Source organism: Centropristis striata, chromosome 15 (genome assembly GCF_030273125.1).
Source record: "Centropristis striata isolate RG_2023a ecotype Rhode Island chromosome 15, C.striata_1.0, whole genome shotgun sequence".
NCBI lineage: Eukaryota > Metazoa > Chordata > Actinopteri > Perciformes > Serranidae > Centropristis > Centropristis striata.
This window is the reverse complement of record NC_081531.1, coordinates 24,773,370-25,004,807: the sequence shown is the minus strand read 5'-3', so window position 1 is coordinate 25,004,807 and position 231,438 is coordinate 24,773,370. Positions and strand designations below refer to the sequence as shown.

The 231,438-nt window shown below is 39.1% G+C and overlaps 3 protein-coding genes across 3 annotated transcripts; 1 reads left to right on the top strand and 2 right to left on the bottom strand.

Moving 5' to 3' along the window:
- Positions 1-23,979: 23,979 nt before the first annotated feature.
- On the top strand, positions 23,980-57,812 carry LOC131986162 (myotonin-protein kinase). Its single transcript, XM_059350986.1, has 16 exons — positions 23,980-24,279; positions 37,107-37,198; positions 38,171-38,254; positions 39,294-39,389; positions 42,455-42,603; positions 43,444-43,537; positions 43,647-43,844; positions 44,486-44,734; positions 45,922-46,001; positions 46,108-46,204; positions 48,912-49,075; positions 50,764-50,861; positions 54,364-54,425; positions 54,535-54,552; positions 54,690-54,764; positions 55,442-57,812. The coding sequence occupies exons 1-16, from the start codon at positions 24,114-24,116 to the stop codon at positions 55,565-55,567; spliced, it is 1,848 nt and encodes a 615-aa protein (XP_059206969.1). The 5' UTR covers positions 23,980-24,113; the 3' UTR covers positions 55,568-57,812.
- A 14,028-nt stretch (positions 57,813-71,840) lies between these two features.
- On the bottom strand, positions 71,841-103,296 carry LOC131986152 (dapper 1-like). Its single transcript, XM_059350971.1, has 3 exons — positions 102,963-103,296; positions 76,005-76,134; positions 71,841-75,266 (listed from the first exon to the last, which is right to left on the bottom strand). Exons 1-3 carry the CDS (start codon positions 103,251-103,253, stop codon positions 73,717-73,719), a joined length of 1,971 nt encoding a protein of 656 aa, XP_059206954.1. The 5' UTR covers positions 103,254-103,296; the 3' UTR covers positions 71,841-73,716.
- Positions 103,297-117,888: 14,592 nt separating this feature from the next.
- LOC131986775 (CXADR-like membrane protein) lies at positions 117,889-195,034 on the bottom strand. Its single transcript, XM_059351881.1, has 7 exons — positions 194,792-195,034; positions 130,552-130,709; positions 126,070-126,268; positions 124,392-124,559; positions 123,988-124,110; positions 123,244-123,385; positions 117,889-121,033 (listed from the first exon to the last, which is right to left on the bottom strand). Exons 1-7 carry the CDS (start codon positions 194,823-194,825, stop codon positions 120,658-120,660), a joined length of 1,200 nt encoding a protein of 399 aa, XP_059207864.1. The 5' UTR covers positions 194,826-195,034; the 3' UTR covers positions 117,889-120,657.
- Between the last annotated feature and the right edge of the window lie 36,404 nt (positions 195,035-231,438).

The following is a 231,438-nucleotide window of genomic DNA, read 5'->3' as shown; positions in this document are numbered from 1 at the left end:
GAGAATAGAGCTAGTATCTTGATGATAATCTTTTTGATGTAATTTACCCTCCTGTATCAAGTGACACAGGTAATATCACTTACAGGGTTAGAGGAGTAGAGTGGTATTGTCACCCTTTTGACTTGTTTGGCCTTGCTAATCTCAACAGGCCTTAGGCTTCGTTTACATGATGACGGTCTGAACAGAAGACGCAAAAGTGGCATGGCGTCTTCACTTTTTATTCCGCGTTTAGACATGCGTTTTCAGGAGGAAATCTGCGTGCATACGGTGACGCAAAAGTGTGTTTTATTGGATTGTATGCATGCCAGGCGGCATCACTTAAAGCGAAAAGAGCATCTTTGGGCATGTGGAAGTTTTCACGCCACGCATTTTCATCAGCTACTCCTTCCACAAAGTTCTCCACCATCCACTAGATCTCCCAGGTCTCGTCCAAAGCCGTCTGGCTCGCCTCCCACCAATTGGTGCATCCTAAATGTGATAGAGGTAATTCCAGATCATTCTCTGTTCACTAATACTATCTGTACATATCCTGTACATTTGGTGGAAAGACTCCTGTAAGTTTATTAGAGCTGCCAGAGCAGCTTGAAGGTCCGACGCATGGAAATAATCCCACATGTTTGTTTATTTCCCTGTACTGGAGCATGTATGTGACGTAAACACGTACGTGACGTGAGCAGATCTGAGCAGAGTTTTGCGTCTTGGCACGGACACGCTACGGTGGAGCGTATTTAACTTTTCCACTTTGGAGGGTGGTTTCAGATTTTTGCGTTTTTAAGCCCCAAAAACGAAAGGCACTTCCGATAAAATATTTTGTTGTTTTTACCCGCAATCGTCCTCGTTTAAACGGGGTCTTAGATCATAAATCCTTCCGCGGAGTTAAAAGAAGTCTGTCCTTGGAACAGATTTATTCCTCTGACTCTGTTTAATGCCAGAGATATAGTTTTATCAGGTTAAGAGATCCTGGGTCCAGTGGAATGCCATTATGCTGTCTGCTACCCAATGTTTAGGACAAAGACAGCAGGCGGAAGACTGGCAGGGAAGGAGCCACCTGACTGAGATATGAACCGATATATGGTGATTCTGGGCTAAAATCAGACATGTTCTACACTCTTCAGTGTAGAATCATTGATATAATAAACTGCTGCATGAGAACCATGTGGAAATATATGCAACTTTATTGTTATACAATAGGCCTGGCAGGATACATAAAGGAGAGGAGCACATCAGCCTTGAGCTATGGATATAGAATTATACAGAAACATAACACACAGGTTCTACATTACTCTGGATTTCTTCCATCTGCAGCAATGACTTCTGGATTCTATTCTCACTGAGCTCCTACAGTAGCAGATTTCACTTTTTAATAATCTTTTATCATATTCAGGAATTCACCAAAGTCAGTCAACAAAGCAGGCATGACAAAGACATGATTACAAAAAAATAAAATAGAATTTTTAATAGTAAATAAATATGTGCTAACCTCTGGACTTGAAGCATGTTTTGAAGGAAAAGAAGGAGCAAAAACCAAACAACATTAGTCTTAAAAAGAAAGAGGAGTGCTGTTAAATTCTTTACACTTTTTGGGATATAAATGGACCTTTACATAAAATATTAGATATGTACAGCAGCACATCAGTGAAAAACTGATACTAATCACTGTAGCTGTTTATGGACAGTGTCCAGTACAGGTGATCGGGCTTAGATATTTATTTTTATATTTTGAAGGGATCGAACAAATGTATCCAAGAATAAGGTCATTATGACGTTTATAGAAAATGAATTCAATTAATGAATTTCAGTTTAGAGTTGTGGTGCCCCAACCAGTGTTGGGAAACATTTCTTGTAAAAGTTACATTACTCCGGCCGGGTCGCGGGGGCAGCAGGTTAAGCAGGGCATTACTCATTACAACAAAAAAAGTAATCTGAATGCATTCCTCCCAACATGGTTTAAATAAAAAAAAAAAATCTATTCTTTGGCCATTTCATTTTACAAGCGTCAATGCTGGCACAAAATCTGGTCTACCAAAACTTCATAAACCAAACTGGTCAGACCTCAAACATGGACAATTATTCTGCTACTTTTTAAATGTATATTTTAAAATCTCACGTACCCCCTGGAGTGCCTTCACGTACCCCCAGGGGTGCAAGTACCCCCATTTGAGAACCACTGCTTTAAAGAAACACTAGTAATAGGATACTTTGGCTGCTGGGCCTTGGCTACAACTGTTGGGATAAGCCTGCCATCGGCCGCCTGTTTCAGAAAACTCTCCAGTGATTCTGCAGTGCTGTGGAGGCTAGTATTTCGTAAACTGGCCCAGATGATGTCATTGATGACATGCCTATATATGCACTAGGGCTGGGCGATGTATCGATATATATTTTTAAATGTGATATGGAATTAGACCATTTCGCATATATCGACATAGCTCAATTTTTATCCTTTCTTTATATATAAATGCTGCCCTTACTAGGGTTTGTCATATTTAGTTCTTTTGCAATGTTCGTTATTCTTTTCTCATATAAATATATTTATTTCAGAAAAGATTGGCCTATTTTATAGGCTTTTTTTAATTTAAAATATTTTTTTATTTAAATGTGCACTTTATGGAGCTTTAATTAAAAAAAAAAAGGAGGTACTCATGTTGTTATACAATATTTATGTTCACTTAAACGCTTTCAATAAAACTACTTGTGTCATTTCATATTTGGCTTTGACTGAACATTTGCTCTCATTTTGCGATAAAAATATCAGGATATATATCATGTATTGATATTCAGCCTAAATATATGCGGATATGACTTTTGGTCCATATCGCCCAGCCCTAATATGCACTGGGATTAGATTTGCGTGACAAAAGAAAAAGCCTGGAGGTTGTTGCTACAGTCTGTGGCTAGCTCCAGTCCACAGTGTCACATTCTGACTGTTTTAAACTAAAGGTATCAGTCTGAAAACAGCAGTACTGGAATCAGCTTTGTATTAGGTATTTGACATGGACTTTACTAGTCCACATATTTTACATGTGTAGTCATCTCAACCTTTCCAAAGGGATTCTCATTTATTGGGAAATTGCGACATGCAGTGCTTACGCTTCATAAAAGTACACACAGTTACATGTGAACTGAAGTGCTATTAGTCCATGATGGTTGTACAGGTTCAGCTCCTCAGGCAGGGTGGGGCAGCCTCAGGAGGGGTGGGGGAGGCAGGTGGGGTCAGCCGGGTGAGTGGCAGTTGACTCTGGACTGGTCCAATAGAGGACTTTCTCACAACCAAGCTGCAAGAGTGGAAATGGAAAGAAACAGTCAGGAAGTACATTGAATACAGACGCTGTGAAAAATCTGGATCTGTAAAATGGAAAGGTCCAGTTTGTATAGCAGTGGTGCCTTTAATTCCACTGATAGCGGAACGACAGTCGGAGGAAGTGATCGTTGGTCAAAATGTCTCTGAAGGACAGGAGGACATTTTTTATAACTTTCGCTCACTGAAACCAGGCGGCAACCTCCATGTCTGAGCATGGTGGCAAACCAGGAAGTGCCTTAAGCTGCATTCTACCAAAAATTCCAGCAGGGGGTGCTAAGTTTGGCTGCAAAACATTCTGTCCATTCATTTCAATGCAAAATGAAAACTTCTCACTTGATTTTTTACCTCAGAACATTTTTTAGGACAACACTATGGTCTCAATCACTAGTAAAAAATGTTTTTCAAGACAATTTGATGTTAATAGTTCTAATAATGGCCCCATTTAGAAGAAAATAGAAGACAAAGAATCGTATGATTTGGGGCATGGCTACCTTTGATTGACAGGTCATTAACAAGGCGAGACGTCATCAGGAGAGAAGCAGAACAATACGTATCCACGGCAACGTGTCAATAAAGTTATATATAATGTTATATAGATATAAAAAAGGACGTTTAGCGATTTGATCTCATAACTTTGACCCTTTCACTGTATTTTCACTTAATGACAGTTTATTTGAACGTTTTGTTCAATAAAAATATCTTGTTCAGCGTTTGGTTGGACTAACAGACACTCCAAGGAGTCGCTGGTCAGCTCTCTGAGGTAAGTAACAAACATTTTGTTTTTGTTTTTTGCTAGCCAAAACTAACATCCCAGTTAATGCTCCAGTTAATGCTAACATGAATTAGCAGCAGCTTCTCTCAGTCAGGTTGAGGTGTAGAGAGGCTGTAGTCAGTGATCAGATCCCTCTCCTCCTCCACAGTCCAGATATGGTCTGCTCCCCGTATCGGAAACAAGATGGCGACACAAGATGGCGACGAGTGTAACGCTGAACTCGATGCGTCCAACGGGCCACAAACCAATGGGTGTCGTCACGGTGACTACGTCCATTATTTATATACAAGCTATGACTGAAACACTACATTTTGTCAGCTCTAACCAAGAATACTCAAAAAGTCATCATTTCAACCTGACTGTCTGAAGCGTGGGACACTCTGGTCTTTACCTTTCTTCCGTCCCTGTGTCCTCTTGTTGCTCTCCATCAGCAGAGCTGTCTGTGTGATCAGCAGAGCTGTCCTCCTCCTCTACATTGTTGCACAGTAGAGATCGAGGAGGCCATGGCAGCTCCCTGCCCTCTTGCTCACTGTGTTCTGTCGGCTCCACGACTATAGAGGGAAGACGCTCCCTCCTGTAGAGGAAGTCTTCAGGGTAAGAACTGGAGTCTGATTCTTCATTCATGTCGGCTTCAGGGAAGATCTGGGCCAGGGCAGAGGTTTAGAATCATACACAAACTCGATATTTATATTGTTATGGGATAAAAAAATAGTGAGTTTTTATTTCTATTTTTGTATAGACTGCTGTTTAAATCACACACACATCCCGCTTTTTACGGTAAAAAAACGGCAGCTGTGGTTGCCAGAACTTTTTGTAATATTACTGTAAAATTATATTAGCACTGTTGATTTTCAGTTTAAGATACATTTAAGATTGCTATTTCATTCCATATTTTACCGTAAAAAAGAAGAAGTGTTTCAAAAGAAACACTGTTCTGCCGTAATTGACAAGAAAATACTTTATAAATGCTACATGAATTAAAGATTTTACCATTAAATATTACAGTATATTTCTGTTAGAGATATGGTGTTTAGTACATTTAACAGTGAGAAAATGTATTTTTTTACAAAAAAATAAATGCAAAAATGATGTCTTGTATATATATTACAGTATATTTTTTGTTACAAACACAGTGCGAGTGTATTTTACAGTGGAGTAATGTATTTTTTTTAAATGTTAAAATTACTGTTTTGGCTGATATATACAGTGTTTCATTGTTACTGAAACTGAATTAACCCATTTATGATTTTACAGCCTTTTGCTGTCATGGTTTACCAGTTTTTCACAGTGCATCTAAAACGTAAATATGAATCATATTTTGCTGCCCAATGTATGTTGTTTTTGAGAGGGGAGACCAGTCTCATGTGGAGATAAAATCAATCAATCAATATACATATCATCCCATGAAGCCCAGTTGAAAACTCTGCTCCCAGCTGCTGCTGACAGACAGCTTTGATTAATTAACATGTGTTTAATATGTTCAGAACACATATACAGTGGGCTATTTATGTGATCTAAGAAGCTGTTTATGCAGATTACGCTTCACTTAATGCGACGGAATTAGTGTGGATTACACAATAGAACATATAAGCGCCCCTCACGTTCTCTGATGACTTGTTTGAAAACAGGTGCGTGCTACGTAGAAGTAGTCAACTCATTCACTCACACACACACTTAGTCAATCACATACACACGTAGGCCCAAAAAGTATATAGCTTAACATTTGGGACAGTGCTACACTGTAAAAAATGTCTATTTTACGGGTAAAAAACTGCTAAAACATGACAGTAAAAGATCGTAAAATGATAAATGGGTTAATTCAGTTTCAGTAACAATGAAACACTGTAAATGTATATATCAGCCAAAACTGTAATTTTAACACTAAAAAAAACCCAAAAAACATTACTCCACTGTAAAATACACTGTCACCGTGTTCGTAGCAAAAATATACTGTAATATATCTACACTGTAAAAATGTTTGTAGAAATAACAGTAAAACACTGTCAAATGACATCAGAAATAGGGCGTAAAATTAAAAATTGAATATCACCGTAGTAGACACTTTAATTACCGTAAATCAAAGAAAAACACAAAACTTTATCTTTAACTGTCATAAACTGGAAGAAACGCATAGTTTTGCTGTAAAAATATAACATTTTCATGCAAAATTTATGGAGAAATACCATGATGTGTGAAGGAATGACACAATTACCCTAAAAATAACGGGAATATTCAGTCTAAATTACAGTTTTTGCTGATATTTACATTTAAATTTAGAATAGAAAACCCACTTGCTGTATTTTTACACAACCACAGCTGCCGGTATTTTACCGTAAATTAAGAAGATTATTTTTTACAGTGTGTAATCCAAAATGGATAAAGGCTATGCTATGCTATGCTACGTAATGCCATTGTACTGATATATTATCATTTAAACAAACAAATGGTCTAGATGTGAAGACAAGGCAAAATAAGGGTTACTATTTGTAAGTAAGAGTGAAATAAAGGGACAGAAGTTGTACCTGGTAGGCTTTGCTCCCCCTCCTCTGGGCTGGATTATCCTCCATCTGAGATTCCACTGGACTGAGAATGGGATTAATACTGCAAACACACAACACGATCTGTGACATTTATTGTCAGTACTCTGAATTCTGCATTACTGAAATGCAATCAGTCAAAGTTGCTTTGTTAATCCAAGTCTACACTGATCTAATTTGAAAGTTTCAGAATTCACAACTACGAAAAAATGGAATTTTTCCCAAAAATGTGTTGTCAGAACATAGTGAAATCTACTATCCAGAATATGTGTAAGGTTTTGAGCTGGCCACAGCTTTGTGACAATGATTACATTTAGATGTAATTATATAGTTTGGCGATCTGTTCACAGCAAGGTTATAATAGTTCTGGATTTTCATTAGTTTTAGTTTTAATTTCGTTGTGATTTTTTTTTTTCAAATTCAGTTCGTTTTAATTAGTTTTTAGAGTGAGTTTGCTAGTTTTAATTAGTTGAAATTTTTTTGAAAAATGCTTAGTTTTAGTGTTAGTTTTTTAGTAATGGGGTATTTTGTTGGGTGCCAGAATCAATAAGTCACAATAAATGTTTCCTTTATCTCCTTTGTCTGATCCATCTCAGCCCCAATAAGGTTATTAAGTCATAAAACCAGATAGATGAAATAGATTTCACATCAATCAAAAAGGTTTAGGTATGAAAAAAGTTGACAAAGACGAAAACTAAGGACATTTTCACTATAATTTTAGTTAATTTGTTAGTTCAATACAGTTTCAGTTAGTTATTGTTTTTTAAAAAACTCTCGTTTTTATTTTTATTTTAGTTAGAAAACAACAATGAAAAACATTTTGTCCAAACATTTAACCTCACAATATTTACAGCTGCAGTGACAAAGGTGTCGTCAGTAAACCCTGGGTTTGATACAGCTGCTTTCCCTGCACACTGAAGCAACAGCATTTTCTATTGAGATCACTGGGCAGAACGTTCGTTCGTTTTCGTCTTTGTCAACTTTTTTCATACGTAATCCTTTTTTGGTTGATATGAAATCTATTTCATCTATCTGGTTTTATGACTTAATAAACTTATTGGGGCTGAGATGGATCAGACAAAGGAAATAAAGGAAACATTTATTGTGACCTTATTGAATCTGGCACCCAACAAATAACCCATTACAAAAATAAATAAAACTAACACTAAAACTAATAAAAACTAAACTAAAACTAAGCATTTTCCAAGAAATAAAAAGGAATTAAAACTAGCAAACTCACTCTAAAAACGAATTAAAACTAACTGAATTTGAAAACAAAATAGAACAACGAAATTAGAACTAAAACTAAGGAAAAATCCAAAACTATTATAACCTTGCTGCAAGCTTGTGATATCGAAAGTTTATCTGCTATTTGAACTGGATTGAACATTCCACACAAAGGAACATATATGTTATATGTATCATAAATAATTCTGCATCACATGCAGAAAGTATTTATAGTCCCAACAAGGTGAAGAGCTTCCACCTGACTGTTAAAAAAAAAATTTATTTACGGATTTCTAATTCATTTCGACTCCACAGGTAGGCTACTATTGAATGGAGGACTGTTTGCATTTATTTCTGTGGTAACAGTGGGTCTTTTGACCACACGTTTAGGGATGAGGAGAGAGGGGGCAGGGATAATCTGCAGCTAAGCACTTTATGTCATTACAGGTTTAAACAACAAGTGACTCCTCAACTCCTAGGATTGGGGAGAACCCGGATTAGGATAATTATAACGAAGGAAAAAATAAAAGAACATTTGGTTTTAACAGTTTGTATGAAAATGTTATTGTCTATTTGATGACTTATCTGTGTTACAATCAGTGAAAGACCTGAGCTTGCATTTACACTTTTCATGACTGACAGGTAGAAATAACTACATATGAAAGATGAAAGTGTGTGTCATACTGTGTGCGTTGGTGTTGATGATGTTACCATATAAATAACACTAATTTATTTTTTATGTAGGCCAGTCTCCAATCACCAATACTTTGATACTTGGACTTGAAAAGAGTCATCGAAACACCATTACAGTAGTAACTTGTACTGTTGAAATGACTGATTTCAACTTCTTGTTTTCATTATTTTTATTTCAGGTATCAGAAACTTGAATCAGTTATGCTGTTAAGTCTATAGTGTGGTCTCATTTCACCATTGAGAATATGACACTTTAAGTCTGTAATTTAAGTCTGATCACCTAAAATTACATTGTACAATGTCTCTTTCAGGAGTATTTGTAGTATTTTAGTCATGTGGCTTACCTGTGTGAGGCAGGAATACAGCTCATCTTTATTGGGACTGAAAGGACTTGAAGACATAGAGGATCAAAACAAAAAGGTATTCCGAATGTCTGTCTTTAAAAAAAAAATGGCAAAAAAGTCAGCTGCACTGTGATGTCAATTACTTTCCTTTCTTTGTCCTGGTCAGGCACAGGTTCAGCTTCCTGTCTTCGACCCCCCTAACCCTCTCTCTAATTTTACCCTCCCCTCTCTTCCTCTCACAGTGTCCCATGCAGTGACGCACTCAGCACTGTACATTCAGACTGACGTGCAAACCTGCTGTTTAAGCTGACAGGCTTAGTGTCACTATCACTTACAAACAAAGCCTTGATGGAACATGTGAGTGTGCAGCATCACAGGGCCTGTACATGCAGATTAGCAGGTGAGCTGTTTTTGCTGCACACATTCATGATTTAATTGACATCATGATTAATATAATTGGTTTTACCTAAAAGTATTTATCATTCATAAGTCTTACTGATGCCGTTGTAGATTGTGCAACCTGGTCTCACAGGAATCTGTGAAATAGCCACGGATTCGCTTAACTCAAAATCCGTGGAATAGCCACGGAATCACTCAAATTTCTGTGAAACTGACACGGATTTCGCTACAATGCAAGTTAATGACAGTCATATCCCGTGGCTATTCCAACATACAAAGTGATTATGTACATTCACTGAGTGAATATTTAGAAAATAAAACATATATTTCTAGCTAGAAATGTGATCAAAATCCATTTTTATGCAGAGACTAAGTCAAAATATAGATTTTTTCACAAAAAATGAGAGAACTGTCCACCATGTTTTTTGTTCTGACCGCCAGGACCTTGAAAGTCACGTGACTCGGAACAAGAATACCCAAGGGATATGACTGTCATTAACTTGCATTGTAGCGAAATCCGTGTCAGTTTCACAGACATTTTAGTTATTCCGTGGCTTATCCACGGATTTTGAGTTAGGCGAATCCGTGGCTATTTCACGGATTCCTTTGAGACCAGGTTCTACTGTGAAACATCCACATGGTGACAAATTACTAGGGTTGTCACGATACTAAAATTTTCAACTCGATTCCGGAAAATATTCGATACTCGATACCATTTTTGATACCACCAGGATAAAAACAAAGACCCCATAATTGAACAGAAATTATTATTATATTTTATTTTATTATTAACAAGAAAAATGCAACATGTAAAAATGAACAGAGCCACAGGTTAAATATTTATAATAAAAAACAGTTGTGCAAAAAGAAACTGCAACTATGATAACAAGCTTCAGGTCTGAGGTAGTGCAATAAATAAATAAAAAATACAATAAACAATAGCATTTAGAACACTATTTTGAGGTTGTCTGCTGTGCACAATATTAGGCAAGCTTGATAAAAAAAAAAAGTGTTAAGTGTTCCTTCCTTTGCTATGCTTTACACACATAACAATAAACTATCGATACTTTTGAAAATGAGTATCGTATCCGGATACAACGTCTTAGTATCGATACTTTTTTGAGTATCGATACTTTTGACAACCCTACCAAATACCCAGTACAATTATCAAATAAAGACTTTTTGTTTTAGTCTTTGTGATATTTTCAGATCAGGCCTCAGTTAGTGTGTGTGGTACATTAAAGCAGATCTTTGTACTCTAACTAGGAAGTCAGTCAAGATAAAAGTTGTTTTTATTAAACAGGAGTCATTTTTAGTCTAACCAGCAGGAGGTGCTAGAATACACTGCTGCATGGAATACATGATCAGGCAGTAACAGCAGTGTATTCTATTCTCCATGTTTGCTTTGATCTGGAAGTGGAATTACAGCTGAATTATTACTGAATGTTCCCTGCATGTCGTTCACTTTAAACACCATGTTCAAACTGTTCATAGTTGAAGCAACCACAAAGTCAGCATTTTTTCTCCTTAGTGTGTGTGTGTGTGTGTGTGTGTATGTACGGAGATGGCTAGCAGTGAGGTGTGGTCAGTAGAGGCAGAGCCTCACCTGGCATCATGAAGTGAATCAAATATATAATTAACTAAATGGTTATATTGATCACATTTCACGATCAAATACGGGGAAGAGACACACAGTGCAGCAGCAGCAAGCTGAGCCTCATGTAACCAGCCATTCCTGTCCCTTTAAGACCGTGGCTTCGTGGGTGAGTGACGTGCAGGAAGGTAAACAGAGTGGAGAGGTAGACATATACAGAAAAGCTAGCAGTGTCTAGAGTGAATAATGATAATAATGCATTTTATTTATAGGCGCCTTTCAGGACTCTCAAGGTCGCCTTACAATAAACAATTACAAATAAAACAATAATAATAAAAACAACAATGGCAGTAATAATAAACAACTATAAAATTTCCTCTGGGGAAATTCTGAAAGGGCCACGGGGGCTACTGCCGGTGTGTGTACACTATGATGAGATTCTTCAGAGATTTCAAACAATTAGTACTCGTAATGTTATGATACTATATAATATACAAGGAGCACACCTACAACAAGCATTCCTTTTCAAGTATTTATGTATACAGCAACCTATGGCCTTTAACCTCAAAATGTGTGTGTGTGTGTGTGTGTGAAGCATGTGTATCTGGAGGAGTGTGTGTGTAACGAAAATCGCTTAAAGTTATTTGTGTGTGTGTGTGTGTGTGTATCTGTAATCACATCAAAGGATCAAAGGCAATCAGAGCAGAGATCAAAGGCAATCAGAGCAGAACTAACAGAATTAACTGCCACCAACTGCCAATGTCTCGTAACAGAGGTGGACAGACTAGAATTTCTGGCCTCGAACAGAAAGCATTTTTGGCAAAAACATAATACCTATCATTGATCCGACTTCACTTTGAGCGTCCTGAGTTTTTCCCTAACGTCTACATATGTTGGGTTTTTTTTTTAAGAAAAATGAAAAAATCGCTTTGTTAGAGATTTGTTAGAGATCTAAAAAAAATATTTCATCTACCTTTTTCAGAAATCTTCCTGCATTTTTAATATGGGAGCCAATGAGGCTGTTGGTGCGTGTTGGTGGCGCATCCTACAGCTGCTGTATGCGACCAGTGCTCGGTGCAATTGCCCCGTGGCCCTAATAAAACAATTACAAATAAGAACAATAATAAAAACAACAATGACCGTAATAATAAACAACACTAACACAGTACAGACAAAAATTGGCAACATTAATAAAATGACGAATATATTAGGGGTAGGCCAGTGTAAACAGGTGAGTTTTGAGATGTGACTTGAAGGTTGACAGTGTTGTTAGAGAGCAGATGGACTGAGGGAGTTTGTTCCAGAGATCTGTTGATCTGACCATCTATCCTTATAAAAACAATGTGTTATGTCATAAATGATTGTATGATGTTCCACTTCAACAATGAGTCTCTTGTCGTCCATTTCTCAGAGTCTGAGACCCTTTGATTGATTGATTGCTGATCTGGTGCTGCCGGCCATAACGTAATGTTGATGTTAAGTAGTTTCAGGCTGCATGAAGTACGTACTGTGTTTTATTTTGAAAGGGGGCGGAAGTGTATTACGTTGATTCTGAGTTGGACTGCCTGTCTGGTGCAATCTGCTCTGTTGAGATTTACGAGGTTTAGCAGCGGCTCACGGAGAAAATAGAAATGCTACAGAATACTCGCGCTGCAGAGCGGAGGCTGGGACGTTGCTGAGACGTTCAGCAGCGCGCCTGGTGGAAATGCTCTCATTGATTAGAGTGGCAGCGATCAGCAACCTCAACCGTGGCGCAGCCATTCTGTGGCCGTAATGCGATCGGTGGAAATCAGGCTAAAGTATGCAGACCGGGTGATCTTATTGCTATGGGCAGTGAAGGAGAGGGTGCTGTCCAGGATGACGCCCAGACTTTTGACCTGAGGGGAAGGATGGACAGGGGTGTTATTATCAATGTGCAGTGAGAAACTGTTGGATTTGGATAATATAACCAGGTCCGGAATATTGTATTCTGCTTTTGCCAAGGCAAGATAATTAAATGTGCGACTGTGCACAAAAGTGTAGTTGTCCTTCCTCCCCACACTTTGGCCCGGATTCTGAGAAGCAAGTTACCGGTAAGTAACCGGTACAACAAGCTATAGACGTGAAACCACTTACCAACTATGGTTCGGAAAGAGAGAAGGTTTAAACAGGTAACACTGGGGGCTCATCCAGGATACAAAGTTTGCCCAATAAGGAGGAGAAAGGCTGTAAGAAGAAAAAAGAAAAAGAAATGATAGCCACAAACGCGGGATAGAATGGCGGCGCATGCTAATGTTTCTATTGAGAGACACAGGAAGCTAATTAGCCCAAATGTTAGCAACAATCAGTTTTTAACGGACATAAGAAAGAGTGTGCAAGCATATATGGACTTGGTTGATTCAATGCCAGGCAGATGTGTCGGCGGTGGAGAGAGTCGCAACCCATTTCTGGTTAGCATGGAGCTAACCACCGGAGCAACAGAGCTAGCCGCAGGTGGAGCGGCGGCCTGCCCAAGGATATTGCTGCACAGCAGGGCATGGCCACCGACTTCACCACCTTCAGTACTGACTAATCCCTTCCGGAAGCCTGCAAAGCAAGACAATGCGGTGGGCGGTGAGTCTATGTTTCCCCTTCAATATTACTATGATGGCCCCAGAAATATGGTTTCTACCCCAGCTGTAGCCTTACACTGTAAAAAAACAAACAAAAAACTGTTGTTCTGGCAACCACAGCAGCTGTGGTTGCCAGAACTTCACCACAATAAATACAGTGCAACCTTTTTGTAATAGATAGATAGATATACTTTATTTTTCCCAAGCTGGGAAATTACAGTGTAGCAGCAGCATTACACACAGAGACAATAACAACACAATTAAATAAAAAGAACAACCTAGGCATACTTCAAGCAATAAAATATAAAATATAAAAAATACAATAAAATGTAATGTAAAAATAAAAATAAAGTGTCTAAAGGAGGAGTATGTATTAAGGAGTAGAATTCCAGTGCAGAATAAATATGAATATGCAGTATAAAAATGTTGGTGCTATGAAACAAATAAGGTGCAATGAACAGTGTGCATAAAAAAGTGCATAACGACGGTATGTAATGAACCAGGCTATTTGTTATTGTACAGTGTGATGGCATGTGGCAGGAAAGATTTTTTATATCTGTCCCTTTGACAGCGGAGCTGGAGCAGCCTGTGAGAGAAGGTGCTCCGCTGTCTTTCTACTGTGTGATGGAGAGGGTGCTGATCATTGTCCATGATGGCCAGCAGTTTGTTCAGCAGTCATGCCGGTAACGCGTTAATTAGTAACGCGTTACTCTAATATGACCACTTTTTTCAGTAACGAGTAATCTAACGCGTTACTATTTCCAAACCAGTAATCAGATTAAAGTTACTTATCCAAGTCACTGTGTGCGTTACTATTTTTTGTCATTTTCCTTAGTAAAACGATATATTTGCTTTCTTCTTGCGACTCGGGGAGCGACGTCGATCGGCGGTTTTGCAATCTATTTTGCGGGTAAAAATGGGTTTGGGTGGGTGGATAAAATTGGGCTGTTTTCGGATCAGTTCTGCGGGTTTTTGAAGCCGAAACACGGGCACTTCAGATCCTTTTTCTGCGACCCTCTGTTCAGCACGCAGCAGTCTCACTCACTCATTCACTCACACACACACTACAGCTCTGGCTGACGTGCCCCCTAAACTCACAACAGACACTCCCACTACCTTCAGGCTACGTTAAGTCAATCAGTAAGGATGACTATATGGCGCTTTATATCCAACACAATCATGATCTAGTCTGTCCTTAGCCTACAAAATAAAGTTTGAGAAATGTCTGCATGGAGCACAGCTGCTTACAGGTGTGCAGCTGACAGGTGTGCAGCTTACAGTGACAGTTTCCTCATCGCTACCTGAGCCACCATCCAATCCTCCTCCTTCAGTTTTTGCCCGTACACCCCCGGTATCTCATCTCTTTCTCTCTTGCGATTCACACAGCACAGCTGGACAAAGTGGTCTATAACTGCTGTTTATATGCAGCAGTCAATATGATCGCTATTGGCAGACCGGGGTATAAATGCTCAGAGTTTGTTTCATTTTAATATATTATTATATATAAGTTGTAAGCTTCAGAAACCATCAAACACATATATTTAGGAAAAGTCGCCGACTGAGAGACATGTAGTTTTAATGTAAACGAAGTTATTTATAAAAGAAAAACCCAAACGGTCTGTGAGACTGTCTTGGCCGTTCTAGTTCACTGTGTACATGAGAAACAAGGCAAAACTATTTTGGGCGGTTTTTTGTGCATTCTCGCGGTTTTTGATGAGGTTTTGGCTGGAAAATCTCGCTGTCACCAGGCAACACTGCGACACGAACGTTAACAACCATGGAGGGGAGAGAGAGATGCGCATTTACTTGGTGGAAGTACAGTCACTATTTTGACTTTGTGTCAGTTAAAGATGAGAATATTAAGGTTCGGTGTACGCTCTGTGCTGGCAAATAAGTCTTATCCTGCTTCAAAAACACTACTTCAAATTTGAAAAAGCATTTGGAGTCGCAGCACGGCACAGTGAAACTTATAGAAAAAGTCCCGCCAGGTGGTCCGAGAGCTACGACTAATTCAGGAGGCCCCCCACCACCGAAACAACAAAAGCTGGACTTCGGCGCAAAACCAGTAAGTGGGGGAGAGCTGAAGAAGTTGGTTGGGCGGTTTGTTGTTGAAGAAATGCTGCCGTTAATGATGATGCCATCACACACCATCAATATAATTTCCACAAGTGATGTGGAGAAATATTTAACTAGTACCAATGCAGAGAGCAAGGCTGTGTATAGGAGCAGCATAGCGAAATGCACAGCTCTTTGGACCAAATCAAGTAGGTCTACCCTTGCATCAGAAATAGTGGAGGAAGTCAGCAAAAGAAAGCTCCTGGTACCAACATCCACAAGGTGGAATTCCTTTTTTGATGCTGTAAAGAGAATTGCAGAAATCCCCATGAGTGAGCTGACTACTCTGTGCACCAAGCTGGGAGTTAAGTGCTTCAAAGACAAAGAGTACCAGTTCCTGCATGAGTATTGCACCGTAATGAAGCCTCTGACTGCAGCACTGGACATTTTACAAGGTGACTGTCCTTATGGGACTTTACTACCCACACTTGAAGTTCTGATGCAGAAGACCCTGGCTGTGAAAGATGCCCTCTCCAGGATGACTGCAGGCCTTCCAGATGCCATAGTGAAGGTATGTTCCATCTTTAAGCTAGTTAAAATTTCTTGCATCACACTATTCATGAACATGGGACAGAATATTCATTATCATTGCAAAAGAAGATTAAAACAAATACAAATGTCAGTAAGTAACCTTAAAAAAAAATCCATAATATTGATCCCACATTAGGCATGGTTTGCAAGTAATTCAATGACATAATAAATAGTAGGTCTTGTAGGCATAAACATATCAATTATATTTTTCAGGCTATCCAGACTCGTTTTGCCGGTGTGCTGGACGACAAAGATGCCCTTCTCGCAGCTGTCAGTTGTCCAAAATTCAAACTCCGATGGCTGAGAGATGCAGGTAGGAGGGAGCAAGTAAAAGAGCTTCTGACAGCAGAGTGCCGCAGAACTGCTCCTGCAGCACAGAGCCCTGCCAGTGTGCCCACCACCACATCTGCCAGCCAAGGTGAGATGGACTTTTTCACTTTTGAGGCAGAGCCAGAGGAGGAGACCTACTCTGCAGCAAAGGAAGTCATGGACTACCTGAGGTCAGCCTATGACCTTGAGATTCTGCATCAGTTTCCAAACATAAAGAGCATTTTCTTAAAGTATAACACTCCAACCCCATCAAGTGCTCCTGTGGAGCGGCTTTTCAGTCTGGGAGGTTTGGTGCTCACACCTAGAAGAAATAGACTTTGTGACAAGAGGTTTGAGAAGCTTCTGTTAATGAGGTACAACCACTGGTTTACTCGCCCCACTCCACTGTTTCACTCATAACATGCAAATCCAACATAAGATTAGGCCAATGTAACAAAGGTAGACATTAGAGCCTACATGTGGTGTTATGTTTTGTTTTGTAAAACAACTCCTTGCTTCTATAATGATGTACAGGTTCAGTGTTCATAAAACATGTTAAAAAGATTTTGATTGTTACATTTATAAACAATGTAGATCATAAAACAGTAGGTTTTGTCATTACAGTATTAGTTAAATATGTCAGGTCAGAAAAGACTGTCTTTATGTTATATACAGTCTTATACAAAAAGAGTATTTTTAAGTGAAGTCAAGAAAGACTGTCTTTATTTTATGTTTTATTTAAAAAAAGAGTATTTATTTTTAAGTGAAGTCAAGAAAGACTGTCTTTATTTTATTTTTTATTTAAAAAAGAGTATTTATTTTTAAGTGAAGTCAAGAAAGACTGTCTTTATTTTATTTTAAAAAAAAGAGTATTTATTTTTAAGTAAAGTCAAGAAAGACTGTCTTTATTTTATTTTTTATTTAAAAAAAAAAGAGAGTATTTATTTTTAAGTAAAGTCAAGAAAGACTGTCTTTATTTTATTTTTTATTTAAAAAAGAGTATTTGTTTTTAAGTGAAGTCAAGAAAGACTGTCTTTATTTTATTTTTTATAAAAACATGTATTTTTTTCAGGAAATTGTTTTTAAGTTTGTACGTTACTGTTAAAAATACACTTCCAATAAAATGAGTATTGGCAATTTAAAACTGGTTGTCATTTTTATGTTGAGGCGGCGAGGGGTTGTTGTCGGCAGCTGCTGAATGTAACTAATAAAGTAACTTGTAATCTAACTTAGTTACTTTTAAAATCAAGTAATCAGTAAAGTAACTAAGTTACTTTTAAAGGAGTAATCAGTAATCGGATTACTTTTTCAAGGTAACTGTGGCAACACTGTTGTTCAGTGTTCTCCTCTCCACCACAGTCTCAAAAGTCTCCAGCCTGAGACCAAGTACAGAGCCAGCCTTCTTAATAATTTTTATCAAGTCTGTTGGTGTCGCTGGCTCTGATGCTGCTGCCCCAACACACAGCAGCAAAGAAAATGGCGCTGGCAACAACAGACTGGTAAAAGATCTCCAACATCTTGCTGCACACATTGAAGGATCTCAGCTTTCTCAGGAAATAGAGTCTGCTCAGCCCCTTCTTGTACACAGCCTCTGTGTTGGATTTCCAGTCCAGTCTGTTGCCGATCACCACTCCGAGGTATTTGTAGTCCTCCACCTCCTCCACCACCTCCCCCTGATCAGAAGTGGCTGTGGAAGCATCTTCTTCCTCCTGAAGTCGATCACCATCTCTCTGGTCTTGTTGACGTTCAGCTTCAGGTGATTCTGTTCGGACCACTCTACAAATCTGTCTACCAGTGTCCTGTACCCACCCAATATTAAGGTAAAATTATTTTAGCACTGTTGATTTCACATTTAAGATTGCCATTTTAGTCCATATTTTACCATAGGGAATAAAAAGTTTTTCCATTTAGAGCATTTTTGCTTCATTTACTTTATTTCATTTGTTTTTTTGGTTTGTACATATTGACACTATTTACCACCTGGTGAGGAGGAGAATAAAAACTCAGAACATATTTTTTCGACTAAGCCTGGATTTTTGAATAAGTGATGAGGTTAGAAGAAGGACCCTGCGACAGAAACAAAAAATCGAGGGGGAGGAAAGCAACATAATTTTGGTTTGGAATATAGACAAACAAATACTTTTAATAAATGAAACAATAAAAAGATCAAATGAAAGTTTAAAAGATGTACCCATATATTCCCCTGGCAGACTGGAAGTACCCAGTTTTCAATATCACACAACCTCTCTGCATGTCCATCAATATGCATATTCTGAATAATGGAGCGTCAGTCTGACAGAAAGTCCTTCCAACTGCAATAAGACTTTACAACTCATCTACCCCTGTCAAAGCCACTACTACTGAACTGCACTAAATCTACTGTCACTTTTTGCACTGTGCACATGAACACTCCAAATACTGGAACCTAAACTTCACACCATATGTGAGATGTGTATTAATCGTATTGAGATTATATATCATATTTATACAATATTCTTGTCCTTTTGACATTCTACTTATTTAGGGCCATGGGGCAATCGCACCGAGCACTGGTCCCTACAGTAATAGCCCCGAGCACTATTGTTATACTGTGGGTTTTTTTTCTTCCTTTTCTTCTAAGAAATTTTGTCTCCTCACTCACAATCCTCTGGTAAAGCTCTAAGAGTTATAGTTTGGGCATAGGACGCACAGATGCGCCACCAACAGCCCCATTGACTCCCATATTAAAAACGCAGGAAGATTTCTGTAGAAAAGCATATCTAACAGTTTTTCAGATCGCTCTTACACAGCTACTTCTTCATTTTTCTTCACAAAAAACATATGTTGCTGTTCAGGAAGAACTCAGGACGCTCAAAGTGAAGTTGGAACAATGATAGGTATTATGGTTTTGCCAAAAATGCTTTCTGTTCAAGGCCAGAAATTCCAGTCAGTCCACCTCTGGCTGCCCTCACTGAGCCAGAAGATTCCACAGCTGTTAATTTTCGTTGATTGCTCTGCTCTTATTGGTCGACCCCAAAGCCTTTCATCCTTCTCTCACAGAAAGAGAGAACCAGACAGACAGACAGACACACAGGTAACTATGTGATTACAGTTACAGATACACACACACACACACACACACACACACACACACACGTAACTTTATGTGATTACAGTTACAGATACACACACACACTCCTCCAGATACACATGCTTCACTCACTCACACACACTCACACACACATACATACATAACTTTATGTGATTTTAGTTACTGTTTAGCTGCCCATCGTTTTCGATGATAACACTTGCTCCAGGTGTGGGGGGGTTCAGCGACATTGCTGCTGGTGCCATTTCTCATGGGCGTAGAGTCCGATCCGAAGGGAAACCAGATGCCAGGGAGGTACCAGCCGCCCACTGGTGTCTCTGGGTGTGCCTCTCGGATCGTCAGTCTTGGTTGTTTTGGTGTATTTGAGAAACTGCGGTGGCACAACTGACCTACCAGGCTGATCTGTCTAGTGCCAGAGTTTCAAGCTGCGTGAAGGGGATGTTCACTCGCTTTAGGACCTTGGTGTAGTCCTTAAAGCGCCGCTTTTGCCCTCCAGCGGAGCGCTTTGCGCCCATTAGTTGGCTGTAGAGGACTTGGCGGTGCAGGCGGTGTTCAGGCATGCGTATGGTGTGTCCTATCCAGCGCAGATGTTTTTTGGCCACAGCTGCTTCCATGCAGATTGAGCCATTGTTGTGCAAAGAGTTATTGAAGAACTAATTTTGCTCTATTTTTGTTTTGTTTGGTATTTGTATATATATATATATATATAGCATTTTTTGCTTCATTTACTTTGTTTTATTTGTTTATTATTTTTTCTGGGTTGTACATATTGGCACTGTTTGCACCTGGAGAGGAGGAGAATAAAAATTGAGAACATTCATTTTCCGTCTAAGCCTGGATTTTTGTATTTTGATGAGGTTGCTAGTAGAACCCCGCCACACTGAGGATGTCTGTATGGGGGATACGGTCTTCCTAGGACAGACTGAGGATCTTCTGTTGGCAGCAGATATGGAAGGCTTCTATGTTGGTGATGTGCTGGCGGTATAGGGTCCATGACTCTGCCCCATAAAGCAGAGTGGAGAGACACACCGCATTGTAAACAGCGACCTTGGTGCTGACCTTCAGGTTACGGTTTTCAAAAACCCTGCTGTGCATCAAAAGATGATGAGGCTTTATTGATCCGGGTGTGTATTTCTGTGTCAAGGACGCAGCATGAGGACAAAGTGGAGCCAAGGTAGGTGAAGTGATCCACTGTTTTAAGTGGAATACTGTTTATGTGAAAACTGGGGGGTGTGGGGGCGGGGGTGGTGAGATGGGACATGACCTCGTTTTTTTAATGTTAACCTAGGCCAAAGGATTGACACAGGCTGGATATTGTGTTGAGGGCGTGCTGCATAGAATCTGGGCTGTGAGCTAAGACGGTAAAGTCATCAGCACACTGAAGCTCAGAGATTTGGCAGGTCTTTGTCCTTGTGTGGGCCTAGAGCCGACGGATGTTGAAGAGGCTTCTGTCAAGGCGGTATTCCACATGGATACCATCTTCATGTCCCATGACACGGTGGAAGAGGCAGGTGATGGCAGAGAGGAGGATGTGAAAGAGCACCCGAGCCAAGACACAGCCTTGCTTCACCCCAACTTTTACCTCAAAGAACTCTGACTGGAGTTCTCCTGTAAGCACTCTAGCTTGCATCCCGTCATGCAGCTGCTGTAGGATGCTGAGAAACTTGGGTGGTACCCCAAGTTTGGAGAGGTGTTTCCAGAGCAACTCAAGGTTGATGGTGTCAAAGGCTTTGCTGAGGTTGATGAAGGCTATGTAAAGGTCTTTGTGATGTTCTCGGCTCTTTTCCAGCAGCTGCCTCAAGACAAAAACCATGTCTGTCGTGGATCTGGTCTTCCGGAAGCCACACTGTGTTTCTGGAAGCACAGTTTCTGAGATGTGCGCAACCAATCTGCTGAGCATGATTTTGGCCAGGGCTTTCCCCTTCAATGAGATATTCCGCGGTTGCCGCAGACTGCTCTGTCTCCTTTCTGTTTGTAAATGACCACGATGTTAGCATCCTTCCAGTCCTGTGGGAGGGTCCCATGTTCCCAGATGTTTTGGATCAGGAGGTGCAAGCGATGCGTGAGGATGTATCCCTCGCGTTTGAAAACCTCTGCAGGGATTCCATCGGGTCCAGCGCTTTTATTGTTCTTCAGCACTACAATGGCTTGCCGGATTTCTGAGTAAAGTGGTGGGGTGTCCAGGTGAGTGGTTGGTGGCAGGTCTGGGAGTTTATCCAGAATATGTGGGTCGGAAGGATTAGTGTGGTTAAGGAGACCCTCAAAATGATTTGCCCAACGAGCAAGAATCTTGTGGCGATCCTTGAAGAGCGTGGACCCGTCAGCTGATCGGACAAGGGCAAACGACCGCTTCCTCGGGCCGCATAATGCTTTTATGGCATCGTAAAAGCCTTGAGTGTTATTGCAGTCTGCCAAGTTCTGGATCTCTTGCGCCTTTTGCACCCACAAGGTGTCCTCCATAGTCCGGAGGGCTCGCTGGGTTGCAGTTCTTGCAGCAATGAAGGTGGTTTTAAGGGTGGGAGGTCCAGGGCAGTACACGAGAGCCTTGTGGGCCTCATGCTTGGTTTTAAGGAGTGACAGTATCTCAGCTGAGTTACAGTCAAACCAGTCCTGGTGACGTTTTCTTGTCAGACCAAGCGCCTATGAGGCTGCGCTATGAATAGCAAGAAGCTTGCGCATAGGTGAGGATTAAAGTGAGGGTGTGGTTGCGCAGACCTCACTCCCACCATCTTCACTCCTACCAGATGGACCTCCAGTGGCATGAGGGCACCCATGATGACCTTCGTCTGGCAGGAGTTGCACACACACATGTGCGCACACCCCTTCAGATACACGTTTCACACACACACACACACACACACACACACACACACACACACACACACACACACAAACACACACATTTTGAGGTTAAAGGGCATAGGTTGCTGTATAAATAAATACTTGAAAAGGAATGCTTGTTGTAGGTGTGCTCCTTGTATATAATATAGTATCATAACATTACTAGTATTAATTGTTTGAAATCTCTGAAGAATCTCATCATAGTGTACACACACCGGCAGTAGCCCCCGTGGCCCTTTCAGATTTTCCCCAGAGGAAATTTTCTAGTTATCATTATTATTACGAGTATTATTATATAGTATATACTGTACTATTATTATATACTGTCTAGTCACAATTACATCTTATCACCAGTATAATTACCATCATCTTGCCACTGTACCTTACCTACCAACTTATCTATCTATTTATCATACACGGGTGGGAAAATACAAAATCTAATAATGTCGTAAATGTGTTGTCATTCATGTTGAGGGATAAAAGATGTACATGATGCAGTCACATATGAAAATCTTTTTGCTCACTGTATGGAGAACAGTATAAGAATCTACTAAGTTAAGTTGATGTTCACTGATAAAGTATTGTGTCCATAAATTGTATTTGTTTTCTTTTTTTGAACAGAAGATTTTCTCACTCTCCTGATCTTTTTCACACAATATCATTCACAAATACACAGAACACACACTCATTCTTCAGATCAATGCTCTGCTGATTTGTTTAATAACAGCATGGAAGCCTGGAGCATTAGTGTGATGCACAAAAAGCAGCCATGAAATGCAGATTAAACGTTTGGTTATTAAGCGTGGCAGCTGTGGTGTATTTATAAAGTGAGAAGAGGAAGGACACAGTTCACTGGAAAAGTCATACCAGAAAAGTTGGGGAGGAGAAAGAGAAGAGAGAGAAAGAGTACAGGCAGAGAGAGAGAGCTACAAGAGTAGACAAGGGAAGAGCGAGAGAAAACACATAGACAGAGAGCTAAAAAAGACAGTGAGTGAGGTAGACATGACTTGACGAGGACAGAGGGGAGAAAAGATCCCTGGATGGTTGACAAAATAAGAGATATGTGCTCTTTAAAACAGCAACAGCTGACAGTGATTCAGGTCAGTAGTTCCTGTTTCTGTCACAGGGGGAAGAAACGCAAACACAGACAGGTAATGAAAACAAATGAACAGAAGGACAGGGACAGAAGGGAAACTATCACGTACATGCTCCTCTATTAGGTCTCACTGTTGTAGCAGAACAGTTGGACAGAGGGAGTGGGGACGGAGGGAGAGTCGAACACCAAAAAAGGTCTGAAGTTAGAGCTGGAGACTGATGCTGCACAGCCATGTGGAGAGAAGAATAAGGAGAGAGACAGACAGACAGAGAGAGGAGGGGACGGACTGACACATAAAGACAACAGGATCGAGACAAAGTAAACTAGATACTAGAGGGTGGGGGGGAGGGGGGGCTACAGTCCAGGCTTTACTGTAAATGTGACTCTGTGATTTTCAAGAGACAAAGCAGAGCAACTGTAGACCAGCGTTTACAGAGGGTCCAGCGTGTCTCACTGTAAACCACAGAGGAAGAAGAGGGTCCAGTGTGTCTCACTGTAAACCCAGAGGAAGAAGAGGGTCTCACTGTAAACCCAGAGGAAGAAGAGGGTCCATTGTGTCTCACTGTAAACCAGAGGAAGAAGAGGGTCCAGTGTGTCTCACTGTAAACCCCATACACCATGGACACAAGGGCTTCAGTACTATTCTAGACCAAACAAACCCCTCACCCAGCAGGCACCATGTCAATGGGCCCTGGCCTTGGTCCACCTGACCTGGCCGACGGCCCACAGACTACTGGACCTGTTGGACTCCAGACCCTGTTGGACCTACTGGTGGGGGTCTACCAGGAGTTCTGCTCCTCCCCCTTTGCAATGGAGAAGTATGTCTCTGGTTTCCTGCAATGGGGTGAGTGTTTCTTCCTGTTTCTAGGTTTGCGCGCGTGTGTGTGTGTGTGTGTCTAATGAATCAGCTGTCACTGATGAACACAGAGGTCCACTATGTTTAGACTGCAAAAAACATGAAGCTTACTAAGTATTTTCGTCTTATATCTATCAATAGTATCTTACTTAACTTTACCTGCTGACCATAGATTCATGTGCTTATTTTAAGAACACGTGTCTTTTTGTAACTAGAATGAGTGAATAACCTCTTCACAGGGATTTCAGTCTTGTTTAAAGATTTCTCTTTAGGATTGACATTGTGAGCTTTTTCATGCTTTTCAAGCTATTCAACTGTTTAATATGGTGAGTTGTTCCCCCATTGGTTCCAGTTGAGAGTTTTAGTGGCATGTAGCTTGAATGCTATTTCAAAAGCATTTTCTACCACCGATATCTACCCACAGATACTGAAATGAGAAAAAAAATGTGCTAGTTTCAAGTATTGCTGGCTTATTTTATGTTACTACAGTTGGGCTATTCAAGTCACAATTGCTCAAAATAAGTATTTTTGGATTTATTTTAAGACATCATTGTTTTTTCCAGTGCCGAGATATTGTGATTTACTTAAAGAATTCTTTTTACTGCACTGGCAGATATTTTTTACTTGTTTTAAGCATGTATTTGCTTAATTCTAGTTATTTATTTCTCATTTTTTCAGTTGGTTTTTGCAGTGCAGGAAGTCCACTATGTTTAGCTATTCAAGAACTGAATTCAAAGCTGAATTTGAAAAACAGAAGTCATTGTAGCTCCTGTAGGCTGTGAATTTTGAATGCCCTGCTATTCAACCAATCATGTTCATAGCTTCTTTGCATTTGATGACATCCATCAGTGTTGGAGGCCATTCTGAGACAACTACCACCACTGCCAAATGCCTGTGTTTTTAAGGACACAAAAAAACAAAACAAGCTATAGTCCTGTTTAAAACCTGATTCCGAAAAAGTTGGGACACTGTGGAAAACTTGATGATTTCAAATCCTTCTACATGATGAAGGATTGATCTACATTCAATAGGCAAATCAATCAATCAGACTTTATTTGTATATCACTTGCAACACAGAGATGCAACACAGAGTGCTTTAGATAAAAAAGGAGAAAGTCACGATAACAATAATAATTATAATGAAAGAATAATCATTTGAAATACAATAGGGAACCTTGCAGGTCGTTCCTGCTAGGGCCCTGATAATAACAAAACATAGAAACAAGCAAACACCCTCCGCCCATACCCATCCCTCCACCCCTGACCCTCCATCCACCATTAAAAACAAAGCACAAAGCTCCATCTCAACATGGAGCAGTGGGGAAACACTGGAGGCAGGTTAGAAATTAATAAAATAAAATAAAGAAAAAATAAAGTAAGGTAAGAAAAAAAGTAAATACTAATAACAATAAAAAGTTTTTAAAAAGGATAAAAGCAATACATACATAATTAAGAAGTAGAGCATGTATATATATAGATTAGGGCTGGGACTCAATTAAAAAAAAATCTAATTAGAGGCTTTGTAATTAATTAATCGAAATGAATCGCATTTTAATCGCATATAAATATTTGACCTGAGAACAATGAGAAGTAATTTTTTTTACATGGATTTTTAGTATACCATTGAATAATGACTGAATACATAAGCTTAAGCAACAAAAATATTGTTTATTTTTGTTCAAGTCCAACAGACCAGTGCAATTTTTGCCATCAAGTGCAGCAATAGAATATTTAGACGCTAGCTGCTATATGTTTTGCATTGAGGTGATACTTGAGGCTGGATGTGCTGCGGTGATATGTGAATTCCTTGTTGCATAGCAACACAACCATGCTATTATCGACGCTTCCATCCATTGTTTTTTTGTAACTAAATGTCCCATCATCCACGGGGCCAACCAAAGCGTCTCATCAGCTTCTTCCTTCATGTTCACTGTGGTTTGTTGTTGTCTGAACTCATCAACGCTAGTTGGTGCTCCAGTATAATCAGTCCGCCTGAAACTCATCCAGTGAGAAACGTTCCCCGGTGCAAAAATAAGTGTGATTAAAATGCGTCAATTTTTTGACGAGTTAATTTTTGTGTAATTAATTAATCTTAATTAATTGGGGTTAAAGTACCGGCCCTAATATGTATATAGAAGATGTTAGAACAGGGGTGGTCAACCTGTGGCTCCAGAGCCTCATGTGGCTCTTTAGGCCGCCTGCAGGGGCTCCCCGTCGCTGAGTCAAAAAAAGTATATATATATTTTTACATTAAAATTTTCATTTGTCAATGGTGTATACCAAAAACTATTTGTTTTCTTCAATTGTAAAATTGTATAGCCTTTTTACAGCATATTAAAAAAAAAATTGACATTTAAGTCAACTAAAATATGCTTCATAGCTCTCCAGCCCGACGCCTTAACCTTTAAGTTTTGCCAACTTTGAGTTTAGTTTTGAGTTCCCCTAGATAGACTGGTTTTCAAAATCATATTAATAAATGCTCAATATGACTATTAATAATGTTGGTAGGCTAATTTAGACTTATAAGGCTGTTTAATTTTCATTTTAGGCTCAATATAAGGTTTGCGGCTCCATTCCGCGATTTTCACGTTTTTTTGGCCAACAGCGGCTCTTTAGTTAGTAAAGGTTGCCCACCCCTGTGTTAGAAGAAGATGTTAGAAGAAATGAATGAATTGAATGAATGAGGATAAAAGTAAATCAGATTAATAGGCTGGACTAAGACCATTAAGACATTTTATGTTCAAACGAGGAAACATTTTTGTGTGTGTGTTAATAGATACAATCATTGTGATGCCTTCATTTATTTTTTACACAGTCTCAACTTTTTGGGAATCAGGGTTTTACATAAAGAACATGAAAACACTGCATTAAACACATCATCATGCCACGTGATTACAATGTGATGTGACAACTTCTATGTTTATTTATCAGTGTTTCGACAGACCTTTGTTTTTTCGACAGGAAATAATGGCTAACGTTAGATACTGTATTTAGAAGCATGATGCCAGAGGTGCAACTATGTACATGTTTGAGTTAAAATAGCAAAATAAATTCTCAAGCACATTGATTCACCTGGCCAAATGTCAGACAGTAGTAAATGAAAACTACACAACAAATACATATATAAGGCCACAGACAATTGTGCTCTTTCATCTGCCTCGCTGTGTAATGTTAGTAACGTTACCAGGTCTATGATCATTACAAGTCCAGGCAAAGTTGTGGAAAAACTCACTTTTCTTAATTGTGTATGCTGCCCTACAAAGTTTAACTGCAGTAACTAGGCAAAAGGTAAAACTGAGAAAAACTGCTTTAAAGTTTTTTAACTGGCCAGCCAAATGGGTCAAAAATCACGATGATTTACCCTTATAACAAAATCAAGTTAAAAATGTTTATTCACTGAAAACTAAATATAAATGCTGAAAGAAGACAACAACATTGTAGTTACTGCACTCTGTTAGAACCTTTTACAGCAAAACCAGAGTGCAGTAACTTTTTGGGGTCAAAGGTCAAATAAATCATTTTGATTTTTTTTAGCGTAAAAATTACGCTAATCGATACATGTAGAAATAAGTGACATATCACTTACTTACCTATAACCCATTTAGCTGGCCAGTTAAAAAACGTCGTCAGCAACGTTACCTACTCCTCCTGATGTTGACAGACAATGCTCAGCTTTTGTTTCGGCCGCCATTACAAACATTTTTTTCGAGCTGAGCAGCTCTGCCTGGCTCCACCTCTTCCGCTACGTAGACAAGATGGCGGCTGTTGAGTGCGTATAGTGTACATCGTTGCACACTCAGCGTTTTGACCGTTATGAGGGCAACATCCGGGTCCTTTAGGTACACTTCTTTTCGCCGCGATCGGAATCGGAACACCCTGCGTACTCAAACTAAGTACAGTAAGTACGGGAAGTATGGGTATTGGAACACAGCACATATTTGGACTGTGGAGGAGCGAGAGGGATCTGACGACACTGACTACAGCCTCTCTACACCGGCAACCCGACTGAGAGAAGCTGCTGCTAATTCATGTTAGCATTAATTGGAGCATTAACTTGGATGTTAGTTTTGGCTAGCAAAAAAACAAAAACAAACTGTATCTTTCTTACCTCAGAAAACTGAGCAGCGACTCCTTGGAGTGTCTGTTAGTCCAACCAAACGCTGAACAAGACATTTGTACTGAACAAAACGTTCAAATAAACTGTCTATTTGAATATTCGAAAATCGATGCCCTCCCTAGTTGTCTGTATGTTGTACAGAACAAAAACCACGTTTTGGTTGCATTTCTTTTGTTAGTTTGTCCTGTAAATTGTTGCTATTTATTTTAAGTTTAATATTTTATTAACTACCTCAGACATTGTGATTTCCTTTATTTGTTAAAGAAAAATACTGCTGTGTTATTGTTTTTCAATATAATAAGATTCAAACATTGAAAGTGTATGCTGTGAATTATAAAAAAATCAGTATCGGCCAAAATCGGAATCGGCAGGTCAGGCTTTTTAAATATCGGTGATCGGCCAGAAAATTGCAATCGGTGCACCCCTAGTTTTATATATATATATATATATATATATGTGTGTGTGTGTGTGTGTGTGTGTGAGCCATGTTATATATATATTTATATATATGTTATATCATCTGCCTCTCATTCACATACATGCATACACACACACACGCACATACACCTGTGATGCCTCTGTGCACATCTTCTGTTTTTCTTTGTTGTTGTTTGCACTGTATGTCTGCTGTCTTTACTTGTGGTCCACATGGTGTAGTGAATTTGTCCCTCATGTCACCTTGTTAGTTGTCATTTCACCAATAAATTATAATCTAAACGTACATGCTGCAAACCGGAGGACCCAGAGAGAACCCATGTTGACCCGCAGAGAACATGCAAAGTCCACATGGAAGAGCCACAAGAACAAAATTCGAAATAGCAACCCTCTTAATGAGAGTGTGAATGTTTGTCTGTCTCTATGTGTTTGCCCTGCATTAGTCAGGAAACCTGTCCAGGGTGTACCCCAGATAGGATAACCAGATAAGCGGTTAAAGAGAATGGATCTAAGGCAGCTCCTCTGGTGGCAAAAGTTTAAAAGCCTTTATGTCTTGGCAAGTTGACTTTTTGAATATTAAAATAATTTGCGAGATACAACACAGGCCTTGATCACACAGAGAGCAAACGTTCAAACAAAATACATTTAAATATCCAAACTGCAAGGAAAAACAAAGATCGCCAAGTCTTTTGTTCTGCAAGTCTATCTAGCATTTTCTAGTTTGTTCCAGCCTATGTAAAAGACTTGACAGGCTGAGCACTGTACTTTCTAGACAACAGAGGTAGATTTACAATGAATGAAATGATGAATATGAAATGGTTTGTCTTTGGCTATAAAATATTTAGATTGTACAACATGACCACACACTGTAAAAATTGTCTGTAGATTTTACAGTGGAAAAACTGCTAAACCATGACAGTAAAAGACCTTAAAATGATAAATGGGTTAATTCAGTTTCAGTAACAATGAAACACAGTAAATGTATGAGCCAAAACACTATTTTTGTACATTTTTATTTTTAAAAAAATACATTGCTCCACTGTAAAATACCCTGGCACCATGTTTGTAGCAAAAATATCCTGTAATATACATACAATCCATCATTTTTGCATTTATTTTTTGTTAAAAATACTTTTTCTCACTGTTAAATGTACTAAACACCATATCTCTAACAGAAATATACTGTCATATTTAATGGTAAAATCTTTAATTCATGAAGCATTTATAAAGGTTTTTTTGTCAATTATATGGCAGAACAGCGTTTCTTTTGATGGAAAAGCTTTTTATTTTTTACGGTAAATTATGGACTAAAATGGCAATCTTAAACGTGAAATCAACTCATATCCTTTTACCGTAATATTACAAAACGTTGCACCGTTGCACGTTTACGGTAAAGTTCTTGCAACCACAGCTGACGTTTTTTTTTTACAGTGCAGTGAGGGCAGTGGCCACTTCAATTGCATCCCTTAAGTTTTGGTTTCAGCCTGGGTTGGTCTGCTGGTAAATGACTTTATAATATGGACATCAGAGCGTTTGGACACAGTGTGGCATATTTACTGAGCACAGTTTACACTGAGATATAAAAATCTCTACAAAAAAAGTAAAATCATGTTAAACTTGGTCGGGGTGATTTTAACCATTGCTGAAAAAGAGTTGACACACTAAATTGGATATGGAAACTTCTGGAAAAGCCCAAACTTTAGGGGCAAGCTGACAGCAGGGCTCCATGCTGCTTCGTTTTTATGTCATAAAGAAGTCGTGCTCCGGAGGTTTTGCGGACTTCTGAGGGTTAATTCACCCCCAAACTCTGCTCTGTAGGACAGTTGTCACTAATGGAATATGACAACAAAACAAATTAAATTTTCTTTTTTTCTCCATTTAAACAAAATCTGGTCATTTACATTCATCTGAATCCACACTGGATTCTATGTACTGAGGCAGGCTCATAAATGCTGGCCACTGGTATGGCAACCTGCCACTGTGCTGAGTGTTTTTCTGTTGACATGCCAACACAGCTCAACTCTCCCTTTCTATTGACAGAATCTGTCCATGTGTGCAGCTGTGACTGTGTGTGAACCTACTGTATAGTACAGTAGCTGTAGGGAAGGCAGCGATCATGTGTCCCCAGTAATGGAACAATCCAAATTTAACTACAGCATGTGTCCTGGAATGAGGATCGAGTGTCAGAGCTGGCAGAAGATCACTGCTGTGCGGCAAGCATTACAATAGAATACAGAACAATTTCTGCAAATGAGATCCTTGCTGGACTTTGACTACAGTTAATATATTAGGAACATGTGTTGATTGACATATACCAGACTGTGATCATCTAAAGTTTAGTCAGGACACTGTAGAAAGCATTTGAGATGGTCTGGCTGCAGGACCGGAAGGTGATTTGAAGCCTTTCAAAATAAAAGCAAGTCTACCGGAAGCACATATTTTTCGTTCCCCGTGTGGAGACCAAGTCAAGTGTCAATAATTTTTTGTCATACGAAGAAACAGAAACTGTTTTAATCACTAGAACGTTGAACCTGTAAAGTTATATAGTTTATAGTTCATTTGAAAGAATCAGGTTTTCGACTTTTTTTGAATTACACATAAACATATTCACACATAAAATGTATACATAAAATAAAGACCCAAGAAACAAACAAGGGGAATGAAAAATACGTGCTTCTGGTAGACTCGCTTTTATTTTGAAATGCTTCAAATTAACTTCCGGACCTCACAGTGCAGGTCTGCAATGAAGGGTCCTGACAGTGCAGGTCTGCAGCCAGACTGTCTTTTTTGTTTGGTTTTTATCTTGATATTTTCTTGCTGCAGCAGTCTCTCCCAGCTGCAGAGCCAGAGGGGATGTTAACCCCTTAGCGTCCAGTCTGCAAACTGCAGATTTACGTGCCAGCAGCACTGTTCCTATTGTTATTTAAAACTAGTGCAATAAAAATACAGATGTTTTCCCTGACATGATGAATAATCGTGATTAATAATCGTGATTACAATATTGATCAAAATAATCGTGATTATCATTTTGGCCATAATCGTGCAGCCCTACCCTGACATAGCACATACTGAAATAAGGAAGACCCTCTACAAAGAAGTATTCCCTATGAAAGAGATATAACAGGAGGCAAGTGAGAGAAAAACTGTCATAGAACTTCGGTGAACATGTGGAAAAAAAGTGAGTTGGAGAATAATGTTGGAAACTTTGTGCTGAGTCAGAGGAGCATTTCATAGCAGATTATGTTAAAAACTTCATTTTATCAATTTGAGGATTTCAAAGGCCTCTGGCAACATGTAGAAAAGTCTTAAACTATCCTCAGCAAATGATCAATTTCAAAGCTCTGTTCATATGTAGCTGTGTCTCCACCCTGCTCAGTGTCTGCTTTGCTTATTGTCTGCTCATTCCTTTCATTGTTTTCCTAATAGGAGAGGTCACTGATGGTTACTGAGCCAGATAATCTGCCTTACTTTACAGCATTCATCCTGGATATGAATTATGCAAATGAAAATACGACATATCACAAACAAATCCTGCAAATGGATGTTCCATCTTCTCAGGTGTTGATCGACACATTTTATTATAATTATTATTATTTTCTTTTTTGTATAACCCTGTTCTCCATCTCTTTGCTTGGTTGTTCTTCAGGGAGAGAAGTCATTTCCGTTCTTTATGACAAGAAACTGGCTGAGGGGTTGGCAAAACATTAACAGTGGTAGTCTTGAATAAACATAAGCAGGCACACAGACGCAGGATATATGCACATAAGGCATACACACACACACGCACACTAACACCTCCTGTTCCACAGACTTTGCTATTTGTGGTGGGTTAGAGCAGCAGAAAACATAGACAACAGGAGAGGCGCTGATGTCCATTTCCTGTACAGAAACTGACATTATTATTATTTTCTCACTGTGTTATGATTTTTAATAAAGAGCTGCAGCCCTGAATAATGATCCAATCCAATCCACTTTATTTGTATAGCACATTTAAACAACAAAAACGTCTCCAAAGTGCTGTACATAGAATCATAAAAACAATAAAACAAACATTTCCATATAACAATCAGCAACAAATAATCAAATAAGTGCATAAATATAAAATTATGCTATAAATAAAACTATAAAATAAAACAGATAAACATAGTCAAATAAATAAAAGACGTAATTAACCATAGTAAAATAAATAATGTGTTCCTGCTTTTTGGCCCATTACTGGGGATTTCCACCGGGCGCGGAACGGCTCCGCTGCAGTTTTGCTCCGTCTTCTGCCCAGCGTCAATTCACACGGGGCGCAGAACGGCCGCGTATTGAGCCAGCCGTATACACACGAGATAACGAGAACATGCGATAATCCTGAACGTACTGGAGACCGCTAGATCTCGTGATAAACTGTGTGTATAAAGTACACAACAAACAGCTTACTTTGCTTCTTCGACGTGGAAGATCTGTTGATCTGACCATCTATCCTTATAAAAAGTGTGTGTTATGTCATAAATTAATTTATGCTGTTCCACTTCAACAGTCAGTCTCTTGTCGTCCATGTCTCCGACCCTCTGATTGATTGATTGATTGATTGATTGATTGATTGCTGATCTGGTGCCTCGGTCATAACAAAACGTTGATGTGAAGTAGTTTTAGGCTGTTTGAACTGCATATTGTGTTTTATTTTGAAAGAGGGCAGAAGTGTATTACGTTGATTCTGAGTCGGATTTCCTGTCTGGTGCGATCTGCTTTGTTGAGATTTACGAGGTTTAGCAGCGACTCACGGAGAAAATAGAAATGGAACGGATTGATCACGCTGCAGAGCGGAGAGCCACGGCTGGAAAGCTGCTGAAACGTTCCACGGTGCGCCCGGTGGAAATGCTCTCATTGATTAGAGTGGCAGCGATCAGCAACGGCGACCTCGGCGCAGCCATTCCGCGCCCGGTGGAAATCAGGCTTTAGAAGTGGTGCCGCGGCATGGACTAACTGCAGGCGAGAGAGGGCTTCGTGTCTGAAACATCTGAGTAAAGTGCATTGCAGTAGTCCAGTCGACTTGAAATAAAAGTGTGCATGATCTCTTCAAAGAGGTTAAAAGATAAAAATGGTTTCACTTTTGATAAAAGATGAAGATGATAAAAACATAATTTTAAAATGCTGCTAATCTGTTTATCAAATTTAAAACCACTGTCTATGGTGATGCCAAGGCTGGGGACTTTAAGACGCTCATACTCTGTGAGGGGTCGTTGAGGCAGGAGCAATTTGAGAAACTATGCCATAAAGTCAAAGTTAAGGTGATCAGGTTGGTAAGTAAGTTATGGTCAAGGTGGTGGACACTTAACATAATGAAGTCAATCACCAGACACAAGAGCTAAGATAATATGAGTGACACAGCTACATGCATGAGTTTGGCTCTGAAATTAATTCAAATGTTCATGACCAAAACACAATATGGACGATTGCAAAAGCTTATTTGCTAGAAGGTGGAACAAGCCATGAATGGGCTGACAACAACCTATTGTACCTGCAAGAATGTGGAGTCTCTTGGAAATTCTTCTGGGAAGTTGTATAGAAAAGCACTACAGTTATGATTTTACCCTGTTGGCAAACAAAAGGCAATTAAACAGGCATCATATGAGACTGGGCCTTGAAGGGCCACTTCAAGTGAGGGTGCGGAGCCGTATGCAGCCCCCGGTCCTCCAGTTGCCCATCCCTGACTTACAGTTATGTAGTTTAATTGTATAAAGGTCAGTGAGCTGTATGACATCAAAATGAATGCTCTCCATTCATCACTCTATTTCCATGTGACCACAGTCAGTCTTATGTGTCTGTTTCTGTGATGCAATGCAGGTCACATGTCTGGCCCAGTCTACTGACCCAGGGCCACAGAATAGGTTGTAGTGGATCAAGGATTGTCCTGTTCCTCAAAGAGCCTTTGAGTCCCGGACAACAGCATGTGTGAGCCTGAAGTTGTTCTTTCCTGCATTCCTCCCAGTGTGTGAGGAGGTGAGCATTGAACATAAAAATAAAGGCATACTTGTCTTGATTCATAAAATACAGCAGCTTTTTGTCCACAGAGCCGCCAGTAGCTACTTACAGGATGCTGACTGGCTGAACTGCTGGTTATGCGACTGAAATGCATTACTGTAGCCTGACGAGATGGATTTGCAATCTTGTGATCGTGTGTATCTCACATGATCTTGTGATATTGAATCCAGCTACAAGAAAAGGTCAGAGGGCAACTGGGAGGCAGCGTGGCACCATTCTGATTATCTAGTAAGCTACCGGAAGTGACATAGTTACGTAAAAAAACAGCCTGATCTCACAAAATGATGTGAAATGAGCATGTTTATTTAAACGCCGATTTTACGTGCTGGTGCCACGTAATGTGTGGAAAATATGTGCTAGCAGACATAAACAATACCAGCGTAAATTCAAGAGGGCTGTTTCCACTACTGGGCAATACCCAGAATGAGGTGGGTCTCACTCGCTGAAACACCCCTAATTTGAATACAAGCAGTCCGGAGCCGGCTTTTGTCGGGACTTTTTTCGTCCCTGTTGAAGAGCAGGGTCTTTTTTCTCCCCTGAAAACAGCCTGGTTACTCATTGGATAGATGGCTAAGCGGGATGTGACGTAATACTCTAATTACTCTAATTTAGCGACTTTTCAGACCCCCTTAGCGACTATTTTCCAAGAAAGCGACTGGAGACAAATTCAGCAACTCCTTCTTACTCTTCTTAACGAGCCGTTAATGAGCTGGAGGCCGGCTTGTTAAGAAGAGCCGCCGTTAGCAGCAGTTAGCCACAGTTAGCTCTGTAGCAGTACAGTGTGTATGTGCTGCTGCTACAGGAGGTGTTCACTTAGCGATCTCTATTTGTTTACAACAAGCACCAGACACTCTGTGCAGTGATGCCTTTAATTCACAATCACTATGTTTATGATCAGCGGAGACTCTGTGCACAATTAGCCATGCTGCTTTCAGCTGCTGACGTTGTGCACAGTTAGCGGCGGTGAAAACCATACGTCACCTCCAGAGTCTCTAAATCTCTCTGGGGGCTAACTTTTAGTCGAAACACGCAGAGTGAACGGACTTTTGAGAGGGTGTGGCCTTAGACTTTCTCGGTGGCTACTTTCCCCCCCTAGTCAAAACACGGCTAAGGGGATCCGTTTTCGTTCCGGGCACACGTATTTTCCAGTTAAACAACGTCACTCGGTGACGTGATAGTAACGGTTGACGGTGAGGCAGACGTTCATGTCCTGTTTGAAAACAAAAGTAAACAACTTTTTACATGACTTACGTGGCTGACATTTTGTGAATGAGTTTTTTGTATGTAATTTCTGTTTTTTTACATAAATCAGTATAACACCTTCCCAAAAAGCTTTTGGCCCTAAATCCAGGTCTGTGGTTTTCTAGCATAAATTCATGGGAACAGCCTTTTTTACAACCATGAACCGCAACGTTTGAGCTATTTTTTAACGCACTGCTGATCCAGGGAATACGGGTGCCCAACACAAAAACAGATGCCATTGAGTTTACATTGGTATTGTTTATGTGCTGCTGGCACATATTTGTCTTTATTTGACAACATGTCCACCACTGTTAAAATAATAATTTTTGCAACTTCTAATAGTGTTACCTTTTAATAAAAGCTTTGTCGCATACTCTCTTATGTTCTGTGCTTATAAAACACTATGCAAAACTGGATCAGGACTAAAGGGGGAAAAAATAAGAAAGAACACAAAATCACTCCAAAAGGAGGAAAAAAACAAAATGGCTGAATCAAAAAAGCTATGAAACTAAGAACTAATAAACTAATAAATTACAAAGAAAAATCACTCTTGCAAGGAATCCAAAAAGGGTGAAAACAAGACAAGCTGTGGCAAGAAGGGGATAAGCGGCTGGTATGGTGACGCGGTCAAACACACTGGACCAAGACAAGGGGAAACAGAGACTATTGGAACACATGGAGGGAAGGGAGCACCAGGTGAACACAGACTATTGGAACACATGGAGGGAAGGGAGCACCAGGTGAACACAATCGGTAATTAGGGGAGACAATCAGACAGATGACACACGGGGAAGGACAAGTGACCTGAAACGAGAGGAGAGTTACTATTTGAAAATAAAACAGGAAATAACAAGACCAGAATACAAAATAAAACACCACCTCACCGCGGTGTGACATATAGAAAACCTGCATTCCCATGTCCTCTCTTACATTAAAGCATAAATCAAAATCACAGTTTTCACAATCTCTCTCTTTACTCTTCCAATGACAGCCGAGCCCCTGGTGAGGCAGGTGAGAAGGACACGGATCAAAAGAGAGGACTTTGACATCCTAAAGGTGATTGGCCGAGGAACATTCAGTGAGGTGAGAAGGAATTATATATACTTTTTAAGTTTCTTAATTTTACATCATCTGATGAAGACTTATGTTTATTTATTGATCTGCTTTTACACTTTGGTAAATGGTAAATGGTAAATAGACCTGCTCTTATATAGCACTTTTCTAGTCGCTTTGCGACCACTCAAAGCACTTTACACTACAGACTACGCCCATTCACCCATTCACACACACATTCATACTGGTGGCAGAGGCTACCCTAAACGGTGCCACCTGCCACCATTGGGAATTCATTCACACACCGATGAACGCAGCATCGGGAGCAATTTGGGGTTCAGTATCTTGCTCAAGTACCAACCCGCTCTACCAACTGAGCCACAGCCACCCGCACTTTAGAATGGGAAAACATATATACATACATATATTTACATCAATAACCTCAGATTTATTGCTTATTAGTAGTAAGTAAGGAAGTTGTTGTATATGAGTTATGATCTTAATATGCTTTACTTTGTATGGACTTTATAAGTCCCTACATATCGGTGAGGGAAACCATGGAAACGGCAAATAGCCACTTTCTCCAGACCTTTGACGTGACTGGTGGCTCCTTTTGGATGACTGGATGAGGATTGGTAGATTGTGATGTCAATCATTACTCTACAAAGTGGCTCACTGGTAAACTAAGATTGGCACAAAGTGACCCACTGACCCAGGGAAAACTCTTAGTTAATGTCTTACTGGTTGTATAATAAGGCCATATAAGGCCAACAAGGCAGAATAAAGCATTAATAACTACTTAATAATGACTAGTTAACAGCCAATATGTTACTTATTTGCATGCTAATAAGCAACTTACTAATGTTGAATATGTGTTCCCTAATATAAAGTGTTACCTACACTTTGAACTTATTTTTTCTCTTTTCATGAGCAGAAGTGTTTTTGTTTAAAATATATAACACTTATGCCATACCATTCTCACTGGACTTATCACCATTGCAGGTTGCTGTAGCAAGGATGCGAGGCACACAGCAAGTGTATGCTCTGAAGATTATGAATAAGTGGGACATGCTGAGGCGAGGAGAGGTAAACACACAGACCTGAGCTCACATTCACTGGGTTACAAACATGCAAATGCTGGGCTGGGATATAATGGAAGAAAGAAATTGAGGCACATGCTCTTTGATCTAATCTGCTGAGGCAAAATGTGGCCAGTGCAGGATGTGACACACAATGATATTAGGTCAACCACACACACACTTCTTTGTTATTGGTTGAAGCTGGAAAATTGCCTATCAAAGTTCTCCACAGTCGAACAGAAGCAAAAGGTTTATTCCCCTGTTCACCCACATAGAATGGAAGTGTATGTGTGACCGCCAAGGTTTTTATAGTTAATGAAAACTAATGAAATAATGAAAACTAGAATTGAAGAAACATTTTCATTAACTGAAATAAAAATAAAAATGAGAGTTTTTTTTAAAAACGATAACTAACTGAAACTGTATTGTGTGGTTACAAAACAAACTAAAATTATAGTGGAAATGTCCTTCGTTTTCACCTTTTTCAACTTTTTTCAAACATCATCCAGTGTTTCTATTTCTCCACCGCTGAGTGTGTGTATTCCTGCTTTGTGGGCTTCCAGAAGAAGTGCGAGTGAAATTACCGTAATGACACCATGTTGGCTATAAAGAGCAACTTCTCAGCTTTCAGAAAACATTTATTTATATAATTAATTTAAATTTCTCCGATAGCATAAACCATTTTTTCACTGTGTGCAAGTGAAAATCTTCAGTACGGCCATGATATTACAAATTAAATTGTTTTGGCGGCAGCACTGAAAATCCAGCAGCAAAGGAAATAAAGGCAAAATGTATTATGACCTCTTTGAATCTGGCACCCAACACATAGCCCATTACAAAAAACAAAAACTAATAAAAACTAAACTAAAACTTGCAAACTCAGTCCAAAAAAATTCACAACAAAATTAAAACTAAAGCTGATGAAAAATCCAAAACTATTATCACCTTGGTGACCGCAGCCTTTATCTGGATCCCCTTCAGTTTTTTGTGGCTAAATTTGACTTTATACTTCTATCCAGTTAACTTTGTGTTTGTGTTTTACACAGGCAGCGTGCTACCAGGAAGAAAGGGAGGTTTTACTAAGGGGTGACAGACGCTGGATCACAGAGTTGCACTATGCCTTTCAGGATGACAACTATCTGGTGCGTATGGGTAGGGCATGAAAAGGGATGATTCAACACATTGTTTTGCAGTATTTATTTGCTTCAGCAGAAGACAGGAGATAACCCATGGATCATAACAGGAATTTAAAAAAAACCAATGGCAGATATAAAATACAAGCATCAAGTTAAAGACATGAGAAGCACTAAAACAACTAATAAAAAGGGGAGCGTGTCTATGTTCCCCGGGTCCTATGTTCCCCTCTTTGTATGAGACTGGGAAACATAGGACCCTTTTTCCCCGCTTTTCCCAAAAAGGGTCCTATGTTCCCTGGTCTGTTTCTTTTTCCACCATTACTGCCAAATTCCATGGCGAATAGGCCTATGAAGGCCTACGGGCTGTTTGACGCACATTTGCAAATAGGCCTAGATGAGGAAAGATTAGGTCAGGGGTGGCAAACCTGAAAAAACTTAATCTGAATTGTAATTTGAAATTTAATTTATTAGTTTAGAACTAATCCATGTATCATTCGTTCTTTCCATCTGCGAAATGGAAAAACGGGCACCAGGACTGAATTTGATTTTAATATTTAATTGGTTGAGCTGACATGAAGGATAAACACTTTACTGTCATTCTTAATCACTTTTTTAACAGCAGAGAGGAGATGAATTATTAACTTTACATGAACACGCCATGTGAAATAATTAAATTGCGTCGCGCCAAAAATGTATTTGTTGTGTCGACGTGCAGTTTTCAGTTTTCAGAATAAAGTGTTACACAAGCAGGGCAAATACAAATATGGAAAGAAGCTTAATTATATGATATTCACCGAACTGTTCACTGTGGATTTTTTTTTAATAAAACGCCTTTGGATATAGACTGTACAGTAAAATATTACATTATATAAAAAAAATACAAAAATTAAAATGTCTGTTTACAGTCACTAATTCAACTTAAAGGAACACTCCACCGTTTTTTCATATTAAAACATGTTATTCGGTCAAGTAAGACGAGTTGATACAGACCTCTTGCGTCTCAATGCGTGCACTCAATCGCCCTGGTGCGCGGCGCCACTTGGCTAGCACTTAGCTTCTCCTGAAAAATCTTCTCCCCTCAGGAGTGATGATATTACTGCGCCGAGTCGAAGTGCTCCCAAGTGCTATTCCGCCATACATTATAGTTATCCTCTTTTTATCTGCTTAGAAAAGCGCCAAGTTTTATTTTGTTTCGCCATACTTGGTCGTTTAACTACTTGTGTAGCTGTATTTAAATAGGGAAAACGTGGAGGAGTTTGGTCGCTTCTAACTGTCCATCTGTTTGGATCCTAATGAATGAACTGGGCTAAGCTAAGTGCTAGCCAAGTGGCGCCGCGAGCCAGGGCGATTGAGTGCACGCATTGAGACGCAAGAGGTCTGTATCAACTCGTCTTACTTGACCGAATAACATGTTTTAATATGAAAAAATGGTGGAGTGTTCCTTTAAGATACATGAATTTTAATATAATTGTGTGATTAAAATTCAATTTTTAATGCAATTGTTCAAGCAATTCAAATTCAAATATAAATCATTCAAATTCAGTTTCTGGTGGCACATATTTCAGCCCATATGAATGCCCATCCAGCCATCTATTTTCATCCTCTTATCAGGGGCCGGGTCACGGAGGCCGCAGGCTAACCAAAGTATTCCAGACTTTCCTTTACCCAGCAACATCTTCCAGCTCCTCCTGGGGGATGAGGTGGTGTTCCCAGGCCAGATGAGATATAAAGTATCTCCAGCGTGCTCTGGGGTAACCCAGGAGGCATCCTTACCAGATTTCAGAACCACCTCAACGAGTTTCTTTCGGGAGCGTGTCTATGTTCCCCCGGTCCTATGTTCCCCTCTTTGTATAAGACTGGGGAACATAGGACCCTTTTTCCATCAAGTTCCCCGCTTCTCCCAAAAAGGGTCCTTTTTTCCCCGCTCTGTTACTTTTCCCACCATTACTGCCAAATTCCATGGCAAATAGGCCTATGTAGGCCTACGGGCTGTTTGACACGCATATGCAAATAGGCCTAGACGAGGAAAGATTAGGTCAGGGGTGGCAAACCTGCAGGTCTCGAGCTAACCCTAACCCTAACCCTAACCCTGCAACAGTGGGGATCATAGGACCCTTTTTCAGAAAAAGGGTCCTATGATCCCCGGTATGTACTGCAACAGGGAACATAGGACCCGGGAACATAGGGATGACCCCCTTCTTTCAATGTGAAGGAGAACCAGGCTCCACCCCTCTACACCCCTCTAGATGTCTGAGCTCCTCACCCCATCTCTACGACTGAGCCTGGACATGTTACACAGGAACGTCATTTCAGCCGCTTCTATTTGTGACCGCATCTTTGCCTTCAGACGCAGCTCCCTCTTCACCACGACAACCAAGGACAGCACCAGCATCTCTGCTGAGGGCACACCATACCACCTGTCCATCTCATGCTCAATTCTGCTCTCACTTGTCAACATTAACTCAACTTAAATATTTTTTTTAGGGCCAGGACTCGATTAAAAAAATGAATTAGAGGCTTTGTAATTAATTAATCAGCTTCTTCCTTCATGTTCACTGTGGTTTGTTGTTGTCTGAACTCATGAACGCTAGTTGGTGCTCCAGTATAATCGGTCTGCCTGAAACTCATCCAGTGAGAAACGTTCCGCGGTGCAAAAATAAGTGCGATTAAAATGCATCAATTTTTTTAACATGTCAATTTTTTAGTAATTAATTAATCTTAATTAACGCGTTAAAGTCCTGGCCCTAGTTTTTTTCTTTGCTTGGATTTTTTTTTACACACCATATCAATGACAGACATATCTAAATGAATGTCTAATCTGAATATTTGGCCTTCATCACTGCTAGTTCTGATGTTTGTTTGGTATGTTGGGGCCTTACCTTAAATTGGATGGATTTGCGTTTGGACTGCAGCTGGAGTTTTGTGACTATATTTTATGTCTGGCACCAAAGTAGTTTTGCCTGAATGTGCCCATACTGAAGTCTGTCTGAAGTAAAAGGTCTGTACAAATATGTTTTCATATTCTATTCTGTTGCTGTTTTTCCTCACCCATCCAACCACTCATCCCTCAGTACCTGGTGATGGATTATTATGTAGGGGGGGACCTGCTGACTCTGCTCAGTAAGTTTGGAGACCGGATCCCTGAGGACATGGCTCAGTTCTACTTGGCTGAGATGGTCATGGCCATTGACTCTGTCCACCAACTGGGTTATGTACACAGGTATACCATTTTCCTCTTTAAAAATGGTACTCATTTTGTTTTGATTTACATGTGAACTTCAGACAGCAGTCATGTTCAGTTTGAAGACAATTTCCTCAGTAATAAGCCCAACAAAGCTCACACCAAGAACATGTCCACTCTCTGTGCACTGCAAAAAAGGTGTGTCTAAAAACAAGATAAAAACACTAAATCTGAGGGAAATGATCTTGCTGCATGGACAGATAATTTCACTTGACAAGATGTCTTAAATTAAGATTGCTAAATCTAGAAATAAGCATGTTGTATGTTTAAAATAAGAAATTAACTCTAGATAAACAATAGAGATGAACAAGATAAATCAAAGCGGCAAGCAGCGATTAACTTTTTTATACTTATTTATTTCATCACATGTTTTTGTCCTTGTTTAGCTCGGTATTTTTTAAATGTTTTTACTCATGTTATTTTGTGTTATGATTGTCTTACTATGCACCTTATGCAGTGGCACTTTCAATTTCGTTGTATAGTTGCCTATATAATGACAATAAAGGCTATTTGATAGATTTGATTTGATCATTTATATTGTTTTAAGAGTTATTTCTTATTTTAAGTGTTCGACATGCTTATTTCTAAATTTAATAATCTTAATTCAAGAAATCTTGTCAAGTGAAATTATCTGTCCATGCAGCAAGATCATTTCCCTCAGATTTAGTGTGTTCATCTTGTTTTTAGACAACACTTTTTTTTGCAGTGTGGAACTGTGATATTGATAGAAAACACTGCAAACAACAAATTCCTTTTTTTCTGATTAATGCAATCTGCCCATTACACATGTCAGTCGCCCCTCTACCCCATTTATTCCAGAGACATCAAACCTGACAACATCCTGCTGACAGCTGATGGACACATCAGACTAGGGGACTTTGGTTCCTGTCTGAGGGTTCGAGAGGATGGGATGGTGAGAGATGACACATTTTGACAAGCTTCACTAGAGATACTCCTTAAGGAGAACGTTAAGGAAAATGCAGGTCATGATCTTTGGGTATATTTCTTGAAAATCATTGCAGGTTCACTCGTCCCTAGCAGTTGGGACCCCTGACTATTTGTCTCCAGAGATTTTAAGGGCCTTAGAGGGAGGTGGATGTTATGGTCCTGAATGTGACTGGTGGGCCCTGGGTATCTGTGCCTATGAGATGGTGCTAGGGACCACACCCTTCTATGCAGAGTCCATCTCTCAAACCTATGCCAAGATAATCCACTTTCAGGTACAAAATAAAATGGATTTGAATTTTATTAATTAATATAGTATATTATGGCATGCCGTTCAGGAAATTATTATATGGATTCAAAACCTGAGAATATATATTGACTACACACACACACACACACACACACACACACACATATATATATATTCTCAGGTTTCAATATATATTCTAAGACTATCAATATATATTCTCAGGTTTCTATATATATTCTCAGACTTTCAATATATATTCTCAGGTTTCAATATATATTATCAGACTTTCAATATATATTATCAGGTTTCAATATATATTCTCAGACTTTCAATATATATTATCAGACTTTCAATATATATTATCAGGTTTCAATATATATTCTCAGACTTTTAATATATTCTCTGGTTTCAATATATTCTCAGGTTTCGATACATATTCTCAGACCTTTAATATATATTCTCAGGTTTCTATATATATTATATATTCTCTGGTTTCAATATATATGTTCTCCTGACCGGCTTGCCATAATACACACACATTTCATAGTATGAACACCAAAAGTGGTATAGCGTTTAGCATTAACACTACCATCAGACAGACTGTCTGAAGTAGACATTTAAAGGCATTTAAAGATTTTTTATTTCTTTATTTGTATCCCTTCACAGGAGTATTTTGCTTTTCCTCCTTCTGGCCCTGAGATTTCAGACAAGACTCGTTCCTTCATCACTGGGCTCATCTGTGAGAGGGAACTCCGTCTTGGGAGGAAAGGCTCCATTGACTTCAGGAGCCATCCCTTCTTCTGTGGACTAGACTGGGCTTCCCTGCATAAAATCCCTGCACCCTTCCTGCCTGAAGTATCTAATCCAACTGACACCTCCAACTTTGACATTCTGGATGACTGCCTCAGTGAAATGGTATTGTCTTTAGAGAACATTAATCTCCATGTTATGCAGTTATAATGGAACCTCGGTTGTGCATGAAAGAAAATCCCCAAAAATCCCTTGTGAGCAAGTTCGTTTGTGGTTTACACTTATCTATGTGGGATGCAAGAGACTTTAATTCATTTTAAAATGATTTAATTTTGCCATCTGAAGATGAAACAAGCACTGATACAGGATGTTCACATCTACTGTTTGACTACCTATGGAAAATAATAGCCTTGAAATTTGTAGAAAATATAATTATTAGGGGACTGATGGGAGTGAAGCAGTAAGTGAGGCAACATTGTCAATGTAAAACTACATCAAATCATTTTAGGTTGAGCAAGAGAGAATGAAACAAACACAGGACTTTGACCCAGGAGACCATTTTCCCTGTCCAGCTTTAAACTAAGAGTCAACTTGTTATTTTAAGTAAATTGGTGAATAAACTTCTGTATTATAATTAACGAAAACCAACGAAATAACTAGAATTGAAAAAACATTTTCCTTAACTGAAATAAAAATGAAAACGAGAGTTCATACGTAAACCTTTTTGGTTGATATGAAATCTGTTTCATCTGTCTGGTTTTATGACTTAATAAACTTATTGGGGCTGAGATGGATAAGAAAAAGGATATAAAGGAAACATTTATTGTGACCTTATTGAATCTGGCACCCAACAAATACCCCATTACAAAAAAACTAACACTAACACTAAAACTAATAAAAACTAAACTAAAACTAAGCATTTTCCAAAAAACAAAAACTAATTAAAACTAGCAAACTCACCCTAAAAACTCATTAAAACTAACTGAATTTGAAAACAAAAATTGACAACAAAATTAAAACTAATGAAAAATCCAAAACTATTATAACCTTGATATGAACACATTGCGTTTTAGTCAGATTCTATGTTACACATGTTAATATATTATTTGGTTGCCTCAACTTAACCACTTAGTTTTGTCGCTGAAACCTAATCAAGTGGTTCCATGTTACAACAACCCCTGGATTGTTTCATAATGTTATATGGATTGTTCAAGTTATGCATATACATACAGAGCTAGCAATCATGAAAATATGTGGCTGATGTGCCATCAAGCTAGCTCAAAGTGTGGCTCAATGCAATTCCATCAAAATAAGCTCAGCTGGTGGTTATTTCTATTTGTTGTGTTCTGTAGGAGATGCTGTCTGACGTCATTGACAGAGCTCCAATAGGAGTACACTTGGCTTTTGTTGGATACTCTTACACTGCTACCTGGTAAACTTAAATTCATGGTTAACACTTTATGTGCATCGAATGAGTGTAACTGACCTTCATGTGAAGTCACCTGGGTAGTGTTGAAATGGTATCTCTCTCTTTATAGTCAGACAGGTGCCATGGACCGTAGTGAAGACATCATGATGCAGATTGACCGTCGAAGTTTGAGGGACTGTGAGAGTCTTAACGCACCAGCAAAACAGGTAACACATCATTACCCTAAATTCTGTCCATGTCACAACTTCCGGTTGCACCAGTTACCTTACCGATCCAGCCACTTAAAATTACCACTCCACTTCAACTTTTTTTGGAATTGGGACAGTAGTTCTTTTTTTTTTTTTAACTTTCTTTTTATTGATTTTTCAGTGAAAAACAAAACATATAATTATACACACAGAACAGGTACATCAGACAGGGTCATCCATAGCAAAATACAATGGCAGGTTTTGTTCTAAAAAAAGGGCTGGCAGAAATCAGGCTGATGAATCGGGTCTAGAGGCTTTAAGGCACCCACAGTTCTTTAGTCTCTCTCGGTCCAGTGACACAAAATACCTTCGTCTGTGCAGGGACAGTAGTTCTTAATACACTTTATTAGGTTGTCATGAACCGGCTCATAGATCACGACAAAACAAGGGAGACCACACATGTATTCAATTTATAAGTAAATAATATTTATTTGTTCAAATGAAAACAAAACAAATAATCTTAATTATGTGAATCAGTATATCAGTGGTGAGGTTTGTGCATGCATGCGAGGTGATGAAATGCAGGTTGTTACGTCCACCAGCTCTTAAAGAGGTTAAAGGAGGTAACATAAACTAGGTGGAATGGTTTTAACAGAGGTGTTTTAATAAGAAAAGAAAATAGCAGCAGGATAATGTTACAAACAAAGGACCCTCCAGGCTAAAGGTTTAACAAAAATAATAACAATTTTCAGGGTTAGTTTAACGCTGCACAAAGACAAAAGAACAACAACAACTAGTCACAAAGAGGCCGAGCCCAGACCAAGGTTCAGGCGACAGTTCACATCACATCCAGCCGCCCCTGACTGAAGCTCCAGCCAGCCTTTTGAAACCTGCAGACGCCAAATTGTTGAATCTGATTGGCTCCCATGGCCGCCGGATGCTCCAATCCTCCTCCGCCAGCAGCAGCCTGAGAGGAGGGAGCAAACACACGCATGCACACATGCGCACAGATTCACCCAGACACACACGCACAGCAAACTGTACGGCTGGGGCCGTAACACCCCTCCCCTTTAATCAAACATTTAAATCAAAAATTTGTAAAATGTCAACAACCAGTGGTTCGTGTGTTGAGTGAATTGCTGGTGTGTTGAGTGAATTACTGGTGTGTTGTGATGAATTGTTGGTGTGTTGTGTGAATTGCTGGTGTGTTGTGATTAATTGCTGGTGTGTTGTGTGAATTACTGGTGTGTTGTGATGAATTGTTGGTGTGTTGTGTGAATTGCTGGTGTGTTGTGATTAATTGCTGGTGTGTTGTGTGAATTCCTGGTCTGTTGTGGTGAATTCCTGGTGTGTTGTGTGAATTACTGGTGTGTTGTGGTGAATTGCTGGTGTGTTGTGGTGAATTGCTGGCGTGTTGTGGTGAATTCCTAGTGTGTTGTGGTGAATTCCTGGTGTGTTGTGGTGAATTGCTGGCGTGTTGTGGTGAATTCCTGGTATGTTGTGTGAATTGCTGGTGTGTTGTGTGAATTGCTGGTATATTGTGTGAATTGCTGGTGTGTTGTGTGAATTGCTGGTGTGTTGTGGTGAATTGCTGGTGTGTTGTGGTGAATTGCTGGTGTGTTGTGGTGAATTGCTGGCGTGATGTGGTGAATTCCTGGTGTGTTGTGTGAATTGCTGGTATATTGTGTGAATTGCAGGTGTGTTGTGTGAATTGCTGGTGTGTTGTGTGAATTGCTGGTATGTTGTGTGAATTGCTGTTGTGGTGTGCACTTCAGGACCACTGTATTCTAGTATCAACATGAAAAGCCTCAGCCCAGAAGAACGCAGTCCTCAGAACAGCGAAGATACTGCAAATAACCCTTAAACTCCCAGGCTTCTGGTAGAGGAGCCGAGGTTGAAGAAAGACAATACCAGAGAGGGAGATTTCTTAAAAATGTACATATATACATATAGAAGGCAAACAGGTCAAATTTAAGAATTACTGTAAACAGCAACCTCAATTTTTTAGGTGATCTGTGAGAGGAAACTTTGTGTAATACTGTCTTTGACAAATTCATAATTATTTTTCGCCTTTTTGTAAATTTGGAAAACGTAATTTTTTATTTCTTTGTGAAAAAAAATCTAATTATCCTCTTACAGCACATATTGCTTAGATGAACCATGTACACGTAGTTCCTACTGCATATCAATAATTTCCCACACATATTACTTACATTTCCATGCAGCCATGTTGAACACATCTCTCTGAGCTTTGTGGACAGAATAGAAGATATAACCAGTAACTAAAGGCATGTCTCCTTTAGCTTCCTTGTTACTTTTAAATTATTCATAATAGTAAGCCCTTCAGCTTAATATTTATGACCAAATGATATGGTTAAAAATCATGCTCCCATACTACAAAAACAGTTGCTTTGATGTGCAGAAATTAAACCATTCCATAATTACTGTTTCTTCTGGTGGATGAATAAACCATTGCGACTGTTTTCCACACATGGTGCTTTGGGGTGTTACATATCAGATGTGATTTCTGCCAAAGACCCATGAGGATAACAGCAGGGGTCCACCCTAGATCCTCCTGGGTCCTGTCATAGACCAACTGGAATTTCTATGTGGCTGGATGAATCATTATTAGACAGCTGCATATTTTCATATAATCTTTACAAATGTTTGTTCAGTGTGTTTTTCTTGTGGTGCTGGGCTTAATCTAGCAATGGTTTGAATTCAGAGCAAGCAGTGGCAGATCACAGACACTCTCCCAGACTACCTGCCTGCATTGCTGGAGCTCCCGCTCACTCTGGAGCAAGGTCCTACTGCATCCAGCCAAACCACCACTGACAGGGAGGAGGATAAGACTGGCCAAATATCAAGACTTAATGATGACTTGCAGAGGTATTGATTGACACTAATATCTTTAAGTAAAGTACTTGAGTAAATGTACTTAGTTACATTCCACCACTGACATTTGCAGCATTACATTTTTTTATTATTTTCTAATACTTCCATTTTGCACTGAAGAGTCAGGAGTAAATTTTTTGTATTTGGAAACTGTTGAGATATGATCAAATAATTATCTAGTGATATTCTCAACCCAGAAAATGTATATATTTGACCCCAAGATTGACTTCCTAAGTGGCTTTGAAGATATATTGGTTCTCATAGACTTTACATGGGGGCCATCTTGGATCCGCTATCTTGATGAAGTGGCTCGAACCAAAATTTGAAATTTATGGTGAGAGAGCATGTGGAAGAAATTTGGTGCTTTTGTCCGGTGTGTCCCCTTTATTTTTCTAAGCTGTTTCACTGTTTAGATTCAGTAAACAACTTTGCCACTTAGCAACTTGTTAGCAAACGCCTTTTTAAGGAAACGTAAAAACTTCAAAAGTCACAAGCAGGAGTATTATGTCAAACAACAAAAAGTGTTGTTTGACATATGTTTAACCTTTTATGCCAAACAACAAAAAGTGAACATCTCTCCAGCTTCTAGGACTGAAGTGCCCTTGAGCAAGGCACCTTGAATGGTGTGTTCACTTGTGTGTAAAAAAGGATGGGTTAAATGCAGAGGTTGAATTTCCCCATTGTGAGATTAATAAAGTAATTTTCTTCTTCTTCTTTTGTTACCACAGACCTTATTTCAGGTATCTAAGCAAAAACCCATTCAAAATGCTTATTGAGTTTGAGATGAGAGACCGCAAGGCCCTAACCAATGCAGGGACTTCTTTTGTTGGAGCAGCCCATGTTGAGTACCAGTTTTAATATAGATGGCTTTTTTCATTGTCTTTTGTTGGGGACAGAATACATCATTTCTACCACAACAAAAAAAGTTATATTTTTTTTATTAAAATTTTTTTATTTTTTATTTTTTTTTATTTTATATTTGCAGATTATCTTAAATACTGTACAGTTGTCAAACGCGATGTTAACGAAAATTAGAATTAGAAAACAATTTCGTTAACTAAAATAAAAATAAAAACGAGTTTTTAAAAAAACGATAACTAACTGAAACTGTATTGTGAGGTTATAAAACTAAATAAAATTATAGTGGAAATGTCCTTCGTTTTGGTCTTCAATTCGGCCATGATACAAATCACTTTTTTTTTTGCCGGCTCCGTGGCTCGTTAAGAAGAGTAAGAACGAGTCTCCAAAAGTCTCCAATAACACCCGAAAAAGTCGCTGGATTTGTCTCCAGTCGCTTTCTTGAAAAACAGTCGCTAAGGGGGTCTGAAAAGTCGATAAATTCAGCAACAAAGTCGCTAAGTTGGGAACACTGCTTCGCCGGCTTTTAGAAATGGTGTGTGTTGTTGTCTTGTAGAGTACTACGTCACATCCTGCTTAGTGTTCTATCCAATCAGTAACCAGACTGTTTTTAGGGGAGAAAAAAGACCCTGCTCTCTACAGGGACTAAAAAAGTCCTGACAAAAGTCCGCTCAGGACTGCTCGTATTCAAATTATGTTCTTTGTGTTCTAAATCAACAGCAATTGACACATTAAGCAGCATGTCTTATGTCTTACATAACAAAATTAAGATACTATCCAACTTGTGAAACTCATCATGTTTCCTTCTTTGTCCTATCCACCAGACAGTTAAAAGATGCAGAGAGGAGGTATTGTGAGCTGGAAAAAGAAATGGAAAGGCTGAAGGGGGAAATGCAGGACTGGAAGTCTCCGAAGGAGACAGGCAAGAGACCAACACCTCTGCTTCCTCATTACACACTCATCTCTTTATCTTCTGTTCTTTTTTCACTTTGTGTTGTATGCAGTTATCCCATGACACCATAGGAATCATTATTGTTTTGTCAAAGTGAAGACCACATTAATGCAATGACATAGAATCATTTTACTATTGCAACACAATTTTTTTTTATTATCTAAAAACTACAAAATATCAATCGAGATATTGCTGTAAAGTAATGGAACATTAAGGCCCAGGCCAAGAGGTGGACCTGTGAGTTTTCTTTTAAAAAATATATATATTCACACAAAAATTCTAAAAGTGTTTTTAGAATGCTAAGTATTTCAGTAATGTTACATCATCACACAGCCATTCACACAAGTCAATTACTACTTTACAGCCTGAAGTATCTTAATAACAAACCGAAATGGGGGTTCCAGGCATTAGCCCTCATTTATCAAAGGAGCGTACGACAGAAAGTGAGCGTAAAGTGGGCGTATGATCATTTCTACAAGGCTCAGCATATACCAATCTGGACGTGAGGGGAGGGTACGATCAGATCTCAGTCTGCTCTCAGCTCATGTACGCAGGTTTGAGTCAGCGTGAAGTCCACACGTCTAAGTCAGAGAATTGATCTTAGACTATTGTATCGATGCCTGGAGCTGATAAAACTCTGAGGTGTTTTATTTGTAATGGTGACAAAGCAAAGAATGTAAAGGCGATATTATTTATCACTAAAAAACTGATTTAAAATAAATACACCCTGCGACCGTGAAATTCTTTAATCAGAATACTAGCTGTTATATTAAATGTTGTTGTCTTCTGCTATTTACCGTTATTATTATTATTATTATTATTATTGTTATTATTATTATTATTATCCTGCTGGACACCGGAGCGTCATCATGATAATAATATTTGGATATTATATAGATTATTAGGCTTTATATATCATAATGTTTAAATGAAATATTCCAACCTCACCGGGAGTTGAATGCTCCACTGCTACTCTGCTGACAGCACCACTGATTTCCTTCCTTTTCACTTTTTATGCTGCCAAACAAAACCAGTTTGTTGTGTTGCAGCTGTTGGACGTCAGCGTTTCACTTTCTGACTCTGAAAAATTCCTCTTCTTTTGGGATTTAAACTTACTTTAAAACATTGTTTACCTCCTTCAACCAAAAAGCTGTGAAAACGTCTAAGTCTGTGCTCCAAATGTAAAATATTCACTGAACTTGTTTGAGTTTATAACTATAAGTACTTTTATTTCATAAACCTCCGTCGCTGCGTATTTCTGTAAATGTCTATTTCCTCCTGTTGTTATTTGTAACGGTGCACTTTGCCAATAAAGCTGACTTTAGGGGGGGAAAATCCTCTTTTTGGCCGTATTGCATCCTTTAGTATGGTAAACTCTGGAGGCAAGCCTTCTGAATCAGGTATATATTATATATAAATATTATATATATATTAGGGCATGATATTTAACCCTTTGATGCACAACATGGGTCTTAAGTGACCCGACTGAATTTTTATTTTCTTTATCTTTGCAATAAATTAATTTCATCATTCAGTATTGCAGGTTTTCCTCAATCAACCTGTTTTTGATCATCATACATCCTCATTTTTTGTTTTCATTTCTGAATTTTTGAAAAAAAAAACCTTTTTGTATCACTACGCTTCTAATGCACAACATGGGTCAAAAATTTCATTATGGGGTATTGTGTGTATAAGTTTAAGGCAAAATGAATTGAATGAATTTTGGAATAAGGCTGTAACATAACAAAATGTGGACTTTTTATTTTTATTTTGACTTTTTTTTTGTTGTGTTTGGCCCCTCTTACTGCTAAAGAAACTATTTGAAACAGATTACTATTATTCGTATTAGTATTAGTATTAGGTCATTTCATTTTAAATAAAATTTGGATGAATGAGTCATTTTTGACCCATGTGTGTTAAATTGATGAAATAATACAAAAACTATTTTTCTTCATAAAGTATGAAAGGAAAAATGGATGTAATGATCGGTTGTAATAAAAAAATATATATTTAAGGAATATTTTGACTATTCAATCATAAAATGAATTGATTTAAAAAGACAGAGCAAAGAAACACATAGCCAGCATGAGATAACATGAGAAATGAATGTGGGTCCGCCACATTTATCAACAGCCGATCATTCTCACGCTGTGATTGGAGAGATACGATCGTTTGATAAATCACATGTGAACCCTGTCGTAAGACGAAATATACGCTCAGATCTGCGCTCGTTTCTACGCTCGTTTGATAAATGAGGGCCAGTATGAGTTGCACAGTCCTGGCAGAATGTGTTTATATTAATAAGGCCTCAGTCAGAGCATGGTGATAAACACACACTCTAAGAATAGCCTGGTATGTAGGAACATGGAAGTATCTCTTCACACATCCATACGGTATTATTAGGTTTTTAAAGAAGCAGTGATGAGGCTCTTCCTGCTGCTCACCTGATTGATGTTGGTGTTATGAATTATAAGTAGGGCCGGGACTCGATTAAAAAAAAAATCGAATTAATTAGAGGCTTTGTAATTAATTAATCGAAATTAATCGCATTTTAATCGCATAGAAAATATTTGACCTGAGAACAGTGAGAAGTAATTTTTTCACATGGATTTTTAGTATACCATTGAATAATGACTGAATACATAAGCTTAAGCAACAAAAATATTGTTTATTTTTGTTCAAGTCCAACAGACCAGTGCAATTTTTGTCATTAAGTGTAGCATTAGCATATTTAGAAATATAGTACATTTCAGAAATGCAGGTAGCCTATAGGTAGGTAGACCTTCTGTAAACTATAATACTTTGGTTTTTTAAGTAAAACACAATCCACGCTAGCTACCACACTAGCCGCTAGCTGCTATATGTTTTGCATTGAGGTGATACTTGAGGCTGGATGTGCTGCAGTGATATGTGAATTCCTTGTTGCATAGCAACACAACCATGCTCTTATCGACGCTTCCATCCGTTGGTTTTTTGTAACAAAATGTCCCATCATCCACGGGGCCAACCAAAGCGTCTCATCAGCTTCTTCCTTCATGTTCACTGTGGTTTGTTGTTGTCTGAACTCATCAACGCTAGTTGGTGCTCCAGTATAATCGGTCCGCCTGAAACTAGTCCAGTGAGAAACGTTACGCGGTGCAAAAATAAGTGCGATTAAAATGAGCACAGTACAAAAATGTTTTAACGCGTTGATTTTTGTGTAATTAATTAATCTTAATTAACACGTTAAAGTCCAGGCCCTAATAAAAAGCATTAATCACTCCTCATGTGTAATAATCAGTCAATGGCCTATTTCACTCCAGTCACTGCTTTCTCCATCACTTTTTCTCTCCCTCCATTCACCCTTGCACCGTGTACTGTTTTTGTTCTGTAAAGTGTCTTTGTTTTACTGTAAATGTGGCTGACCAGCAATGCACCCAAAGGCTGAATGTCTGCAGCAGTGCTGATGTTCCTCTCTCTCCTCCAATCACAGCACTGAGTATCTGCCCAGCATCTCTTGCTCTGCGTGCCCACTGTGTGGACGCACAAGGGGATGTAAGCCTTTCTTTAATCCACTTTCATATTCTCTTTCTCTGCCTGAAATGGACAACAAAAATACTAAAAAACATCATATTACGTGTTTGATTCTGTAATTAATTTGCAGGAGCTCTGCAGTTGTTGCGTAAGTAGCAAAAGCCGGTTTATCTGTGTGACATGAGATTTGTACTGCTGTCTAAGCTGTTATTCAAGGGCCACATCTCTATTAATGTTCCTACACAAGGGATTTCTTTTCACTGGGTTGACTTGCTTGTGTTACAGAGGGAGAGACTGCCCCCAGTCTGCCATTACCCACTGGTGATTCCTGTCCACCGCCACATGCTCCTGTTCCACAGGGTACGGACCAAAATACTCAAACACTAATCTGTCATTTACTATTCAACTGCTATATGCAATTTGAACATGTTTATGCCACTAATATGTCTTGTAATTAGAGGCAAAAGTATTCAGTTGTTTAATTTTCTGAAGTGGGAGTAGAAAGACCACAATAGAAATACCCTATAAGTAAAGAGGAATATATTTATATATATATAGATAGATAGATAGATAGATAGATAGATAGATAGATAGATAGATATACTTTATTCCCCCCAAATTACATATATATATATATATATATATATATATATATATATATGGCAAGCCGTCCAGGAAATTATTATATATATGGATTCAAAACCTGAGAATATATATATATATATATATATATATATATATATATATATACATATATTGAAACCTGAAAATATATATTAAAAGTCTGAGAATGTCTATTGAAACCTTAGAATAAATATAGAAACCTGAGAATATATAGTAAAAATCTGAGAATATATATTAAAAATCTAAGAATATATATTAAAACCTTCGGTTAAAACCTTCAATATGTATTCTCAGACTTTTAATATATATTCTCAGGTTTCAATATATACAGTATATATATTCTCAGGTTTTGAATCCATATATATAATAATTTCCTGAATGGCTTGCCATAATATATAGATATAGATATATAGATAATAAAATCATTTGTCCTCCAGGTTCGCCTCCCACAGGTGAAAAGTGAGTCCTACTTACTGGTGTGTGCCGAAGGGGGGGAGCTCCAAGTCTGGGAGAGAAACTGTTTCACTGAGCTCTCCTGAAACACTTCTGTCACTAGAACAAGACTGACTTCCTGCACTGCTACTCTGATTGCCAGCAACGATCCTTAACGTCCGTTTAACTTTTCCAAGACAAATGGTAAGCAGGACTGAAAGCTTGTAATAAGAGCTGCTGAGGGGTCGTTTCTGTCTTAGATGACGTCTTCATACTGACACGATGAAGATGGCAGGTCAGACTGCTGTGGGACAAAGGAGGGAGAAACGATGATGGCATCCGCCGACATACCTGCTTATTTGACACAATAGAGATGCACTGATTTCAGAGAACACTGAGAAAAACACTCCTTTGTGTGGTAATGATGTTTGAGTAGGGTTGCCAACCGTCCCTTGAAAAACAGAATCGTCCCATATTTAGAAACAAAAGCACCCGTCCCGTATTGAGGTGAAAATGGGCGCACTTTGTCCCGTATTACTGTGAGAGTCAAAAAATAGTCAGTAATGGCAAAAAAAAATGAATTGAACAGGGCACTTTATATGTAAACTTACGGTAAACGTGTTCCCAGGCCGAGTATGATGATACAGAATATGCTCATCCCATTGGTCGAGGAGAAGATAGCAGAAGACAACAAAGCAGCATGCGCAGGTGACACAGACGCCGACAGCAATGCGACTAGTACTGCTCCGAGAAAAAACAGAAAAGGATGCAAAAATACTGAGGAATGGGAAAAAGGAAACACCTGGGTGGGAAAAAGTGCGTGATAACATTTATAAAGCCACTGCACGGTGTGCCGGCGCTCTTTTTCTGTAGCCCATGGTGGACTGACTGATCTGAAACAACATGCTTCCAGTACTGCGGTCACGCCATCTGCACTTTAAATTCTAGTGCACAATTACATTGCACTTACAGTAGCCTGTTTGTCAGCTGCATGAGTCCAAAAAAGCCATTTGTTGTATTCATGCTGCTCCAATAAAATGAGTACATCCAATTGTTATCAGCAAACTCCAGTGCATTGTTGAAGACCAGGTCCCCATGTGTTCATGACATGAATTTCATGCCTTTTTACTGAACCAATTTGGAATTAAGAATGCCAAAATCTTCCAAAATGGCCATTCAATTGCATACATGCTGCATTTTAAAAGCCAGCAAAAGGAATCAATCAAATTGTCATCAGCAAACTCCACTACATCTTAGAAGAACAGGGCATAATTGTTATTTTTTATTCAAGTTAATTGCTGGATAATAATTTGTTTTCCATGTATTCATGTTACACAAAAATATGCAACTAATTCAATTCAGGTTCAGGTCAATTTGTTAAAAAATCATTTCAATCACAAAAAAAGGGGCTAAAAAATTTCACCACGCCAGGGTGGATGAAGGGAATCACCAATAAGGTCAATAAGGTGTCCCTTATTTATTTTTTGGGGAGTTGGCAACCCTATGTTTGAGTGACACAGAGAGTTTCATATATCTGTTTGTTCTTGTGTTTTTGCTGTGTCTCGTTTATTATTTAAACGTTACTAATAATGACCATGTGTATTTTAATTTAGGCCATAAGCTTTGCTACATAAATAAAGCAAACATATCTGAAGAAGGAGAGTGGCAGTTGGGTTTAATCTGATATGAAACCTAGACATAGCTTAGGCACGTTTATATAAGCTTATTCTGCCCTACAAAGTCTAACTGCAGTAACTACGCAAAGGGTAAAACTGAGAAAAACTGCTATAAAGTTGTTTTAACGTGTTTTAACTAGCCAGTCAAATGGGTTATAGGTAGGTAAGTGATATGACACTTATTTCTACATGTAATGATGATGTCATTTTTATGCTCAAAACTCATGATGATTTATTTGACCTTTGACCCCAAAAATTTAGTTACTGCACTCCTGTTTTTCCTGTAAAAGGTTCTAATAGAGTGCTGTAACAGCAATATTGTTCTGTCATTTGTTTGTAGGATTGAAACATTGACTGTCTTAAAGTACAGAGGTATGCAAAATTTTGTTTTCAAGAAATGAACAATTTCAAATTGATTTTGTTATAAGTGTATTTAAAAGTGTTTAACAACTCTATTAAAAGATTTGCATATTTTAGACTTAATATTAAAAAGAAATGTTATATTTTAGTCTTAATATCATTTTATCTCTTTTTTTACTTCATCACTATCTAGATAATAATTTCCCTTTCAAATAAACATATAATTTATTTTATTTTTGCTTAAATTAGTCTGTCTATCTATCTATCTATCTATCTATCTATCTATCTATCTATCTATCTATCTATCTATCTATATATATATATATATATATATATATATATATCCAAAGCAGACCGTGGTAAGTGCAATTACTGCTTTTTTATGTCATTATTTTTCTGAAATAAAGCAAAATTGAAATCTAAAACTTTGTCACAAGATAAAATAGACATCAAGGAGTTCATTTTTAGTTATAACTCAATTTTGAACAAAAATGGAGTTACTGCAGTTAGACTCTGTATGGTAGTATTGGCATCAGCTCTTTTAGTCATGCTTCACAATGACTGACTCATTGACAGAAGAATGGCTACTAGCTGACTAATAACAGCCCATCCTCTTCATGCAGGTGTATAGTAAATAGGCCTGTGCTACTAAAATGAAGTACTAAAGCCAGTTGAAAGTTCCCAGATGCTCATCATGAAAAATGTATGTGTAATTGTAAAATGTGAACTTTTCCACATAAAAAAAGTTATCCCTGACCAATATTGGTGACATGACCAAATGTGTTTCCTTGGCTGTAGCTACAGCCCTGATTGTAACACCAATACAGATGTTACTACATTCATTTGCACACTATTCTGCAGTGGTGCTGTGGTGGGAAAAAAAGGGGGGTTGTAGGCACTGTTTTTGATAGCTGGAGACAATAGAGTGTTTGAATGCTGACTGAACAGATATACTGTAGTACATGTACAGTAGTTGCACACATAGTTACATATATAAACACTAGATGGCTCATGTGCGCTTTTAGCCAATGGAGACCGATGTCCTCACACAGCGGCCATCTTGCCACAGGCAGCTGGCCCACTGATAACTATCAGTCTACGGTGCATGTTGCATTTAAATTCATTTTAAACCGATTTTCAAACGGTTTGGTTTGTTATAAACCTCAGAGTTGTATTTATATTCCTGCATACTCAAGAATAATTTTAACCATGGACATTCATAAAAAAACATTAATCAGATAGGTAGAGCAATAGCTATAGGCCTACACACACAAGGTAGTTATATTAAATAATGTATATATAAAACATTGAATCATCCCATGTATGTTATATTAGTAATAATTCCATTATAATGATTACAATTATAACACATAACATTAACATATATGTATTTATTTTCTGTTTTTACTTGTATACAGTACAGGCCAAAAGTTTGGACACACACCTTCTCATTCAATGCGTTTTCTTTATTTTCATGACTATTTACATTGTAGATTCTCACTGAAGGCATCAAAACTATGAATAAACACATATGGAATTATGTTCTTAACAAAAAGTGTGAAATAACTGAAAACATGTCTTGTATTTTAGATTCCTCAAAGTAACCACCCTTTGCTTACTAGAATATAAGACATGTTTTCAGTTATTTCACACTTTTTTGTAAAGTACATAATTCCACATGTGTTCATTAATAGTTTTGATGAATCTACAATGTAAATAGTCATGAAAATAAAGGAAACGCATTGAATGAGAATGTGTGTCCAAACTTTTGGCCTGTACTGTATGTATATCCATGTACATACATATTCACACACACACACACACACACACACACACACACACACACACACACACACATAAACAACTCCAATGGACCTTTTTTTATTTTACACAGCAATGGAAAAAACGCAGAGAGCCAGTTCCTGGAAGTTAGAAGTAAGTTAGAAGTTAGTATTAGAAGCACATTGGAGTTGCAGCACCACAGAGCGTTTGTGATGCACTTTTAAAGTGTAGGACATTCAAAGTATCAGATTGTATATTATCAGCACATCACAATCAAATGAACATGCACCATAGCATGTAAGTGCATGTTCTTGCATGGTTGAATAAGGATATCCGGTAACACTTAATATTAGGGAACACATATTCAACATTAATTAGTTGCTTATTAGCAAGCAAATAAGTGAAATATTGGCTCTTAATTAGTCATTAATTATTTTATTTATTAAGTAGTTATTCATGCCTTGTTCTGCATGGCCTTATTATACAACCAGTAAGCCATTAACTAAGAGTTTGACATTACAATCTACCAATCCTCATCCAATCATCCAAAAGGAACCACCAGTCACGTCAAAGGTCTGGAGAAGGTGGCTATTTGCCGTTTCCATGGTTTCATGTTTTAAGTGGTGTATACAGGCAGGATGGAAAGGATTCAAAAATGGACAAAATAGGGTGGATATCTCGGCCATGACTCTTACAATAGAACTTTTAGTGTCACACCTGAAGCAATAGGTACTAATTTCGATAATGGTTAGGCTATCTATGTTAAGCTATAATGTCCGGGGTCTGAATGCAAGAGTTAAAAGAGTGAAATGCTTAGACTTACTCCGTCGTAAAAATGTGGATGTAGCATTTATTCAAGAAACACACCTGAGGACAGAGGATGTATCACGCTTTCAAAATAAGCAATATAAAGTCGTAGCTTCAGACTGTGGGAGTTCTAACTCTAGGGGAACTGTCATCTTGACTAAAAGGAGCTTGGCCTTAGAGGTGGAAAAGATCAGTGAAAGGACATCAGGTCGCATTGCATATTTCTGTACATCCATATATGGGAAGAAAGTAGCCTTTGTATCCGTATATGCACCAGCAGTTTTTGACCCTCTCTTTTTCCCTGAACTTACCAAGCAGTTACTGTCCTTATTAGATTATGAGCTGATTGTGGGAGGGGATATGAATGCAGTGTGCGACCTCAATTTAGACAGATCCACCCTGTCGGTTTCCCACACCCAGCAATCGGCATCAGCTGCTCTTAACGCGATGATAGAGAATATTAACCTAGTCGATACGTGGCGCGTTCAGAACCAGGGCATTAGAAACTATACATGCTTTTCCGCGTATCATAAATCACATTCCAGAACAGACTACTTTCTGCTCTCCTCTAGTCTGAAAACGGGCGTAGATCTGATACAGGTGCTGCCGGCGACACTATCTGACCATAACCCGCTGTTGATGACGATAGATCTCAGTCACAGAGTTAATAAAACACCTAGATGGCGCTTTCATACAACGCTTCTGCAGGATGAGGTATTCGTAGCAGATTTTAGGAAAAGGATTACAGAATTCATAGCCAACAATATAGACACAGTGGACGATGCCTCGTATATATGGATGGCCACCAAGGGTTTTATTAGGGACTTTACATCCTCTTATGCATCTCACCTCAAAAAAGAGAGGAGCCGCAGGATCTGCGAGTCAGAAAGAAAGTGTCATGTTCTGGAGAAGCAGTTAAAGGGTAAATACGCTAAATCAGTGGAAAATGAACTGAGGGGAGTCAGGGTGGAGCTTAATGACCTGTTGAGGAGGCGAGCGGAGTTCATCATGCACAGAGTCAGGCAGGGCTATTATTTTAATGGAAGCAAACCGAGTAGGCTATTGGCGCTGAAGCTTAAGCAAAGTGAATCCAGAGCATCAATTGATACCATTAAGATGGCTAATAATATATTTACATCTGACCCAAATGAGATAAATGTTGCGTTCCATTCTTTTTACAAGGAGTTGTATAAATCAACACTTACTTTTGACTCAGAGAAATGTAAACAATTTCTAAGCAGTCTAGATCTACCCACGTTAGGATAGCAGGAAGGAATAGATCTGGGGCGTCCCATATCCATAAAGGAACTGGAGACTGCGCTTAGGAAATCACAGGGGCCAGACGGCATACCGCCAGAGCTCTTGCTAGACTTCTGGGATATTTTGGGGCCAGTTTTGTTGGGGTCCATCCGATCAGCAGTTGACAAAGGCTCCTTCCCTGCCCACACTAACGCCGCCTTAATTTTGCTAATCCCCAAAAAAGGGAAAGACAAGACTGATTGCTCCAATTACAGACCGATTTTGTTAATTGACTCAGACAAGAAGCTGTATTCTAAGGTGCTGGCGTTACGTTTGGAGAAATACATGGACAAACTAATTCATAAAGATCAGACTGGCTTCATGAAAGGGCGTCTAGCAGCAGATAATATCCGACGCTTAATACACGTAATTCATGAAACTCAACAATTAAAGGCTCCATGCGCGATACTGTCACTTGACGCTGAAAAGGCTTTTGACAGGCTGGAGTGGGCAATGCAAAGAAGCAATCCATATTTCTCTGCCTGGCTCAAATATCATGAAGTCAGGTTAATGACTTTATTTTGTTAGCTTGCTAACTTTTTGAACACAGTGTAGTTTGCTTGCTACATCATCAATGTTTCATGTATAGACTGTGTCTTGTTTACAAACAGTAACAGGTGCACGCGCAGCCATATGGAGTAAGACCGCTGTCAAAAAGATGTGTCCATGTTATAAGCATTCGTATTTGTAATGATAAACATTTGTGTGTAAATAAAAAAGTTGTACCCAAAATTCTGCTGTCACACACATGAGTCTGATAAATTATTAGGGTTAGGATTGTTTTTATGTGAGTATGAATCTAAAAGCTGTGAGTGCAAAGTCTTGTGAATACAACTCTAATTTCTACGACTACGAGTCTTCACTGTGAACACGAATTCAAGTTTGTGGGTACGAGTCGAAAAACTGTTGAAATGACGTCACAGGCAGGTCACAGGCAGGTCACAGGGGAAAGCAATCGAACCCCGAAAAATGCGCCGAAGGATGGCTGACAATATGGACACCGTCGGGGAAGCATCATCATCATCATCACAGGTAAAGTAAATAACACATCCAACATTTATTTATTTTTATTTAGTTGTTTATTTCATGAAATTGTACTGTTTTAAATAATATGAAGTTTATGGACGTTAAGACATTCTGCTTTAGCTTACAAGCTAACCACATGTCAGTTACTGCTTGTGTAACCAAACAATAGAATTAGTCAGAGTCCTGACAGCAGTTTACTATCAATCCAGAATTTATTTATTATATACGTGTATATCTGAGATCAGACACACAAGTGTGGTTTGCATGGGTTCAGACTAGTAATATTAATTAATAATTTAATAATTGATATTTGTTGTATTAACTTGCATGCTAATGATTGGCATATATTATTTTGCTAAAAATACAAAATTATTTTTTATGTCTGTCCAGCCTATGTGGGATAGAGTACTGTATGTTGGTAAATGACTATGTTAACAGTGGCATTTAGCCTAATGCATCAAACTTGTTGTTTACAGGGACCAGTAGCTTGATTCAATATGATTGATGATTTAATGATTAAATCACAAGACACTGTCCTCTCCCTGCGTTTGTTAGCGATATTGAGGCAAATTTCTCCACTTTTACAGCAGCGGAGCGGCGTAGGTGCGTTCCCTCGTTTGATTCTCCGGTCGTTAGCTTGTAAGCTAAAGCAGAATGTCTTAACGTCCATAAACTTCATATTATTTAAAACAGTACAATTTCATGAAATAAACAACTAAATAAAAATAAATAAATGTTGGATGTGTTATTTACTTTACCTGTGATGATGGTGATGATGCTTCCCCGACGGTGTCCATGTTGTCAGCCATCCTTCGGCGCATTTTTCGGGGTTCGATTGCTTTCCCCTGTGACCTGCCTGTGACCTGCCTGTGACGTCATTTCAACAGTTTTTCGACTCGTACCCACAAACTTGAATTCGTGTTCACAGTGAAGACTCGTAGTCGTAGAAATTAGAGTTGTATTCACAAGACTTTGCACTCACAGCTTTTAGATTCATACTCACATAAAAACAATCCTAACCCTAATAATTTATCAGACTCATGTGTGTGACAGCAGAATTTTGGGTACAACTTTTTTATTTACACACAAATGTTTATCATTACAAATACGAATGCTTATAACATGGACACATCTTTTTGACAGCGGTCTTACTCCATACAGCCAGGGGGCAAGAGCACAGTTTCTGCTGTGCCATAAATGAAAACAGTTATGGACTTTAACTCAATGACTTAATTGGCTAGGCTAGCTGTTGTAACCAGTTTAACATGCTAGGCTAGCTGTTTTTACCAGTTTAACATTCTAGTGCCTCATTGTCATAATTTCATGTTGGTCAGTTCTGTTAGTGTTTGAAGCTGATTTGCTGTTGTCTGTGCTAGCTTGATCAGTTGTTGATAGATCTGGAGGTGATAAACAGACGAGCAGTTGGACGTGAAAATTATGATATTAGTGTGACAGTGTTAAATTTGCTAGAAGGACATTTCTGTCTCTGCAGGCTAATTTGCCCACCCATTTCCCCCCCTGCAGGCCTATTATCATGCTTTGTTGTGCTGCATGTTATTGCATTTATATTAAAAAGTGAAACTTATCCATTCTGACTTCCTGTGTTTTGACACTCTAGGATGAGGGCCATCTTATGTAGCATAAATGTAGTGTAGTGTGGAGTGATATAGTTCAGATATCTACATGGTTAGGTATGCACTAAGATACTTGGTGAGTTATCAGTTGTGATGGGCCGGTCGGGGCAAAAATGCCAGAGCTGATTTTTTGTCCCAGTCCAGCCCTGCTCAATAGAGTTAATAGAGAGAGAGAGAGAGAGAGAGAGAGAGAGAGAGAGAGAGAGAGAGAGAGAGAGAGAGAGAGACTGCTCAATTGTGCCTTCTGGTGGTTGTTGGTGCTCACTGAAGTTACTGCTGGAAAAAACAATTCCCCCTCCTTCCCCTCCCCTCTCCTCTGACACAGCATTATCACTGCAGCGGTGCACTGCAAATTATTTGGTTCTTACCAAGATAAAAAAAAAACTTAGATTTAGAAATTATTTATCTTGTTTTAAGAGTTAATTTCTTTTTTAGGCGTTCAACATGCTTATTATATCTTAATTTAAGAAATCTTGTCAAGTGAAATTATCTGTCCATGCAGCAAGATCATTTCCCTCAGATTTAGTGTTTTTATCACCCCTTTTTTTGCAGCGTACATACAAATGAATGTAGTGACATCTGTATGTCATCACTACTTTGCTGATAATTTTATGCCCCACCCCACTACACAGCCAGCGCCTCTTAAATCCGGGACAGTGACTTTAAATGCTGGAATCCAAAAAATATGGAAAAATCTAAACAAATACTGCATTCCATTTGTATGCAGCTGGTACATTTATCACTGCCCATCCCCTTTAGCGGTACTAACCCTTGAATTCCTGCAATCTGCCTTTGATGTTATTCAGTCTCAACTCCACTTAAATTGTTGGTAAATGCAGACAGATTCACTCCGCCATTTTTAAATGTCAAAATCTTAACATCTAATTTTCCGAAGAACTTAACTGCTCAAGGGGTTGAAATTCAAATGGTCACAACCTTTAAGTATTTATTATTGTCAATCAGAATTTGTCATTCAAATTACATATTGAAGTCTATTTGACCCAGCATCAGTAGATGCTTCTTGTGAATAGCAAACTCAAAAAAGTGTTTTTTTTATAAGCCAAAGTAGCTCTACACCACGTACCCCAGGTTTTTGTAACTCCTGACTCCAATTAGCTCTCTGATTTAACCTTACATTTCCGGCAACACAGTAATAATTTGGTCGACAAGAACAAAGCTCTACGTCACCAGATTAGGGAGCTTCAACAGCAGTTGGAAGTTCTCAGTCTTCGCCAGCATTTTGGGATAGAGCGTTTTTGGATATAAATTGAGCCTGCTGTGACCCACAAGATGATTTGCATCACCAGCGCCAATACCGCCTCTGCCAGCATCAGAACAACGGTAGGTAACAAATGTTGGAACATGACGTGCATGTACTGCCCTACAAAGCCTAACTGCAGTAACTATGCAAAGGATAAAACTGAGAAAAACAGTGAATTTCAGTGAATAAACATTTTCAAATTGATTGTCATAAGTGTGTTTAAAAGTGTTTAACAACTCTATGCAAAGATTTGTTTATTTTAGACTTAATATTATAAAGTTCACACTACACCAGAGTTTTAACCCTGCTGTCAGCTTCCCTCTCAAGTTTTGGCTTTTTCAGAAGTTTCCATGTCTTATTTAGTGCGTCAACTCTTTTTCAGCAAAAGTAAAAGTCACCACAACCAAGTGTAACATGATTTTACTTTTACTTAGATTTTTCTAATTTTGCAGTGTGCGTTTCAACATTTTTAATGCAATCTTTTGTGTTTAGTGGGGGGTTTTTGTGTGTGTTTTTAGAAAAAAATGTTTTTTTATGTGTGTTTTTTTTGTAATTTTTTGGTGTGTTTTTGTGTGTTTTTTGTAAAATAAATAAATAAATAAAAACTGCTTTTTGTGTGTTTATTTTAGTTTTTAGTAATTTTGTGTATGTTTTTGTTTTTTTATGTGTGTTTTTTGTATTTTGTGTGTGTGTGTGTGTGTGTGTGTGTGTGTGTGTGTGTTTATGTGTTTTTATGTGTTTCAAAATATTGATCCAGTAAGTCAAAATGACAAAATAATAATCAGGTGAGGTTGTGCTGAAAAAGATGATACCAGAATGGCATGGTGATCATTATTTAAGTTGCATATACAGGCAGAATGAAAAATAGTCAAAAACCAACAAAATAGCCCAAGACTCCATAGAGTTAAAGTCTATTTAACAATACAGCTCAGATGGTAATGTAACTATTTTAACAAGGTAACTAGCATTGGAAACCTCCAGGTTAACTTTATATGTTAGCTAACGTAATTTAGTTTAGATAGATAGATAGATAGATAGATAGATAGATAGATAGATAGATAGATAGATAGATAGATAGATAGATAGATAGATAGATAGATAGATAGATAGATAGATAGATAGATAGATAGATAGATAGATAGATAGATAGATAGATAGATAGATAGATAGATTACTTTATTCATTCCCGAAGCGAAATTTGGTTGTCACAGCAGTCCGGAATTCAAGTACAATAAAATACAGTAGAATAAAATACTGAGGTAGCATAAATAAAAACAACAATAGAAAAGAACACAGAATAGAACAAGGACACTTAAGAAGCAAAAAAAAAGAAGATCAGTTGGTAGGTTGGCAAGATGATGGTAATTATACCGATGATATGATGGCAACAATACTATAGTGACTAGACGGTATATAAATAATGTAAATGTAATAATAAATAGTAACAATAAAAAATAAAAATAAATAAAATAACATGATATAATATATAAATATATAATAATAGTAATAGTAATAATAATAATGAGTCTGTTGCTGAAGCTGCTCTTTAGCTTGTCCAGTGTTTTGTGGAGGGGGTGGGAGGGATTGTCCATGACAGCCAGCAGTTTTGCCAGCATCCTGTCCTCCACCACCTCCTCCAGGGTGACAAGCTTGGAGCCAACAACAGACTCTGCCTTCCTGATCAGTTTGTTCAGTCTGTTGGCGTCCCCTTGTTTTTGTTACAAGCATGGTGCCAGTGTATTTTACAGTGGAGTAATGTTTTTTTTTTTAACTGTACATTTTTGGGGGGAATTTTGTGTCTTTTTTCATTCATTTTACATCCTTTTTCAGTAATTTTGTGGGTTTTATTTAATTTATTTAAAATCCCCTCTTTTCTTTTTTTTAGCAATTTCGTGTCTTTTGTTACAAACACAGTACCAGTGTATTTTACAGTGGAGTAATTTATTAAAGAAACAACAACACTGTTTTGGCTGGTATATAGATTTACAGTGTTTCACTGTTACTGAAACTGAATTAACTCATTTATTATTTTACGGTTTTTTACTGTCATGGTTTAGCAGTTTTTAACCGTAAAATCTACAGACTTTTTTTTACAGTGCATAATGCTGTGCAAATTACAGTAACTAAATGTAGAGATGTTCTATGGTAGGGTTATTGGGCATTTTCCAGTATTTTATTGTAAAAAAATATATAGCAAAGGCTAACAGTGTAACTAACAGATCATCTTAAGGCCCTTGTGTTCTCTGCCATTAATTGAAGGTCTCTGTGTGTCTGCTCTGTTAGCAGGCCACATGAAGAGCTGGGATCGCTTGGAACTGGCTCCGTATGAGAAAGAGTCCAGGAGAACAGAGAGAGAAGAATGGCAGGTTTGAGTCTTGTCAGATGTTACTAGACTATGAGAAAGGTTTCACTCTGAGGAGTGACAGTCTTTAGAAGTCAAAGTAATTACGTTCATTTTTGGCTGTCTGGAGAACACAAGGATGGTCTTCTACCATTTTGAGGTTAAATGGACTAAGGTTAACCCTTTGATGCACAACATATAAACACCTTCTAATGCACAACATGGGTGAAAAATGACCCGCATTCATTTCCCATGTTATTTCATGCTGGCTGTGTGTTTGAATATCTTTTTAATTATTACAACAGATCATTATATCCATTTTTCCTTTCATGCTTTAAGAAAAATAGTTTTTGTATTATTACATCAAGTTTACACACATGGGTCAAAATTACCTAGATAGAAGTGCAATAGAAGTGTTGTGATACAACAAGTGATGGACTAAATTAACAATTTGAGTATATGTCTTTAACGATGTTTGTCTTATTTTTAAGGTTGGAAAATCTCCCATTTTAACATTTGAGACTTATTAGAGCCACCAAATAATAATTTCCATTGGAAAAACACCAATTTAACAAAAATAGGATAGTTAATATATGTGTCTTCTTTGTCAGGTTTTAAATTGGTGATTGGTGAATTAATGCACAACATACAAACACCTTCTAATACAGAACATGGGTCAAAAATGACCTTGTGCATTAGAAGCGTAGTGATTAAAAAAAGGGTTTTTATTCAAAATCTAAGAAATGAAAACAAAAAATTAGGATGTATGATGATCAAGAACAAGTTATTTGAGGAAAACCTGCAAAACTGAATGATGAAATTCATTTATTGCAAAGATATAGAATATAAAAACTTAGTCTGGTCACGTTCAACCCATGTTGTGCATTAAAGGGTTAAGGAAAGTGAAATTTTCCAGTGGTTTCAGTGATTTCCAGTGGTTTCAGTGACAGACAAACTAAAAATAAATCAATATGATCATATCCTATTAAATCATTTAGTAGTTCAGCTCTACGGGTTGTAAGGCTGAAATTAAGATAAAGTAATGCAAGACATGGCCTAATGATAAAATACTGATTTCAGGCTGATAATGTTTGATGTTTGGCAATGACAAACCAGACATGCCAATGAGTGGAGTGAGGAGAAAGAAAATCCAAAATTATAAGAGAATAAACCTTAATCTGCACCTTAATTTGCACAGACAGCAACTAAATAAAAGTTGGTAGCAGAGATTTGACACATTGACGTCCAGAGTAGAAGAAGAGTAGAAGGAAAAAACATCGAAGAAGGAGGGGAAAAGTAGGTCAATCACATTGTATCCCCACAAGTGCCAAAAATAAAAGCCCCTCTGTCTCCTCTCTCTCAGTCTAACTCTCTCTGTCTGGCTAATCGAAGCCAGATGTGTGTGCACGAGGCCTTTTTTCAAACCCCCCACCCCCTGGCCCCTCGACTTCCCTCTGTCAACATCTGCTTTTTTTTTCTCTGTGTGGGTTTCCTCCTCAGGCTCAGTACCTCTCTGTTCTCCCCTTTGTCTCCTCCTCCTCCTCCTCCTCTCTTGCCTTTCTCGCCCTTGCTCTCTGGCAAAGCAGGAAATACTACAGGTTCCTGGCCCTGAAGGGAGCATGTTTCTCCTAACCACTAACAGATGGAGGGATGAAGAGGGAAGGGATGGATATGGGAGTGAAGCATAGCAACAGGGAAAATGTAGGTTGTGCTGAGATAGATTGAAAGATAATAAAGAGCTTTGACTGTTGCAGAACTGAGAGATTTGATCTTTTACAGTTGGACCAGGGCTAATATGAGCTCTTCCTCCTCTTCTCTCCTGTCTTATTTCTCTCTTTTACACTTAAATGAATTGAGGCAGCTTGAAGTCCATTGAAATCCTCTCGCTGTCCTCTCTCGTGCACACATACATAACCACACACACACACAGCCTTGTCTATGGAACATCGTTGGGACACAACACTAGAACATGCAACATGGGAACCGCCCTTTCTGAAGGTTCTACAGCCCTGAAAGAAATCAGGTAACATACTGAAGCAGCCAGAAACACAGATATCACTTCAAATTAATTTATACTACACTACTATATAATCAATTGATTAAACCTATTAAGGTGTATACATTTTCAAAACATTAATGTTTGCCTTTCTGAAGTCCATTTCCATGCAGTATCTTAGAAAAATCCATGTAGTAATTTGGTTTCAAACCATGGACCGCTTCGTGGGGACTTGTTAGGTTTATAATGATTTGTGGGGTAACTATACACACACACACACACACACACACACACACACAAACAAACACAAGGTAGTAGCAGTAGTAAACAGAACTGCAGAAACTGCTCCCATATGCAGTTGGCGAGCCAGCTTGGTTAGGCCAGCTCACAATAATCATGCACTAATTTGATTGCAATGAGTATAGATATAATTAGGAGGATTAGTAATCTGGTAACTACAAACTGTCTTCGTACTCTTTATTATAGTTTAATTAACCATATCTTTCATATTGTAATATAGTTTGGGCAAGCACCTTTCCTACTGCAGTCCACAGAATTTTGGTTCTTCAGAAAAGTTTTGTTAGGATGGCAACCCGATCTGAGTCCCATACCTCTTCTGTACCTCTTTTTCAGAAACTCCAGATACTTACTGTTCATGATATCAATATCTCTCAGAAATGTGTTTTTATTTTTAAGGTATATTCAGATCATGAAAACTTTCCAGAGCAATTTTTATTTTATTTTCAAGACTTGTTTTAAATTTAATTCTCAGGTTCACTCTTACCCAATGCGCCAATCTTTATATCTTCATCCTCCAAGATTTCTGACATGCAGAGGTCAATTTATTATTCAATTTAGGGGGACTAAATTATGGAATACATTTTCCCATCTGGCAAAGAAGTCCATCTCTATAAAATGTTTCAAAAGATGTTTATAAGCCCATTTAACTGCTGTTTTAAAATTCTAACTCAAACACAAATACACTTTTATAACATAGGGCCAAGGGGCAATCTCACCGAGCACTATTGTTATACTGTGGATTTTTTCTTCTTCCTCTTCCGGACGCAATTTCATCCCGCTACTAGTCCTACAACTTGAAGAATTGCAGGACAAATTATATATCAAAACGTGCGGTTTTATCGGGATAGGTGTGCTATTACTTTTCTCTACGTAATACGAATTTTTTTTAAAACTGCCCAAAATTTAAAATAAAACATATATTTCTCGCTAGAAATGTAATCAAAATCCATTTTTATGCAGAAACAAAGTCAAAATATTGATTTTTTCACAAAAAATGAGAGAACTGTCTACCTAGTTTTTTGTTCTGACCGCTGGAACCTTGAAAGTCACGTGACTTGGAAACAAACCTATATGGTGACCCATGGCCAAAAAAGGCCACACACACTAAAACTGCTATTAAATAAATTTTTGATTCAAACAAATTTGAATTTTTCCATAATATCTTCCAAAAAAACACCAAAAAGTTTTTGGAAAAATTAAAATATATAAACTGGCATATAAAGGGTTAAAATTCTGACAATGATTGAATGTTTGGCAGTTCTGAACAAGTCTGAAGTTGTAGAAAAATGTATTTATAGATTTATAGAAAAAAATCTGAAAAAAATATTGATGTATGGTGATTTAATAGCAGTTTTAGTGTGCGTGGCCTTTTTTGGCCACAAGGGTCACCAGAGGGTAGTAAATGCACCAATGGAGTATAAAAGACATGTAAGGGTTAATGACAATGAATTTCAAAAATTTTACTAAAAAGAAAAGTTCCTGCAAAAATTCATGCCTCAAGCTGTAACACAGCCAAAATGATCAACAAATGAAAAAAAAGAAGGGTAAAATGTACAAAAATTCCTGAGGACACAAGGGTTAAGTTAATGCTTTTTCAGAGGGTAGCACAGCCAGCACAGCCAGTGGTAGTGGTACATTTCTGTGGATCCCTTCCAAATGTTACAAGCAATTATACTTTTTCCAGCAGGTAATCGTTCCAGTGCTGGCTATTGATAGTTCCTAGCAAACAAAGTGGGCAGACTTTCTGGGTAAGACCTGCTCCATCCACTGTGGATGCTCTCATATCTAGAAACCTGATCAAGTCTAAAACCAGGGCAACATTTGGGATAATGTAAGTACACAACTCAAAAAATATATAACATCGGTCTAGTCATTTTCAGACATTTTAATGCAGAAAAGTTACATATTATACCTTTAAAACAAAAACTTTAATTTCATATACAATATTTGGCAAACAAATTCCATACAAAAAGAAGCTATTAGTTGGCTAGTGCACTTTAAATGATAATACTGTCAAATACTCAAAAGTGACATTGTAACATTAAATTATTTGGGCAGGCACATATTTATTAGTCTGCAAATAGAAACTGTTATTTGCTGCTTAAAGGCACAATGAGTAGGGCTTTTCTCAAGATTAAAAAAAAACAACCCCAAAAAAAACAATATACAGACTCATACCAAATTAATCCATCTCAATCGTACCTTTTAGTGGACATTTTCAGCCTGAACTGCTTTAAAGGGTAGTAAACTAAAGTGGGCCCAGAGGGTTAAGAATACGTGACTCTGTAAGTGGGAAATTTGATCTCTCCAAAACTCCAAAGATTATTTAAATCATGCTACTGCAGCATCTTGTTGGTTTATCTCTGTGTCTGCAGTAAAATGTAAAAGATTGACAATTGTCTTTTCAGCTGAATGCAGGCTCTTTTAACAGCAAGATTTAACTTTCTCAACCACAAATTCCTCACAAAATTTCTTGTAAGCACTTACTTAGCACTATGATCATAATTCACTCCTTAACAACTACTCATTTCATATACTGTGGTCACATCTCTCCATGTCCAAAGGATCCATTTACTGTCACCAACAATATATTTAATAGCTGTATATTTATGAAGAAAAACTTGTAGACTAACCAACTTTTGGTTGTCTTGAGTTGTCAGCAAGAGCATGCTCTGTCTCAGATTTGTAGGATAATATTTTGAAAAATAATGTGCACGCGTGCATGTATAACCATTTGTTAAAGAATATGTTTAACCTTTTTAACCCTTTTAACATTTTATCTCCTTTTATACAGAAGGGAATGTTTAGGGGGAGATAGCAGGTCAACAGTTGATGACACATAGTGGACATCATCTGAAAGCTGTGAACCTGAATATTAAGAGATGCACTCTCTTCACTGTGTGAAGTTTTTAACTTTCAAGTAAAAATTGATTAATTGTTCAATTAATCAATTGATTAAACCAATTAAGGTGTATACATTTTTAAAACATGAATGTTTGGCTTTCTGAAGTCCATTTCCATGCTCAACTATGTCCCATAAGTTGTTGCAGCAAACATGGGGTTGATACCATTTGTGCATTTGGTGCTGAATTAGGCAATTTTTTAAAATGTCAAAAATCCCATCATCAATACACCAAGACCTTTGGAGTATCTTAGAAAAATCCATGTAGTAATTTGGTTTCAAAAACCATACAGCCATACATCTTCTGAGAGATGAATAAAAGTGGGCTCATTAAATCCACAAGAGTCTGTTTTGTCAGGTTAAAGAACAGGTATCACTACATATCAAAGTGTTGGTTATACTCATTATAAAAATCTCACAAATGCACTGCTACTCATGGAAACATGTGTTAAGACAGTCTTCGGTGACTTTGATGTGGAACAATTGTATGAAAATGCCACATAAAGAAGTAAGCAGAGTTTAAGATAAGAATACTGGTGCCGATCCTGATGACTTTGGACAGTGGAAAGAAAGCCGGAGGACCCTCACTGTGAAGGGAGAGTGCTAACCACCGCACCACCATCCAGCCTCCATCCATATCAGACTTTCAGTAAAATGTAACACTTCATATATGTTTTTACATCCCAACAGCTTATATGATGATGGTCACTTCCTTCATTGCTTGTTAAGGCTTATGTATCACTTTATAATCAATTCAATCAACCAAAGTAATTGAAACATTCACACATTGGTTTTCATATACCATGCAGGTTGTGGTCTTTTAGTTCAAAGGCCTGCAATTAATGTTCTTTCACTTTTGCCAGTATTCCACTTTATACAGTGGTCATTACTTTAAGTGAACCAGTGCGGAAGCGTAGAATCTTCTTCTTCAGGGCATGTGAGGCCTTAATCTTGACAAAAGCCTTGGGCTGCAGAGATGCCCCAGTTGGGGCTGAAGGGGATGGGAGGGAAAGTTGAGGGGGTAGCTGTTGGGGCCAAACCAGACCACCACTCTCATCTGAATCACTGGACAAAGAGCTTGAATCTGGAGAGTCAGCTTCACTCATGCTGGACTCAGACTCACCCTGACGTGGGTGAGGGTATTCCTCACTAGGCTGACACAGTGGCACTTGCTCCCTCTCTAACTGGTACTCCATGTGCTGATGGTGGGACTGGTGCTGGTGTGGGTGGGCATTATGTGCATGTGTAGGGCGAGATTTGCGCATGCGCCTTGTGCAATGGTCCCTTTGGTTTGAAGCAGAAGAGCCTTGCATGGGTGCCTGCATGGCTGGCTGGTCAGCCTCGTCCTGGCTGAGCTCCAGTGTGGACTGCCAGCGCCGACAGCCACCTCCCCCTTGCTGTTGTTTCTTGCTCCTGGATTGACTACTGCGGCTTCCCCTTCCCCCACTTCCACTCCCCCCGCCATCCCTCTCTACTGTATTGTACTTGCGATCTGGAACTCTTTGCAGGCTGTTTTCTGACTGAGACCTACACGCCTTCTTCCCTGGCTTTCTGCTGGCACCATTTCTGTCTTCATTTGAGCGAGACTTCTTCGGGCCCCCTCGTGACCTGGAGGGTTGGATCTGGGATGCTGTGGGCTGCTGCTCTTGATGGTAATGGCTTCTTTCTTGAGAATATGCACTTCGGTTGGGTTGAGTCACCCCAGATCCCTTGTGTGAGTTGGGATGTTGATGGGCATAAGCCCTGGTGGAAGCTCGGCAAGGCTGGGCTGGAATATACTCCGCGTTGACCAGCTGCTCATCAGGTGAAAGTGGTTGGGGAGGCTTTGACAGAGCTAGAGGGGAAGGGTAGTTGTGGAAGTGTTGGGGTGAATCCGGCTCACTATTGCTGGAGTCTGGGGTGGCTTGCAGCACTCTGCAAGATGGATAGTCCATCAATGTTGAGCACGAGGTGTTAATCATGGAGGCCTGCCTTGGCCTGTGAAAAAGCCCTGGTTGATGCTGGTTACTTTGCTGAAGATTGTGGTGGTACAGAGGTGTGAAATCTTCAGTAAATCCTGTCCCTGTATGGCAATTCTCTGGAGCAGTTCCCTCTGAACACTGGGAAGGAGTACAGGTCTCTTGAACAGACACCTGCTTTGGTGAATGTTGTTCCTCCTTGCGGCATAAACTACTCTGCCTCACCACACTAACAGCTCGTGCATCATGTGCCAGGCTGGTGCGCAGCTTTGAGGAGCGTGTGGGTAGAGCTCGCCGTTGGATCAATCCAAAGATATAAGTCTCAACTTTTTGAGCTTGTTGATAATCTTCCTGATTGGGGTTGATGTCCTTTATCATCCCCAAAGCGTCAGTAACCATGGCCCATCGTGCTGGGTCCGGCAGCCATGTTTCTCCTGTCTCAGTCTCCACTGTGCCCTTGGGTGCTGAGAGGAAATAAGGAATCAAAGTTTAGTAATATGATTAAGAAGGAGCATTCTGTCAGGACCTCTCCTGACTAACACAAAGAAGGTGATCAGAATCTTTGGTGCTATTACCACCTCAGTAAATTTATTCATTTTTTAATGAAAAAGACATATTCTGAGCTATAAAATCCTGACCATTCCAAATTAAAGGAAAATGCTAAAGCAGTTTGCTTTATTTAATTTCCAATTCATCATAAAAAATACATTTAACAGATTGAAACTGGTACAATGACTGTATAGTGTATTAGTGTGTCCATTAATCTGCCTCCTTGTGCCAAGGAGAGTAAAGCAGTGTTTTGGTAAATGGACCTGCACTTATTTAATGACTGTGGTCATTCACCCGTTCACACACACATTCGTACTGGTGGCAAATGGTGCCACCTGCCACCATTGGGAATTCATTCATACACCAATGAATGCAGCAGGATCAACATTCAGTATCTTGCCCAAGGATACTTGGACATGTAGGCTGCCACAGTCAGAGATCGAACCACCAACCTTCTGATCAGTGGGTGACCACTCTACCAACTGAGCCACAGCCACCCACAAGATTATTACTCTGGAAGTCAAAGGGAAAGCCATACATCAACAACATTCAGAAATGCTGCTGACTTCTCTGGGCCCAATCGCACCTGCATGTGATGTGATGTTAATCTCTAATCTCGAAATCTTTAAAGTCTTTACTGTTGATTATTTTACCTGAAGTGAGTTGCCTGTCCTCTGGATCAGTAGGGGAATCTGCTGATTGGACCTCGGTGTTCACCTTCAGCTCTGCTACCTGTCGTTCTAAAGATGCCTTCGTACCCCAGGACATACACTGGAGACTGCTCTGAAATACCAACAAAGAGATAGAGTCAATCAAGACATTGTATGCACAAAAAATAGGAACCCATGTTTATGTTGTGAGAATATTTTTTTTTTCTCAATTTCATGTCATGAAAGCAAGGAAATTGCTCCTAGTTCACAGCAGGGCTGGGCAATATGGACCAAAAGTCATATCCCGATATATTTAGGCTGAATATTGATATACAATATATATCCCGATATTTTTTTCGCAAAGTGAGAGCAAATGTTCAAAGCCAAATATAACAAGTAGTATTACTGAAACCGTTTATTTAAGTGAACATAAATACTGTATAACGACAGGAGTACCTTTTTCATTAAAATCACAGCTCCATAAAGTTCACATTTAAATTAAAAGATATCTTAAATAAAAACAACCTATGAAATAAAATAGGCCAATCTTTTTCCAAAATAAATATTTAGTAATTTTGTGATGTTCGTTATTCTTTTTTCATATAAATATATGACAAACCCTAGTAAGGGCAGCATTTATATATAAAGAAGGGCAAAAAATTGAACTGTATCGATATATGCGATATGGTCTAATTTCATATCACATTTAAAAATATATTGATATATTTTTTATATCGACATATGGCCCAGCCCTAGTTCACAGTTTAAATCTTGTATCATATATTATGTTCGTTTTACTTCCTAAACAAAAGGGATTGGTAAACTACATGTTTTGCCCTTTTTTAGATAACAGTTGCCACTAACTATAATGACACTACAGTGTTGGCATGCAGCTGACATATCACTAAATCACTAAATATGATAATAATTTGGCAATCATTGTTTCCCTGCATGAATTAAATAAAGGTTTAGTGTCTCAATTGTGACAGAAAAAGACACCAGGTACACTGTAAAACATGTCTGTAGATTTTATGGTGAAAAACTGCTAAACCATGACAGTAAAAGACAGTAAAGTTGTTTTTTTTAAATACATTACTCCACTGTAAAATATTCTGGCACTGTGTAACAAAAATATACTGTAATATATATATATATATATTTACACAAGCATCACTGTCATTTTAGCATTTATTTTTTGTAAAAATACTTTTTCTCACTGTTAAATTTACTAAACACCATATCTGTAACAAAAATATACTGTAATATTTAATGGAAAAATCTACAGCATCTCATTTATGCAGCATTTATGAAGTACTTTCTTGTCAATTAAATGGCAGAACAGCATTACTTTTGGCAGAATTAAAAAAAATGTTATGTTAAAATATGGAATAAAATGGCAATCTTAAACGGGAAATCAACAGTGCTAATATCATTTTACTGTAAGATTAGAAAAAGTTGCATCGTATTTATTATGGTAAAGTTCTGGCAACCACAGCTCCTGGTTTTTTACCGTAAAAACAATAGGGTTTTTTTTATAGTGTAACTTCTGAGACAATTGGTCAGCTTATTTCTAGAGCTGCCCTTACATTTAACCAAACCCACATGTTCATACTTCATTGTATGGTGTATGGATCACTGATATAGTATGCGTTTCAGCACTACATGAGGAAAAGGAACTGCTGTTTACCAATAATGACCAGTGGAATAACACTGTACAACTACCACATGCAGCTACTATTTGTCAAAAATAATACACCCCAGAAACCCCTGTAGTGATACTGCATGAGATCAAAAGATCATAAACTACTGGTCAAATACTCAGCAGGGAAACATATTGTATACTAGTAGTAATAATAGTAATTGTGTTTTCCATGGGGAGACAATGGACTATAAAACTGTCATGAAAAAAGAGCCATGAAAATGCCAAAACATGGAGACTATGAGGAGTGTTCTTCATTATCTTTTTTCCCAACATCTGAACACTTACAGGACAACAGCTGTATGTCAAGACATGAGAGGAAAAACAGCTGCATTTAGTGAATATCTTTTTCATTATCCCATCGACACAGTTCAAGTCAAAACACAAATTATCAGCTGGTGAAGTTTTCTTTTTTGGCCACCTTTTCCTGAACAAGTGACTGGCACATATGCTCAAAATATGACATTTTTGAACAAAGTATTCTTTTTGACAAAGGAAACAAATATGTATCAGTATTCTCTCATGTGAAACATCTGTGTCACATTAGTGGGGTAATTTGAAGAAACGTCCCATGTGAAACCAAGAATCAACGTCAATTTTCATTTTGGTAGCCTTGATGTTGGGACAATAGCAAAAATATGATCACGATATATTTTTTCATATTGTCCGATCTCGATTATTATCACAGTTTTTTATATTGTTTTTAAACTGCCAGTTTTAAAGCATCTGTACTGAAAGCTAAAGAAACTAGAGATTAGTTCAATATTTTATTAACATACAAAGTAAATAACAAAGCAAATAAGATGGACATAGAAAATATAAAAACTACTCAACAGTACAACAAATGTAGAAAAATATAAAATAACACAGTGAACTACTTTGCAATCCTGAGTGTTTCTGCAGATATGCATCACCCAAAATAAACAAATTGTGAGCCTAATTTCTCCTCTTGGAATGTTGCTGGTACGGTTTGGTCTGGTGGCTGCACCACTAGTAGTGGCTGAACTGCTAATGCTACGTGTGCTAAGAGCAGTTGTAGGCTGTGCAGCTCTGCTCACATTTTCATGCTTTCTGCACAGTCATTTGGGTGATACTTCTTCAAATGATTCAACGAATTTGTTGTTGTTAGAAAGCCCACGCTGTTAATGTTTTGTTAACTTGTTTATTGAACTAAGTTCCATTCAGTAATTACTTTTTTCTCTGTAAGTTTTCATATGTCCCACGCTGCTGAACGCACCATAGTTGTTCTAACGCTTTTGAATGCACCATACCTGTATGTGAATTGCCGTGCTGTGAATGTTAGTTTTCTCTCGATACAGCGGGGATAGATTGTAATTTCCTTTGCTCTTTCCCAACATTGACCTGTTCCTCCCTGGTTTATTGCTCCAAATCATGGCATCTATATCACTGCCCTCAACTCTGCGTTTAGCTCCACGTTCGGTCTTTCTGTTTACTTCTCCGGCAACTCACAAACAGTAGTGGAGCAGTAATAGATCGACTCTGATTGGCTGTTGTCAAGCACATTTCCGACATGTTTGATCAAGTAAATATGCTCACAGCTGATCACTGTAATCAACCTGATATTTATCGCGATCACTAATCATAATCATATAAAAGCCAAGGCCTACTTGATGTTACAATACATTATCAGCATTATCTTAAGAAAATAACTTGTTGATGTGTGTCAATTGATTATAGTATAAAAACATGTGTGTCTGGGAGGTCCAGTCTCTGGTTCATCACTATTCCTGCTACAACTGCACCATGAAGACAAAAGAACACTCCTGGCAACTCAGAGAAAAGATCATTGAAAAGTAGTAAGTCAGATGGCTACAAAAAAAATTTAAACTCACTGAAAATCCCATAGAGTTCAGTTAAACCATCATTAAGAAATGGAAGCAGTATGGCACTTGTTTAAATCTGCCTAGAGCTGGCCGTCCTCACAATCTAGTGATAGGTCTAATAAGTGGCAACACATAAGGACGCTTTGCTCTCACATGCGCTACATTTATGGACACACAAACACACACGCAGTCACTCTCTAGTCTAGTGTGGTCTTGCTCCAGATTCCGGGAGATTGGATCTCATTTGCGGTTGTCAGGGAGCCGCTATTAATATGAGGGAGACTCCTGGAACTGTTGGGATGTCTGGATAAAGACGGGCATAAAAAGGAAAATTTCCTAGCATTTGGCGTGCCCCATTGGTGGGGAATAGAGACGTGACAGGTGGGGCGCGCCAAATGGAAGGACATTTTCCTTTTTATGCCTATTTTTATCCAGACATCCCAACAGTTCTGGTTCAGTTCTTCTCACTTTGAGAACTGCGGGTCTAATCTGTCTCATGTGCTGCACTCACGTCACATTTCATGCAACTGAAAGTACATTTACACTATTCATAATATAAAGTTATTTTGCGTACACTCACTGAGTTTACTGAGCTGCCCACCCTCCTTCTCCACTTAAAAACAGCTCCAGCATGACAGAGAAACGTGCCTACCTGCCTGTATCAGTCCTGCCCCCACATCCATGTGTATGTGTGCGCGCCAAACTAAATACGAGCAAGCTGTACGGGCCGGTCAGAGGTGATCTTAACACACTGTTGCATACGCCATTCAGTAGCTGCAAGCTAACATTAGTTAACAATTAAAGTTGTTTTAATCACAAAAAGCTAAACTTTGACTTACAATCTGAATAACTTTGTGTCGCTAAACACATGCAGCTTTCAAAATAAGAGCACAGTGTGTTAACAGAATCCACCACAGAATTTACAAGAACACTGTCAAAATATGACATGACACCCCCCCCATTCCATTTTGCACTGAAGAGTCAAGAGTAAATTCTTGTAAAAAGTATACATTTATTTTTTAAAAATCACATTTTCTATATATTTTTCAGTATTTTGTAATATCATCAACAATATCGTCATTGCAAAAATACCCTGAAACATCATGATATTTTTTTAGGGCCATATCCCAGCCCTAGTGTGTACTGCATTGCCCTCACACAGTGTGTTAAATGCACAGTTATATCGGGCGATGCTTAAAATTCGATTTTGCCATTTTTTCAAACTGACAGGAACGTGTCCTACTCCTCAACACAAGGTAGCGATTTGCATCGTTTCAGCGGGTTAATACAGCCCCCTTTCTGGTTGACCTATTACGTCATAATAAACAAATGGAGAAAGGCGGGAAACAGGCTTTTTTTAATAACAAGAACAACAAGATGGATGTTGATTTTGAGGGGCAGAAAAGAACGCCGGATGCTGTTGGAGGGTTACAACTGTAGCCTGTCTTCGCTGCCGTCGCTACTGACCGGCTACTGCGACCCGCGACTGGCTTTCTTGGATCTTTTTGTTCTGGGGTCATACGCCAGCGTGGGGTTGGAGCATGCAGAGCATGCACACATGCTAAGTTTTGTCAAACGTGCTGGCAAAAATCGAATTCCAATCGCATTATCTGAGTGTCTTAATCAGAGTTGGAGAACTCAGACATCAGTCGGACTAACACGTTTACATGTGCTTCAGTTGTCCAGTTGTATAGTCAGATCAAGGCAATAATTCGGTGTCTCAAGAGCAATCTTTATTATTTCATATATACATATGTAGTGTAATGTGATGTAAACAGAGCCAGATGTTTTTAACTTAATTATTATAATTGAAAGTGATCTAAGTTGCAGAATATAACCAATGTAGTTCCAGTCATTTTTAAAGGTGAGTCTCCAACGACCTGCAGTATTAACTTGAGGCATTCAGTTCACACACACAATAAATTGAGTGGGAGAGCTCACATCTGTGGTTTATCTACAGTCACATCATCAACATCAGAGCTGAAAAACGTTGATTGGAATAGATATCAGAGAGCAGAAGAACAGGGAAGCTCAGCATGAAACAATGCAGCCCTTTCTCTGGGTGTTTTCTAATTTTGGAACAAATCCATGCTCATACATACAACATCTTTTACATCTAAATAAAATGCCACACACTGCCCATCATAAGGAGGTTCAACATATGCAGGAATCTAATAAATATAGTAAAACTTTGTTTTGTTTGCAGATTTCACTTTAAGAAAAGACGCTGCAAACAGGATAATTTCCACATGCCGCCCTCCCTGACTGAAGATTCAAACCGTTAACTAACTTAGTCTGTGCATCACAAGACTCTTCAACACATGTGGTCTGAGGATTCAGTGTGTGTGTGTGTGTGTGTGTGTCTGTGTTGTGTGTGTGCACATGTCTGTGCATGCAAAATGAAGCTGAGCTTGTGTCAGGTATGCACTGAATGAAAGGGGTTGTGTGTGGCTTTAAGCAGCTACTTATGTGAGACCCCTCTGCTTCAATGGCTGCTTGTTCCCTCATGTGAGTGCACGCTTGCACACACATGCTTCTGTCTTTGGATAGACAGACACAGTCATACATGAATGCACGCTGTTCATGCACACATGTACACACCTTCATCACTATTGACACCTTGAGCTGGAAAGTTGACAGTCACACATTCAGTGGTTCTACAGGGGTCAAACTCCAAAGCACTGCTACAATCAACATTCTGTAGAGTCTTCTTGACCCTACCACTAATACAGACAAACTTCAGTAAAAGAACAGCAACGTACAGAGCCATGACAGCTTGGAACCTACATCCCAAACATTTTGAATAAACGAGTAGCACAAAAGACTTTAAATTATTCTTGAAAATCATCTCTTAAATGGGTACATATACTAATTATGAAATTGTTATTAATAAATGAACTCCATTAAAGATATAGAATAATATGGTTCAGTAAATAACTGAGTACTGAGTTAAGTAACTCTATGTAATTAACAGCTATATAGTATTAAATTATATATAACATCTAGCTTTAAGTAATGAATAAAGATGAAATAACATCTCCTAAATGGATATGTATGGAAATTATTACTATTATTTACTATTAAAAATATAGAATAATATGTTAGTGTAGGGGTCACAGCTATTCCACAAGTTTCATTTGGATTTATGGACTGAATGCATTATGAATTGTGGGAGCAACTTCTTCATTCCATGCTTCAAAATGGAGGTCTTTCTTTGTCCCCCTCCAAACAAAGATAAACGACCCCCACCCCCACAGGTATCTGCATACCTAAAGGCGTCTCATTGGCTAATTCTAACAGGAAATACAACTCCCAGGTACAGACAAAAGTCTCCTGCAGCCATTTCTTCTCTCTCTTCTTCCCGACTCCCTCAGAGGGACAGCAGCTGCTGTCCTGGTCTGCACCCCAGGAGGTAGACCAGACAATCTCCCTCCCTCTCCAGCTCTAAGGGAAGGCCGGCAAGGCTCCAAAACAAGCTTGGGCCCACCACCTAAGTTTCCTGCCTGTGATCTATACTGGATATAATCACAGAGACCTTCACCAAGCTTTTGGAGCCAATAACAGCAAATGACTTTGGAAACACCAAACCCAAAAGGGACCGGATTCTTCTTCAAAAGGATTTCTGCTTCCCCCTTTCAACTCTGGACTCTGTGGTATAGTACTGGGCAGTTAGTACTAGCAAGAACAAGTTTGTTAATCTTAAATCAATGGTGTTGATCTGTTATGTGTTTGTTAAGTATGTTTGTGATATTTTGTGTAGCTAGATCATTTGAAGTTGTATGATTAATCTTGCTCTACAGACTTTAAGTTGTACATGTAAATTAACTATAACTCATTTGATTTGCTCACACACTAATCCACATAAAATATGCTTTAATTTGGCTTCCTACAAACACATAGACTTTCTATTGTTCACCAAGAACAAAAGGGCTTCCGCCATTTTGATTTACTTAAATGCCATTTTGTTACACATTATCTCTCACCCACATTTCAACTGTAAATAGTCTTTTAGATTAGTTATTGTGTGTTTTGCTTGCTTTGCTTTGTTTAGAATAAATATATTTTTGAACTAATATGCTTCTCCTTTAATGTTGCACATGAATGAGTGATTTGCTAAACCTCTGCTATGAAAATAACTCCAAAATTCAGAATAAATAACCAATGTTCCAAATTGATAATTTGTTAACTTTATGAGACTGATTTACTAGGATTTGCTATCTTTCCTCTTCCTAAGTAAAGATGTGGTGCCCCGAGGATAACTTTAAATCATTTAAAGTGTTAAATATTAATTTAGTCAATTTCTGATAGCAAAATTGACCTAAGTTAGCTTTACCTCTAAATATTTTGGTGCCCCAGCTGGAGGCAATTTGTATCTGCAACCAGATACCCCTACATTGGTAAGGTGTAATAACTTAATAAGTAAGCTTTGCTATCTTTTATATTCTTGGTTTTCTTTTTGCTTTTCTTTTCTTTTCTTTTCTTTTGTTTCTTTTTTCTTCACCATTCCCATTGTGAACTCTTGAAGTTTGTTTTAATATAAGTTGTATGTACTGTATATTATATGTCGGACCCCAGGAAGGGGATCCAAATAAAACAATAAACAATAAACCTTAGCTTACTGGCTACATGGTTTTCAAACATTTTTGTCATGTTTTCAAGGTTTCTATGCTCCCAGATTTGGCCTGATAAATTGACATGATATTTACTCAAAGGGCGCTTTCACAACCCAAAGTTTAGTCCGTTTTAATCAAACTCTGGTGGTTAAATCCTTGTTACGGTTCATTTGGTTGCTTGTGAACGCTCCAATCTTACTCTGGTGCGGACCAAAACAACCGGTCCCAGACCACTTGCAGAGAGGACTCTAGTGCTGTTCTTTTCCACTGTGAACATAATCCAACTAGAATACGACCCAATTCAAGGAAATTAACCAAAACGCAGACCTGCACGGTGACATGTACACAGATAATCAAGGTCAAGGTTGTGGTGATTTCTAGAGCACCTTATACACAACCAAGGCTGACCAAAGTGCTTTACATAAATGAATAACAACAAAAAATCCAAAAGATACATGAATGAATAACAATAAAATCAAAGATAAAATAAAAAAAGACAATTTCATCGAGTAAAATATGATGTACAATGAGATGAGGTGTACAATACAACACACAAAAACAACTTTCTTCTCACACAGGTTCGAAAGCCTTGGAGAAAAAGTGAGTTTTAAGAGATTTAAAAATGTCCAAAGTCTCTGATGAGTGGATATGCAGCGGTAAACTGTTCCACAGCTTAGGTGCAGCCACTGCAAAAGATCCATGGCCTTTAGTTTTTATCATTTAGGCTCATCCAGGTAGGACTCATCTAGACCTCAGAGCTCTGGTTGGTCTATGAACATGTATGAGTTCAGCCAATACACTGGAGCCAATCCGTTTAAAATTTTTTTTTTTAAAACCATCAGGATCAATTCTGAAACAGACAGCAAGCCAGTGCAGAGAGGCCAGAACTGGGGATATGTGTTCCCGTTTCCTTGTGCCTGTTAAAAGACAAGCTGCAGCATTTTGCAAGTTGTAGGCGTCGCAATGAGCGCTGGTCTGAACCTATGAGTTGCAAAAATCTAGTTTTGTGGAAATGAAAGCATGAATAACCTTCTCCAGGTCACTAGGAGAGAGGTACGGTTTTACCCTGGCCAGAAGTCGCAGCTGGAAAAAGGCACCTTTGACCACATAGCCCTAATATTATGGAGATGAAATTTGTGTCATTCAGTTTCACTCTGTAGGCTACCACTGAGCTAAAGCTAATTTGTCATTGCAGAATTATTAACATATTGCTCAAAATAACTGAATATTTCCTTGGTGGAAGCAGCAGATGGTGGTAGGAGCATCAAGGCTCTCCTTCTGATTCTACAGCTGTCTGATTGCAGCACGGTGGAAATAATGGATCACATATTGAACACATTATTGACAACCTGGCGCCTCAACAGGAGCTCGTTCTGAGCATTTCTCTCCACATTAGTCTGGTTGGAACACCATACCAGATTACGGCCGGTATACTTTAGGTACTCGGTTTGCGCTCGGTTCCATGTTGCTTTGTTTACATTTTTCATTGCCAACTTTTCAACCAATAAGAAATAACAGTGTGATTAGAACGGATCAAATGTATCAATTTCACTCTGATTCAGACAAACCAGTCAACATTTCTTTATAATCTCAATCAAATTTAATTCATAGTTTGTTCTTTCTTATATATAAAATTATATTAATTTTTATGCTTAAATTTACCAAGTACATATAAACATACATCCACAGGTTTATGCATTTCAGATTACACAACTAGCATGTGGATGTTTCTAACGACCGATTGGCAGAACAAAAGTGTTAACTTTGGATTAGTCAATCAGTCTAAAAGTAAAAACAATTGGCGATCACAGTTGTCACAAGTTGTCACAACCATTTTATCTATTAGATCAGATATTGTCAGGGACAATACCGTGTATATTACAAGAGCCATCTAATATTGTAAATCACATTTTTCATAAAACCAAATCATATTTTGAATGCAGCTGAAATCAACCGATAACTAAATCAATGTCCCCAGCGCCTGCACTGCCAGCACAGCCAGCACAGCTCCAGTTGACTGGTTAGAAATGCCCCTGATGAACCTGGAGTTTGGTGCAACTTTGATGAATTGCCAGTGGTCTAAGAACAGCCATGGTTTAGCATTGCTTATATCATTATAGTCTTTGTGTGAAAGTTTGACACTACGCTTAGGCCGTGTTCAGACTGCAGGCGAATCTGATTCAAATCAGATTCCTACTCATATCCGATTTTTAGGGCTGACTGTCCACACTGTTTTTAGCAAGTGTCCAAATCGGATATGGCTCTGTTCAGACTGGGTCACATTATTGACTGATCTGACAGGCTGCTGTAGTAACAGCGTCAGAGCGTCTGACGTCATATAATATATTTTCATAAATGGACTTATTGGGATACATGCCCTTGAACGGAGCGATCTCCCCACAGAGTAATGAGGCATTTCATTTTGTCCTCTGTCCACAGACTGCTGTTTTCGATGTCTTCCACTGACTGCTCCATTGTTGACATCTAGCTCCACAACTCCATGCGGTCAGGGGACGGACTGGCGCACTGGCTCTGGCGTCGCATACAGTGACGTCACGGATAGTCAAAACCGATCTGAGTGTTTGGAGCGGTTCAGACTGAGACGCATCTGTCCAAATGCGATTTGAAACAACCTCCCGAAGGTGGTTTCGATCCGGTCTGCAAAAATCACATTTCATGTGATTTGTGACTGTTCAGACTTCAAAAGAGCCATCCAGTTCCAATCTGGATGGGCTAAAAATCGGATTTTGGCTGGCAGTCTGAACAAGGCCTAAGTGGCATCAGCCTGCTGTGATTCATAACAAGGTGTGCAGGAGAAATTTGTACTGTAGCATACATGCTAGCTGACTAGCTGGCTGGAAAGTGTTCTCTTGGTCAATCAGCTGAATCCAGCTGCTATTTCAGAAGGAGGAGGAGGTAGAATGCTGGGGCTGGGAGAACATGAATGAAAGTGAGGCTACGTTTACATGATGACGGTCTGAACAGAAGACGCAAAAGTGGCGTTGCGTCTTCACTTTTTATTCCGCGTTTAGACGAGCGTTTTCAGGAGGAAATCTGCGTGCATACGGTGACTCAAAAGTGTGTGGAATTGGATTGGGTATGCATGCCACTTAAAGCGATAAGAGCATCTTTGGGCATGTGGAAGTTTTCACACCACGCATTTTCATCAGCTACTCCTTCCACAAAGTTCTCCACCATCCACTAGATCTCCCAGGTCTCGTCCAAAGCCGTCTGGCTCGCCTCCCACCAATTGGTGCATCCAAAATGTGATAGAGGTAATTCCAGATCATTCTCTGTTCACTAATACTATCTGTACATATCCTGTACATTTGGTGGATAAACTCCTGTACGTTTATTAGAGCTGCCAGAGCAGCTTGAAGGTCCGACGCATGGAAATAATCCCACATGTTTGTTTATTTCCCTGTACTGGCACATGTATGTGACGTAAACGCGTACGTGACGTGAGCAGATCTGAGCAGAGTGTAGACGGACACGCTACGGCGGAGCGGATTACAGTTTTACACTCTGGAGGGTGGTTTCAGATATATTGTCGTTCTTACCGGCAAGCATCCTCATGTAAACGTGGTCTCAGTCAGGAGCGGCTGATGAGTTCAGATCAGAGCAGAGAGTCATCAAGTACTGATTTTCTAACACTTAAAATTGCAACTGTCCAATCCATATTATGGTTAGTGGTTGTATGAAACTGACAAAGCAAAGCTCTTTCACAGGAATGCATTTGTCAACAGCATTATACTGGTGACAACTTTTTGTTTTCGCTGCACAATAAAATGTGATTATGCACAATTACATAGTGATGTTTAAGCAAGCCTGTGTTAGAAGCTTTTTCATGAAATTTAGAGTTCATACCTGTAGGTTCCGATTATTATCATGGTGTGATGATTTTGCAATTGTGATATTATTATTTTGCATGAAACATGACCTTTCATTTACATGGTCAAGAATTAAGGAGGAGAGAAGTGCTTTGCTGAACTCTCCCCAGACTTAAATTTGAGATGTAAATTAAAGCATGAGCCCTCCTGAAACATGAGCCCAGATAAAAAGATAAACTGTGTGAGTGTGTGTGTTGTGGTTGGAGGCTGGGCGTGGGGGTAGGAATGCTGTCTCAATGAAAGGTCATTTCACAGTGGTGGACTTTCAGTTATGCAGCACAGTATTTGTGCTTGCATTGATAAGCAGGCACATTGAACATCAGACTCCTAAACTAAAAATAACTCAGAAATGTTTGAAAGCAACTGCTGTCACCATGACAACAGACAGCCAGAAGATGGAGAATCAAAGATAAGGATCATTTTAAAGTTTTAAGGAGATTAGAAGAAAAAGAGGAAACAGAAACAGAAAACATGAATTAACGGGACTAATTAAAAAAAAAAAAAGAGTAAAAACAAACAGAGACAGACTAAGAAATAGAGCCAGCCTCTGTTAAGAGCTTTATTTCCTGTGATCAATAACTCAAACCATTACCCAGCCCCATTACACTGTAAAAACACAAGATCTTCATATGTTCTCAAGCTGCCCCGACAGATCACAGACAAAAACAGTCTGTTTACATGCGCACAATTATTTGATTACTTTTGATTTGATTACGATTTGATTTCTGTGAATGTCAAGACGTCTTCAAGGAGCTCTGCTAGGGTAATGAGCTGGTCCACTGTTCCATCCCCCTAGAGTAAACTTTCCCCAGGAGACTGACCATTGTCATACACTGATAATTGGAGCACATTCTTCTGCCATAATATGGGAACCACCAGCCCGATCTGCCACAGGTACCATCCTTACTAGAGTTGTTCCGATTCCGGTATCGGAAATTGATCCGCCCCCCCCCCCCTTCAGTGACAAACATCGCTCGTAAAACAGAGGATTACTGTTCCGTTAGTTAGACTATTTACATTGCAGGGCACATAGAGAGTCTGGCGGCTAATGGTGGGTCGTTGTTCCAAGCTCCAAGTTCCGACTTTCAAGTTCTGACTTTGAGTGTAAATTAAACACACCATACAGCGTTACGGTAAGAATGTGTTAGACCCAAACTCAAAATAAAAGCAAACACATGTACCTTTCAAAATAAGAACACATGGATGTGTTGGCAGAGTCCACCACAGAATTTACAAGAAGACTGTCAAAATAAGATGCCTTAAATAAAACATAGAAGAACCCTTATTCTCCTTTACAATAATTCTCTAAAAAATGCAATGATTAAGGTGAAATAGTAGCATTAGGATGTGCGAGAGGCACCAAATTTAGGCTTGTAAATGTATGCCCCCGGACCCCAGATTTATTTATTTAAGTTGCTGTTGCACTACTGTTTTGTTAACTGTTTTATTTAAAAATAAATGTAAAACATAAATGGCTTGAATCTGCTGTATTTATTCACATTTTACAAAGGGTTTAACCTGAACCAGGCCTTACCACAATGATAATCATATCACAGTCATGCAGGTGTAGTATGATATTTTCTTTATAACATACTGGTATCAGATCGGTACTCGGTATCGGCCGATACCCACTGCACAAGTATCGGAATCAGTATCGGAGGGAAAAAATGGTATCGGAACATCGCTAATCCTTACCATCAGGTACCGACCTTAACCCAAAACCAAAAAGCCTTTTCAGCAATGACAGCCCCAGTGTCCAGAGCTTTCAGCATTTTAAGGCTTTTCTTAGCTCCTCAGTGGCAAGCATGCCATTGTGGATGTTGAGTGGTAGATATGAGTGACTATTCCACTAAGTCTTCAAACTCTGCCTCCTACTCAGAGGACATGATGGTTGGATTCAGGTGTTCCTCAAATAGTTTTCCCACTACCCAACGATATCCCCATTCTAGGTCAGCAGTTCTCAGTGTGCACTTCCTTGAGGCCGACTGAAAGTTCTTCACCATGGCCCCTCTGAATTCCTACTACACCAGAGATTTTGCTACGGCGACCACAGCAACTGGTACCAGGTCCCTGATTCTGCCCACCGCAGGGCTCACATCGCATCCAACCCCAATGACTTACCCTGCAGGTGGCAAGCCCACAATGTAGCAAATCCATGCTTCTTCAACATGTTAACTGTCACCAACCGGGCCAAACTGGCACGCATTGCTGCCAAAATAATCAGACTCCCAACACCCAGTCTCACAGAACTGAACAACAGGGCCATCTCACGCATTGCAACCACAATAAAACAGGACATTACACACCCACTCAACCAGGACCTCACCACACTGCCTTCCAATCGGAGGTACAGAACTATAAGGTGTAAAAGGGCTCGCCTTGGAAAAAGCCTGATCCCTGCAGCCACTGCTGCTCTAAACAAAAGAGTGCGATGAGCACAGAGTGTATGTTTATTTACCATGTAATGTTTCTATGTCATAGGTTGTGTGATGTTAATGTCGAGCGTCTGTGTTATCAGTGTACAGTGCTGTGAAAATGAATTTCCCCTTGGGGAAAAGTGGGGAAAAGTTGGGGGAAAGTTAAAGTGACTGACAGCTGAATAAGCTTATTTTATGAATATTATTTTTTATTATTTGCGTCTGTATATAGATGATCCTGGTACTAAAATTCATTATTTAATATTCCAGACATGATTGTGTCCACTGAACACGATTTTATGTTTTATTAGCTTAGATGAGAAAGGGAAAATGTAAATGATGTCATTTATATCAAACCTACACTCAGTAATGACCAGCCTTACATGGGACTGATGGAAATACTGACAGACTCTCTACTGTTTTGTTTTTTTACTTTAATAATATCCATATTAAATCTGAATGGTGTAAATAACAGACAATGAGAGGAAATACAGCTTCTAGAACGATTTTTCTTTACATTATTATAAATGTAGAAAGATGTTTGCAATCTTTTTGTTGTTCAGACCCACAATAAAACAGATGTTTAACTACATGGCGAGTCTGTGTATCTAGATGCATATCGAATAATTGATCACAGTGAGATGTGCAACCCTAATATATATAGTATATTAGATGTTGCCTCAGGGCATGTGTGGACAGTGGCGAGGATGACTTTTGGATTAAGCATGGAGCAACACTGAAGGAGAAAACATCCCCCATGGAACAGAGATAGGGATAGAAAGTGCTAATGACTGGCTGCCCTTACCAAGCCAACAGTCGCTCAGCTGCTGACATGGCTCACCTCAACCCCTGCTGCTAATAAGCAGTAGCCATGGACTGTAAATTTGAAAAATATCCCCTAACCACAGCCATGGCTCTAAAACTGGATAACAGATTCCTACCACTACTAGACAAACAGGGATCACCTTCAGAGGACATGGGTCACATGACACGCTCACAAGATGCCAAGGATGTGAGCAGGACAGGGGGATAACGAACAAATCACACCACCAAGCCAACAAATGTAATTGTTGGTGATTCTACTAAAATAAATACCAATGTGAATGGTAACAGAAACACCCAAATATACTGCTTGCCTGTGAAATTTAATGATTGGTGATACAAAATCCCAGAAATTCTGACTGCCCACAAAACTGTAAACAGGATTATTATTCATGCTGGATGAAATTGCATCTCCAAGGAACAGACAGAAACACTTAAACGGGACTGAACTGCTAAAAATGCTGGGCTCCACAAATATTGAAACATATATCAGTGGTTATTTCCCATCAGTCAAATCAGGAGCAAACCGATTTGGCAGACTACTAGGACTAAACAGTTGGCTTTCAATTACTTGTCCCTTACATGAGGGAAACTTCATTGACAACTTCAATCTGTTCTGGGAGCATTGAGACATTTTCAGAAAGAATGGATTTATCTTAACAGATCAGAACTGTGACAAAATGCAAGGAGTTAGCACCATCCAACACAACAACAGACAACAACCTTACTACAGTGATTCCAGCAAGCCATAGTGATAATATTTCTACAGCGCCTGCCTGCACAGTGAATTGCCTCTTGGGGATAATAAAGATTCCTTGAACTTGAAGTTGACTCTATACAGGCTTCCCTCCGGACGAAGATGACCCTGATTAAACTCCACTCCCTCCCATGGGGGACCTTGCCACAAGGCCTGTCTGTGATGGGGACTCCAGTCTCTGTGCAATCTCTCCTATCTGAGCCACCAAAGTTTATAACTCCTGCAGAGTGGTCCTAGGTGTCTTGGTAACCAACCTCTCCAGTCTTCTTTGTCGTGGCAATTTTGATAACTGCACTAAGTTAATGGGTGAGCTGGCCAAACACAAAGCACTCAGTACTCTATTCAGCAAGTTTTATTAGCACATTCGTATTCCATACACCGCACAATCCCGAATGGCTCTTTCACAATACAACAAAGTCCCATACACCGCTAGACTTATATCTGTTGTATTTCCCAGCATCGATTCTTCAGCAAGTCTCAATGTAGTCATATCTCCCTGCTCTAAACCTCACATCAGGACAGACACCACTGAACCACATGTTCCCCTCAATCATGGTGTTATCAGAGTTAAATTCACAGAGTCAGTTCCCACAATGCCTTGCGTCTTGAGTACCAAGTAGGTCGCCGCCTACTTCATGCCCCACCATGCAGGAAACACCAACTTTCCTTCACATCTTCTTGTCAGGTCACTCAGATTGTGAGGACATCCAGCTCTAGGCAGATTTAAACAAGTGCCATACTGTTTTCACTTTGATATTAAAGAGGGTTTTTTTGCAAATTCTTTTTTAAAAGGCCAAATTATATTGACCATGATTTCATGTGCAAAAGCAACAAAAGGGTGAAACATCCAAGGGGTATCAGCACCCAATGACCTGGTCTAAAGATGACACCGAAATTATCCGCATAATACCATAACTAAAACCCAGCCCATCCCCCGACACATTACTTTATTATGTCATTGGATGTTATTCCTCAACCTCTTGTATTGCCCCTACACCCACTGCATTTTTTAAGCAGACATTCCAGCATCTCAAGTCATGTCCTACAGATTGTAAATACATCATTCTAACAGGCATCTTCCTAGATTCATTCAAAACACTTTTCTCAAAGAAAACAACATCCTGGAGGAATTTCAATCAGAGCATGTCACAGCACTTACTAAGACAATTAGTGACCTCAGACTAAACTTCTTGTCCTAGACCTTAATTCAACATTCAACGTGGATAGACCATGATATCCTAATTAATCATCTAAAAATGTTACTTGATCTTTCTGACTGTGTATTAAACTGGTTCAGAACATACATCAAAGGGAGAAAGTTTTACGTCAGGCTTGGAGATCATGACTGAGAAACATGACACCTACTTTGGAGTTCCACAAATGAGCTGCCTTGGTCCATTATTGTTCTTGCTCTGTATTCTGCCATTTGGAGAAACAGGAAAAACAATGTATGTTTCCATAGCTACATGGATGATAAGCAACTGTAAATTTCTGCTGAGGCAAATGATGCTGCAGCTATTAACTCCATTTGTGCCAAAATGATAAATGCTGAGAAAACTCACTCCCAGGATTAAGCCTGAAGTTACTAGTCTTCATGTTATCATCGACTCAGAATTATGTTTTTGTCACCTTTTTAATGTGACACTTAAACCTGTGATCTTTCACCCTAGAGACAAAGCTAAAATATGACCGCAATGACTGCAATGCACTCTTTACAGGCCTTCCCCCACAAAACACGGAGAGACTTCAGCTCATTCAAAACTCTGAACTCTCTCAATATTTGACTATATTGAGCAGAACCAAGAGGAGAGAGCCCACTTGTCCAGTGATCGCTACTATGCACTGGCTTCCAGTAACATTTAGAATTGATTATAAGGTCCTCTGGGCTTATGAGACCATACCTAACAACAGAAGCAGTAAACCTCTTTATGCATGCTGTGATCTTCTCCTACATAACACTCGTTTAATAAGCTGGTCACAAGCAAGTATGACTCTGAACCCTGTAACCAATTGAGTCCATTTACAAACAGACAGTAAAAAAGCTGCACTAAAGGCCTGTAGAGATTACCGTTGCCACGCAGTACAAAAGTTAAACTAATACAGTTTTATAGTGTCAGACCAACGTTGGGGAGAAACTGGATGTTGTGCTCTACACACTCAAATACATTTGTACTGACACCATTGAGCATAAGCCATGTTTCGACTAGTGGCCACTGGGATAGTCTCAGGCCACACCTCACCACATCTCAAAAGTCCGCTGACTCTGCATGTCTTCTTTACAAGTTAGCCCCCTGAGGGATTTAGAGACTCCGGAGGTGACGTATGGTTTTTGCCATCGCTAACTGTGCACAACGTCAGCAGCTGAAAGCAGCATGGCTAATTATGCACAGAGTCTCTGCTGATCATAAACATAGTGATTATGAATTAATGGCATCACTAACTGTGTACAGAGTGTCCGGTGCTTCTTGTAAACAAACAGAGATCGCTTAGTGAACACCTCCTGTAGCAGCAACACATACACACTGTACTGCTACAGAGCTAACTGTAGCTAACTGTGGCTAACGGCGGCTCTTCTTAACAAGCCTCCAGCTAATTAGCGGCTCGTTAAGAAGAGTAAGAAGGAGTCGTTGGATTTGTCTCCAGTCGCTTTCTTGTAAAATAGTCGCTAAGGGGGTCTGAAAAGTCGCTAAATTCAGCAACAAAGTTGCTAAGTTGGCAAAACTGCTTCGCCGGCTATTACAAATGGCGTGTGTTGTTGTCGTGTAGAGTACTACGTCACATCCTGCTTAGTGATCTATCCAATCAGTAACCAGGCTGTTTTCAGGGGAGAAAAAAGACCCTGCTCTTCCACTGGGACGAAAAAAGTCCAGACAAAAGCCAGTTCCGGACTGCTCGTATCAGCCCTAAAGTCAGAAGATCTTTGGGGGAAGAAGACATCAGGTTCAGGACCAACACTGTTCAGGGTCTAAAATTGATTGAGCCAGAAGGAGCTGTTACAGACATGGTTTCTTCCTCTATCCACTCTATTCTTTTCCGTCTTGGAAAAAAAAAATTAACAAAGCAAATCTGTAAAGTAACCTGCTGAGATCATGCTCATTTCCTTTCACTTGATTAAAGCCAGACAGTGATCACATACTGGGGCTTATTATTCCATTACTGATTCTGTGAGCATTTTCCTTAAATTACGCCTGGATTGAATTGTCCAGCGACAGATATAATGGATGTGATTTCCCATTTGGGTATATGCTATATGTGTGGAGTATATATTTGTGTTATATTTGTTACTTTACTGCTGTTGTTTACGTTATGTGTATTGTGTTTCATCCCTGACATAAGCTATGTTTACTTGAAGACGATGATTTATTTACTATCTATCAGATTCATGGTAAACTGTACTGTGTCTGAGCAACATTGAGAGTTCAATGATGAGTGCTGACTCAGTGGTAAGCAATCAGTACGCCATGCTCACTGTGAATGATCTGTTTTCCTTCCTCACCATACGGCTCTCCATCAGCTCTGCTAAGTGTTTGCTCTTACGTGTACTTCCTTGACCTTCGACAATAATAACATAGAAATATGAGTCACTCATTAGGAAGAGAAATCAACTCATCATTTTCTAAACTCTTCTGAATCTGCTAACCTGCCTGGTCAAAGTTTTCAAATGTAAAAATCAGGGTAAACACTGAGGACCATCTCTACATTGGAGTCTGTATGATTTCATAGTGTTGGGCGGCAGTTAGAGTACTCAAATTACTTTTATGTTGTAACAAGTAATGATGAAGCAGAGTCAGTGCGAGTTAGCACGGATGCTAGCACGTTGTCGGAGCAGCCTTCTGCGAGCTGCGAACATCGAACTAGTGGATTTAATCCAAAATGGTTAATGTTCCGTTAGTTAGACTATTTACATTGCAGCGCACATAGAGAAGCACTGACTTTCAGTGTTAATTAAACACACCATAAGGCGATACAGTAAGAACGTGTTAGACCCACCTTCAAAATAAATCAAACACATGTAGCTTTCAAAAATAAAAGCACATGGATGTGTTGGCAGAGTCCACCACAGAATTTACAAGAAGACTGTCAAAATATGATACCTTAAAGAATCCTTATTCTCCTTTACAATAATTCTCTCAAATATGCAATGATTAAGATATAATAGTGGCAAACGAATGTGCGAGAGGCACCAAATTTAGGCTTTTAGGCTTTTTAAAAATGTTTTGCTGGGGAGTATGCCCCCGGACCCCCCTACTTTGTTTGGGTCCCCTCATCATAGTCTCAGAAAATCTTGTGGGAAACACTGGTTCCAAAGGCTTGACAGACTGGACAGATAAGAAATTGCCCAGCAGTATGTCCAGGGTGATGAAAGGAGGAGAGATGTTTTTGAATCCTTCATTGAGTCAGCTTCAGCTAAAGTCAGTAAATTTGTTTGGCTGCCCTGGGAATTTCATGTACAAACTTCTTTTTATTTATGTAATATGTTGGTTGTTGTTCACACTACAGTTCTTTAAAAAAAAAAAAAAAAAAACATATTTGGGTTAAGGAATGGAGTGGAAAAATAACTCATTGAGTTGAAAACATTTACTGACAGATTTGTCACCCCCAGAACAAAAATCCCATCTGCGCCTCTGGTTTTACCCCTTGGCCATGTTTGCACTTTTACATTTATGTTAATTTATTTACTTTTAAAGGTGACCAGCAATTTTTTTAAAGATTCACTAGGGTTTAACTTAAGTGAAAACAATTGATATTATTTATTTTCATTGTGGTTTTTTTATTTGTTGTTAACCGTATTTCAAGATTTGCCAAGATTGTGCCTTTTTGTAAGACTCTACATTTAGGTATTTTAATAAATGGCTTATAATAACACATAATCGTCATAATTTCAAAATTCCTGTCAACTTTTAACATTTTTTTTTTTACAAAAACACAGTGGACTGCCGGTGGGATTCTCTACCACCAGGCAAGTTTTCTGGGGGAAACCCTGAAGTGCATTTAAATTAGGGTTGTCAAAAGTATCGACACTTTTTTGAGTATATAAAATGTTGTATCTGGATACAATACTCATTTTCAAAAGTATCGAGTATCTGAAGGTTGTTATCATAGTTGCAGTTTCTTTTCGCACAACTGTTTTTTTATTATACATATTTAACCTGTGGTTCTTTTAATTTTTACATGTTGCATTTTCTTGTTAATAAAAATACTTCTGTTAAATTTTGGGGTCTTTGTTTTTATCCTGGTGGTATCGAAAATGGTATCAAGTATCAAATATATATCAAATATACCCGGCGGCCCGGGTTCGAATCCGGCTTAGAGCCCTTTCCCGCATGTCTTCCCCTCTGTCTCCCGCTTTCACTCTCAATATCTCCTGTCAATAAAGCTACAAAATGCCCGAAAAAATATATATATATATAAAAAAAAGCATCAAATATTTTCCTGAGTATCGCTATCGAGTTGAACATTTTAGTATCGTGGCAACCCTAATTTGAATAAGTGATTGGGCGTTCCCAGTGACACACCTGGTAGAGCACATACCACAGAGGCCCAGTCCTTGTAAGCGGGCGGCCCGGGTTCGAATCCGGCTCGGAGCCTTTTCCCGCATGTCTCCCCCTCTGTCTCCCCCTTTCACTCTCGTTATCTCTCCTGTCAATAAAGCTACAAAATGCCCCAAAAATATCTTTTTAAAAAAAAAGTAATTTTGGAAGTACTTTTCATATCGAGTAACTTAGTAATGCAACTAGTTAAGATTTTTGGTTGTCTTAAAAGAAACTTTCCCGAACACTGGTCCTGGTTTGTAATGTATTTTCTCCCTTGACACCCCTGAAGATGCACAGCTGTGACTTAAAGTCCCCAAGTGGTAGTTTCTGTTTTGGGTAGCTCACAAATGACCAAACAGCTCAGTCCCATCTGTCTACCCCACCAACAGACATGCTATAGTGTAAACAAAACACATTCATTACAGTTGGGAATGTTTACATTGGTTTTAGTAACACGTTGGTCACACAGCTGCAAAGGTACTGATGATGGAGAACTGTACCAAACACACACACACACACTGTAAACACACACACACACATGCTCTCAGTCCGGGAAAGACAGTTTTCAAGTTGATGGATTGATGCCTTGCTCAAGGACAAAACAACAGCAGCTGTTGTGGAAGGGGAGTGTGTTTCTGCTCACTCTCATTATCATGTGTATCCAGTTACTCTGCTGTTTAAAGAAACACTCCTAATCCTATTACACTAATCCTGCATCCATTATCACATATCACAACCAAGGTTATAATAGATTTGGATTTTTCATGAGTTTTAGTTTTAGTTTTAATGAGTTTTTAGAGTGAGTTTGCCAGTTTTAATTAGTTTATATTTGAAAATGCTTAGTATTAGTTTAGTTTTTATTAGTTTTAGTTTTTTTGTAATGTTGCCTTTATTTCCTTTGTCTGATCCATCTCAGCCCCAATAAGGTTTTTAAGTCATAAAACCAGATTCAGTTAGTTATCGTTTGTTTTTTTTAACTCTTGTTTTTATTTTTATTTCAGTTAACGAAAATGTTTTTTAAATTCTAGTTTTCGTTATTTCGTTAGTTTTCGTTAACTATAATAACCTTGATCACAACTATCAACCAGCACATCATGCATCTGAATGTCTTTAATATTTCAGGTTTCTAGACTATTCAGATAAACTTCTGGATCATCAACATTACCCAGTACTCTGATATGATTACACTTGTTTTTTGACTAAGCAGAGCACACATACACACACATGCATGCACCCTTGTTGAGTCTACATTGAAGGCTATGTGCTTCCTCAGCTGCTGTCAGCTGTCACATGGCTGTCAGCAGCTCCTGCTGGGGAATACAAACACACACACACACACACACACACACACAAACATGCATTCTTCTTCTGTATGACTGTTTCTTCTGCGTCACAAACAGGAGGTTATTCTCATTCCCCTTTCACCTCTTTATTCATCTCATCCACACACACATGACTGCACATACACAGGCCCAGTTAGGGTTAGCTTGTCACACTCCTCACAGGGTGCCTGATTAGCCTGATTTACATTAAAACATGGCAGCAGTCACAGACACAGGTAACTTTGTGCAACATTTTGTAAAATCCCATTCAAATGACTGATTAAAGAAAGATACCAACAATCATCAAGCAAGGAGCATATTCATTAAAAACACGCAATATTATGTATCATTGGTCATAACTAGGGGTGTGACGAGATCTCGTGCCACGAAATCTCGAGAGATCAAACTCGACGGTATTTCTCGTCGAGTTAAAAATCTGTCTCGCCAGATTTGTGAGCTATTCAAACTGAGCTGAGTGTATCGTCAAACCCCTTGTCAACTATACTACCATACTGATGACTTTGTATTCATGACTTTGTACTCATGAACATATTGTTTTATGTTACCAATTCGAACTTGGAAGTGTGTAAGGATGATAAATGTAAAACCTGTTATTTTATGCTTGATTTGTCTTGGATTGGACTTAAACAACTTTGAAGTTCAGCGATGGAAATGGTCTAAAAACACAAGCTATAGCTCCAGTTCAAACTCTTGTTGTAAATAATATAATAATTAGAATATAATATGATATCATATAATAAGAACAAGAAAAATAACTTTATTTATACGGCACCGTCACCGTTTTCAATGTGTTTACAAAGTGCTTTGACAAAGATAGTCCAGAAGAAAGATACCCAGAAGGCAATATAACAAATTGGTATTAAACCACTTTGGTAATGGCTGAGTCAATTAAAATATAATATAAAAATTATTTCTTGCTTTTTCTAAAATTAAAGTACAGAAAAAAAGTATTCTTACTTCTGCCATTTGATAATGATTCACAGCAACTTTTTGAATACATTTAAACATGGATTGGTAGATTGTAATGTCAATCAATACTCTACAAAGCAAATTAAGATCATAACTCATATACAACAACTTCCTTACTGACTACTAATAAGCAACAATTCTGAGGTTATTGAGGGAAAACTCTTAGTTAATGGCTTACTGGTTGTATAATAATGCCATGCAAAATAAGGCATTAATAACTACTTAATAATGACTAATTAAGAGCCAATATGTTACTTATTTGCATGCTAATAAACAACTTATTAATGTTGAATATGTGTCCCCTAATATAAAGTGTTATTTTTTTTTATCATTTTGTTTCTTTCTCCAACTGACCATTTGAATTCCCGGCCTCAGAAATATTACAGACGTCTGGGCTCTGCAAGCCTAAAACAAGAAGCTGCATTAATTCAGATGATAAATGTTTGAATGTGGGCTGGCACCAAGGTGACGAGCGTCAGGATGTATGACACAGCTACAGTGTGAGACATTTACATTGAACAGTTTTGAGTATTGTTTCAGCACAGTGATGAAGCTCGCAGCACAGGTCCAGACCTTGACATTTCTCAGTGTCACAAAGCTGACACTGCAGGTTATTTTAAATAATGCCAGCTGTTTCTCTCATTTCAGAAAGAGCAGAAGAATCAACACTGGGACTGATCCCAAAAGTAAAGCTCATAGCTGTGAAACATGTGAGCCAAATGCCTACACAGTGACACTCACAGGAATGAATGCCAGTGGCCTGTATGACTTCAGCAGACTCTAAGTGAATAATACACACATTTGTTACATTTTCAGTTTGTAATTGAAAATGTGTGATTGAAATGAGTGATATTTAGGGACTGACCGTGCGAGGACCCTATTGGAATTGGTCCGTTTATTATTAATATTCTGACGTCAATTCTTTTCCAATCCTTTATTATATTCCAAAACTCACCAAACTTGGAACATACGTCAATACTGGTGGAAAATTATGTATTTCATTGGTCTCAGAAATGGGCGTGCCAAAATGACCTACTAGCAACCCCTAGAAAGCTGAAACGGAGCAGCACCCTATGAGGAACATTCACCTACACAAACAAAATTTGGTACACATATGTATCATGGGGAGACGCACCAAAAAGCCTCTTGGACCAATACCCAAAACTCAACAGGAAGTTGGTCATCTTGAATTGAATACGGCATTTTAGGCGCCTTTTTTTGCCATTTCCATTTTGCATACTTTAACAATCTCCTCCTAGAGATTTAACCTGATCAACCTCAACTTTGGTGAGTATCATGATAAGGCCTTTGGGATCAAAAGTTATTAAAAGCTTTACTGATTGTTACACTATTTGGCCGTGGCATGGCAGCAAAATATGGCGTTTTGGCATAAAACACAAGATTGTCATAACTTTGCCATACTTTGTCTGATCTGGTGCAAACTTCTGCTTTATAAGAGTCCAGCCCTGAACAGTTCTACATGACAATATTTCATAACGTCCCGCCCCTTATGCTTTAAGCATGTCCCCTTTCATACAATTACCACATTGCATACTTTAATGAACTCCTCCTACAGATTTAACCTGATTGACTTCAACGTTGGTCATTACCATCACAAGGCCTTTGGGATCAAAAGTTATTAAAAGCTTTGCAGACAATCACACTATGTAGGCGTGGCATGGCGGCAAAATATGGCGTCTCCCCACGAAACACGAGACTGTATAACTTGACCATACATTGTCCAATTTGTCCCAAATTCCTTACACCTGATGAGGGTCCATTCCTAAACACACCCACATGTCAATATTGACACACAGTCATAGCGCCCCCTACTGGCAACAAGAAGTAACATGTTTTACACCTAGCCTGAGCAGGTTTCACATAGAGACACAAAATTTGATACACATATGTATCATGTGACAAAGGACCAAAAAGTCTCTTGGAGCCATACCTCAAACCCAACAGGAAGTCGGCCATCTTTAATCGAATATGGTGTTGGAAGACATTTTTTGCCATTTCCACGCTGCATACTTTAACCAACTCCTCCTACAGATTTAATCTGATCGACTCCAGAGTAGGTCAGTACCATTACAAGGCCTTTGGGATCAAAAGTTATTAAAATCTTTGCAGACCTTCACACTATGTGGGCGTGGTATGGTGGCAAAATATGGCGTTTTTTTCCATAAAACACGAGACTGTATAACTTGACCATATATTGTCCAATCTGCCTCAAACTTTTCATGCATGATGATGGTCCATCACTGAACAGTTCTAAATAAAAAAATATTTCATAAAGTCTCGCCCCTTATGCGTTGACCACGCCTGCTTTTCATAACTAATGTATAAGGCCTGTAACAAAACAGGCCTTGTATGAAGTACTCTACTTTTTGGCCTTTTTCCTACCAAACAGAAAAACAGCTCATTGCTGAAGTTGGTTTCTGTCATCTATTTCAGTTAGTTCCAGTCTGAGTGAGGCACTCTTCATGAAAAGTAATGACTATAGCTTGTATGTGATTATTCATCCCATCTGAGTAATCGTTTATCCAAACTCAAGGGATGGAGATGTCCGAGAAATCCTTTGTGTTCAGCATGAAATGGAGAAAGTAATGCAGCTTCCCAAAAATGTGCCCTTAAATGGTAATGTGTGACTTTAGGGGCCTCCCGACATGTTTTCATATCTGCACAGTGAGGTCAATGACAGACTTAGAAATTTCACATCCACTCAGCTTGGTAATCTATCCAGTAGTTACCAAAGGAAAGGTTCAGGGGCATCCAGTGTTCCATAAAGAGACTCAAAACAGGAAAAAGCTTCAAAGCCATAACATATTTCATCCCTAAAAATCAACGACCAGTGCCCACACCATGCACACAGCACATCACATCTGATAAATCATATGTTGATCCCACATATGTAAAGGTTTCTTCACACATCCCATGAATCCCGCAAATCACACAGCACTCAAGCCCACTTTAACTAACACATTTACATGGCTGCACTACAAACTCCTTCACATCACCAAACTAGTGACTCTTCTCAATCCAGAAGAACCACCATGAGACAAACACAACTTACAGTTTGCAGCTTGGAGTTCTGCTCCCCCGACGCGTCGCCGTTTGGTGCGTCCAGGGCGCAGCGGGCCGACCGTAGAGCTCCCCAAGGCGGACGGCCGGGAGCCGGAGAGTCCCCGAGGCAGAGGGCGCTGAGCACCCGGCATTCTTGCCTCTGTTTGAGCAGCTCCAGCTCACATAAACCAGCCAAACTGGCCTCCAGCCGCTCCTTATTCCGACTGCGCTCGGCTTTCATGGGCAGAGAGAAAGCTGGCAACATGACTCCAAAATATCCTGGTAGCTTTTGTAAAGACATCCCTCCTCACTCTTTCTTTTTTCTTCTCTTGTCTTCTCTCCTCTCCTCTTCTCTTCTCTTCTCTTCTCTGAATAGCCACAGCAGAGCAGCGGCGCCTGCAGCTTTCAGCGCAACTCTCCGACGCTGACCCAGTCCCCTCCTCGAGCCTGAGCTCCGCTATACAGCAATGAAGTCAGTTTGAAGTTGGATAGTGAACGCTTGACCCTGTTCAGGCAGGAGGAGCTTAGCTCACCTCCAGCCTGGGCCTCAAAAGAAGGGTATGAAGTACTTCTTAAATACACATTTTAATAAGCCTACTTTAATAAGCTACTGTTGAGAAATACATTGAGGAAACCTTTAGAATTAAATTATCTGACTCCAACATAAAACCCTCACCTATTTCTCTGCGCCGATCGTTTGATGGGGAATGATGAGCAGGAGACGTCTGAGTTCTCAGTTTAACTTCATTTTATTACAATAGGTCAAGAAATGTGCAGCTACAGAGTCTCTGGATTCAATCTACATGTCCCTGATTACACATTAGGCTGGTCAGTTCATGAAGTCTGGAACAGTCTAATTTCCCTTGAACCCATTTTTATAACCTAACAGAGGTTTAAAAAAAATGTAGGTAGATCTCTCCAGAAGTCGCCTCCTCTTGATCCGCTGATTTGTCAGTTTAATCAGTACATGGACACGTCATGTCACCAAGCAGAGAAGACAGTTATCTTTTGCTCAGCACATCATGTCTGTGACCTGACCTGTTAACAAAACTTTCAAAACACAAACTCCTGCCTTGATATGACCTGCAGAGATATTACTGGAGACACAGATTTTGCAATAAACAATAAAACATAAAATATATATGTGTGTGATTATAGACTCTTACTCTAAGTGGGACAGAGAAAGTTTAAGTTTAATCATAGTTTAAAAACAATATTAGCACATGAGCATTATAGCAAAGCATCTTGCATGATTAATCTATAAATGCAGAGAGGGCACATTGACACATATAGTGAATTACGCACACATAGATAGTGACCTACGTCAACAGAGACAGACAACAGACAGAATAATAGCTTATTTCTAACACTACCTATATTATAAATTGTTTCAAAAAGTATACTAAATTAGTCTCGTGTAGCACTGATTTTTGATTCATTTGTTTTACATGAATATTTTAATCCAAGATTATGGTACTTATAAAATAATAATAAAAACTTCATCACCAGTTCTTGAAACTTAGTCATGAATTCTCCATGTTTCACATGTTCACAGCAAGAGGGTCGGGGGTTTAAGCCCCTTCTCTGTGGAGTTTGCATGTTCCCTGTGTCCCACAGTCCAAAGACATGCAGCTTAGGTTTAACTGGCTACTCTAAATTGCCTGTAGGTGTGAATGAGTGAATGAGAGTGTGAATGGTTGTCCGTCTCTACGTTTCAGCCCTGCCATAAACTGCCGACCTGACCACGGTGTACCCCTGCCAGCTGGGATTGGCTCCAGCCCCTTGTGATCCGAGTTCGGATGAACGGTTAAGGAAACAAATGAATGAATAACCAAAATAAGTGTGCTACATGAGACCAATTTAGTGGTTTTTTTTATCACAATGAATTCCCACTGATACTGGCAAGTTAGCAAGAAGTACTGAACAAATATGGGTCCTGTTTCATTGTTTTGACAGTAAAACTTTAAAGATTCCTAAATCAGCACCCACCATTTAAACAGGAGGGCTGGGAGGTGAGATACAAGGTCATAATAGTTTTGGATTTTTTATTAGTCTTAGTTTTAATTTCGTTGTGAATTTTTGTTTTCAAATTGAGTTTGTTTTAATAATTTTTTAGAGTGAGTTTGCTTAGTATTAGTTTAGTTTTTATTAGTTTTAGTGTTAGTTTTAGTTTTTTGTAATGGGCTATGTGTTGGGTGCCAGGTGCAAAGAGGTCATAATCTATTTTGCCTTTATTTCCTTTGGTTTTTCCATCTCAATAAGGTTATTAACTCTTACAGTTCCAGGTGATTTGAATTTTGGTTGGAGTGTAGACATCCCAGTCTCAGTAAACATATTTACCATGTGTTCCTGCATGTTCACTAACAGAATCCTCTTTCTAATAGAAACACTGGATTATGTATGAAAAAAGTTGACAAAGAAGAAAACGAAGGACATTTTCACTATCATTTTAGTGAGTTTTAGTTCGTTTTGTAACAAAACAATACAGTTTCAGTTAGTTATCGTTTTTTTTAAAACTCTTGTTGTTGTTTTTGTTATTTTGTTAGTTTTCATTAACTATAATAACCTTGGTGAGATAACCAGCCAATGAGTAAAACTGTGAAAGAAGAAAAGGCTCAGAAGTGAATGACTCCCCAACAGCCAGCTTAAAACCATCTTCAGCACAGACTCAGCTGTGTGCTATCACTTAGACAGCTGTTGGTGGAGCCTCTGAAGGCATGTAGCCATTGTTGGCGCCTTAGCCTCTTATTACTAAAATGAATGCTGAGCTCAAATAAATACAAATATAATAAAAATTAACGACATAACCTAATGATGTCACAACATAGAAACCACTTCTATGTGATAGCATGTGCACTGTTAAAAAAAGATGTCATAGATTTTGATGTGATTACATTTCACTGGAGCTGTATGATTTCATGTGACAAATAAAACCGATTGATTGAAAGATTGAATTGATTTACTTTTATTGCATAATTAAACTATTATACATTTTACACATTCTGGGTTCCTTTTGTGTACAATGAAATAAACAGAGACAAAAAAATAGGTAAATAATTTTTCCATTGTTCATCATTATAATCATTGATCATTTTATTATTAATTTTAATGTAAATTTACCCTGTAGGCCCCTGTGTAGAACTGCCACTGGATGTATAACTGTAGTCTGGGAGAACAGAAGTGCTGAAAATACAGAAATCTCCAAAATGACCAGAGTTTTTGAATCCAAATCACAGCATGGATTTTTCTGTTTCATTCTTAAGGTCTCAATTCTCGATATATAAAAAAAAAAATCACCTAATTCAGCACCAAATGTGTGTAACTGTATCAACCCAAAAATTGCTGCAACAACTTATGGGACATAGTTGAACATGGAAAGGGACTTCAGAAAGAAAAATATGAATGTTTTGATTCAACCATACCCTTAATAGGTTTAATTAATTAATTAATTAATTAAGTCATGTTTATAAGATATTTTTGACCAGAACAACTTCACACATGGTGCTGAGCTGCATCTCAAATTAATATTCAGGTTCCCATCTTTCAAATGATGATCTTTATAAAAGAGGGACGAATAGTAAGGGGTTTAAAACAACAACAAAAAAAACTCAACCAGTAGATGAAATTAATGTACTTACATTGTACTAGCTCTGACTTTTCTGTTGTCACATGAACGCATGGTCGAGTTGGTCAAAGCAGAGAGAAGAGAAAATTACATAAAGAAGTCCATTAATAGGTTAATTTATAATATTACATTCTAAAACATATATTTCATTTTAAAGTACTGTCATGACATGTGACACTCGATGAGAGCACAGGTATTTCTGCCTATTGCACCTCTGACGGTGCCATTGTGCAGGCTGCAGGGTCATCAGCCAGGAGCCATGTAACGCCCGCGAATGTAATAATGCCCACAAACGTAATATACCACAAACGTAATAAAAATCTGCAGCTTTAAATGCAATAACAACACCTGAGCCTCCACCCTTGTCTGTCACAGAGATGGGGGTGAGGTTGGAACTGGGAAGACTTTGCTCTGGGGAGGCTGCTGGTCCAGATGGTGTGTGTCCAAGGCTGCTCAAGGACTGTGCTGCCCAACTGTGTCAACCTCTCCACAAGATCTTCAACCTCAGTCTACAGTTGAGGCGAGTGCCAGCACTGTGGAAGATTTCCTGTGTTGTGCCGGTACCAAAAATAAAATGTCCAGCTGAACTTAATGACTACAGACCAGTAGCCCTCACTTCTCACATCATGAATACCTTGGAGCGGCTGATTCTACGCCTACTGAGAGTTGAAGTCAAAGACAAACTGGACCCCCTGCAGTTTGCATACAAACAACACATGAGAGTGAACGATGCTGTCTTCTACATGCTTCACCGGGCCCTTGCTCATCTGGAGGAAACTGGTGCTTATGTGAGAATCATGTTCTTTGATTATTCAAGCGCATTCAACACCATCCAACCCAACATACTCAAAAACAAGCTGACAGAGATGGGAGTGGATCTTTCCTTCATCTCCTGGATCACAGATTACCTGACAGGAAAACCACAGTATGTCAGGTTGGGGAACTGTGTTTCTGGGACATTAATGAGCAGCACAGGGCCTCCACAAGGCACTGTACTGGCTCCATTCCTGTTCACACTGTACACAGCGGACTTCAAATACAACTCTGAGTCCTGCCACATCCAGAGGTACTCCAACGACACTGCTATTGTGGCACGTATCAGGAATGGACAGGAATCTGAATATAGGGAAAAGCCTTCAGTGACTGGAGTCACAAGAACTATCTCCTACTGAACACCTCAAAGACTAAGGAAATGATCATTGATTCAAGATCATCAAGATCGCTGCCGTCACTTACTTCTGAGCTCCCTACGCTATAGTCGTCTTCTGCCATGATTCCAAAGTTCTGGAAAAGTCCCATGTTGCATTGCGACACTCCCACATGTATTCTGATGCATTTCATTGGCCAAGAGACAGAAAATAGGTGGAAAAAAATACAAATATTACAAAACGACGTATCCGATTTCCCGGCCTTAATGGTAGAATAATGCAACAGTGCTCCCGGTTTTAATGGTAGAAATGCGGTAATGCTTTCCCGGCTTAAATGGGTTAACCTAAAAATGTGTGTGTGTGAAATGTGTATCTGGAGGAGTGTGTGTGTGTGTGTGTGTGTGTGTGTGTGTGTGTGTGAAATGTGTATCTGGAGGAGTGTGTGTGTGTGTGTGTGTGTGTGTGAAGCATGTGTATCTGGAGGAGTGTGCGTGCTTACATGCGCGTGTGTGTGCATGCGTGTATCTGTAACTGTAATCACATCAAAGGATCACAGGCTTTGTGGTCGGCCAATCAGAGCAGAGCAATCAACGGAAATTAACAGCTGTGGAATCTTCTGGCACAGTGACAGCAGCCAGAGGTGGACGGTCTGGAATTTCTGGCCTCGAACAGAAAGCATTTTTGGCAAAACCATAATACCTATCATTGATCTGACTTCACTTTTGAGTGTTGAGTTCTTCCTGAACAGCTACATATGATTTTTTGAAGAAAAATGAAGAAATAGCTTTGAAAGAGCGATCTGACAAAGTGTTTTTTCTACAGAAATCTTCCTGCGTTTTTAATATGGGAGTCAATGGGGCTGTTGGTGCGTGTCGGTGGCGCATCTGTGCGTCCTACGCCCAAACTATAACTCTGACAGCTTTACCAGAGGATTGTGAGTGAGAAGACAAAATTTCCTACATTTCTATGTATAAATTATTTCTGTTGAGTGGAATTTGCAGCCTGGAGCGCAGTTTTCAAATTTACTTTTTGACCATTTTTTTTCTCCCTCTGCGCAATGATGTCACACACTATGACACAAACATTCCATGCAAAACACACCCATTATAATCTCTGAATTTCTCCAAAAATGATCATGGTCATTGAACAGGGATTGTTAAAAAAACTATATGACCTATCCAAACGTGGATTAATACATTGATACACAAGACTTTAAATGGAGTCTCTAGGTGAAATCATGCCAGAGAAGTAGACGTTTGAAAATCTCCAATTATTGTTCTTTTTCGCTCAATTTTTTGGGCCGCTCCATTCACTTCAATGCAAAATTTTGGTCAGTTTTTCGCCACTTACGTCACAAAAATTCGTATTCCATTGAGAAAATTAATAGCACACCGATCCCGATCAAACCGCACATTTTGACATATAATTTAAGATGAAAATTGATGAAATTGCGGCCGGAAGAGGAAGAAGAAAAAATCCACAGTATAACAATAGTACTCAGGGCGAAGCACTGGTGCTCGGTGCGATTGCCCCGTGGCCCTAATAATAAGAAAGAACAGGATAACAATAGTGTGGATGCTGACTCAGCAGATTATCATCTGTTCCGGAAACCTACTTTCATACCTAAATGGCTACTATAGGAACTAGCATCATCACACATGAATAAGTTTATGAAACCTGTTTTCATCCATGTCTCTTGAGGTCAAAGATCAGAGACTGTAAACAGGACTGCAAACAGAGACATATGGCAGAGCTGCAAATTATTGCAAACACTGCACACATACATTGTGCAAAAAACATTGCACTTCTAGAAGAGAAAAGGAAAAACGTATTGCACATGTCACACAGAAAAAAAGCGTATTGCACATGTCATACATGAATGTGAAACGACGTGGCTGAAAAGACACGATTGTGTCAACTGTTTCCGTTTAACATGGCTAAAGCCCTGTTGTAGAAACTGTCCCTCAATCTGTTTGTTTTAAGCATCCTGAAACGAGGGCAGCAGCTGGAACACCCGGTTCCTGGTGTTACTGTCTTTCAGAATGCTGCGTGCCCTTCTCAGACAGCGGGTGCTGTAGAGGTCCTGTAGGGAGGGGAGAGGGTTATAATTATAATTACTATTATTAATATTATTCAAGATGCCATTCACATACCTGCATTTGAAATGTTGTTCCACATTGCCAAACTAAATTGCGCGTGTGACTGAAAAAAAACTGAACTCAAGGGAAAATTTTAAATTCATGTTTTTGAGAGGTTCACTCTTGGAGAGAGAAACAGAGACGGTGAAGGCCACTAGTCCAGTCATTGCAGTGTTCCATACTGACACACCTGATTCATTTGTAGAAAAATGTCTGTGTTTCCATGTACTTTTTATATTCTTTGGCATTTGAAAAATATAGTCCGTTAACATTTAAAATGTGTGTCCTTATTCCCTATTTTAAATTAGGACATATGATAGATTAGAGTGATTGTTTGTGTTAAACTTGTCACTTGTCAGCTTCACTCTCAAAGTGCTGCTTTTTAGTTTTAACTCTATTGAGTCTTAGGCTATTTTGTCCATTTTTGAATCCTTTCCATCCTGCCTGTATACACCACTTAAAAATGTTTAAATGCCATGTTGGGTTTTTTTTTCAGCACAACATCACCTATATGACCTAATAATAATTGATTTTTTATTCTGAGTTACTGGATCAACATTTTGAACCAAAAATAAACAAAGAAAAATCAACATAAATGTGATCTTGTGATTGTGTGTGATCCTGTCATCCAACTCTGGATTTTATTCTAGTGGGACTTTGTGTCTTGTGTGTTTAGCGTAACAATTTTGGTCATTTTGTGTATTTGTAAGTCATTTTGTGTCTTTTTAGTGTCTTTTTGTGTCTTTTTTGGTCATTTTGTATCTTCTTTAGGTATTTTGTGTCTTTTTTTTGTCATTTTGTGTCTTTTTCTGGTCATTTGTGTCTTTTTTTTGTCATTTTTTTTGTCATTTTTTAGTCCTTTAGCCTAACATAAAATGTGATTTGGAATATTTTATTTTTACTTTCAAAACACTATCATGCTCAATAAAGAATTTTAAATGTTGCAAATGTGAACAAAGGTTGCAAATAAAACATATAAGAGGGTTCCATCCAGTTCTATCATTTTATACTAAATATATTTGAGCTTGTCTCCAGTTTTACTTGGTATATCATCATCAAACTGAAACTGGCCTCATGGAGTTTACAGCCAGAACTTTAGAGGTAAATTTACAGTAGGGCTCCACGCTGCTTTGTTTTCTAGTCTGGATGTCATCAAGAAGTCTGGATTTGGAGTTTTTGGAGACTCCAGAGGATTTTTCCCTCACATCTTTCTCCATTGCATCATGCAATAGCAGCCCTTTGCCACTAGAGACCACCATTGGCTGCACAGTGGATTTTAAAACTTGTTCTCTGGCCAATGAAAAATTATTAATTTAACAAGCAACAAGCAAGCCAAGAGACAAGCAGATGGCTGAAATATCAACAAGTTGCACAATGTTTACAGAAGCTCTGCAAAAAGTTTCTCTGTTGGCCTCTGCATAAAACACTGAATGTCCCGCCCCCTCCACCACTAATCTATGTTAGGGTCAACAGTTTGACCCTGAGCTGCTCTGGAGTTCAACAAATAAGGCCCTGCGGTAGCTTGACCTCATTTAGTAGTTTATTTCTCAAAAGATTTTTCATCTGCAGAGCCATAGAATGAGCCTCATTGTGAAATATTTGAATAAGGCTGGCATTGCTTCAATTGTTTTATATTACTTTTATACACTCACCGGCCACTTCATAAGGTACATCTGTTCAACTGCTTAATTCAAATATCTAATCAGCCAAAAACATGGCAGCAAATCAATGCATTTAGACATGGAGACATGGTAAAGACGACCTGCTGAAGTTCAAACTGAGCATCAGAATGGGGAAGAAGCTGACTTTGCTTGTGAGAAAAACCAACTTCCTTTTACAACAGAACTCTGTGGATGATTAAATCATAATTTTGACCTATGATGTTTCTAAAGTTATGTTGTTGAATAATCACACTTCAAAGGGAAAAGAAAGGTGATGTAACACTACTACTGTTATTTGGTGAATATTACCGCAATGACCTTTTAGAGTGCTACTTGAGTTGAGGGCTGCTGGCTAGATGTGCATGTACGCCATGTTGTATGACCTGTGCTAACTTAATAAAACACTGTAAGCACCTGGAGATGCTTCATCCATCGTTTCAGTGTAGTCAGTGTGAAGACACAACAGTATGAAACACAGATCCATCAAAGTCACAAGAGAAATCTATGCTTAATCAAAACTTGTTGAAGCCATTTTTTTTTTATCCGTAATTGATTATGGTGATACTTTGTACATGCATGCAGCATCCTCCATCTTGCACTGCGTTGACTCAGTGTACCATGCGTCACTACGGTTCATTACAAATTCTAAGTCCCTCACTCATCACTGCATTCTTCTAGCCTGGGTATACCCATACTGCGTTGCGCGCTCGAATTTCATTTCGAACCTCCAGGCAGTCTGGCAACCAGAGAGGTTTCTTAGCCCTGTTTTAGGGATCCAATCACAGAACGGGGAGGGACGGCAAGACGATGACGCGTACTACTCGGCACTTGGAAGCTTGTAGTTTTCTTACGGATCCAACATGGCTGCTGCGGACGCGGAACTCTCTTTAGCTGTAGATGATGTTTTAAATAGTTTAGAGTGAAAGTTGAAAGGCGAAAGGTCTCTCAGCGGCTCCGCTGTCCCCCGGCTCGTAGCGAGATCACCGGCGTTACGGTAGCGGGGCTATTAGCCGCTAGCGCCGCTAATCACCGGCGCTACCGTAACGCCGGTGATCTGGCTACAAGCCGGGGGACAGCGGAGCCGCCCAGAGACCTGCAGCAGCTTGTTTATTGCCCATAAAATCAGTGGATGTGTGTGGCTGAATGACATGAGGGGGAATAAAGCGTGAAAATAAATAATCTTGCAGAAAGCGAGAACTGGAGAAGCAAAGCAGCAAGCAACACTCTCTCACAGACACACACACACAACAAACATCAATTTCTGTAGCTCTACTACCTCATCTGGTATAACTGATACGATTGGCTAAGAGCTACCTACAGACACTTTTGATAGACATTCTAAGCGCCCAATAAACGGCTCCGGAGGATCGTAAACCACACCTCCTCTACGGAGAAATTAATGGCTGGTTTCTCATTTGAGATTAGTCTGGTGTTAGCCAGGCTAGCATTCTTCATGATCTAGTTGGTTGGACATCACTCCAAATCTGTAGACAACCCTACTGGTTTAATACTTGTAAAACTTCCTGTGTACCTGTGTAAGCTCCTCTCTGTAAGCTCTGGGACCTATCAGCTTCACTCCAAAGTGGTTTCTCTTAAATCTCCCCCATGTTTCAACTGAACTGGAAAAACTCCATTCTCTTACTCAGCACCCTTGGAATGGAACAATCTACAGAAAAAGACTAAACTAGAAAGTCTGATATCAATCAATGAATTTAAAGCTACCATCAAGACTGTGGTGATCGAGGCACGTGCTTGTTTTTCTTTATAAGGCTCATTATGTTTTAATATTGTGTTGTATTGTACTTGTTTTATTGTGAATGTTAATTTTTTGACACTTGTGTTGAGTTTTGGATGCTATTTTGGCCAGGTCTCTCTTGAAAAAGAGATTCTGAATCTCAATGGGACTTCCTGGTTAAATAAAGGTTAAATAAAAAATAAAATAAAATGAAAAATAGCTTTCACAAAAGGCTCAAGCTCTGTGCTTCTCAGCAATGGAAAAAGTCATGCTCATGGAACTATATAAGGCAGGGGTAGGCAACCTGTGGCTCCAGAGCCACATGTGGCTCTTCAGGCCATCTGCAGTGGCTCCCTGGCTGTGACCAAAACATTTGTATGAAAGAAAAGGTTTATTTGTTTAAGTTTTAATTTTAATTTTAATTTTACATTGGTGTAGACCCAAAGCAATTTGTGTTCTTCAATTGTGAAAATGTGCAGCTTTATACGGCATACAAACATTTTTTTTTTTAACTTTTTGGTCAACTTTAATGTGCATCATAGCTTACAAAAGTCTACGACGTGCAACCTTAACTTCTAAATTTTGACAACTTCAAGTCTAGTGTTAAGTTCCCTAGTCAGGCTAGCTTTCGATTTCAAATCTCCTGAGATATTTGTCAAGTGTCAAGCATCTCATTTGCACTTTGGTTCTCACTGCTTTATGACAAAATCATATTGATAAATGCTAATTATGACCTATTAGTAAAGCTGGTAGGCTAGTTTAGACTTAGTAGGCTGTTTTATTCTCATTGTAAGGTTTGAGATATGGTTTGTGGCTCCATTCCCAAATTTTTTTCCAATTTTTTGGCCAACAGTGGCTCTTTTGCACATAAAGGTTGCCGACCCCTGGTATAAGGGATATAAAAGGATCAGTTAACAAGGTGAAGTTGAGGGCTTGGCAACAAACTGCTGACATAATATAATGCATATTTTTACAAGCCTTCCTATTGTTCTTTTTGGATATTCGGAATACCAGATACAAGACTATATGAGTGATAATATTAGATGTATGTTTAGATATATTGTAGCGGCTGGCACGATGCAGTTGCATCACCTTTTGGCTCATGGGGCTATGCTATGGACTGTTCCTTTTCTATGGTGTTAATGTTCTGTTTGGGTGTGAAAAGTGGGTTTTAGTGTCCGTCTGCTAAGTGTTATTTTCTTCCAAGCATGTTTAAAATTAGCCAGATTGATCAAAATAAGGCAGAACTTCACTTTGCCCAACTCGATGTTAACCCCACACTTGAGTTTAGATTTGACATTCTTCTTCTCTTCTTGTGATTTCAAGCAGTCAGGTCAATGTTCAGGATCAAGCATGAAACATAATGTGATAATGTTTTGGTTTGAAGGAATAATACAGCATTTCATATGCAAGTAAATGTCATACTACATTCTACATATTACTACATACCACTTACATAATGAAGTATTAATATAAACATAGTGATTATCAATATAAAGAAGTATTAATGTGTACTGTCCTACAAAGTCTAACTGCAGTAACTATGCAAAGGGTAAAACTGAGAAAAACTGCTTTGCAACTTTTTTCTCGCAGATTCACCACTTTAAATCTCATAAATCTGAAAAGAATTTTCTTTTAGATTTGCCACATTAATCTCGTAAACTTTTTCTCTCAAAATATTACCCCCCTCTCCCGGGTCCATAGGGTTTTTTTTTTTACACATTCTGGCTGTATGTAATATCCTCCAATATTCTCTAGGGTTGAAATTTGGAATTTGCAAGTATTTCAATGAGTGCCCTATTAAGGGTTAAAGGTAACACTTTAAACAGAAAACTGAAAGAGGAAAAAAACTGTATAACTGCATAATGAATAGACAGCAGCTCTCTGCATATCTCTGTTGAAACTTTTATTTTTAAAAAAAGAAAAAAAACAGCAAACAGAGTTTCTGTACAAATATCAGTCTTTCATCCAAGCAGAGGACTATACACACCAGCCCACATCGAAATAAAAGCCTGGCATCAATATCATCAACATATTTATATTAAGAAGTTTCACGAGGTACATACAACCCAGATTCCAAAGAAGTCGGGATGCTGTTTAAAACTGTACAGGTAACAACAAAATGCATCAAATTCAAAATTCAGTGTGTATATTGTGTTTGTCGTATGTATATTTACAAAAAATAAAAGTCTATCGGTTTGAACTTTGAATGTATTGTCTTTGTTTCCTTTTGAATATAAGTATCTGGTTGGGGTTTCTTTTTTCAGGTTTTATACAATATCACATCTTTTTTGGAATCAGGGTTGTAGTACTTCCTAGTGAATGCATACAATTAAGAAATTAATAGAATTAAGTGGAAACCAAATAATAACCAATATAGATTTATGAATTTACAGTTTGATTTCTTTGAATATTACATTTTATCTATAAGAGTATAATGTATATGCTCTATCAGCTTTGAGACAAAATAATAATAATAATAAAATAACAAAATTCTTCCTATAGTTTAGTATCTGTAACATGCATATAACCATCATTCCTCAGCTTTAATTGGAAGATTTCCCTCCATATCTTTCTTGAAATTTATACTGTATGTGGACATCAATAGAGATGTAAGCCTGTTTTTTTTGGAGAAGGAAAGACCATCACGGAAAATGTGATCCAGTCTGCTTCAATGATAATGCCAAACAGCTTTTTCTTTGTCACCTTTGCACAGCCATCATGTTCTAGAAATGTTGGGTTGGGTTGCTTAAACACGTTCCCTATGGGGGATCATCTTAAATGTGTAGATAGCTCTGGTTGTTCATGAAAAAATGACAAGACCTTATCATTAAGGCCCCGTTTACAAGAGGACAAAATATTTTATGTGAAGTGCTTTTTGGCGTTTTTTGGGGCTTAAAACCGCAAAAATGTGAAACCAGCCTCCAGAGTGTAAAACTGTAATCCGATCCGCCGTATCATGTCCGTCTACACTGCCAAGACACAAAACTCTGCTCAGATCTGCTCAAGTCACATACGCGTTTACGTCACATACATGCTCCAGTACAGGGAAATAAACAAACATGTGGGATTATTTCCATGCGTCGGACCTTCAAGCTGCTCTGGCAGTTCTAATAAACTTACAGGAGTCTTTCCACCAAATGTACAGGATATGTACAGATAGTATTAGTGAACAGAGAAGGATCTAGGAATTACCTCTATCACATTTTGGATGCACCAATTGGTCGGAGGCGAGCCAGACGGCTTTGGACGAGACCTGGGAGATCTAGTGGATGGTGGAGAACTTTGTGGAAGGAGTAGCTGATGAAAATGCGTGGCGTGAAAACTTCCACATGCCCAAAGATGCTCTTATCGCTTTAAGTGATGCCGCCTGGCATGCATACCCAATCCGATTCACACACTTTAGCGTCACCGTATGCACGCAGATTTCCTCCTGAAAACGCTCGACTAAACGCGGAATAAAAAGTGAAGACACGACGCCACTTTTGCGTCTTCTGTTCAGACGGTCATCATGTAAACGTAGCCTCAGGCCGCATTCATACTGCCAGCCAAAATCTGATTTTTAGCCCATCATCCAGATTGGAACTGGATGGCTCTTTTGAAGTCTGAACAGTCACAAATCCGATTTTTGCGAACCGGATCGAAACCACCTTCGGGAGGTAGTTTCAGATTGCATTTGGACAGATGCGTCTCAGTCTGAACCGCTCCAAACACTCAGATTGGTTTTGACTGTCCGTGTCGTCACTCTATGCGGCACGCGTAGCACGGGCAGCGCGGAGACGAGGTGTCCACCGGCAGCCGCTCCCGACTCATGCGGGCCCGACGGGGGCGTCCATCCGCCCGGTTTCTCCCCTGGTGCGTCTGAGTTGTTGTGCACCTCTACTGGACAGTAATAAGGCCAATATACTGAGGTGACCTGCCTCCATCATGTTTGTTGTTGTTGTTCTTGTCGCTGACGCAATTATATGACGTCAGACGCTCTGAATCAGATTCGCCTGCAGTCTGAATGCGGCCTTAGTCCGGGGTGTCAAACTGATCTAGGATAGGGCCAAGTGGCTGCAGCTTTTCATTCCAACCAAGCAGGAGCACACCTAACTCCTCTCATCCAATCATCTGAGCTGTCTTCACTGGATTGATTAGCCGTATCAGGTGTGCTCTTGCTAGTTTGGAACAAAAACCTGCAGCCACTTGGCCTTTTCCTGGATCAGTTTGACACCTCTGATCTAAGTCATCATTCAGTAACCTCAGCTTGAATCATATAACTATAACAAGTACAGTTTCATTGAAGAAGAACGAGCAAGACTCATAAGACAAGTTGAAAGAGGAAAAGGAATAAGAGGCAGATTATAGATCGAAGGTGAATAAAGAATGAGGAATGGAGAAGGATCAGGTTTGTCCTCTGCTGAATGGGAAATGAGGCACAAGGGCAGGATTCTGTCTGTCTGTCTGTCTGTCTGTCTGTCTGTCGGCTATGGCTGGGATGCAATAGTGTTGGCATGTCAGTAGGGCTGTTGTTTGATCATAACAATGAGCTTCTGATGACCAAAGGCACTCTTTACAGATCATTATTTATGTTCTAATCTATTAAGAGTGCAGAATTTCCTCCAAATATATAAACAATTCTATGAGTTATATCAAATCCATTTAAATACCATGGCAGAGCTCTGACTAACTTATTGCTGAGAAAAACCGTTGTATATAACAAGCATAACATTCATACAGTTTTTCATTCTTGGGTTTAAATAGAAGGTATACTCAACCCAAAAGTGGGTGAAAGAAACAAATCAAATGTACATAATCAAAATGTGGCACTTCCTCAGTCGGACCTCTACTTAACCCTGTAACAATCTTCAAAGATAAAACAGCTTCGTAGTCCTGTATGTCATACTTAAACTACAGAAAATGGGAATTGTGCACATTAACAGGATATTTCAGTTGGTTTAGAGCAGGGGTAGGCAACCTGCAGCTCTGGAGCCACATTTGACTCTTCAGACCGCCTGCATCGGCTCCCTGTGGCTGTGACAAAAGAAAAAATGTACATTTTAATTTTCATTTATCATTGGTGTAGGCCCTAAGCAATTTGTGTTCTTCAATTGTTAAAATGTTAAGCTTATATACGGCAATAAAGCATTTCTTTTTAACATACAGTCATGGAAAAAATGATTAAACTACGCTTGTTTTCTTCATTTTCTTGTTAATTTGAATGCCTGGTACAACTAAAGGTACATTTGTTTGGACAAATATAATGATAAAAATAAAGATATATCATAAGAGATTAATTTAAGAGCTGATATCTAGACATTTTTCATGTTTTCTTGATAATAACCAAAATCATTACCAAGAAAAACCATGGAAAATGGCTAGATATCAGCTCTTCACTATTCAATGGTCTAATATTTTTTTCCATGACTGTATTAGTCAACTAAACTGCATCATGGCTTACGAAAGTCTTAAAAAGCCTTAACCTATGCATTTTGCCAACTTCCAGTTTTGAGTTTCCCTATCTAGACTAGCGTTCGATTACAAACTCCAAAATCATATCAATAAATGCTAATTTTGACCAATTAGTCATGTTGGTAGACTAATTAAGACTTAGTAGGCTATTTTATTTTCATTCAAAATACGGTTTGCGGCTCAATTCCGACAATTTTTCTCGTATTTTGGCCAACAATGGCTCTTTTGTTAGTAAAGGTTGCCGACCCCTGGTTTAGAGGAAGCAGTGACAAAGGGGTTCAGTATCATTTATGTCCATATTACAGCATGTGACACATGGATGGATGGATATATGAAGTGTCCATATCAAGTCTCTTTGTACAATCACAACCATTCATTCCATGTATGTACTATAACAACCTACACTTGATCAGGTGAGTCATAGGTGCTGGATAAGTGGTGTACTGTATGTAAGAAGGTGCTGCAGATTTTTTATTATTTTTTCCCCATTCCTCTATGAACTACTGTCACATCTTTACTTGTGTCTGTGAGAAGTTGCCATGTAATGTAACCATCTTCAGTGTTTCCCCTGGGTTTACAGCTTTTTATTGGGGGGGGGGACCACATATTTTCCAACGGCCCCCCTGGGAGAAAACTTTAAGTAAAATGCATTGATCTTGTGCACTTTGAGAGCTAAATGAGAGCAAACACCTCACATTACATTTTCACAGTCAGGAGATACCGTGACATAGAATCTTTTGTTATTCTACTTTATTTTTTTTCATAAAAAGCCCAAATTTAGTAGCCTCTCGCAGATTCTAATGCCACTATTCCATTATATACACTGATCTTAATCATTGTATATTTTAATTAATTATTGTAAAGGAGAATGAAGCTTCTTGTATGTTTTATTTAAGGCATCTTATTTTGACAGTCTTCTTCTAAATTCTGTGGTGGATTCTGTTAACACACTGTTCTCTTATTTTGAAAGCAGCATGTGCGTAGCAGCATTAGCGACAGGAAGTAATTCAGGCTGATAGGCAGAGTTTAGCCTTTTGTGATTAAAATAACTTTAATTGTTAGCTAATGCTAACCGAACGCTATATGCAACAGTTTGTTTGGACTGGTTTGGATTGGTTGAGGGGATTTAGTTTGGCACATGGAGAGATGATGTAGGGCGGGACTTATACAGACAGGTAGGCATTCAGGCGTCTCTCTATCATGCTGGAATTGTTTTGCAGTGGAGAAGTGGGGTGGGCAGCTCGGTAAATTCAGTGCGTGTGTGAATGTGCGCGCATGTCTCGGAGGAGGCCGCCACAGTCTATGCAATTAATGGGAAACCCTGGTGCATGTGTGTTTGTGCGCGTGCATCGGGGTGAAACTTTGCCGCACGCAATACAGACAGCAAACAAGAATTGTAAACGCTAACCATGTAGAGATAGAAATTACATGCCGATGTGTAAATAGGATAAATAACATAAGCTTATTTAGTTTGTTAAATAAGAGGACATGATATATAGGAAAGGTAACCTAAAATGACTTATGTTGTGATCTGGCGCTATATAGAAAATAAAATTAACTTGATCGTCAAGGGGGGCAGGGGTTGCCGTTGGAGGGGCGGGCCGCCCCCCTAATATAATGGTCGGGGAAACACTGATCTTATTAAATGTGAGTTTGGCTTATGCTTTTGGCTTCACTCATTACATGACCTCATGACCCAATCCTCTCCTTCCTTAAGAAACCAGCTGCTGCCTTTGTACCTTCATCATCAGGTGACAGTGTGTCTATAAATAACACCAGAAACAGCCTTTTAATATATTCATTCAGAGTTCCATTGCTGAAAGTGAATGGTGAGAATATATATAGATAATATAAGTGGATCTTTATCAGAGTCTAACTGTTGGGTTCAACTAGTTGCCATGTCCTGAGGCTGCCTTGGATTTTTCCTCTGTGTGATTCCATCTTCTACACAGTCTGAAAGGCCTTGGATTGGGCAGGAACCATAACAGGAGTGGCCCCCATACGGATCAGGTTTCCAGGACTCAGTTTAGGGGGGGGGCTTGGCTTACAGTTGGAGGTAGACGTGGAGGTTGGTGTTGAACGCGATTCAGAAGTCTTGGGAACTGTCTGATTGTAGCCAGGTGGAGACTGAGGGAAGGAGGAGGCATGGCAGTTTTCCTTGAGGGCTGCCACAGCAGGAACACAGGCTCGTTGGCCTCGCAGCCCCATGTTGTGCACCATGGACTGAGTGGAGGAGGTGCCTGAGCGAGAGCTGCCAGAGCGGGATGAAGACAGCGAGTTGGGCTTCATCAGTTTGGCTTTGGGAGCCTCTGCATCTTCCCTGAAATGAGCACATGGTTGCATGATTTCAAACAGAGCCTTCAACAGATCAAATTAACATTTCCTAGCAGAGTCACAAATTATTACTAACACTGCATAGATAAAGTGAATGTGTCTCTTAAATAATATGCAGTAAACACGTACAAAATCCCAATTATGTTTTCACTATTAAGTTGGGATGAAGTTTAACAATAGAACACCAATACCTTTAAGCGTTTCTTATCCTCACACTAAGAAATTGCTAATTGCTTAGGTCTTTGTAAAAACATACAAATAACTAAGTAGAGAAGAAATATTTAACTTGAACCCAACCCGTTTCATTCCCGACTAACTACATATTTGCTCAGGACCCCTTGGTGTCAGTTTTTAATCCACTGGGAATTGGTATGTTAATTATCACTCGACTAGGGGGGTAATATAACATATCCATAAATACATATTCAATTAATAAGATCCCTAGATTGTCTGGAATCCGCCTGGGATGAGGACTTGGTTACTGGCTTAATGCTTAAGAGGGCTTTCCACCTCCATGTGTACTAGTCATGGCCTTACACAGTTCAGGGTGTTGCAAATGACGATCTTTCTAGAATGTATCCTAACTTTGGCTGGGCTGTGCCCCGCATTATCCAATGTCTGGAACTCAATAGCCTCTTTCAGACTGTGTTTCCACAAAAGTCCTGCTCTATTGCCATTACAAGTTATGCCACTTTTTGCCTAAGGACTTTCATACTGATTTCACATGGCGTAATATTGGCCTCCATTCACACTGCAGTCCGGCATCACGGAGCGAAGTGGGAGGAGACAGTCGTGGCATGTAACAGAGCATCAGCAGTGACAGCACAATTAGGATAGTAGCGCAGTACAGTATGTATGTGCTGCAGTATGTGTACAATAAGTGGCAGCAGCAGCAATGTGTTCAAAACAATAATGGCGGAAGAAATGCCCGTCGTATCGTAGAGATTCTACTTACTCAAGGAAGCTGTTCTGTATTTTGCTAAACATGACATGTTCCTGGCCGTGGAACAGTGGACAAGCTCTTTACCCTTGCGAGACTTCAGGAGGGGTCATGGGAGTTTGCTCATCCAGTCTACATGTGTTTTGTGAACTTGGAGAAGGCTTACGACCGTGTCCCTTGGGGAGTCTTGTGGGGGGTACTGCGGGAGTATGGGGTACTGGGCTCGTTGCTACAAGCTATCTGGTCCCTATATAACCAAAGTTAGAGCTGTGTCCGTATACTCGGCACAACGTCAAACATATTCCCAGTGGATGTTGGCCTCCGCCAGGGTTGCCCCTTGTCTCCGATTCTGTTTGTGGTTTTCACGGACAGGATCTCATGGCCGAGCAGGGGGGAGGAAGGGATTCGGTTTGGTGGTCTTAGAATTGCATCTCTGCTTTTTGCAGATGATGTTGTTCTTTTGGCTTCATCAGACCTCCAGCACTCATTGGGGCGGTTTGCAGACGAGTGTGAATCAGTTGGGATGAAAGTCAGCATCTCCAAGTCTGAGGCCATGGTTCTCTGCCGGATAACGGTAGACTACCCCCTCTGGGTGGGAAGAGAGGTAGGGCCTCAAGCGAAGGAGTTTAAGCATCTCGGGGACCGTCGTGGTGAAGAAGGAGCTGAGCCTGAAGGCAAAGCTCTCAATTTACCGGCCCATCTACGTTCCAACCCTCACCTATGGTCATGACCTTTGGGTAGTGACCGAAAGAACGAGATCGCAGATACAAGCGGCTGAAATGAGTTTCCTCTGTAGGGTGGCTGGGCTCAGCCTTAGAGATAGGGTGAGGAGCTCAGACATCTGGAGGGAGCTCGGAGTAGAGCCTCTGCTCCTGTGGCTGGGGAGAGGGACCACCCCCACGGTTCACTTTGTTCCCGCCTCAAACAGTCTTGCCAGTTTTACGCCTCTGTTACTACCTACTACGACCTGATTTTGTTATTTTTTACTGGTATAGTCCCTTGAGATTTTTTTAATGACAAAGCATTGCTTTTTGGTGACCTGTATCTAAGTACGGTCTATGGAATCAGAAGGGGAAGTCCTACAGCTCACTGATCAAATGTACTTTGATGATAATGACAGTCAGAGACAATAAATATTTTTTAAGACAAGATTGTATAAAACAAAAAACATTTCTCGTTTTTATTCTTTGTCATGAGACTGTAAGAGGTCAGACTGGGTTTATTACTGACAGAGACAGTATAACTGCATTGTATACCTGATTTCATTTGGGGTCTCTTCTTCTTCATATTTCTTCATCTCTTTTTTTCGGAACACCAACCAGATGATGAGGATGATAAGGAGGACTCCAAAGGACACGCCAACCACTGCCCCTGCTACTACACCCATTCCTCTTACATCTACACACACACACACACACACACACACACACACACACACACACACATACACACACACACACACATAAACACACACACACATGCACACACACACGCACACACACACACACACACACACACACACACACACACACACACACCCAGCAGCGTAAGAACTGTGAATACTACAAATTTTCCACAGTTTCATAAGTCATGTCCCAACAAAATCATACATAAATGATTGTTATTTGAAACAACAAATCAACAGTGAAGGCAGCAGCTGATGTTTACAGTGAGTGGTGTCATGTACAGAAAACTGTGTTAATTAAATAAACACGAAGGACTGTCCCAATGCCCAGGGTCCTCCAGAGGACAGAGTCCTTCTTCTGCCCAAATTCCAAGGATGCATGTGTGTGTCCTCCATGCGCAAAGTCAAGTAAGGTTCATCATCGATCATTCTCACGATGTGATTGGAGATGTGATCGTTTCCACGCTCCTTTGATAAATGAGGGTCAATGTGTGTTCAAATATTTGTGGTGATGTGTGTGCACACATTCCTCCTCTTCTCACTCAAAGTTGTAGATTTTGTACCAGTTCAGTATTCAACCAGGATTTCTACTCACAGTGCATCTTGACCTCCACTGTACAGCTATCTTCTCCCACATCATTGCTTGCTGTGCATTTGTAGACTCCGGTGCTGTCCTTGGTCAAGTTCCTCAACATCACAATCTCTGGGTTTTTCAGATCTGTTCGTAACAACAAAGAAAAAAAAACGGCACATGAAGGTGTGTTCTTGCCTCATTTTGAACATTGAATTAAATGTTCAAACTGTTGATGTAACAGACATTACTGTTACTACTCACTATTTGTTGTCTTTTAGAATAAGTCAAATGCTTTATGCGAGTCAAAAGGGATTTTATTGACACTAGGGCTGCTACTAACATATACAGACGCCCACTTCTCGATTACGAATCAGAGAGGCCAGTTTACTATCTTTGAGCCTCTGTCACAGTGTGAGTAGACTTACCTATCAGGGCCAGTGGAGGCAGCTTGCCAACATACTTGCCCTTGTCCAGTATTCTCTCCCATTTGTAACGCATGGGATCAGAGCCATCAGCAGACTTGCAGCTCATCTTAACATCACCGCCCTCCAACAGTTTGCCCTCCATCCAGCACCGTGGCTTGGATGGCTTTACTGCAGACAGACAATAACATACAAATGCAGAAGTAACACGGTGCTTCCTCACCCACTTGCTGCTCTCCACAGGCTAGCATCAGGGGCTGAAGCAGATTAACATTAACATTCCTACTGTAAATGTATTGTATGCATATGAGGATTTCTTGTTTTTGCCACAGTGCATCCTTGTACATAGTATATTGTAATGTTATGTCAAGCTTGGCACAGCTTTGTGGTTCAGCTATTATCAAAAACTGAGAAATTTGTCTCCCACTATTTCTCTTTAGCTGTGACACTGTTATCCATGTGTGGGATAACAGTGGACAGCTAAAAAAAAAAGTGAGTAGACTATGCATTGCTTTAGCCTGGCAAGATAATGGCCATTGTGGATTAAATTGTCAGTAGACTAGAAGAGGAAACAATACACAACAAAGAAAGTAGAAGCACATCATCACATCTGCTCCTCTCCTGCCTGTCTGCTGGTCATTTTCCACTCTGCCTGTATTGAACTGTGTTTTCTGAGACTGTGCATTAAAGAACATTGCTTACTGTCTTACTGCCTGAGCGTGCTGCATAAGGGTCCACACCCGACCCGTTACACACATTCTGCTAGGGTTTGTTTATTTCATTGATGTATTGAATCGTAAAGCGGTGTTAGGTCTGCATGCATTATAGATGTGCTGCTGTTCTGTACCAATTTAATACCACCAGACTGTAGAATCAATAACAATCAGGAAGGGGCCCTTCAAATTAATTTTAAATGTTTTGCTGCAACTACTCACGCTAACCCTTTTCAACAAATGTATAGTGAGCATATGATGTGACTAAAAACAAGCTTTGCTCAGGGACAGAATTTGCATACAGAAAATCCCAGAAGATGAGAACAACGAACACCCTTGTAGGGTGTTTGTTTTTTTGTTACACAGAGAGAGGAGGAAGGGAAAATGAGGGTGCACAGGACCTATGATTTCCACACTTTAACTAGCTCCGGGTCAACTGTAACCGAACACCCTGTGTGTAATATAAATGTGAAGGGGGGGGGGGCTACGAGTCTGATTCGAACCCGGCCGCCCGCTTACAAGGACAATGCCTCTACGGTACGCGCTCTACCAGGTGTGCCACCGGGAACGCCCCTGAAGATGCTTTCTGATTTATGTTCCTTAGAGAAAATGAGCCAAGGCCAATGAATCTTAGTATTAAAAAATAATTATTTGTATCGTTTTTATTAAGCTAAATACTGAAAACGGGTCCCACAGACCCGAACACCTTATAAGGGTTAATTTCAATTTACTCTTTCATAGGTGCAAATTTGTTCACAAGTTAATAAGAGCACCACACAGGTCACAGTTGATATGAACTTTCAGTCACTCACTTTATTCTTCTATCAGAATAACACAGTGTTCTGCAACACATTCCATGACAGCTCTAATGCCGATAGCTTTGGGGTTACATGACACTTATCCACATGAGTCCTTCCTCTGCCTATTTTTCTCTTCTTATTGAAACCTAAGTGCTGTCTGACACTTACCCAGAACTATGAGGCTAATAGTGCTCCAGTGGTATTGTGCACCAGTCTTGACTTTGCAGCTGTACTCTCCTGAGTCTGTGAGAGACAAGTCACTGATCAGCAGAGAGGCGTCACCTTTTAAGTACTCTCCACCGAAGGCCACGCGGCTCCGCTCTGCTTCATTGGGGTCAAAAACCCGTCCAGCAAAGTAGGTGATCACCTGGTGGGCAGAAAGATAGACAGTGAGGAAGTGCTCTACAACAAGTAATTACACTGCAAAGGTGTGTCTAAAAACAAGATAAAAACACTAAATCTGAGGGAAATTATCTTGCTGCATTGACAGATAATTTCACTTGACAAGATTAAATCTTAATCTTTAATCTTAAATTAAGATTGTTAAATCTAGAAATAAGCATGTTGAATGCTTAGAATAAGAAATTAACTCTTTTTATATCTTGTAAGAAACAAATAATTGTCAGTGCACGCTGTTCGGGCCAGTTCATCGCTGCTAGAGTTAATTTCTTATTTTAAGCGTTCAACAAGCTTATTTCTAGATTTAATAATCTTAATTTAAAAAATTTTGTCAAGTGAAATTATCTGTCCATGCAGCAAGATAATTTCCCTCAGATTTAGTGCTTTTATCTTGTTTTTAGACACACCTTTTTTGAAGTGTGTATTTGTACAGGAGGCCAGGGAGCACACAGATAAGTTAGAAAACTTAAGGAAATTCAAATTTGTTTTTTTTTATACGTTTATTGACCCAACATTGGTTTGGTGCACCTCTGCAGTTAGCAGTCGACACTGTCATTTTATTTTTTAATTGTCACCTGTATTGTTATGCACATAATACTATAATATAACTTACAGTACATTCCAACTATTTAGAATATATTTAGTCTTTCTACATACATTACAACATTCTGAAGTTACTGTATATTTTGGGACCTCTGACATTTAGCGCCTAATTATTTCAGCATTATGCACACAAATGAATCCTGGGCCAATCTGAAGGTCTGCCTATTTAATTGATATCCCACTATGATCTGCAGGTTCTCACTGCACTCTTCATGTGAGTAGATAGGCAGACTATTTACCTATGGACTATGGACAATGATGTAATTTCAATATAGATTAATTTACCTGATGCAGTCATGGTCCATACTGTTGCAATTCCTTACGAATATGTAATTTCTCACAAATGTATCACTTTATAATCTCAGATAATTCGTTTTTTCTACTGATGACCAATTTTTTTGCTTGTGCACTCAACATAATGTCAACATGTTAACCAAGTACTGTTAGCCTTTAGAACAGAACTGATCACTACGCTTTTTTGATAAGGATTCCTTTTTTTATGATTTCCACACTTCTACAATGTCATTTCGCAGACACTTTCATCCAAAGCTACGTACAAAGGAGAGTTTATACAACACAAACACGGATGAAGTCAAGAAACATAGCAAGAGTAAGTGCCATGAGTTCAGTTTGAGTCCATTAGGACACAATTGCTTTGAGGTCTCAAGAGCGATCAGCGTGATTCTGTAGTCATCAGTGTAGATCAAGAGTGAAGGTGTTCAGTGAAGAGTTGGGTCTTCAGTCTCTTCTTAAAGACTGATAAGGACTCAGCAGATTGGATGGAGTTTGTCTTTGACTTGAGGAGCGTAGTGGGCGGGAGGGTTTGTGGACCTGAACAAAGGAGTTCAGATATGGGGCTGTGCCCGTTGCTATTTTGTAGCCAAGAGACAAGGCTTTGAATTTGATGCGGGCTGTGACCGGGAACCAGTGCAGAGAGATGAGGAGCTGAGTGACATGTGCTCTCCTGGGCTGGTTGAAGACCAGACGTGCAGCCGCATTCTGGATCACCTGCAGTGGCTTGCTGGTGCATGCAGGAAGACCCACCAGTAGCGAGTTGCCGTAGTCTAAATGCGATAACACAAGGGCCCGAACTGATATAAGGTAGGACGGGGTGAGATGATGAGGAGCTCCGTCTTTGAGAGGTTGAGCTGAAGGTGATGTTCTGTCATCCATGTGGAGATGTCCACAAGACAAGCAGAGATACGAGCTCAGACTGTGGGGTCGTTTGGTGGGAAGGAAAGTAACAGCTGGGTATCATCAGCGTAACAATGGTATAAGAAGTCATGATTGTGGATGATTGTGCCAAGTGAGGTGGTGTAGATTGAGAAGAGAAGGGGGCCTAGCACTGATCCTTGAGGCACCCCAGTGGATAGGTTTTGTAGTTTGGACACTTCTCCACTTCCAAGATACTTTAAAAGATCTTCCTGCTAAGTACCATTGGAAGACAGAACCTGAAATATCAAGTTCTGTGAGTGTAGAGAGGAGGTCATGGTGGTTAACAGTGTTGAAGGCTGCAGAGAGGTTCAGCAGCAATATAGCTGATGATTGGCCAATTGCTCGAGCCAGACGCAGTGATTCTGTTACAGACAGTGCAGTCTCAATAGAGTGACCCTGCTTGAAGCCAGACTGATTTTGATCGTACAGGTTGTTCTTGGAAAGAAACCAGAGACTTGGTTCAAGATTTTGTGCTTCAGAATTTTGGCTTTGCATATCTTGTCCTGATAGTATGTGATTTTAGCTGATTTGATGCTAGAGGTGAAAGCAGTTAGGAGATATTGGTAGTTGCTGGGGTCAGAGGTGTTCCTGCATTTGCACCATTTTCTCTCTGCTGCTCTGAGCCCTGCCCTATGTTCTCTGATGAATTCAGTGAGCCACGTGCTGGTGGGGGAGACCCAAGCGGGTTGGGATGTTAGAGGACAGATGTTGTTAAGAGAGGAGGCAAGAGAGGAATAGAGAGTGTCCATGGCCTCGTTAACAGCAAGTTATAAAAAAATACCTTGGAAGGAGGCAGGCTGGTCAAGACCTCGATTGAGAGCTGGGTTGGCGTAAGGGTCCGAAGGCTTTGACGAAAAGAGACCCAGAGTGGTCAGAAAGATGTAGGGGTGTGACAATCAAGTTTGCAATGGAGCATTTTCCATTGCGAGTCAAGATCAGATCCAGTGTATTGCCCGCTTTGTTAGTAGGAGGGATGGCGACCTGTTTTAGGTCAAAGGATGACAGAAGAGACAGGAAGTCAGAAGCCTGGGCTCTCTCAGTGTGGATATTCATGTCTCCCATGACAATCAGTGGTGTTTCCTCATCAGGGAGAGCTGAGAGTAGCATGTCAAGCTCTACAACAGTTCTCCAGTTGGCATCCTGGTGGTCGGTATATGATGACAACTATGAGTTTAGCTGGAAATGTAACCCTTATTACATGGTGTTCAATGGAAGAGAATTTGCTGAGCAGAGACAGCTTGGTGAATTTCCAGCTTTTGCAAATGAGGCCAACAGTGCCACCTCCGCGTCCAACAGATCTTGGTGTGTGGGAGAAGACAGAGTTGTCTGAGAGTGCTGCCGGTGTGGTGGTGTTTTCTTGGCGGATCCTGGTTTCAGTCAGATCAAGCACTTGTAAGTTCGATAGATTAACCTGCGCTTGGATGAATTCAGTCTTGTTTACAGCTGATTGGCAGTTCCATAAGCTGAAGGTGAAAAAAGAGTGAGTGGGTGAGGCTTTCCTGAGTGTGGAAAGGTTCTCAGGGTTGCGTCGTCTGCGACAGATTCTGTGTTTCCGGTAGCCATGAATGACAGGGATGCTGTCATAACACATGTTGCTTGAGTAAGTAAAAAAGGAATAGAAAGCTTGGTGGACTTGCGCAGGAAGACTCGTAGGTCTTTACCCAATTCCGTCTTCACACAATGAGGGCAGAATATTGCTGAGGCTACAGTGAATCAGTGTCTACATAATTATGCCAGAGCGGTCCACTGCTGGACCCGCCCCTTTGTGTCACTCAAGCAAGTCAGCCAAACGGTGACTAGCAAGCGCGTCATCATTTCCTTGCTAACGCAATGTCTACAATTAGCCCTTCGGCCACAAAACAGCATCAAACCTAGTCAAACTCGAACTAAAATACCACAAAACCTTACTGACCTGTATCTGTCTCTTATATACAACACAGTGCTTGTACTGAGAGAACGTAAGTTACTTTTCTTTTTAAGAGCCGGCAGAAGATCCCGCCCTTTCGTGTCACTCAAGCGAGTTAGCCAATCGGTGACTAGCAAGCGCGTCGTCACTTCCTTGCTAACAAATGTCTACAATCAGCCCTTACGGCTAAAAACTTGTAGCTTTTGTTAAAGCCAGTTGTTGCTATCTTATCATTTACTTTATACACAGTAGCTCTCACGTTTCAGACAGAGTGCAATTACTGCTGTTTGGTTTGATTTTCTTGCTCCATTTCTTGCTGTCATTTTGTACAGGAATTCATATATTTCTAGAATTGAATTGAATTTAAAATGTAGGCCTACTGGCAGCCTTTTTGGCAATATACGTATTGTAATTATACCAATATCTTGTCTTGATTAACTGATTCCAGCTGTGCACATAGACATCAAATGAATACAAGTTTGATACCTAGTTACATCTTTATTAAATATTTAAGTTTTGACTCTCACCACTCTCTGCCTGTTGGTTGGCTTGAGAAGCAGCCACTCAATGTCAAGAGTGGGGTCATCACCCACCCAGAACTGGTGGTGGCAGGGCAGCGTGGCATTGTCTCCAACAACCCTCTTCATCTCCGTCTGGGCGCATGTCATCAGCACGCACAGCAGAACTGTAGAGAGACAGACCAGTTAAAGACCTCTGTCCACTGCATCAGATGTGAAATAGTCATAATAAAAGTACAGTTTCAAGTATAAATCAGAGAAAAAACAAGTAAAATAGTTCAGAGTAACTTCACCAGTCATCTCGAAGCTGCTTTTCTCATTTGATCAATATTTCAGACCAAACTGGACGCATGACAAGTCAGCTTAAAAACTGTTGGCTTTTTAAACTCTGAGGTCATGAGGCACATATAGCAACATATCAGTTGTGCCTATAGATGTGTATATTCTTACATATATATATATATATATATATATATGTGTGTGTGTGTGTGTGTGTGTGTAAGAATCAATAAAACAAAGTTTATACATTTCATAAAATATATTTTGACAAAATGAAATAGATGTGTGTGTGTGAGACAAATCAATGACAAATATACAATGCATTAAGTAAATCTAGTAAATAAAGAGACAACAACAATATATGAATGTGTCAGCTGTAATATTGTGTAGTAAAGGTGTGAATGAGTGTGTGTACTGTGTTGACTATGTGTTGTACTGGTTTTCTCTCAGGCTGTGACAGGCAAGTATATGCTACATTTTAGTCTCTCTCTCTCTCTCTCTCTCTCTCTCTCTCTCTCTCTCTCTCTCTCTCTCACACACACACACATACACACACACATTAAACTGGTATTTGCACAGAGTAGCAATTTTAATTCAGGCAAATCCACACTTTGTGGTTGTCGACACACACATTCTACTGTTCTATTTTTGCTCTCCCAGAAATGTGTCCGGCCAGCAGGATATCACAGTCCATACAGTTGATCAGTGTCCAGGATAAATAAATAAAAGAGGAAACAATTGGAGGATCAGGCTTTGATCCTCAGTCTGTTGGTAATTCCACCCAAGTCAGCAGTGCCAGTATCACTCGCTTCTGTGGGTGGTAAGCTCATGTCCCCTCTGAATCTTACCCATTGTACCATGTATCTTTTTTTTGTTGGGCTTATTATAACTGTACCCTGCAACCACAGGGTTCTGTGTGTGTGCGGCACCTACATTATTAAATTATTAGCAGGGCCGGGACTTTAACGCGTTAATTAAGATTAATTAATGACACAAAAATGAACGCATTATAAAAATTGACGCATTTTAATCGCACTTAATTTTGCTAATTTTGCATTATGCAACAAGGAATTCACATATCAGCGCAGCACATCGAGCCTCAAGTATCACCTCAATGCAAAACATATAGCAGCTAGCGGCTAGTGTGGTAGCTAGCGTGAATTGTGTTTTACTTAAAAAACCAAAGTATTCTAGTTTACAGAAGGTCTACCTACCTATAGGCTACCTGAATTTCAGAAATGTACTATATTTCTAAATATGCTATTGCTACACTTAATGGCAAAAATTGCACTGGTCTGTTGGACTTGAACAAAAATAAACAATATTTTTGCTGCTTAAGCTTATGTATTCAGTCATTATTCAATGGTATACTAAAAATCCATGTGAAAAAATTACTTCTCACTGTTCTCAGGTCAAATATTTATATGCGATTAAAATGCGATTAATTTCGATTGATTAATTACAAAGCCTCTAATTAATTCGATTTTTTTTTAATCAAGTCTCGGCCCTAATTATTAGATAATGATTATTATTATTATTAAAGCATGGACAGGTGTGTGCTTTACTGAAAGAATCTGTGCATAATTGAGTTTACATTTCTGTACCACTCTGTGTGTGTGTGTGTGTTAGCTAAGTAAATGCTTGTATGTATCAACAAGCATGTGTATGTGTGTGGCACTGTTTGTGTAGGTGCATGCATGATAGCTATGAATATGTCCATTAGCTGTAGAATGCATATAGTAAGATACAACAAGCATGTGTCTTGAATGAACACAGTGTGTCTGAGTGTGTGTATATCTATATGTATATGTGTGCATGCATTTGGCACATGTGCAGGCACACTACTGTCTGTGGTTATTGACACAAAATGTTCGGAGCTATTGGCACAAGTTGCTTGGAGAGCTTTGTTTTTGTGTAGAAGAGAGGGGTCAGTCATGTTCCAGTAACTCCCTCCTGCTTGTCCCAGCAGACATACTCAGTGAACCAATTATAGTGGCAGTGGGAACCAGTGGGACTCAGAGGATCTAGTTACCCTTCAAACTGCAGCAAGTCACACTGCCTTTACGCCTGTTTGCTTATATGGTAGTCAGCTCAACAGAGCTCTGAGGTTGGTACCACAGAATGCTGTGATCTTGGGATGAACAATTAAAAAAGAAAAAAAGAAAAGGAAGGGAGGGAGGGCAATATTCCAAAATAATTTCTCCTGGATTTCCTAATTGTTTATTGTTTCAGTGCATTTTTTTTTAAATAAAAGAAATGTCTTCTCTTTCATGCATGTATTATAGTTCAGTTGTGATTTTTGCCTTTATATTGAACATGGAGATTGGTCCCATTGTCACTGCCCTGCTCTGTGGCCAGAAGCCTTCGGACTTTTTGTCAAAAACGGCCAGTATTTCACTGCACTGGATTAGTTCTGTCTTTGCTTTCCCTACAGTGTTTTGTTTAGCAAGGTTTCAAGTTTTTTGTTCATATGGGTTCCCTGTTCATTTCAATCTCTGCTGAGGATATTTTCCTTGGGTTTTTAATAATATCTGTCCTTGTTTCCATAGGATTTAGTTATGTTGATGCTTTAGATTCCTGTATTGTTTACTTTGTGTCTTTGTCTGCTTTCCCATGTATGGTCTGAGTAGTTTCATCTGTGACCAAGCTCTTTGCTCTCTTTGTGTATGCATATCTTTAGTCGGTCAACTCAATACCTGCACAGTGTTTTTGGATACCTTTTTCCTGTGTTTGGGATTGCATGACTGTTACCGAACTCTGCGTTCAATGAAATATTTTTTATTCCTATTTCTCTGTGTATTGTTTCTCTGCTGGTATTAGTGTGTGTTTCCATTATAGTAAGAACTGGCTACAATTGATTCAGGAGGCTCTTTTGAAGATGAATATTACACATTGTCATCTGATCTGATCTTTTTTTGCAAGTTTTGGACATTAAAATTTTAAAAACACTTCCAGAAAACAGCAAATAATCTCAAGAACTCAACCCGCCCCACAAAATAATTTCATTAGATGAAATTATGATTTTGCGATCGTGTAATTTTCAGCAGGAACCTGAACGCACAATATAAAACTGAAACCATTGCATAAAATTAAAACTGTCTTGTAAAATTGACCCGACCAAAGTTTCTTACAGTACAGTATTTCAGTAATGTCAGATGATGAGCTCCATTCATGCTCCATGCCTGGCTATACCTGCAATTGACAAATATCCCCACCATGCGCCAGCTAGCCAAACACTGCCACGCTCTCTCTCTCTTTTTCCGCCAGCTGCTGTCCACTCAGGTGGGCATGTCTCGCTGTCTTTAAATATTTTCCTTTTCAGAAAATGTGAGGAAGAAAAAAATGCATTCTCTATCGTCTCGAGAATATCTCTCCACTCCGTTACATATTTCATAGTACGTGGTAATTTCTTTAAGACACACCTGCTTGCCCGACCACGTCCCACAGATACCTATAAAGCACCTGTGTTGGCGTGCAATCAGTGATTGTTTGAACTCCACCTAATTCATGGTGCAGTGTGTGTGTGACAATCCTGGAAAATTTCAATGCTAGAGATTGAATGGGGAGCAGCATTGTATCCACTTGCTGTAACAAAGCGGCAAGTTGGCAAGGTGTCTGTCTACGGGCAGCCTCCCTCGGTTGCTGTTCCCTTTCTCTTTGTTTGTTTCTGTGTTTGTTTCTGACGTCTCTGGTAATCCCAGTGACGGTGCTTCTGTTGGAGAGAGCTTCCGGGTTACGGTGGCTGACATCCTTTACCGGCGTATTGCTTGTGGTTTGCAAGCTAACACATGCGGTGGGTTGCTAGCGCAGACGAAAGTTGGCTAGCAGTGATGAAGTTACTGCCCCCTCCTGACAGTTCTGGGACCCCAGCCCGCCAACCTGCTACACTGCAGCATGGTTGGCTTTCGGGGGCCATGAGCCATGGCTGCTGCCTGCAGTTTGCCCGCAGACCATCTGTAACACCCCGTCTTCGGGACACCTGGGGGATTCGTCCTATTCCGGACCTCAGGAGCAGGGGCAAGTTTCTCCACCCCCTTAGATGCTGACCATCTCTGCAGCTACTAGGCCACTCGGAGTGGAGAGATAATCTCTCTACTCAGAGAACCATGGTTACAACATAACTATCCGTTCTGGTATTTACTTACAATGACGTTTCACAGTTTTTAACCATCACTTCTCAGTAAAAGTCTGAGAGCATTTTCTAGTTAAGTATCTAGTTATTACTATGGATTTCCTATGTTTATTAGGAGGCTGTTGAGACTGATATAGAAGGATTTAGAAGGAAAGTGAAAATATCAAACAATGATAGGCTATCTAGACACAACTACATGATATTTTGTTTATTTTAAAGTTTGAAAGCAAACAGTACATCCAATTAACAACAATGTTATCTGAATTTAAAGAAATACTGTAGCTGGTGTCTAAGCACACATAAAAATACTGTTTGTACTTCATTGGATGCTTTCATTATGCTGTGGCAATGACGCAAAGCAGGCTGCACTATGTACTCACCTACGGTATACCAACCTAAAAGATTCTGTGTCAGCCAAAATTTGGCAACCTGCCCTCACAGTGCAGAGTACATTGCTACACTGCACCACACTGCACAGGACCATGATGGTAAGAAAATAACTTCACAAAACAGGCACAACCAACATAAGAAGGCACAACACAGAGCACAAGACTAACCCCCATACAAATCAGTAGTCTCTGGGCCTCTGGTATTGTGGAACAATAAGTCATACAAAGGTTGTGAAACTGAATAATTCCAGGGAGTAAGGAAGAGTGTTCATCTGTGTTATATGTTTGAATGTACTTAGAGCTGTTAAGTATTCATGTTGTTCAAAATGATGGGTACAGTGTAATTTCTTGTCAGTGTTATTGTACAAGCAGCGCCGGGGTATCTCCAGCAGGTATCAGTGTTGCTACATGAGCGCAGGGAGAGTCAAGGAAGTCTCGCGTGGTTACGATGAAGTCTCGCGTGTGTACGATGAAGTCCCGCGTGAACACGTCAGATAATGAGAATCCCTGTGTACTAGATGGAAGCACAATACGCTGTGTAGCCATTGTAAACCTAAAGTATTATTCTTGCAATTTGCAGGTAAGCTGGTGATGTAATAGAGATACCCTGTGTGTGAGCAATGTTGACACTGTAACCCACTGTAAATACTGTTAGTTCTGGTAGTTTTATTAGACTGTAAAGATAAGTATGTAATGCTAGCCCATTAGCGGCTACCGAGAGACCTTGGACCGCCATTGTCAGAACCGTGACAATGAGCCCTCGTCCAAGGGAGCCCGGGGTAATCGCATTAATATAGTAGAATGTAAAGTATTGTTAAGAACAAAATGGTGTTATACTAAGTAAACACATGACGGAATTAGACATACTGTATATGGAAAATCTTTTATGTTCTTTGGTTGTGAATGTCAGTTGTGGTAAATAGAGCATGTCAGATAATGAGAATCCCTGTGTACTAGATGGAAGCACAATACGCTGTGTAGCGATGATAAACCTAAAGTGTTATTCTTGCAATTTGCAGAGAAACCTAAAATAAATGTGAAACACCAGATTGAGCCTGTGTGACGTCAACCTGTGCCCCGCTACAGTATACAGAGCTCAAACTCTCTAAACAGCACAGAATGCCTTAATGTCTCAAATGAAATAAGTTGTCTATTCAATTCCAGCCAAATCCACTTGTAACATTTTCAGATACCTTGCTAAGGAACAGAAACTTTAGCAAAATGTATCAGAAAGGAAAAAGATTGTCAGAAAGTATTACCACACAAGTTGTTTCACTTTTTGTAGTTGTGATGTGTATGTTTAGAGCTTAAAGAGAATTAATCTGACACCCAGTGAATAATGTATTTATATGTTGTGTTATCTGAGGGCTTGCTGCCCTGCTGCTGTACCTGTTTCTCTGCACATTAGTTACTCTCTGAAGCATGCAATCACTTCACTGTAGCCTTGAACAACTGAGGAGGAGTGGGTGAACCAGCACTCACGATGAATCAGCTTTTATGTCTTTTGCTGACTGCTATTGCTTTGTCCTGTGCGAATAAAACACTTCCCAGCCTAATTGTGCAACAATGGCAAACTATACAGATACTTTGCCTGTTTATCTTGCAGAAATCACAGTAAATTCACTATGTGTAAAGGAGTGTTGTGTCCTGTGTTGTAAGGAAGCTCTTAGGCTCACAAAGTGGTTGTGTTTCCACTATCTCTGCTTTCACAAGGTGTATACTGTATCTGAGTGTTTAATCTATGCTGATCTCTACACATACTGTCTCACGGAATCCTTTAAAGCTGCTAAAACACAGACTTTGTGGTGGCATGCATCCTGCATTTCAAAACTCAACATGAACACTTTTACCTGACAATAAGATCCCATATTTATTACACAGACAGGTACAAGGTGGCAGAATGAACGTGATTGTGTTGGGCAGATAAAATTATACTTTATGGAGACACAGTTTATCCCCAACAAATTGTTGGGAATTTGAGTCATCATAAATGCTATCTCTCCCATAAGCATATCAGATATGTAAGGATGAACCTGAGCAACACTTGTTTGGATCTCATGGTTCAAAAGTGTGATTTGATGGCTATCAGAATTATTAATAATTATCATAAATAATTATTAATTCTAATGAATGATATGACTTTATTTACTCTCAGTCATCACTCGTTGGGGCACCACTCTATAAAACAGACAAAAGTAAAGCCAGTTCACCTAAATCAGTCTCATAAAGTTACTAAACTATCAATTTGGAACACTGATTAATAATTACGCATATTATTATAATCAAATTACCATATTAATATTTAGTAGTGGTTCAAGGAATTTTGAATTATTTCATAGAAGAGGTTGACATATCGTTCACAGTGTACAACATTAAATAGACAGCATTTGTAATCAAAAACGTATTTAAAAATTCCAAATAAAAAAGTAAAAGCAAATAAAAGCACACATCTATGGAGTCTAGAGGTCTACAAAGTCTAAACTAATGTAGGCTTACAAAAGAGAAAAAGAAGTGTGTGTGTGTGTGTGTGTGTGTGTGTGTCTCAAGACTAGGCATCGTAAATCTCATGCTGTGAATGGATGGCCTGGGGCACGTGTAGCTGTCTAAGCTTCTACAAAGTTTTGTTAAAAGTCAATTTAAAGTATACTGAATGTAAATCAGTGTGTGAGCAAATCAGAGAGGTTAGTAGAGTTAGTTTGCATGTACATCTGTGTAAAGCAAGATTAACATACAACTTTAAGTGATTTAGCTATACCAACATCACACATAAGTCCTTGCTGATTTTCTTATCTAAGCCCAGTTACATTACTCACAGTCCTGTTGAAAAAGAAGAGAAGTTCTTGAGAGAGTCAAATTATTGACTCTCAGGCTGAGAGTCAATAATTTTCTGTCTAGCAAATTAAGTTTCTGGCTCGTCCTTGTTGTTTGATGAAGCCTTCTCGGGCAGTTGCAATGAACTTTGCGTTCATTAATGCAACCTTGATGTGCAGGGAAGATCAGAATTGCAGTTGTTTCAGAATTCCTTATGGAAAAGGAGATTTCTGAAAGACTCCCCTGAGATACAGAGGATCTCAGTGGGACCAAGACCTTGTGTTCCTCTGGCCGGTCAGTGGAGAAAAAGGAAGAAGATAAGGAGTACTGGCTCCTTACAGTAGACCACCTATGGTGACATACGTCTCCTGACCAATGAACTCATTTGTAGCAAGCATCCTGGGAGAGATATTCCTTATCGGAGAACCAAAATGGAGGGGAGATCTCTGGCTTTCCCTCGCCAGAGAGCCAAAATGGAGGTGGATAAAATGCTGCTGCATTTTAGTCCACATCAGTTAAAGTCCACAAATGAACCTAAGGTCTGATTACAACAAAATCAAAAGCATATCAAAAATGACTTACACTGTCATCGATATTACTTAGCCACTGTAAGATATATCCACCTGCCTCACCTTGAACCTGGATATTCTTACTAATGGTTCTGAAGTGACTTATATTTTGTGCCATACAAAGACATTTAACATGTCTGCTGACACAAGAAGGGCTTTACTGTACACAGTTGTAGATGTCACATTACTTTTAATATATCAAGACTTCTTGCCTCTCCTGAATCTCTCTCCAAACCTGGCATTGCCTGTCACACACAACAGTCATTTATATGTGTTTATGAAAACATTTGAGGTGAGAAATAGAACTCAGTAATAGAGTATTGATTCACATTTGATCGATGCCTCCATTCACCAATGGAATGTGAAAAATCAACTGCACAGGAGTGACAAAAACTCGGGAGTTGTTATTCTGTGAATTAGCATGATAATGGGGCGAATGTGGCTCAGTTGGTAGAGCAGTCGCTTACTGATTGGAAGGTTGGTGGTTCGATCCCCGACCATGGTAGCCTACATGTCGAAGTATCCTTGTGCAAGATACTGAACCCCAAATTGCTCCTGATGCTGCGTTCAACTAGCCTGGGTATACCCATACTGCCTTGCGCACTCGAATTTCATTTCGAACCTCCAGGCAGTCTGGCAACCAGAGAGGTTTCTTAGCCCTGTTTTAGGGATCCAATCACAGAACAGGGAGGGACGGCAAGACGATGACGCGTACTACTCGGCAGACGGAAGCTTGTAGTTTTCTTATGGATCCAACATGGCTGCAGCAGACGCGAAACTCTCTTTAGCTGTAGATGGTGTTTTAAATAGTTTAGAGCGAAAGTTGAAAGGCGAAAGGTCTATCAGCGGCTCCGCTGTCCCCCGGCTCGTATCGAGATCACCGGCGTTACGGTATCGGGGCTATTAGTGGTGCTATTAGCCCCACTATGTTACGGTAGCGGGGCTATTATCTCATCCTGGTGTTAGCCAGGCTAGCGTTCCACGGTGTGTGAATGAATTCTCAATGGTGGCAGGTGGCACCAGTGTGCCCCGGTAGCCTCGGCCACCAGTATGAATGTGTGTGTGAATGGGTGAATGAGCACAGTCTGTAGCGTAAAGCTCTTTGGATAAAATCACTATATAAGTGCACTCCATTTACCATTTGCCATAATGCGAGCCAATAACCACCAAAAGTCTGCTCTGTGTCCCAGTCTCCCACTCAGACCCACTAGCTGCTAAACAATGGAACTCACAACAGCAGTTTGATCTGTCTCCCTGTTCATAATATGACATTGGACAAATCAGCAATGTCATATTATTTTAGGTGACATTCCCACATTGCTGCACAACTCTGCTGCCTATTGCCACATCTCATGTGAATGCAGCCTTAGGGTTAGCTGCTAGTTAGCCAGCAACTTCATTCAGAATGCTTCTCAACATGTAGCTGCAAAAACCCTGATTTCAATGAAGTTGGGTCACTCTGTAAAACATAAATAATAAAACATATATATGAAATTCAGAGTGTATATTTACAAACACAAAAGTCTATTATTACTGTCTCCATTTTTAATTGATTATTTAAATCATTCATTATCCTTATGTGCTTATCCATACTCGGGTCATGGGGGGCTCGATCCAATCACAGCTGACATTGGGCGAGAGCCGGGTAAACCCTGGACAAACCTAAGAGCATGTTTTTGGACTGTGGGAGGAAGCTGGAGAACCCAGAGAGAACCCACGCTGACACAGGGAGAACATGCAATATCCACACAGAAGAGTTGCAGGCGGGAGTGGAACCATACAGCCCTCCCTTGCTCACCCTTAAAATTACTAATATTACAGTATCTCGCTGTTTCTTGCATTCCTGTGTTTAAAATTCCAGTTAAACTAGTCAAACAGTTGCTTCAAACTTAAATCCTGCCTCTGACCAGGCAGACAGCCAATCATAGGCCAGCCAGTCCTTCGGCACGTCCCTGTTGGGTGACTTACGGTGTTGTTCAACCCTCTGGTGTTGTTCCTAATTCCCTTCTAAATTTCTCATAAATCCTAATCTCATAAATCTGAGTGGTTCTGATATTGTTCCCTTGTTACTTTGCAGCTGGGAGTACGTTTGGAATGTTCTTTGAGGAACAGGCCGTTTACTCTTTGGCCACTGCTTCTTGAGTAAATCTCTACAGCCTGGTGGGCAGATCTGTTAGCTTTTGTTTGGCAGTTTCTGCAAAGCGTTTTAGAGTTCTATGTACTGCCTGCTGAGGAAACTTTAGTCTGGCCATAATTCGATGCTGAAAATCCCCTCTCTGGTTACAATAACAATGTGACTTAAACTTTTTAAAACTTTGACTTTGACACTTTCACTTTGTTCCGATGTCATGTGCCTCACTATCACAATGCTACTTCGTAAGCATGATCTCCTGGAATCTTGAGGCAAGAATTATTCAAACCTCTGATGAGTGTCATTTGAATGCATGCTTCAATCAAAGTAATACTACAAAGAAATCCTTGCCACAAATTTGCTGACATTTAATTGCTGACCTAAAATAGTGCGGAAAGAGAGAAAATGACAGTTCCTAACTGCACATCCCAGGGGTCTGTGTGCTGATGGCCAATTTTATATCCTAAAAAGGTGCAAAATGCATCCTTTAAGTGCATGTTAACATGTTTATATGCAATTCATCCACAATTTCAAGCCTGAATTAATTATTTAAAATTTTGTCCGTGTCAAAGCACTTAATCAGCTCCAATATACCACATAAACCTGCTTCTACACTTTAAAAAAATGTCTGTAGATTTTACGGTGAAAAACTGCTAAACCATGACAGTAAAAGACCGGAAAATGATAAACACAAATGTATATATCAGCCAAAACAGTATTTAAAAAACAAAACAAACAAAAAAAAAAAACATTACTCCACTATAAAATACTCTGGCACCTTGTGTGTAACAATGTGTGTAATAATATACTGTAAAATATATACGCGTCACAGGCTCATGACGAGCGTCACTGTAATTTTTCATTTATCTTTTGTAAAAAATACTTTATCTCACTGTTAAATGTACTAAACACCATATCTCTAACAGAAATATACTGTAATATTTAATGGTTAAATCTTTAATTCATGCGGCATTTATAAAGTATTTTCTTGTCAATTATATGGCAAAACAGTGTTTCTTTTGATGGAAAAACGTTTTATTTGTACTGTAAAAAATAGAATAATGTCAGTCTTAAACGTGAAATCAACAGTGCCAATGTCTTTTTAACGTAATATTTAAAAAAGTTCTACCATATTTATTACGGTAAAGTTCTGGCAACCACAGCTGCCAGTTTTTACCGTAAAAACAACATATTTTTATATTTTTTTTACAGTGTAACTAGCCTCCTACCTGATCAAAAAGTTCCTAAAAGCCACTAGGTTTGGTTTTCATTAAGTGTTGTGTAACAACCCTGGGGCTCCTCAACACAAAGACATTCTTTAACCACTTAAAGAGAGGCTGTAAAAACAGACAAAACCCTGCAGACAGTGTTTTGTTAAAATATGATTAATTGAGACACGTTGGCTGGATGGCACCTCAACCAACCAACTGTTTGTTTGTTTTTGTTTGTTTGTTTTTTGTTTCGTAATTCTCTGCTTTTTTCCATCATGGCCAGGGGACTACAGATGAAAACTAGCCTTCTGGCTAACTTTGGCTTTTTTAACCATGTATAATCATGTGTTTTATGAAATTGCACTGTCCCCTTTTAAATAAACTAATAAAAAAAACAAAAAAAAACAAAAACCGGACTACAAAACAGATCCAAATCTTGAGCAATCACAGCAACATGGAACTGAACTGGAGGAACTCTGTGGTGAGTCATGTCTTACACAGTTATTAAAAAGAAAATGATTCCAGCTTGCTTAAACAGCTTGCAACTCCTCACAACAGCTATACTTTATGTTTTCTGAACCAGCCACCCAGCACACACACACACACACACACACACACACACACACACACAAGAACTGACGATTCATAAAACAAATTTGGCTGTTGAAAATTGACATATGAACCAAACACAAATTCACACACAAATGTGCACACACACACACACACACATTCTTGTACTTCTATCTTTGTGAGGACCCTCATTCGAACAGTGAATTCGCTTGCAAGGTTATAATAGTTTGGGATTTTTCATTAGTTTTAGTTTTAATTTCGTTGTGAACTTTTATTTTCAAACTCAGTTAGTTTTAATAATTTTTCTAGAGTGAGTTTTCTATTTTTAGTTTGTAATAACCTTGTTCTCTTGCCCCTAAACCTAACCTTTACCATCACCACTAAATGCCCAACCCTAACCCTAACACATGGTTACCTTTACATAAACCTAATATTAACCGTAACCCTAAAATAAAGTCTGAAATCTCAAAAAAGCCTTTAAAGAAGTGAGGACCGGCTGAAATGTCCTCACTTTGCAAAAATGCCCTCACTCTGTTGGTTAAAAACGTGTTCCGGTCCTCACTATGTGGGAAGTACAAGAACACACACACACACACACACACACACACACACACACACACACACACACACACACACACACACACACCCCAACATGTTCCTTCTGGCCTCTTTATCTTAGCAGATGGATTAAAGCTGCAGTGGTCTGGCCCTGGTTCCCCTCACACAGAGACATACAGGAGGACAGGAACTAGTCTCAGCAGGGGGAGAGCAGGTCTTCCCCGAGGCCCCACACTGACAGAATGCAAGGAGTATACCAGCTACATGTTAGTGCTAATGTACAACCTTGATTCCAAAGAATCTGGGATGCTGTGTAAAATATAAATTGTATATATTTAGAAAAACACCATTTTATCAGTTTCAACATTAATTATGTTGTCGATGTACATTTTCAGTTGAACATTTGTCTAAAAGGACTAAAAAAAAAGTTTTATTTCACCTGTTTCAAATGTTATCATATTAGTTTTTCTCAGTCACTTTGGTGCATTTCTCACATGAATATTAACATTTGCACAACATTTAGTCATTTGTGCTCATCATAGTAGCAGTTTCTCATTCCTTACAACAAATAGTAAATACTTTTGAACAGTCATCAAGTGCTTTCATACAACTCTCTGCTGTTTTATAACATTATCATTACTTATGTCATGTCAGTCAAAACGCTGGATAGTCATTCGATATAAATCTAATAGTCCTCATTTCATTGCTTGAGTCATTACATACAAAAATGTTGAACTAGTTGTCAACATCTGTCAAGCAAATTTTTATACTTTTTTTAAAATCTTTTTTTTTTTTTTACTGAAAATGTCTCAGAAATTGAACAGTTTCTCTCAGGTGAACCTCATCTTTCTCTGATGAGAAGGGCTGTGTGAAGCATTAGTAGAACCAATGATAAGCCACTTCTCTACAATCACTCAGAGCTGAATCCATAAACCCATAAACACTTTACAACATATATGAAGCAGCAGGACATAGTGTGGACCATTTCTACAACACTGTCACACTGGACTGTCACAGCTCTACCCAAAGGGACTTTATGTTTGTTGTAAATAAGGGTGTATTTTTTCTTTTGCACAATGTAAACAAATTAGAATTGCAAAGAGCATATGCAGTAAAAATGTGAAACATACATATTCAGTGTGTTGTACTCAGTTACCTCACTAAATACAGTAATGTGTAACTTTACTGTAGTTTTCAAATGGCTGTGTAAATAGTATATAGTGCTGTCTGGAGCATTTTCAGGTAGCGTAACCAAGATCTGACTTTTTTGCATTGAAAACATTTCCAGAGTAAACTGTCATAATGAAAACATGACAGAGACATTTGACGATCTTGTTCATAAACATGGTGTCAGCACATTTCATCTTGATGTCACTAACACTTTCTTCTTCTTCGAGTCCTTTACAATCTCAGATGTCTTTTTGCCAGTATCTGGCACAACTAACACTTTCATTGACATGAATACTTGCTTTTGAGGAATGAACTATCCATTTTGAGCAAGGGACACGTTTTTACAGGTTATCAACTAGGTTTTGCAGTTTGTATTAATTATATTTATTTTAATTGTTGTTTTTAAAATGCATTAACTGTTGTGCAAATGTTAATAGTTATGTGGGAAATGCACCAAAGCGACCGAGAAAACACACACACACACACACACACACACACACACACACACACACACACACACACACACACACACACACACACACACATTCTTGTACTTCTATCTTTGTGAGGGCCCTCATTGGAACAGTGAATTCCCTTGCAAGGTTAATAGTTTTGGATTTAACCAGTTTTTAGAGTGAGTTTGCTAGCTTTAGTTTAGTATTTATTTTTTTGAAATGCTTTAGTTTAGTTTTTATTAGTTTTAGTTTTTTGTAATGGGGTATTTGTTGGCTGGGAGATTAAAAGAGGTCACAGTAATTTTAGCCTTTATTTCCTTTGCCTTATCCATCTTCTTTATGTATGAAAAATGTTGACAAAGACGAAAATGAAGGACATTTTCACTATAATTTTAGTTAGGTTTGTAACCACACAATACAGTTTCAGTTTGTTATCATTATCATGTAAACTTAACCCTTAAAAAAAATCTCAAAAAAGCCTTTAAAGAAGTGAGGACCGGCCGAAATGTCCTCACTTTGCAAAAATGTCCTCACTCTTAAAAACGTGTTTTGGTCCCCACTATGTAGGAAGTACAAGAACACACACACACACACACACACACACACACACACACACACACACACACACACACACACACACACACACACACAGTTCCTGCTCTATATCCAGGTCTGACAGCAGGAGGCAGGAGAGGTGGAGTAATTGGAACCAGATGAATGGTCAGAATGAAGCCTTCCAACACAACACAACTACCTTTGTCTTCTCTCCCATCATTTCCTTTACTTCCCCACATTTGGCTCTCTTTCACATCTCCCCATCCAAAGCCCTACAGCAGATTAAAACAATGTGCGTGATGCTGTGCCAAAACCTTACCATCAAATAGTCTGTGTGCGTGAGAGAAAGAGAGGTGGAAGACGTGCTGACAGTTTGAACACATTGGTGCATGTATTCACAAAGAGACATGAGCACAATTGACCAAATATCAACCAAAAAAAGACTTGTATGCTCATTTGGAGTCCTATCATACAGCATACTATAGTGTCATTGCCCAACTATATATCTACAAAAGAGCTATCCATATTGTAAGAAACATAACTAGAAACAGATGAGCTGAAACTATTTCACCAAATGCCAAACATTAGTTCCACCTATTTCTTTTCAATGTAATGTCTACCAGCCTCTTTTCCTGCTTCCTTCCTCCTGTGATTAAAAAGCATACCTGATCTACATTCTGTTCAAGCACTTAGGGTATTATAGCACTTGGAATGCAATCAATACATTGTCCCTTTTAGCTGGAGACGACAGTTTAGAGCCAAAAGTAAATGGATTTTCCTTCAGCAGCAGGCGGTCAAATCTCCTCACTTGGCTTCATGGTGACTATCTCTCTGTAGCACTTTAGAGGAGAGGCTTGAGTACAGTGCCAAAAAGATGGATGGAAATGAAGGGGCCATTTGAGGTGAGACAATACAATTTATTTCAATAATTTTAAACTTGTAACCAAAACTCAGCTTCTGGTCAATCCAGTTACTTTGGTGACTGAAAAAAAAAATAGCCTGGCATTGATGTTCAATAAATCAATGGGTGGGGTGGAGTAATGGAGGGAGGGGGAACACAATGCAGTCAGCAATGATCCATCAGTTAGAAGAGACTGTAAGAGCAGGCAAACTAATAGTGAAACTGCTTCTGTTATAAAAATTATATTAACCTGGGGTTTTTGGATAGTTTTAGTCATGTGACTCAGATACGACTCAGATGTTTCCCTGCTGGATATATGTTCGAGGAGCATGTTAGATGTGTTCCTCAGACATGTTTAATGTGTTTGGGAAACATATTAGATATGTTCCTACCAGCCACATGTCTGGCTCCAGTGTCTCCACTGAGACTTTCTGTGTTCAAGCTGGCTGGTTCAGATAAGGGTCAAACTTTATGGAGAGGGGAAGCACACATGACATCTTTAGGGTCAGAGAGGGGTTAGAACAGTGGTTCCCAAATGGTGCGCCGCAGCACACTGGAGTGCCGTGAGACAAGTTCGGGTGTGCCGTGGAATTTGTGACAACCATAGACTATTAATCAGTAATATGTTTCTGCCTGTCACACACTGAGAGACAGCGAGTGACACACAGCTGTTGGTTGTTTTGTTTTTATTTTTTCTTTCTTCTTCTTTGTTGGGACGGTTAGATTGAATGAATGATAGATTGATTGGAATTCAATGATTGTAAATATTGCTTTCTTGTATTGTTATTAGTTTTTCTTTTCTTAATTCCTTTAAAATGTCTGTTCTGACGCTTTGGCAATATGTACAGTGTTACATCATGCCAATAAAGCCTATTGAATTGAATTGAATTGAATTGACTATTAATGGCTTACAGCAGTATTGCCAAAATGCGTGCCTGCTACTGGCAGCAGGAGATCATCATGTCCTCATAACTAAATGTATTTATTGCTATTTTAAACATGCTGTTAATGTTGTCAAGCGGTCACAGGTTGTTTAGCTTTGGGCACAAAGAGAGTTAGATGGAGGTGCTGTGGCTTGGCTGATGGACATCACTTGCACCTGCTGAAACCACCAAAAATGACCCTAATGAGCCTTTGGTCAAAATGACGAATATCATGGAGCATTCGGGAAAAAAACCAACACATATTTATACATAAACATATGGTTTGCGGCTGCAAAAAAAGGCTCCAGAGTCACTGAATTTAGGCTACAAAACCACTGATCTATGCAAAGGTCAAAACATTTCCTAGTGAGGCTTTATAGAAGACAGTAAGTAAATGCTGGAAGTGGAGTAGTTACGAGGTCAACGTGACTACTGGAAGTAATACTGAAAGAATATGAATACAGGTGTGCCTTGAGATTTTTGGCTTGCACTTTGGTGTGCCTTGGGCTTAAACAGTTTGAAAAGCACTGGGTTAGAAGGTTTTTCCCCTGGCTACAGATTAGAAAACGATGAGGGATAGCGTCTGATTAACATCTGATAAAACGCACGACTGAATTATCTGGAATTACATCAGAAACCGCCCATTGTAAGAAGCATATAAACTAACTCTTTAGGTTGAGCCTTTTTCTCTGTAACCTCACTTGTTGTGTTGCACTGTTAAACACTCCTTCTTGTACAATAATATTAAATTCAACTTAAACTTTGATACTCTGAATCTGATCGTTTTTATTCAGGGGTCACTCTAAGAAAAATTCTTATAACAGCTTCCTCTTTTTGAACACTCCCAGTTTGAAAATCAGAATCAGGTCGAATCATTGCACTCGTTTTCATTTGGATCACAAATGATGTATGCAATTACCAACAACTCATCTGGGATGTGGGGGGTGTCAATTCTTTTTTCAGCTGTGCCAACTTGAAAGAGAGAAACATCATAGATGAACCATTTGACGAGGTATACAGCCAGGGAGTTCAAAGTTCAATATAGTGACAGTTTTGATGTATATCAGAGATATGTAATGGAATGTCAGTGTTATGGATAACAGAAGCAGTGTCAATGTATTGTAATTATTATATATGTGTTACGGTTGGAGGTGTGTTGTGTTTGTTTTTTCTTTTGTTTTCTTGCTTCCTTAAGGATCCGCCTCCTGCTCCTCCCAGCTGCTGTGTTTCCAGGCGCACCTGTGATCGATTGCTGATTAGGTGTTAAATAGACTGAATCCTGAAGCAGACGCGGCTGGTGGGCCATTGTGATTGTGCCGGTTGTGGAAGTGTTGGCTGTTTTGGTGAAACCCTTGAGTGCTGCCTGGAAGCTGGGGAAGGAGAACCCAGTTGGTCCTTGTATTTTTGGTTTGTGTCCTCAGAGTGTTTTAGTCTGAAGATATTTAGGTTTTTGTCGCTGTCCGTTGGATAGTAGTTTTGTGTTCGCCGTATATAAATAAATTATATTTTTCTATAACTCAGCTTGCCTGGTTTTCCCTTGTTTTTTAAAAATATACAACATTAATGGTTACTCCGGAACCTCAATTTGGGACGTAACAATATGCATAAGTTGTCCTCCTTTTTTCGTCTTTGCAGAACATTTGAAACATTCCCATTGTCCACCACCAATTTTTTCCTCTAACTTGTGAGAAGCCCCCAGCTTCCCTCTGCATGGTGTCAGTAAATGTGCAGTGACAAGCAACAGTCACTGGAATGTTTCCAGCACACTCTGGAGGTCAGACCACAGGCTAAATACCCTGAAAGGGTCAAACGTCCACCACAGATACTTAATGAGCTGTCAAGGATGCCTGTTCACTGTCCCTATGGTAGTTGCAACAGCTTCAGAGAAACAAACAGCCTAAACAAGTGCTGAAAGGGAAAGAGATAGATAATAATAACTTTGGTCATATCCTAGATTTTTTATTATCTACAAATCCAATGTGCAGACACAAACCAACAATGAATTGATCCTATGTAAGTAAAATATTGTTTCATGATAGCCTCATATAGATAGATGGATAGATGGATAGATAGATAGATAGATAGATAACCATTGATATTATATATCATATTTATACAATATTCTTGTCCTTTTGCACATTCTACTTATTTACATATTTGTATACTCTTAGTATATTATCCATTGTATGTACATCTTGTATAGCCAAGTATCTATATGCATATATAATGCGGATGCGGGTACACTGAACAAAAATATAAACGCAACACTTTTGTTTTTGCTCCCATTTTTTATGAGATGAACTCAAAGATCTAAAACGTTTTCCATATGCACAAAATAACCATTTCTCTCAAATATTGTTCACAAATCTGTGTAAATCTGTGATATTGAGCACTTCTCCTTTGCCGAGACAATCCATCCCACCTCACAGGTGTGGCATATCAAGATGCTGATTAGACAGCATGATTATTGCACAGGTGTGCCTTAGACTGGCCACAATAAAAGGCCACTCTAAAATGTTCAGTTTTATCACACAGCACAATGCCACAGATGTCGCAAGTTTTGAGGGAGCGTGCAATTGGCACGCTGACAGCAGGAATGTCCACCAGAGCTGTTGCCCGTGAATTGAATGTTCATTTCTCAACCATAAGCCGTCTCCAAAGGCGTTTCAGAGAATTTGGCAGTACGTCCAACCGGCCTCACAACCGCAGACCACGTGTAACCACACCAGCCCAGGACCTCCACATCCAGCATGTTCACCTCCAAGATCGTCTGAGACCAGCCACTCAGACAGCTGCTGCAACAATCGGTTTGCATAACCGAAGAATTTCTGCACAAACTGTCAGAAACCGTCTCAGGGAAGCTCATCTGCATGCTCGTCGTCCTCATCGGGGTCTCGACCTGACTCCAGTTCGTCGTCGTAACCGACTTGAGTGGGCAAATGCTCACATTCGATGGCGTCTGGCACGTTGGAGAGATGTTCTCTTCACAGATGAATCCCGGTTTTCACTATTCAGGGCAGATGGCAGACAGCGTGTGTGGCGTCGTGTGGGTGAGAGGTTTTGTGATGTCAATGTTGTGAATCGAGTGGCCCATGGTGGCGGTGGGGTTATGGTATGGGCAGGCGTATGTTATGGACGACGAACACAGGTGCATTTTATTGATGGCATTGTGAATGCACAGAGATACCGTGACGAGATCCTGAGGCCCATTGTTGTGCCGTTCATCCACGACCATCACCTCATGTTGCAGCATGATAATGCACGGCCCCATGTTGCAAGGATCTGTACACAGTTCCTGGAAGCTGAAAACATCCCAGTTCTTGCATGGCCAGCATACTCACCGGACATGTCACCCATTGAGCATGTTTGGGATGCTCTGGATCGGCGTCTACGACAGCGTGTTCCAGTTCCTGCCAATATGCAGCAGCTTCGCACAGCCATTGAAGAGGAGTGGACCAACATTCCACAGGCCACAATCAACAACTTGATCAACTCAATGCGAAGGAGATGTGTTGCACTGCGTGAGGCAAATGGTGGTCACACCAGATACTGACCAATTTTCTGACCCCCCCAGACCCCCCCATTAAAACAAAACTGCACATTTCAGAGCGGCCTTTTATTGTGGCCAGTCTAAGGCACACCTGTGCAATATTCATGCTGTCTAATCAGCATCTTGATATGCCACACCTGTGAGGTGGGATGGATTGTCTCGGCAAAGGAGAAGTGCTCAATATCACAGATTTACACAGATTTGTGAACAATATTTGAGAGAAATGGTTATTTTGTGCATATGGAAAAAGTTTTAGATCTTTGAGTTCATCTCATAAAAAATGGGAGCAAAAACAAAAGTGTTGCGTTTATATTTTTGTTCAGTATTATATAATATATTGTGTGTGTGTGTGTATGTATGTATATATCTATATATATATATATATATATATATGGATTTTCGCGACACACACACACACACACACACACACACACATATGTGCGCGTGAGCGCGAACGTGTGTTTTATACAGGTTTGAACCATACACAGTATATAAATAATGGACGTGGTCACTTGACGTCACCCATTGGTTTGTGGCCTGTTGGAATCATCAAGTTCAGCGTTACACTCGTCGCCATTTATTACCTCAGAAAAAATTCTGAGGTAATAAATCAAGTGAGAAGTTTTCTCATTTTGCACTGAAAGGAATAGACAGATATTTTTTGCAGCCAAATTTCGCACCCCCTGCTGGAATTTTCGGTAGAATGCAGCTTAAGGCACTTCCTGGTTTGCCTCCATGCTCAGACACAGAGGTTGCCGCCTGGTTTTACCTGGTTTAACCCCAGCAGTAGCTTAAATGTGGCCAAACAAAATTTTGAAAATTTGGAAGGCAAATATAATATGTGGAGACACAATAAAAATCCTCTTGGACTCATACCCTAAAACCAACAGGAAGTCAGCCATCTTGACTTGAATGAGTAATCTTATGGTTTTGGTCAGGGTACTATATTACTATACTGGTTTTGGACCATTTCCAGGCTACCTACTGTAACAAACTAGATCAACTTTCAACTGGTTCAGTACTATCCTAAAATCATTGTTATTAAAAGTGTGAGTTTTTGTTGAAGTATGTGGCAGGCCTGGCCGCGAAATATGGGGATTTGCCATAAAAGGAAGTTGTTGTCGAGAAACACAACTAACAAACACACACATACGCACACAAGCAACTGTGTTTTATCTCTTTTATGTATACACAGGCAGAAATGTGCATATGCATTAAAAGCCCAAAATGGTGCACAAAAACTCCCCAGACTGCAGGAAATGAAGTGTCTCACCCCATGAACCCCACTACATTATTTATCCACATTAAAGGCGGCAGATAGATACTATATATTTGACATTAAACAACAAAGCCCCTTTGAATGTATCCAGACTTACATATTGCAGTAAAATAAGCACAGGGATCAACAGACATTAGAGTGTTGTCCATCAGTTTATACAGCACAATCTGGCTGCAGCTCTCACATCACTTCTAAGTAAGGATAACCGGGGTGACGCATCTTTCAGGCTTTGAATCATTTTTAGTCATTTAGAAATAATGCAACGATGTCTTTGTGAGAGTGTGTACATGTTACACTGTAGGGGGGAACAGATGAAGCCCAGAGACAGGCAGAGATGTCTCAGACTGACACTAAAGTCTGCTGTGACCCCTGTGGATGACCCATACATTCACTTTATAAACAGTCTCTCCCCCGTCTCCTCTGCTCAGTGTTCCGCTTCCTCATTCTTTTCTTGTCTTCCCAGTCACTTCTCCTTATATTCAGTGATCAACATTTGTTCTCCAACACTATTTCCCTGTTCACTTTCATTTCCCTTCATTGTGGATCTGTTGCTAGGGACGTATGTTATGTGATATACAAAGCAATAGGATGATCAAATTAACTTTACATTTTTTGAGGGCAGCACTACGGTCTCAAGACTAGTAAAAAATCTTCTTCAAGACAATCGTATGTTAATAGTTCAAATAATGGCCCAATTTTAGAAGAAAGTTTAGAAGAAGGGGCGTGGCTACCTTTGATTGACAGGTTACTAACAAGGCGAGCCGTCATCAGGACAGAATGCATACAATGCGTATCCACGGCAACTTGTCAATAAAGTTATATATAACATTATATAGATATAAAAAAGGAGGTTTAGCGGTTTGATCTCATAACTTTGACCCTTTCACTGTATTTTCACTTAATGACAGTTTATTTGAAAGTTTTGTTCAGTAAAAATGTCTTGTTCAGCGTTTGGCTGGACTAACAGACACTCCAAGGAGTCGCTGTTCAGTTTTTTTTAGGTAAGTAATGTACATTTTGTTTTTGTTTTTTGCTAGCCAAAACTAACATCCCAGTTAATGCTCCAGTTAATGCTAACATGAATTAGCAGTGACTTCTCTCAGTCAGGTTGAGGTGTAGAGAGGCTGTAGTAAGTGATCAGATCCCTCTCCTCCTCCACGGTCCAGGTATGGTCTGCTCCCCGTATCGGAAACAAGATGGCGACACAAGATGGCGACACACGATGGCAAAAAATGTAACGCTGAACTCGATGCTTCCAACGGGCCACAAACCAATGGGTGACGTCACGGTGACTACGTCCATTATTTATATACAGTCTATGCTCTCTGCAGAGGCACAAGCAGTCATGTCTGCCATGTTACACAGCCCCTGGATATTCATCAAATATGTTCAAATATTCATTTATCTGCTGTGAAAGTCATCTACTTAAGCCATTCAACGATTAAATCACTTTAGCTTTTTGTGTTTGGAACACACTTTTGCAAAGCACTTTCTTTTTTTAAAATTGTATCTTTATTGAGGCCAGGTTTCATACAACATAGGATATTTTCCTTTTTAAAAACAAAAACAAAACATAATTTATCTTAGATTTACAGGTTCCTGATACATAGGAAAAGCAAAGAAAAGGAAAAGAAAACTAAATCATAGAAAAGATAACCGTCAGGATTTTCCATCTGTATCCATAGTTATATATAAACATCAGTTTATATTGTATATATATGATGGACTACATCTAGCCATTCTCTTATTGTAGGTGGGTCTTGTTTTAACCACCTTCTTGAGACTGCTTTTTTGCTTGCCACCAGAAGTATAACAACTTTTTATCTCTATAATCCCATAAGTCAAATAAGATGTTTCCTATTTACATTTAGTCATTTAGCAGATGCTTTTATCCAAAGCGACTTACAGGAAGAATAAAAGTAAACAATGTAGGTATAGTGCAAAAAGAGCTATTAGTGCATCAATAAGTGCTAGTGACAATTCTTTAAGGAGTAGAATTATCGTGTGGTGCTAGGAAAGAAGATGCTCTCTGAAGAGCTGGGTCTTCAGGAGGTTTTTAAAGGTAGAGAGGGTCCCCCTGCTCTGGTTGGAACTGGTAGTGTGTTCCACCAGCGGGGAACAAGAAATGCAAAGAGTCTGGATTGTCTTGGACCAACGGGGAGCAGAGCCAGGCGCCGTTCATTGGAAGAGCGCAGCGGTCGTGAGGTAGCATATGTCTGAATCAGAGCGTTCAGATAGGTAGGAGCAGTACCGGAGACAGCTTTGTAGGCCAGCATTAGAGATTTGAATTTGATGTGGGCTGCAACAGGTAGCCAGTGAAGCTCAATGAGCAGCGGTGTGACATGTGACCTTTTTGGCTGGTTGTAGACCAGGCATGCCGCCGCGTTCTGGATCATCTGAAGCGGTTTTGTTGTGCAGGCTGGCAGGCCTGTCAGGAGGGCGTTACAGTAGTCAAGTTTTGACATTACAACAGCTGTCAAGAGTTGAGTGGCATGTTGAGTTAGGAAAGGTCTGATTTTTCTGATGTTGTAAAGTGCAAAGCGGCATGACCGGGTAACTGAGGCGACATGACTGGAAAAGGTGAGTTGGTCATCAATCATCACACCTAAGTTGAATTTGTCGTTGTAAAAAGCAGTCTTTGCATCAGTGATGCTGCCTGAGAAGGAGGACAATAGTGTCTGATAGTTTATGAGATCGTCAGCAAGTTTGGATTTGAGCCATTTTCTTTCAGCAGCTCTGAGCTTGGTACGCTGTGATCGAAGGGTATCAGTCAACCATGGGTGGGATTGGTTGGGTCGAGCAGGCCTTGTAGATAAAGGACATAGCCTGTTCAGACATGAGTTCAGAGTAGAGCAGAGTGAGTCAGTGGCATCATTAGCCTTCAGAGAGGAGAATGTGCTGAGCGGAGGTAGGGCAGAGGCCACAATAGAGGAGAAGTGGGCTGGGGATAAGTTCTGGAGGTTACGGCGGAATGATACCATTGGTGCAGGAGCAGAGGGTTGTTCTGATAGAGTGACATTAAACTGGATAAAAAAGTGATCTGACAGGTGGAGAGGCGTCACCACCAGTGCATCTGTGGCACAGTTACGGATGAGAATTAAGTCAAGGTTCTTGCCAGCTTTGTGAGTAGGAGGACTTTGGATCAGCTGGAGGTCAAAGGAATGAATTAATGACATGAAGTTATTAGAATCTGGACTGTCGAAGTGGATGTTCATGTCGCCCAGGACAAGCAGCGGACAGTCATGATCAGGTATGGAAGAGAGCAGGGTATCTAGCTCATCTGTAAAGCCTCCCAGCTGGCCTGGTAGATGGTAAATGACAACAACGTAGGCTTTAACAGGAGCAGTTACTGTAATGGCATGGTATTTGAAAGTGTCATATCTGATGGAATGTAGCAGAGGGGTGAAATTCCATTTATTGGAAATTAGCAGGCCAGTCCCACCTCCTCGCCCAGAAGGACGGGGGGTGTGGGAGAGGGTGTAATTAGTGAAGAGAGCAGCAGGGGTGGCTGTGTTCTCAGGTTTGATCCAGGTCTCAGTGAGAGCAAGGAGCTGAAGAGAAAGGTGGTTGGTGTAAGCCGTAATAAAATCGCTTTTGTTTACTGCAGATTGGCAGTTCCACAGGCCCATGCAAAAAGAAGTGACAGTGTGTGAGGACTGTTTGAGGGGCCAAAGGTTAGTTAGGTTTCTGCACCTTTTGGCAAGATTCTGCGTGGACCGGAGACAACAACAGGAATGGAGTGGCACATATTGGCTGGGGAGTGAATAGGACTGGTTCCCTTTGCTCGGTAAACTTGCTTGTCTTAGCCTCGTCCGTCTTACCCAAGGACGGCTGCCACTGACTCTTGAGCAAACGCCCCTGTTATTATACTGTGATTGGAATTGAACGCAGCTGTTCTCGCATTCAGGCTGATTGTGACAGGCGTAGACCGCCCTCTGCCAGAGCTGTGCATGGTTGGAATTTCCAATTGTGCAAAGTTGCTCACACCTGGGGGTTGTTCCCAACCCTAGATGGCCACTTAATTGCTCACTTGCCCTCACAGAGATGAATTCGCAGAATTCAGAAAGGAATGCAGATTTAGGCTAATCACAGAAAATATTCAGAGAGATTCAGACCGTCCCAGCTGAAAAACTCTTACTGCCCAGTCAGTATAGGTTTTTAGTGAATTCTGTATATGTTGCCAGTATATACTTCACTTCTCTCAATGCAACCAGAGGACTTTTGTCCTATGTATAAGGTGTCAAACCTACATGGGATCTTTACTTCGAAAGTCGCTTCCAGGTGGAAGTGTATTTCTCGCCAGTATGGAGTTAGTACTGGGCAATCCCATAAGACACACTGTAAACCCAGATTTTGTTTCTAATTAAACTTCCGAGTGATCATTACTTACTCTTTTATGTTTTTTAAAAACCTGCTATCATTACTAAACAACATTAGTTGCTTGTACTATTTAGCTGAAATATTCATTGCACTAATCATGTTTAGCAGAGATAACTTGGTATGTTTACTTTCATAAGAAAAGGGAGGGGTCCAGCGTCTTGAAAGTGACGTCCACGGTGTTCTACACTTGGCGGGACGAGCACAGGCATCGGCGGCAGACGGACTCTGACCAGGAAACAACTTTACCCCAAGTGGAACGGTTAGTATGTAAAATAATTGTTCACGCAGCTTTTTTTCTGTCGAATGATACTGTTTGAACATGTGCATGGTGTTAATACATGCTTATAGCAGACTAATGCTAGCTAATGTCTACTCAAAATAGTGTCAGCTACCATGTTGAAGTTAGCTTAGTGTTAACAGTCTGAGGATTTCCACCAGGCGAGTAAAGGCTCCACCGCGGTTTTGCTCCATCCTCTGCTCGGCGTCAACTCCCACCGGGCACGGAACGGCTGCGGATTAAATAGAAATGCTACAGACTGAAAGCACAGCGGAGCGGAGAGCCGCGGCTGGGACACTGCTGTTCCGCGGCGCCCGGTGGGCGGAGCGGCCGTTACGCGCCCGGTCGAAATCATTCGAGGTTGTATCATTTATATTTCCGTCACTTTACGTTTATTTTTACATAATTTATTTTAAAATATCTATTTTTAATATATATTTCTGTCATTTTACGCGGTAGAAGATCGGTTCAACCGCTGTCAGGGTAAAGGAGTGTAGCAGGCGCTGTGAAGGTGTTTATGTTGTGGACACTTGACCGCTCCTTGACCACACTCTTTTTCCCCGCTCGCTCACTCTCACACACAGGCTTGTTTACATACTGGTTTTCCCTGTAACACTGACCTCGGTTCGGTTCTATTACCAACAGTGACATTGTTGAGCTGATTTGTTGAGCTAAAAGTTTTCTTGTTCTCTATTTTTCCAGATCCTTGTGTAAAGATGCATATGAGGAGGTGAAGTAATGACTTACAGACTGAACATTTCAAATCATATAGTGGATATTCATGGATGTTTTTCAGCACTAAGTTGCAGATGGCTTAGCTGCCTTGTATAGTTCAGTTGAGTTCGTTTTTTTTTGTTCTCTGTATTTTTCAGGTGTTCATGGAGTTCAGCAGGATCGTGGGCAAGAACCTCAAGCAGGAATTCTGTGAGAGCATCGATCGGCACGGTCCCCATCTCCTCGAGTTATTTGGATCGAAGAGAGGGAATGTTGGGCAGTTGTTGACACAGAATCCACAACGGACCAGGGTTGGTCCATACACTTTATGTACTCATATCATAGTCCTACTCTATTAGTTGTGTAATTCAATCCAAACATTGCTTGGTTGGTTAAGCTTTCTCATAGATCATTATTAGCTATCTAACTTGTGTTATTGTGTTTAATTCCCAAAAGACTACAGAGCCAACTGCGATCCGGACAAAGCAGCTCAGAGGGCTTCCTATCATCCTTGAGGACGACCCCACAAACTTCTTCAAAGCAGGTTTTGTAAGTAAGCTCTTGCTTTCATATAGTTTTCACCATTATTTATTTTTCACCATGAACCTCTTATATTGATTAAAGTTGTTTTTCAAATGAGAAATCTAATGTAATGACTGTTCTTCTGTTATTCTTTATTGAGGACTCTGATGCCGATGATTCCTTTCACGACCTTGACATTGGGATACTTCTCACTGAGCATGATGGTTCTGTGCTCACATCTTCCCAACATCTCAGTCCAACCTCGCTGAAAATCATCATTGAGGGACAACTTGTGAAGGACAACATTCAAGATCTGCCAAAAGCAATGTGCATTCTGTTTGGACTCCATCTTAACTACCCCAAGACTATGAAGCGTACATTTCAGTTCATCCAACAGCTATTGCTCTCGTTGGGCCACACTGACCTAAAGCCAAAGCTACAGACTTTGAAAAATCAGCTTGCAATGTAAAGATATGTCAAGTTTTACCACTTTATTCTCCGGGGACATCCAGGTTTTTTTCTTGTAAGTTTGACACATTCAACACCCACATACTCAACACACACAAACAACACAGGCACATACAACACCCACACAAAACTGTTTCAATTATTTGAAACTACCTTTTTCAGGTTCATCTTTTTAGGTTGAACATGTTGAGGTTGACCTGATAAGTGTGTCATAACAAGTTTGCCTGTCTTTTGCCATTATTCTTAAAAATAAAATGCATTGGAACATTAAGAGGTGTTTTTTTTTTTATTTCCATCCAATTTAATTGAAACAATTTTTCATACGGTATTTAAAAAAAATTCAAAACTAAATGAGAGGAAAATACAGTAATTGTAATAAATGATAAGTATCAATAACTAGTCATATTAGCTAGTTTTAGCTAATGATTTTGAGTACACACTACTAATAAATATAAATAATAAACTTAAGGTTCCGTGTTAATACAACTTAACATATTTAGTTTTAGCTTGGTAAAAGGTTAGAGTTCCATGTTAATACAACTCAACATATTTAGTTTTAACTTGTGTAAAAACTAAAGTGGTATAGGGCAACGGGTTTCCACGCGATTTGCGAGTAAAGTCAACTAATCCGGGTTAACAGTGCATGAAAGTGATTGGCCTCATTTGCTCCACAGGCCCTCCAGCAGGCTTTGTTAGGTATTTGTGTTTGTTGTTGCAATGGTGTTATAAAAAATCTGGACACATTTTTCCAGCTATATTCTTGCATGCTGTTCCCCATTTAGTCTAGACGGATTTGCCACAAAAGTGAAAGTGAGGAGCATTTATGGGTGCAAGTTGGGAATCGTCCTACTTTACATATTTCAAGGGTGCTGAATTGGGAAAAAAAAAACTGGTTCCCAAGCGAAATTTTGAGTTTTTGACCTTCTCATTTGAATATCAAAATGGGCGCCAAATTGCCCATCTTGTTCAGTCGTTAGACCATTTTCTCCTAGTTTTTTTGTAAGTAGGCAATCAAAGATGAGGAAATTAAGTTTCTAGATCTATAGTCTAGGGCCAGAGCAAGGATATAGTGGAGGCTCAGTGCCTTTTTTATGTATATACATGCAAATGTACAACTTCTAAGGTGGAATTAAGCATTATATGTGTCATTTTTAAGGTGGACATAAATATTCAATAAATCTTACTAATTTCTTGTTCTTTAAATTCTAAGATGGGAAAACCCCAGGTGAATAGGGAAAATTATTCAAAAAGAGTCCACCATGAAACTTCCCAAGTTGAATATTCAGATCAGGACATCTATGCTTGGGAACAGTTTTTTTTTTGACTCAGCACCCTTGAAATATGTAAGGTAGGCCGGTTCCCGACTTGTACCCATAAATGCTCCTCACTTCTTATAGAAGGCCTTTTTTCTGAAATCTGTCTAGACTAATTGTAGTCTACATATGCTTTCCCACTCTTCTTCAGATATTGACAGACTACCTTCCTTTTCCCATTTCTCCTTAATATATAGAGTGTTATCTGGACTGGCTTGGCATAACACGATGATACAATCTAGATGCATACTTCTTGCATATTGATGAATTGGCAAAGCACTTTCAAGTTATCATGATGTGTGCTATGGTAAAGAATATTCTATCAGTAAGGACAGCCAGTGTCTGACCTTTTCTAATGTGTTGTTTGGACTCAGCAGGTTGCCTCTTGCTAGCTAGAGGCTTAGTATTTTTCGCCATGACTGCATAATGGAACCTTCCTTCTATTTCCTCCTCCTCCTCCTCACTCTGGCTTGACCCCATCTTTCCTCCACCCCCTCATCCACACACCCCTGTCCAATCATTCTTCCCCTCCCTCCTCCTCCTCTCTGGCACTGTGGTGAGTTATAGGCCCATGAATTGCTCTGTTTCCAAGTCTCAGCATTTCTCACTTGGCCCGCTGACCCTTCTTTATTACCATGAACCCCTGTCAGCAAATCTGATGAGACACACCCTGACCAATAATGATTCGTCATGAGCAAAGATCAATCTTTAGGCTTTTAATAGTTTCATAAAGAAGCTTTCTTTGGAGAGAAAAAACACTAAGAATACTATAACACTGATAAACCTTTAACCTGCACATCTTCTCATCACTTATAAATTATTATCACTATAAAAGCATTTTCTCACTCTTTTGAATAGATATAAAATGCTTTGGCACATTCATGTAATTGATTGTGTATAGTTGTCTGCTTGGTATTAGTTTATTGTATCAGCCATTGCGGGTGGACGAGGTTTCATTATCTTTCAGGCTATTTTATTTACATTTCTATTACACTTTTTACACACTTATTCTGTCTCTCTCTTGTATTTTTCTGCCAAGCCCAGAATTTAAACTAAACCAGCAGTCACCCTTAATGCTGCAATGCAGTCTGGGAGGTAGTGACGTAGAGAGGAGAGGTGAAAAATGTGATAATAAGAGTGAAGCACAATTGAAGTTGCAGCAAAACAGGGTGGCAGATGAGTTTTTCACGAGTGTATGTGTGTGTGTGTGTGTGTGTGTGTGTGTGTGGGATGCACCAAATTCGGGCACCAGATGGCATAATACACTCTATTGCTTTAAAATGTACAATATCATTTTCTGCTGCTATGGGTATTATATATATATGTATATATATATTACATTTATATTCATTGGTATTCAAGTCCCTTTTTAATACAATATAAACATTTTACCTGAAAATCAACATTAGTGTTTAAGGTATCCACAAAGTAAGTTAAACTTGAGTGTGTGTCAAGTGGTCCAAATAGACAAATCTTAAAGTGTGTGTACAGTTACCCCACAAATCATTATAAACCTGAAAAGTCCCCACGAAGCGGTCCCTGGTCAGGTGAGGGACTCTACTTTGTCTGATTGACAATTTGAAGTGATATCTGTGTTTCTGGCTGCTCCAGTATGTTACCTGGTTTTTTTCAGGGCTGTAGAACCTTCAGAAAGGGGGGTTCCCATGTTGCATGTTCTAGTCTTGTGTCCCAGCGATGTGCTATAGACAAGGTTGTGTGTGTGTGTGTGTGTGTGTGTGTGTGTGTGTGTGTGTGTGTGTGTTTGTGTGTGTGTCTGTGTGTGTGTGTGTGTGTGTGTGTGTTTGTCACGTGAAGGGATGCACCAAATTCAGGCACCAGGTGGCATCAGACACTCTATTGCTTTTAAATGTACAATATGTCATTTTCTGCCACTAGGGGTCCCTCCATCAAACGGTAACAAGAGATGGATTTTTTTTTTTAATGTTGTGAAGAAGCGTGGGATCATGGGAGCTGTTTTCATTGTTTACAACTATTGCTTATGAAAATATGTCTGATGGGGCTCAGACAGAAATAATGTTCAACAATGACTTATTAAAGAGTTACATTTGATTATGTCATGTCATTTAATTTTAACGCAACACTGTTTCCCATTGAATGACATTGTGTTTGTGTTATATGCTGTTGTCTGCATGCTGCAAAAAGAAAAAAAAGAAGATAGCTTCCAATTCAAGGCTACATACTGTGTATGATTATGGTGGATTCTGTGAACACTTCAATGTGCTGTCAAGACAGGAAGTAATTAATACAGAAAGGCTTTGTCACACCGCGGTGAGGTGGTGTTTTATCTTGTGTTCTGGTCTTGTTATTTCCTGTTTTATTTTGAAATAGTAACTCTCCTCTCGTTTCAGGTCACTAGCCCTTCCCCGTGTGTCATCTGTCTGATTGTCTCCCCTGATTACCGATTGTGTTCACCTGGTGCTCCCTTCCCTCCATGTGTTCCAAAAGTCTGTATTTCCCCTTGTCTTGGTCCAGTGTGTTTGACCCCATCACCATACCAGACACTTATCTCCTTCTTGTCACAGTGTGTGTTTTCGCCTTTTTGGATTCCTCGAAAGAGTGATTTTTCTTTGTAATTTATTAGTTAAGCGCAGTTCTTAGTTTCTTAGTTTTGTGAGTCAGCCGTTTTGTTTTCCTCCTTTTGGAGTAATTTTGTGTTCCTGTGTTCCTGCTCCTTTTCTTTCAAGTCTGTGTGCCTAAACGGACCTACACTGAGCATGTTACTCTTTGGAAATATCCACTGGACAGATGGGTGAGCAGGCAGATACTGCGGCACTCTGACAGGCCATAATGAGGCATGAAACAAACAGTCCTGCAACCACATCCGCTCCCTCTCATGTGCATTATTAACATTAATCTCCTCATGGTTATTTAGGAGCATTAGCGACACCACTGATAATTATTTTACATCCTTGGCGTACACAGCCAACATCATCTACATACTACATAGCCGGGTGTTTTAACCAATTACATTTTCAGCACTTTCATCTTATATTTCAAAGGAACAACCTCCCTCCTGGGTATTGTTACAAAAATTATATATTTACAGGATATATACTCTTCATACTGTGTATAGTGTGCGTTTATATACTGTGTGTGTGTGTGTGTCCATCATACACAAACACACAGGTATATATATATATATATATATATATATATATAGGTATCAGGTATGTCCCATTGTCAAAACTGAGTAGGAATAAGCCCCCAAGGGTTAGCTGGGTTAGCTGTTGTTAAGATTAAAATACATATATAAAAATTAAATATTTCATAATAAGGCACCTAGGGTATAGGCTGCTTACCTCTATACTATTATGTGGTTTCTTAAAATATTTTTTTAATGTGTAGCAGAGTGCGTTCACATTTCTTATTTGACATCAACTCTAAAGACTCTATATACAATTTCATTTCCATTGTAAAAACACTAAAGTTAGGTAGGGATGAAACATACCCATCAGAAGCATAAGATTTGTTATAAAGCATACTTTTTTGTTATTAGATTCAAATTTTGAGACAACACAATTTTGAACAACACACTCTTACATTACATTACGTTACGTTACATTATCAGCTCTGATCAATGCAGTCCTTTAAGTCCTTTCACTGTCTCTCTTGGTATAGCCTACCAATACAGCCCAGGGTGACTCTAATCTATGGGGACGTCTGTCAAAAGAAAGTGTGTGAGTGTGTGTGTCTGGACCCATTCCCTAACAGTGTGTATGTGTGTGAGTCAGTGGATGCTGACAGGAGCAAAATGCTATGGCCTTTTTGATGGATGTCCACTGTTAACATGACGGGCTGCAGGCATCAATGTTCGGCAGGCTGATTAAAATACACAGTGATGGGTAATACACATGCAGGGGACACAGGACCTCCAGGAAGCCTCTTCACTGACACTGTAGCAAAAGCATATGGGCTTAAATGTGTCTCATTAATACCTGTAAATGCACAGAGGGTGATCTACAAATAGTCCTTGATTTGCACATGTGGTTTTCTATCCACAAATACAAATTTCTAATTTGTAACTTGTATTTTGGTTTGTACAAATACGTGTGTATTTGTAAATATATTGTGTATTTGAATATTTCGTTTTAGCCTAATTTCGCATATTGATTCAGATTTTAGATTATGGGAGGTGATCCACTAAAACCTATAGCCTGGTTGGACCAATGTGATGTGGAAGCAAAGGGTTTATTTTTTTCAAAGAGACGTGTTCTCCCCTTGTCTTGGTCCAGTGTGTTTGACCCGTCACCATACCAGACACTTATCTCCTTCTTGCCACAGTGTGTCTTGTTTTCGCCTTTTTGGATTCCTCGAAAGAGTGATTTTTCCTTTGCAATTTATTAGTTAAGCGCAGTTCTTAGTTTCATAGTTTTTTAAGTCAGCTGTTTTGATTTTCCTCCTTTTGGAGTGATTTTGTGTTATTTATTATTTTCCCCCCTTTAGTCCTGATCCAGTTTTTCATAGTTTTTTAGTAGAATCCATAATTTTTCCTATCAGGTTTTGTTCCTCCCTTTTGGAGCGCTTTTAGTTTGTAGGCCTAGGTGTTGTTATTGTAGGTGTAGGTTTGTAGGTGTTATGTATTTAGCAACTTTTCAGACCCCCTTAGCGACTATTTTCAAAGAAAAAGACTGGTGACAAATCCAGCGACTCGTTCTTACTCTTCTTAACGAGCCGCTAACGAGCCGGAGGCCGGCTTGTTAAGAAGAGCCACCGTTAGCGGCAGTTAGCAACAGTTAGCTCTGTAGCAGTACAGTGTGTATGTGCTGCTGCTGCAGGAGGTGTTCACTCAGCGATCTCTGTTTGTTTACAACAAGCACCGGACACTCTGTGTACAGTTAGCGATGCCGTTAATTCACAATCACTATGTTTATGATCAGGAGAGACTGTGCATAATTAGCCATGCTGCTTTCAGCTGCTGACGTTGTGCACAGTTAGCGACGGTGAAAACCATACGTCACCTCCAGAGTCTCTAAATCCCTCTGGGGGCTAACTTATAATGGAGACACGCAGAGTGAGAGGACTTTTGAGAGGGTGTGGCCTGACTTTCCTGGTGGCCACTTTTCCCCCTTGTCGAAACACAGCTAGTATGTATATGATGCACCTGGATGCAAAAAATGCCATATGTAAAATAAATGTACACACCCGAACATTGATTGTACATTGCAGCTGATGCATCTGGACATGGCTGTCACACAGGAGGTCTGTGTGTTTTAACTGTAGCAGACTGCTGTTGTTTTCAGGTGATTTAAGGTGATAAACACAAGGTGAAAGGTTTGCTGGGTAATTATGCTAATATTGTCCAATGACACTGCCTGCTGTATATGGTGACAGCCAGGGCTGCCGATTTATGTTTCTGCTGGTGGGTGCTCACCGTGCTTGCATGACTCATTGCTTTTTTGACACTTGCACATTCATCTCACAGTAAAACACACCTTAGAGCAATTAACAGCAGCGGCCGCAATGAACACACATGTATGCCCTTCCTACGCATGCACACACACACACACACACACACACACACATGCTCTTTCACAAACACACACAGTCTACATACTGGTGCTGCATAGGAGGAGTTAATGTCAATGCAACCTAACGCAAAAGGCCAATGAAAAGGAGAAACAAAATATACAATCCAACACCACAGCCTGGATTGAATAGCATGCCATAACCATATAGGACTATAAGTGTGAATGGAACTTCGACATGTAGGCTGCCATGGTCAGGTATCAAACCACCAACCCTCCGATCCGTGGACAACCCGCTCTACCAACTGAGCCACAGCCGCCACTGTCCGCTGTGCTGAAAGTCAATATAGGTAAACAATAACATAACCTACCATCTAGGCTACTTCACTCATTAATTAATCACAACCTGACTTTGATTATACTGTCAATGATCACAACTGGCTTTTAATGAGACAAATATAGTTGATAAATGGACTGCAATGTAGGTTAAAATGTTAGGAAAGAAATAATTATAACCACCAAAATGAAAGCAAAAAGGCTGAAATAGACAGGGACCCGAACTAACTAGGACCAACTAACTAACTGCATATTTTATTCATACTGCCGTGGATTCTGTTTAACAGCCATGTGCTCTTATTTTAAAAAGCTACATGTGTATAGCGACAGGAAGTAATTCATAGGTTAGTAATTAATACTAACAGTGTACAGAGTTGAGCTTTTTGGGATTAAAACAACTTTTTACTGACACTGTAAGGAGGTGTAGTCACTTTGAGGTCACATAGGCCTTTGTTAATCAAATCAAATCAAAATCAAAATCATTTTATTTATACCCAAGGGGAAATTCAGTTAGTCTGTTAGCTCTTCTGTAAATTACATTACATTACATTACATGTCATTTGGCTGACAATTTGTCCAAAGTGATTTACAATAAGTGCATTCAACCTGATGGTACTAGCCTTAGACCACAGGAATCAAGTAGGTACATAACTTTAAGAGCCATCTGTATTTGATACAGGAGTGTCATATGCTAAAAAAAATAAAAGAAATAGAAGAGCAGGGTTTTTTTCCCCTTAAATATATAGATATTATATATTTAATGTCCAGGAAACATGTTCCCCAACCTGACATACTGTGGTCTTCCTGTCAGGTAATCTGTGATCCAGGAGATGAAGGAAAGATCCACGCCCATCTCTGTGAGCTTGTTTTTGAGTATGTTGGGTTGGATGGTGTTGAATGCGCTTGAAAAATCAAAGACCATGATTCTCACATAAGCACCAGTTTCCTTCAGATGAGCAAGGGCACGGTGAAGCATGTAAAGCAGCTATTCTCAACCTTGGGGTCCCGACCCCAATTGGGGTCCCGAGATGATTTCTGGGGGTCGCCAAATCATTTTGGAAGTCAGCTCTGTCTCCACTGTGTTAAAGTGTTCATGTGTTTATGTGTTTTAGTCTTTTTGGTCATTTAATGTCTTTTTTTGGTAATTTTGTGGGATTTTTTAGTCATTTTGTGTCTTTTTTGGTAATTTTGTGTCTTTTTTTGGTAATTTTGTGTCTTTTTTTGGTAATTTTGTATCTTCTGTTGGGCATTTTGTGTCTTTTCTGGTCATTATGTGTCTTTTGGTCATTTTGTGTCTTTTTTTTATCATTTTGTGATCAAGTTGTGTCTTTTTTAGTCATTTTGTGTCTTTTTTGGTCAATTTCTGTCTTTTTGTGGTCATTTTTTGTCATTTTGTGGTCAATTTGAGTCTTTTTTAGTCATTTTGTGTCAGCTCTCAGTAGGCGTAGAATCAGCCGCTCCAAGGTCTTCATGATGTGAGAAGTGAGGGCTACTGGTCTGTAGTCATTAAGTTCAGCTGGACATTTTATTTTTGGTACCGGCACAACACAGGAAATCTTCCACAGTGCTGGCACTCGCCTCAACTGTAGACTGAGGTTGAAGATCTTGTGGAGAGGTTGACACAGTTGGGCAGCACAGTCCTTGAGCAGCCTTGGACACACACCATCTGGACCAGCAGCCTTCCCAGAGCAAAGTCTTCCCAGTTCCAACCTCACTCCCATCTCTGTGACAGACAAGGGTGGAGGCTCAGGTGTAAGAGGGGGGTGGATGCTGCTTTGGAGATGTGTTGATAGGTAGTGGGGGAGTGGTCATCAGCAAACCAATGACAAGTGTAGGCTGGCACACATGGGTACAGAAATTGTTGAGTATTATGGACAATAACACGCATCCCTTGCACAATCTAGTGTGTATACAAAAGAGTGTTTTTAGTTGGAGGCTATGGCATTTAAGCTGCAAAAAGGACAAATTTAAGAATGCTTTTTTACCTCCTGCAATTGCACTTTACAATGACTCTCCTTTTAGTAAGGACAGAAGAATATTTATTTAAACTTTAGCTTAAGCAGCTTATACTGTATGTATACATCAAACTGTATTTTTGCACATGTATATTTGCACACCTGTTTATTTACACACCTGTATATTCGCACACTTGCTGTAACTGTTATCTATGAGTAACAGCTACTAATGCACATGGACCATCCATTCCGCTTTTTCTATCCTAGGCTATGTATTGTGGGCTCATGTTTTGTATAGGTGGAATATGTATGTATGCATGTATTGTGCTGTGTTGTGTGTAAGTTGGGTGCTGGAACACCTAATGTATCTGCTGGGATGAATAAAGTATATCTTATCTTAACTTATCTTATTATCTTAATTTCCCTGGGTGCTCCGACTCCGAAGCACCCACGGAATCGGTGCCTATGGGGACAGCCTATGTCAAATTTTCTCAAATCAGTTTAGCAAGTGTAACGCTACAGTTGTATGGCTCTATCAAATAGTTAAAAAGCATGTTCAGGGCTCACAAAAGGAAGGAGAGAGGTGAGCAGGAGGAATAGTCTGCAAAACTTTTACAGTTGGAGGCTAATGCTAGTTCGTCATCGTCCCTGCTAGTTAATTCAGCAACATCATTGTGTGAGTACATGTCTCTTCATTATTGGTTTATGCAAAGTATAATTCTCTTTCTTTGCCAATGAACAGTGTGCCAGTGGGAGAACATATTTGGCCGCGGAGCCAGTAATGATGAATGACGATTATATTAGTTCAAGTGGTTGTGTGATCGGGTTAATCTTTCATATGGCTGCTGTATCAGTAGGATACTTGAGTAGGCTGGGCGAAGACGCGTATTTGGTAACTTCAGCAGATATCCAAAATAAAAAATAAAAATATTTCAAGAAAAAAAGTGCAAATTTACTAGATGAAAGTGGCAAATCTACAAGAAAAAAAGTCGCAGATTAAGAGATTTAAAGTGGGAAATCTGCATGAAAAAAGTCACCGATTTACGAGAAAAAAACTTTTTTTCTGCAGATTCACCACTTTAAATCTCATAAATCTGTGCATTTTTTCTCGTAGATCTGCCACTTTAATCTCGTAAATTTATTTCTCAAAATATTACCCCCCTCCCGCGGGTCCGTATGTTTTTTTTACACATTCTGGCTGTATGTAATATCCTCCATTATTCTCTAGGGTTGAAATTTGGAATTTGCAAGTATTTCAATGAGTGCCCTATTAAGGGTTAAGTTGCGGTGTACTTTTTTATTAACACAAATTATTGATGAGCATTCTTGTCTTAGTTTGGTTCAGTGTAAAAACTATTTGGAAATAATGATTTCCATGGAAACAGCTTCTTTCTTGCATGGTTGACCTTGATGCAGTACTAATTCTGTCAAAAAGAAGTATGAAAAACTTCTCAATAATGTTGATTGCATCATCTGGGACCTCCCTTGGTCCATTTGCCAGGATCAACAGTGTATCTGTCAGCTTTGGCACTGACTTCCATGCTGACCATGTTGCCTTCTTTCCATGTCCAGCAAAGCTGTACACACAGCCTGTCAAAGCATGAAACATTGGAAGGGCACACGACATTTCTTGTCCAAAACTTGCAGCCATTTTCTGGGCTTCCAGCTAGCGAAGGCTCTTGCCAGTTCTGACTACTATCCACAATTCACATCCATCTGGTAGTTGACTTATGGCAGACACAGCAAGAACAGCGTTAACAGTACAAATGAGCATCTTGTGGCCATGCTGTGCATCATGTGATACATGCTGTAGCATACAGCTATCAGCTTCTTCATAGAGCCATGGTTCTCTGGTGTGGAGATCCTACGGTAGCTATGTGCTGAGTACAGCCTTCCCATTAGTGAGGACAACTTCCTTGTCTTCCTCAGAGTATGCTACTGAGGATCAGTGAACAATAATGGAAAACAACTTGCTCTTTACTCTGGAGAAAATACTCAAGATTGCTCATAACACCAGCACAAAAAAAATATATCAAAATGTGAGGTGTTGGAGAGTATAAGCCAGGGGTCACAAACTCAAATTGAAAAAACTGGGGGCCACTGGAGGTAGTATCAAAATGACCAAAAAAAGACACAAAATTACAAAAAAAAAAGACACAAAATGACAGAAAAAACAAATAAAAATGACTTAAAAAAGACACAAAATGACAGAAAAAAAAAAGAAATTACTTCAAAAAGACACAGAATGACTGAAAAAACACTCAATTGCTTAAAAAAAGACACAAAATGACAAAAGAAGACGCAAAATGACCAAAAAAGCCACAAAATTATTTCAAAAAGACACAAAATTACCCCAAAAAGACACAGAATTACAAAAAAGATACAAAATTATTAAAAAGACAAAATTACCAAAAAAGATACAAAATTATCACAGATTGGACACAGAATGACCAAAAAAGACACAAAATTATTAGATGTCACATCACAGATCTTTGACATTTAGGGGTAGAATTTTTTTTCCAAAAACATCATAAATGTGTTCTATGTGGTTCACTTGGTCTGTGGTATATCCCCCATCATTTTCCTTTAAAGATATATAGGTTTGGGTTCTTGTGGGTTAAATGACTGGTTGAAAATGAGTGGACGGATATGTATGTGTGTGTGTATAAATATACACTACACGCAGGCTCTGAGCCGGGTGGTGAAGATGTAATGAGTGTTCGTGTGCACCTGAAAATGCTTTTAAAAAGGCTCATTCTAAAGTGAGCATTGCATCCACTTATGATTAAGATGAATTCAAACCTACCAATAAACACTTGATATATATAGAAATGTGACAATGCAGCAGCTTCCACAATTTACGAAAAATTGCAGCTACTTTAATCTTAATATAATCATTAGCAGCCGTAAATTAGCATCCCTATTTCTAGACAAACAAGAGCACGTTCAGCAAAAGCAGAAAACAAGGGGATCTTCAAAGCACTGCCTGTGGAGTCACTGGAGAGGCTCCAACACTGACTGGTGCATATGTTAAGACTCTAGCACAACCTCTATACATGTAAATGATTTCAGTGATTACACTAAAAATAAAAGATACATTTCTTGGAAGAGATTCAGAAATTCATCCCTCTCTGCAGCGATCCTGTGCAAGGCAGCAGCCTGCTGTGGCTCCTTTGATCATTGTGGGCATATTTGATTAGAATGAGGGAGCTCCAAAGAGCGACCTGGATAAACATTTAAAATTCAACAAATTAGTTAATTAGCTAAACAGACAGAGCAACAGTGACTGTATAGGGGAAGAGTTTTAGTCTTATGATATATACTAGGGCTGGGCGATATGGACCAAAAGTCATATCCCGATCTACGATATATATCCTGATATTTTTTTTTGCAAAGTGAGAGCAAATGTTCAGTTAAAGCCGAATATGACATGTCAGAAGTACTTCTATTGAAACCATTCATTTAAGTCAGTAGTTCTCAACCTTTTTGAGTCAGGACCCCCAATTTAACATCCATGTTGTCCACGACCCCCGCTCACTGAACAGAATCTCACACGCACAGTTCAGATCACCCAAAAAAGAAACAAAATGACCAAAAAAGGAAACAAAATGACAAAAAAGACACAAAATGACCAAAAAAAGACACAAAATGACCCAAAAAAGAAACAAAATTACCAAAAAAGACACAAAATGACTAAAGAAAAAAACACAAAACTACCAAAAAAAGGAAACAAAATGACCAAAAAAGTCACAAAATGACAAAAAAAACATTAAATGACCAAAAAGGCTAAAGCACATTAACACATGAACACTTTAACACAGTGGAGACAGAGCTGATTTCCAAAATGATTTGGCGACCCACAGAAATCATCTCGCGACCCCAATTGGGGTCCCGACCCCAAGGTTGAGAACAGCTGATTTAAGTGACATAATTACTGTATAACTGTATATTTTTTTAAATCAAAGCTTCATAAAGTGCACATTGAAATAAAAAAAATTATCTTAAATATAGCCTATAGCCTATGAAATAAAATAGGACAATGTTTTTCTGAAATAAATGTATTTATATGAGAAAAAGAATAATGAACATTACAAAATAACTCAAGATGACAAACCCTAGCAAAGGCAGAATCTATATATAAAGAAAGACTCTTTTTTTAAACTATATCGATAAAGGCGATATGGTCTTATTCCATATCACATTTAAAAATATATTGCTATGTCTTTTATATCGATATATCACCCAGCCCTACTATATACAGTAAGGTTCACTCGATCTCCCTTCATTTCATACTTCCAATTGGTAGTCTAGTGTTTTTTGTTTGTTTTTAAAGCAAGGCCATGATTGTCCCTAAAGCTTACCACATGTGTTCATCATCTTTATTGTGGTCATGGTGATGAAGCTCACTTTTCCTTAACAGAGAGTTAATTTTACCCAAAAAAAAATGAACTCTTCATATAGACTCACACAAAAATAATAGCTCTCAATAATCACTTACAAAGGGATGTGCAGTGTCCGGCTGTGTTCTGAACATGTCTGTGCATCACCCTTTAGGCACAAAGCTCAGAATAAATCATACACAGCCAAACAGTCATCTAAAGAAGATAGGGGAGCCTGTAAGAACAAGCTAGTGGGGGCCAAGTCAGAATACCATTACTGCAAAAATACCCTGAAATATTGTCATAAACTTTTAGGAACATTCCCCATTTTCACATTAACACACACACACACACACACACATACAGCCAACTCTCCATTACATCATTGGTAGCAGTTTGCTTTGCCCTTTTCAAATCACAATTGTTATTGTTATTTTTTTGAGTAATATGCCAACCTCTTCTATGAAAGAATTCAAAATTCCTTCAACCACTGGTAAATATGAATATGGCAACTTGATTATGATTATTGACTTAATTATTAATTAGCATAAAGTAACTTTATAAGACTGATTTATGTGAATTGAATCTTTTCTCTGTTTTACAGAGTGGTGCTCCATTTCGAGCTGACTTGAGTAAATCTTGTCAACCCAAAAAACATTAATAAATGGAAACGGACACTAAAGAGGACTAAGTAATGAAAGAAACTATCTTGGACATGTGAACTCGAACAGTGTATGATAATCTCATGGCCTCCAGCACTCCACAATCTGCAATGCTAAGATATATATCATCATAATTCATCTTTGTGGTAAATATATTAACTTCCACTGCTCACTTTTCAGGCAAAGTGCACAACTGTTAATTTCTGCAAATGACAAGAAGTCCAGGCATGGCACACGCACACAAACACACACACACACACACACACACACTTTACTACCACCTGTGAGGCTCTGACCCCAAACTGCTCCAGTGCAGCTGCTCAAACCTCCTAATAAGTGAGCAGAATGAAATAATGAAAAAAAAAAAACTGTTGAAAAGCCATGAAACTATTACTATTATTTGCGTGTGTCTAGGAGTGTTTCACTCGCCGAAACGCCCCTAATTTGAATACAAGCGGGGCCGGCTATTGTCGGGACTTTTTTAGTCCCTGTAGAAGAGCAGGGTCTTTTTTCTCCCCTGAAAACAGCCTGGTTACTGATTGGATAGTTCGCTAAGCGGTATGTGACGTAGTACACCACAACAACACAAGCCATTGTAAAAGCCGGCGAAGCAGTGTTCCCAACTTAGCGACTTTGTTGCTAAATTTAGCGACTTTTCAGACCCCCTAGCGAGTACTTTTCAAGAAAGCGACTGGAGACAAATCCAGCGACTCCTTCTTACTTTTGTTAAGAAGAGCCGCCATTAGGGGCAGTTAGCTACAGTTAGCTCTGTAGCAGTACAGTGTGTATGTGCTGCTGCTACAGGAGGTGTTCACTCAGCGATCTCTGTTTGTTTACAACAAGCACCAGACACTTATCGATGTCGTTAATTCACAATCACTATGTTTATGATCAGCAGAGACTCTGTGCATAATTAGCCATGCTGCTTTCAGCTGCTGACGTTGTGCACAGTTAGCGACGGTGAAAACCATACGTCACCTCCAGAGTCTCTAAATCCCTCTGGGGGCTAACTTATAGTGGAGACACACGGGGTGAGCGGACTTTAGAGAGGGTGTGGCCTGAGCCACTTTTCCCCCTAGTCGAAACACAGCTTTTGTTTGTGTGTGTGTGTGTGTGTGTGTGTGTGTGTGTGTGTGTGTGTGTGCGTGTGTGTGTGTGTTCCCATTAGAGAAAAAAAAGGGGAAAGGACTGGCTGGACTGCTGCCAGTTCCGACTACGAAGAAGCATTTGCATAACAGCAGTGTGTAAAAAGCGTCTCAATGTACAATGAAGCCCTGGTAAGCACTGCTTGCTTTCTGTTTCACAATGCATAAAATATTTAACAGTTTATATTTAATTAAAAAGAAAGAACCATGCTCAAACGTAGTCATCAAAATATGCTTGGGTTGTAAAATAGGTAGGCGCTGGCCTATTTCCTGCTGGTGCATAATGCCTTCAATATAGATTCATTAGTAAGCTGATTGATAAATGAGGCCCATTATTGCGACGATTCCCTTAAGATAATACACATGCATGCACTCCCCAGCAGGTCCTGAAGAAAACCATGCAGAGCACCAACCTGCAGGTGTGTGTGTGTGTGTGTGTGTGTGTGAGAGAGAGAGAGAGAGAGAGAGAGAGAGAGAGAGAGAGAGAGAGAGAGAAGAGGTACTCCCTACTGAACAGGTGGGTGCTACAGAGGAGTGTGCCAACACTGCAGAGGCTGCAGGAAGGTGATCTGTGAAGCAGTGCATGGGGCGACAGAAAGCAATGACACCTTTTTCTCTTTTCTTTACCTGCAGTGCCTGTAGGAAGTATGTATTGGTATATACACGGGCCGGGACTTAAATGCGTTAATTAAGATTAATTAATTACACAAAAATTAAGGTGTTAAAAAAATTTACGTATTTTAATCGCGCTTATTTTTGCACCGCAGAACGTTTCTCACTGGATGAGTTTCAGGCGGACCGATTATACTGGAGCACCAACGAACGGATGGAAGCGTCAATAAGAGCATGGTTGTGTGCAAGCTATGCAACAAGGAATTCGCATATCTACCTACCTATAGGCTACCTGAATTTCTGGATTTTGCACTGGTCTGTTGGACTTGAACAAAATTAAACAATATTTTTGTTGCTTAAGCTTATGTATTCAGTCATTATTCAATGGTATAATAAAATCCATGTGAAAAAAATTACTTGTCACTGTTCTCAGGTCAAATATTTATATGCGATTAAAATGCGATTAATTTCGATTAATTAATTACAAAGCCTCTAATTAATTAGATTTTTTTTTTTTAATTGAGTCCCGGCCCTAGTATATATATATATATATATATCCTTTATTTAACCAGGTAAAAGTCTTGTTGAGATTTAAAAAAATAAATTTTCCAAGAGAGACCTGGCCAAGAAAGCAGCATAAAAAGTGACAAGTTACAACAGTTAAACACAGTTAACTAAATACAAATAAATACAAATACAGATACAACCATCACAACAACACTGAAGGAGCCTCAGTAGAGTCGTATAAGGAGCAGTCACACCGACCAAGGCAAGAGATTTCTTCGTCGTTTAGAATCGATTTAAACTCACCGATTGTGATCAACTCAGACATTTTCAATTCCTTTTGCAGATTGTTCCATGATAAAGGGGCGTAACTAAAAGCTTTCTTACCTAATTCAGTTCTCATTCTTGGCTCCAGCATCTGTACAATGATTTGTGAGCGTAGACCATGTTTAGTTTTGTTTCGACACATGTATGCACACAGGTAAGAGGGAAGCAGCCCAAGAATACATTTATAGATAAAAACTAACCAATGAGAGCCTGTGAACATACAAAGACGGCATTTCAGCCGTGGCATACAGAGTACAATGATGTGTAAAATTTCCCAAACCTGTAATGAAACGCAGAGCACAATGATAAACACAGTCCAACTTCTTAAGGCACTGATTAGTTGCATTCATGAAAAGCAGATCGCCGTAATCCAGTAAAGGCAAAAAAGTTGCAGAATATATAATATTTCCTTGTCAGATAGTAGAAGCAAGATTTGTTTCTGAAAAATAATCCTGATTTTAGTTTCAGTTTCGTCACAAGGCTTCCAATATGGGGTTTAAAAGACAGCTTCTGGCCAATAGTGACCCTTTGTGTGTGGGAGATTTAGTAGGTTTTCCAATTCTGGCCAAATGAGGTTGTGTGTGAAAGTGGGATGTACAATGAGGTGTAATACTATTGTGTAGTGTTAATATACAAAGTGTATATTGGGTCATACATGGATGTATATTGAGATATAAAGAGACACAAATAGTTATTTTAAGAAAAAGAAACTCAATCATTCAACATGGTTAGACATTAGAGCTGGGAATCCCCAGAGGCCACACGATACAATTTTATCCTAATACTTGAGTCACGATACGATATTATTTTAAGCATATTGCGATATGGTAGTATTCCGATACAATATTGTGATTTAACTGTTTAACTGCATTTTGTGTCAACAAAAAAACGAAAACAGCAGAAATACTGGCGGCCTGCCAGTGCTAAATATCGATACTTGGCGGCCATGAATCCATATAATATCGCCACGCAAAATATTGCGATACTATGCTGTATCGATTTTTCCTCCCCACCTCTATTAGACATGTATACAGTCACAGATATAGGAGGGAATAAGTTTACATGCAGCACAAACACATGGATGTGAAAAATGTGAGTAAGGGTTATTAGATGTGTTGTGGAATGTGTAGATTGATCGATAACTATTGTGCTTCATATATTGTGGCTTTTAGCAGAACACCGCAGGGAGTTGAACTCCATTCCACTGATGCAAAAGTACCACTACCAAGTGAATAAAGCTAAATCTTTGCTTAGCATGCTAATCGTGAATAACAGAATTTGCACATTACATGCAGACCACTAAAATGTCTGCAACTCCATAAAACACTTACTTTTCATAAGGTACGCACACCATCCAGCACATACACATCGAACATTGATATTCACTTGAAACTATTCGAATATTATTGGAAAATCGAATCTTGTAGCACACTTTAAAACTCCTAAAGATATGTAGGCTAAATAGACGTCTAGATGAGATGAGTCAGGGTGTAAATCCAGAGTGAATTGTGTTACTGACCAGGTGTAGGCCTATCACACAATGGGGCGGAGCTCCCCTAAAAGGCATCCGATCGGAAACAGTGCAATACCGCAACACGTCTTACATAAATAATAGCCAAAGTTTTCACCACACACTAAAGTGGTCCTGAGGAGAACCAACACTCGGACGTGAGAAGAGTCTCACACACACCACCAGGTAGCTCCTTTGTGAGTCTGTTATTTTTTCTGTTGGTCCCGGTTAACTATTCAGTTGAAATGATTGTGAGCAAGGCCTCCTGTAGTATTTTGTACAGGTCCATTTCATATTTTGTCTGTATAGATCTGTGTTGGCAGAAGTGTGTGCAGAAGTGTGTGGACCACATGGCCTCCCAGCCATGAAGACAGAAACCTCAAATGCAGCTTTCAAAAGACACTTAAAAACTGGTTAGTCATATTAAATTTTCATATTGTTGGCTGTCATGGTGCTGTTGAATGTCAAGAAAGCTTGTTGCACAAAAGCGTAAGTGTTGACTGTTGACCACAATACTGCTGAAATGAATTAAAATGTTTCATTTCGACATGTTTCCATTGTTCCCATTATCTTTTTTGGCTGAAAAAAAGCAAAAGCGTGATTATTCCTCTTGGGTTTATTACATAATTACGTGCAGTATCACTTGTTTGTATTACTGGGACAAAAGCCTAACTACTAATGTTTTTTACTCTTCCTGTAAGTCGCTTTGGATAAAAGCGTCTGCTAAATGACTAAATGTAAATGTAAATGTAAATGTCCAAAACATTCACATCATAGACACTACCAATAACTATTCCTGTCCCACATTAACTACAAAATCACATTGACCAAACACAGTCAGCCACATACTAGGTTTTGATCTCTTCTTATTGATCATTTTTAAATACAAACACACACACACACACACACACACACACACACACACATACAGCCAACTCTCCATTACATCATTGGTAGCAGTTTGCTTTGCCCTTTTCAACTCACAATTGTTATTGTTATTTTTTTCTGAGTAATATGCCAACCTCTTCTATGAACAAATTCAAAATTCCTTCAACCACTGCTAAATAGATGGAAGCACTAAACACTGTGTAGCGATTGTAAACCTAAAGTATTATTCTTGCAATTTGCAGGTAAGCTGGTGATGTGATAAGATAGTGTGTGAGCAATGTTGACACTGTAACCCACTGTAAATATTGTTAGTTCTGGTAGTTTTATTAGACTGTAAAGATAAGTATGTAATGCTAGCCCATTAGTGGCTACCGAGAGGCCTTGGACCGCCATTGTCAGAACCGTGACAATGAGCCCTCGTCCGAGGGAGCCCGGGGTAATCGCATTAATATAGTAGAATGTAAAGTATTGTTAAGAACAAAATGGTGTTATACCAAGTAAACACATGACAGAATTAGACATACTGTATGTAGAAATGAGGAACTATCTATTATGTTCTATGGTTGTGAATTTCAGTTGTGGTAAATAGAGCATGTTAAGATAATGAGAATCACTGTGTACTAGATGGAAGCACAAAACACTGTGTGGCCATTGTAAACCTAAAGTATTATTCTTGCAATATGCAGAACAACCTAAATTAAATGTGTAGCACCAGATTGAGCCTGTGTGACGTCATTCTGCGCCCTGCTACATATACAACTGAAAGGGTATATGAAAAATGATAAAATAAAGAAGATAAGTGTTGTACTGCTGGCGAAAAACAAACATTGCCCGACTGTGCTCTTTCATAAAGTTGTTTCACTTGCACAATTATGGAGGACTTTTATCGTAAAGAGTTTATAGGAAATTAAATGTGTTAGTTACCCAATTAGCAGAGCCTACTAATAGGAGGAAGAATACAAGAAGAAACAGCCACAGTAAGATGTCTGATGAAGTGCTGCAGACCACAGAATTATTCAGAAATTAAATTAATTTATCCATTGTTTTACAGCTGCTCCTCTGACCATGAGTCAGCTAAAGACACACCTCTAAGCAGGTAACCCTATTGTTATGGAGACGTGAGACCTACATTTGATAAATTGTCTGGATTGTGCCCACACCCTGCCCACACATAACTGAGATCCGGTACATACTTGACAGTTAATGTGTCCCTGTGGGATCAGATGACAAAAGTCACATTGAAAAGAACAATATAACCAGGGCCAATGTCACACTGACAGACCCTCAGTGGAACCCGACCCACCAGCAGCACGCTCAATCCAGATGAACTTACTAAAAGAACACACACAGTTGCAAACACATATATAAAAAATAATAGTAAGCAGTTTTACCACAAGAAATCCAAGACAAATTTGTGGATCCATTTATACATGTGGAATCGGATTTGCACCAAGTTATTATGGTAAACAAAAACTAATGAAATTACGAAAACTAACGAAATAACAAAAACTAGAATTGAAAAAACATTTTTGCAAACTGAAATAAAAATAAAAAAGAGAGTTTTTTAAAAAAAACGATAACTCACTGAAACTGTATTGTGTTGTTACAAAACTAACTAAAACTAATGAAAATTTTAGTGAAAATGTCCTTCGTTTTCGTCTTTTCAACTTTTTTCATACATGAACCTTTTTGGTTGATATGAAATCTATTTCATCTATCTGGTTTTATGACTTAATAAACTTATTGGGGCTGAGATAGATCAGACAAAGAAAATAAAGACAACATTTATTGTGACTTTTTGGATTTCGCACCCAACAAATACCCCATTACAAAAAAGCTAAAACTAACACTAAAACTAAGCATTTTCCAAAACATAAAAACTAATATAAGCTAGCAAACTCACTCAAAAAACGTATTAAAGCTAAATGAATTTGAAAAAAATAAATCACAACAAAATTAAAACTAATATCTGTAATGCCTAATGCATCTCTTCACTGAAGTCTGTGTGTGTGTGTGTGTGTGTGTGTGTGTGTGTGTGTGTGTGTGTGTGTGTGTGTGTGTCTTTGCTCTGTCTAGACATGGTGGTAGTAGGGGAGCCTTCAGTCATCTGGCTTGTTTACTACTTCTCTGTTCCCTCTTGTTTGACAAACATTGTTCAGGCAGCATACATTGGTAGCTATTGCATAAAAGCCAAAACACCTCAGAGGAAGGTCTTTGTTGGGATAATAGGGGCTAACATTTCTGCTGTAACAATAACTTGAGGCCAGTAGTACACATAAAACTGTTGAATGCAGTACAGTGCATCCTGACAGAAGATGTAAACATCAGCAGAACAGCATGCAGTATGCAGTGCCCACTAACATAAAGCTCTTAGAGAGAGTTTTCAAGTGATGCTCAAAAGTGAAATGTAATTATCTCGAGACAATTTATCATCATTATCATTTATTAATTCATTAGTTTTTCCAATTTTGCTTGTTACAGTTCAAGGTCACTGGTAGAGATGTTCCGATACAATTTTTTCCAACCTGGTCTCACAGGAATCCGTGAAATAGCCACGGATTTGCTTTACTCAAAATCCGTGGCTATTCCATGGATATTTTTTCCTATTGGTTTGTGTCCAAGTCACGTGACTTTCAAAGTTCTGGCAGTCAGAACAAAAAACATGGCAGACAGTTCTCTCATTTTTAGTGAAAAAAATCTATATTTTGACTTAGTTTCTGCATAAAAATGGATTTTGATTACATTTCTAGTGAGAAATATATGTTTTATTTTCTAAATATTCACTCAGTGAATGTACATAATCACTTTGTGGCGAAGATCTCGCCAGAAAAAGACGATCTGCTGTGTTTTATTTTGAAATCTCCCTGATCCTCTGTGCATTTAACAGATCAAGCCATCGCCCATTACATGCCTTGTGTCTGAGGTTGATTTGCTGATCAACATATTATTCTGTTGCAGCGGGAGACACTAACGTTGACAAAGTGACGACGTACGATCAGATTTGTCCGCTGTTTTATTTTGTAATCTACCGGATGTGTGGTGCGATCTCATTGAGTCACGCTCCACTGTAAATGCCGCTGGTAGTGGAAAAAAATCAATATTTTGACTGCATAAAAAAAAGTTTAAAAAAAGAAACCTGATCCCATCCCAGGCCTGTGTTATAGAAGTGTTACAACACCTGGAAAATGTAATCCTTTACTTGAGTAGTAAACTAAATGTAGTAAATGGTGAATAAGCAACAACACACACTCTCTGTTTCACAGTCAATTAACATTTTTGTTGAAAATGTTAATTCAATTAAGAATGTTCTCTTCTTTCTACAGTCATGTGAAAGGGATCATCTTCAAGTTTGACAAACATTTCCCAAGATAAAAATGACAACTGTCCGACAAATAAAAACATTTTCAGTGATTACATGAAAAGCTGAAAATGACTACAGTATATCTTAGATCTCAGTTTTGCAACACCTTGTTTTCCTAGGTTTTTTCTGAAACGCTGTGAGTGACTTGACACACACTTATTGGTCATATTCTTCTCCTCTTTGTTTCACATTTACAGCCAATGAAAACCAGCTTGTGAGCTCTCTTTTCTGGACTGTTTTTACTCCACTGTGCTGTCAAATTTAAGGAGAGCTACCCAATTAGTCTCTAGCCACTGGTATGTCAGTTCTATCAGTGCAGCCAGAATTACTGTTGACATGTTGGAGAGTGCTCCTGAAACACACGCCTCATCCAGCACATCAACGGATAAGCCCTTGTGTGCCTTTAGGGGGAATTTAATCCTTTCTCAGTGTATCTGTTGCCCTCTCCACACTGATTCCACACATTCCTCTCCATGACTAAGGCTATCGGCACAATAAAGTACAAATGGTTATGGTTGTGTGATCGCTGTCAGGTAATTTTTTTCTTCTTCCCTGTCCAAGAAGAAAATAACTGAGACATCTGGTGTAGGAAGATAACCTGAAATTTAATTGTTCAATGGTGTGAATGCGATAAGGCAACAAGAAACAGATCATGCTGAGAGATGTTTATTACTATATCCATATGTAACAGTCAGTGACAAGATGTCAACTGATGAGAATCAAAGCTTATTTCAAAGGCCTTTCTTCCTTCCTGCAGCAAATATCCAAAAGGATTAGGACATTAAAGGTGACCAGCTTGGAAAAGCTGCTGCTGAGAGTTTCCAAAGTCAAAAGGATTTTGCAGCATATTGAAGTTACAGTTTATGAGTCACTCATAACATGAGACACATTTTTTTTCATATGTAAATACTAGGGCCGGGACTTAAATGCGTTAATTAAGATTAATTAATTACACAAAAATGAACGCGTAAAAAAATTGACGCATTTTAATCACACCTATTTTTGCACCGTGGAACGTTTCTCACTGGATGAGTTTCAGGCGGACCGATTATACTGGAGCACCAACTAGCGTTCATGAGTTCAGACAACAACAAACCACAGTGAACATGAAGGAAGAAGCTGATGAGACGCTTTGGTTGGCCCCGTGGATGATGGGACATTTTGTTACAAAAAACCAACAGATGGAAGCGTCGATAAGAGCATGGTTGTGTTACTATGCAACAAGGAATTCACATATCACCGCAGCACATCCAGCCTCAAGTATCACCTCAATGCAAAACATATAGCAGCTAGCGTCTAAATATGCTATTGCTACACTTGATGGCAAAAATTGCACTGGTCTGTTGGACTTGAACAAAAATTAACAATATTTTTGTTGCTTAAGCTTATGTATTCAGTCATTATTCAATGGTATACTAAAAGTCCATGTGAAAAAAATGAATCTAATTAATTACAGGCTTTGTAATTAATTAATCGAAATTAATCACATTTTAATCGCATATAAATATGCTCCAATTCAACTGTTTCACTTTGTCTGTAGATTTTCAACAGATTATCAATAGAGTATATGTGAATTTCTACTGTGTTATTTCTCACAAATTTTTAACAGTATATACTGAACAAATATTTACTAAACCATTGCATTACATGAGTGCAATATTGCCTCGTAGTGCATTGCTTTTCCCTTTTCCCCCCAAATTTCAACCACAAATATGAAAATATTAATGTAAGTATCACTTGCAAAACCAGTTAGCATCTGTAGATTTTCATTAGGACAACCCAAGTGAAGTGAAAACAGTCTAAACATTCAGCTGCATATATATTGCTATGGAAGTTGATCATGTGTTTGTATCTATATTTTGAACACTTATATAGCATAGGTTGAGTGAGTAATTCAAGTTCAGCTAAATTATTCTGAGAATATGGATATGTTCATGAACTGTTAAATATGCAAATACTTTATTTAGTTGATAATGTGTTCAGAAAAAGCTGTTGAAATATAAAGGCTTACCATTATGATATATTTGTGTGTGTGTGTGTGTGTGTAACATAATTGTGTTCTGAGTGAATATATAAGCCTAATGTGGAGTAATATTCCCTCATTCTTCAACATCTAGGTTTCTATAACATATATGATATATCACATCCTTAACCTAAAACAATATATTTTACTCTCCTTCAGCTCTTGTAAATTGCATGTATTTTCCTGAATTATCATGATACACAAAGCCAAGGTAGGTATCACAGCAGGAACTGAAGCATTTAGTGTTTTTAATTGTAAACCTTTCACTGCAGTTAGGCTGTCAGCCTACAGGAGCACCACAGTTGAAAGGCTAAGAATAGACATGAGAAAGTCATCTGGTGACAAAACAACCAGCAAAAAGGAAGGAAACACACCTGCATTACCATCTAACACTTTTGAAAAATCTTCGAGGAAAACCTTTGACTAAAAATAGAAGCAAACTGCATTACATCTAATTAGTTTTTCTGTCGAAAACCTAATTGACACACCACCCATGGTATTGTGAGCGGGACGCTGTAGTTTTAAACTAGCATTATCTTAGCATTAGAAACAGTAGGAAGTGGAACAATATGCAGCTTTAAGAAGCTTTCTACTTTCAGAGTTCACTATAAACAGCAATCTTAATGTCACCAACCACAGAAACACACAGACCTCCTGAATAATTGAATGATATATTAATATGTGGTATATTCTGTTATGGCTGTCCAGGAGGACTTAACTCTATGGAGTCTTATAGGGCTATTATGTCCATTTTTGAATCAGTTTCATGTCTTTTTTGATCATTTGTGTCTTTTTTTGTGTCTTTATTTTGTTATTTTGTCTTTTTTGGTCACTTTGTGTATTTTTTGGTAATTTTGTGTCTTTTTTTAGTCATTTTGTGTCTTATTCTGGGTTTCTTTGGTCATTTTGTGTCTTTTTTTGGTCATTTTGTGTCTTTTTTGGTCATTTTGTGTCTATTTTGCCATTTTGTGCCTTTTTGAGTCTGTTTTAGTCAGTTTGTGTCTTTTTTTAGTCCTTTAGTCCAACATAAAATGTAATTTTGATTTTTTTTTTCTGTCAAAACACTATCATGCTCAATAGGAATAATTTTAAATATTGCAAATGTGAACAAAGGTTGCAAATATAACATATAAGAGTGTTACCTCCAGTTCTATCATTTTATACTAAATATATTTGAGCTTGTCTCCAGTTTTACTTGGTATATCATCATCAAACTGAAACTGGCCTCATGGAGTTTACAGCCAGAACTTTAGAGGTAAATTTACAGTAGGGCTCCACGCTGCTTTGTTTTCTAGTCTGAATGTGAGTCATGATTTGGAGCTTTTGGAGACTCCAGAGAGTTAATATCAGACAAACGATTCACAGAAGACATTGTTTTCCTCCTTCTGCTAACAGATTGCACTCAAAGAGGGAATGCAAGAGTGAGGGTCAGGAGAGTATGACAGGAGAAAAAAGCTTTGGTTTCTTTTAGTAAAATTGCTTCATAAGCAAAGCAGTCCCCTAACCTCAGTTGAATGCTTCACTTGATATCCTGAGCAAACAGCGATCAATTCACTCTGTTGCTTTTCATTTCCAGAGAAAATATTGCTTCATTCCAAACACGTTCCAGCCAACGTATTAATGCCAAGGTCCTTCCTTTATACCACTTACAAATCAAAAAAGTTGAAAGGAAATTGTACAAAAAAGTAGTAGTAGTTTCATTGCTATACTTTGCAACTAAATAAATGTGATTATTATATAAAGAGTCACTTATAAGAACACATTTTTACTACAATTATCAGGTCTTTGGGTTTTTATTGCTTAGACTTTGTGTATCCTTTCCTTAATGTATAAATCTGTACTCTTTCTTGACTCAGCTGCTTCAATTTTAGCCATTTCTGTGATAGTCTGTCAGAGTTATAGTTGAGGTTTATTAGGATTTTTGTATCCAAACTCTCAGAAGCCAAAGAGTTAATGTGAATAATGCAAATTGTGATTTGTTTTTTACCTTTGCACTGAAGTTGTGACTCTACCAAATCTTCTCATCTCTAAAACTAAGCCCTTCTTTTTTTTGTTAACATTTATTCAGCAATGGTCTGCTAACATTAATCTATACCTAAAGGTCAATTGAGGAAAATGGTTCAATTCAATAAAGGTAAAGTCTGATCATGCAGTAAACACATCCAAAAATCCAAAGAATCCATACTGAATTTTAAGAAAGCCATTGTGAACAGAACATTTAAGTTGCTTCAAAAATTTTGGCCTGTAGTGTATAATGAAATAATGAAAAATTGTGGCCACCTCCAGCATTTAAGTTGCCCATCCTTGAGTTAGAAGGTTACTTCAGACAACACTACAGCAAGTTTGCACAATATATTTAAGAAGCTCTCCTTTGCTGTTGAGACCTGTATGGACACAACTCTGACAGCAGACTGACCCTGCAGTAGTGTTGTCAGATTGATCAGATGTTTTTTTTTTATTTCCAGTGTCAGAATCTTAAACTCTGTACCAGTCACTGCTCACAGGAAACCGGAATAAATGGCATTTATTGCACTATTGCTCCCTGTCATTTACAAAAGGCCAGATTATTGGTATCGTTGTGAACGCAGCAAAAAACTGTCTACAACACAAACAACTGTTTCACTGACAACCAAACATGAGCACAGTGCTAAATCACGGCAGCACACCCAAGGAAACGCACCCACATGCATGACTGAGCAGCCTATAAATCCTTGGGTAGGTGGAATTAATATTGCAAGACAAATATTTTCGAAGTTAAAATCAACCTCGTTTCTAGCAGAGAAAACACAGAGAACATATGGTCTCTATTACAGGAAAATGGAGTCATAAAAAAGTCTCTGTCAGCAGCCGGTTGGAGGGGTGCTCCCTGTCCTAAATCCAATCACACATTTACATTCTCAAAAGCAATTCAAGGTGTAAACTCATATATATATGTATATATGAACCTGTTCCTAAAGGAATCTGTGAAATAGCCACGGATTCGCTTAACTCAAAATCCGTGGAATAGCCACGGAATAACTCAAATTTCCGTGAAACTGACACGGATTTCGCTACAATGCAAGTTAATGACAGTCATATCCCGTGGCTATTCCATGGATATTTTTTCCTATTGGTTTCTTCCAAGTCACGTGACTTTCAAGGTCCCGGCGGTCAGAACAAAAAACATGGAGGACAGTTCTCTCATTTTTAGTGAAAAAAATCAATATTTTGACTTAGTTTCTGCATAAAAATGGATTTTGATCACATTTCTAGCGAGAAATATATGTTTTATTTTCTAAATATTCACTCAGTGAATGTACATAATCACTTTGTATGTTGGAATAGCTACGGGATATGACATGTCATTATGTCATTAACTTGAACTGTAGCGAAATCGTGTCAGTTTCACGAAAATTTGAGTGATTCCGTGGCTAAAGCCACGGATTTGCGGAACTCAAAATCCGTGGCTTTTTCACGGATTCCTGTGAGACCAGGTTGATATATATATATATATATATATATATATATATATATATATATATATAAAGATCATTCTCACTGGACTGCACTTAAAAAAAAAGTAATTGTGCACAAAAATGAGAAATGTCATTGTTGTACAAAAATAGTTGTCTCATTGTTTCAATCAGTGTATTTGTATCTTCCAAATAAACTTAAATTAGATTTTTTTAAATAAGCTATAATAAAGGTTTTGAATGCTTAAATATCATCTTTGCCTTTAAATGTGCCCCTCTGATTAAACACTGGCCCCTCCTTGGCCCCCACAGTAAAATTGGTCTAGAACCGCCACTGAATAGTATCGATTGCATAGCTGCTCCCAAAACTCCCCAGTTATGCTTTGAGCGATAAAGAGAGATAGGTTTGGTTGTTTGGATGGACGCAGTGTGGGGAGGGAGGGAGGGAGGGGTGAGGAGGATCTGAAGGAGGTGAGAGGGAAGAGAGAAGACGTTGTCACACTGATTTTTGTCAGCTGGCTGAAGAGATGGTTCAGTTAGGGAAAGTTCCCCCCTGCTGCTGTGCTCAGCTAATTAAAACTCACCCTTTACACATGCCTGAACACACACACACACACGCACACACACACATGCAGCTGCAGTGAGTTCCACAGCATCATGTCATGCGTCTGCTGTCAAAGGAGTCTTTGGTAATTTTGTTACAGCACCTTGAGATAATACTTTAAAACTCATGGTTGCATATCAAGTAGGGTTGCAGGATTATGGCCAAAATGATAATCACGATTATTTTGATCAATATTGTAATCACTATTATTCATAATGTTAGGGAAAACATCTGTATTTTTATTGCACTACTTTTAAACAAACAATAGGAACAGTTTTTAGTGTGTACACAGAGTGTCCGGTGCTTGTTGTACAGAGACAACAACAGACAAACAAACAGAGATCGCTAAGTGAACACCTCCTGCAGCAGCAGCACATACACACTGTACTGCTACAGAGCTAACTGTTAGCCTGTTAGCAATTTGCACACTTGACGCCCCTCGTTAAGAAAAGCCCCCACGGCTCGTTAAAAAAAGTAAGATGGAGTCTCCAGTAATACCAGAAAAAGTCGTTGGATCTGTCGCTAGTCGCTTTCTTGAAAAATAGTCGCTAAGAGGGTCTGAAAAGCCACAAAATATAGCAACAAAGTCACTAAATTGGCAATACTGCTTCGCCGGCTTTTACAGATGGCGTGTGTTGTTGTGGCGTTGAGTACTACGTCACATCCTGCTTTGCGTTCATCCAGGTGAGTGAATGATCACTTACACTTGAGCTATATAATAAACTGAAATAAGACATAAAACACAGGGAAACTGAGTGTGACACTAGCCTATTGAAAATCTACATACAACACTCAGGAGAAGAAGTTGGTAACATCACTTGAAAACTTGTTACAAAGACCTAGGGCTGTACAATACCTTCCTAAATAAGTAACAGTAACAGCAGAACTGAAGAACACTTCATAGTCTATACAAAATAAAATAGTGTTCTCAACCTCATGGCTACAAATGTGCCACCTAAAACAGTTGATCTTCTAAAAATAAACAGTTCAGAAAAGTCTTTAGTGTCTTAGTCTTTAATCGTGATCACGATTAAAATTTGATTAATTGTTCAGACCTAATATCAAGTGAGAATTTCTATAATACCACGATAAAAAGTCATACAAACTCGGCAGCTGAATATCTTCAAGATATCAATAATTCTTTCGATCATTTGGGTTAACGGTGAACTTGATTCTCTTGATTCTCTTGATTCTATTCGTGAATTAAACGGCACAACACAGACTACAAAAAACACAAGTTGAATCACTAAAACACTCCATAGACGTTTTGTCTTTTTATATTGACAGAAACGGTTAACACACTTGGTTTTGTATAGTATAGTCTGTCCACACTGCAAAAAAGGTGTGTCTAAAAATAAGATAAAAACACTAAATCTGAGGGAAATGATCTTGCTGCATGGACAGATAATTTACCTTGACAAGATTTCTTAGATTAAGATTGTTAAATCTATAAATAAGCATGTTGAACACTTGAAATAAGAAATTAACTCTTAAAACAAGATAAATTAAGGTTGCAAGCAGCGATAATCTGGCCCGAGCAGAGTGCACTGACAATTATTGGTTTCTTAGCAAGATAAAAAAAAACTTTAGATTTAGAAGTGTTAGATAATTTATCTTGTTTTAAGAGTTAATTTCTTATTTCAAGTGTTCAACATGCTTATTTATAGATTTAATAATCTTAATTTAATAAATATTATCAAGTGAAATTATCTGTCCATGCAGCAAGATAATTTCTCTCAGATTTAGAGTTTTTTTCTTGTTTTTAGACACACATTTTTGCAGTGCAGGACATATGCAAGATAAGACACATAACTCGTTGTTATGCTGTGTAGTTGAAACATTATAGCATCCTTACTGACTAACTTCCTTTCTTATATAATATGTATAACATACCCATGCATGGTAAACATTGAAACATTCCAAAGCAACAGCTTAATCTGCTTTTTAAATAATTATTCCAGTTGATTCCTCTTCCTAGTTATAATACGCTACTCACCAGAATAGTGAGTGAGGTCACATACATGTTATGATAAAGGAAATAAAAACCAAAACTACAAAATCATAGAATTATTCTGTAAGTTATATAGTCATTCCAGTCACTTCCACTGCATTAGAGGTTAGGCAGGATTCTCACAGATGGATGAAACAACCCTTTAATTCACTGTGAGCCTTGTCTGTGTCAGAGCTGAGCTTCTGTACACACAAACTCCAATCTCAGGGAACACCAGAGCAGAGTGGAGACAGTCATGTAAATCAGGTGAAATGAAGATTATTCCAGCTGACAACAACTTACTGTCAGTGCAAACATAAACATTTAGATATCTGAATGTGCTCTGTCCACAGCCTCTCAGCCAAGTCAAGTATAGTTTATTTGTCCCAACTTGGGCAATTTGGTTGCAGTCTAGGTGTATAAAAGACATAAACACATACATACAACAGATTACAGCCTCATTATATATATATTAGGGCCGGGACTCGATTAAAAAAAAAATCTAATTAATTAGAGGCTTTGTAATTAATCAAAATGAATCGCATTTTAATCGCATATAAATATTGGACCTGAGAACAGTGAGAAGTAATTTTTTTCACATGGATTTTTAGTATACCATTGAATAATGACTGAATACATAAGCTTAAGCAACAAAAATATTGTTTATTTTTGTTCAAGTCCAACAGAACAGTGCAATTTTTCCATTAAGTGTAGCAATAGCATATTTAGAAATATAGTACATTTCAGAAATTCAAGTAGCCTATAGGTAGGTAGACCTTCTGTAAACTAGAATACTTTGGTTTTAGGGTCATAGCTTGCACACAACCATGCTCTTATCGACGCTTCCATCCGTTGGTTTTTTGTAACTAAATGTCCCATCATCCTCGGGGCCAACCAAAGCGTCTCATCAGCTTCTTCCTTCATGTTCACTGTGGTTTGTTGTTGTCTGAACTCATGAACACTAGTTGGTGCTCCAGTATAATCAGTCCGCCTGAAACTCATCCAGTGAGAAACGTTCCGCGGTGCAAAAATAAGTGCAATTAAAATGCGTCAATTTTTTTAACAAGTTCATTTTTGTGTAATTAATTAATCTTAATTAACGTGTTAAAGTCCTGGCCCTAATATATATCTAAAAATAAAACAAAACAAAAACAATAGTGCCACAGAAGGCAATTCCAGGTAAAGTGTCAAACACATAGGTCCCCAACAACAACATCTACAACAACATCATCATCGTCAATATCAAACTCATCGGCACCATCAACATCAACATCAACATCACCATCATTGTTCAACCAGGTTAATTTCCCTAATGGAAGTGGGGATGAATGAATCGCTGCTATATTTGACAAAAAGCAGCGCACTGGTTAAAACTTGCTTAAGTTAAGCAAGTTTTTGATGGGCTGGGAATAAGAACATCTCCTGAGTAGAGTGTTCTTCATTCTTGCTATAGGTAGGCCGATATATCGAGCCGATATTTGTGTTTTTTACTTGTATCGGCATCGGCCGATACGTGCGTGCATTCACCGATCAATTATCCCATTTCATTGAGCCAACAGCAGGCAAGGCTCGGTGCAACATCTGCCATTCTCTGGTGAGCTGCTGCTGATACCAGAAAAAAGAAAAACACATCAAATATGTGGATCATCTGAGGCGCCACCACCTCCAGGCCTAGAACAACATACACATTGTTTGCTATCCAACTGTTGACATGTTTGTTTGTTTTGTTAATAAATGTTTCTTTTTTTGTTTAAATTGAGACTTGTGTAACATTTGTTATCAATGTGTCATTTTTATCATGTAAATGGAGGGAGAAAAGGCAATATCGGCTTCAAGAAAAATATCGGCAGCACATATCGGGGATCGTTTAAGACCGATGTCAATATAATCGGTATCGGCCTTAAAAAAACCTGCATCAGTCGACCAATAATTCTTTCTAATCTTTACTTAGTATTGCAATGTCAATATAATTAATATGATTTATGTATTTGACATTTAAGATTTGTTATTAAGTTTATCACATTATAAATAAATGGGTATGGAGTTGTGATAAGACGATGGATAAAAGGATCCCATCCTGAGGTGAATGGAAGTTGCACATGACATGTGACAATGCTGTGCTCTGACTAGGCAGCAAGGGAAATGCTTGCGAGCGTGCAGTAAGACTCAAGGTGAATGTGGACTGATGCAAAGAGGAGATGGCATGTGCATCAGAGAGAGAGGGGGTAGGAGTGGACGCCATTGACTCCCAAAGAACAACAAGAAATGGAGCTATCCACCTATTTGAGTCTTGTGATTGTCAAAGTCAGCTAGAAGACACAGCAGAGGCAGAAGGGGAGACAGGAAGAAAAGAGAGAAGGATGAAGGGGATAGATAGATAGATAGGAAGGAGGGCGGCTGCCAGAGCCCTGCAAGATGTCACATCCTAACCTCTGGCACTGGAGACTTCTGTCATCTCCACACTTGACAGATCCTTTGGCCTGCCGCTGGTGATCTCCTCTATATATAGAGACAAGGAGACGGATACGGCTTAACTCGTTGTTTGTGTGATCAACTCGGAGCAGTTCATGTCAGGTGATGTGGGAGATACTGGCTCCAGCTGATCTTTGAGAATATCTGGGATATTTCTCTGTACTGCGAGGGAAATCAGCCACAAAAATAAGTACGTGAAAGATAACATAAAAATGCACTATGAACCAGTAGCAGCCGGCCAATAGAGGGCGTCGCCCCAACAATCACCACACATTAGCTTGAATAAGACATTTTTCAAAAGTAAATAAAATACAACATGGTCTCACAGGAATCCGTGAAATAGCCACAGATTCGCTTAACTTAAAATGCGTGGAATAGCCACGGAATCACGCAAATTTCCGTGAAACTGACACGGATTTTGCTCCAATGCAAGTTAATGACATTCATATCACATATATAGCAGATAGCGGCTAGTGTGGTAGCTAGCATGGATTGTGTTTTACTTAAAAAAGCAAAGTATTCTAGTTTACAGAAGGTCTACCTACCAATAGGCTACCTGAATTTATGAAATGTACTATATTTCTAAATATGCTATTGCTACACTTGCACTGGTCTGTTGAACTTGAACAAAAATAAACAATATTTGTGTTGCTTAAGCTTATGTATTCAGTCATTATTCAATGGTATACTAAAAATCCATGTGAAAAAAATTACTTCTCACTGTTCTCAGCTCAAATATTTATATGCAATTAAAATTCGATTAATTTCGATTAATTAATTACAAAGCCTCTAATTAATTAGATATTTTTTTAATCGAGTCCTGGCTCTAGTAAATACACTGGTGTGATAGCTTCGTACATGTTCACTGTCTTTTTGGTATAAGGTATGTCTATTTTGGAGTTATAGCCCCCCCTGGAGAAAAACCCATCCGCCACTACTATGAACACAGTGTAGCAGCTGTGTGAAGGAGATAGGCCTATATAGAGTATATGTCCAGCCTCATTTCCTCGTCATCATCCTGGCACACAAATCCAGCAATAGTCTTTCATTCAGTATCTGACAATTCCTTTTCATCAGGAAAATTGGCTCTCCTCAGCATGAATGATGGCTGTATTGTATGATACTAGCCTAGGACACTGTATCACCTTGGTTGTCAAGGTCACAAGAATAGGCAGTTGTTGAATTATAATAGCCTGCAGCACAGCATGCCTTAGAATCTTTACACTGTTGCCAGGGTGTGAGCTGGACTTGAGTCAGCACTGCACAGAATGCAGACCCCCGTCAACCCCCCCCTCTCTCTCTCTGAGAAAACACAACTGTTTTCATTAAAAACTCAGATCTAATTGTGGCTCCATCATATTTCTTCAGCTGCATTTAATTTGTGACAAAAGCAACTGCAGAGTGAATGAGGCAGTGCCATGAGGAAGAAACTGTTTTTGCCATGGCCTGTCGAACCTCCCTCCCATAATGCAACTAATGAGAGCTGCCATCACCCCATGGACAACCGGACTAATGGTAATGTCATGGCCCTGTGCTGTTATGACGGCTGAGTGCGCCGCTAAGATGTGCTCACACGTGTCTGATGCATGCTCTAACACACACACACAGGAAGTGGAAACCAACAACAGTCACTTCTCCATGGATCAACTCATCAAGTGCCTTATTAATAAAGTAAAACGCTATGACATATGTACCAAATTGTAAATGACATTTAAAATGACAACTTTTTTCATTGCAGAAAAAATTCAACAACCAGCACAGTAAATGGTAAATAGACCTGCACCTATATAGCGCTTTTCTAGTCGATTTGCGACCACTCAAAGCACTTTACACTACAGACTGCGCTCATTCACCCGTTCACACACACATTCATACTGGTGGCAGAGGCTACCCTAAACGGTGCCACCTGCCACCATTGGGAATTCATTCACACACCGATGAACGCAGCATCGGGAGCAATTTGGGGTTCAGTATCTTGCTCAAGGATACTTCGACATGTATGCCGGTCAGGGATCGAACCACCAACCCTTCAGTTGGTGGTTCAACTCTACCAACTGAGCCACAGCCGCCGCAGTGTAAACTACTGAAAGTCACTAACAACATCATCATCATTTTGTTCAACAACTAGACTGTAGGGCTGGGCGATATGGACCAAAAGTCATATCCCGATATATTTAGGCTGAATATCGATATACGATATATATCCTGATATTTTCATCGCAAACGTTCAGTCAAAGTCAAAGCCAAATATGACAAACCAACAGTTTCAATAAAACTACTTGTGACATAAATGAACATAAATACTGTATAACAACAGAACTCCCCGTTTTTAACCAAAGCTCCACAAAGTGTCCATTTAAATAAAGTATAAATATTAAATAAAAATAGCCTATGAAATAAAATTAAAAAAATCTTTCTTTATATATAAATTTTGCCCTTATTAGGGTTTGTCCTATTTAGTTATTTTGTAATGTTCTGTATTATTTTCTCATACAAATATATTAACAAAAAGATTGACCTATTTAATTGTATAGGCTTTTTTTATTTAAGATACTTTTATTTAAATGTGCACTTTATGGAGCTTTGACTTTTTTAAAAAGCTACTCCTGTTGTTATACAGTATTTATGTTCACTTAAATAAACGGTTTCTATAAAACTACTTGTGACATGTTATATTTGGCTTTGACTGAACATTTGCTCTCACTTTGTGCTAAAAATATCAGGATATATATATCTTATATCTATATTCAGCCTAAATATGTCGGGATATGACTTTTGGTCCATATCGCCCAGCCCTATTACAACACGTACGCAACAATATATTTTTCATATGTAATTACAAAACAAAACATTGATATAGCAACAATCAGTGATGAGTGGCTGTAGTGGTGACCTTTGGATACAGCTCCTACTTTTCCTGCAACACTAAAGTAACACACTGACATCTATTATGTTACCTTCATTAAATATTAATGTGCATCATAATCACGCTGTAGTGACCTTTGTAATAGCTCATGTTTAGATTATGTTATTTTCATATTCAACATTGTCATTTGGACGTAGTCCTCAATGGCATCTTGACAATCACCTTACTGTATTGAGTGATATCAATATTTATAAATTGTATATTTATGAATATGCCAATACTGCAGCATCTCGTGCTTGACATTTTACACCTCACTATGTGAAACTGCTTTCCACAATACTAGAGATCCATTCCAAATGTACTTTGCAAACAATAATAGCGCGCGCATGCACACGCACACACACATAGGCTACACACTCACTCACTCACACACACATGCACACACACATACAAGTCATACAGTCTTTTTCAGCATGGAATCAATGATCGCAGCTGTAGCCGGACCGTGAAGGGAACTTACCTAAGAAGAGTGTGAGTGGAGGAGAAGCAGGCATCCCAGCAGAGAGGAGACGTGTCTACAGTAAGTACAGTGTGACCTGGCGGAGGACAGAAGAGTACCGCATGTCCCCAGCACGCCGCGCAGCACGCAGCGTCAGCATTCTGCCTCATCCAGGCGCAGCAGCAGCATCTTCTCTATTCCAGTGATCACAGTAAAGCTCTCCTCCAGCGTCCCCTCAGCTCAGCCTACTCCCTGATCTACACGAGTCCACAGCAGCAGCAGCCTCTGTGTGTCCGTCGTGCCCTGCAGCCCACTGCATGGAATCAAAAGAGGAGGTGCAACAAAGGTGTGCTGCAGCAGCGGGTAGAATGGGGCCCTCTACAGTTGGTATGAGTGTATACCTCTGATCCATCATACAGGACTGCGTCCCGACACACGCATCCTCCGACGGGACAACATGACATTGAAGTGCTCCTGTTTCTATCACGTTCTTATAGTACGAGGCATTCCCTACCATTATTAGCTTATATAAATACGTAGAATTAATATTTAGAGAATTCTCTTCAGTATGTAGCTATTATAGAGTACACTGTAATAAAATATTCTGTAGCCATTTCATTTTACTCATGTATGTATGTAACATTTGTTTTTTTATGTGACATTTAGGTTTTGAATTGTAGCCCAAGGATTTGTTCAATTTGTTTGGTAAATAAACTCAGGTATTTTTGTCCCGTTACCAATGGATTTTAATGTGGGTGCTTAAATGAAATATAACTGTGAACTGTGTTTTGTTTAAATTAAATTACATTTTTAGTTTTTGTTCATGAAGGTTCTATTTAATATTTCTAATAATCAGAAATTAATTGTTGTCGTTTATATTATTGTGCTTAAATAAAAACGGAATGTGTTGCAAGTGTCCCAGTTTGCCAATATATGTTGTCCCACTTTACCAATAGTGCCTGAAAATTTGGTTTTGGGTCAATGTGTTTTTGGTGAAGGTGGTCATCCAACCAGTGTTTAATGTTTGTTTGTTTTTTCTTCTACGTTGAATAGTAGAGATCTTAAGCTATTTAGAATGGCATCATATGATGGGCTAAGACATTTGGTTCATAATCAAAAATGATGTTGAAGGTAAATTTTCATAAAGTGTCCCAGTTTACCCATATTCACCCTAAATATAAATGCGTCCTTGATTTTGAGGCAGTTGTTTAAGTAACTTTAATATAAAATGTTTGAGATAGAAACTACTTATTTTGATCACATTAAATATAATCTTTATGTGTATGTAATTCTAAATCAAGAGAATTTTGAATGAATCAAACACAATAGATTTAGTCCGTTTTTAATTGACAGGCACTGTTAAGTTGTTATCAACTCAACCTGTAACGTAGTTAAATTCAATCAATAATAATGTGTGCAATCTGTTGCCTCAATTTTATTGAGTAGCTATTGTTTATCTCTTTTTACAGTGTACAGTATGGTGCTAACATAAGTATGCACAACATTAATTGACAATAATGTCTTTTCTTCAGTCAAACATCAAGGTGGAAAAATAAACACACTTCCTGCCTTGGCTGTCATTGGTCTGATTTTTCTTTTTTTTAAAAGACTTGACCTGATGTGACTCAAAGGGAACGTTCAGTTTTAAAGGGCAAACTAGTATTATGTGTTTCTTCTAGAACATATTTACTTGTTTTAATGTTCAAAAGAACATGGCTCATGCCCACATGCCCATGGCTGCTCTAGCTCTACTCAACCTCTGTTGTCTAGAAGCCCTGTAGTAGGACCTGTCTCATTCAGGCACCCTTCTGAAATATGGGCTTAAATTTGTCTCATTAATACCTGTAAACGCACAGAGGGTGATCTACAAATAGTCTTGATTTGCACACGTGTTTTGCTGTCCACAAAAATACAAATTTCTAATTTGTAACTTGTATTTTGGTTTTTACAAATAAGTGTGTATTTGTAAATATATTGTGTATTTGTAAATACTCAATTTTCCATTTGTAAATATATTGTGTATTTGTAAATACTCAATTTTCCATTTGTAAATATATTGTGTATTTGTAAATACTCAATTTTCCATTTGTAAAAACAAAAAAGACATTTGTAAAAACACTGCCACCTACTATTGAGGAGGGCGGGCCATTTGTGAATCACGAGTTGAGTGTTTGTGGATTCTCTCGACGAGAACATCTCAAAAATACGTCATTGAGGAAAGAGATGTGTGTGTGTGTGTTTGGCGATCCACAAATGCTGAACCACACTTCACAAGCAGAATTTTCAGTTTTACAAATGCCTCTTTTTTTCTTTTACAAATATACATTTATTTGTAAAAACCAACACATAAGTTACAAATCCTATGGCGGGCCATTTGTGAATCACAAGCTGTTTGTTTGTGGATCTGTGTGGATCTTGTCAAGGACGTCTCAAAAATACGTCTTTGAGGAAAGAGCTGCGTGTGTGTTTGTGTGTGTGTCTGATTGATGATTCACCAATGCAGAGTCACACTTCACAAAGAAAGATATTGTTTGAGACATTCAGGTGGACCACTACAATATAAACAATGTGCTTTCTATTTTGGAATGATGTGTTGACAGTTATTGACTCTGTCAATCGAATGAAAAGGCCTTTTTTGGCCACGAGGGTCAGCAGAGGGTAGTAAATACACCAATGGGGTATAAAAGACATGTAATGGTTAATGACAATGGATTTCAAAAATAATACTAAAAAGAAGCCTCAAGCTGTAACACAGCCAAAATGATTAACAAATGAAAAAATAAAAAGAAGAGAAAAATGTACAAAAATTCCCGAGGAGGGCACAAGGGTTCAGAAAGGTCAGGCAGGCTAAGATGGTCCCGCCCACTTTGAGCTTCATTTTGGCTCATCAGAAACACATCAACTAGTTATCATCAGCCAGCAAGTTAGGCTGAGGGTTAGATTAGAGTAATACTGTGTGTTCCAACATGTGCATATTCTTTTTTTTTCATATACACTGTAATAAATTATTCTGTAGTCATTTCATTTTACTTAATATATTTGATAAAATGTATTAAATATATATGCATCCTTGATTTTGAGGTAGTTGTTTAAGTAACTTTAATATAAAAATGTTTGAGATAGAATCTACAATATAAACAATGTGCTTTCTATTTTGGAATGATGTGTTGACAGTGATTGACTCTGTCATTAAAAGTTAAAGCAACAATGAATCCCAAAGGGCACATCCTCATCAGTGCCACAGCAGGTGTTTGTCTCTGACAGCTCATAGAAATCCTGCTGTCTTCTCATTGTTAATGGGAAACAGTATGATTGGAGCCGAAGAGAGGAGTACAGCACTAGTTTTCTGTGTGGAGGTGGCCCGTTGGAGGTAAATGATATAATGATTAGCCACAGACCAGTCATGTACTGTGTATTTATTTGTAATCTTCTAATTATGTCATGAACTATCCTCACAGCTGGATTTTATTGGGGGAAAAAAACATCATTAGACCTTTTAATCAATTCACCACACTGTAAAAAAAGATAAACAATAGCTACTCAATAAAATTGAGCCAACAGATTGCACGCAATATTATTAATTAAATCTAACTACGTTACAAGTTGAGTTAATAACAATTTAACAGGAAGTGCCTGTCAATTAAAAATGGACTAATTCTATTGTGTTGGATTCATTCAAAATTCTCTTGATTTAGAATAACATACACATAAAGATTATATTTAATGTGGTCAAAATAAGTAGATTCTATCTCAAACATTTTTATATTAAAGTTACTTTAACAACTGCCTCAAAATCAAGGACGCCTTTATATCTAATGCATTTTATCAAGTATATTAAGTAAAATTAAATGACTAAAGAATAATTTATTACAGTGCAGATTCAGATTGAACAATGCTGAAGTAAAATCTCTGGCATATAATAAAATGAATAACAGGAATAACCACAAATGACAGTTACAATATTACAATCACTGCCAGAGCAGATATGGTAATTCTTTGTCATAATTATTTGTTAGTGAAACATTATGGTAAAGCAGATATGTGGTTACAAGGTAAATAGAGGGAGATATATACAATGGCTTGCAAAAGTATTCACCCCCTTGGATGTTTCATGCTTTTGTCGCTTTTACACATGAAACCCTCTTTAATATCAAAGTGAAAACAGATTTTTGTCAGCCAGATTGTGAGGACGTCCAGCTCTAGGCAGATTTAAATTTTTCTTCAGAGATTTAGAAACACTCTCAATATTTTGGGAAGAAACTGCAACTACACTGCTTCCATTTCTTAATGATAGTTTAACTGAACTCTGTGGGATGTCCAGTGAGTTGATTTTTTTTGTAGCCATCTGACTTACTACTTTTCTATGATCTTTTCTCTGAGTTGCCAGGAGTGTTCTCTTGTCTTCATGTTGCAGTTGTAGCAGGAATAGTGATGAACCAGACACTGGACCTCCCAGACACACATGTTTTTACACTATAATCACTTGACATCTCTGGTAAAGCTGTCAGAGTTATAGTTTGGGCGTAGGACGCACAGATGCACCACCAACATGCATCAACAGCCTCATTGGCTCCCATATTAAAAATGCATGGAGATTTCTAAAAGAAGGGAGATGTAACAGTTTTTTTTAGATCGCTCTAACAAAGCTATTTTTTCATTTTTTCTAAAAAAAACAAACATATGTAGACATTCAGGAAGAACTCGGGACGCTCAAAGTGAAGTCGGATCAATGATAGGTGTTATGGTTTTGCCAAAAATGCTTTCTGTTCGAGGCCAGAAATTCCAGTCCACCTCTGGCTGCCGTCACTCTTTCATTAACAGGTGTCAGTTAATTCTGTTGATTGCTTTGATCTGATTGCCTTTGATCTTTGATGTGATTACAGTTAGATACACACACACACACACACACACACATGCACGTAAGCACGCACACTCCTCACACATGCATACACATGCTTCAAACACACACACACACACACACACACACACACACACACACACACACACACACATACATTTTGAGGTTAAAGGGCATAGTTTGAAATCTCTGAAGAATCTCATCATAGTGTACACACACCGGCAGTAGCCCCCGTGGCCCTTTCAGAATTTCCCCAGAGGAAATTTTCTAGTTAATTGATACTCTTTTGGAAAAATCTGTTTTCACTTTGATATTAAAGAGGGTTTTTTTGCAAATAATTTTAACTCTATGGAGTCTGGGGCTATTTTGTTCATTTTTGAATCCTTTTCATGTCTTTTTTTGTGTCTTTTTGTCTCTTTTTTTGTGTCTTTTTTGTGTTATTTTGTGTCTTTTTTTTTTGGGTCATTTTGGGTCTTTTTTTGTCCTTTAGTACAACATAAAATGTGATTTTGAACCTTTTTTTTTTTTACTTTCAAAACACTATCATGCTCAATAAAGAATTGGAAATGTTGCACATGTGAACAAAGGTTGCAAATATAACATATAAGACGGTTACATCCAGTTCTATCGTTTTATACTAAATATATTTGAGCTTGTCTCCAGTTTTACTTGGTATATCATCATCAAACTTGAAACTGGCCTCATGGAGTTTACAGCCAGAACTTTAGAGGTAAATTTACAGTAGGGCTCCACGCTGCTTTGTTTTCTAGTCTGGATGTGATGAAGAAGTCATGCGTCAGTGCTTTTGGTGACAGAGGGTTAAAAAGGACAAATAATATTGACCATGACTTCATGTGTAAAAGCAACAAAAGGGTGAAACATCTAAGGGGGATGAATACTTTTGCAAGCCATTGCACCAGAACCAAAACCAAAGCACCAAACTATATCATTCAGGATTAATTTTACACCATCTACAAAGGACTAAATACAGACACACTTTCATTGTACGTCTTTGGAAACTATAGATATGTTAATCAGCAATGTTTTTTGGTTTTGTTCTATGACAAAGCAATAAAGCCACATTGTTGCCATTTGGTCTGTGAGAGGGGGAGGCGGTTTTTAGGAGAATCAAATTGAATAGCCTACTGAATATTAAATGAATTTTATGAACTTATACTTATATTTCCCTACAATATTTATTCAATAATTATTTTTAAAGGATTTTTGCATGGATGCTACTTTTTTTAAGAAATATGTTTATTCATTTTCAAGAGACAAAGCAAAACAAAACAAAAAAAAAGAACACCTAACAAAGATCACATAACATACAGAACACAGCACATCTTGGATTACAACAATATTCCATGGTCATAGTTAAAATGGATACTATAAACAAAAACCTCTAAAAGTAGCAACAACAAAAAAATAATTAATTAAACATATACAAAATCACATACTCATTTGCACTGTGAGGTTTCATACAATAGCCAGTCTAAAAGATCACATTTTTAAGATAATTCAATACTCGGTCCCATGTTTTATCAAACTTATCTCCTCTACCTTCATTATAGAATCTCAGTCTCTCCAGATGTAAAGTGTTTGACAATTCTCCCAGCCACAAATTATATGTAGGCAGAGTCCATCTTCCACACACGTAAAATCAGCATTTTTGCAATCACCATCCCAAACTGAATAGCTCTCCTTTCACATTTATGAACCTGGTCTCACAGGAATCCGTGAAATAGCCATGGATTTGCTTAACTCAAAATCTGTGGAATAGCCACAGAATCACTCAAATTTCTGTGAAACTGACACGGATTTCGCTACAATGCAAGTTAATGACAGTCATATCCCGTGGCTATTCCATGGATATTTTTTCCTATTGGTTTGTGTCCAAGTCACGTGACTTTTAAGGTCCCCGCGGTCAGAACAAAAAACATGGCAGACAGTTCTCTCATTTTTAGTGAAAAAAATCAATATTTAGTTAGTTACTGCATAAAAATGGATTTTAAGCACATTTCTAGCGAGAAATATATGTTTTATTTTCTAAATATTCACTCAGTGAATGTAAATAATCACTTTGTGTGTTGGAATAGCCACGGGATATGACTGTCATTAACTTGCATTGTAGCGAAATTGTGTCAGTTTCACGGAAATTTGAGTGATTCCATGGCTTTTCCACGGATTTTGAGTTAAGCAAATCCGTGGCTATTTCACAGATTCCTGTGAGACCAGGTTGAATTTATTGACTGAAGAAAGACACTTGTGGCCCCCAGGATGACCACCAAGTTTACTACATGTCCAAAATGAATGCGCTAGAGTAGCTATCGTTGATTTACATTGATTACATTCTGGTGAAATATCAGGATAGGATGCTACTTATTAAATGTATATTTTAAAATCTCACGTACCCCCTGGACTGCCTTCATGTACCCCCAGGGGTACAAGTACCCCCATTTGAGAACCACTGGTCTAACATATGTTGAAGACTGTAGCTTTCTGAACACTGACACATTTTCTACTTATTTCGTCTCTCTACTCTAGCACATTGGTTTTGAAATGAAATTAGGTTGAAGTGCTGACTTTCAGCTTTCACATCTATATTGGATGAACAGTGAAGAAATTTGATGTTTTATACATCAAATACACGTCAATCACCTGACTTCAATCCAACTGAAGGTTAAAGTGATGCTGGCTGCAGTACAGAGCAGGTAGGGCGTCACTAGAGGAGATGTAGAGGGTCTGCTCATGTTTCTGGCTTGGAGATTTCAAACAGACCTTCACTGCACAATACTTCAAATATTTTTAGATATCAGTGCTGTATTTTACATGTCCAATACACTTTGGTCCCCAAATAATCAGGGGTCTATCCAAAGAGGGGCCTGCAGTTCTTACATGGTCCATCTGATGTACATGTGAGCAGTCTCATTAAAAAGGAGCATCCATGCAAAAATCCTTTAAAAAAATTATTTAATAAATATTTTAGGAAAATATAAGTATAAGTTCATAAAATGAATTTTATATTCAGTAAGCTATTCGATTTGATTCTCATAAAAACCCAGAGTCTCCCCCATACCAGGATGGTTGGACCCAACCTGTCATATGCCACCTGGCATCACCTGTCAATCACTTGAAAACTCAAAGATGGAGTCGTGGTTGAAGCGTAGCAGTTATAGTTTTAAATGGTTATATGCTCACTGTTTTTACTACTTAAGTTTGAATCACTACATTTTAGTGATGAGAAATATTTGTAATACATTTAGTCATGGATTATCAACTTTGAAATAGTTTCAAATGTTTGAATTTTGTATGTGTTTATCAGTTCCAAAATTTAATAAATCAGACACCGATGGCACAGAGCTGTTTTTAAGGCTTTTTTTTAATCCTCTGGGCCCACTCTAATTTACTACCCTTTCAGACCCTGAAACCTTTCAGACTGAAAATGTCCACTTCGAAAAAAAACGTGCTAAAAACTTTTTTCTGCATAAACCTCTTAAACAACTGCCGCCCTGTTCAAAAATACCAAACGTTTAAACATTTTTGGCATTTTAACCCTTTAAATGCCTGTTTGATTGCATGGTGTCACTGATGTTTTTTAAGGGGAAAAAAAACATTTTCTATGTTTTCCATATAATAAATAATTTTTGGCTGGTAGTTATGATCAGGACTGAAGTTGATTGAAATATTTTAAAATGTTGGAAAAATATACATCAGTAATATTTTCAGTGGTTTTTTTCGGAAGTGGACATGTCTGCCCTCAAGTTGCCAAAAAGGGGTTTTTACAATCCTAAATCTGACACTACACAAAAACATAAAATCTATTTTGTTGCTAGTCTTTGAGTTTTTTCTTTGAAAAACAGTGACACCATGTAATCAAACTGTTAAAATCCTCAAATGTTGGGTAGTTTTGATCAGGATGGAAGTTGTTTAAGAGGTTTATGCAGAAAAAAAAGAAGAAAAAATATTAATCTGAAACGTATTTATAGCATTTTTTTTTAGGTGGACATTTTCAGCCCAAAAGGTCTGAAAGGGTAATACATTTGTACACAGGCTATTATAGACTAGAATTTGAATTTCAAAATATATCAAGAAAAAAAAGGCTTCCAAAAATCATGTCATTTGCAGTATCACAGCTAAAATGATTGCCAAAACAAACGTGAAAAATGACAAATATGGCTGAAAATGTCGGGAGTGGTCCCAGAGGGTTAAAGTGAACAGCCAGCACTTAAACCTCATCACTGTGGTTTCAGTTCAATTCACATGTGCATAGGTACAGATGAAAAGACAAAAACAAAAACAAAAAGAATGTCACTTCTCCTGCTTACCTGATCTACTGGTCAGTGAGACATTAACACTAACTCTTTTTCTTGCAGCAGTTACAAAGACAAAAGCCATCAACATGATCATCACATCCAGCAATGCCTTTCACTCCCCACTTCATTTACACTATTGTTCCTAACTGCTTTAACAAAGCCTTATGCCCAAAACTGTCTTTCATTATTTCAAACTCCAAATCCAACAAGTTCTGCACTAACATGTAGACACTATCCACACATTGCAAATTGTGGTTTAACCCTTTGGTGCACAACATGGGTCTAAATTGACACAATACAGTTTTTATGTTCTATATATTTGCAATAAATTATTTTCATCATTCAGCATTCTAGGCCTTCCTCAAATAGTTTGTTTTTGATCATCACACATCCTAATTTTATATTTTAATTTATTAGTTTCTTAATAATATCCCTTTTTGTGTCCCTACCCTTCTAATACACAACATGGGTCAAAAATGACCAATATCCATTTTTTAGCTAAGTAGCTTGCAAAGATAACTACTAAGCTAATTTCTTGGCTAAGTATTTAGCTAAGTAGCTTGCTAAGCTAACTACTTAGCTAACTTCTTGGCTAAGTATGAAGTAGCTTGCTAAGCTAACTACTTAGATAACGTCTTGGCTAAGTAGCTTGCTAAGCTAACTCCTTGGCTAAGTATTTCGCTTATTAGCTTGCTAAGGTAACTACTTAGCTAACTTCTTGGCTAAGTATTTAGGTAAGTAGCTTGCTAAGCTAACTTCTTGGCTAAGTAGTTCGTTTTGTAATAATACAAAACCGTTTTTTCATAAAGTATGAGAGGCAAAAATTGAAATAATTATCTGTTGTTATCAAAAACAAGATATTTAAAGAATACTTTTGATATCAACTTATTTTAAGATTGAATATTCGAAGATATAGCACAGAAACACACAGCCAGCATTAAATAACATGGGAAATGAATGTGGGTCATTTTTGACCCATGTTGTGCATTAGAAGGGGTGTCAACATGTTGTGCATCAAAGGGTTAAAATTGATTATTTAGTAGGGTTGTTCCACCTTAAAGGTCAGTCCACCTTAAAGCTTAAGTAGGTAGTGTGTCTTGGCATCATGGGGAAATAAATCCGTAATGTTTGTAATTTCTAAATCAAGTGGTATCATTTTTTTTTTTTTTTTGAAAAGGTAAAATGTCAAAAATGTTAAACTCTCCCGTCTCTGCTCTCTGTCCATAGCCTCCCACCACACGTTCCATACCTGTAGAAGAGCTGCTACAGTCATTAATTTCAATTATTCTGATGCATTTCTATGACAATTAACAGCACATTTTCAATTCTTTGTTGCAAAACCAGAGTCTCTTTGTGAACACGTGGCCTGTGAAGCCCTTTGAGAACACATCTTTTTAAAGATTCAAGGCTCTGGGTGACTTCACAAACAAGAACGCCTCCAGCTAATTCAAGGCTAAACTATTAGATAAAAGAGACTTTATTGTCATCCATCTACATACAGTGCAGTACAGTAACATCAAGAAGAAAATGAAAAAAAAGTTAAATGTCCAGGGAGACATTACTGTGAAAGCAGTCAGCAGTTGTTGTATTCCAGCTCGTTTACTGCGTTTACGAGACCTCATCATTCAGACAGAAGCAGTGCCCCTGCTTCTGGCCTCGACCTTGTTTGAGGAAACCTTTAAAATTAAATTGTCTGACTCCAACACAAAATCCTCACGTGTTTCTCTGCGCCGATCGTTTGATGGGGAATGAAGAGCAGGAGACGTCCGAGTTCTCAGTTTAACTTCACTTTATTACAATACATCAAGAAATGTGCAGTTACAACTTTACAACTTTCAAAACACAAACTCCTGCCTTGATATGTCCTGCAGAGATATTACTGGAGACACAGATTTTGCAACAAACATAAAATATATCTTTTTGTGATAATAGAATCTTACTCTGAGTAGGGCAGAGGAAGTTAAAGTAGATGAAGTAAATGTAATTAGAGTAAATGTATGTAGTTTGGATGTATCTAGAGTAATCATAGTTTAAGCAATATTAGCACATGATCATTGTATCAAAGCATCTTGCATGATTAATCTATCAGTGCACAGAGAGAGGTTCCATACACAGTTAGTGAATTACCCAAGCATAGATAGTGACCTACGTCAATCAGATAGTGACCCCCATCCACAGAGACAGACAACAGAGACAGAATAACAGATAATTCTAACATCCTCTGACCAGGCATAGGTGATTTTAATAAATGTAATTAAAACACTTGTCAATATCAGACTCTGACTCCAAAATAAACGCAATAAACACATCAGAAGCATTATAATTTTAGCAGCCTTGCCAGCTAAAGTGACGTGGACCAGAGCCTGAAGCTGCGTTGCCACTTCCTGCTGAATGAGGAGAGGCCAGAGGGCACGTAGAACCACTGTTAATGCTCTGCTGCAATACCACCTGTTATCACGAGGTGGCAACACAACAGATTTTCCCTTTAGCTACATGCTATTACTATCACTACTAATGTTACTTAAATATTGTTCATAAATACAATTATTTTGGCTCTACAATAGTTATGTTCAATCCGCTATACTGACCTACAAAGTCCAACTGCAGTAACTAGGCAAAAGGTAAAACTGAGAAAAACTGCTTTAAAGATTTTTAATGTTTTTTTACTGGCCAGCCAAATGGGTAATAGGTAAGTTAGTGATATGAAACTTATTTCTACATGTATTGATGATGTAATTTTATGCTCAAAAATCATGATGATTTATTTGACCTTCGACACCAAAAACGTAGTTACTGCATTGCTGTAAAAGGTTCTAATAGTAATGATAAACAGAGTGCAGTAACTACAATGTTGTTCTCTTCTTTCAGCTTTTATATTTTGTTTTCAGTGAATAAACAATTTCAAATTGATTTTGTTATCAGTGTATTTAAGTGTTTCACAACTATATTCAAAGATTTGTATATTTTAGTCTTTATATTGTAAGGAAATGTTATATTTTAGTCTTATTATACTTTTATCTCACTTTTTTACTTTACTTCACTATCTAGATAATAATTTGCCTTTCAAATAAACTTATAATTTCTATTGTTTTTAGGTTTAAATGTGTTTATATATCCAAAGCAGACAGTGGTAAGTGTAATTACTGCTTTGGTTTTGAGTTGGATTTTGTGGTTTTCATATCATTATTTCTGGGAAATGAAGCAAAATTGAAATCTAAAACGTTGTCACAAGATAAAACAGACATCAAGGAGTTCATTTTTAGTTATAACTCAATTTTGACCAAAAATGTAGTTACTGCAGTTAGACTTTGTAGGACAGTGTAGTCATCAATAGTTAAATTGTCATCAGTCAGTTTACCTTCAAATACCTTTGAACATGGAGAGAGATATTTGCTTCTCTTGAGCATTTCTTTCATCTTTTGCTGTACTGACTGCAGTGTTCTTGATGCAGGGAGATGGCCCCAGCATGCCTACAGGCCTTTATGAGGAGACGATGTCCACAGTGACAGAAGTGCAGAGATAACATGAAGACCAAATGTGAAATGTTAGGATGAGTCTGCATTCTACAAATGATGTATAAGCATGCACCTTGCTGCGGGACATGACCAGGACGTCAAGTCAATAAGTAAGTGAAACAGTATTTTACATAAGTATTTAATTTTTGCAAACTACATAATAGGGATGGGCATCGATTTTCGAATATTCGAATGGTCATTAAATCATAAAAAATCGAATCGTTCATCATATCTGGAAAAAAAAATGTTGTACTACTACTACTACTACTACTACTATTACTGGTGCCTTCAGCACGGGGGCAGCGTAGCATTTGATGATACACAGTTTGGCGGGCTAGATGCCAAGCTGTAGAAGAAGAAACAAAGACTTATTGTTAACAGACTTCGCTCCCGTCTTCACCCTGAGCAGGTGGACATGCTGATCTTTCTAAATAAAAACATGGAATAGACTGCAGTCTTGAACCATTGCTCGGATTATGAAGACGGCCATGTTAAAAATATTCACGTCAGCAATGCTGTCTCTCAGGTATGTTCAGTAAAACGTGTTCAAGATTAATATTGTTATTGCTTCAAGTCACCGCACTATGTGTTCATGGTTTGTTGTGATGACGCTATTATTAGGTGACTTATGAAAGGATAAACCCGGTCTCGCACAACCACCTTTTGTATTGTAATTACTGTACAGTAGGCCTATGTGAGAAAGACATGCGTTCGGCTGTGCCTTTGGCAAATATCACATGCTTTTGTTATGACTGTGGTCATTATTATAGTCATTATTAGCAAACTGTGTTTGTATGTGTGCCCTGTGTCTTTGTTTCCCTTTTTTTATTATGCAGATTGGGGTGTGCCATAACCACCGTTTGATTGGTGGAAAGGTTCCACGCCTGGGCCGGGATTGGCTGCAGCCGGAACCACCTGGTATAAAGGGAGCCAAGATGGCGGCCGGTGGTGGCAGCAGGCATTTTTCTCATCCTCCTCGTCTCCCAACCGGCCCCACTTTCGTTTGGTTTAACTTGTGGTTATTTGGATATAATTCCTTTGTTTGAGCAGTAAGGGTGGGCTGCCAGGTTTTGTTTCTGGTTTTCTCCTGTTTAAGTAGGTAGGGTGGTAAGACTTTGTAACCTTTGTTTTCTCAGGTAAATTTCTTATTTTTAAGACAGGACTGTTTTGTTTGTTATTTTGGTTTTAGTCTACCCCTAAGTAGAAGAATATGTATGTATTTACCTAAGTTGTTATGGTAAATAAATATTAACTGTTCTTCAAACTAATCTTTGTTTGTGGCTATTTGGGAGATGGGGAAGATGGGGCCTTTTCATGTTGTGCTCTAGGCCCCCTAGACTGGGGCATAACAGCCTGGACAGTGAAGACTATGTTGCATACTGAGTTTTAATGTGTCAGGATATACACCGCGTTCCAAATTATTACGCAAATTGTATTTAAGTGTCATAAAGATTACATGTTTTGTTTTTCAATTAAACTCATGGATGGTATTGTGTCTCAGGGCGCTTTGGATCACTGAAATCAATTTCAGACACCTGTGATAATTAGTTTGTCAAGTAAGCCCAATTAAGGAAAAACTACTTAAGAAGGGCGTTCCACATTATTAAACAGATGACCATTTCCAAGCAATATGGGAAAGAAAAAGGATCTCTCTGCTGCCGAAAAGCGTGAAATAGTTCAATGCCTTGGACAAGGTATGAAAACTTTAGATATTTCACGAAAACTTAACCGTGATCATCCTACTGTTAAGAGATTTGTGGCTGATTCAAAGCACACATGTGTTCGTGCAGATAAAGGCACAATGAGGAAGGTTTCTGCCAGACAAAAACATCGGATTAAGAGAACAGCTGCTAAAATGCCATTACAAAGTAACAAAAAGATATTTGAAGCTGCTGGTGCCTCTGGAGTCCCATGAACATCAAGGTGTAGGATCCTCCAGAGGCTTGCAGTTATGCGTTATTCTATCAGTTATTCTATTCGGCCACCCCTAACCAATGCTCACAAGCAGAAACGGCTGCAGTGGGCCCAGAAATACATGAAAACGAATTGTCAAACAGTCTTGCTCACTGATGAGTGCCGTGCAACCCTGGATGGTCCAGATGGATGGTTGGTGGGCGGCCACCATGTCCCAACAAGGCTGCGACGTCAGCAAGGAGGTGGCGGAGTCATGTTTTGGGCTGGAAATGTGGGGAGAGAGCAGGTCGACCCCTTTAGGGTCCCTGAAGGTGTGAAAATGACCTCTGTAAAGTATGTGGAGTTTCTGACTGACCACTTTCTCCCATGGTACAAAAAGATTAACCGTGCTTTCAGTAACAAAATCATCTTCATGCATGACAATGCACCATCTCATGCTGCAAGGAATACCTCTGCATCATTGGCTGCTATGGGCATAAAATGAGAGAAACTCATGGTGTGGCCCCCATCCTTCCCTGACCTCAACCCTATTGAGAACCTTTGGAGCATCCTCAAGCAAAAGATCTATGACGGTGGGAGGCATTTCACATCCAAACATGTTCTACAGTCAAATCAAACCACAAGTTTGTTGTTTAGCTGCTGTTTTGTACTTGAATGTACAAGAAAGTGATACTTGGGACAGAACACTTGAGGCTGAATAATAGATTTATTGCATTTTGTTATTACAATAGCCTAACAGACATAGATCACACTATGAGGAATTTTACAATTACCCGTAGCTTTAAAATACATTATATTTGAGAGGATGGAGAACAGAAATTGTATTGATTATTGTAAGGTTCTTACATTAGTAATAAAACACAATATTATATTGGAGAATTGGAATCAAAAGTAATAACAATATCAGACGTTTATTGTTCAGCCTAGATCTGTCAATGATGCAATTATTTTTTGTAATAAATGTTGTAATGCAGCTGAATCAACCCAGTGAGTGTTCTTTTAAAGTATATTTTTGTGGTGTTTTTGCCTTTATTAGGTAATAACAGCTAAAATAGATAAGAAATGGGAGAGAGAGAGAGAGAGAGAGAGAGAGAGAGAGAGAGAGAGAGAGAGAGAGAGGACAAGGACCCATTCAACGAAATTGGTTTGTTTAATTTAAGTGAACTTGAAAAATGAGTGAGTAGCAACAAGCTTTTCTAACTCACTAATCTTAAGATTACTTTGCTTAATTTTTTTGAGGCAACGAGTTTGCATACTTTTTTTTAATTAAGGTCAACTAATTCGATTTTACAGTGTACGATGGCGCCAGTGTGTGTGGCTGGCCGTCTGCTGCTCCTGCAATGTTTGGTGTTTTTGTTGTTTTTAACCATCGGCACTAAACAGATTGAGTCTCTGCTGGTGTATGATCGGCATGACATTTTGTCTCCCCGGCAAAATGTCAGAGATCTCGGTGCGTTTGTTCGCGATGGACAGAATATTTTGCCCCCGCTCATGGTGGGTGTTACAGACTGAAACTGTGTTATAAGGGAACTGCACCCCGGAACTTTTGTTAATTAACCCAGGTGCCCCAAGGAGCGCTTAGAGGTGTACCCCTCTCTGTTGACATGTGCTGCTACCTATATGCTACCTGTGTATGAGTGTTTTTTGGCAGACGTTAAGTAAAGTTCCTTCACCGTTCAAAGGGTGCGTGCCTTATTAACCAGCTAAGGTCATAACAGTGGGGATTCAGCCTCATCTGTTCCGGGCCTTGGCCTTACCTTTACCGCGGCAGACGTGGCGGTCGGCTGGTGAAGCTGAGGCTCCAGCTGACGCACTCTTCGTCCATTTCCCGGACAGGACTTGGATTATTTCCTCATTTTGCTGTGCCCCGGCGCTTCTGGTTCCCATAGACGCCTGCCTGGTACCTGTCATCGGCTCATCCGAGGGACCCTGGCCCCACCACCTCTGGCCCCTCCGGCTCTCTCAGCGAGGGATAAACCACCAGCTCCTGAGGACGCTGCCTCGGGGTCCCCGAGGCTCCCTTGAACGCTAGATCACTGGCCAACAAAACTTTCATCCTGAGGGATTTTTTTAGCTCACGTGGCCTGGATTTCCGCTGTGTGACGGAGACCTGGATCGGTGCCGGTGAGTGCAGCGCTCTTGTCGAACTTTTACCTGCTGACTGTTCCTTCTTTAACTCCCCGCAGACATCGGGTAAACGATGACATCGGGGAACGGAGACGGTTTACAAAGATACCTTTAAATGTAAGCAGCGCATGGTTTCATCCTCATTTTCCAGCTTTGATGTGGTTCGTTCCAACCCGGTGCTGTGCGCCGTCATCTACCGGACCCCCAAATACAACAAGGACTTTGTGAATGACTTTTCTGGTTTTCTGGCTGAAATTATGCCGAAATATGACTGTGCCCTTTTCCTCGGGGACTTTAATATCCATGTGTGTTGTCCTGAAAAGCCGCTGGTGAAGGACTTTCTGAGCCTTATTGACTCTTTTAATTTGGTGCAGTGTGTGTCTGGTCCCACACATGAACATGGACACACATTAGGCCTCGTCCTCTCTCATGGTTTATCTGTGTCTACTTTGGAGATCTGTGACGATTGATTGATTGAAAATTTTATTTTGAACATGTAAAAGTCAACAAAAACACTAAAAATAACATAAAATAAAAGTGAAATGAAAAGATTTGTTTTCTGATTATATGTCTGTGCTGTTTGAAGTTGCTTTCTCCTGTGCTGAAGTTAAATCCGGCGCTCCTGTACAGAGACGTCAGATTTTTTACTTTTGCACTGCCGGTCATTTCTCTGTGGCTTTTGACCAGCTCTGTGTGCCTCCCGTCTCTGCTGACACTGGTTTCACTCCTCCTGCCGGGCCATACTGGACTCTGTGGCTCCATTAAAAACTGTGCAGCCCAAAGCTAAATCTGAGCCCTGGTTTAACAACATAACTCGTGCAGATAGACGGGAGTGCTGCAAAGCTGAACGAAAGTGGAAGAAGGACAAGCTGCAGGTTTCCTTCCAAATCCTTCAGGACTATTGGCGCCGCTACCAGAGCACCGTTAAAGAAACAAAAAGAGAATACCTGTCAAACATCATTGAGTCCAACCGTCACAACCCGCGTGTGTTATTTAAAACCATTGACACTGTTCTTAATGCCCCACAGCCTGTCAGCTTGGAGGCATCTCCTGAAATGTGTGATAGCTTTCTGCACTTTTTTATTGATAAGGTTGCTACTGCTAGGGCCCTCTGCTCCTACATCTGACCCCTCAGTCACTGCTCTTTGTTCTGCAGCTTTTGAGCCAGAGTCTGTGTCATTTTTAGAGGACCTGGTTGGCCATATTAAGCCATCAGGTTCTCTCTGTGACGCTGTCTCCCCTCATTTCTTTAAAGAGGTTTTCCCCAGTATAGGGCAGTCTGTGTTGGATATCGTTTTAAGTTGGATATCGTTTTATCTTTAATTAAGTTTTAAGCATGCAGTGGTGCAGCCCCTACTAATGAAACCTGGCCTTGATCGCAGCGTGCTGGCCAATTCTGACTGTTCCAAAGTCTAAACTAAAATCCAAAGGTGACCGGGATCTCACTGTCAGAGCACCCCGACTTTGGAACAAGCTGCGCGAGGAGATAAGGCAAGTAAGTCAGTAACTTCTTTAAAATCACTTCAAAAACCCACATTTATAGACTTGCTTTTATGTAATGTTTTCCATCTTACCGCTATTTTTATTGTATTTTATTCTCTATATAGTCTTCCTTTTACCTTCTTATTCTTATTATTACTAATTCTTTATCAGGAAACTTAACCTCAGTATCTGAGAATGTCTTGATCCTACACTGTCTTCTATCGTTTTTGTTTTGTTTTTTATTGTAAGAATTGTTTTTGGCCTTATGGCATCATTCTCCTGTCAAAGCACTTTGTAAGCTGTTGTTTTTAGGGTGCTATAAAATAAAGCTATTATATTATTATTATTATTATTATTATTATTAGCATTGCTGCTTGGTCAAGCCAGGGAGCATCCTGTAATTGAAAAATCTGCACCAAGTTTTACTTCATTTGTAGCAATAAACGGTTAAATTTATGACCAGAGTGTTCCTAACTAAACGGTTATGGAAAGATTAACTACTGCCCTAAAGACGGTAGTAAGACTCTGATAAAGTTGATTATCGTTGTTAATCCTTCTAATTCATCAGGAAGACTGAAGAGATGTTTATGGGGGTTTGTATATTAATTTAAATTCCCCACTCTCCACCTCAAATAGCTTGTTTGCAGAGAGATTCAGATGGAGAGCAGAATGTGATGTGTGTGAAGCATGAATTTGAAATAAAGTGACTCCATAACAGGGTGGAGAGGGCACTGATGTATGATGTGCTTTCATGTTAATTTTGATTGATTATTTGAAGTGTTGATTGGTGAGTTGTTTGTCTACACTGAGAGCTCATATGGCTTTGGGGCATCTGTTCAAAACCCCAAGTGTTACATTTGATCTGATGGGTGTGATGGTGTTGTGTTATTTTTACACCAACTGAGTTAGATTCATTCAGACCATTTCACTGTGCATAATGCCCGTGTTTCTTTTATGTTGCTCTCATGTAAACCCCTCACACAAAGCACTCAACACTTCCCCTTCCTTCCACTACAATACACACTCATTACATCAAAAATCAAAATCAAATCAAAATTACTTTATTTATCCCGAGGAGAAATTCAGTTAGTCTGGTAGAATCTCTTAGAATGAGACAGCCTGATGGCTGTAGGAGAGAAGGATCTTTTGAATCTCTCCGTCCTGCAACAGAGAGAGAGGAGCCGTCCACTGCTGTTTTTTTGGTCCATAAAGGTTTTGTGTAGCGGATGATCTGGGTATTTCAGGATGGCCTGGAACATGTTGACAGGTCATCTCTCCACCACCTCCTCCAGTGTGTCCAACCTGGCTCCAACCACAGAACCAGCTCTTTAGACCAGTCTGTCCAACCGCCTTCATCTCTGTGTCTGATGCTGCCTCCTCAGCAGACTGCAGCATAAAACAACACACTACCACCACAGACTGATAAAACATCTGCAGCATCTTACTACAGATGTCCAGAGATCTGAGCTTCAAGAAGAAAAAGAGGCGGCTCTGCCCCTTTTTGTAGAGAGCGTCTGTGTTTAGGGACCAGTCCAACTTATTATCCAGGTATACACCTAGATACTTAGACCTTGGCACCACCTCAATGTCCACTCCACAGTTATTCACTGGCTGAAGAGGGGGCTTGAACCTGTGGAAATCTCTGATCATTTCCTTAGTCTTTGAGGTGTTCAGTAGGAGATAGTTCTTGTGACTCCAGTCACTGAAGGCTTTTATCAGATCCCTATATTCAGATTCCTGTCCATTCCTGATACACGCCACAATAGCAGTGTCGTCCGCGTACTTCTGGATGTGGCAGGACTCAGAGTTGTATTTGAAGTCCCCTGTGTACAGTGTGAACAGGAATGGAGCCAGAACAGTGCCTTGTGGAGCCCCTGTGCTGCTCATTAATGTCCCAGAAACACAGTTCCCCAACCTGACATACTGTGGTCTTCCTGTTAGGTAATCTGTGATCCAGGAGATGAAGGAAAGATCCACTCCCATCTCTGTGAGCTTGTTTTTGGATGCGGGACAGCCACAGCTCTCCATTACATTACATTACATTACATGTCATTTAGCAGACGCTTTTGTCCAAAGCGACTTACAATAAGTGCATTCAACCTGATGGTACTAGACATAGACCACAGGAATCAAGTAAGTACATAACTTTAAGAGCTAACTGTCATTGCTACAGGAGTGCTATATGTTAAAGAAGAAAAGAATAGAAAAGAAGAAGAAGAGCAATTTTTTTTTTTTTAATATATATATGTGTTAGGTGACCATGGCTTAACCGAGGTATTGTTGGAAGAGGAAGGTCTTCAGCCTGCGGCGGAAGATGTACAGGCTGTCTGAGGTCCTGATGTCGGTGGGGAGCTCGTTCCACCATTTGGGAGCCAAGACAGAGAAAAGTCTGGAAGAGGTTTTGAGGCGAGTTGACCCACGGAGGGTGGGAGTCGCCAGCTGTTTGGCTGATGCAGAGCGGAGAGGACGGGCAGGGGTGTAGAGTTTGACAAGGTCCTGGATGTAAGTAGGACCTGAACCATTAGCAGCAGAGTACGCCAGAGCTAGAGTCTTGAAGCGTATCCGCGCAGCCACTGGTAGCCAGTGGAGGGAGCGGAGGAGGGGTGTTGTGTGTGAAAATTTGGGAAGATTGAAGACCAATCGAGGAGCTGCATTCTGGATGAGTTGCAGAGGTCGGATGGCTTTGGCAGGCAGACCTGCCATGAGGGAGTTGCAGTAGTCCAGGCGTGAGATGACCAGTGCCTGGACCAGGACCTGAGCTGCCTTCTGAGTGAGAAACGGATGGATTCTCCTGATGTTATGCAGCAAGAATCTGCAAGATCTGGTGGTAGCGGTGATGTTTGTGTTGAGGGACAGTTGGTTGTCAAGAGTCACGCCAAGGTTCTTGGCGGTTTCTGTGGAGACAACCACTGTGTTCTGGACAGTGATGTGGAGGTCAGTGGTGGGGGAGCCCTTCCCTGGGAGGTAGAGTAGCTCAGTCTTGCCCAGGTTGAGTTTGAGGTGGTGCGAGGACATCCACTGGGAGATGTCGGCCAGACATGCAGAGATACGTGCTGCTGCCTGTGTTTCAGACTGGGGAAATGAGAAGATTAGCTGGGTGTCGTCGGCATAGCTATGATAGGAGAAGCCATGCGAGTGGATGAGGGAGCCAAGGGAGTTGGTGTAAATCGAGAAGAGGAACGGACCAAGGACCAAGCCTTGAGGGACCGCGGTGGTGAGTAGACAGGGTTCTGAAACAGAACCCCTCCAACTGATCTCATCTGGTGAAGAAGAGCTCAAATTGTTTGATGTCCCTGTGTGGAGCCTGCAGTTCAAACAGTACACTAACCCTAACCCTGAACTAGCATTAGGCTGTACTTCAGACAGAGGATGTACTTTTAATGATCACTGGATAGTGTTGTACAGTGTCATTTCATTGTTCTCGTCATCTGTTCCATCATAAGGACGTTTTCACTAAAGATATTGCACTAATATATCACAATGCAAACACGACAATAAAGTTTTGAAGCTGAGTACAGTTTGCCTCCTTATTACACATGATTGCAATTATCCAAGTGGCAGAAAATGAATGTGCTAGAGGTTAAAGCGTGGGTTGTGAGTGATGAAGCCCTGAATAACTTCCAATCAGATGCGTACATGGACATGGCTTGTGCTGTTTTTTTTTTAATAGATCAGACTTGACTCATTTAATCACAAAGATATGTGTGTCTTCAGAGATAAGACAGACGCAGTGTGTATTATGCACAAGGCACACCAGCGGGTCTACATTGAGTATTTAAAACTCCAGAGTCAGACCACCCGATCAGTCAGGACTTAATGTTAATTAATGTTCTGTGTTTGTCTACACATCCAAAAGATAACACACACACAACTTTAATTGTTAGCTAAGGTTAGCTTGCAGCTAATGAACGACACAATGAAATAGTGTGTTTGGACCGTTTGGACCTCTAACAGGCCCGGACAGGTTATAGTATTTAGTTCAGCACGCACACACGCTTGGTATATCATCATCAAACTGAAACTGAACTTTAGAGGTAAATTTACAGTAGGGCTCCACGCTGCTTTGTTTTCTAGTCTGGATGTCATGAAGAAGTCATGCTTTGGCGCTTTTGGAGACTCCCGAGGGTTAATTTAAACAGGGTCAATTTTTTAAAACTGTTGTAAAACTGTCTATCAGCCTGTCCTTGCGGTTATCATGTTAAGTCCTTGTATAAAGAGAAACACAACATAATTGAAGCTGCGAGAACCCATGTTATGCCTCAAGTGGAGATCAAAGAACAGCCTCTTCATTAGAGCCAAGAAACACACATCGTCTCAACGTCCCTCTTATGTCTCACAATGACTCCATGTGACTTACAAATGTCCATCAACGGGCATCATAAAGGCACACGACTATTACATAAATCATTATAGGTTGTTTTTGTCACAGCTAACTGTCACAGGTTGTTATTCTTCGGTCATTTCTTCTGCAGTTTGGAACGACATGCACAGAAACAAACACATTTGTTACAGTCAGTGAGTTTGTCTTCACAAGAAATCCCGTCTTCAGACATCCAACGTCTTATTACTGAAGACAACCATATTCATTCAACTTGCCCAGGGACCTTTTTTCCTCCTCATCTTAGATTATTTTCCCTGTGCTATGAAATGGACAACTTCAAAAGCCTGGCTGCTTTGGCCTGTCCCCCACCCCCACCACAACCCCTCGCCAATTATTCATGAAGGTCTTCTTGTGAAAAAGAGGAACACACAGAGGGAGCTTGCAACTTATTATCATGACCTGATTACAGCTAAGTAGAGAGTGGCAACAGTGCAGTACTGCCAGTGTGTTGTCAGAGTTGATAGCTACAATCATCAAGCAAGAAAAAGGTCAAGCAATTTGACCAAAGAATAACATTTTCAAGCCAATGATTAAAGTTTGCTAAATGCAGTGCAGAAGCAGCTGATGTAGGGGTTGCTAAAATGAGTGCTCCAACAATTCAGAGGAGAACACAATGTTATGGTGAGGTGCTGAACACTTCAGTGCTCCTACCTATAGGCAAACTCCAAAAAGTATCAATGAGCAGCAAATGCAGGACTTGAAGACTTCAGGCATGGTGCAAGAAATCCTGCTTGCGTTTTTTTTGGTGCTTTTTTTTAAAATGCATTTTTCTTTTAAATCATGTTTAAAAAGAAAACACACCAAAAAACCCTGGTTAGTTAGATCTGGATATGACCAGTAGAGGGCAGCATTACGCTGGATGGCGTACAGCCTGCCAAAAAAGAAGAAGAAGCATCAGCGAGCGGCGAACAGCAAGTTTGAAACGATGGATGCCAGGTACATCAAACCAGGAGAAAAAACTCTGATATTGGAAGCGGAGGTGAAAAACAAGTGGCGCTGGGCTTGGATGGAGGAGACTGGAAAAGATGGAAAGCCTCACAGTAGCTGGTGCCGAAAACTGTGGGAAAAAGGTAATAGCCCGGCAAGCTTTAGACCCAGGTCGTGTACGGCCCGGTGCGTGTGCTCTCCCACACGTCAACCTTACCGACTTTTGTTCGTGTAAATCTCGAAATACCGTATTTCCTCAAATAGTAGCCGGGGCTTCTATTAATAAAAAATCAGTTTGGGACCCAGCTAATAATAGGGGCAGGCTATTATTTGAAGGAGGCTTTTATTAAAAAAAGAAAATCAGAGCAGCTCTGACCGGTACTTTTTAGAGTGTTTTACACAGCGCATTGTAGCCAGCTACCCGGATGTCGGCCATATTGGAAGACAATCAATGAACAGCACACTGAATGTTCATTTTAAGCAGGATTCCCAGAAGAACGTGCGTAAACGGCTTGACTTTACAGAGAATGACTAGGACAGCGGGAGAAACAACCATATTTACCTACAGGACTAACTCGTGTGGCCAAACTTCAAAATACAGGTGTTGTGTTGAAATCTGTTACCCATCGAATGATGTTTCCTGAATGGTGTTCTCAGTAGCATCACCTCTGCGGTTGGAGTTAGGATCTAAGTTTAAGGTTAGGCCTTGTAGAGTTAACTGTTTGGGGTTAAGGTAAACTTGGGGTCATGTTAAGCAACTTAAAGGAGGACTGGTTGGGGTCAGGGGTCAGGTTGGTGCAGGTTAAGGTAAGGGGGACACATATCGACGGGGGAACAGACTTTGACATAACACCGGTAAGACACCCGGCTTATAAAAGAGCCCGGCTTTTATTTACTAAAAAATGTTTTTACACCCAGTTACTAAATGAGACCAGTCATTAATAGGGGCCCAGCTTTAAATTGAGGAAATACGATATTATTTAATACTTTATTTTGACTTTTAGAGCGAGTGCAGTTGTACCTATCACCTCCAAGACAAAATGACCCAGTATCTTTCCTGGTAGGAAACTAAAAGTATGAAGTGCTGACAGACCTTCTCATATAATAGCATTTAAATCAGCATTCATTGTTGTGGCTCTATGAAGCTCTTCTTCACAGTGATGGTTTCAAACTGCAATTTGAATGTTAAATTGCAAAAATTGATTATTTATCCACCAAAGCAAAGCATAAGCACTAATGACCAGTTCTGCAATGCCTTGCTTTTGCTTTGGAGTTCGCTTTATCTGATCCATAGTGAAATAAACTGATAAGAATTACTGGCCTCATGACCACAGCCTCGTCATTTATGAATTATTAATGTCCAGCATTTTTTGAATTAATGAGGAAAATGTTTACTACATAAATCACATTTATTGAGTGTCTGTCTGCATAAATCATTATCATTCATGTAATGCACTTCACTCACTTTCTGTCTGGGATAACAGCCAAAGATTCAAGAGTTTTTATTGTCATTATACAAGATTACAAATTCCTTCAGACTCATGGCTTAAAGACATGCAATATGTTGAAAAGGCACATGTTAGAATAAAAGAGAATACATAAGATAAAGTAGATATGACTGTACATGATATGAAAGAATGAAGTGTAGATAAAGTGCACGAGTGCGAGACCCAGTTAGGGGGGTGGAAGTGAGTGTGTGATTGTCCTCAGATAGGTCAATTGATAGATATTCACTGTGTGTGATGCTTATTTGTGCATGTGATTTGTTCCTACTATTTTTGTGGCATTCTTAACTTTTCTGTTCTGGCACAGTATTGGTGACAGCAAGCCAGCACCCTAGAGTAAAGCCCTTTAGCTAAGCCACCACTCCGCTCTGTGTGTGTGTGTGTGTGTCCAGCCAGTATTACATTTTCTACAAAAAGTAATTAAGCCCTTAGTTTTGGTCCAGTGTGGAGCAGATATGTGTATTTTGAAAATATTTTGTTCAGGTTGAGGAAAATAAACACGTATTGGAAAATCAACACTACATACTAGAATGAGTCCATCTTCCACTTTTGCTGTGAAAATAATGCTCTAAAGAAATAAGGTTAGTGGTGTCATGTGTCATGTACAGGTGGCAACCTCCGTGTCTGAGCATGAAGGCAAACCAGGAAGTGCCTTAAGCTGTATTCTACCAAAAATTCCAGCAGGGGGCGCTCAATTTGGCTGCAAAAAAAAAATTCTGTCCATTCATTTCAATGCAAAATGAGAAAACTTCTCACTTGATTTATTACCTCAGAATTTTTTTTAGGTCTCAATCACTAGTAAAAAATCTTCTTCAAGACAATTTGATGTTAATAGTTCTAATAACTGCCCAATTTAGAAGAAAATAGAAGATAAAGAATTGTATGATTTGGGGCGTGGCTACCTTTGTTGACAGGTCACTAACAAGGTGAGCCGTCATCAGGAGAGAAGCAGAGCAATGTGTATCCACGGCAACGTGTAATTAAAGTTATATATAACGTTATATAGATATAAAAAACGGCGTTTCGTTTTTACGTTTTGTTCAGTAAAAATGTCTTGTTCAGCGTTTGGTTGGACTAACAGACACTCCAAGGAGTCGCTGGTCAGCTTTCCAAGGTCAGTAACGAACATTTTTTTTTTTTTTTTTGCTAGCCAAAACTAACATCCCAGTTAATGCTCCAGTTAATGCTAACATGAATTAGCAGTGACTTCTCTGTCAGGTTGAGGTGTAGAGAGGCTGTAGTCAGTGATCAGATCCCTCTCCTCCTCCACAGTCCAGACATGGTCTGCTCCCCGTATCGGAAACAAGATGGCGACACAAGATGGCGACACAAGATGGCGACGAGTGTAACGCTGAACGGGCCACAAACCAATGGTTGACGTCATGGTGACTACGTCCATTATTTATATACAGTCTATTGTCATGAACTGAATAATTACGATGACTCTGTGAAAATACAATAGTGATCTGACCTAAACACAACTTTTCTGCTTCCAAAATATAAAATCCATCCATCTACCAAGGGTCCTATGTTCCCTGCTCGGGGAACATAGGACCCTTTTTTATGACCCTATGTTCCCTGTTTTTCTGAAAAAGGGTCCTGGTTACTTTGTAGTTAATTTTTTTGCTTTTTAAATAGGGTTACGGTTAGGGCTATTTGCCATGGAATTTGGCAATAATGGTGGAAAAAGTAACAGACCGGGGAACATAGGACCCTTTTTGTGAAAAGTGGGGAAAAAGGGTCCTATGTTCCCCAGTCTCATACAAAGAGGGGGACATTGGACCCGGGGAACATAGAGCAGGCAGGAGTAACGCTCTCCACACAGAAGCCAAGCGATGTCCTGCATCGTAGAGCCATTCACCCCGAGAGACAACACAAAGTAAAAATGTCCTTGTATGTTATTTGAGGCCACTTCTTCATGTTGTCCTCTCACTCAATAATAGGAGTTGGAGGATGTGGCACTAACCTGTCATTTAGATTTTTTTTATTTATTATTTGAACTAGTAACCTCTATAGAGTAACTGAAGGAAGCGATCAAATGGAAGTGCTACCCATACCACTAGAAGTTAAAATTAGTTTAGCATTCAAAAATAAGGTGGAAAGAGTTGATGAACCAATTCAATGAAAGAAAACAGATAGTGGGCTAAAAACATATTTGTTATGGAATTGATAAATATTATTCAGCATTCAGTCTCGAGGTAATGTGTAGTTAACTTGTTAATAACATATAATATATAAAGACACAGACTCCGCTTAGACTTGATGCTCAGTGTCAGACACAGCCATGAACAGTTGTAACAGCTTCCAGTCTACATAGGTGTTGAGACCCCCACCAAAGGCTCCCAATAAAAGGGATTTAACATAATTGCCACAAAGTCAGGATGATGCAAAACAATGGTTTATTAAAGAAAAGTTAAACAAACAAAGCAACCCAGAGCAGATCAAAAACTACTGAATTCAAACAGGTTTGGTGGGCTGGCAAAAATCAATAAAAGAAAGGGAGACTCTTGGAACAACCCTCATGGGCCGGTGGATCCAAAAGAACCCCTTCTGCCACAGAGCCATAACATAATTGAAACAAGACATGAACATTTTTTTATTTAGTGTTTATTTGATATGGACATAGCAATTACATTGGACAGACCAGATGCATTGTTTAAGTGTTTTACCACAAGTGCTAATTCGCAACACTTGTCCATAGGCAGTTTCTGAAAATATAAGGGCAGTTAAAATAACAAGAATGGAAAAAGGAAGGACCAGACAAAGATAGGAAGCAAAAGCAAAACAAAAAAACAGCAACAGAACAATGGGAAAAATAAGTCAAAGAAGTACAAGCAATTTTCAATAAGGAACATAAAAAGGCAACAGAGCAAAGGCAATATGAGCAAGCATAAACCAGTTAAGAACTATTCATGTGTGCACTGTTGATTAGATTTTAGCCACTGTTTGAGTCCTTTGTTAAAAGCTTAACTATTGGTCTCTAATTGGCCCCCTTTACAGAGAGAGCAGACTGGCAGAAAGAAGTGTTGCATTGTGGGATGAGACAATCACCACAAGTGGATGCTGGTGTGTTCGCTCTGACGCCTGATGGCCACTTCAGAAAACAGTGTTGACACATGACTATTTAAACATTTAAAAAACAATCTTAGAATACTGAGGTTAATACAATTTTCAAAAGTGAGAAGGTTGTGTTTCCTTAAGATGTGGCAGTGATGCCATTTCATTGGTTTTTCAATCAATCAATCAATCAATCAATCAATCAATCAATCAATCAATCAATCAATCAATCAATATCCTTTATTTAACCAGGTAAAATTAATTGAGATTAAAATCTCTTTTTCAAGAATGACCTGGCCAAGAAGGCAGCACCATGATAAAATAAGAACAATCAACCACAATTCTCATACACCACATTCAACATCAATTAAAGTACATACAAGATCAGGGACGAGACTATATGAAGATTGAAATGAGTACAGTTAAAAATGAAATAAATAAACTGGTGACAGATGAATGAATAAACCTGGCCGTTTTCAAAAAATAGTTTTACAAACAATTGCATTGACCAAGAGAAATATCTTCTCTCTCCTTCAGGATTCCTTTGAATTCTCCCAAGGTGACCAGCTCCGACAGCTTCAGCTGCTTTTGCACAATGTTCCAGGCAGAAGGTGCAGCATATTTTTTTGGTCCATGATTTTTATTGCTTGCTTGTATATGGAGACTGTAGGTTTCATAGTGGTTGTGTAAGCCTGTGACCATGATGTGATGCAGTATGATAAATGAGAAAGAATCATAGCATGCATGTATAGTTTTGCAGCTTGGTGTGACAGGTTCCTTCTGGTAAAACGAAAACAGTTAAGATTTAGTTTGACCTTATTACTTAACCTGACCAAATTTCAAATGTTTGTCTAGGATGATACCTAAGTACTTCACCTCATTCACTACTTCAGTGATTTCCTCCTTAATCCTGACCTGAAATACTTCATGATCAGGCCTATTACGCATGGAAAAGCAAATGGACACAGTTTTTTTACATTAAGAGTTAGGTGGGATAACTCAAGCCATGCCGAGATGTTAATGATAAAGTCTGCGTCAGGCTGGGTGTTTTAGTGGACACATGGTTGACGGTGTCATCAGCATACATCTGGCAGTTGACACTTGGGCAGCAGTTCGGCAGGTCATTAATGTACATAGTGAACAGCAATGGACCAAGCACGGATCCTTGTGGTACACCCATACAGTTTCCTAACATACTGGACTTCACCCAATTGACCTTAACACACTGGAGTCTACCCTCCAGATATGATTTCAGTCATTTAAGAGCTTCAGGCAACAATTTCATTTGCTTTAATTTATTTAGTAGGACACTGTGGTTAACAGTGTCAAAGGCCTTTTTTAAATCCAAGAACACTGCCCCGACAACATTTCCTTTATCCAGGGAAGTTTGTATCTTCTCCAGCAGAAAACAGTTTGCTTATTCTGTGGAGTATTTTTGTCTAAAACCAAACTGCTGTGGATAAAGCAGTTGGTTAGACTCTAAGTGCTCCATTAATTGCTCAGCCACAATTTTCTCTAGAACTTTTGAGACAACCGGGAGGATGGTGATAGGCCTGTAGTTACCTGCTAAGTCCCTTTCTCCTGATTTATAAAATGGAGTAATTATTGCAGTTTTCCAGCTTTCTGGGAACCTATTTGTTTGGATTGATAAGTTTACTAAGTAGATGATTGGCTCCAACAGACAACTCTGATATTTCTTGATAAAAGCAGTATTGAAGTTATGGTTATCCTTTGCTATGGAGTTATTCATGTTTGCAATAACTTTTTCCACTTTATTATGGGGTTTTTTTTATATGGAAGGAGTTGTGTGATCATGGTCAAATTCATCACGAGGTGGCTCAGTAGATTTAAAATGATTTGCTAATTCTTTCACAGACTCAATAAACAAATTATTAAGACAATTTGCAATTGACTCATTACTAGTAGTGAGTTCATCACATACATTAAGGCAGTTTATCTTGGGTGCTTTTGCTTACTTGAGTTGGTTAGTCTGTTTATGTGTTGCCACAATTTAAAACTATTGCTATTGGCCTCTTCCATGAGTTTATAAAAATGCGTCTTTGCTTACTTCAGTTCAGACACTACTTTGTTCCTTAAATAACAAAAAACTGAGTCACCAGTCCCACCAGAAAACAAGGGGGAAAACCAAACCAAACAAAAGGCCTGATTACCAGCTACAGGCTGCTGCTGCTGCCAGGTGGAAGTGTGAGAGACAGTGAGAGGTGGCCGTTACCCCATCTTTGTAACCTTCCTTCAATCAGCCTATGTCAACTATGAAAAATGCAGATGCACAGGAGAATTCTTTCCATTCAAAAAAATACGATTATATGTTATGATTAACACATATTCTGGGATTATTTTGTGTATCAGATAACCAGAGTAGCAGAGCAACTAATGTAGACATTACAGGGTAAAGTTGGCAGAATTCAGAAGAAGTAAAAGTATAAGAGGAGGTAAAAGTATAAGAAAGAAGGAGGTTATTTTCATGTAAGCATAGATGGGAAAAGGGCCATGCACTTAATTGCAGCAACTGATTTCACAAGAGACACTGGACTAAAAATAGACCAAATTCAGTTGGCTGAATTATAAATACCTGAAGCTCTGCCTCATTTCTCTTTCGAGAACATAGCAACACAGGTGCTACAAGAACACATCATCAGCTCAATTGCAAGGTCTCCATTCATGCTACACATGAATGACTTTGAAACTCGAGATTTCGACTTTAAAATTCAAGATCTCTCTACGTACGAGATAAACTTAAGTTTTGGCCAGGAAAACTTTGAGGCTTAATTAGCCTATTTTGAGGGAAGGGGCTGACGCATGATACAAAGGGAAGTGAAAGTTCAGCAAAATGCAGCATAAACAAAATGTTTTACCATAATAGTTAACTACAAATGTCTGTAAAACATAATGGGACTGTGCATAGGTGGAGACTTGGGTTGAACAGCATAGATATATGGTCTGATGGAATCATATTGTGAAGAGACTGCGTTATGGCATCATACTTGAGTCATAAGTCGTGCGAGCGATAACACACCTGCATGTGCGCAGATCTCTCTTCGCACGTAAATTATTTTGTGCCACGCAGGCAGATTTCACTGCCGCACGCACTTGTTTGATCTTCGCGCACATATTCTGCAACCGAGTGAAGCAGAGGCAGGCATGAGAGAGTAAAAAACAACAGCAACATGCACAACAACACTCTCTCTCTCTCCCCCGTGCTCGCTCGCGGTGGAGCTCTGCTCTCTCGAAGCAAGGACTTTTGACACATTGGGGGCGGAGACCAAGGCTGACCCCGGCCCTCTTATGATTGGTCATTTTCCAGCCCTACAGGTGGGTGAGTTTAATTCTATCCACAATAATGGTGATTAAACTAAAATTATCCAACCTTTATTTCTTCATTGATTCTTGAAGTATTTCTGACTGCTATGTTGGTTTTATTTAACGTCACATCATTAATTGAGATGGTTAGTTACCGTATTTCCTCAATAAATAGCTGGTCTCATATAATTTTTGTTGTTTACATGAACAAATAAAGGCCGGATCCAAGCACAACCCAGATCAAAAAAAAAAAAAGAAAAAGAAAAGAAAAGAAAAAGAAACATGGACAAGGATATGATCAGAAAGTCTTCCAATGTTTGTGGGCTGTCTGAGAAGGCTGACGTAAATTAAGACGAGCGCCATCCTCTGCTTCAGAGAGACAGCCTGCACCGCTGGACTGCAGGTCTCTGCTCCGTGTCACGGCAAACCCATGGATCTAACACTTTTAACTACTTTATGATCATTTGTATGATGTCCATACTAAAAGGCATATAAAACTTTATAAAAAATGTACAATTTATTATATATTCTATATGTTCTAATTTTAGTAGTAGAAGTAGTATTTACACGGCAATTTACACAAATAGAAAAAAGAAACAGCACTTTTTAACCTTTTTAAAGCGTAGAGTTGTGGTCGTGAATGTCATGAAACAACATGATGCCGCCGCGACCAGCTGTCAGCAGAACTGAAAAGGCACCCACGTGGAGGCTGGAAAATGACCAATCATAAGAGGACCGGGGTCAACCTTGGTCTCCGCACCCAATGTGTCAAAAGTCCTTGCTACTACCGAGCGGAGTCACCGTTAAACACATGAGTTTCAGCTCTAATGCTGTTCCTGTCTGTAATGTTTCTATTTAGATTATTTGTCAGGATATTTTGTTATTATTGTCCGAGCCTGGTTTTAACTAATGCTGGGCTTACACCAAAAGATTTTCGCAGACAAAAAATTGTAAGGGTAGGAAGAACGGGAGGGTTCTTCCCGTTAGTCTCGTCCTACCCCTAGTCATGACATAATTTCTGTTATGATTTGACAATAAAATGAATAAAGACTGACTGATTGATTGCTATAGCTGTCAATTTTAGTCCTTGAGTTCATAGTCACGTGCTTTATTTGTTCACTGCTATCATCAAGGAATATGACTCTCCTTTGTAGTATGCATGAGAGGAGATGCTGCGAGATTTGTGGACTTCTATGTAGTGTCCGCTGATAATGTAGTGGGCTGGTCTGGACACCCCTGGAGGAGACTGTGAGATTCCCCACAGGAGCACTACGTATGGGAGGAATGTGTTGTCTGTTGTGTGTGTTGTCTCGTCTCCTCTATTTGTATTTTACCTATTTACTTGCTGTCTTTTATATTTGTATTTCTTTTTATTCTCGGGACTACCGATGCAAACTAGCAGCTTTGCCATATAATCCGACATGTTTACAGAGATGTTTTCGATGTTCATTAATGTGCACTGTCCCTATCCAAAAATAAAGCATTAAACATTAAAGTTCCTAGATGATCTAAAAAAGTATCCAGTGATGAGGGGAGAGCTGATGGTTGCTCTGGAGACCTCAAAGATATGGTGTTGCTCTTGCTGTCGTACTTTGATGAAAAGGAAGATGCCATATTCTGTTATGTGGAGGACACATGCCTGGCGGGGGAAGTACACATGGACCCAGTTCTCCTGACTCCCACCATTGTTGTGTGTGGTAAGAAAAAAAATATTGGTCTTTCATTCTCATTGTTTCTCTCTTTTTATGTTGACACAGATTCATCTTGCACAATGTGTTTTGTTACTGACAGTTATTTAAAGTGGATTTTGAAAAGCCCAATGTATGTCCCACAATCCTGCACACACACACACACACACACACACACACACACACACACACACACACACACTTCTGTATTTATGGTAGGCAATTCAACTGAAAATTTTGAAACCTTGAAAAGTTTAAAACAGAATGTTCAAATTGTTTTGTGTCTTCTTTTAATGTTTGAATTGTGTTTTCTTTTTTTCTTTTTTGAGGAGGATCCTGCTGAAAATGATTCATGCTGAGTGTGGATCAAAACATTGTACAGGACAACATCCCCTCCTTCATGTCTGTCCTGTACCTGATGTTTGGGAGCTACTATTTCTTTAACATACACAACTCATCATGCCTGGCATCAACCCTGGAGTTTCTGCAGCAGTGTGTTTTTCTGGCTTTGATTAAGTTTACATTTTCACTTTATTGAATTTACTAGTAGTTCCTACAGAGACTTTACCTATTATAAGTGCCAAGCGGGGAACATAGGTCCCTTTTTTAGAAAAAAGGTCCTATGTTCCCCATTTTTCCTTAAAAGGTCCTATGTTCCCCTGTAGCAACACATACCGGGGAACATAGGACCCTTTTTCTGAAAAAGGGTCCTATGCTCCCCACTGTTAGGGTTAGGGTTAGCTCGAGACCAGCAGGTTTGCCACCCCTGACCTAATCTTTCCTCGTCTAGGCCTATTTGCATATGAGCGTCAAACAGCCCATGGAATTTGGCAAATTCATCCAAAGAGGGGAACATAGGACCCTGGGAACATAGACACGCTCCCAATATAGACTACAACCAGTAAGATTGATGCCATGTGCCATGTGAGTTCTTCAGGCCTGAGGAACAAGCAAATTGGTAGCTTGTATGCATTTTTTGTTGAGGTTTATTGTTGTTGTTTCTGTGATGTAAAACCCACGGGTCACACACATCCATATTGCCCAAGTTATGCCTTAGTTTTGTGTTTTATACTGATCAGTCCATTTTACACTCTATATACAGGGACATAGTGTAAGTCAGGCTGCAGTGAGGATGTTGTAAAAAAAGGAAGAACAGTTCTGTAAAATATTTTTTGGTGGTACTTTGTTTTTGGGAAAGTGATGTAGCTATGCAAACACGGTACCAACACACACATACAAGATGGGGATGATACATGGATTGATACATGAAATAAATGCAGCCAATTTCCCATTAACATCATTCATTTTAGTGTGAGAGTGAATATGTGTGAGTGCTGTATAACAGGCAGAAAGCCTTCTAGGATCCAATAGCAAGATGATAAAAGGGGGTCACCTTGGGAGAGCCCAGGGAACAGCGAAAGCAGAGACACCAGAGCCCTGCAGGATCACAACATAGGCAGCCTGCCACATTCAGCTACAGTTCTGGATCGCTGCACAGGACACACACACACACACTAACAGTGTATGCTCCCCTCATGGATTTTGAGCCATCTCATTCAAAAATCATGGCTGTGAGTAAAGGGCTATTGTTTGTTTGTAAAGGCATTAGGGAGATTTCACACATGCAGTGGCTTGTTATTTCAAATCCTGGAGCTACTTCTCTGTGAGTGCAGCGCATTTGGCCAAATGATAACACAGCAATGGCTTTCAGGTTTTTACAAAAACATTCAGACTGAGGCCTCGTCAAGAGGGTTCTTAATGTTTCCAAACCCACAAGCAACGTGACTGCAGCTGGAAAACACTACACTGCAGTGGGGTCGATGCTGAGTGTGATTTTCTATTGAAACATAGACATGTTCTGCACTAAATGTCACCAATTACAACCCTTTGAGAATAGTAGGAGAGAGTAGACACTAGAGGTGGGAGAAAAAATCGATATAGCATAGTATCGAGATATTTTGCGTAGCGATATAATATCGATTCATGGTTGCCACTTATCGATATTTTTTTAAGCATAATTAATGGAAAATATGAAGTGAATTCTAAGGTACTTAAAACAAAATCAATTGCTTTTAGATCCACTAAATGGTGCTGTTGAGTTATACTCCGGTGAGGTCAGTAGAGGTGACGGTCAGCGTGACAGAAGAAGTTGGTACAACAAAGATGGCGGCACCGGAGATAATAAATAGGGAGAGCCCCGTCCGCGTTTAAGTCAAGCGTGTGGACTTATTTGGGATTTTTTTCACAAGGAAGGGATGAATGAGATGGAAATGACACATTTTTCAAGGAGTGCCACATGAAAATAAAACACTCGGGGAATACAACAAACTTGCGGGCTCATCTAACTCACCACCATCCTGAGATAGCATCAACCGGTGGCGGCAAAGCCAATGTTACATCAGTGCTACCGAGAAACCAACTGACAAAACTTCCTCCCAATTCAGGACGTGCGAAGAAAATAACACAATCCATTGCTTTCTTCATGTGCAAAGACGGCCATACAACGTTGTGGAAAACGAGGGTTTTAGCTACATGCTCGAAACTCTGGAACCAGGTAAATGGTAAATGGACCTGCACTTATATAGCGCTTTTCTAGTCGCTTGCCTGGATATTTGGGATGACACCGCCTTCTGAGATCGTGACTCCTGCTAGCAGTCTGTTGAGCTCTTTGTCGTTTCTCACTGCCAGCAAGTTGTGGCGAGGAGTGATGCGTTGTCTCTTGTCACGGCAGGCATTTCCAGCCAGCTCCTGGACCTCAGTGGTGAGATACTCCAGGACTGCTGCTAAGTACACTGCAGCGCCGAAACTGCAACTGCAACTGAAGGGGTTGCACAATTAATTTTGAACAGTTACAACTTGCATTGTTAAAATGCTTCAATTGTTGTTGTCTATGTTGTTTTCACTGCAGTGTAACAACTGCAGCTATACAACTAGCTAAACTCTTCCTTATAAATGAAGACGTGAGTCGTAGTAGTAAGCTTCTTTACTGTGGCTCTTTCTCTCATTACAAGGTCAGAGTGAAAACTGTAACAAAGACAAATACAAAAATTACTATTTAGTTCTATAACATGTGATTTCCCCTTGTAAATACATGTAAATAAAACGTTTTTAGTTACAAATAAATCAAATGCATCTTTCATGTTAATGATATTCTTAACACTAACTTGAAATTATTCACTTACGACGTTGCCTCTGTGGCGTTTACAGTGGTGAAATCATGCAGTTGAACACAGAAATGGAGTCCTCTAACTACAGACCTCTCGCGATCATCTTGCGTGTATACGGCTGGCTCGATACGCCGCCGTAGTGCGCCCAGGGTGAATTGATGCCGGGCAGAAGACGGAGCAAAACCATGCCGGAGCTGTTCCGCGCCCGGTGGAAATCCCCAGTTACAGTGCTGATTTTACTGTTTTAAAAAAAATATTTATCACTGCTTTTAGTATTTTCTATAAATTATTTCATTTAAAAAAAAAATCTGCAACACCTTTCACTTCCTTCTACTTGTGTATGTTTAATCTTCTTTCTCTGTGACAGATCTAGATTTTGTTACTAGGCCAAGATGTTTGAGTTTGTTGCTGTC

What these genes read in the sequence shown, in the direction of transcription:
- LOC131986162 (XM_059350986.1), top strand. Translation starts at nt 24,114, where the DNA reads ATGTCAATGGGCCCTGGCCTTGGTCCACCTGACCTGGCCGACGGCCCA. An exon ending in TACTCTTACACTGCTACCTG is followed by an intron (nt 46,002 to 46,107) that starts GTAAACTTAAAT and finishes CTCTCTTTATAG; the next exon opens with TCAGACAGGTGCCATGGACC. An exon ending in GAAGTCTCCGAAGGAGACAG is followed by an intron (nt 50,862 to 54,363) that starts GCAAGAGACCAA and finishes CTCCAATCACAG; the next exon opens with CACTGAGTATCTGCCCAGCA.
- LOC131986152 (XM_059350971.1), bottom strand. Translation starts at nt 103,253, where the DNA reads ATGTCTTTACAAAAGCTACCAGGATATTTTGGAGTCATGTTGCCAGCT. An exon ending in AGAACTCCAAGCTGCAAACT is followed by an intron (nt 76,135 to 102,962) that starts GTAAGTTGTGTT and finishes TTGGTATTTCAG; the next exon opens with AGCAGTCTCCAGTGTATGTC. An exon ending in GGACAGGCAACTCACTTCAG is followed by an intron (nt 75,267 to 76,004) that starts GTAAAATAATCA and finishes ATTTCCTCTCAG; the next exon opens with CACCCAAGGGCACAGTGGAG.
- LOC131986775 (XM_059351881.1), bottom strand. Translation starts at nt 194,825, where the DNA reads ATGCCTGCTTCTCCTCCACTCACACTCTTCTTAG. An exon ending in TCCACTCACACTCTTCTTAG is followed by an intron (nt 130,710 to 194,791) that starts GTAAGTTCCCTT and finishes GTCTCTCTACAG; the next exon opens with TTCTGCTGTGCGTGCTGATG. An exon ending in GCCTCCACTGGCCCTGATAG is followed by an intron (nt 124,111 to 124,391) that starts GTAAGTCTACTC and finishes TGTTACGAACAG; the next exon opens with ATCTGAAAAACCCAGAGATT.